The sequence below is a fragment of the Phycodurus eques genome, chromosome 13 (assembly GCF_024500275.1).
Source record: "Phycodurus eques isolate BA_2022a chromosome 13, UOR_Pequ_1.1, whole genome shotgun sequence".
NCBI lineage: Eukaryota > Metazoa > Chordata > Actinopteri > Syngnathiformes > Syngnathidae > Phycodurus > Phycodurus eques.
The window spans coordinates 5330692-5609132 of record NC_084537.1 but is presented as its reverse complement, the minus strand read 5'-3'; the positions used below and the strand labels follow the sequence as shown (position 1 = coordinate 5609132).

The 278441-nt window shown below is 42.1% G+C and overlaps 27 protein-coding genes across 51 annotated transcripts in view; 14 read left to right on the top strand and 13 right to left on the bottom strand.

Moving 5' to 3' along the window:
* Positions 1-4071: 4071 nt before the first annotated feature.
* Positions 4072-10536, bottom strand: psmb5 (proteasome 20S subunit beta 5). Its single transcript, XM_061694824.1, has 3 exons — positions 10273-10536; positions 8969-9275; positions 4072-4487 (listed from the first exon to the last, which is right to left on the bottom strand). The coding sequence occupies exons 1-3, from the start codon at positions 10495-10497 to the stop codon at positions 4204-4206; spliced, it is 816 nt and encodes a 271-aa protein (XP_061550808.1). The 5' UTR covers positions 10498-10536; the 3' UTR covers positions 4072-4203.
* Positions 10537-12036: 1500 nt separating this feature from the next.
* Positions 12037-19776, top strand: prmt5 (protein arginine methyltransferase 5). Its single transcript, XM_061694968.1, has 16 exons — positions 12037-12212; positions 12421-12539; positions 14031-14116; positions 14258-14392; positions 14493-14608; positions 14719-14768; positions 14871-15034; positions 15212-15373; positions 15944-16021; positions 16142-16200; positions 17672-17794; positions 17907-18082; positions 18617-18820; positions 18908-19018; positions 19099-19163; positions 19246-19776. The coding sequence occupies exons 1-16, from the start codon at positions 12115-12117 to the stop codon at positions 19396-19398; spliced, it is 1899 nt and encodes a 632-aa protein (XP_061550952.1). The 5' UTR covers positions 12037-12114; the 3' UTR covers positions 19399-19776.
* Positions 19777-20394: 618 nt separating this feature from the next.
* LOC133411324 (coxsackievirus and adenovirus receptor homolog) lies at positions 20395-22128 on the bottom strand. Its single transcript, XM_061693558.1, has 2 exons — positions 21625-22128; positions 20395-21374 (listed from the first exon to the last, which is right to left on the bottom strand). Exon 2 carries the CDS (start codon positions 21351-21353, stop codon positions 20802-20804), a length of 552 nt encoding a protein of 183 aa, XP_061549542.1. The 5' UTR covers positions 21354-21374; positions 21625-22128; the 3' UTR covers positions 20395-20801.
* Positions 21958-39821, top strand: ap1g2 (adaptor related protein complex 1 subunit gamma 2). 3 transcript variants are annotated; one of them, XM_061693556.1, is made up of 24 exons: positions 21958-22074; positions 24466-24614; positions 24684-26318; positions 26450-27030; positions 29245-29369; positions 30523-30664; positions 31228-31324; positions 31408-31484; positions 31806-31901; positions 33190-33270; positions 33390-33488; positions 33590-33645; positions 34395-34508; positions 34588-34728; positions 34998-35052; positions 36021-36143; positions 36400-36489; positions 36587-36714; positions 36988-37092; positions 37202-37349; positions 37783-37930; positions 38213-38364; positions 38734-38832; positions 38946-39821. In XM_061693556.1, the coding sequence occupies exons 4-24, from the start codon at positions 26830-26832 to the stop codon at positions 39039-39041; spliced, it is 2373 nt and encodes a 790-aa protein (XP_061549540.1). In that variant the 5' UTR covers positions 21958-22074; positions 24466-24614; positions 24684-26318; positions 26450-26829; the 3' UTR covers positions 39042-39821. The 3 variants fall into 3 exon arrangements, with proteins under 3 accessions (XP_061549540.1, XP_061549539.1, XP_061549541.1); XM_061693555.1 differs by having other exon boundaries at positions 36349-36489; XM_061693557.1 differs by lacking the exons at positions 21958-22074; positions 24466-24614; positions 24684-26318; positions 26450-27030; positions 29245-29369 and having other exon boundaries at positions 30585-30664; positions 31257-31324; positions 36349-36489.
* A 175-nt stretch (positions 39822-39996) lies between these two features.
* On the bottom strand, positions 39997-41740 carry nedd8l (NEDD8 ubiquitin like modifier, like). The gene is made up of 4 exons (XM_061693559.1): positions 41620-41740; positions 41153-41200; positions 41003-41085; positions 39997-40260 (listed from the first exon to the last, which is right to left on the bottom strand). Exons 1-4 carry the CDS (start codon positions 41635-41637, stop codon positions 40140-40142), a joined length of 270 nt encoding a protein of 89 aa, XP_061549543.1. The 5' UTR covers positions 41638-41740; the 3' UTR covers positions 39997-40139.
* Positions 41741-42529: 789 nt separating this feature from the next.
* Positions 42530-44140, top strand: zp3f.2 (zona pellucida glycoprotein 3f, tandem duplicate 2). The gene is made up of 9 exons (XM_061694359.1): positions 42530-42611; positions 42683-42867; positions 42950-43053; positions 43115-43206; positions 43274-43454; positions 43538-43640; positions 43699-43784; positions 43890-43981; positions 44058-44140. Exons 1-9 carry the CDS (start codon positions 42530-42532, stop codon positions 44138-44140), a joined length of 1008 nt encoding a protein of 335 aa, XP_061550343.1.
* Positions 44141-47324: 3184 nt separating this feature from the next.
* LOC133411702 (zona pellucida sperm-binding protein 3-like) lies at positions 47325-49192 on the top strand. Its single transcript, XM_061694353.1, has 9 exons — positions 47325-47388; positions 47501-47667; positions 47748-47848; positions 48118-48206; positions 48282-48459; positions 48536-48641; positions 48730-48815; positions 48963-49054; positions 49119-49192. The coding sequence occupies exons 1-9, from the start codon at positions 47325-47327 to the stop codon at positions 49190-49192; spliced, it is 957 nt and encodes a 318-aa protein (XP_061550337.1).
* A 1834-nt stretch (positions 49193-51026) lies between these two features.
* On the top strand, positions 51027-55172 carry LOC133411701 (RING finger protein 212B-like). Its single transcript, XM_061694352.1, has 8 exons — positions 51027-51126; positions 51229-51281; positions 53779-53853; positions 54001-54107; positions 54199-54301; positions 54380-54408; positions 54481-54521; positions 55138-55172. Exons 1-8 carry the CDS (start codon positions 51027-51029, stop codon positions 55170-55172), a joined length of 543 nt encoding a protein of 180 aa, XP_061550336.1.
* Positions 55173-56529: 1357 nt separating this feature from the next.
* homeza (homeobox and leucine zipper encoding a) lies at positions 56530-60767 on the bottom strand. The gene is made up of 3 exons (XM_061695115.1): positions 60367-60767; positions 59509-59591; positions 56530-59140 (listed from the first exon to the last, which is right to left on the bottom strand). Exon 3 carries the CDS (start codon positions 59111-59113, stop codon positions 57143-57145), a length of 1971 nt encoding a protein of 656 aa, XP_061551099.1. The 5' UTR covers positions 59114-59140; positions 59509-59591; positions 60367-60767; the 3' UTR covers positions 56530-57142.
* A 1488-nt stretch (positions 60768-62255) lies between these two features.
* Positions 62256-72777, bottom strand: dhrs1 (dehydrogenase/reductase (SDR family) member 1). Its single transcript, XM_061695168.1, has 9 exons — positions 72666-72777; positions 69003-69149; positions 67169-67312; positions 65576-65655; positions 64292-64424; positions 64074-64208; positions 63920-63989; positions 63756-63836; positions 62256-63679 (listed from the first exon to the last, which is right to left on the bottom strand). Exons 2-9 carry the CDS (start codon positions 69144-69146, stop codon positions 63543-63545), a joined length of 924 nt encoding a protein of 307 aa, XP_061551152.1. The 5' UTR covers positions 69147-69149; positions 72666-72777; the 3' UTR covers positions 62256-63542.
* Positions 72778-75681: 2904 nt separating this feature from the next.
* Positions 75682-77262, bottom strand: c13h14orf119 (chromosome 13 C14orf119 homolog). The gene is made up of 2 exons (XM_061694570.1): positions 76606-77262; positions 75682-76069 (listed from the first exon to the last, which is right to left on the bottom strand). The coding sequence occupies exons 1-2, from the start codon at positions 77005-77007 to the stop codon at positions 75896-75898; spliced, it is 576 nt and encodes a 191-aa protein (XP_061550554.1). The 5' UTR covers positions 77008-77262; the 3' UTR covers positions 75682-75895.
* A 1053-nt stretch (positions 77263-78315) lies between these two features.
* acin1a (apoptotic chromatin condensation inducer 1a) lies at positions 78316-109811 on the top strand. Its single transcript, XM_061693801.1, has 18 exons — positions 78316-78464; positions 87420-87485; positions 87619-87730; positions 87815-87870; positions 88009-91299; positions 91852-91995; positions 92122-92198; positions 98320-98377; positions 98783-98822; positions 101110-101246; positions 101318-101461; positions 101543-101729; positions 105526-105671; positions 105881-105988; positions 106078-106185; positions 107391-107697; positions 107776-107876; positions 108824-109811. Exons 1-18 carry the CDS (start codon positions 78327-78329, stop codon positions 109160-109162), a joined length of 5559 nt encoding a protein of 1852 aa, XP_061549785.1. The 5' UTR covers positions 78316-78326; the 3' UTR covers positions 109163-109811.
* An 11248-nt stretch (positions 109812-121059) lies between these two features.
* mmp14b (matrix metallopeptidase 14b (membrane-inserted)) lies at positions 121060-136510 on the bottom strand. Its single transcript, XM_061693802.1, has 10 exons — positions 136016-136510; positions 126651-126799; positions 126426-126548; positions 125734-126041; positions 124561-124722; positions 124136-124293; positions 123921-124059; positions 123669-123819; positions 123305-123420; positions 121060-122427 (listed from the first exon to the last, which is right to left on the bottom strand). Exons 1-10 carry the CDS (start codon positions 136124-136126, stop codon positions 121958-121960), a joined length of 1887 nt encoding a protein of 628 aa, XP_061549786.1. The 5' UTR covers positions 136127-136510; the 3' UTR covers positions 121060-121957.
* A 2069-nt stretch (positions 136511-138579) lies between these two features.
* Positions 138580-148726, bottom strand: sall2 (spalt-like transcription factor 2). 3 transcript variants are annotated; one of them, XM_061695327.1, is made up of 4 exons: positions 148665-148707; positions 145425-145524; positions 140309-144090; positions 138580-139511 (listed from the first exon to the last, which is right to left on the bottom strand). In XM_061695327.1, exons 3-4 carry the CDS (start codon positions 143759-143761, stop codon positions 139209-139211), a joined length of 3756 nt encoding a protein of 1251 aa, XP_061551311.1. In that variant the 5' UTR covers positions 143762-144090; positions 145425-145524; positions 148665-148707; the 3' UTR covers positions 138580-139208. The 3 variants fall into 3 exon arrangements, with proteins under 3 accessions (XP_061551311.1, XP_061551309.1, XP_061551312.1); XM_061695325.1 differs by lacking the exon at positions 145425-145524 and having other exon boundaries at positions 148665-148726; XM_061695328.1 differs by lacking the exons at positions 145425-145524; positions 148665-148707 and adding an exon at positions 147838-148353.
* A 1994-nt stretch (positions 148727-150720) lies between these two features.
* Positions 150721-156551, top strand: trim110 (tripartite motif containing 110). Of its 2 annotated transcripts, none has more exons than XM_061695329.1 (8): positions 150721-150971; positions 151951-152398; positions 152465-152560; positions 153110-153343; positions 153635-153657; positions 154058-154203; positions 154588-154859; positions 155658-156551. In XM_061695329.1, the coding sequence occupies exons 1-8, from the start codon at positions 150913-150915 to the stop codon at positions 155925-155927; spliced, it is 1548 nt and encodes a 515-aa protein (XP_061551313.1). In that variant the 5' UTR covers positions 150721-150912; the 3' UTR covers positions 155928-156551. The 2 variants fall into 2 exon arrangements, with proteins under 2 accessions (XP_061551313.1, XP_061551314.1); XM_061695330.1 differs by having other exon boundaries at positions 151877-152398; positions 155658-156549.
* Positions 156552-157558: 1007 nt separating this feature from the next.
* On the top strand, positions 157559-160487 carry cbln12 (cerebellin 12). 2 transcript variants are annotated; one of them, XM_061695332.1, is made up of 4 exons: positions 157559-157677; positions 157761-158010; positions 159867-159986; positions 160049-160487. In XM_061695332.1, the coding sequence occupies exons 2-4, from the start codon at positions 157762-157764 to the stop codon at positions 160244-160246; spliced, it is 567 nt and encodes a 188-aa protein (XP_061551316.1). In that variant the 5' UTR covers positions 157559-157677; position 157761; the 3' UTR covers positions 160247-160487. The 2 variants fall into 2 exon arrangements, with proteins under 2 accessions (XP_061551316.1, XP_061551315.1); XM_061695331.1 differs by having other exon boundaries at positions 157559-158010.
* Positions 160488-162692: 2205 nt separating this feature from the next.
* Positions 162693-184445, top strand: chd8 (chromodomain helicase DNA binding protein 8). 4 transcript variants are annotated; one of them, XM_061695324.1, is made up of 39 exons: positions 162693-162759; positions 164191-165246; positions 165375-165689; positions 165769-165882; positions 165959-166461; positions 166556-166667; positions 167673-167882; positions 167972-168040; positions 168126-168181; positions 168281-168398; positions 168503-168583; positions 168680-168817; positions 169021-169142; positions 170924-171167; positions 171237-171413; positions 171521-171664; positions 171753-171851; positions 171994-172153; positions 172245-172455; positions 172537-172732; positions 172880-173050; positions 173170-173460; positions 173555-173775; positions 173952-174154; positions 174289-174445; positions 174522-174611; positions 174710-174813; positions 174945-175068; positions 175224-175299; positions 175386-175657; positions 175786-176018; positions 177001-177636; positions 177712-177815; positions 178024-178236; positions 178460-178552; positions 178646-178759; positions 178843-178944; positions 179056-179160; positions 183342-184445. In XM_061695324.1, exons 2-39 carry the CDS (start codon positions 164293-164295, stop codon positions 183720-183722), a joined length of 7713 nt encoding a protein of 2570 aa, XP_061551308.1. In that variant the 5' UTR covers positions 162693-162759; positions 164191-164292; the 3' UTR covers positions 183723-184445. The 4 variants fall into 4 exon arrangements, with proteins under 4 accessions (XP_061551308.1, XP_061551306.1, XP_061551307.1 ...); XM_061695322.1 differs by having other exon boundaries at positions 177709-177815; XM_061695323.1 differs by having other exon boundaries at positions 173167-173460.
* A 1482-nt stretch (positions 184446-185927) lies between these two features.
* tox4a (TOX high mobility group box family member 4 a) lies at positions 185928-199574 on the top strand. Of its 3 annotated transcripts, none has more exons than XM_061694925.1 (10): positions 185928-186386; positions 186486-186551; positions 187728-188015; positions 189860-190105; positions 193200-193301; positions 193403-193699; positions 195579-195659; positions 196036-196728; positions 197693-197835; positions 197935-199574. In XM_061694925.1, the coding sequence occupies exons 1-10, from the start codon at positions 186282-186284 to the stop codon at positions 197990-197992; spliced, it is 2079 nt and encodes a 692-aa protein (XP_061550909.1). In that variant the 5' UTR covers positions 185928-186281; the 3' UTR covers positions 197993-199574. The 3 variants fall into 3 exon arrangements, with proteins under 3 accessions (XP_061550909.1, XP_061550908.1, XP_061550910.1); XM_061694924.1 differs by having other exon boundaries at positions 187725-188015; XM_061694926.1 differs by lacking the exon at positions 193200-193301 and having other exon boundaries at positions 187725-188015.
* Positions 199575-200714: 1140 nt separating this feature from the next.
* si:rp71-1g18.1 (uncharacterized protein LOC559922 homolog) lies at positions 200715-205100 on the bottom strand. 3 transcript variants are annotated; one of them, XM_061694930.1, is made up of 4 exons: positions 204715-205100; positions 204403-204491; positions 204207-204273; positions 200715-203107 (listed from the first exon to the last, which is right to left on the bottom strand). In XM_061694930.1, the coding sequence occupies exons 1-4, from the start codon at positions 204956-204958 to the stop codon at positions 202230-202232; spliced, it is 1278 nt and encodes a 425-aa protein (XP_061550914.1). In that variant the 5' UTR covers positions 204959-205100; the 3' UTR covers positions 200715-202229. The 3 variants fall into 3 exon arrangements, with proteins under 3 accessions (XP_061550914.1, XP_061550915.1, XP_061550912.1); XM_061694931.1 differs by having other exon boundaries at positions 204207-204270; XM_061694928.1 differs by having other exon boundaries at positions 204207-204491.
* Positions 205101-206850: 1750 nt separating this feature from the next.
* On the bottom strand, positions 206851-212819 carry casq1a (calsequestrin 1a). The gene is made up of 11 exons (XM_061694932.1): positions 212505-212819; positions 210969-211062; positions 210737-210837; positions 210525-210636; positions 210211-210284; positions 208222-208352; positions 208090-208135; positions 207906-207960; positions 207689-207789; positions 207310-207384; positions 206851-207197 (listed from the first exon to the last, which is right to left on the bottom strand). The coding sequence occupies exons 1-11, from the start codon at positions 212739-212741 to the stop codon at positions 206943-206945; spliced, it is 1281 nt and encodes a 426-aa protein (XP_061550916.1). The 5' UTR covers positions 212742-212819; the 3' UTR covers positions 206851-206942.
* Positions 212820-214232: 1413 nt separating this feature from the next.
* Positions 214233-218962, top strand: LOC133411590 (crystallin J1A-like). 2 transcript variants are annotated; one of them, XM_061694138.1, is made up of 10 exons: positions 214233-214300; positions 214431-214494; positions 215547-215723; positions 216027-216125; positions 216220-216312; positions 216398-216554; positions 217794-217909; positions 218036-218113; positions 218238-218377; positions 218528-218962. In XM_061694138.1, the coding sequence occupies exons 2-10, from the start codon at positions 214431-214433 to the stop codon at positions 218624-218626; spliced, it is 1023 nt and encodes a 340-aa protein (XP_061550122.1). In that variant the 5' UTR covers positions 214233-214300; the 3' UTR covers positions 218627-218962. The 2 variants fall into 2 exon arrangements, with proteins under 2 accessions (XP_061550122.1, XP_061550123.1); XM_061694139.1 differs by having other exon boundaries at positions 214258-214300; positions 214420-214494.
* Positions 218963-219507: 545 nt separating this feature from the next.
* Positions 219508-233696, top strand: eif2b5 (eukaryotic translation initiation factor 2B, subunit 5 epsilon). Its single transcript, XM_061694961.1, has 16 exons — positions 219508-219697; positions 219919-220043; positions 220170-220355; positions 222555-222732; positions 223014-223094; positions 223184-223261; positions 225474-225786; positions 225880-226025; positions 226160-226301; positions 226369-226470; positions 226573-226674; positions 231526-231616; positions 231710-231833; positions 232014-232139; positions 232222-232332; positions 233252-233696. The coding sequence occupies exons 1-16, from the start codon at positions 219554-219556 to the stop codon at positions 233312-233314; spliced, it is 2112 nt and encodes a 703-aa protein (XP_061550945.1). The 5' UTR covers positions 219508-219553; the 3' UTR covers positions 233315-233696.
* On the bottom strand, positions 233463-236286 carry LOC133412012 (mitochondrial ubiquitin ligase activator of nfkb 1-A). Of its 2 annotated transcripts, none has more exons than XM_061694963.1 (4): positions 236001-236286; positions 235813-235900; positions 234849-234969; positions 233463-234764 (listed from the first exon to the last, which is right to left on the bottom strand). In XM_061694963.1, exons 1-4 carry the CDS (start codon positions 236115-236117, stop codon positions 234275-234277), a joined length of 816 nt encoding a protein of 271 aa, XP_061550947.1. In that variant the 5' UTR covers positions 236118-236286; the 3' UTR covers positions 233463-234274. The 2 variants fall into 2 exon arrangements, with proteins under 2 accessions (XP_061550947.1, XP_061550948.1); XM_061694964.1 differs by having other exon boundaries at positions 234852-234969.
* A 3672-nt stretch (positions 236287-239958) lies between these two features.
* Positions 239959-255311, top strand: LOC133411389 (vasoactive intestinal polypeptide receptor-like). Its single transcript, XM_061693723.1, has 13 exons — positions 239959-240143; positions 241929-242022; positions 243698-243811; positions 247972-248081; positions 248151-248248; positions 249521-249650; positions 251208-251361; positions 252095-252155; positions 252591-252657; positions 252749-252840; positions 253436-253565; positions 254028-254069; positions 254183-255311. The coding sequence occupies exons 1-13, from the start codon at positions 240084-240086 to the stop codon at positions 254372-254374; spliced, it is 1344 nt and encodes a 447-aa protein (XP_061549707.1). The 5' UTR covers positions 239959-240083; the 3' UTR covers positions 254375-255311.
* Positions 255312-257157: 1846 nt separating this feature from the next.
* Positions 257158-260588, bottom strand: LOC133411581 (kelch-like protein 40a). The gene is given in 7 exon segments (XM_061694119.1): positions 257158-257290; positions 257842-257991; positions 258187-258278; positions 258280-258373; positions 258500-258607; positions 259145-259305; positions 259428-260588. Coding segments are annotated over 7 exon segments (1818 nt in total). The 5' UTR covers positions 260529-260588; the 3' UTR covers positions 257158-257178.
* A 1949-nt stretch (positions 260589-262537) lies between these two features.
* hhatla (hedgehog acyltransferase like, a) lies at positions 262538-274240 on the bottom strand. 3 transcript variants are annotated; one of them, XM_061694303.1, is made up of 13 exons: positions 274112-274240; positions 273233-273345; positions 272123-272190; positions 271928-272041; positions 269279-269299; positions 268858-269052; positions 267140-267349; positions 265525-265696; positions 264711-264855; positions 264610-264645; positions 264321-264522; positions 263981-264122; positions 262538-263486 (listed from the first exon to the last, which is right to left on the bottom strand). In XM_061694303.1, exons 2-13 carry the CDS (start codon positions 273336-273338, stop codon positions 263344-263346), a joined length of 1554 nt encoding a protein of 517 aa, XP_061550287.1. In that variant the 5' UTR covers positions 273339-273345; positions 274112-274240; the 3' UTR covers positions 262538-263343. The 3 variants fall into 3 exon arrangements, with proteins under 3 accessions (XP_061550287.1, XP_061550288.1, XP_061550289.1); XM_061694304.1 differs by lacking the exons at positions 272123-272190; positions 273233-273345; positions 274112-274240 and having other exon boundaries at positions 271850-271960; XM_061694305.1 differs by lacking the exons at positions 271928-272041; positions 272123-272190; positions 273233-273345; positions 274112-274240 and adding an exon at positions 271850-271893 and having other exon boundaries at positions 269284-269299.
* Positions 274241-275173: 933 nt separating this feature from the next.
* LOC133411215 (CTD small phosphatase-like protein) overlaps positions 275174-278441 on the top strand; it is a 16504-nt gene continuing 13236 nt past the window's right edge. For 4 of the 8 annotated variants that reach the window (XM_061693274.1, XM_061693270.1, XM_061693271.1 and 1 more), the window contains exons 1-2: positions 275764-275827; positions 277171-277450. In XM_061693274.1, the coding sequence (XP_061549258.1) occupies positions 277345-277450 (106 nt within the window). In that variant the 5' untranslated portion in view covers positions 275764-275827; positions 277171-277344. Of the gene's footprint in view, positions 275828-277170; positions 277451-278441 lie in introns of all 8 variants that reach the window. The other 4 variants (XM_061693276.1, XM_061693272.1, XM_061693273.1 and 1 more) reach the window with 1 other exon arrangement.

Genomic DNA, 278441 nt, shown 5'->3' with positions numbered 1-278441 from the left:
AAAATATATTGGGGTCTCGTTCACGAGTGAGGGAAGAATGGAACGGGAGATCGACAGGCGATCGGTGCAGCGTCTGCAGTGATGCGGACCGTTGTGGTGAAGAAGGAGCTAAGCCGAAAGCTAAGCACATTTGCCACATACTTGACTCAAAGTTTTCCCACTTACAGATCATCAGATGGTCGTATACCGGCCATAAGTCACATAGTGACCCACACTGAGCAAAAGCACCTGTAAGTAAAGTTATGGTTGCTATATATTTGCATACTGTACTTGTCACCTTCGAATGTTCATTTTCAACGCAAACAAGTCCAAAGAAGAACACGGAAGTGCATTTGTGCACTGTGCCTAGTGTCAAGGCCTTTTTACACTTCACTGACAACGTTCAGAAAATGCACTCGTATCTCAATCAAATGCAAAATGCTCAAAACCACTCGACAAAAGCCTGGATGGAGCTGTCAAAGGTGTGTCTCAGCCAGATGACTCTCTTTAACCACTGCAGACTGGGCAAAGTTGATTTTTTGCATTTATAGCAAAAGACAACTGATCCACACAAGAATGTGAACTGAGCACTCTCCGAATTGGAGAAGAAACTGGACAGACACTTCTGAAAGATTATCATCATCGGGAAGCGTGACTCTGTCCCCATTCTCCTGACACCAAAAATGCTGTGTGCATTATAACTCCTTGTTGAGCAGAGACAGCCATGCGCAGTTCTTGAAGATTTGCCAGACCAGGTGCTATGACACATGCCGAAGCAGCAAAGTTTTGATGGCGCTCGAACAAGGAATTTTCAAGGCAAGAACTTGAATCACATTGGAATGCATCCAGACGGTGGGTCATTTTACTTGAATTTGTAAATATTTTCAGTATGTATTTTTTGTTTCATCACATTATAAGCTGTGCTTTGAATTGCTTCCAGAGAAAAAGTTATTGACAGCAGTGATGATGAAAATGGGACGATAGCAGGTGGAGCAATTACTGATGGGACCAGCACAGCGGATTGAGCCTCTTTGACTACCGTTGATGGGAAAAGCTACAGCCAGACTCTGTTACAGAAGAGGAAAAAGAGGAAAAAAAGAACCACCAGCAGTGAAAACGCATAAGTCGTTCCATCCCTTCTTGCATTGTACCAGAGCAAAGCATGACTGTGAGAAACGTTTAAAGGCTGAACAAGAACCTCTTAAGGCCCAGGACTGTAAAAATATTGAATTCTACATTTGCAACCGCACTGAGGCCAGGAATATAAAAATGCAATGTGAGTAGTGTGAAACTGAAGTAAAAAAAAAAAAAGAAGTTATATTCAATGACTTGTGCACTTTTTTTAGTGACCGAAGCTGATCCGCGAGAAGGGCACCACAGGCAGGGAGATCCAGCGCACCGCAGTGACCCGGCCACTTCCGTCCGACCTGACTTCCCGTGCGCAGATGCCCGGCAAGGACCAAGCGGCAGGCCGAAACTTGCCAGGCGACAATCCACAACGGGACGAGCCCCCTGCGTCACGTGCACCTCACCGGGAACCTTCGCCCACCGCAGCTACGACGGCAAGAGAAGCGGGCGGTGGGGCAGTCGCTTCCCTCGATCGCGGCACACACCCAGCCCCTTGCCACTCCAAACTAGTGACGAAACAAAACATGGTACTCATCCCACATGGAAAAGAGTGCGTGCGTGTGCATGTGCGTCTGTGTGTATATGTGTCATGGCACCTTTTGAATTCTGTTTGGATATTATGTGGTGTCCAGGAGTGAAATTTCATATAACCGCCAGACAGATGGCATAATATAGGCTTTCGGAGAGTGTAAAAATAATCCTGGCGCTATCAAAGGATCGCCGGCTGGTACAACCATTTAAAAGCATTCGATGTAATTCCGAGCAAATAATGAGGCAATTGTATTTTATCGTAATCAAGCCCAGAGCCGGCTGGCCCCATTACAGGCAATATAGACAAATGCTAAGGGCGCCGTAGCCTTCGGGAGGCGCCACAAAATCGGGAAAGATTCACCTTCAATATAATTATATTCAAACTATCGGTTATATGAACTAACCATTAAAAGCTAACATAGAATCAAATGTAAAGCAATGCCAAAATAATATGACTACAATTTACAAATGATAATACCAAGTAAGTCCCCCTCCACCCTCCTCCTTTGGTGCCCGCTCTCTTACGCTTTTATTAGTCGTTGTACGTATTTACATCTGGCTAGCGGTAGCGTTCAAGTTTGAAGTTTAGCAAAAAGGCTGATGGTATTGATACTATCACCATCAAATACTGTACCTGTTGGCAACCTGAAATCTTGTGTGTATGATGACTGGTCGCTCAAGCAAGCATATTGCCTGCAGTTCACTGATTCACAGCTCCAGCTTTTCGTAACCTTGAACACGATGAGCAGTAGAGAAAATGGATGGATGGATAGTAGTGCCGATATTTTGAAGGTGCAACAAGACCAGTATTGCTCCTTTACTCTCCACTCTCCCCTACCAGTTTACCTTATCTGTTATGCTACGAGGGTTCCATGGTCCAGATCAGGGTCATTTTTTCCTTCTTAGACTGAGGTTTGCAATGTTTCATTTAAATTGACTGGTAGGATCGTTTTTACCTGACAAACATGCTTTTAAACACACCAACTTGGACTTATTTTGCTCATTTCCTTATTGCAAAATACCAGCGAGAGGAGCGTATCAGTCCACGTCCACACATTCCTGACCTGAGCCACCTCCTCCAGTTCCACCAGGGGTACATCAGCAGGATTCCTAGACCAGCTGTGAGATATGACGCCATGGGTAGTCTGGCTTGGATCAGCATGGACAGAAGGGCCAGGTCATTCACACATGAAAAATAAAAATAAATTTGTAAAATGGTGTGTTTTAGTCATAAATAATTCCCTCATTTTTTTTACTGCATTATTTAAAATAAATGTTAATTTCATATTAATTTTAAAAAAATAGTGTACATGTAAAATAGACTGGATAAGATACTCAGTGGCCCGGATAAAAGAACTGCATGTGGGCCATAATTGGACCACTCTGTCCATATAATTGTTTTTCTTTATAATATAATTTATGAGGAGTGTGGTTCTTGACCTGCTCAGTTAAGTGCCCTGAGAGGAATTCTGTCGTGAATTGCCGCTATATAATAAAAATCGACTTGACTTTTCTTACGACAAAAACATAAATACTTTCTGTTAGGTCACTATAATGAGGACGGCCTTGTCAATTTGTTCCTTCGGGAAACAGACATTACAGAAAAGTTTTCTGCCTTCATATCTGAGCTGTAGCTACATTGGTCCATATTTTACCTCATCTCCACCCACATGCAGCTACTGTAGTACTGGTTACTGCTTCACCACTCTCCCACTGATGAGCCACTCTCATTTTATCGAAAGCCTGTTCTCATCCCATCTGCTAACTGGTCACCTGTGAAACTAGTTTTTAATCATGGTTTGGTTTTATCTCACACTTTTAATTTCTAAGCATAAAAACCACTCAAGAGGCACACACTTTCATCGCAGGTCATTATTTTGTAAAACATATTGGCAGGGTGGCACAGTTGTGTCTTCTGCGTGTGGAATTTAAGTATACGTTCCAATTAAAATGTGTATTTGGGCAACAAGAGTGGAGGAGATGAATATTATCATTAAGGGGGGGGGGGGGGGGTACTGTAACAACTGAGGGGGCACAATTAAGCAGGCTGGTGGTACGCAATTTAGACTTCTGCTAATAAATGCAGACCATAAAGCAGGGACAGAGAATGCTTTGGTGTAGCTCCTTTGCCTTACGGCCACAGATGACTGCAGACACAAACAGAAAACACGTTACATTAATGTGAATTTAAGTTTACTTTCTCAGAGTGAGACTCGAATATCAAGTGGCCAAAAGTTAAGCAGTTGTTGAGCAAAATTGTTTAGTTTCCAAGTGGATGTTCCACATTAAATGTATATTGCAACTCTTCACCAAAATGTGTCGGTCAACTGCCCTTTTCAAACCCTCAGCTTTGATGGAACTCGAGTTGTGAGGAAAAGAACAGGCTTTGAGCTAATAAGTCAATTTATGGTTTTAATATGAAAAAAGACAGCAAGCAGTAAATGTTTTTTTTATTAGTAGTAATATCAACCTAACAGACATTTCAGAAGTACTTCAATTTTGGATTCAGAAATAAATGCATCTCACAACACCACAGTCCCCATCCTGAAAATTTAACTTTAAAAATTATGCCTGCTCCTTGTATCTTTGGTGCAGCTCAAGCACATCTTCCTTGGAGACCATGGTCCAGCCTTCGCTGTGGACATGGTACAGGTTGACCTGCCCTCCGCTGTAGGCATCGCGGTATGTTGCCTGGTAGATAGCGCGGCGACCTAAATCACAGGCCTCCTCCACGGTCAGATCCTGCCGAAGACCGCTGTCCATCACACCGTAGGCGTACATGGATCCAGAGCCCACTGCAAAGAGGTCGCCACAAACTCTGTTCCCATTTGAGTCAACGTAGTAGAGCCCTGAGGAGAAAGCAGGCTGTTCAAAAAGGTGGAAGTGCTAAAAAGAAACACTGTAAGGGAAGCTCCGCAAAGCATCTACAGTACTAGCTCAAGTGTTAAATTGTTGCGCTTTCACACAGATTTATAAGAGCGCACACTGCATCCTACAGCGCTAATATGAGCAGCTGCAACCTTTACAAGTGAAGACGGGCTGGCAGATAGAACAGCTGCATCTACTTCAAAAACGAAGCCAACCACAAAACCTGCTGGCGATGCACAGGCCACATCATTTCCCTGCTCAGGGCTTTATTGATCCCCACAAACCTGCAACTCAATCTGCATTGTTAGCTGCACCTTACACCTCTGTGGAGGACAAACCGTGTGGAATTTAAGCATATCCAGTGGACATGTGACTTTTGTAGCGTATATTTTCAGTATTGGCCCAGAGAGGAACTGTGGTACTGCATGCGGAAGTCTGGAGTGGCAGAGAAGTATGTTAGAATAACACAGGACATGTACGAGGGCAGCAGAACAGCAGTGAGGTGTGCTGTAGGTGTGACAGAGGAATTTAATGTGGAGGTGCGACTGCATCAGGGATGAGCCCTAAGCCCCTTCCTGTTTGCAGTGGTGATGGATAGGCTGACAGATGAGATTAGACTGGAATCCCCGTGGACCATGATGTTTGCAGATGACTGTGATCTGCAGTGAAAGCAGGGAGCAGGTGGAGGAACAGTTAGAAAGATGGAGGCATGCACTGGAAAGCAGAGGACTGAAGATTAGCCGAAGAAAGACAGAATATATATGCATGAATGAGAGGGGTGGTGGGGGAAGAGTGAGGCTACAGGGAGAAGAGATAGCAAGGGTGGAGGACTTTAGATACTTGGGGTCAACCGTCCACAGTAACGTTTATTGAGACCCCAGTTTATTGTAAAACTAAACGCAAAGCAAAAAACAATTAAACACATTGTATATTTAAATACAACACATACACTTCATTTTAAAAACATCGCCAGCTTAATGCTACCACTCAATGGAAAACACTATTGACATGCTAGCAAAAATTTACTTCAGAAGTTACGGGAGGGATTTACCTTTAAATAAATATTCACACACAAACACCGTAGTAACACATACAGACGAGTAAAACAACAATACACACAGGCATATATTCCTCCTAATCTGTGAAAAACGAGTTGAAAAATTGCCTGCCTCCGGATGCCTGGATGTGCGTGTTGCGCTTCTCTATGTGGTGTGAAAAAAGCAGAGTGAACTGAATTTTCCCATAAGGGATTAAGTAGTGCAATCAAAAAAATGTCTATATATAGTGGCTTGCAAGTATTCATACACCTTGATCTTTTCACATTTTGTCACTATACAACCGCAAATCTTATTGTATTTTTTTTTGGGGGGGGGGGGGTATCATCTGGAATTATATCATCTGGAATTATGGTTTTCAAAAGTATTCCGCTCCCTCTACTCAGACTAAAATTTAAAAAAATGTATTCAGTGCAATCCTTCTGAAGTTACCTAATTAATAAATAGAGTCCACTTTTTTGGGTAATCTGATGATCGTTAGTATAACTACAGCTGTTCTGTGAAGCCCTCGGGTTTATTAGAACATTCGCGAAATAACAGAACACTAAAAATCTAACTCATGGAAGAATGGCAAGTATGTTATTGTGAAAAAACATTGCAGGTGTCCGGTTTTCAGTTTCCCAAAAGCAATGTCGGGGGACAAAGCACTGCGCTGATAAATAAGACCAACATTGAGGTTGTTGGCCTGAATGCTAAGGACACTACGTGTGGTGGAAAACAAATACTGTGCATGACCCTGAACACAACATCCCCCACTGTAAAATAGTTGTGGCCATGCTATTCTTCAGCCATGACAGGGAAGCTGATCTGAGAAGATGGATCGAGCCAAATATCGGGTAATCTTGGAGTCTGCAAAATAATTGACACTGGGTCTGACACTCACCTTCAGGACAACGACTCTGAACATACGGCCACAGCTAAAATGGAAGGGTTAATAACAATACAAAAGCATAATCGTGTGTTAGAACAGCCAGGTAAATTCCAGACTTAAATCCTAATGAGAATCTGTGGCAAATTGAACATTGCCCTTCACAGGCGCTCTCCATCCAATTAGATTGAGTTTCAGCTATTTTCTCTCTCACTCATTCTCTCAGTGAGCAGAAAAACACAGCCAAGAGGAGTTGCGTTCTCTACGTCCCAGTGCTGTACATGTTCGTCGTCTTAAGAACGCAGACTAAAACAATGCCTCTGCTGTTTCCAACCAAGTAGTGCAGTCAAATTCTTAACCATCATTTAATGGATTATTGTTCTCACTGGTATATGCTAGGCCTAATAACAGAGTAATGTTAAGTTACTCTCACCAAATGCCAGCTCACCCACAACACTGCAGATGGTAAAAAGAGCTTATAAAAGAGCCATGTATTTCATGACACTTTCCTAAGCAAAAACGTGTGAGATTTTTACTCAGCCAAATATTCACTGGTGTTGCTAAAGAAACTTGAAACAAAACACCCCCAGATTGCACATTCACTGCTAAACTAGTGACAGATCATTAGAGATATGGAGGGGCACTTGCTTTTCTAGGGGGTTAAAAAAAAAAAAAAAAAACACCATTCATTTCAGCTGACAAATTGCAGCTTCTTCAGCCTGTCGCTAGCTTGCCTTGATAATCATCCACTGCCTATGCATAGGGTAAAAATGCCACTCTGACACCTGCCTGTCCCAATTGAAAACTGTTAGGGACTGGTTACAAACAATGGTGCAGGCGGACCGTTAGAATGGGAGCTTCTTGTGTTGAGCACCACACAGCAGAGGATGAGGCGGCCCAAGAATAGAATCAGAGTACCAAAAAATTAATAAATAAATCAATAAAAATAGCACTTCCCACATTCATTCCCTTCCAAACACGCCTGTGGTCGTCATCATGGTAATCATAAGGACGGTAACGATACTGATACCAGAAATACACATGGAAGCATTTATGTTCGCATGTGCACAATCAAAAGCAAAGTCACTCCCCTTCCCTCCAGCAGTGTGGTTTGGATTATAGTCGGCGCACAAGCTTCCCACTTGATCATGGGTGAGTTAATTTACCTGACCCTTCAATCATCGACATTGACAAGCTCCCACGGCAATTGGACATATACAAGGATCATTTCTCTCTCAGTTGATTGCCTGGGATTTAACACATGCCATTTACATTGATTGACAAACAAGCAAACAGTAACGGCACACAGTCACCTTTCCACACAGAACTGCCATCAATCTCCCTAAATAGCCAAGCGATATGCACAACAGTTGTATAAGGAGGTCGGAGACCCAAAATCCATCCTGGCTCTCTTCCTGGCCAGCATGACCAGCCATATCGATTTGCCATCATGGTGTCACTGTAGCTGACAATTTAGGTACACCATCAGTGATGTACAGCCTCACCCAGGCATTAAGAAGTGGCAGCATTTACCACTTAAAAGGAGAAAAAGGAAAGAAGAGGTTGCAGTGCCATCTAACGGACATTTTTGGCAACTACAAGTGCATTTTCTATGGGATACGGGAGGAAACCTGAGTGTGAAACCAGACCAGTAAGGCAGACGCTCTAACCAGTCGTCCACCGTGCCACCCTTTGTAGAAGAACAACATATAATTTTAAATCATTAGAGTTGCCTGTTATAAAGCTCAATTGATGTTGCATTTAACTGCAGTACTGTGGAATTTCCCTATATGACTGCCCCTGACGACATTCAATTCGTAATTCAGTTTTGATGGAAAATATGCCTCTAGACTCTACCGACGAACAAAACTTCTTATATCAAACCTCCTCTTCAAACACTATGTGAGGTCTTATAAGGGCTCAGTTTAAAGAGCCTAGAGGACTAACTTTCCATGTTTTTTCTTTTTTTCTTATTCGCCACACATCGACATCAAAAGAACAACCCGAAAAGACAGGGTGAAGAATCTAAGAAAAGAATATACAATGGGAGTCACAATTTCAAATAGCAGATTAACCATAGTTGTTCAAATAAAAGTTGTCGAGTGTGTTTTGTGTTCCGTATAAGTAAAAAGGTTTATCGGTGGCAAGAGTTTCACCAAGGAATACATTATTACCATTTCCCGTGGGGAATATTTGTTTTAAATTTGAATAAAAGCAGAGGACGATGTTCAACCTCAGAGGTTCCATTGTACAAAATTATCAATATTACTGCTTGTTAGACTAATAGTCCTCTAAAACACATCATGACACCAGTAACATGTAAATATGGTCAATTAGAGACATAACTTCAGCCACCTCATCTCATAAGCAATAACAAATGAAATTATATAAGTCTAAAAATCATGCTGCTGTATAAACAATTTGTAGTAGATCCCACCAGTGTAGAGAGTTTGAATTTGAAAAGCCTCTACTATGGCACAATAAGAAAAGTCAGTACCAACTGCAGGTCGAGAGCTGATGTACTGCAAGATGGATTTACCTGGACCCCTCTTGTCCCAGCCGCAGACCATGGTTCCCATACTGAGGCCCATTCCCTTGTACTGGTACACCATGTTGGCAAGTAACTTGGAGGCCGCGGCCACAGAGATGCGCTCTTTGTTGCGGAGCTCATAGATGCGGCACTGGCGGGCCAGCATACGCTCCCAGAAGGTACAGTCTGCCGCTCCACCAGCCATGGTGCCCAGCAAGTAGGGATTAATCTCAATCACCTTCTTGACCGTCTGTGAGGCGATGTAGGATCCTGCTGTGGCCCGAGAGTCCACCGCAACAATGACACCATGCTGGAACTGAGATGACAACGGCAGACGAAGACCATTTTACTTGCACAGATTTGAGGAGGCCGAGAGAGCATTAACAAGACGACAAAAATGTCATAAAAACAGAGCTTCTTACTATGACCATGTAAATTTTAACTACTTTATTTATTTTATGTTTTCCAAACTCCCCTGTTGCACACCAAAACTGTTCCAGCACAAAAGGCATATCTAGATCCACCTTTCTGCATGGCCATGCAGCTGAACAGGGCAGGTTAGAAAAATAAAGAAATAAAAGATAAATAAATACATTTGAAGTACTTCATGTCACAGTGTTCCATGAACCAAGCCAAAATATTATGACTGCTCTGAAGTTGTCAGAAAAGTGCACAAGTGGTGGATCACTGCAGTGTGTTTTGACAGGACAACAGGTTGGGTCAATGAAGGGGAAACTTCAGGGAAGTTGAACTTAAGTGCAGAATACATTTGTAATGCCAGATAAATTGCACCCTCTTCTGCTTAAGACCCCTACAGTGCGTCCACAAATTTACATGCACATCTCAATAAATTTGAAATAGATCTCTGTAGTTCAATGTAAAAACTCACTATATAGACTCACTACAGAGTAAACTATTTTAGTATTTAGCTTACAACTAACAAAACCCCACATTTTACCATCTCCAAGAAATGTTAATGTTACATATGAAACAATCTAAAAGATTCTAATATTTAAATAACGTTATAATTGGCCTTCTGTAGAGTATTTTCTCGTGTTGAATGAATAGCAATCTGCATAATTTTTCATCTCCACTTTTAGTTGCTGAAATTCAATGAACTTTCCGACAGTAATCTAAGCGTTAGCAGTCATGCTAGCATGCTACCGAGAGGTAGAGTCTGTTCGGCAATGTTCAGTCTGATTTACCAAATGTATCAATGGCGTGGTACCAAAAGAGACAAGTCTTGTTCTAGCTATTGTTAATTTTAGATAATTCGAAGGATTTCGAGTCACCTAGTGGGGTCGATAACTTACTTTGAATGCTAAGGTAGTGGTACCATGCAGAAACTCTATCTTCCTCTCGACGTCCTCCTCGCCTCCAGCACACAGTGGATTTTTGATGGAAAACCGAATGTTGTCTCCCGATGTGGCTTCGAGCCCCAGACCACTCAGTCCGCGTCCACAATCGAAAGCAGACGCCCGACGACTGCCAAAAGAAAAACCAGCACAATCAGCACTCAACACACTAGCAAGAGCCATCTTTGAAACTGCGCGATGAGCAAGCAACTTCCGCACTTTCTTATTTGCACAATTTGGTGACATAATGAACTCCCACAGCGCCCCCTTTAGTTGTGCATGTGTAAAAAAAAAAAAAAAGATCAATAAATATTTAAAAAATCCCCAACACCAAGCAAAACCAGAAAGGTCATGGGTCATATTTGATTTTTAAAACGGAATGATGGTCTAGGGCATTCTTAGAAGATGTTTAAAAAGAATAGTAAAAATGTATGCAAAATAGTTAGTAGTAACAATGAAATACTACACTATATTTACTATTAAATTGTGTAATCTAATAAATTAACTAACAATTTGATAAAGTAACAATAATAATAATAAAAAACTTTTGAAAATGTTTAATGTAGATGTAAATGTGTTTGTTTTTAAAATATCTCCATCCATCCATCCATTTTCTACCGCTTATCCGAGGTCAGGTCATGGGGTCAGTAGCTTTCCAGTCTCCATTCCAAGGTCGTAACAGTTGATCCATTCACAGGATGTAGTTTTAGCCTTTAAAGTTACAGAAAACCCACTTGTGATGCACAGTGGTGTCCCTTGAAGCTACAAATGCATCTTCCAAAGCCGTACGCCAAGTAGAAATAGATGTATTCCTTCAAAAATGTCTTTCTAGAAAGGCAGAAAAAAAATTGTCCTCGGACAAAGATTTAATTGAATCCAATAAAATTGGAAACATTCATAAATTTGCAAATCCCAGACTGCTTTTTTTTTCAGGGAGATGCTGTCATCTGTTATCTCGGTCAACTAATCTCACGCTGTCTTTTTGCAACTCAACTAGCAAACTTAGTCTCAGCTCTTTTATAGCGCTTCCAAATATGACAGCTTGCAGAAAATACTCATACAAGATGGCCATTTCTTTGTTGACAAGAGTAATTCGATCTGGCTTGAAGTGAAAGTGATATGGAGCGAAGCCTGTTTCTGCAAACATTTTCACATTTGTTTTCATCACTTTCTGTTTGTGAATGCTTAGACTAAGATGGGTACTTGTAAAATATAGTCTGGGTGTTGGGGAAATAAAATAAAAAAAGATGGTGATAACGCAGTCTGCAAAAAAATATATAATTTTAAAAACTAATAATGTAAATGAGGTAAATAGAGAGCGAGGTAAAGCCAGCCGAGGTTGAGATCTTGAGTGAACAAATTATTAAAATCTTGGAGATTTATTAAGCCCCAAAAATCAACCAACATCAATGGCGTAACAGATTCAGAGAAGCAAGATATTCCTCGATATGCAAAGTTATCAAAAAAGTCAAAATTAAAGTCAAATTTATTTTTTACTGTTTACTTTTGTGCTTCAATGCGTTTTGGTCTTACTTACTTTTACTAAAGTCTTTTTTTACACGCATAGCTGAGTTCTTTTGTCCCCTCTGACCAAGTACGAATTTGAGAAGAAACCAATATTATACGCTGCCGTAATGCACGATATGTGAAACTGCCATACATTCGACGCCATTTTGACTCCTCCTTTCCTCGACTGACTAGCGTATCACGTCGCTCGTCGATCCAAAATGGCGTCGATTTTCTCCACACCGGGTCCAACGAGGCTGTCCAAGACATAGTTCGTACTCTGCATGCCAAGTCATGGCGTCCGTCAGCACAGGGAGCAGGGTGTCCTGCGGGAGAGATTTGAATTGTGTGCCAGAAGTAGCCGAGACATTAACAGCGGTCGCCAAACTTGGGTAAGAAGAGTGCTGCGTACTGTTGAACCTGGAGGGGGGACGCGGAAATGTAACGAATACTTGTCAACGATGGATGCCTGCTAAGCTAGCCGGCGAGTTACCATCGCGTGCCCCCATCCCGGTGTTGCTTGACGTTGATGAAAACGTCTAGTTGGTAGCCGAAGCTGATATATTTGTTGAAAATGATGTGTTTGTCTCTGCTGCACAGGTTTGACTTCGTGTGCATGCCCCTCTTCCACCCAAGGTTCAGGAGGGAATTTGAGTTGGGACCCGCTAAATCTCGACCCGGTGCCCAGACGAGGTCTGACCTGCTGCTGTGTGGAAGAGGTTGGAACGCATTGTCGTGCAAGTCGACCGCGGTTTAGTCAATAAATGTGCACTGCTGTGGAAAAGAAGAAAGCCGTACATGATGAGCGTTTTTTAATTCTTTCTTTTCTTTAATTCACAGGTGTCAAATTCAAAGCATGTGGGCTAGATTAGGCCCTCCATGTCATTTTACGCGGTCTGCAAAAGCTTGCCATATTTTCTTTCTTTTTTTAAGCTAGTCATTGAAATGATGATAACCAAAAACATGGCCAACTATGTAATATGACTGTGCAATTATTAGGATTCCCACACAGAACATATTTGGTAAGGGCGAAGAAGCGTAACTGCCTACAGTGCCCAGTACTCAAGCCTAACGCCGAGTCTGTAAACAAACACGGTGCAGCTCAGCTTCTGGCTAGCAGATGTCATGGCTAGCCATACATTAAAAAAAAAAAAAAAAAACTTACATGGGGAAAAAAAGACAGCTTCCAGCGGCCTTAAAGGGGAACTAAACCTAAGATGTCAGAACCATCTGTTGTATTTAAAGTGCAGTGATGTTCCATGCTTAAATCTATGTAATAGGCACAAGCTAGGCTTGGCAGATGTCACTCTGGCCCCTGAGCTGGCAGCTCAGCGTTCTCGTCTCCCAATACAAGACACAGTGGCGGTGCGAGATCGATTCCCGGTGGCGCGCAGAAAAGTGTCACTGGTCACATTTATTCACAAAAATCTAAACCATTGCATCTAGTCGCCACCATGTATACATCTTTTCACTCTCGGGAGTGTGCAAATTCGCAAGAATGTGACGTGTATCAGCCTTTCCTGGTAAATATTGCGTAATGACGAGCTAAACATCGGTCAGATCCACTTTTCTAGCCAGCAAGTGCCGGGCGTGTGACTGGGCTGCCTCGCAACGGCTCTTCATGAGCGATTCAAGTTGGTATCCTACCTTTTTATATTGCGTTTCGTACCCCATTATATAGCTGCTCTCCTTCAGATGGAGCAATCGCACTAACAAATGCTATTATTAGCATTTATATAGCATAATTCCTACTGTACAAAGTGTTGACGTCATGCATCGTTCATTTCCTATAAAGACAGCAACAGACAACTATTGATGTCGCACGTTCCTGCAAAAGAAAATATTTACGCTGTTGGTATTTCAGTTGAAATGTCATTGAATCCATTCCTGCTTTCACAAAACATAAGCAGTTTGTTTTGCATTTTGTGCGCTCACCGCACCCAATGTGAACTAAACCACGAAGTGACTTTAAAACAAACCAAGGTACATATCGTAACCATTTTTGCCGTACCATTACGCCCCAAGCGATTATACTGTATATTTATGTGGTTTCACAGGTATAACCAGCTCCCTGAGGACAACCATAACTACGATATGTGCCGCAATGAAAACGTTTCACACCCCGACCATAAATTAAAGCAAGCTCTTCAAACTGGAAACCACTTGTTGATGTTTGATAATTGTGTATCTGTTGTTTTTTTTTTTTTTAGATTGGAACACACTTATTGTTGGGAAGCATTCGCCATGGATTGATACAGATTCAGAAATTGAGGCAGTACGCAGAAGCTCCGAAGCTGTAAGTTAGGATAAACTGGCACACGATGTTGATGCTGGAAACAGTCCTTTCATTTTTACCTTCCCATGTTTCCCCTTCTCTGTCTTTACCATTTCCTTCTAACTCCTTCTATCGCCATCATTATTTTGTGGTTCTCTCCAGGCTCTAGCACAGGAGTTGCATTTCTCAGCGTACTTGGGTCTGCCTGTCTTCATGATCACTTTGAATGGACCTCATAAAGCCAATCTTGCACGTGTGCTGCTTAACCATATCCAGTCTGGGCACCACACAACAAATGTAAGACAGAAGACTTCTTGGATAGTGAGAGAAATGAAAGAAGCAAGATTTACTACATAGATGAATCACTTAACGCCGGCTGTCCACTTTCTGTGATTAGTTCTGGCTTCGAGTCCCACTGATTGCTCCAGAAGACATGCGGGAAGACCTGATTGAGAATGAGCCAGTCACATATGTTAACGATGATACCACTGTAGATGAAAAGACCTGGATCTGGTCCGTTTGAAGCCGCTACACTTCATCAATCGGCTGTTTTCTATTTGAATTTATTATTCACTTTACTATTGGCTCCTCGTAAAATCTTCTCCCCTTGCCTTTACATTTAGGTGGCACTCATTGAGGACACTTTGTGATTACAACAAGAGGGTCTGTCTTGGTAAGAACACCGTGCGATAATTCTACTACTTTGAGCTATTTTAGTTTGTTCAGATGGGAAAATAAACTTGTAATCAACACTTCCTGTTTTGTATCTACGAAGCCATTGAAATTGGAGCAGACATGCCTTCAGAAACTGTGATCGATAAGTGGCTTGGGGAACCAATCAAAGCAGCCATACTTCCCACCAGCATCTTCCTAACCAATAAGAAGGGCTTTCCTGTTTTGTCTAAACCGCACCAGCGAATAATTGTCCGACTTTTCAAGGTAGGAAAAAGTTAGTTGATGAATACATGAAATGGAATTTTTCAACAGAGCGACTATATAAACACCAGCTTATGGTTCAGTTTTGAAGCGTGGCATCCCAGAACAAAACAAAGTTCTGTTATTATATTTATTAGGCTTCTCAAGTGTAGTGTTAATAAAAAGTGTGTTTCTTCACAGTTGGAGGCACAATTCATCTTTACAGGTACAAGTCGCCACACCGAGAAGGACTTTCGTTCATACCTGCAGTACCTGGAATACCTCAGTCAGAACCGGCCAGCACCCAATTCCTATGAGCTCTTTGCTAAGGGTTATGAAGACTATCTACAGTCTCCACTTCAGGCACAGAAATGTTTCCTACACATTCTTAAATACTTTTTTACATATATAATGTACTAAAAATGTATTTACTTTTCTCTGCATTTTTTTTTTAAAGTTCTGTATACAGATGACATTGTTTTTAAAACATTTCTTATCTCATGTGGTGTCAGTACGACGTTCGCGTACCAAATGCTGGTCCCCCCAGTTTTATCCAAAAGCGTATATTTGGCTTAAGAATGTGAATTACTAGAGTAGTTCTTCTGCTGCCATCCGCTGGCTACAGCTACTGAACTCTTCACTGGAAAAGTGTGATTAAGATGATTATTTTGAACTGCACACCTGTCCACAGTCCTGCGTTCCAGCATTCATAACTGAATGTGACAGGCATACTTGGAATTGAGCACGTCCTCCTTTATAAAAGATACCCCTGTCTCTGTTCAGTCTGGAATGTAAATGCAGGCATTTCCAAAATGTCCACTTGGAGACCTATTTTTATCCAAAATGCTAATGTCATGTAAACAAGTGACCAAAACAACCCAGTATTCTCATGCAAAATTGTCCTGAGGTCATGTATTTTTCTCTTTCATTTAGCCTCTGATGGATAACCTGGAGTCGCAGACATATGAAGTGTTTGAGAAGGATCCTATTAAATATTCACAGTACCAACAGGTAAGACCCACATTGCTAAGTGATGCCACTAGAACCACGCCCATGGCATTTTTGTTCATTTGTGCAGTATAACCTCAAAGTGGAAGTTTCTTATCTGACTCTTTATTGTCTTGTCTACAGGCTGTGTATAAATGCCTTCTCGACCGAGTCCCAGAGGAACAGAAAGACACCAATGTACAGTGAGTACCATCACTAATGTCAAGTACTTGATTCAAGTCAAGTGCTTTGTTCTCCAAATTCAAACACTCTTTACTTGAGAGCTGTCAAACTCAATTCCTTTTCCGAGTCTAATTATAGCCGTCAAAAAACCTTTAAGTGTCCCGCCAAAAAAAAAAAAAACCTCCAACTAGTCGTTCACTTAACCAAACATCTGTTCAACCAAACTCCCAATGGTAGGCAGAAGGTTGTGTGTCTAGTACCATCTACACATACTTGCTCATCCAATCACAAATCTTAACTGCATCTGTGCTAGATTTGTGATTGACAGTCAACAGGAGAGGATAAATAGGTGATAGTTTTGCCAAACTAGTGAAATGTTACCTTGAAATGTTATTAATGTTTTGGGATCATAGTTTGTGGTGTATTTAGTTTGAACTATTAATACGGGCAATTATTGTCACTTAGGTAAGCGTCAATTATCAATAAGCGTCAATTATTGGTGAAAATCTATTCTATACCTTGCATATAGCAGGGGTCCTCTTAATAATTTGTTTTGTTTTTAATTTAGCTGTCCCGCCAATGTGAAAAGTTCAGCCAATATAAAAATGAAATCAATACAAAAAGATGCCTAGCGAGTCTACATTATTGCAGTTCTAGTCTGCCTGGACTTAATGTTGTCTGTTAAGCCTCACTCTTCTGTTGCTACTCTTGCTCAGTCCACTGCTGCATTGTCTCAGAAGTTTGTTTACTCCCAGTCAATAGGTGGGGCAAATGTTGCTGGATTTTCTGTGAGTCTGCAGCTTCCTGTATCAATTTTTGTCTTGTTCTTCTTCTCTTTAAGACCCCATTTTCATTTGATAGGCAAAACAGGCATTTATTGCTTTGCTTGAAAAATTGTTATAATGAGGTCTCAAGTAATATGCTATGTTAGTTGATTTCAGGCGGCACGGTGGACGACTGGTTAGCACATCTGCCTCACAGTTCTGAGGACCGGGTTTCAAATCCCGGCCCCGCCTGCATAGAGTTTGCATGTTCTCCCCGTGCCTGCGTGGGTTTTCTCCGTACACTCCGATTTCCTCCCACATCCCAAAATCATGCAAGGTGGGTTGATTGAAGACTCTAAATTGCCCTTAGGTGTGACTGTGTGTGCGAATGGTTGTTAGTTTATATGTGCCCTGCGATTGGCTGGCGACCAGTTCAGGGTGTGCCCCCCCCCTCTCGACCGAAGGTGGCTGGGATGGGCTCCAGCTTCCCCGCGACCCTTGTGAGGTTAAAGCGGTACAGAAAATGGGTGGATGGATAGTTGATTTCATACAAGATCTCAATCTCCAAGGCTTGTGTGAGTCCCAAATGCATTTTCCCCTTAACCTTTGATTAAATTTCAAATTGTATGTAGAATTTTGAGGTACCAATGCATATTCTCCTAAAAAGTTTAACGTGTCATGGCAATTTCACAGGATTGGGTAAATTTGTTGTAACTCCTTCTCCTAGAGTGTTGATGGTGTTGGGGGCAGGCAGGGGTCCCCTGGTCAACGCATCTCTGCGTGCTGCCAAACAAGCAGACCGGAAGCTGAAGGTGTACGCTGTGGAAAAAAATCCCAACGCTGTCATCACGTGAGTGGGCTCTCCAAAGACATGCTCATGAACTTTCAATCATACCGAACGAATATATTTGTTATGCAGACCCATCAACCTGTTTATATTATTATCCTCTTACTTTCCACAGGCTAGAAAACTGGCGCTTTGAGGAGTGGGGCGATCAGGTGACAGTGGTGTCATCTGACATGCGAGATTGGACCTCGCCTGAGAAGGCTGACATGATTGTCAGCGAACTGCTTGGATCATTTGGTGATAATGAGCTTTCACCAGAATGCTTAGATGGAGCGCAGCACTTTCTCAAAGGTGTTCCATCTGTTTCCTCTGGTCTTGGCCAGTTAAATGCAGTATACACTCACGTGCCACAACCTTAAATACACATGCACTTTGAGATTCAACTCAAATGGTGTATCAGAATCATCTTTATATCAATCCTCAGATTTGAGTGACTCTGCCAAGAGGTATTCATTTACCAATGCGGTTATAATGATATTTTGCAGTCATGTAGACCTGCACTACATTACAGTTGGGTGGTGTTAGAGGGGAATTGTTTTTGTCTCCTGTAGCTGAAAAAGGATAACCATAATATTATATGTAACAACTCTTGGAATGATGCATTGCAGTTCTGGACCGCAACAGTAAACATTTTTTAATATTACCATCTCACAGTATGAAAACTGAGTGCACATCTCCTTTGTAGGCAGGTTGCTGTTTTTTGGAGTATTTTGGGTTGCTATGAGAAAAGAAAAGAAAAAATAGCTGTTGTGTGTTTTCTTCCCAATCTCGTTGCATCTGATATCATCTTCTTTTGCTTCCTCTTCTTGCATCTCATTATGCCAGATGATGGTGTGAGCATTCCCTGTTCCTACACCTCCTTCCTGGCACCGCTCTCCTCCTCCAAGCTGTATAACGAAGTCCGAGGCTGCCGGGAACGCGACAAGGATCCTGAGTGCCATTTTGAAATGCCCTATGTAGTACGCCTCCACAACTTCCACCAGCTGGCTGAACCCAAACCATGCTTCACCTTCACACATCCCACAAAAGGTAGACAAACACGACCAACACGTTTTGCACCAATTCAAGTAAGATAATTTATTTTTGGGCAGTGACCTTCTTTACTCTCCCGTCTAGATATGAACAATAATCGTTACCAGTGCCTCAAATTCTCAGTGGGTTGTAACTCTGTACTCCATGGCTTTGCTGGGTACTTTGAGACCACACTCTACAAAGATGTAACACTCAGTAAGTATGTTTTCAAAAGTGACATTTCTGTGTTATGGTGAAATCATACTACAAATCGTTATTCGCTGTGTGCTTAATAGGTATAAAACCCGATACCCATTCGCCTGGAATGTTTTCTTGGTTCCCCATTCTCTTCCCCCTCAAAGTAAGTTATGTTTTGTTACAGTTGGAATAATAAATGCATAGACATTGTTAACAAAAATTAATCTTTGCTATCCCTCGAACAGCAACCCATCTCCATTATGCGCGATGATGATGTCACGGTCCGATTCTGGCGCTGCAACAATGGGAAGAAAGTGTGGTATGAATGGGCTGTGACCGAGCCAGCATGCTCTGCCATTCACAACCCTGCGGGACGCTCCTACACGATCGGCCTGTAAACGTGACGCATAATATTGTCCGCACGTTCCTACGTGTCTTTGAAGTAATAGTTGTTGCAATGGTGTGTGCTTCCTTGTCTATTCAGTTACACTCGTCAGATTATCCTAACACAATGTAAAAAACCATGTTAAGTAACCTTGTTTTTGTTCATTTTTGTACAGCTACCAAGCACCACATACAAACATTAAATCCAGCACAAAGTATGCCTTATTGAAGACGTTCCATAAAAATATGGATGAAACACCTGTCTACGCAACTGAATATAGGACAGCAATGGCACTGAGATTACATGCTATGTTCGCCCCCATTGTTTTGTATGTTTAAACAATGTCAATAAAGACACTGTAATGTTCTTTTCTTTTTTCCCCAATGTCAAATGCTTGTGAATTTTTTTCCACTCGTTTGACTCTTGGGACAGTAAGGAGTAACTAGTAAAGTACTTGTCTAAAAGCTGCCAGAAAATGTGCCCCCCTCATATGGCTGTAAAATTGTTTGTGGTGACCAGCAAAGGCACATTTTGCTGGTTTGGTCTTGCATCAGTGTTTGTATGAACAAACCACTCTTAATTTTATAATTCTTTCAGTGTAATTCGTATTGTATTTACATTGAAATATCCTGAAATTGACTGGCTACTGGCTAGTAATTACCTATTAATGCCACAAGATGGCGGCAAATCAAAACAAGGACAACTTTTCTATTATACAGGTAGTTCTGGAAATTCCATGTCAATTCCATCCCGGGTCTCTGATGCAAGGCAGGGTTAGAGGGGTTCCAAATTCTCCATTTTCTTCCTTCTTCCTGGAGATTCTTACCTGGAGCAGATTAAGTATCAAGTTGTGCAGCCAGCATCTTTTTCGTATTGGGAAATTGAATTTTAATTGCGATTCTGCTTTTTGGATAAATGTGATTACCCCATTGGTCTAAACCACACCTTGTTCCTTGAATTGAACTAGTTTAGTGTTACTCTTACCGAGGAACAAATTCTAAACAATTCATTCTTTATAAAGCAGCCTTTGAATTTTCAGGCCTTTATGTCAACATTTACAAGTGTATCAAGACTTCACAGTACAAAAGACAACTGACATTTATAATTGAAAATGAAGTTGAACATATTTAAAACGCTAATCAAAATGCTGTTGTGGTCAAAAATGAAATATAACATTAAACAATGTGAACATTTGAGAGAAGAGAAATGCAAATCAAAACACTGTTGGTGGGCAAATGCCAAACGCGGACGTCATCACATCTTTGTGCTGTCACACCAAAGAAGAGATCATCCATCCATTTTATGAGCCGCTTCTCCTCACTAGGGTCGCGGGCGTGCTAGAGCCTATCCCAGCAGTCATCGGGCAGGAGGCGGGGTACACCCTGAACTGGTTATTTTGCTGGTTTCCAGGGATTTCTATTTTCGGTAACAAGAGAAGGCGACAGCAATGGCGACAGCGCCGAGCACTGTGATAGTGACAAAGACTGCGATTGCAGCGACAGCGGTAGTCGTCAGCGAGACCGGATTGTCGGTTTGTCGGGACAGCGGATCCACGACCGTCAGGTCCATTTTCTGATGGTCCAATTCAGGTAAGTTCTTCACAAAGCACCGGTAGGTCTCGGAGTCTGAGAGTCGAACATCTGAGATGATGATGGAAGCGTCTCCGTTTTGGGGATCGGATGACGTGAAGTGGACCCTCCCCTCCAGAGGTTTGTACAGATCAGCATTCAAGCGGCCGTCAGTAAACCAAAGGATGGTTTTCTCATCTTCCTTCGCAGACACAACACTCCATATGATCTCCATGTACTGCGTGACGTCCAGGGCGAGTGTGTACTGGCAGGCCAGCCTGACATTTGACCCCCTGGCGGCATAGTAGCGGCTCTGGCTCATGCTGATAATCAGAGCGCTCGCTGGACCAATGCAGCAAAGCGCTCCCAGGAGGACAAAAAAACTAAGGAGGCACCGCATCCTCGCCTTGGGTTGTGCACACTGGCAAATGCAAACACAATGTCATCAATAACTTTTTTTTTTTTTTTTTTGCATTATTACAAGTATAAAAGTTATCAGCAATGTTTTCACTGTCAAATAAAAACATGTCATCAGCCACTTAATGGTCTTTTCCATTACAAGTGTAAAAATAATGGGAGTACTTTACACTATTTCAGCTCATGTGGAAACATGATACACAAACACAACACTATCAATTCTATTTGACTAAATCAAGTCAAGATTCCTTTACCTGCTGAACTTTTCCAAAGAAGGGAGGAAGACGCACTCCGACTAGATCAACACTGTTCTTCACCGGCGCTTACGTGAAATCACAGTGAAATCCCATCAGTACTTTTATAGGAGGGAGGAGAACAAGGTATCAAAGAGATCAAAAGGATGATGACGTATATTCTGCGCTCTCAACCCCTTCTTTCGTGCAACCTATTTATTGTTTTATACATTTAATTTTCTAAAACAAATCTTATACATGTACTTTTTATTTTTTGCTAAGATGAAGTAATAGTTTCACTTTGTCATTCACGAAGTCAAAACAAATGTTTGATTCGAAATTTGAATTGGGACCGCCCATTGCAACGCAAGGACAAGTGTTCCTTGCGTTCTCGGCTTGCTTTCTTTCTCGACATTCGACAATTTGTGGCGGCGCTGCTGCGGAGAAAGATAGCTTTAATTTCCTTCCCTGGTGAGTACTTATTTTTGTGTGCGTGTGTTTAAAAAAAAAATTATTTTCCCTAAAAGACCGCGAAGACCGTCATCGTAGTTGGGCAGGCATTATGGGTTAGCTAGCTATGCTAGGCTTAACTGCTAAGATGGCGCACACTAGAATGGAGCTTCAAAATAAAAGCCGGACGTCAATGCTCTTCGGTTAAGGAATGCAACCAGCAAGGTTAATTTGAATCTTGAGATGCATTAAAAAGTTTACTTTATTTGATATCTTGGTAAAAATAAATGCTAAATGGACTGCACTTATATAGCGCTTTATCTAGACCATCACAGGGGGCCCAAATCGCTTTACAAAGCCTCAGATTCACACACACATTCTAAAACCAATGGGCGACTGATGCCATGCGAGACACTGCCAGGCCCACTGGGAGCAAATTAGGGTTCAGTGTCTTGGCCAAGGAACACTTCGACAGTCGTAGCCGGGATTCGAACCTGTTGTACCTACTGAGCCAAAGCTACCCTAAAATAATCCCATTGGTATCGCAAGACAAGTCCGGATTTGTGTGACAGACCACCAAGGACTCCACTAAAAGAGGTTTGATGAAGATCTGATATTGTATTTCAAAATAAAAGTCTATGAAAACTGCATATTTTGCTGTCATTACCCCTGACTGGAAAAAAAATCCCCCCAAAAATCTATGAGATATCGGAACACCGGTCCAGTTCTGGGGGACACTGCACAACCCCAGGTCTCCAACAAAAGTGGTCCCACCCAAATCTGATGTGGCATTTCAAAGTAAGTCCCCTGAAATTGGTCTATTTCACTGTCATTACCACGGATTTCAAAAATTCATTAAAAAAATCTTGAGTTATCGCAACAACGGTCCAGTTCTGGGGGACACTACACGACCCCGGGTCTCCAACAAAAGTGGTCCCACCCAAATCTGATGTGGCATTTCAAAATAAATCCCGAAATTGGTCTATTTCACTGTCATTACCACGGATTTCAAAAAAAAAATCTATGAGATACTATAGATTTCAAAAAAAAAATCTATGAGATACCGCAACACCGGTCCCGGGTCTCCAACAAAAGTGGTCCCACCCAAATCTGATGTGGCATTTCATGGATATTCATGAATAAAATTCATGTGAAGGAGAGAGACATTTGTATGATTTATTAATTCTGCAATAGATATCTGAATAGCCATTCATCCATCCATTGTCTTCCGCTTATCCGAGGTCGGGTCGCGGGGGCAGCAGCCTCAGCAGGGAAGCCTTTTTTCGGTACCAAGAGAAGGCGACAGCAATGGTGACAGCTCTTGTGGAAACATGATACACAAACAACACTATCAATTCTATTGACTAAAAGTCAAGATTGGCGGCATGGTGGCCCGACTGGTTAGCACATTGGTTACTGTTGTTCACAGTTATTCTTGTTTTCTGTGAAGTATTAAGTAAATCTGATGATGTGCTTGCTATCAGTTTGATGTGCTAATTGAGACGGCTCGAGCGGACGCCGCCACTGAAATGTCAGAACATGGCCTGATTAAACATTGTTTTCGCTTCAACTAGTAAGAAACATCCGGGCATTTTTCTACAGATTCTTACAAACTAGGGCTCATTTTATTCATGTATCACTCCTCTGCCCAGTGATATTGTCTATTTTGATATACAGGTATATTTAAATTTTCATTTTAAGAACATATACCTACTGTTGTGAAGTTTGCAGCCGCCATTTAAGAGTGGGGTTCTGAAGTGCATTTGTATCGCCAGCCTTTGCTTTTTGAGGGGGACGGGAGGGGACTTGTATTTGAACACCGTCAAGCATGACATCTCTCTGTTTTACCAGACTTTAGAAATTCTCATGAGATTGGTATCACTGCCAATATGGAGTCTTGAGTGACATGTAAAACATTTTTTTAGAGTGATGAAGCGAGATGGGCATACAGTCAATGCAGCGGTACTGTCAGAGCACATGACAACACAGTTATTTAGTTATTTTGTGACTAAGTTTGACAACGGTATTTATCCAAGGCCTTGGCTATTTCCTCTGGTTGAAACACACTAAAAGTCGTCCTTTTATCTGCAAGGATTTATTGTGGATTGTGCGTGCCCACCTTTGACCCAGAGGTGATGGTACAAGAAAATTGACTGTATATTAATTCTTCAAACATTTTATTTCAAAATTCTAAAAATAGATTTCAATGGACAATATTTAGTTAAAAATGTGTAACCTATTACTATCGGGCTGTATTACTTTTGCCCTTGCATTCCCAAGGGGGTTTTACTGACAGGTGTGTAATGGTCTTGGCCGGGTTGTTGGGAATCTCTATTTAATATATACCACAGTTTGCTGCTTAAACAATAGACTATGCAAACATAATGCTTCCAATCTGTTTCCACTTCACAGGTCACCATTACTGTTCAAAGCCAGAACATGCCTTTGAGAGCCTCCAGGACTACGGTGTGGGTCTCATTGCCATCTACTTCCTTCAGGGCTCTTTTGCTGATGCAGGCTAGAATTTTATCAACTACAGAGGAACTAGTGGACCCGAACAGGTGAACAAGATCCTAACGTCATAATTAAGACAGCATTTTATTGTGAATTTTATCAATCTGACTTTCTAGGAGGCAGCACGGTGGACCACTAGTTAGTACATCTGCCTCACAGTTCTGAGGACCTGGGTTCAAATCTGTTAAATGGATGGATGGAGGGATGGATTTTCCAGGAATCTGCTCTGGTCAATCTTCCATCTTCATCTCCTTGCACACCTTGTTTTTGTTTTTGCTAATATGGCCTACATCACAGCCACGCATGAGTCCACAGGAGCTGTTGGGTTCCAATGCTGCGGCTGTGGTGAAAAAGCCTCGATAAATGACCATCCATAAAATTCTGATGATTTTCAAACTTTTGTGGTTTGTTTTTTTCTGTAATAGCAAGAGGCATAATGCTATCAAATAATGCAATACAAAGGCTAAATCAGTATCCGGCTTTATACTATGTACCTGTTTTTTCTTGTCTGTTCATAGAGTCCCAGACATTTGGAGAGCAATTGCTAGGTGTAATGTCATGGAGCATACCCGTCTTTGTTGCACTCTCCATTTTCAGCGGGCTTAACGGCGCACTCAGCACATCATCACGGTCCGTCTTCACCTTCCTTGAAAAGTGCTGTATAAGTGTAATCGCAGGGCACATATAAACAAGCAACCATTCGCACTCACATTCACACCTACGGACAATTGAAAAGGCTTAAAGTAACCTACCATGCATGGCACGGGGAGAACATGCAAACTCAGCACAGCCAAGGCCGGATTTGAACCTGAGTCCTCAGAACTGTGAGGCAGATGTGCTAACTAGTTGTCCACCTTGCCGCCAATGAGAATATTTGTAGGAAAAAATAAATAAAAAATTACGCTCAATAGTTTGAATAGTCTTTTTTGCGTATTCAATTGAATATCGGTTCAAATTGGGGTTTGTAGAACCCTCCTCCTTTTTTCTTAAGTGATGCATTTACTTAGTATTTTAATGTTCAGGTTGTATTTATAATTCCAGCACTATGTTGTTAATGTTATCACGCTCCAGGCGTTAAAACTTGAATGACCAAATGCACATAGCCTATGTTTTGAATATTTGTTATCATCGGATTTAAATCCTATTAAGAAATAGTCGTAAGCTATTGGTGATAACAATTCCTTAATTGGTCCTTCTCATAAATTCATATGGTGTGTAATATGCTGCAATCATTTAAGAAAATAAAACTGATAATGCAACAAATATTTTTTCCTTAGTCTAATGCCTTTCTTCAGATTGTGTTTGTCTTGATGGAGTGATATAGTGCTGTGAAAGAAGGTAGCACTCGTATCATGTTTCATCAGGTTTCGTCCACCTGCTTCAACACCACACACAGCAAGGAATTGCGGAAGTCATGGGAAAAGCTTTTGGACAGTAGTTGGCGTTAATCCGGAAACGGAATATATTGTATTCAAAATAAAAGTATTGATAACGCTTTGACACCGTTGCATTGAATAATTCTCCTTGTCTTAGTTATTATTCATCCAACAATGCAAAAACACCTTGTACCGCGATTTTTAAAAACATACTACATTTATTTTGAAAGATTATACAAGGAAATGACTCGCAACATAATTTATTTTTGAAAGATTGTACAAGGAAATGACTCACCACTGGCATCAGTTTATGTTTGTTCACGAGTACAACGCCAAGATTGGTGTCCACCAGGACGATTGCGGATGTGTGTGAAGGTAGTTTGTTTATTTTTTTGAATGGCGTACTCTACGCATTGTTGAGTATGCTTTTTTATATTTATATATATATACATGACAGCAATCTTCCACATCAGTAGACTGTCATGCTAATCTATCTATCTCTCTAGCGTGACACCCTCTCCACTGTTAGCTCGGCGCTACGAAAGGTTTAGCCACCGGCTACGCTGCCTGAGAGACCTGTGTCGTTGGTGGAGGTAGTATCAAAATAACTTGTTAACACCACAACCCAATGTCTATTTTTACACATTCAAAAGCGCCGTAATGCGCCGTTAAGTTTCACTAACTTGAAAACATCTACAAATGTATTGCGTACAGTCAGCATTAAACTACGGGAATAAGTGGTATTTATAATGGGCCGATATATATTTGTATGAATGTCAGATGCAGAAGTAAACGGACTATTTGAATCTATTCTAACCTTTTTATTGCTCGCTCACTCACTCACACTCAGACACACATACACACACACACACACACACACACAGCCATGTCTCCATCGATACCACTGCAGGAGATGATCCGGGCCATCAGGTCAGCCAGGACTCAGTGTGAGGAGCGGGGTGTCATACAGAGGGAATGCGCTGCCATCCGGGCACAATTCAGACAATCTGACAACGACGGCCGGTCTCACAACCTGGCCAAGCTTCTCTATGTGCACATGCTTGGCTACCCCGCACACTTTGGTCAGGTGAGAGGATTTGAGTTACTAGAGATGAGTGCGATGAGGTCGGCACGGTGGGACGACCGGTTAGCGTATCTGCCTCAAAGTTCTGGGGACCTGGGTTCAAATCCCGGCCCCGCCTATGTGGAGTTTGCATGTTCTCCCTGTGCCTGAGTGGGTTTTCTCCAGGCACTCCGGTTTCCTCCCACACTCCCACATCCCCAAAACAGCCACGGTAGATTGATTGGAGACTTTAAATTGCCCGTAGGTGTATGAATGTGAGTGTGAATGGTTGTTTGTTTCTATGTGCCCTGTGATTGGCTGGCGACCAGTTCAGGGTGTACCATGCCTCCCGCTGGAAGATGGCTGGGATAGGCTCCAGCATCCTGCGACCCTAGTGAGGATAAGCGGTTAAGAAAATGGATGGATGGAGTGTGATGAGAAACCATCATGGCAGATGGTGCATCTGAGTCACTTCACAATGGAAATGTTTTCCCTGAAAGTGTAAAAGTTCCAAATACTTGATGAACAAATTAGAATGGGTCGACTCGCAAGTCTGCAAGCATGACCCCCCCAATATTGTCAATATTTTAGAGCACGACTGCATTGTCTGTTATATATAAAATGGTTCACAATTGGTAGTAAATAGTAATCAGACAAAGTCTGTAGTTCATCTTTGAAGGACCCCTGGAAATGCCCAAAATGAGCCTAAAATGTCTGCTTCTAACCAAAATGGCAGACTTCCTGTTAGTTTTACAGCGTTGGTTCTTGAGACTTTGTCAGTCATGGGTCTACCAAAAAATCATGTTGCTAAGTGATACTGGCTTTGGGGGCTGAGGTTTCTTTATTTATTATTATTATTTTTTTTAATAATAATAATTGTCTATTTTATATATATATATATATATATATACACACACATATACACACACACACACACACACACACACACACACTAGAGGTTTGGCAGCTGTGGCCAGATGATTAAGCCTGCCACTGTAGGTTAAGATCTTTTTGGTGTTTTTGGAGACTCTCCCATGTGATTTTCCTTGTGATTTTCACTCGTGCAGGTAGCACTTCACCACCAAGCTTTTGAATTACACTTGTCAATTTAGTGTGCAAATTGGTGTTTGTGGCATAAGTCTGCAAAAACAAATGACCTTTCCCTCCAAAAGGTCTAAAATCAAGTAGGATATCAGTGTTGTATACAATGAGTTCAACAGACGGCAAAAAGTCTTATTCCGTGCAAGTCTTTTATTGATGACGTCACCAACCCAACTCTGTGCTTCCCGTACCTTCGGCAACACTCTGGAATCTTCGGTACACATTTCTGGTAGGCTGGACAATCAGGCCTTCAAAATAAAAGCATACTAGCATGCACTAGTTTTGTTGGAGAAAATGGGGGAAATGAAAGGCAAACCATTTCCAGAATTAAAAATATCACAAAGCATTGCTCACTAGTGAATAAGATGCACTCCGATTTATGTTCTGTAGTACTAGTCTGTGAAAATCACCGCCGATTATAGCTGGTTGAGTTACCTTTTAATATGTGTGCATGGCTGCAGCCAGGAATATGGGCTCCTGGCACACTCGGTTTGTTCATAACTTGTTTAAATGTGACAACTGTGTCATTTTCTGCCAAGTTAATTGAAATGATAACTTAACTATCCCATATTTTGGCTATTAAGACCTCCATAGAGTGACTGTCTAACATGGACTTAGTATAAAAGTGTAAATTTCATTTTAAAACAAAATCACCTTGGTTTTCTCATACGAGTGTCCAAAAAAGGCCCCTCTTACAGCTACTTCTGTTTGACCCAGTTTTGTATCCGCTTTGTCCATATTTGGCTAAGACTGCCCCCTTTGCTCTGATTGGTTGCCTCCATGTAGAAGACCCAACCCTCACTACTTGTGAGAGCATGTGTGTTATTATTTTGACAGCGCTGGCTCGTTGGGAGAGAGGTAGGCGGAGATCTTCACTAGTGACATAGATAAGCTCGGAAAATACGAATGACCTGATTTCAGGTCTCTCGGCAGAAAAGCTTCTGGAACTCAGGAATGTGCGGAGGATTTAAATTCATATTTCACATGTTTACCACCGAGTCCGCCCTGGTTCCAGCTCAGCTGTTTTGGAGCTATGTCTGATTTCCACTGGAACGTGCAAAGAGATCCGAATTTCTTTTGAGGCATGTCTTCTTTCGTATACTTTTCATATAACGCCGTTTTCATTCTCGCTGTTAGATGGAGTGTGTTCGCATGATCGCCAGCCCCCGTTACAGTGAAAAGCGTGTAGGATACCTGGGAGCCATGATGCTGCTGGATGAGAAGCAGGATGCCAGTTTGCTCATCACCAATTCTATAAAGAAGTAAGTAGCCCATTCCAATCAGGAACTTAAAAATAACTTATCAAGATTAATTTAGCTGTTTGCACTTACAGTACATATCTTGGGTTTAGCTGTGCGATCAAATTAGATTAAAATCAAGAGCAACAATTGTGATGTGCCAAAACCAGAGGTGGGTAGTAACGCTACACTTACCCATTTACATTTACACTTACATTTACTCAAGTAACATTTTCCTTAAACTGTACTTGTCAGAGTACTTTAAATGCACGGTACTTTTTACTTGAGTAGTTATGTGCAGAAAGATCAATACTTTTACTCCGTTACAATGATCGACATGCCGTTCGCTACTTTTATTTATTCATTCTTGCGTGTGCGCATCTATTATTAGACTCCATCTTCAACTTCCGCATAGGGTGTCCGTTGCGCCAATCAAACAGGATCACTGATGTTAATTGAATCCAATTCAGCAATCAGACGACACAAGGCAGTCACATCACTACGCACATAGCCTTCGCAAGCCAATCAAAATGACTCATTTTTCTTTGGGGGGGAACTGTGTTAATTTTACAGATTAAAAAACAACAGCGTTGTCATGCAGCTCTTTAATTGTGACTGCCCAAACTTGGATATTTCAGGCCACTTCTAACATTGAGAAAACACCTTGTGGTAAGTTGCAGATGTTGTTTTGGCAGTGGATATGGCAAAATTAGCCCTATCCATATGAAGGTGCACACGCACACACAATCACGAAGTCTGGACAGCTGGTCTGATTAAAAGAAATAATATTAATAATAATCAGAGGTTACTGACAAATTACTCTTGTAGTTTTTTTTTCATTGAGTACTTTCTTACTCAAGTAAATATTTGGATGGCTACTTTTGACTTTTACTTGAGTCATATTCTAAAGTAACAGTGCTCTTACTTGAGTACAATATTTGGCTACTCTACCCACCTCTGGTCAAAACTAAGCATTATTATCTTGGTAAAGTGTTTGCCTTAGATCGTGCATATGTCTGATTGGTCAGTTAGATTATTGATGTTTTGTAACAAATTTACTCCAGAGACCAAATGTGTCACAACATATAAGGAGAAAGTAGAAATCAGAAATTACAAAGCTTTTTCGAATTTCATTCATCATATAATACAGCAGGCGTGTGCTTTTCTTGCCTTTCAGTGACCTGTCACACAGTAGCCAGTATGTGCAGTCTCTGGCTCTGTGCACACTCGCTTGCATAGGCTCAGCAGAGATGTGCAAAGATCTCGCCCCAGAGATCGAGAGGCTGCTTCGAGCCTCTAATTCTTATATTAAGAAGAAGGTAAAAAGCTTCTCATTATTTACATTAAAAAAAAAAAAATCCTGTCCATTATATAATGGAACCTGGAAGTCAAACACATTTGAAAACGGCAACAACCAAATATTTGTTGTTGCACCGTGAACCGGGTGTAAAAAGATGGAAAAACAACTACTACTCTCGGCAATGCTTAGTCCAGTAATAACAGTAGTTAGCAGTTTATAGGTAAACCATAATACCATAAACAATTTCATTCTTAATCGCTAACTAAATGCAAAAAAAAAAAAATATAAATAAGGGAAAGCAGTAAGAGTGATCAGGTAATACTGAGATTGTTTGTACTGTCTCATCTTTGTTTGGGATCTGCATTTTTCTTGATTGCAAAACCATTCCTGGAGTCTACTTTGTTTAAAATGTGATAGCCATGTCTTAAGTTGGGAAAGTTGAAGTGTGCTCTTTATTATGAGGAACTCAATGACATTCACTACCCAATGTTCCTTAGGTAATCAATACAGTTAATATAGTTAGGTTCTGGATTAAACAAGCAATGGATCATTGTTGCTGATGTCATTCTCTTGTTTACCAAGGCTGCACTGTGTGCCATATACATTGTTAGAAAGGTTCCAGATCTCTGGGAACTCTTTGCCCCGACAGCTCGCTCTCTCCTGTCTGAGAAGCACCACGGTCAGTATACCTTCTGCACCTGTCTGAGACAAACATTTCGTGGGTGGGGTTGTATTCAAAGTTTTGGCTCTGGTTCTCTCAAGGTGTGCTCCACGGTGCTGTAGTGCTCATCACTGTGCTGTGTGAGTGTAATCCAGAGACACTGAAGCGCTTCAGAAAGGTGCAAAGGACCCCCCCCCCCCCTCTCCCCACACACACACACACACACACACCACAAGTGCACACACACTTTGGGACTGATAACACAAAGTAAATTCACTTAAGATGCTAACATAAACTGTTAAACATCCATATGAACCTCGCACTGTTTGCCAACTGGCCTGCAGAACTCTACATTCCCTTGTTTATACAGTGAAATGCTCTAAAAACAGCTTCAGGGACAAACTTGAATGCACCTCCCCTATATTCTTGTTCAGAAGTGAAGGCCCTTGACTACCTGAGTTGAGCATGTCTACTTAGACAGTGTCTGTGTATATTGCAGGCGGTCCCAGATCTGGTTCACATTATGAAAGGCTTGGTCACTTCCAGTTACTCTCCAGAGCATGATGTGGCAGGGATCAGTGATCCTTTCCTACAGGTTTGTCTACACTGTAATACAGCTAATTGCGCACCCCCAGCGAGACGAGTGAACTGGACAAATGTGAACAAATCACAGTCAACGATTTACCCTGGCACACATACCAACTCGCTAGAAGAGCAAAAGAGCTATCCGATCCCCCCGTGTTATTATCGAGAAACAATGTTTTGAAGCACCACATAGACTATACTATACTATTATTACCCATCCATCCATTTTCTACATCGCTTATCCTCACTAGGGTTGCGGTCGTGCTGGAGCCTATCCCAGCTATCTTCGGGCGAGAGGCCCTGAACTGGTTGCCAGCCAATCGCAGGGCACATATAAACAAGCAACCTTTCGCACTCACATTCACACCTACGGGGAATTTATAGAGCCTTCAATTAACCTACCATGCATGTTTTTGGAATGCGGGAGGAAACCGGAGTACCCGGAGAAAATCCGCACAGGCACGGGGAGAACATGCAAACTCCAGACAGACGAGGCAAGATTTGAACCAGCTCTTGTTTTTATTGATCTAAGCTCATGTGATATGACATGGCATTTTTGATTGGCTGTTATATCTGCAACGTTGCATTATTTTTCACTTGAAATTCAAATTCTGAATCGCAGCAAACTAATTGTGGACGGTCGGCCATGCATGCAAACGAGTTGCAGAACCCTGCACACTGTGCAGCAATTCACTCTCATTAGGCCGCGTCACTCGGTGTACGGCAGGCCTTAAACACTTAACCTGAATCTAGTGGGAAAGGTCACAGGCTAACATGCTCCTCTCCATCAGCAGTGAGATGCTTGTGTCTCAAGCTAATAAAGTGGAAGATGAGCCAGTGCAACATGGAGCTCTCAAAGAGGGCAGACCTCAGTCCATCTATATTAGCTAAAAGGAGCTAACATTTCGTCCATATCCAGAATTGCTCCTAATATGGTTTCATTTGATCTTGATTTATGAAACTGCTTCCTTTTAACTATTAAGAGCACACAACCTGATATGAAGTAAATTTAGAGCTCCTATTATTTTTCAATGGCATTTTCCTTGTCACATCTGATGTGTGGAAAATCTGAATATAATCCAGATGAAACTTTGTTAGAGATTTAAGTTTCTGACCACGCATACGCACAAAATATCAGTCATGTTTGGGAAGTTATTTGTATTCAGTCACCGCTGCCTACCTAGCGATCATACATTTAAAAATAATAATAATAGAATCACAAACTGTAGACAGGATGTTACACACAAACAAATCCTTGCCGGTTAAAAAAAAAAAAAAGAAGTCTCCTCCATTCGTAGGTCCGCATCTTGAGACTGCTGCGAATCCTTGGTCACAACAACGAGGCAGCTAGCGACACCATGAATGATCTACTAGCTCAGGTTTGATTATTGCTTACAGCGCATGCCTCATTGTCTCACACTAGAGGCTAGCTGTTTAATGTTATTGTTTGCAACAGGGAATCTAATGGATGATTTTGTGTGCATATGCTTTTGTATAGGTAGCTACCAACACAGATAGCACTAAGACTGTGGGCAATGCTGTGCTGTATGAGACTGTTCTTACGGTGCTGGACATCAAGTCTGAAAGTGGCCTCAGGGTGAGAGACACTTTTGAATGGGGTGCGGTGCATTCACAATACTTACTAGTAACTATTATATTCAATCACAGCAATTCATAAATATACACTTATTTCCTCAGATCCTGGCTGTGAACATCCTGGGTCGCTTCCTTCTTAACAACGACAGGAACATTCGGTCAGTGCAACTTAACAGCTTTCGACCCCAAATTCCTTTTCCTCATTTTCATCTCTTCCCCCATCCTCTGCTTCCTTTTCTGTACATTTTCGTTCCTTGAGGCCACTGGCAACTTCCTGACAGGTTGTCATCAGTCTGAGCTATCTCATCACTTTGGCCTGGTACATTATCTCTGGAGCCACACTAGAAGGTCACTTTCTGTCTGCAAGGCAGGGTGAATGCTCATCAATTGTACCTCTACGGTTTGTTATAGTAATATTTTTCCTAGCTCTTATCTTTAAGGGACATGAGGTCACTACACAGAGTTGCCCGGTTTTTCCCTGCAGGGGCCTTTATTACTTTGTGGTGATAATGGGATATCTTTTTTTGTTTTTTATCATGCATGTGACAGCTCAGGTGATAAGGTGTTACTGTTAAAGTTTAAGGGTTAATATTGTTTTAGCAGAATGAAAAAAAGATAGGATACAAGGGAAATGAACACAATTTACTATTATTATTTTAATTATTACTAGGTGACATAATGGCCAACTGTTTAGCCCATCTGCCTCACAGTTCTGAGGACCCGGGTCAAATCCGGCTTCGCCTGTGTGGAGTTTGCATGTTCTCCCCGTGCCTGCGTGGGGTTTTCTCCGGGTACTCCGGTTTTCTCCTACATTTGTGATTTATTCATTTTTTGATTTTATTTATTTATTTGTATAGAGCTCCCGCTTACTATTTTGCTGGATTTCTGTTGCTGTGTTCCTGTCCAGATACATTGCCATGACATCCCTACAAAAGATTGTTGGGACAGACAACATTGCAGTGCAGCGGCACAGAGGAACCATCGTGGACTGTTTGAAGGACCCGGATGCTTCTGTCAAACGGTAACTTTCCACCTACTTCATAGTACATGAACCAGTTTAAAACGAGAGCTAATTTCCAGGACCATTTTCATTCGTTTAGCCGTGCGTTAGACCTCTCCTTAGCATTGGTGTCTGCCAGCAACATCCGCTCCATGATGAAGGAGCTGCTCGCATTCCTCTCCTCCTGTCCCCCTGAACTCAGAGCCGAAGCAGCCAGCGGTATTTTCCATGCTGCGGAGAGGTGAGTGAATCATGCATGCATTCATGTAATGTAAGCCGGCATGCAAACATTCACAATTGCATGTGATCCCAGGGATTGCTTTCTGCCATTGTGTGGCACACATCTCAGTGTGCCTGTGTCTACTCTCAAAGACATTATTGTATGGCTCAGTGGCAGTGTGGCGATGTCACCACAGTTTCACTCTGCCACTTCTGTGCGCGTGTTCACGGCAGTGAAGACACAGATGGATTTCTGACCTGCTCTAAAGCACCATTGTGTGTGTTTGTCAGGTACGCACCCTCCCAGCGCTGGCACATTGACACCATCCTGCATGTCCTCACCATGGTAAATGCTGACTCAACGTTACACACATCGTTGCCTTCAACGTGTTTTTGCAGCAGAGGTTATGTGTGCGAGTCCTGCCTTCAGGATGACCAGTTACTATGACAATGAATAAATCTGACCAATAAATGCACTATTGCATTAATTTATTATTGCTGTTTCTGCCTGAATGAGCTTACATTTGCTCACCAAAGAGACTGTGCTCCACACGGTTGTCGATGAAATCAACATTTTTGGACAATTTACTTCCAAGTAGTAGTAGTCTCTTATTAGTTACTGTCATTTAGCTATATTACTGTCTCTGAATTGTAATGGGCATCTACGTCCGTGTTGGTTTCACCAAAACAACTGCAGAACTCCTCAGACACTAAGCATGAAATGTAACTTTCAATCATACGCTGACGACGTACGGCTTCTCCTCACGAGGGTTGCGGGCGTGGTGGTGCCTATCTCCGCTAACTGGGCGAGAGACGGGGTACACCCTAAACTGGTCGCCAGCCAATCGCAGGGCACATATAGACAAACAATCTTTCACATTCACACCTATAGGCAATTTAGAGACCTCAATTAACTTACCATGTACGTTTTTGAAATGTGGGAGGAAACTGGAGTACCCGGAGAAAACGCACGCAGGCACGGGGAGAACATGCAAACTCCACACATGCGAGGCCGGATTTGAACCCGGTCCTCAGAACTGTGAGGCAGATGTGCTAACTATTTGACCACCCTTCCACCCATCACATAATTCTGTTTCAGCAAAATTAATTCTGTTTTCAGCAAAATTCGATCATTACTCAACTCATCATTATTTATAGATGCATTTTGACAACCTGGTTAACTGTTTCCGTTTTGTCCAGCTGTAGGGCTTGTCAGTAGGGCAAGTTAAATTCTTGCATCAGTTGTCAGTTGTGTGAAAGTGTCTGAAAATGTATTTATGCGCTCCTGTTTGTTCCCAATTCCCGCACTGATAGGCCGGAGGTGATGTAAGAGATGAGACTGTCCCCAACCTGATCCTGCTCATCACCAATGCTTCTGAGCTTCACCGTTACACCGTCCACAAGCTTTACCGAGCACTCCTCGCTGACATCTCTCAGGTGTGTGTGTGTGTGTTTCTGCAATTCTTGGCTCCGGCAAAGTACCATTTTTGTAGCAACATTGAAACGTGCTCAATTCTGTCACTAACCTTTGCTAACGCAGAAGTAATTACAGTAAATATTTGTATGAAAAACACTTCTATGCCATAAAATGCTGATGCTGTTACAAAAATTTCTTAGTGCAACATTTCTTTGTTCCATGCAGACGCATTACACGTTTTGTACACAGTTGTATACATTTTATGGGTGTCTACAGCAACCGCTAGTTCAAGTGGCATGCTGGTGCATTGGAGAGTATGGAGACCTGCTACTTGGAGGAGAGTGTCAAGAGATGGAGCCCATTGAGGTAAGCGGAGCAGACTGTTTTTTTTGTTTTGTTTGTTTTTTCATAAAGGAAAAGATATTTTGTTTTATTGTTCACTATTGTTAATCATTCCAATTAGGTGACTGCCGACAGCGTGCTGGATGCGTTGGAAACGGTTCTACAGTCTCACATGTCAACCCCGGCGACAAGAGGCTTTGCTCTCACCGCCACCATGAAACTGAGCACCCGAATCAATGACAATGTCGAGTAAGACACACTTGGGTCTCTAACTGCTCGTAGTGGTTCCACGCTGTCCCAACATGAACACAGCTCACCCTTCTATATTGTTTACTGCTTAGGGTTCTTGATAGCATTATAGTCCCTTTCCAAATAAAGCTAAATTGAAAATGTTTAATGGGATTGAATTAATCACGTCTATTCATTTTTTTAGACCAAAATGTTAATATATGAGAAAACACTGAAAAATTCAAAAAACCTTGTAACTCCATGTCCATATTTTCACATCTGTCTGTTTTTTAGTCGAATAAGAAGCATTGTAAGCATTTACGGCAGCTGTACAGATGTGGAGCTCCAGCAGAGGGCAGTGGAATACAACGCGCTCTTCAGAAAATATGACCACATGAGGTTTGTGACGATTTGAATGTTGGAGGGGAAACACTGTAGTATAATGCCAAGAGGACAAACATAGCTATTCTTCTGGAAGTACTGAGACAGACGTTCACTGTCTCCACAGGGCAGCAGTGCTGGAGAGAATGCCTGTGATTGAGAGGAACTCTCCGGGTCATACCAACGGGGACTCGATGGGGGGTGTCATCAGAGAGATGGAGGTGGGCAAGGTGAAGCCGAAAGAGGCCCTGCTGCCACAGCAGCCCGCTAACCAGGTACAGTTCTGATGCCCTCGGAGCACATGTCACCACTGTCGATGCACTTTTATGCCAAATGATTTAAGTGCACCTAAGTGTTGATTTCTATGTACTAGCTTTGAGTTTGTGCTTATTTATTCAGGTAAATAAGATGGATGGGTTTTATTTGTTATCTAAAGCAGCTTTCCTGCCTGAGCATCATTTCATCTTTGTGTGTTCTGCTAAATCAATGGTAATGAAGCTCAGCTAACCAGTTTGTATTGTTCTGCCTGGCGTAAGATCACTCGGTGAGTCAGAAGTCGAGAATTTAGTCTGCCAACATGGCTGCCCTTGTTTTGTATCAGTCTGTGTTTTCATTTGCATTTCTGGCATCCCACTTTAATTAGTGTTCTTATTTTATCATTGTGGGTTTGGAATGAATAATGATGCATAGCTGTTTGGTTTTCTTAAGATATGTGATCTTTTGGACCTGCTTGGGCACTCCGAGGGGTCCGTTCAAGCTGACACAGTACTCGTCCAGCCCATAAACACAGCCAAGCCTGCCGGAGGGGACCTTCTGGATCTGTTGGGAGGCTTTGAGCCCACCCCCCTGGCGCCAGGTCCGAGTTCTACACACACTTGGACTATCCAACAAGAAGAAAAGGGGAAACAAAACATCCTTGTTGCTAGGCTAACGCTGAAAAGCTGCTTCCAATCTTTAAATGTGACCTGATTACCACAATTATACATCATTAAAAAGCATCTTTAATGCCTTTTCAGAAAATTGATATAGATCAAAAACATGACTCATCGGTTTTCGTGTGAGAGGGTCACATATTTGAAAAGAACGAGTCGTGTTTTGTCTAGGCTTGTACCACATTATCATGTTACTTGTTTCATAGCCCCAGCAGTGACGGTGTACGAGAAGAACGGTGTAACTTTGACACTCAGCTGTGAGAAACACTCCGACTCGAGCCTGACAGTGACCCTCAAAGGAAGCAACTCCTCTGACTCAGACATCGCAAGCTTCGCTCTCCAGGCTGCTGTGCCCAAGGTTTTTCGCCTTTTCGTCAGAATTGCGAGGAACAGAGCACTTTGGGACACAATTGTGATGTAAATGTGTCCCAATTGAAAAGAATTTGGGGTTATTTTCATTCTGATTTCAGCCAGAGTTGAGAAATGTTTAAATGATTGCTTCAAGCTGCGGTACACGAGCCTCACGGAGGTGTTAAAATTCTTGTTGCTGATGGAAAACCGTTCGAGCATTTATTCAATATCCATTCGATTCGCTCTGTCCTAACTTGTAAGACAATACAGCATAGTACCAGAAAAACTGGCATACTATTAGGACAACTACACGTTAACTAACGACATGAGCAAACTGTGTGTTTGGTGTCCTCACCTGTGTATTGGATGATTTCAGAGTGTCCACTTACACATGAAAGCCCCCAGCGGGAATGCGCTTCCTGCACGAGGCTTCGCTCAGGTGACCCAGTTGGTGCTTCTCAACAACCCAAACAAGGTGATGCACACGGATACCTGTTATCGTCCCAATTCTAATGGTATTTTCTTGAGCCTGACCCTCGCAGAAACACGTCATTCAAGTTTCATCTCAATCTCACCCACGCCCTCCAGGTCAACCTTAAAATGAGGATACGCATATCTTACTCAAGCCAAGGATCTTCCATTCAGGACACAGTCCAGATTGATTCCTTTCCCGGACTTTCCTGATTGGCACCTGTCAGTCTACTATCAGACCTCCACAATACCATTCCTCAAATTCCTGGAATGGTTGTTTTACGCTAATGTCGAACTTTGACAGAAAACACAATCTTATGGTCTATTTTGATATTGCATTCTCTACTTTGGAATACATAAAAACAAGTATTGGTGTTTTCCAATGTCGACCGGATATAAAATGTCACCTGTGTAATCAGGGTTTTGAATACTGTAGTTGATTTTACCTGGAATGATTCTTTCACTTTTGAGATATTGAATGTCTCATAGCACTCCCTGCCTCCAAATGTTTTGAAATTATTTCATTAAATTCAGTTCAGTACTAACAAATGAACCCTTAATATACCATGATGTCATACACTCAAGAGCTCCCATGTTCTCCTGTGCCTTTCATCCTTTTTTGCTCAGAGAGTTTTCCTCATTTAATTACAAAGTGGGAATCAGCATTTCAATTACTGTACTTTATAATGAACCGCTTGAAAAATAGCCATTTGTTGATTATTTAGTCAACTCAAGTCCAAAAAATTAGGGACTATATTGTGATGTAAATAAGTTGTGGTTCTCTATTTTATTGTAAAGCCCAATACACATGATTCTTTAAAAGAAAAAAAAAGGCTAGACCACATTTTAAAGTCCTCAAATAACTGGAAATCCTGGGTTTCTGCTGTGGTACTTTAAATGGATGTTCAAACTATTTCAGATCTACAAAAAGTGTTTGGATCCATGCTCATTTTGTAATAAAGAAGGGTGTGTTACAGCACCTTTAAGCAGCAATGCGTGTTGGTATTATACTGTTTGACCAGTGTGTGCAATGTAGGAAAGCATCAAATTGAATTTTAGCATATATTCGCAAGCATGAATTACCACAGCATTGTTAAAACTCTATAAGTGCCTGTCTGAACAGAACAAACTGAGAAAGCCAATGTGGGTTTCAAAACCATTCACAAAGGGAACACACCATCCTTTCTTTTTTTTTTTTTTTTAAATCTGGGAGGGGTAATTTTGTTTTCTTGCTTAGTTTTTATTGTAACATGGTCAAATGAAGTCAGGACAACTAAAGCGTTGGCACACAGCTGGCATGGCAAGCGCCATTCATGACACTAAGAGTTGTACATCGGGTGTGTGGTGTGCTTTCCCTCCCCTTAACGCCAACACCAGATGGAGCACTGAGCCTCCTTGGATTTTGTAGTCTGCCGCCGTCTTCTCATCGTTCCTGAACGACAAGAAACACGAGAATTTGCTTTTCATAAATACGGCTGAAGAAAAGGTTTCTCAGGCCATGACATAGTTACCTCCAGAGATATAAATTGACCCCCATTAATCGTGGGTGGACACGTTTCAGTGTGGAAATCCACAATGGGTGTCAAATTTTTGTAGTTATGGTTTCTTTCAGAGGGCCATATGTTTTTATTGCCTCTGCATATTAGTAGTATTGATGGATATCTTGTTTTAAAATCAGAATTCAATGATAATAGAATTCAATGACAACTATTGTTCATCCATCAATCCATTTTCCGTACCGCTTCTCAGTAGGGTCACGGGTGTGCTAGCACCAATCTCAGCTGACTGCGGGCGAGAGCCAGGACGGACAATTTAGTCATCAATTAACCCACCACGCGTGGTTATTTTTGCAATGTGAGAGGAAACCGGAGTACCCGGAGAAATCCCACGCAGGCACGGGCAGAACATGCAAATTCTACACAGGCGAGGCCGGATTTGAACCCGAACTGTGAGGCAAATGTGCTGATCAGTCATCCACAGTGTCTCCAACTATTGTTCAAGTTACTGTAGAAAGGGGTTTTAACAAAATGTTGGAATCATGGAAGTTCACGCACATGATTTGCGTTCGCGGGCCCCATAAAATGATGTTGCAGGGTGAGTTTGGCCGCCGGGCCTTGAGTTTGACACCTGTGATATAGAGACTCCATATAATCATGGACTGTGAAGGAGCTCACATCTGTTTTCCGCTGTAGATAAGTCTTTGTTGTTGAGGGGGTATCCCTTCCTTCTCTTCCACTCTTTCTTTGATACGCTCCACCTAGAACGCAATGAAAGATTTTAGGACATTAATCTGTAATAGTTTTCTTCATGAGGACCGGCATTACCTTGTCTGTGGGCTCAATGTCAATTTCTATTTCTTTTCCAGTCAGAGTCTGAAACAGAAGGAACACATAAGGCCTGCTATGTTCCTCATCATGTAGCACAAACTAATCCAGAATATTTGTGTTTAGGTGTGCTGAAAAATATTTGCTACTACTGTTGTTCCTAGCTTCTACAGTGTCGCTTTTTTGAACCCCAAGGCAGCAGAACAGCAGAGTTGCGGGGCCACAGAATTGGAAGTTTCTCACTTTTCACGTTTAATTCTACAAAGTAGGGCACGAACAATACTACATGACAAGAGAAATTTAAGATATTTATGGGAAGTGACTTCACCCGTTGTAATACGAAACAACACGACAAACGCATTGTTTATAATGCAGCCGCCACAGTGGAAGCTACAAAATGAAAATTTTGAAGGGATACCTCCAACGAGCAAACTTTCGTGTTTGACTTAAAATGACAACCTCCTTACCTTCACTTTGATCAGCATTTTGAACGAGGACTCGGACAAAACTTTAAATTATGTGAACATGTAATGAATAAAGCGATAGAGTCGTGTGGGTGGTACTTCTAAACCGCTCGCCGGGATGATTCAGGACTACTTCCTGTGTAACACGCTAAGCGTTCCGGAAGTGATGTTCACATCACATTCTCGTCCGATGATCCAACGTGACTTTATAAAATGTCACATTTTCCTCACCATTTAAACGCGTTTAAATTACTTAAGTAGGTAATAGTGAATGTTAAATGCACTATTAACTATCTAAACATAACCAATCATGTCAAATTTTGGAAGTTCGAAGATGCTCTTAAGTACTTAATAGGGTTCACCGTTAACAAAAATAAAGGAAAAAAAAGTTAAAATACTAGAACATTGCTACATACCACCCAATCAGTTCTTAAATCAATAAAAGCATTTAGTTATCAAGAGTCTTGTAATATTTGTTGAATTCATTTTGTCGTTTTTTTCCCCCTAAAATGTGTACAAATTTATTTGTGTATTTCTTACTTATTTTATCTTATATGAGCAAATTAAGCAATATGAATTAAATATTTGTTTGATTAATAGATTAGATTTTTAAAAATCCAACATTTTTGTAGTAAAATAAGCTATTTTACATATTTTAGATAGACATTTATTATTTAAAATAATTTTCCCTCATCCTCTCACTATCCATGACCTGGGCCCCCTTGTGTGGTTTAAAAATCAAATGTGGCCCTTGAGTACAAAACGTTCACCACTCCTGTACTTGGAAGTCATGCGCGTACACAGTAGGCGGTCTAAAAGCCTTTTCCTGCTCCCGCAGATGTTTGTCATTGGTGTGATTAGGCAGGAGGTTTGTATATAATACCGCTCGCAAGGTGTATTGGCTCGTTTAATCATGCTTCTCCGTCTCTGCTTCGGTGTGATACTCCTGGCTGTTTTTGCAACAGCTGATGAAAATGATGACGCTGAAGATGACGGTATTGCTCACAAACGCTTTGTTTGTCATTGCGGTGTACAGCTTTTCCCCATACGACACCTTTCTTTACAGCTATCAAAATAGACTGTTTGAAACAATCTGTGAACATCACATGGAGGATCACTCCTGAGCTGGCACCATATTCAAACCGTCTCTTCCTTGGAAACTGCATCCGCTCGAGTATGATTGGTTTACCGACTGGAGATTGGGAACTACGTTTTGACTACAAATTCAGAGACTGTAAATTTAAAAAGAAGGTCAGAGGGGCGGCAAGGGGGTGGGGGGTGGAAACTATCTGCATTATCAGAAGCTTCTTGATGACCTGTCCGTCTTTTCCAGTTAACGGCAAAACATCTTATCCATCAAAATGTATTGACCTACAAGCCAGGGGTGAAGTCAAGCCCGCCGGCTTATGAGTATTTCTTTGAATGTGTCCAGAAAAGGTACAGTATGTTTTTGTCCATTGTGTTCCTGATATCAGTTAAAACTCTCACTGTGTTTTAGGCCAGATGGGTGGATTCCTTCATTCTTGACCCCAGGTGCCAGTGTGTCTACAGGCCGGGGTGGCCTTGTCTTCCACATGGCACTCCTCAATGGTATATATCAAACTTCTTCGTGCTAACGACCCATGCATTTTCTGAATATCAATGTCCTCCTACACAGCACAAATGTCCGGCATAGCAAGATCCAACGTAATCCCGCTGGGCTCGTTCATGCCGATCTGGGCGGCTGTGGAGCAGAAAGCCCATCAACCGTTGCGTCTCTTCATGGAGGAATGTGTAGCAGCCCCCACTGCACAGCTGCGACCACAACAGCAGGTTTATCCCATCATTCTCAACAAAGGGTAGGTTTTGCATTTTAAATTTATTTTATTTTTTTTTTAACTGAAAAAAAAGATGGCTTTGTAATGCATTTCACTTTGTACAGGTGTCTTTCAGATAGTGTCAAAGGAAATTCAGTGTTCCTTCCTCGATACCATTCATCTGCACTTGTCCTCTCCCTTCAGTCGTTCATGTTTGGTGTCGGAAAGGTGAGCTGGTGAAAATGACTGCTGAGCTATTTTTTTATATTGACTGGTTTGACTTCAGGTGTACATTCACTGTAAACTTGTTGCGTGGGATCCTGAAGTCCTTGATGAAAGCAAGAAAGCCTGTCAATATTCAAAGCATGGCGAGTAAGTGTTGCACACGGCATCACTTAAAAAAAAAAAAAAAAAAAAAAAAAAAAAAAAAAATTATAATAAATGCGCCTATGAAAGTACTTCTGAATGTCTTCACAGATGGGAGTTACTAGATGACCCATCCCAGAACAACCTGTGTAGCTGCTGTGATCACACCTGCAGATCTCGGCACAAAAGAGGAGCTAAACGGGGTACGTTTGTAATACTCGTGACTAATTTGAGTTGAGCCTCCATATGACTGTATTTTTCTTTTACTCTCCTTTTTAGAATCCCAGGGGTTGAGTCAACTTTCAGTGCTGGGACCTTTGGTCATTGTGGATATGTCAGACAGAAGAAGTCTGATAGCCTAAAAAAAAAAAGACCTTTTTACTACTGATGCCAACCCTGTCATATGCATGACTGTAGATAATTGTGCAGAAAATAAAATGCTGTTGTGACCCAATGTGACTTTAATTTGATCCTGAAGCCTTGTTCATGGCAAACATTTTTTTAACAGAACTCAAAATCTGTAGCACCAAGACTGTCCTGCAAAAGGTAGCATAGTGCCACAGGGTATGCAGAATTATTCTTTTTGAACCTTTTTAAAATGGTGGTATTTCCCTGCCTCTCGCCCAGAGTCTGCTGGGTTTAGGCTCTGGCGTGCCTGCAACCCAAGTGAGGCTAAGCGGTTCTGAAAATGGAAAGATGACTTCAACTGTTTGGACATGCTTTAATCTTAGACCGTGAAACTATTTTGATCTCTAATTCATGGTGTCTACATGATTTTTCACTCTGGGGAAAAATTACAAAACAAAACTCATTGAGCAACACTACAAATTGTTCAGGAATCAACCATGGCATGGGGTGTAAGGTGGTTTGTTTTGTTTTTTTTATTCCCCAGGTTTCAAGATTCTTTCAAATAGTTTGCTTGTTAATATGCACAAAAGTGTACGCTAATTTTGAATGCATACTTTTGTTCAATTGACTTTAATGCGAAAGTAATAGCAACTGAGTGGCAGAACTGTGAAGTATGGCAGTGTATTGCATTCACTTGGATTAAAAAAAAAAAAAAAGTTTGAGTAATTTTTTTTGAGGGCTTTGTTTGTCTGACGTTTTTGTTTTTTTCCCCCCCCCCCCCCCTCAGTTTTTCGGACTGATTTTTCTCCACTTGTTTTTAAGAAACATTTCTGAGTTATCGGGACACGTCAAACTCATGCGAGAACCTGCGAGCTGCAAGTGACCCTTTGCGGACTCACTAACGGCGGATTACTGCTCGCACACTTTCAACCTGCCCATACACTTTTACCTTACCGGTTCAATTAAGGTGCCTGCGTAATGTCGACAAACTAATAATACCATCTATGTGACTCAAAGACAGGAGTATTTACCAGTGTCTTAAACCCATATCAAAATAAAACTTGATCAAACTGAATCAGCCGGTCATGGTGCTTACTACGGGTTCCGCAAAGAGTCACTTGCAGTTCGCAGGTTCTCGCGTGAGTTCGATGTGTCCCAATAACTCGGGGGGGGGGGGGGGAAAATTAGTCAGAAAAACAGGTGGAAAAAAATTAGTCTGAAAAATAGAAAAACAAAGCCCTCAAAAAAATTACTCAGAAAAACGATTCTTCTTTTTATCCAAGTGAATGCAATACGCTTCCGTAGTGAAGGACGTCTGTCTTGTGTGAACGTTTTCATTTAGTTCATTTGAATTAATATTTGATGTAATATCCGCTTTAAGTCTATGCATATAATGTATGACCATGTATTAACAAGAAACTGAGCATGGCGTGAGTGTGAAAAGTCGTGTGGCTCGGTATGTGCCCATAATTGACAGACGATTAGTCCAGGGTGTAGTCCACCTTTTGCCCAAAGTCAACTGAGAGAGACACTAAAACAGGATAAACGTAGCAGAAAATGTTGGAATCTCTAAAAAAAAATTGGAAAAATCTTGTCATCTGGGTTTTCATCCCACATTGCAAAAAGTAGGTAGGTTACGTGAAGGATAAATTGTCCGTAGGTGTCATTGTTAGTGAGTGTTTTTTTTTTTTTTTTTTTTTGTCTATATGGGCACTCTGATTGGCTGGCGACCAGTTCAGGGTGTGCCCCGTCGGACCCAATTGGACTGGACCATCGTATGAAGATAAAATGGAGTCAATACCAGCTGACTTTGAGGAAAAAGGTGGACTACACCATGGACTGGTCTCCAGTTAGTCGCAGGGCACTTACAGGTGCCTGTATAGAGACAGACAACCGTTTGCTCTATTCCCACGGTGGGAACTGAACCAATGCTGGTTATCGGTGATGTTTTATTATTATTATTAATTAAGTAATTTGATCAAATCTGAATTCCTTCATTTTCTATAACGCTTACCCTCACTAGGGTCGCGGGCATGTTGGAGCCTATCGCAGCTGACTCTGGGCGAGAGACGGGTTACACTTTGGACTGGTCACCATCCAATCGCAGGGCACATAGCAAAAAAAAAAAAAACAAAAAAAAAAAACAACAACCGTTAACACCTACGGGCAATTTAGAGTCTTCAGTTAACATGAAAAAAAAATTTCATTAGATACATTAATTAAAAAGAAAAGGAATTCAGAAATTATGGTGGAAAACAGCTAAAACAGCCTAAATTATAATATTTCTTCTATGAAATTGTGGAAATGTATTCCACACAGTCGATTGTCTTCATGTAGATTTTAGAGTTTTGCTTTTTGGGGTCACCAACCTTTTTGAAACTGAAAGCTACCTCTTGGATGCTGATGAATTCAAAGGTCTACCAGTTTCATAAACACATCAGAAATACCAAATTTGTTCAAATGACCTTTAATTATGTTATAATTAATAATCAAACAAACTATGTGAAGACCCTGATCATGTTAATCATAATTATCAATGATCATTTAACAAGGTAGGAAACAGATAAATAAAAATGTGCACCCGTTTAATTCTTAAAATCTGAAGGGTTTACATTTTCAAAGGATCACTTATACCACATGTTTAGGAAATCACAATATCCCATTACTGGTGAGCTATTTTTAGAACAGGCCTGCTGGCACAATGTTGGTGACCCCCCCCGGCATACGGCCTGCAGAATCGGTCGTGGTAGCTGATAAACCATATTTGCAGTGAGACTGTTTCTTTACCCAACAGATTTCAAATGCGCTAGCTGGCCCGCAATGATGTCAGACTCTTTCCGTGCCCTGATTGGTTGGTAAAAGCAAGCAAGTTCGACTAGTAAAACACACCTGCAGCTATCTGCACACATAATGCATCATAATAATAATAATCTGAATCTCAGGTGAGAATTACGTACTGTATTTCATTTCAATTGTTTACATTATTTTCATGTTATTCGATAAATGTATGACTTCATTTAACATGACAACATGGGAAATCCTGCAGTGCACTAACGCGGACCGTGGAAAGCGCTCACGATAATCAGGTGCACCTGTCCTGCTTGGCACACACCAGGTGAAACAGTTTGACTTCATTTTCACCTTCCAATCAGAGTGAATAAAAACAGCCTCGGTGTACCAACCACATGTTCAGTCGTGATGGCTTTCATTTGGCATAGTGCATTGCTCTTGAGCTTCGTTGCTTCCATTTCAGTGTATGCAGGTAATGTTGGGTTGGCAAAAAGGATCTCTATATTTGTAATTTGTGTCTATTTGTAACGTCGTGTTGTGGTGGTTTTAGTTTTCTCAATTATTGTATCTTTCTTGCTCACAAGATGTCAAGCTGGACTGTAGGTCTGAGTTTGTGTCGCTGGTGTGGACGGAAAGCCGACACCATGCTGATCCATCGCTTTTCCGTTTGGGGACCTGTGTTCCCACCAGCGTCTCTGCCCGGGAGGCAACTTTCAGTGTCGAGTATACGGACTGTAACTTCAGGACACTGGTGAGTACTGGGTACCTGTTCATGCCACTGCCTTGTCATTTTTGATGCCTTAACACTCCCAGTCTTAATCTATCTAACAGGTCACCGGCAACCAGGTAGTGCACACCAATGACCTGACTTATTTGTCTCCTGGTTCTCAAGTGCAAACCTTTGTTCATCCTGTTGCTTGCATATTTGACAGGTTGGTATATGTGTGTGTGTGTGCGTATGTGTGTGCGTATGTGTGTGTGTGCGTGTGTGTGCGCGTGTATGTGTGTGTGCGCGTGTATGTGTGTGTGCGCGTGTATGTGTGTGTGTATGTGTGTGTGTGCGTGTATATATATATATATATATATGTGTGTGTATATATATATGTGTGGTTCTGCTCTCAATTGTAACCCTAAAGTGCTCACTTTCACTATTTTACTGTTTTTGTTTTTTTAATTCATTATTGCACTAAACATTTTACAGGCCAAAAGGCTGGTCCCCACTCCGCTATGACCCAGTGTTCTCAACCTACGGCCAATCAGATCTAGTGTTCCATATGGCACTTATGAATGGTGGGTTAATGGCTAAATGACACAATTTTGTGCTTAAACCTCATTGCCTTAATTTTTATTTTTTATTTTCTGAAGAGGACTTCTCTGGCCCAGCTGAAGCCACCCGTTTTGCTCTCGGTTCATTCATCCCAATCATGGCTCGTGTGGCTGAAAATACCCATCAGCCATTGCTCCTGCTGATGGAAGAGTGCATCGCCACCACGACACCAGATCGACAGCCTGACCATTTTTACAACATTATTGGCAATAAAGGGTACTGTCATAAAGCTGGTCTAATAGGTCAAACTAGCACAATACGATATTGAACTTGATTATTTCTTATTTAATAGATGTCTTTTGGACAGTAAGGTGTCTCGTTCCAAATTTGAACCAAGGCAGGTGCCGTCAGAAATCAGACTATCACTTCAGGCATTTAGATTCGCTGTGGAAGAAGAGGTAACTTTTTTTTTTTTTTTTTTTTTTTTAAATTTCTCCCCCCCCCCCAATTTGTTGACTTTGGTCCTGTGCATGCTCTTCTCAACAGGTGTTTATCCACTGTAGACTTGTAGCTTGGGATCCATCTGGTATTGACAACACTAAGAAGGCGTGCAACTTTGTCAAAGGCCATGGGTAATGTGCCAACTTTTCAGCGCAGACTGATTTTTGCTTTTAGAGAAACTTTTTGACGTGTTCCTTTTCCAAGGGAATATAAATGTTTGAAAGCAGTGATTGCTACACATTGCTCAATTTTAACAAATCTTAAATGCCTCTTTTTAGTTGGGAGCTGCTGGACAACCCCACTCATAGCAAGTTGTGTGACTGTTGTGAAACTAGTTGCAAATCCAGGTGGTCAAGGAGTGTAACTTCAGGTATTTATTTAGTTTTTGGGTGCTGGATACATTTTACTGGTCTGAAAGTACTTTGTGCTTGCAGGGAAACATGGAATCATCCAGAATGCAGTCCTTGGACCCCTGACTATCACTGAAGTAAGCAGCATCTTCCTATGATGTGTAGACTTTCCCTGCATAACTTTATTCTTTCCAACAGGAATTGACCAGATGATTCAATGGGAGGGCTTTTCCACAAGTTGCTTCGTTGTCAACCCATTTTTCTTGCCTGCGCTATGTATATCCAATTAAAACTTTAAAAAAAAAAAAAAACTGGAATGTCTGTGTGTTATGATTCATGCATCACAGTATGGTTGTTGGGTGTGACTAAAAGTGCAGTTCAACTTGGCTCTTGTCAGGTTTCGCATGCTACGTCGTTCAAGGATTGCAAATAAGACTCGTCGGCGTGCAAAAGGGTACGCTCGCAAGTTACAATTTTGGGGAAGGCCAAGCTTTTCAAACATTCACCAAGTAAAAAGTTTAGGTTGCATACCCTGATTTTCTAAAATTTATAAATGTACCCTATAGTGATTTTTATATTTCTCTACTGTGTGTGGGTGGGGCGTTATCTACACCATGACCCCAACACACTAAACCCACATAGTCTATTCTCCTCCAAACCAGATGTCTCATAATGCAGAGACCAACTGCATTGCAGTTGCCAACTCGGGGACGTCATACAAAGACTCAACATAAACGTTTGTCGAGTCTGTCAACAGCGCAAACTTAATGTTGCTTCCCGAACTGGCAATCGTTCAGTTTTGTCACAATCACTGAGTCATTGGCTCAGCCTAACGTGGTGTTGGCTACACACAAGGGATCATAAATACTGGACGGGGTTTACGTGATTGTCTGCCCTTGCTGCTTCCTGAGCAGATTGAGGCGGGGGGGGACTCATCCCACATGACGGCATAATCGGTCAAGATAATCTTTCGGTGACGTCCAACAATCGGGCCTTTATTTTGATCAGAAAACTGGAACATTTTCAGCACATTGATTAGTGGGTGGCATGTCTGCCTCGCAGTCCTGAGTGTTTGGGTTTGAAATCCATAGGCATAACTTTTAGTGGCGTACGCAGTCTCTTGCCCAAGTGAGCTCGGATAGGCTTCAATTCACCCGTGAAGTTATATCCTCAATATGAGGATGGAAAGGGGGAAAAAAGGCTTAAATTAGGCCAGGTTATCAAGAAGCACAGGACAAAATGGCCGAGAAGGCAACTATTGCATATTTATAATGGAAGTTTTATTTCTCTTTCATACTTTCCAGGGTCAGAATTCATGAATATTGGCTCCCCGTATGGATGCACAGTATGTCTGACTTCACAAAATTATGATAATATACTGGGTTTTTTGTTTTGTTTTTTTGTGCAGCACATTGTTTTATTTTTTGTTAAGCAGTGTGTTGGAAAGACGCGCAAACTCGTTGACAGGTAAATATGATTTTTATTTTTTTTTTTTCCACTGCTATGTGGCGTATTTGTATTCATCCCGGAGTTCAGTCATAACTTCGTCAACAGCCTCACGAGCTACTGCTAGCCGGCTAACAGCTGCTAGCTCAACTCTTGTCAATGTTTGTCTGCCATTTCTCACATTTGCAGCAGGTAAGATGACTAAAATGTTATTATTATTATTATTTTTATGTAACCGCATGTTAAGCAGTTTCTGTCTGTAGCTACACGTGAATAAGTGTAAGATTTGAAAACTTAAAGTAGCAACAATTCTTTAAGCTAACACGTGAAGGCTTTGAGATATTAGCAATTAGGAATACGTTGTGTTATAGGAAGATCATTTTGTATATACTCAAAGATAATTAGTCATGACATACTTAAATAGAAGTACATAAATGTATTGGAAATGTAAGGTTCAAGTTATTAGGACTTCGCTGAGTCTGACTCGTTTTACTTGTAGCCTTTTTTTTTTTTGCAGGTAAACTAGATAACATTAGAGGTGCACAAATGGATTGGTTCCACTGTAACCAGTGCTTCTCAAGCTCAGGATCAAAGTTTGCAGTGTCCAGCTGTGGACACATCTGCTGCGAGGCCTGCATTAAAGCTGGCAAGTCTTATCTGTTTTGATAACATTCTGATGCCTCGTAATAATGATTGATTGACAACATCATTTGAGTCCCATCTCTTGTGATTGTGCATGTTCCCTTAGAGCGATGTGTCATATGCGGAACCAGCTGTAATTATCGGCCCATCACAGATCAGGTTGGTGATCGTTACCTTCGGTTGTGTTGTGGCGAGTCGATCACATCCAGACAGTTAAGCTCTTAGAAAAGAATGTAATGCTCCATTTAAGGCATTATGCACAATTTAGTTTACGTATTTACAATAAGAAAAATTGGTCCATATATTTACTTATGAAGAGAGAAGGGTGGTACCATTAATAGGAGTACGCAGCAGATACAAAATAGAACTTTGTTATTGGTGAATTTATTTTCACGAGTCACTATGGCATCATTGGAAGCACTGACCCCCACAAACCTGAATGGCACCACCTTTTCTGTTTTGAACCAGGAATTAGCCTGCTAACTAGCAAACAGACTGACAAACACACACAAATACTTTTGTTAATAGTTCAACCTTGATGAAACTACAAATTTAATGTCGCTTAAAACTTGCAGTTAATGAAAATTCTTGACCGAAACCAAACACCGAAAATGAGGAGCCCGAGGCTGAAGGCCGAAACACAGAACAAAATAACTATGCCAATTATTAGTAAAACTGCATTTATATAACTGCAGAGCTGGCAACCTATAGAAATTGAGAACAATTTCGGAATTTCCATATTTTTAAAATGATGTCAAGAACATTACCGTGGGACAGGATGGCTGGACTCGATGACTGGTGAGCACGTCTGCCTCACAGTTCTGAGGACCTGGGTTCAAATCCGGCCTCGCCTGTGTGGTGTTTGCATGTTGTGACTATGTGGGTTTTCTCCGGATACTCCGGTTTCCTCCCACGTCCAGTTTTAATTTTCAGGTTCCGGTCCCTGTAACCACTCTTCCAAGTGGTTACTCTCTGCTACAATGCTGGTTTGAAAGCCCACAATCGTTTACATTTTTGCAGCTATTAACGTTGAGTTCACTGATGATGTTTTTATCTCCGAGTTTGAAATGTCCTATTGTATGACCTGTTTTTAAAAGCACCTAATGTGTTTCACTTTGCTTCTCCCGACGCAGCCGTAAATCGTTTGTGCAGCAAACTGCACAGTTACAGATTACCTGTGTTCTTTCAGGTTTATTTTTTATTTTTTTACAATTAGTGTTAACTGGCCACAGTATTTGCTTTCGTCATAGCAACATCCTGTTTCGGCCGTTTCGTGTCTGTCACAAAGGTCTTTCGGTCTATAAAAGTGATTCATTTGTTATTATTTTAAATTTTCAGACGTTGAATGTAAATATTGTGGGGCCAACTACCACAACTAGTATTATACTGTAATATGTTATGTCAAAATTTACAAGTAACTTTCTCAACATATTACAGCAGTTTTTAATCTTTTTTTTGGGCAGAACAGTGTGAATGGGTATTGGTTTGACAACAATGTCATCTGTAGATGTCACTTTTCAAATACGGAGACAAAACTACGTTGTAGTGTAACGTACACTTAGGGATCATGCGTTAGTTAACCTCAAGTCGAGATTCAGCCCGTCATATTACTTTTTGTTGCATATGAAAGCAAAGTGTGTCTACTTTGTAATTCTTGCTAAATGGATTTTTGTGTTTCATTTTGGCATGAAATCTGTACCAAAATTGCAATTTTTCATCACTTTTAAGAACAATAGTATGCATATTTGGTTGCCACTATTTCCCATGAACTTTCACGCCAATTGTTTTGGTTAAATAAGTAAATTAATGACTTTCACGGTCTGACAGGCCCGCTGAAGGAAACTAATTATACTGAACCAAAATATAAATGCAACACTCCTACTTTTGCTACTATTTTTTATGAGCTGAACTCAAAGATCTTTCTCTACGTACACAAAAGGCCTTTGTTCATGAGTACTTTTTATTTGCTGAGATAATCCATCCACCTCACAGGTGTGGCAGATCAAGATGCGGATGATTATTGCACAGGTGTGCCTTACGATGCCCGCAAAAAAAAATAAAAAATCACTCTAAAATGTGCATTTGTATTGTATTGCGGTAGCCTAGGGGTCCGAAAACCAGTCAGTATGTGGTGTGACCACTATTTTCCTCACACAGTGCAACACATCAATTATGCATAGTTCATCAGTTGTGCCATTCATCCACGATCATCCCGTCATGTTGGAGCATGATTGCGCGCTGCCTGATGTTGCAAGGATCTGCACACAATAACCTGGAAGCTGAAAACATCACAGTTCTCGCATGGCCAGCATACACACCGGACATGCCACCCATTGAGCATGTTTGGGATGCTCTGGATCGGCGTATACGGCAGTGTGTTGTAGTTCCTGGCAATATCCAGTAGAGCAACATTCCACAAGCCACAAGGACGTGTTGCACTGCGTTAGGTAAATGGTGATCAGACCAGATAGTCACTGGTTTTCGGACCCCACCCTCTCCCCTAATAGTGTACAACTGCACATTTTAAAGTGGCCTTTTTTTGTGGGTTGCCTAAGACACACCTGTGCAGTGAATATGTTGCAAATAGTGGTCAAACCACATACAGACTGTTTTTTGTTTTATACTCGCAAAAAAAAAAAAAGGCTTTCTGTTTTAGATGAAACCACAGGAAAAGGTGTTTTTCATGGATCCTGTGAAGCTCATCCAGTCACGGCTCGAACACATTTCACAGGTATGTTCCCGCCAAGCCCTTTCGTTTATGTTCTTTTTAAAAGCTCTGTCATTCTCTGTGGCATTTAACCTGGTTGATGACCCAATAAAGCCCCGAATTTATATCTGAAAGTGAACATCGTCTAAAGGTGGGTGGGTACTCCCTCAGATTGCCGATTTTCAACGGACACAAATGGAGAGAGCAACAGCGTACTTCAAGCACAAGTCAGTTGAACTGGAAAAACATCTGAAAGAAGTCACTCAACAGAGTTACAGGTGACTTAAGGATGTATTCAATGTTCCCATAAATGTGGCAAAATATTTCCTGGGATGGTCACCTTTTTTTTTTTTTTTTTTTGTCATTAAGGCAAATAGCTGAATTGAACAGAGAGAATGCTGATCTAAAAAGTCAAAATATGGAGCTAAAAAGAGAGATGGCAGAGCTAAAAAAGCCTCTTTCGCAGAGGAGGGTATGTATTCTTGTAGTTTAAAAAAAAAAAAAAAAAACTCTTTGGAATAGTTGTTTGATAGAAGTCTGCTCCCCATAGGGTTCTCCAGGACAATTTAAGACAAATGGGTATAAACCAATTTACTTCACACAATTCATGACTTCTGTTGCGGCTGTAACACATTTTTGTCTCATATACAGTGTTCAAAGGATCTCTCTCCCTGTGGCTGTCACTTCTCCAGGTAATCCCAGTCATCCAATTATTTCTTCCTATAAAGTTATTTTGTTTCTATCATTTGTTTGTAACTTGGCAGGATTAAGGAAAAACTTCCATACCAATTTCCCATGAAACTCTGTAGAGGGGTGTTTTTAAGATAAACAGTATTACATTATAGTGTTGATCCAAATACAGTTGTAGAGTGATCCTCCAAATTTTCCTTCTGTTATAATTGCAAGAGATGGGTATTTTTGGCCTTAGTGGAAGTTTGTTCTGTAACTGGAATGCCAATCTTTTTAAGATACAGTGGACCTCCGCTATTTGCGGGGTACAGGGACCGGTCTGGATCGCAAATACCGAAAGTCAGCAAATAATTGAAGCCCGTTGTAATTGCATTGGAGGAGAAAAAAAAAATGTAAACACCTAAAATTCTTGAATACGTGGGGTTAAACCACAAAAACATAAATCCCCCCCCCCCACCCCCTCAAAATAAATAAATTAAATAAATAAAAATTTTCAATTGGGGGAAAAAAAGAGCAGTTTGTTGACAATCCAGTTGCCGAACCGCAAGTATTCGGGGGTCCATTGTATTGTTGATCAATTTAATCTATATTCAAGTTCAACTTGTTTTCTATCTCCAGTTACCCCTCATTTAAGAACTATGAGGTATGTTTGACACATTAGCCTTAATTATAGTTTGGTATAAAGCCCCAAACATAACAAAAAGCTTTACATCATCTTGGGATCCATAGTGTTTTTGTGGTTTTCAGTCACCCAGATTCGGCAGATTCCCCAATGTGGACCAGAAACAGAGGTCTTGCATCCCGTACAGTTAAGTACCAGGATTATTCTATTGCATATAATCAATTTATATGAACAAAATGCTCTACTGTACACTAATCTGTCCTCATGGAGTTGGGGCCTATGCAAAATTCTGAATTTAATCAACTTTATTCTAACTATGTGGCTAGATTTGAGGAAAATGTATATGGTATGTTTTGCTCAGACTCCTGGATCGACCACTTCTTTTTCTAGCCACAGCCCTCTACTCGGACATGGACACAGTAAGTGTTGTAGTGTTTTCTGTCCCGAGTTTGTACATACTAGGTTTGATGTTCTCAGAATATTAAATGACTTGACTGTCCTGCTTTCAAAGGGACTCCAACCTCCATCAGCCCATCTATGAGGTAAGGAATGCTCACCTTAATAGTCATTGTTTTATCCCATTTGCACATTCTGCTTTTCAATTTGTCATCCACAGAACCCCAAACATTTACCAGTTTCAGCTGATGACTGGCTTATCAATACATTCGCCGAGGCGTTAATCAAACCCGCTCTATTTGTAAAGACATCAAAATGTTTTTATGGGGAAAAAAAGCTGTAATTATTTTTTGTACGCATTTCAGTTGTTGCATTGTGTTGTTTTCCGTTAAGTAATTTAACAGTCATAAGATCTCACTGATCTGGTTTCTTCATGGTGGTGCTTGTTATTCCTGGGTTAGACACAATATAGCCACACAACAAAGTGTGAGGGGCATTACCGGGAATTTCACAATGGCTTACAGAATTCACTATCAAAATCATATGAATTTAGATGAAGCAGTGTTCTTACACGTACTAAACACATCTTTGCATTTGTTCCTGTGACAATTTTGCAAATGAGTTTTTTTTTTGGGGGGGGGGGCATTAAACAAATGAAAACAAGTGTTTCAGACATTTCTACAAAACTTAACGAAGTGAGATGACTTGAAAATTAAAAGCACTATTGTGCCGTTCACAAAATTAAGATATTTTCTGAACATATGTTGTGATAACCAGCTAAATGTAATTGATCTTTGTATTGTTAAGATACATATACACTGCTTAGACACACTCTTCAGTTAACTGTTTGGATGATGAAAATGGAGGAATCAGTGAATGCAATTTTATGGTGTTTTCTTAGTACAGTGAAAATGATACTGTTATTTCAACAGATGAGCCAAATGATGCAAGGATTGTGTTTTGGGTACATACTGCAGAAGTGAATGGCAATGTTTGTAACTTTTTTTTTTTTAATCTAAACCTGTATAAGTTAAACAACAGCAGGTTAAAGGAGGACAGTGTTTAGTACATGAAATAATTGGACTTATTAAACATAACGGCAGCAGGCTCCAAATCCAAAGTGCAAGATGTCAAATTAAAGGGGAAAATGTCCAGTGTGCATTCCTTATAAGGAATAATGGGTTATTAAGGAATGATTACACAAAATGATGTCAGTGGCAAAGTCAACAGTAATCTTGTCTCGTCCACCGTACTCGGGTACCAAAAAAACCACCATTTTAAATTACTGCTACAATTAGCTATTCTGCATTTTATATCTAAACAAATAAAGACAAAAATATAGCAAACCAGTGTACATGTTTCTTTCCTATTTACAGTAACACAGGCAGCAAAATTCTTCAGTTTCAAATATATTAGGATAAGCAGAAAATGAAGTAAATATACATGCCTCAAACCTCGATTTGGGCTTGTACTTGGAAGACTAAATGTGACAATCATGCTTCAGATAAAGCAAAATGTATATACCAAATGACAACTAAGATTGCTGGTAGAAACGTTATTAGGAGTACTCAGTCAACATGAACCTTTCAGTATGGTTCTATTGCTTTAATCTGTAACAACAGGTTCTCGGTCAGTCTCCCCAATGATCTGAGCTGAAAACCAATCTCGCACTTGTTGGTAACTCATTTTTGATTTCTTGCATAATATGTCAAGGTCTTTTTCGTTGAGCGAGCCCGTTGAGAGGAAGTAGTTTACTAATGGCTGGACATTTGGGGAACCCATACAGGTTCCATTCACTTGAGATTTACGTTTGCGGCTACCTCCAACCCGCGGAGACGTTCCTGAGCCGATAGGTAAACCGGCATTACTCTGCTGGGCGGCAAGCTCTGCCAAGAATTTGTCACGGACCCCCTTAACCCATCGCAGTTGGCCGTTTTTAACAGCATAACGTGTGTCCCCAAACCACTGGATAACATCAGCTCTAGGTAAACCTGTAATCTTAACAAGTTCTGTATAATCTTCGCTCTTGGGCCACTGGCAGCGTAAGAAGTGCTGCTTTAATAAAGCCAACTGCTCCTTGGTCTTCCTTGGTCTGCCAGCAGATGTTCGGGATGTGGATGCTGTGGAGAGGTGTAGATTATTGCCCCTGGCTGAGTGGACTGACTTCTTTGATGTGCTGATGCTGTTTGGGGGCTGTTTGTATGGTGATGCTGTAAGTGGTGGAGTTCCAGAGGGGGAGGAGCAGGGAGAGGATTTGAACGTGTCGGGTGGTTCCTGTGGAGGAGCGTGTTGGTCAAGCTTGCAGGGCTTAACCAGCTGTAAAGGTTCTTCTTCACTCTGTTCCCCGTCTTTCAGACTGTCTCCATCACCAGACAGATCTTCCATTATTGCTTCATATCCCTCTCCCTCCAGGTCCCGTTCCCCGAATGCCTCAAGGCTGTGAGACAAGAAGGTCTGAAAAAAATGTGAATTTCGTATCGCATTGCTTCGGGCTCCCTCCTGGCCCTTCCCCACGGGATTAAAAAGATGACTCTTTTGAGTCGTAAGTGAAAGAGGTTCACTTTGTTGTTCGGGTTTGCCTCCTACGGCTGGGAGGTTAGAAAAGCCCTGGGCTGCTGCCAGGCTTCCTCGTCCGACTCTAAGCTGGTAACGGCTGTCGCTGAACCATTTGCGGATGTCATTGCGGCTCAAACCAGTCTCTTCCTGCAAGCGCCTTAGCTCCACCTCTGCAGGCCAGTTTTCTCTCAAGAAGCTCTTGCGAAGTGCAGCAAGCTGAGCTTTAGACTTTTTATAGCGTCCATGACGGTTTTGTTGTGGAGAGGACCCCGAAAGGTCTAAGGACACCTCAGCAGCGGCGTCGGCGGCAGCAGCAGCCGCAGTAGCGCTTATCGCTATGTCACTCGGTGGCCGGTAAAAGTAAGAATCCTGAGGCGGCGGTAATGTGGAACTGAAACACGGGGAGGTGGATTTGGTTGGTTTATAAGAATCTGGTGATTCACATTTTGGTTTCTTTTTCTGCTGAGTCTCACTGGGGACAATGGGCTCTGTTTCAGAATCTTTATCCTCAATTACTTTGGCTTCCTCACTTGTTTCAGTGGAGTCATCAAAAGAATATGGCACTGACAGTTTCCGTCGTGTCTCCTCTATCTCCTCTGATGACCAACTGATACCATATTTAATTCTCTGTACCATAAACCAAACCTTAACTTTGTCCAAGGGCAAAGAACACACCCGTGCTAGGGTGTTGACCTCAAGTGACGACGGGTATGGAAACAAGTTAAAGGCTTGGACCAGCTCTGGAATGGAGTCAAGTTCGCGGGTTTGATCAGAATGTGTCCACACCAATTTGAGTTCTTCTGACACAAGGGGCAAGCACACAACAGAGTTGTGGTTGGTGGTGAAGCTGGACGCAGAGCCCGGACTGTTTTCCGATGACCTGGCAGAAAGATGCAAATCTTTAGCAGCGCGTTTATCTTCTTGCTTTACTTTACAAACAGTCTTTGTCGTTTTGCCATCCAAGAACTTCTTGGCCGCATGTAGTCCCACTGTGCCATTTTGTTCATCGTAGGTCGCCATCTGGGCTCTGTACGTAGGGTCTTTTACCTGGAAGGAAACAGGGGTTGTTTTAGATATTCACTGTCTTGACAAAATAAATGTCAGACCACTACATTTTATATGCTTTAATGTTAATCTTTAAATTACGTTTTAAGAACTTTTTTTTTGTCCTCATTGTCGAAGTCGGTTATCGGACAGCTGTTTCCCCTCCCCCTCTACTTTGAACTCCTTATTCTGAACTCCTACTGAAACGAGTCGTATACCCGGTCCAGACTGGGTTCCCCTCCCCCAAAGTGTGGTGGGTGACTTTTGTTTTGTGTGAACAGGGGGGTCGGGTAGGGGGGCACTAGTCGCAAAGGGTGGGAGCGTGGAGAACGGACATCCATGAGAAAACCCTTCACGGTTTACGTTCTCACCCTTTTCTTGTTGAGCTTTGTTCCACTTCCAAGACAAGTAGAGCCACTTCACAAAGGCAAACTGAGCAGCAGAAGCCTGTGAACTTGTAAATGGGAGAAGAAAAAAATGTCACTATTGAGTCACGATTATTATTTTTTTTTTACAAGTCAAAAAGTAGTAAACAAACAAAACAAAAACAACAACTGAGTTTGAGAAACTGTTAAATGTTAAGCAACAGGTATGTATAAAACTAGCCAACTTTACAATGTAACCTTTATGTAAAACTACTTGGAACTAATCAGCGGATTAATTACAATTACCAAATTCATTTATTTATTTTTTTCTCCATTTGATCATATGAATGAGTGAGTAAGCACAGCCCGGGCGCTGAGCTCCATAATTAAAAAAGAAAAAAAAAAACGAAAACGACTGAATTTTCCTTAAGAGGGAACATTTTAAATAGGAAACAGAGGAAATCGTGCGCATCTTGTTTTGAGACTGCGCCACGGCCGAAGATTTAGGTCGCTTGAGCTACGCAAGAAATGTGTAACCAAACCACGAGCCGACTCTTAACACCGCGACGTTCGTCATTCGTGACCTCTTGGAACAAATAGGGGTGGTAATTTAGTAGCCGCCCCGCGTTGTTGTTGTCTTTTTGTTGTTGTTGTTGTTGTTTGACTCCAACACAAACATGGCAATTGAAACAATATTTATTGAAATAGGAGGGGCTATACGCCGAAAAAGTTGCTCGTTGTGCCACTAACAATGGTAGTCGTGTTGTGTGTGCCCCTTTATGGCGTACGAAGTGAAACGCTTGACTGAACTGGCGCACTTCGCCGCCCAGACACACTTCGGTTTCACGTCCAAAATAAACTTACCGGCCAAAAGGATCCGTCGTCCCGGGGCTCCGTGTGAGCGAAAAGACAAAGACGAAGCAAAAGCCCAGTTTCCGTTTGGTGAGAGGCGGCTCTAAATGGCCGAAGTTTGGAAGAAGACTGGACACAATGCCCGTCCGTCTGGCGGCTTGACCCTGGTCTTATTTAACCGAGCACCGCGTCGGATTACCGGCCGAGGAACGCAAGTTTGTCGGACTTGCTCTCGCCCGCCGTTTCGCCGTCTTTTAGTTCCAAGTGAGCGGTGTTCCGTCGCGATCGCCGCTTTTGTTCTGTTGAGAAGTGTTCCCAGTGTCCGGCAGGATCGAGACGAGGCGAGGCGGAGCTGCGGACCAGGAAGCCCAACAAGGCCCAACTGACTGTCACGGCCTCGGCGCGGTGGGTGTGCCAGTCTGCCGGGGAAGGCTTCACATTGGTGGGAGGAAGCGTCTGTACAACAAATCCCGACCAGTGGCCTCGACACTTTTTTTTTTTTTTTTTTTTTTTAACGTCAACCACGTTGCGCGCCCCCATCAGATCTGGGCCACATACTATTTACGATTCAGAGATTTTATTTGCGTAGACAATCATTTATACCCCCACCGACCACTAGTGCCTGAAACGCTGCACTGCACCGTGTTTCCCCCTTTTTACTGACAATGGTGTGTTTGGAAGTATTCATCAGTATATAATGATGGTGCAATGCAATACATTCAAGTGAAATTGGACTGTTGGAGAGAAATACAGTGTGCTGCAAATAATGTGAAGGGGAGTAGTTCCCTGAAAAATAAAAACAGATGCACGCGGGTTTTCTCCAGGTACTCCGGCTTCCCCTCCTAATCCAGAAACATGCATGTGAAAACCAAATTGTCCTTAGGTGTGCATGTAAGTGCAAATGGTTGTTTGTCTCCACGTGCCCCGCGATGTGCACTGCACTGGCTTCTCACTCCAAGTCAGCTAGCTGTATGAGCTCCAGCACACCCAGACACCCAGCAAGCATAAGTGCTATAGAATAATCTATGCAATATACAGGCCCAGCCCAGTCGATTACATCAAGTGAAACTGGAGTCATAAATTAAATGACTATTATAGAGAAAAAGTCATCTGCACGGAGGCCATCAGATCATGAAATGGTAAATGGACTTATATAGCACTTCATCTCCACCATCGCAGTGCCCAAAGCGCTTTACAAAGCCTTACAGTCGCCCACACATTCACACACCAATGGGCGACTGCTGCCATGCGAGGCGCTGCCGGGCCTACTGGGAGCAAATTAAGAGTTCAGTGTCTTGCCCAAGGACACGTCGACATGCGGACAGTCATAGCCGGGAGCCACTGGACAACCCGCTCTACTAACTGAGCCACAGCCGCCCACGAGTTACCAAAATACCCTTTCCGAAAAGGACAAGATCTGTGGTCTTTAATTATCACTCATTTACAACATCCAAGTGGAAGTTGATCAGGTTCCACACTTTAATCAGAGTGTTTTTTGGTAGGTCCTCCTGGTTTGGTTAACAATCGCAGCAGTTGACTGATCCATCCATCCGTTTTCTATACCGCTTGTCCTCATTAGGTTTGCAGGTGAACTGGAGCCTATCCCATTGACTGACATTGGGCAACAGGGCATGATAAACCTTGGTGTGATTGCTAATCGAAGAGCGCACATGGATGGAAAAAAAACATTCACACTCATATTACGCCCTTGGACAATTTAAAGTCTTCAATTAACCCAACATGTATGTTTTCAGAAGGTGGAAAGAAGCTGGAGTACCCGGAGAAAACCGACACGAACATTGGGTGAACATGAAAAGCTAAGATTTGAGTCTTCATATTTTAGGGATGTGGTAATATTAAATGTTACCTTTCTTGTTTTGAATGAGACGCACAAACAGCAGTACCTTCCCCCATTCTTTATTTATCAAGATACATTGGTAGCATACTGGACTGTATAGAAGCAACACTTATTACACAATAATACAAATATGCTTTAACATTTTATCAAAAATACACCTCAGCTGCATCCACATCAAATCAGACAATGCAGGTTCATATATATATATATATATCTCAAATACAATTTTACATTCTTACAACTAAAATAGTATAATTATAATAAATAGTGGAACCTCTAAATTCGATTCACCAGAGTCCAACCAAAAAGCTGCCTCTAAAGTTGCACAAAAATCCAAAACTTTATTTTATTTATTTTTTAAACTTGTTTTAAGGTTAAACTATTCAACCAGTGGTGTGCCTTCGGGCCAGCAAAGCCTTCTCTGTGGGCCTAAACACTATCAAAAGCACTGACCTACATTTACAAACTAAATTCTAAGATTTGTTCCATTGTTTTTTTTCCCCCTCATACTCCAATCATTCCATTCTCATTATTTCATTGCATCTTGACTGTACTGCTTCCAGGATGCATGTTTGACTGTACGATGGTTAGTTTTTGTGATCCAAATCTGATTTCAGCCTATTTATGCAACAACGTCGATCGAATCTGCCTAGGGCCTTTAGGATCAGTATTGCTGGCCAAGTTAATAGAAACTCTATTTAGCAATGAGACTGTTTCTCTAACCAATCAGATTTCAAATTCACCTTACAGGGTCACCTAGCTGACTCACAACAACATCAGCATTTTTCCCATCCTCTGATTGGATGGTCAGAGTAAAACTTGTTCAACTATCAAACCATCTGCAGCAAACTGGACACTCTGCTGAGTATGATGATGGTGGTGGTTGTTTTATTAATTTTTTTTGTCATGTTATCAGATAAATATTGATTCTAGAGGATGTGCTGTGTGTGGCACAGTTGCGTTTCTGTATCGTAGTGGTGGTTTCTATCATATTGATGAGTGGTGGTATTAAGAGTTGGATTAAGTCAGTCAAGTCCACGCTGAAGGTCCAGGTACCAAGTGCACAGCCCACAACTCTACTGTATTTAACAAATGTTTGACCCTTGAACAGATGGAATCCCATTCCATAATTTCCTCGAGGAAGAATTGTTTAAACATATGAAAAAATTAGAGATTGACCAGCGTTCCCGACAAGGACTGAATTCAAATTTAAAGGTTTCACTATAGTAGCCATTCAAACTTCGCGGAGTCTTTCATTTAAACAGACACTTGTGGTGATTGGATTAAAAAGTAGTCACAAAGAGGTTTTCAATGCCACATCTTCTTGTGGTTAGAAATGGTTGCTTGCTAAGGGAAGCAGAAAGCGTGGCATTCTTATGAAAGAAGGGACAAAAGATGAGAGCCAGGAGATATATGGGACTTGGGTCAGCAGGAACTTCAGGGAGGTGAAGTCTTCTATGGCCCGCCCTGAAAAAGCAAACAAACATACATGACATACCAACACCATAAACTCACTTTTTCAGTTTTTCAAAAAGTAATTCACCGTCAACATCTTGGATCCCATAACGCCTCGCCAGGTCACAGGTCAAGAGAATTTTTCCGCTCAATGACATCAGGTTTTTATCTTTCAAACCAAGAGATAATTCATTACGTAAAGCTAAAGAAGCCTTTCTTATTAAAGCTTAAAGAGTTAAAACATTTGCCTACCTTTAGCGAGGTTGACAATGCACAGGCCGCTAAATTCAGTAGTTTCTCCATTGGTAAATAAATCCTTATACTGAAGACAAAACAATCAAAATATTTAGAAAAAAACGACTACATTTACACATGTGAATCTTCTACCAGAGAGGAGTCCATCTACCTTGGAATCTACTTCCTGCGGTGCAAGCACGAACTGAGATATTAGCTCCGTCTTCACCGGTCCCGGCCACAGAGAGACAGATGCTACGCCCCTGCTTCGAAGCTCCATAGCCATGTCTACTGCCATTCGGTCACACTGTAAACAAACTAAATCTTTAATTGCTTTATATATATATATTTTATATAAATCTGGGAACCGATGAAACAACAACAACTTACTGCCGCTTTCCCAACCCCATATGGCACATTGAAGAGATATCGCAAGCCTCCCATGGATGAAATGTTGATGATCAAACCCTGACCTCGAGCCACCATCATTCGGGACGCATACACTGAGCAGATATAATGGCTTCTGCCAGATTGAGAAAATAAAACGGGTAAATGAATGACTTTTGTCCATTTAAAGACCCATCATTATAGACTAGTATTATTTACAGTCCAACAAATAAGATGACAGGTGAAACAGTTACACATCTGTACTTAACGTCAACTATTTCCAAAATTTACCATACGCAAGAGATATTTTCCATAGAAACCTCACAATGTATATGTATTTCTCCTGTTAATAGGAGAATATCATCATGGTCAGTAAACTCTAAAAGACAATACACGACTAACCATTTTACCAAAAATTGGCAAAAATCCACTTAAAATGGCCCAAAACTGTCCAAGGCTAATTAATGCAAGCAAAGTGCAGCAAATTCAGAGATTGTCCAGACTTTGCTTTCTAAGACTTTGTCAGGGACAATGACACTCTGGTGCAAGCTTGGGGATATTTGAAAGTGGTTGCTTAGCGGCCTGCCAGGAAGGACGCTTTTCCCATTGGTTGGTCTATTGAATCTTTTATTTTAGTATCATTTTAATGTATTATTTGCAATAAATCAACTAACCAATTATTTAATGAGATAAATGATTCATATAAATTGGACAGATGGACGATTCGTAAAAGTTGAACATTTAAGAAATACGTATTTAAATTATCCAAGATAGTAGATAATAATTGTTCATGCTCATTTTCAAAACTGTATATTTCATTTTATTCTAATTATACATTTTACTATTTACAAAATGTCAATTAAAATAAAATTAAATAAATACATACACTAACTGACCAAGTTGAGGGGGAGGATGGCTAAGTTAATGCAACAAATAATACAAAACTCTTCATAATGTATATGATTGGTGGGCCGGAATAGAAAATGCAGCGGGCCGTATGTGGCCCTCACGCCACACTTTGCCCACCCCTGTACAAGCGTTACAACAGCTACTTTCAACAAATTACCATTATGAAGATAAATTATATTAATAATGATTGATTTTTAACTGTTGGTCATTCTCCATGATCCAGGAAGTAGCCTGCTCACTAACACAAATGCAGCACTATTTTCCTAAACACTTTGGCCTTGAAGGCATTTTAGTTTTCAATTTCATCATGAGAGCATTTAAAAAAAAAAAAACTATTCTAATGGTGGCCGAAGACTTTGTTAAGTAATGACTAAGTACCTCAGGCCTGTGTTGTTGATGGTATCCCAAAAAGATGGATCGGTCTCCCAGAACTTTTTCCCATGGTTCTCAAAGATAGCCTGCAACAACAACATATTTGTCAGAGAGTAAATCATATGATGGGTATTAATCATTGTCATAGTTGTGGATGATCATATGATTCCTTCAATCAGGTTTATTCCACATTCGCCTTCCTCAGGGTTTCAGTTAGGTGGATCCAATTGGGCAAAGCTTCTGTTATAGCAATTAAACGATCGGGGGGTGGGGGGGGGGGGCTGTAATACATTAACCAACAGCTATTGTTTTACAAATATTGCATTTTCCATGTAAAAGGGAAAATAAAAATAAGAATGTGGACATCGGGCTTCCACAAGTAATTGCACATTGTAGTTTGGAGCTCAACCAAATAGCTGGGTCATCAAAAATAAATAAATAAAACCTCAAGAAAACTAGGGTTCACACACAGACCCGTCGCCGTGGCCGTCAAGGGCCATCGTCATGTTGACTTGCAACAGTCCCGCACAATTTTCAAAGCAAATTTACGGGTAGTTTTGATAATTATTCATCATTTAGATCAGCAAGCGGTTGAAGGTTAGGTTGTATGAGCCGAGACTCGTGGTTGAATCGAAATATACTGCGGCTCGTTCGTTTGTTCCTGGTAGACGGCTGCACCTGCTTCCCCTCGAAGATGGACAATAGCTAACATAATTAGCACATTCAAATGTGCACTGACTCCAAGCTATATGCCGACTGCGTTTGTCACACCCTGCACACTTGCCCTAACTTAAGGGCTTCCACGGCAATGTGTGAAAACTCTTTCTTCTGAGGATCGGCGCAGTATGCTGCCTAGACGCAGGCCCATGTGATTCGGTAATTGTGCCCTCCCATGAATTTTGTGCACCCCCCTTAGGACTAAGGTCTGGCGTCAGGTCTGGAGAGACATTTAAAAATCATGTGAAACTTCAGCTTAGTAAGCATCTAAATGTGCGTTTTGCTTTTTTTTTTTTTTTTTTTTTATAAATACAATGACACTACTAAAGAAGGGTAACCATACTGAAGATACCCAAGAGGGAAAGTGCAATGATAAGCATAGAACTGGAACATCACATTGGAAAGGATTTGGCTGGTAATTCGGAACAATCCACAACGCAAATAGTAAAATTTCAAGTGAAAAATGATACGTTAATTTTGCCAAGCAGATGCTAATGTTAACATACTTATTATACATTACATATCACATTCCAGTCATACCTTAAAAAAAAAAGGCCATATACCTTTACGTTCCCTCTCCATTACGCCTATTATGAAAAAACTTACTGGTTTTACTGTTGTATTATACAGTGGTTTACATCTTTTTACACTGGTATGACAGCAATGTTAAAATGTTTCTTAAAACATTGCTTGTGTGGTTAAAGTTAAGAATGCAACAGTTGGAGGCTGGGACAAATGATTACACTTTGACATTATTATGAGAAATTATCCATTGTGTTGCAGAGTTAAAAACAACTACGAAATCGGCCAGCATTATAAAACAGATAGCATTCTACTTTGGAGGTAGTACAGTACGTGAATTAGTGCTTTAATGCCACCAACCTGTACTCCAGCGTATGCATTGTTGACCAGCAGATCCAGTTTACCACTCTGTTCTAGTTTTATGCGTTCAAACAGTTTCTCGATGTCGCCATCGTTGGTCGAATCACAGATGACTGGCACACATTTTCCACCTCTCTCGCTTATCTGAGTAGAGAACAAATACAGTAACTATTCATGGAAAACTGTTTGCGCATTTATTCAATATCCAGCTTAAAAGGACCTATAGTGTCCAGATGGCCTATATTTCACAAACAAGTTCTGTTTATGCGCGGTATTTCTTTTCTTCAACAAAATGAAACTGACAACAATTACGGTGCACAGCCGCCGCAGAATGAGGAAATAATTTGTGAAACAACCAAGAACACATACAGTGGAACCTTGATAAAATGGACTAATACGGGCGGTCATCCGATATAGCCGATTGTCCGTTACACTGAGGCACTTTTTTTTTGGAGGCCATATGCACCCATATTACTGTACAATACAAAATTGTAGTTTTGTAGATTTTTTGGTTGCCTAAAACGCCCACAACAAAGTTATTGTAAATAAATATTTTTTAAAAAAGTGTGAACATGTTTAAATGTTTCACAGTTAACTTAACATGCCGGTGTCCTTGGTCATGGTTAAATTGATGACGTACAGTACTCATCATAGGCAAGTTGCTTTCATGAGCCGTGAGGAATTAGTGTACTTCCGAGTTCCAAATGTGTTGCCAAAGGTGAACTGCTTGACCAAAAAACTGTTACTGTACCAAAAATAGCATGTTCCACACTCCAAAGACTTCTACAATAGACATCACCATAATGACTTGGACGCTACATTCCATACCGCTTTATCCTCACTAGGGTTACGGGCGTGCTGGCGCCTATCTCAGCTGACTCTGGGTGAGAGGTGGGATACACCCTGAACTGCTCGCCACCCAATAACAGGGCACATATAAACAAACAAAGCATTCTTCTCACATTCACACCTACTGGCAATTTAGAGTGTTTAATTAACCTACCGTGCATGTTTTTGCAATGTGGGAGGAAACCGGAGTACCCGGTGAAAACCCAAGCAGGCACGGGGAGAACATGCACACTCCATACAGACGAGGCCGGATTTGAACCTAGGACCTCAGAACTGTGAGGCAGATGTGCTAACCAGTCGGTCAGAGTGCCGCCCCTAAATGTTATTACGTGAGGAAAAACTGTTCACTAGTTGACTACGTGTTGCTAGTACGACTAGTGACATTTAAAAATTCTACATTTAACGCTTCACTAGTTTTATTAGTAGTCATTCTACTAGTGTGCTTAATTGTCATACGAGTGAGGACAAAGTGTGCATGGACAAACTATGCTGCATGATCAAACGCCGTTCCATAACTATTGGCACTGTTGCTTTAAAAAAAAAAAAAAAAAAGTCAAGTGATTTATAATGTATTTAATCATAACTAAGTTAAAAAAGATTTTATAAAATGAATAGATGTTTTTTTTTTTTATTTGCAATAAATCCAACAATTATTTCATGAGCTAAATGAATTTTTAAGATACAATATCTGTGGCGAGTAGGGGAAAGATCCAGCAGATGGTGCTGTGGTGAATTCAACAGTACTCAATGACCTGCGAAATAAAGGCGATTATAGACTGTAAACATTTCTCATATCGTCTCGAAGTGTCTCCTCACCATTCGCTACTTGCGGGGTAAACAAGAGACTGAAGTACAGTAGCTGCAATGAACCACAAAGACCTTTTTTTGTATAGTGTGTGGTTTAATAAAAGAAAGACGAAGAGATTCATCTTCTGGTATGTATCCTGCCTAAGTGGTTATTGCCCCACCCAGCTCCTGAGTTCACCTGCGTCGCGGTTTCTTTAAGAGTCTTCTCCTGACGTCCGGTGATGTAGACGGTGGCGCCTGCCTCAGAAAGCTGCAGCGCGATTCCTTTACCAATGCCTCTGGATGCACCTGTGACCACACATATCCAGCCGGACAGGGACATGTTCTATGTGGACGTGAGGGGGGACAAAAAATAAATTGGTCAATCAACAACTGTCATAAATAATATATGGTATATAGGAATAATTATGAGCTCGTCTCAGTTTACTCACAAATGTACTTGGTGTGAAATTTGGGCCTATTTAGTTGAATACAAAGCTGATACAATTGCAGGAATTGAAGACAGACACACATGGTGATTGTAATCTTATTTGGGCTATTTAGACCTCAATAGAGTGACTCTCTAACATAGATTTAATATAAAAGTGTCAATTTCATTTAAAAAAAAAAAAACACCTTGGTTTTGTCATACAAATGTCCAGAAAAGGCCCCACTGACAGCTACCTCTGTTTGACCCAGTTTTGTATCCGCTTTGTCCATATTTAGCTAAGACCGCCCCCTCCCTTCCTCTGTGGAAAAGACCAATTTGTGAGAGCACGCGTTTGTTATGCTGACAGCGCTGGCTGCTCGGGAGCAGAAAGGGAAGGCAGAGATCTTCGCTAGTACGTAGATAAGCTCGAGAAACTCGAATGACCTGATTTCAGTAGGCATGGACGATTTTAATTCATGTTTCACAAGATTACTGAGGGATCATAGAGACAATATCACATCGCAAATACTAGAATAAGTTGGTTTGGCAAAATATGTCCCCTTTAAATACAATGCCTTCCAAATTATTATGCAAAGGATATTTTTCACCCTTTCCTAAATATTTGATACAAATGACATTCGGCAGACTTTTCAAGTCATCAACCATCAGAATGTAATTCAAATGTTTTTGAAGATTTTCAGTTCGGTGTCAAGAAATTTGACAGGTTTTAAAGAACTGAAAATAGTAATTTATTGAATTTGCAGCATTAGTTGGTCACACTGTATTTACTGAAATCAAATGAAGCTATTTCAATTTAAAAAAAAAAAAAAAAAAAAAAACTAAGTCAAGTTACATTTTGACATAGAACCCCTTATTTGCTAGCAGCTTCACAATTCTTACATCCATTAAACATGGGACTTTTTGGAGAGTTTCTGCTTGAATTTCTTTTGAGATGGTGCATTGTCATGCTTGAAGATGATAACACGGTTCTTCTTTTGGTACCGTGGAAGAAATTGGTCAGTCAGAAAACCAATGAAAAAGTATCGGCACCCTTCTCAAATTTTTATATATATATATATATATATATATATATTTTTTTTTTTTCCCCCATAGTTTCCCCACTATGAACACCTGCAGTTCATTTAAGACCAAACATATGTAAATGTCAGACAACTATAACCAAAGTAAACATAAAATGCTGTTTTGAAATGGTGATTTCAACTTCAACTTTGAATAGTTCTTTTCTTATCTTTGTCTGATGTTTATATCTGTTTGACAATCTTAAACATTAGTGGGGATCTGAGGAGGGGCCAATACTTTTTCACAGCACTTTCAGGTCGTTTTCACACGTTCCGGGACCGACAAGCTTTCTCCCCAGCATGTTTCAGGCCAAATGCATAAAAGGAGAGAAACTCATGTTGTGGCCCCAATCCTCCCCTGACCTCTACCCTGTTGAGAACCTTTGGCGCATTCTCAAGCAAAGGATCGTTAAGGGTGGGAGGCAGTCGACATCCAAACGGTAGCTTTGGGAGGCTATTCTGACATCATAGAAAGACATGCAAGCAGACATTCTCCAAAAACACACATTGCACATGTTGTATTTGGCCAGAAACATGCCGGCAAGAGAGCTTATTGGCCCTTTTAGGGTCCCTGAAGGTGTGAAAATGACTGCTGGAAAGTACACTGTAACCTTATGCGCAGTTTTGACTTCAAAACTGTGCTTAAAAATGTACAGGAAAGGAAAAAAACAAAAGTGGACTAAAACAATGATTCAGTAAGATGCATTGCACACGAGTGCAATAAAAATGATATTGAAATAAGTGTTTGAGAACAAAGACTTCTTAAAGATTAAATGCAAAATACTGTGCTGTTCTTAATTCACTGCCATTGACAGCTTTAGAAGTCAAATATCCATGTTAACTGGGAAGGCTAGCAGTCAATGAGTTAAAAGTTAAACACAGCTAACCTCAGTTTTACCTCTCCACTTTAAACATACAATACTGTATGTTTTGTTGTGTCCGTGTGTAAGCTATGTGCCTTTAAGAGATTGAGCCTGGTTGGGTGGCATAGCGTTTGGGCATAAGCTGTGCCGCCTTACAGTAAGTACAGTGTACTGTAAAAATTCCCTAAAAAAAAAAAAAATAGCACACCTGATGGTCTCTCAAGACACACTAATGGGCCATGTTTGGGAATCACGGCGCTCAGGTGTTGCGTAAGAGCTCCGCTCAGCGAGCTTCACGGTATTAAAAGCAGTAGCAGACTCCGTCCGGCATCGGGAGAGAAGTTGTTCGCAAAACCAACCATGAGTGACAGAAGCTTACAGGTAGCTCGTGGCCATTTCTACTTGCACTCAAAATCCGGTGTTAACACTTTACAGCGGTTAAGTTTTAGGTGCCGCGGTAGCCGTCAGCACGCCTGCCTCACGGTTCTGTGGTTCTGGGTTCCCGGATTTGCATGTTCTCCCCGTGATTGTGTAGGTTCTTTCCCCCCCAGGTGCACCGTCTTTCTTCCACATTCCTAAAACATGCATGGCAAGTTCATTGAAGCCTCTGGGTGTGACTGAGTGTCAATGGTTCTTTAGAAGTCATACAGTGTCATATAGTGGAAGCTGGCATTACTAGTAAGACATGGACTTCCACTATTGCCCTGAATTGCCTTTAGTGAGGACAAAGAGCATAGGGACCTCAAGTATATCAAATAAATGTTGTCCAGTCACTCACAGCCATTCAATTTAAAACCACTAAAAACAGACTCAAAGACAGAGACTCAACACGCCCACTTCTGCATATAAGTGATCAGTTTTTTTTATTTTGTATTATAATTTTTTTCCTCAACAGTAGGCAGTATGTAGCAAATAAATAAAACAAAACAAAAAAATAACAACAACAACAACAAATTAGGCTTTCCTCATACCGTTTCCAGCTGAGGTTTCCGTGTCGGTTCTCGGGCAGCAGGTGTTGAACGGAGAAGGCAAAGACTTAAAGCGACAACTTAAAAGGGAATAAAGTGCACCGTCATCGCTCACTCTACTGTCCATAGTCCAAAAGAAGTTTGGGGGGGGGGGGGGGTTTGCGGTTTTATGATCGACCGTCATTTAGCATTTAACGCCCATTGACTCATGACTGCTACAATGTTTAGTTGGACGGCAAAGGGGGGTTTACAAAGTAGCAGTAGGGTTATAAATGAAGACTTTAAAACACTTTTTTTTTTTTAAAATAAAAAATTGTTAGGCCTATGACAAATTACAGCACAGTAAGAAAAACAACACTTTGCATTCAATGTTTGAGTGGCGATATGTAAATAGGGAATCTGGTATGCAAATGCAGTACAAATACATGAGGAGCAGATTTCATTGCCAATTAATGTGGTCAGAAATGTGTTATTTAAAAAATAATAACTTCCATACTAATTCAAAGGAAAAGAGCAACTTACAGCGAGTGGCGTCGGATATTTTTTTTTGTCCCCAGCAAAGTCTTCGTGATTATCTGCCAAACGCTATGCTGCTCATATGAATGCAACGCCTCCTTTCTTCTTCTTTTCGTGACCTTTCACCGTAGTTGGAATCCACAATGTTGCTTTACTGCCCTCCTGTGGTGACAATTATATTTTACAATTGACTACATGTATTTGCTTTACTCGGACCTCGGAAGCTTGCATCTTTTTTTTTTTTTTTTTGCATTTTTCAAATTTTTGATGAACATACATAACTCTATAAATATACAGCGTGGCTAATGATTTATCCCCTGCTGAATGTGTAAGTTTGCTCAGTACAAAGAAATTAATCTCCAATTCTTGTGATTGTTTATTGGTTAGGGTAATAGAATTTAGAGGTAGCAAAAGTACTCATACTCTATAGGAGTACATATACTTGTGTACTTGTGTTCTTTAGTAAAAGTAAAACAATTGCAAACCTTGAAATGCACTTATACAGTAAGTACAAATACAATTTTAATGTCAATTATATATAATACCCATTTTGATAAATGAGCCAAATGGAAAAAAAAAATCAATTCCACATTTTCCCTCTTTTGTTGAGTTGCGTTGTGCTCGCACTGAGGAGAGAAAAAAAAAAAAGACCAAGATAAATTCTGACAGGATACTCAGGACTGAACTGACAACATGCCCCATGAACAGATAAAAATAATAAAAAACTGAAGAAAAAAATACACTGTACCTGTGTCCCGTCCATTCGCCCCCACATCTCCCAGATTAAAGGAAGAATTGTATTTTTATTGTTTTGTTGGGGGGGGGGGGGGGGGGGCAGTAAACATCTGAATGACTCAGAACGGTTGGGAGTAAGTGCTGTCGTCAGACAAAATCAAAAGTACAAGTGTTTCTCCACTACAAACTTGGTATTTTTACTGTTTTGCATTAGGATGAACTACTTATTTCACTCAATAAAATACATGTTATATAACTTTAGATTTTTTGTTGTTGTGCATTTGTGATTGATTCTGCCTAACATTATAACAAAACGACCATAAAACTTGGACACTCTTTCTTTGTGAGCCAACTTATCAATTCTGCAAGGGTAAACAATTATGATTGCCCCCCACTGTATGCAGCATTTTGATTTGTTTCCTGATAGTACAAAACAAAAACAAAACATATTTCAAAGGTTACAAACACTTTGCATATCATGCATGCATCTCATTCCGTACCTATGGCCTCAATGCATAGAGTAGAAATACAGTCCCCTCCAAAAGTATTAAAACGGCAAGGTCAATTCTTTTGTTTTTGTTGTATACTGAAGACATTTGGGTTTCAGATCAAAAGATGAATATGAAACAAAAGTTCCAGCTTTTATTTCATGGTGTTTACATATAGATGTGTTAAACAACTCAGGACAGAGCATCTTTTGTTGGAAGCGAGCAAAAGTATTGGAACAGACATTATTAAATTAACTTAAAGTGAATAATAACATTTAATATTTGGTGGCATAGCCCTTACCTGCAAAAACCGCATCAAGCCTGCGACCTATTGACTTCACCAGACTGTTGCATTCTTCATTTGAAATGCTTTTCCAGGCCTTCCCTGCAGCCTCTTTCAGTTTGTTTGTTTGTGGAGGTTTTTCCCTTCAGTCTCCTCTTCAGGAGGTAAAATGCATGCTCTATTGGGTTAAGGTCCAGTAATTGACTTGGCCAGTCTAAGACCTTCAACTTTCCCCCCGCTGATGTAGTCCTTTGTTGTGTTGGCAGTATGTTTTGTGCCATTGTCATGTTGCAGGATGAAGCTTTTCCCACTTAGTTTGGATGCATTTTTCTGTAAACTGCCAGACAAAATGTTTGTAGGCTCCAGCATACCCGCGACCCTAGTGAGGATCAGCGGTGTAGAAAATGGATGGATGGTGGTTTGCATCTTGCAAAGTCTTCTTCGAACAGTGGATTGTGATACCTTCACCCCTGCCCTGTTGAGGTTGGCAGTGATGTCACTGACTGCCGTATCTGTGGGTGTTTCTTCACAGCTCTCACAATGTTTCTGTCATCAACTTCTGTATATACCCTTGGTCGACCTGTTCGATGTATGTCGCTCAGGAAAACCCAATAGTTTCTCTTTTTCAGGACATTCCAAATTGTTGTATTGGCTATACCTAATGTTTGTGTAATAGCTCTGATACATCTTCCCTCTTTTCCAAGCTTCAAAATGGTTTGCTTTTCTCCCATAGACAGCTCTCTGGTCTTCATGTTTGCTGAACAGCAAATGCAGTTTTCACAGGTGAAACCCAACGCCAAAAACAAGCACCATCTAATGTTTAAGCAATCAATCTAAAAGGCAACACCTGAGCAACTAAAAACCGTCACATGTTCCAATACGTTTGCTCACTTGAAAAGTGGGCGGGTTCAAACAACAGGGGCTCTGTCCTGAATTGTTTAACACATCTAGATGGAAATACCATGAAATAAAAGCTGGAATTCGGAACTTTTGTCTCATATTCATCTTATGATCTGAAACCCAAATGACCGCAGTATACAACAATAACAAAGGAATTGACCTTGGCGTTGCAATACCTTTGGAGGGGACTGTATTTCCTTCAGGTTGCAGTAGCACGACCCATAAACCCAACCCCCCACAAATAAATACGACGGCGACATTAGATGTCTTTGAAAGGTTACTTTAAAAATCACACACTACATCTAAAACAATAAAACAAGACTATGAAGGCATTTTCAACCTACGCACCACCTCACATAGTCATAGTATGTGGAAACAGAAATAAAACAGAACTCAAGTGTACATTAAAAGGTATAGTGTTTATTTGTGCAAGTTTACAAAAGCTGTACACACCATATCAGGCATATAACTCAGGGGTAGTCAAAGCATAACATTTATCACACAGCTGTTAAGAGCTAGCTAGAGCTTCAAATATCAAGATGTGTCCATGAATTACAGTATCAAACAAAATGGCTAGTTTGTGTAAATAAAAAAAAAAAAGAGAGGGGGGGGGGGGGTTATAAAGACATTTCTTTGTGATGTTTCCCTGAAGAATTGTTGAAGAAACAAGACTTTGAAAAAGTTGGTCACAATACTCAGGATTCTATTTAACATAAAGGTTACACCCCACACCTACATTTATTTCTCTTTTGGAAGAAGTGAGTATCTTACACCAATGCACATTCACTTTGCCGATTGTCCCAGTCTGAGTTTCAAGATGCAATCATGACTCAGTCTCTCCCCGCTGTACCTGCTACGCAGTTGTAAAAGTGGGCGACAAATGTAGGATCCCTCTCTTCCAGTATGTGCACGAAATGATTGCGCTCTTCTTCTCCCCAAGACTCAAACCATTGTGTCCACAGGCGTAGCTGGCATTCGAAAATGTTTGGTAGTCTGTCCTTAACCTTGACAAAAAAAAAAAAGACAACAGGACAAGAATATTTGTGGGTCATTCCAGAACTGTTTCTGTCTCCACTGTGAAATTTCTAATGATCAACACACCAAATACAAAAACATGCACATTGAGCAATAATAGGCCTGAGACAAGATTAATCTGTAGCTGCAGTAAAAGTGATTATAAATATTTAATCGGGAAAGAAATCGCTCGAGCACACCCAAAATTTAATTTTTTCCCCTCATAGCAAATGTAACATAAAATAAGTTTTAAAGAAGGTTTATTTCTATTTCATTGATGCCTTCCGAAGTAATTGTTTAACATTTTATTTCATCCCAACATATTGTAAATGATAGTCACTTATTCTCTAAAGTTGTCTTTCAACATACATGCAGTGGTGTTAAGAAGAAAGAAAAAAAAAAAACACAAAAAAAAAATCTAAATAGTGCAGCCAACTGTTGATGGTTGAGCTGGATGAATCAGATAACATGGTTACATACGAATATAAATAAATGATAAGTTAAAAAAAAAAAAAAAAATTGTTACCTGAAGAGTACTGAGAGAGTCGAGAAGGGTGCACACCTTCCCAGGCACAGCTTTGCCCACCAGGTCCTGCAGAAATCTCTCCCGCTGAGAGGAAGTCCAGCCCTGGAACCAGCTCAGGACGCACCTCTGCTCCTGGAGGCTCACGTAAGAGATGAGCTCCGGTTCTCCCAGCTGGCCTCCGCTCGGAGACCCGCATGTCAGATTCTCCAGGGTGGGAGGACAGGAGGGGAAGCCAGCCCGGTTTTGCGTTGCCATGCTCGGTGACGCCTCAGTCGCCGGTGCCCCCCTGAGCCTGGAGCCGTAAGGCGCACGCGAGTCGTCTGTGGCCGACATTCTGCGGCTGTCGGTGGAAAACTGCTGCTGGCGGTCCGGCTTTTGACTGACGTAATTGAACCATGACATCTTTTAGAAGGGCCAGCAGCGACCAAGTACTTTAAAAATTAATCGGCAGTACAAACCGACTGAGGAAATCCTTTAGTCTGTAGAACATAAACTGTACGTTCAACTATAGCGAGCACGAATCTCGAATATGCAGTACCTTTTTTTTTTTTTTTTTTGCACGAACGTATATATACGACCCACTTTTGATAGCTTCACTGTCATATTTAAAGAGAAGTCATCGTGACTACTTTGGTGCTCTTTTTCATGCTTCCGTCTTTTTTCTTCTTCGTTGTGTTTTCCGGTGGTGTGCAGACTGTAATAGTACATTACTGCCACCCGTTGCTCTGCGATGATTACTGCTTTGGCTGGCAACCTAAACTGACGACGCCGACGTGATGAAGAATGACAATGCAGAAATATACTTTGGCCACTTGTCGAGCAAGCACGTGACGCGGGGAAAAAGACCAAATGGGTTGGTCCTGTGGCCATTATAGATAGTGTAAAACATTCTGCAGGTAACTAAGGATCGATAATGTGATCTAAATATCCTGAATTTACAATGAAAACGACCAAATATTATGCACAATCCTTTTCTGATGTTTAGTTAGTTTAAAGGGTGTTCCCACTGGTTTAACAGACCACTTCAAAAGGTGAACAAATGATCATAGTAGTCCGAAATACTTTTTGAAATATATTTTTTTGGTGCTCAATATTCAGAGTTCTTTTGAGAGTATCTCCTCGCCAAGTGTTTAGATTGAACACTTTACAGTTCAATTCAACTCCATTATTCAAATAATTTTTGATTTAAATCAATAATTATTTAAAATATCTCAAATTGATAAATAATCAGAAATGTAAGTTGATAATTGCTATCCATTTAGAACTCTTGGACTCGCAAGGATTTATTTTATTCATCTACACATTATTATTTTTATTTGCCTTAATGTATTTATGTTTATTTTGTCTGTTGTATTTGAACTGGATTGTTTGACTGGTTGTATATATCATTCAATATTATATTGACAAAAGTATTGTTAAAAAAAAAGTATTGTTAAAAAAAAAAAAAAAAAGTGAAGTTCGAAATCCGGCGCCAGTTGTCCTTTAGAAGTATCAGAACTGCGCAGAAATTACGCAAAGGGGGTCGTTCGCTTAATATAAAATTACATTACTAAGCAAGTGCAAAAAATACTAATTGTAGATAAAAAAAATTACGTAGTGAAGGAAATCAAAATGGACAAACGTATTTGTTCTACTCGATGGAGGAAGTTGTCGGCAATGACGTCGTCCGGAGGAGGGCGTTGCTCGACGCTCTCGCTGGAAAAGGTCCAGAGGAACGGAAAATGGCGGACCTCGAAGACGTAACCCTGGACGGGAGACAGCTCCAGTCTCTTCGCGTCGCAGATTTAAAAGCTGCTCTTGAGGAGAGGGGACTGTCGAAAAGCGGACAAAAGAATGCTCTCGTCAAAAGACTTAAAGGGGTGAGTTCCGCTACGAGTTGCGCGGCCATCATTGCAGCGAGTTGAGGATAACGATGAGACGGCCTGATGCTTTTTCGAGGGCCGACATCCGAGTATCGTTACAGTTGAGCAGCGTAGTAGCTGGAGTTTGGCGTTTAATCATTTCCAATCGATTTCATTTTACATGTAACTTGTCTGTGCTTTTTTGTCAAAAGTGCGTTCCGTGTTGGTGGACGTAGCCTTCACAGCAAGAAAGACTTTAAGTGAACTTGAGTGTTCATCTCGAAATGTATGTTGAGGGTTATGTTTCCCTGTTAGCTTATTAGCTATTTTGGCTAACTCCGTGAGTTTAGCTGTAGCCTCTGTGAATTTCTGCTGTTTACAATGTCTGACTAAAACACCCAAGAGTTCAATTAAGTTTACAACTATGTTGTTATAGTGTCTTAGCACAATTTAACCCGTAAATTCAGACTATTATTACGAGTCATCTTTTTGAATTGTTACTTGTCGCTATGTGCTGACTACTTGAGGTCTGTGAATGCCCTAAAATGTGTTTAAGGCCTTTGAGCTGCCGTAGGTCATTGACGAGCCGGTTTGTTTACTTTTCTACTGGTCATCACTCAAAGCATATCTTTTTGAGACGGTCGTTTTCTTTTTCATAAGGCGGGTTGGCAATAAAACTGACATCAGAATTGCGGAGAAAAAGCAACAACTGGTGGTACTGTTTGCTTTTACATTTCTTGTAGTTGTTGCAGTATTGGACACACTTTACATTTCTTCTTTTTGAAATTCATTTGAGAATATGTTAGTGGCATCAGACGTTAATTTGCTGTTCATTTGAAACTAAAATCATTACTTTTATGTAAATATTAACAAACTGTCTTTCACTTCCCCAAAGTGTTTACAACATGAAATAACTCATGTGCCCTGTGCTGTGTATCAAACTAACCATACTACTAATTTTAAACTATAATTACACTTGTCAATTAATTAAGCATTGTTAAAACATTAGCCAGAAAATGGGAAATATTAATTCCCTTGTTGAATTTGTAATTAGACAAATTTATATTATTACAGAATACTAAGGCTCGAAGAAACACAACAGACTCTTGATTGTTTGTGCACCTCTCAGTATTAGTCTTTCACCAAACATACCTCCATCCATCCATTTTCCGTACCGCTTATCCTCACTAGGGTCGCGGGCGTGCTGGAGTCTATCCCAGCTGACTGAGCGAGAGGTGGGCTACACCCTGAACTGGTCGCGAGCCAATCACAGGGCACATATAGACAAACAACCATTCGCTCTCACATTCACACCTACGGGCAAGTTATAGTCTTAAATTAACCTACCATGCATGTTTTGGGGATGTGGGAGGAAACCGAAGTACCTGGAGAAAACCCACCCAGGCACGGGGAGAACATGCAAACTCCAAACAGGCGAGGCCAGATTTGAACCCGGGCCCTCAGAACTTTGAGGCAGATGTGCTAACCAGTTGTCCACCGTGCCGCCCCAAAAATATATGTGAATTTACTTTAAAATCCAACAACATACGGTTCAGCTGTCAAGCTGCTTCTAAAATCACGAGATGCACTCTTACTGTATATGCTGTTGGAAAAACACAGTAGTACTGACTTTATTCACCATTGTTATTTTGTTGTAGCAATGGATGGATGGACTTTCATCCATCCATCCATTGTCAAGATAAAATGGGGTTCGAAGGTGGTTTAGAATGTTTCGCTCTTGGTTTTGTAGTAATAAAAAAATAAGATCAAGAAATGGTAAATGTATGGAATAATTATGTGACCTTAAGGCAATTAATAATTGTTAATGCTCAGTTTGGGGATTTGATTATTTAATTTCATGCTAGTTGGTAACATTAATAATGCTTTAAGTGTATTTTTTTTAATGTGACCAGACCTGAATGCAATTGGCTCTTTAACAGGGTCTGCCGCTCACAAAGCGACGCAGCCGATCTTGGACAATTGCAAACTAATTGCAGTCGGCTACTCACACCCGCACACTTGCAATCGATCCTGCACACAGCAATTTGCTGCAACGGAAAAACTGCTTTTCCGATCCCTGTGTTAGTTTCGGGAAACAACATTTTCAGGCACCACATAATTTCTTATTGAACCACAAACAACATGGCAAGATTGTCAAGAAAGAAACAGATTGCCTGGCCCCTGTAGCTATATTATAGCAATACAAAGAGAGGCAACAGGCGACAAATAAAGGCGAGTGTGTTGAGAGGTTGTTGGCAATGATCATCTCATTCATTGACTACACTCGTACATATTCTCTGTCGCGACTGTCCATGCTTCACTTTTTAGCGATATACACAGGAAGGTCCATAAATATTGGGACATTGACACAATTCTCATCTTTTTGCGTCTAACCATCACCACAATGAATTTGAAATGAAATTATGTGCTTCAACTGCAGATTTATCAGCTTTATTTGAGAGTATTTGCGTCGAAATCAGGTGAACGGTTGAGGAATTACAGCAGTTTGTATTTTTGTCTCTCACTTTTTCAGGCACCAAAAGTAATGAGACATATACACAATCATAAATTAAACTTTTTAATACTTGCCTTTTAATACAGCCACTGGTGATGTTCTGCCGGGCCTCTACTGCAACTGCCTTCAGTTCCTGCTTGGTTTTGGGGCATCCCCTTCGCAGTTTTGTCTTCAGAAAGTGAATTGCATGCTCAATCAGATTTAGGTCAGGTGATTGACTTTGCCATTGCATAACATTCCACTTCTCTACCTAAAAATGCTTCAATTAAATTCTAGTGTGGTTTCTTGCATTGATTTAGCCTGGAGGGTTTTACTTGGAGTTGGTTGCTGCAGCAGCCTCAACAGTGAAATATAATATCCATAATAAATGCCTATTCTGTCCGGTGATCGTTAACATGGCATTTGCAAAAATGTGCACAATGTGGCAAAATGGCTTGTTTAATTTAAGTGGAGGAAACTAAATATTTGGGGTAAAAAGCAAGAATGTAGGGCATGTAGGGAATCTGACCATGCAAAAGTTATCAAGTGGTCCAATTCCATTTTACGCCCAGGGAGCTGGTCATGAGCGTCTGTTAATTTAATCATCCAGTAGAACCCCTTATTTCCAACCATACGTATGCCTAGATCAGAGTACACAATTTTATCCCTCTTATTATCCTGATTTGCTATCGTGGCCGATTTCCCGGATATTTCCAACCATATTTTGTTGGAAACGACAAAACGTCTTGTAGTGTGACATAATTCACGATCAACTATTTGGCCCTACGATAGTCCTATGATGTCAAAATGAAAACTCTCGAAACTCATTTCGGCCGCTTGTATCCGGGATCTTGTTCTTTCGGTCACGACCCACAGCTCGTGACCATAGGTGAGTGTAGGAACATAGATAAACCGGTAAATCGAGAGCTTTGCCTTTTGGCTTAGCTCCTTCTTTACCACAACGGACCGATACAAAGTCCGGATCACTGCAGACGCTGCACCGATCCACCTGTTGATCTCCCGTTCCATTCTTCCCTCACTCGTGAACAAGACCCCAAGATACTTGAACTCCTCCACTTGGGGCAGGAGCTCATCCCCGACCTGTAGAGGGCACGCAACCCTTTTCTGACTGAGGACCATGGTCTCAGATTTGGAGGTGCTGGTTCTCATCCCAGTGAGAGTTGGAGATCACGGCTTGATGAACAGAACCATATCATCTGCAAAAAGCAGAGATGCAATACTGATGCCACCAAACCGGACCCCCTCTACGCCTCGGCTGCGCCTTGAAATTCTGTCCATAAAAGTGATCAACAGAATCGGTGACAAACGGCAGCCTTGGCGGAGTCCAACCTTCACCGAGAACGAGTCCACTTACTGCCGGATGTGAGGACCAAACTGTGACTGCGGTCATACAGGGACCGAACAGGCCATATCAGGGTGTTCGTTACCCCATACTCCCGAAGCACCCCCCACAGGACTCCCTGAGAGACACGGTCGAACGCCTTCTCCAAGTCCACAAAACACATGTAGACTGGTTGAGCGAACTCCCATGCACCCTCAAGGACCCTGCAAAGGGTGTAGAGCTGGTCCACTGTTCCACGACCAGGACGAAAACCACACCGCTCCTCCTGCATCTGATATTCGACTTCCCGACGGGCCCTCCTCTCCAGCACCCCTGAATAGACCTTACCAGGGAGGCTGAGGAGTGTGATCCCCCTGTAGTTGGAACACACCCTCCGATCCCCCTTCTTAAATAGGGAGACCACCACCCCAGTCTGCAAATCCAGAGACACTGTCCCTGATGTCCACGCGATGTTGCAGAGGCGTGTCAACCAGGACAGCCCCTCAACATGCGGCCGCAAGTCCGATGACACGACCAAAAAGCCCTGGTGCCAAGTGCAAGTGTGGACACTCTTATGCTTGAACATGGTGTTCGTTATGGACAATCCGTGATGAGCACAAAAGTCCAATAACAGAACAACGCTCGGGTTCTGATCGGGGGGGGGGGGTGGGTGGCGGCCGTTCCTCCCAATCACACCCTTCTAGGCCTCACTGTCATTGCCCACGTGAGCATTGAGGTCCCCAGCAGAATGATGGCGTCCCCACCGGGAGGGCTCTCCAGCACCCCTTCCAAGGACTCCAAAAAGGGTGGGTACTCTGAACTGCTGTTTGGTGCATAGGCACAAACAACAGTCAGGACCCGTCACCCCCACCCGAAGGCGGAGGGAGGCTAATCTCTCGTCCACCGGGGTGAACCCCAATGTACAGGCGCCGAGCCGGGGGGCAATAATTATTCCCACACCTGCTCGGCGCCTCTCACCGTGGGCAACTCCAGAGTGGAAGAGAGTCCAACTCCTCTCAAGAGGACTGGTACCAGAGCCCAAGCTGTGTGTGGAGGCGAGTCCGACTATATGTAGTTGGAACTTCTCGACCTCACACACCAGCTCGGGGTCCTTCCCGTCAGAGTGGTGACATTCTACGTCCCTAGAACCACCTTCTGTAGCCGGGGATCGGATCGCCAAGGTCCCTGCCTTCGGCCACCGCCCAGCTCGCACTGCACCCGACGCCAATGGCCCCTCCCACAGGTGGTGAGCCCATGGGAAGGGGGACCCACGTTACCCAATCGGGGTGTGCCCCATGTGTGCAGACCAGGTGCTCGCCTTCGAGCCCCACCTCCAGGCCTGGCTCCAGAGGGGGGCCCCGGTGACCCGCGTCCTGGCAAGGGAAACCTAAATCCATTAATTTTATTCGTCATAGGGGTTTTTGGAGCCGTGCTTTTTCTGGTCCCTCACCTAGGACCTGTTTGCCATATGTGACCCTACCAGGGGCGTGAAGCCCCAGACAACTTAGCTCCTAGCATCATTGGGACACACAAACCCCTCCACCACGTTAATGTGATGGCTCAAGGAGGGGATATTGTTTTACATCAATACTTAATCATATTCATAATCTATAATGTGCCTGTGGATGAAAAAGCAAAGCTTGTGTACCCAGTGCACGCTCAAATGAATGGTGTCAGCGACACTACTAGACTTCTCGCCCAAGTCCTCGCTTTAGAAACTTGCTTCTTCCTTAACTATTAATCTATAATTTTATGATTTAATAAGTGCGGTAAAGTAGTAAGTGTACAGTGTTCACCACAGTATACACTCAGAGCTGTGCATGTCCAATTTGCGATCTAGCTGTACAATGAATGAATGGGAAGCTGATTGATGTGCACTCGTCAATCACGGACCACAGCTCCTCGGTCAAACGTGACATAGTCTTTGATGGTGATAGTGACGCTAACTCAGAGGACGTGTTTATTTTTCCTGATGACTCAAGTGAACACAGCCAGCGGCGAAAATGAAAGCAGCACTTTATACTACAGCGTGCTCTCTTTCTCAGTCAGCTTTGCCAAGCAACAGCCAAGACGACACCCAAAAATGACCAACTCGCGCTTCTTCACCCCTGTCATCCTCATTCTCATCTCCATTTTCATTGCTGGTTAATTCCTTTCGCTCCTCATGTCTCTAATCATACTCTGGTGGCTGCTACTGCAGCTAATGCTAAAAACACAGACAAAGCTTCTCACCTTTTGAAGCCACTAGCCAGTGGCGCAAACAACAAACGATGACCGATGTTGAAATAAAGTTTTGTAAAAATAAATAATCCTGGAAATAATTTTTGAAAGTTGTGCCTTATTATGTTACCATTCAAGAGAATACATTTGGCTTTAATCCTTCGACATAATTTATTAAGTACGAAAATTATAGAGTAATGATTATGTTGTGAAACTGAACAGTATGCAGAATTGTTTTTAATCCTTTTAATCCTACTACATGACACACTGCAATAACTGTCCCGTGGTAATATTCTTGACATAATTTTCAAACTACGGAAATTCAAACAAATTGTTCTGCAAGTAGTCACTGATTGTTTAGTGATGCACTCGCCTGACTTTGGTGCGGGCAGCGTGGTTTCAGTTCCCACTCAGTGACGGTGTGAATGTGAGTGCGAATGGTTGTCTCTATATGTGCCCTGCGACTGACTGGCGACCAGTTCAGGGTGTTGTCTGCCTTTCGCCCGAAGTTAGCTAGCATAGGCTCCAGCGCCCAGCAACTCTAACCAGGATAAGCGGTGTTGAAAAATGGATGGGTGTTCCGGTATTGAATTTCTGTAGTTTGCCAGCTCTGCAGTCATAGCCATAAACGCAATTTTACTAATGATTGGAATCGTTTTATGCATGTTTTATTTATTCATTATTGATTGAATTATTAATTATTAATTTAAAGCACTTTGTGTTGCATTTTTGTAATATGAAAAGCAGTTTACAAATTCAGTGTGATTGATAAATTCTTTGTTTTCGGCCTTAGGCTCCCCAGTTTCGGTTTTCAGTTTCAGTTTATCACTATTTTAAGTGATGTCCCATTCTAAATCCATATGGTTTAATATGATGTTGGACGAGAAGGCCTTGCTCACTGTCCACTCGAAATCAACCCAAAGGTGTGCTGTCCGGTTGAGGGCAGGACTCTGTGCAGGCCAGTCAAGTTCATCCATACCAAATTCTCTCATCCAAGTCTTTATGAACCTTGCTTTGTGCACAGACATGTTGGAACAGGAAGGGGTAATCCACAAACTGTTTGACTGTCCAAAATCTCTTGGTATGCTGAAGCAGTCATGGTTCCTTTCCCTGGAGCTTAGGTGCTAATATTTTGGACATTTCTAACTTTGTGGGAAGTTTGGAAATGTCCCCTTCCTGTTCCAACATGATTGCATCAGTGCACTACTCAAGGTTCATAAAGACAGGGAAAAGAGAGTTTAATGTTGATAAACTGGACTGGCCTGCACAAGCCTGACCTCAACCGTATAGAGAACACTTTTGGATGAAATAAAGTGGAGACTGAGAGCCAAGCCTTTTCGTCCAACATCAGTGTGTAATGATGACGCTTCTGGGAAAATGGTCATAAATTCCCATAAACTCACTCCTAAACCTTATGGAAGCCTTTCCAGAAGACTTTAAGATGTTATAATTGTAGAGGCATGCCCAATGTCATATTAAAGCCTATGGATTAAGAATGGAATGTCACTTAAATAATATATCTGAGTCAAGGCAGGTGAGCGAATACTTTTGACAATATAGTGTAAAGTATCGGATCGGGACTGTATCGGCAGATACTTCAAATCAAAGACTCGGACTCTGGTGCAAAAAGTGATAAGGACATCCCTTGTCTGAGTTGATAGACAGTGAGATTTAAAAAAAAAAAAGTGTTTTTATTTAGTGTCTGTAAATGTATTGTTTCAACTGTATGTATAATAAAAGTGAAAGATAGGGTATTGCATTACAAATATACATATAAAATATATTTTCACGACCATAAGGCGCACCGTATCAAAAGGCGCAGTCTCGGTTACGGGGTCTATTTCTGTATTTAACACATACATAAGTCGCACCGTATTATTGGGCGCAGGCATGGTAAAACATACGCTATCTTTAAACATGCTACCGTATGTTATTAAAAAGGCAGCCGGAGCAAAATTGATTTCGGTTGTACTTTATTGAAGTATTTAACAATGTACTCACGTTATTGTTTTATCAATCCTCCTCCACAAATCCATCAAAGTCCTCATCTTCTGTATCCGAAATGAACAGCTGGGCAATTTCGCCATCAAACATGCCGGCCGGTTTCCCTCTCGTCATTACCGGAGTCAGTCTCGTTGCCGGTGGGACGTTCAGCAATGATGCCGGCTTTCGCGAAAGCTCGGACAACAGTCAAAGCAGATACCTTAGCCCAGGCATCCACTTGCGAACCATGGATTTGTTGATGTTGAATTCTCTCGCGGCTGCTCGAGTCCCATGTTCCTCCGCGTAACTGGTAGCTTGCAGTTTAAACTGTGCTTCGTAAGCGTGTCTCTTCGTAGGTGCCATTTTCGGGGGTCCTTAGCCAATATATACCTACTAGGGGCGTGCCTTTAGTGTCCTCTGTCACGCGCACCCTTTCCCCTTTAACGTCTGCATGCTGTCCTCAGTCACGTCCGCCCTTCCTCTATATAAGCAGCGTGTCGACAGGAAATGCTCCCAGTCAGTCAAGCGGAGCGCTCATCAAAGTTACACAACAACATTTACAGATTTTGGAACTCTGTGCACACATAAGACACGCCACGGCGCATTATAAGGCGCCCCGTCCATTTTGGAGAAAATTTAAGACTTTTAGGTGCGCCTTATGGTCGTGAAAATACGGTAGTTAAAACGCGTGCAAATGTAAAAGTTGGACGTAGCTTTTTGACTAATTTCTTTTAAGACGTTGTACACATATAAGTTGCAGTCTTCTGGTACATCATCCAATGCTCTTAATAAAAACAAACTAGCATAATATATATATGAGTCTGTTTCCTTTTTGGAAGTCTTTCTTTCTCCTTAGATACTTCAATTTGTCTTTGTTGCTCTTTACTCTGCAATGCGTTTAAGAATACACAACAATATCTCTTCTCAATAACAGGCTCTTATGCTGGAGAATCTGCAGAAGACCTCCACTCCTCATGTTGGACTGCAACCAAACTCTCAGGTAAGTGTTTCAGAGCTATGTAAATTCATCCACAAGTAACTACTAACTAGTGTAATTGTCATTGTCTTAAAAACTGTATGTGATGATTGCCCAAGGACTTGCAGCCTGTTTTCATTAGCTTTTCTGGATTTAGATTGGTGAGGAAATGAGCCAGAATAGCTTAATTAAGCAGTATATGGCTAAACAGCAGGAGCTCCTGCGGCAACGTCTGGAGAGAGAGGCACGGGAAGCACATGACACTAATGGTAAGTGGAGTTAGTTTTCCCGTGCAAATATGGTCATGATGATGCCGGTTTTTATTTTTTTTTTTACTCTGCTTTTGTAAACAGAGAAAGAGGACCACACAGATGTTAATAACAGCACTGCATGTCCTCCACAAGCTCAGGTCAGACATTTTCCCACCATATTGTTGTTCAGTTGAATGCCTTTTAAAACCTTTCTGTGGAAATTATTCTCTAAAATATGGTTAAAAAAACGTTACTGCCAGTCAAATACAGATTCAATTATTATTATTTTTTGTCAGGATGTGACACCTTCCTCGGCTGACCAGCACAAGCCACCTGGCCCCTCTGATGGAGAGGTCCTGTTTGCTGCAGTGAATGAGGGAGAAGTTAATAGCAACCAGGAAGCTCACATGTCTGCTCCTCCTACTTCTGTATCGGTTACCATGCATGTTCCTGGCAGTGAGCACCAACCGGAGAAGAGTGCTGCGGCCAGTCATTGCCCAGTTGACAGTGACGATGATGATAGTGAGGATGGTGAAGAGGATGATGACTGGGGCAGTAACATTCGTAGGAGAACTCCAAGACAGACAGCCAGAGGACCCTCAACTCGGGAGAGGTGTGGAGCATCTTGTCAACCGCAGCAGCAGCACCACATCCCTTCCCTTTTGTCTCCTCAACTCCGCCAACCAACCCCTCCTCCCTCCCCACCTCCAGAGTTATCATTCCCTTTGCCTGACACCCCAAAACAGAGCCCCCCGAGTCCAGATGTAGCTCCAGCAGGCCACTCACCCAGTACCTCGACCTCTGGTTCCTCCAGCAGTGATAGCCGCAGTAGCAGCCCAGAGCCACAGAGAGGTGGACTCGTGGAGCGTAAACCTGGCCCATTAACGCTTCTGGCCCGTAAAATGGAATCAGAGGGTGCTTTCTCCAGAGCCGGTTGGCATGGTGACAATGGGGAAGGTGGTAGAAAAGACAGCCGTTCACCAATAGCCTCATCATTTTGTGACACAGAACATGTTGAGGGTCTCTCATCAGCTACTGCTGCGGGCCATGTGCCAGTTTCCATGATGCCAGGCATCAACCAGGATGTCAGTGGAACACATTCAGCTCATAGTCATGTTCCTGTGAGTGTGAGTGTGCTTAAGACTTTGGCATTGGAAGAGAGGGAATCCGAACTAGACTCAGAAAAGGCCATTGAGCTGCAAAGAAAAGAAAGGCTAAGAAGCCTTGATCAAGAACGAGCATTGGAGGAAGAGCGGAAAAGAACTCTTGAGCGGGAACGAGAGGAAATTGAGAGATTTGTGCGTCAGCAGGCCTTCGAAAGAGAGGAACAAGAAGCTTTGGAGTTTGAAAATAAACTTGCTTTAGAAAGAGAGAGGTTGGAGAGGGAACAAGCTTTGGCCAAGGAGCAGGAAGAGCGTGAGCAAACCTTGGCAAAGAGAGCTCTTGAGCTGGAGAGGCAAAAGGAACTTGAAAGGCAAAGGGTCTTGGAGCAAGAACGTCTCCAGCGGGAAAGAGAAGAGAGGGAAAGGAAAGAGAGAGAAATGGAGTTAGAAAGAGTCCAGGCTTTGGAACGGGAAAGAGAGGAAAGGGAAAAGGCTCTTGAAAAAGAGAGATTAGAAAGAGAAAAAGCTTTGGAGGAAGAGAGAAAAGAAAAAGAACAGATTGAAAGAGAAAATCTACTGGAACAAGAACGGTTGGAAAGGGAAAAATTAGAGCAAGAGAGGCTAGAGAGGGGAAAAATAGAGCAAGAGAGAATAGAAAGGGAAAAAGCTTTAGAGGCAGAGAGGAAAGAAGAGAGAAAACAAGAGCGACTAGCAAGGGAGGAAGCCTTGAAGAAAGAGCGGCAAGAGCGGGAAAAAGTGTTGGAAAAAGAACGGCAAGAGCGGGAAGAAGCCTTGGAGAAAGAGCGATGGGAGAGGGAGGAAGCCTTGAAGAAAGAACAGCAAGAACGAGAGAAAGCTTTAGAACTAGAGCGACTAGAGAGAGAGAAAGCCTTAGAGCTTGAGCGACTAGAGAGGGAGAAAGCCTTAGAGCTTGAGCGACTAGAGAGGGAGAAAGCCTTAGAGCTTGAGCGACTAGAGAGGGAGAAAGCCTTAGAGCTTGAGCGACTAGAGGGGAAGAAAGCCTTAGAGCTTGAGCGACTCGAGAGGGAGAAAGCCTTAGAACTTGAGCGACTGGAAAAAGAAAAAGCCTTAGAGCTTGAGCGACTACAAAAAGAAAAAGCCTTAGAGCAAGAGCGACTAGAAAAAGAAAAAGTCTTAGCGCACGAGAAGGCCTTAGAGCTTGTGCATATAGAAAAACAGATAGCCTTAGAGGAAGAACGTCTGGAACAAGAGCGTCGAGAGAGAGAGCGTGTAGAGCAAAAACGCCTGGAGAAAGAGCGTCTTGAGAGAGCACGTGTAGAGCGAGAACGCTTGGAGAAAGAGCGTCTTGAGAGAGCACGTGTAGAGCGAGAACGCCTGGAGGAAGAGCTTCTTGAGAGAGCACGTGTAGAGCGAGAGTGCTTGGAGAAAGAGCGTCTTGAGAGAGCGCGTTTAGAACAAGAATGCATGGAGAGAGAGCAAAAACGCCTGGTGAAAGAGCATCTCGAGAGAGCACTTATAGTGGAAGACCGACTGGAGAAAGAGTCCCTTGAAAGCGCGCGTGTAGAGCAAGAGCAGCTGGTGCAAAGGTTGGAGAGCGAAAGACGAGAGGAGCAAGAAAGATTAAAACTTGGTAGGAAGGAACAAAAGAGGGAGGAGGTGTCAGCTGTAGCTCTTGAAATCAAGAGGATCGAGGAGAAAATAGCAATGGAAAAGGCAAGTGAACAGGAAATTTTAGAGAAGAAAACAGCCAAGGGGTTAGACACTGAACTCCCGCCATCTAAATGTGGTAGTGAGCTTGGTCTTACCCCTTCGGCTCCTACCCTTTCCACAGGACCAGATAGAAAAACAGAGGTAGGAGTCCTTGAATATGCCAAGGCTCCAGTGCCACACAATGAATCCCAAGCAGCAGAATCAATGTCATCACGGTCATTGAAGAAATTCCGGTTCTTGAGTGACCGCCCTATTCAGGCTCAGTCTACCACATCCATGGACATCAAATGGCCTCATACCTTCTCCGATACACCCCCGCCCCAGGTATCACTTTTCTCCTCCTCAACCAGTTTTGGAGAACAGCATGAAGGTAAAACCTCTGCTAAACAGGAATGCCATATAAAACAGGAAGTTGGTGCTAAAACACTGGATCAGGTGGGCAGCCATTCTGAGAAAGAGTCTGCTTTTAATACAAAAACAAGTTCCAAAGAAGTTTTCACAAATCAAGTATTAAAAGACAATGTGAAAGGGGATTCGGTGATGCACGATGAGCCTGCCAAGGAAACCACCAAGAAATTGAAAGATGTAGATAAAGACAAACTTCCTTCAAGCACAGTAAATGCTGTACAGTGGCAGGGAAGAGATGGAAAGAGGGAAGACAAAAAAACAAGAAAACGTTCATCCTCTAATGACTCTTCTTCCTCTGACTCTGATTCTGGGTCCTCATCATCCCGGTCTTCTTCCTCATCTTCCTCTTCTCTTGAGAAAATCTCAACTTCAAGAAATAAAAGGGTAGGTGATCCAAATGGAACCATTTTTCTTGTCATTAAAACAGTCAGTTTGCATTATGGTCCCTTGGCTTCCGCATTATTTTACCGATTTTTTATCAATTTCAGTTTTTGTTCCATATAAACTAGTGATATTGCATGAAAACCCAATATTTCTGGTCCTAGTTAATTAAAGTAGCGTGATTTTGCAGATTTAAACTAATGGATGACATGGACTGTTGAAATGTTCTCATGGTCCAGTCATTTTTTTCTGTGGTCGACTGGGAGCAGAGCTTGTTGCTAAAGCTTAATGAATACACTGCTGGCTTCTTTGAGTCATGTTGAGTGCTTCAGAAACTAATAAGAACCAATTTAGATTTTTAAAAGGCCATACCTTCTCCCAACCAAACAACAGTGGTATCATTACACTGGATTTAGCCTTGGAAAATGTGACTTACCTTTGTGATTTAGATTTTGGGTCCAGCATAGATGATTAAACTAGTCTGAACTGCATTTACGGGACTGTACAGGTAGGAAAGGTTGCCCCTAAGTCAATTTACCTGTTTATTTCTTTTAGGAAGGAAAACCTGAGATAAATGCTTCACCACAGTGTAGAGTGACTGCTGTGACTCAAGATGTCGGGATAAAGGCCTCCCCTTACAAACGAGAGAGATTTGCGGAGAAGACATACACAGTAGATGCTGAAGCGAGTCAGGCCAAGGTTAGTGCTTCTAATTCTTGAAATTCATTGCTATTACTTTTTAATGATATTTTCCTCCAATGAAGGGTTCTACATATCAAATGGCTGGCTTTACATTAAACATTTTGGTGCCTCTTAATATCCCAGAAACCATTTCTTGAAACACCACCTGGAGAGACGAAAAGGAAAGACAGCAAAGGATTGGAGGAAAAGGATGAAAAAAGGTCTGCTTTTTTTAATCTATCCATCAATTTTTGTCTGTCTGTCTGTCCAACCAACCAATTAATCAATCAATTAGTTTCTTCATTAGGGGTGGAAAGGTTTTTGAAAACCGTCCAAACGGTTCGGTCTGTGTGTCCTTGTTGGTTCATAGTCACGTACATTTTTTTCACATATACTAATGTGGCGAAGCAGCGAACAGTAGCGCCAATGCAAGCTAAGATGGCGGCGTGCAAGGGTTGTGGCGGTACGTATAGCGATTGGCCCAGCGCCTTATCAGTCAGTCCCTGTTCCACACGCTGATTGGCTCGCCCCTCCTTGTATGGCTTAACAAACAACAGCCATTCTGCATGATTTTGTCGTTCTGATCGAGGCTGCCGTTTACACCGTTTCCATTGTTAAGTTGGTGGCGACGTTGAGCTGCTGTCATGTGTATGTCCACCGATTTCAAACTGAAAATATATAAAGTCTCGTGGTGGAACTTTAACATGTTCATCCATCCATCCTCAACACCACTTATCCCGGTTAGGGTCGCGGGGTGCTCCCAGCTGACTTCGGGCAAAAGGCGGACTACACCCTGAACTGGTCGCCAGTCAGTCACAGGGCACATATTGAAACGGGCAACCATTCGCACTCACATTCACACTGTCACTGAGTGGAAACTGAACCCACGCCGCATGCACCAAAGTCAGGCGAGTGTACCACTACACCATCCTGTGACTCACGTGTTAATCACAATTAATTAACCATAAAAAAATTAGTGCGCGAAAAATATTTACGCGTTTTAATTGCAGTTTGCTTTTCAAACAAATGTCGAACGTTTGTCTCTTAGTGCACGATTTCCCGGTACACCGATTACACCAACGCTCAGGACAGACGTCTTGGCTAACCATATCTCCATAGATATGAATGAGTAGATACGCCAGCGCAATGAAGCAGTCACAATCTAAATGCAAAGCATGTCGAAGCAAGCACAGAGAAAGCCGGAGCTGTTAGCGCTAGCAGTTACGGTACAAGTTGTAAGAGTTGTCAGCAAACCAAACTCGTGGAAGTGACCGGTTTCTGGACCAAATCTAATAAGTCAACTCACAATCACAAATTCACGCGCAGAGTGGATTGCTCTGGATTGTAGACCACAAGTAGTAGTAGAAGACAAATGATTAGAAAATGTGATACAGATTGCGACATGCGCTACAAGTTTTCAGCTGCCATGCAGAAAGTCCTTGTTGACATGGCATCTACAATCTTTTGCCCTGGCTGTGCAGAAGGCAATTACCAGACGCTACAGTGCCGTGAAAAAGTATTGCGCCCCCTCCTCAAATTCTCAAATCTACACATTAATATCATCAAACAAATGTAAATATCAGACAATATATTTAACCCGTGAGCTTAAAATGCTGTTTTTAAATGGTGATTTTATTTATTGAGGAAAAAAAAAATCCAAATTACCTGGCCCTGTGTGGAAAAAGGAATGGCACCCTAAACCTAATAACTGATAAGGCCATCCTCAGCAGCAACAACTGAAATAAAGTGTCTTCTATAAATAGCAATGAGTCTTTCAAATCTCTTTGGAGATATTTCGGCCCACTCTTCCTTTCCTTTCATACTTGTTTGAATTCAGCAAAAAATGGAGCGTTTTCGAGCATGAATGGCATTTTTAAGATCATGCCACTGCATTTCAATCGGGTTCAAGTCTGGACTTTGACTAGGCCACTCCAAAACCACCCTGTTTTTTTAAGCCATTCAGAAGTGGTCTTTCTGGTGTTTTGGATCGTTATCCTGCTGCAGAATCCAAGTTTTCTTCGGTTTAAGATCACAAACTGGCGGCTGAACATTCTCTTTCAGGATTTTCTGTTAAAGAGCAGAATTCATTGTTCCATCAATCACAGCAAGCTGTTCAGGTCCTGAAGGAGCAGGCCAAGACCTTCACACTGCCACCACTATGTTTGACTGTTGGTATGATCTTTTTCTGAAATGCTGTGCTAAATTTACGCCAGATGTAACGAGACACACACCTTCCAAAAATCTCAACTTGAATCTCGTCAGTCCATATAATATTCTCATTGAAAGTTACAAAAATCATTTGATTGCAGGGACTGCCACATAAAGTTGTGCAACAAAATATTAAGTTAACGTTACCATAATTTTTGTCCAGGCCTGTTTCACGAGTTTTTATTTATTTATTTTTTTAATTATAAATAATTCTGTTGAACCACCATTCAAAAGCAATGTCTGATTTTCATCCGTTAGCTTTCGTTTTAATTTATTATTACTTACGTCAGATTAAAGTTATTTCTGTGACCATTGTTTTTCTTTCACTAACAGACGGCTACCAGCAGTTTTGTCCACATATCGATGCTGCCAGTGACCTAAAGAGGAATTTTATAGTGAACTTTATGCATAAACCGAGCTCATTCACGTATGATTATCATCAGTAGACCTTTGTTGAGCCAAGGCACCTATTTTACATTAGAAAAATGTCACGGGAAACTACCAAACAAAAATATAATAAAAAGTATGAATAGTAAAATAAAGATCTTGTCTGAATTTAGTCACAAATGTACTTACTCAGTGTATAATCTGGGTTTCTTTTGTTGAACACAAAACTGATGTATTTGTAGGGAGCCATGACTTGTTCTATTGTATGAATTGCATTAGGTGGATACACCGATTTATTATACCTTTTGCCATCTAATTAGAAGAGCATTTAATTGTTCTGCCTGTCACTATACGCCGCTGGCATAGATAGAACAGCAGATATATATTTCTGATTAATGAAAATTAATTTATATAATTATAATACAATAAGAACAATATGAATAATAATGCTGTAAACATACTTTCACTTTTAACTTCACTATACAAGACATAATTGATTTCCAGAATAGTCGTGAACTGAACCATACCAAAAACCGTGACCGCAAAAGATATGAACCAAACCATGGATTTTGTGAACTGTTGACCCGTAGTGTGAATTTGTATTCAGCCTCCCTGCGTCAGTACTTTTAACTTACCTTTTGCTGCAATTACAGTAAGTCTTGTGGTATGTCTCTACAAGCTTTGCAGATCTCGACTAGGGATCAGGGTTGTCAGTTATGTTGAAAAAGTCACTTAGTTACTTTACTGATTACTTGAGTTTAAAAGTAATTTAGTTACTTTACTGATGACTTGATTTCAAAAGTAACTAAGTTAGAAAAAAGTAACTTTTTAGTTACTTTCAGCAGCTGCCAAATGGTAGGAATATCACTTACCCACAGTCCAAAAAAAAGCTTTAACTTAAAAGGGAAAAAAATATATTCAAAGTTACCTGGTCCTGTGTGAAAAAACAATGCACCCCTCAGCCTAATAACTGGTTGGGCCATCCTCAGCAGCATCAACTGAAATCAAGCGTTTTCTATAACTGGTAATGAGTCTTTCAAAGCTCTGTGAAGGTATTTTGGCCAACTCTACTTTGCAGAATCGTTTTTTTTTTAATCGTTTTTTTTTAATTCAGCAAAAATTAAGGGTTTTCAAGCAGGAACGGCCTTTATAATAAGGTCATGCAACTGGATTATCATCGGATTCAAATCTGGACTTCGATCAGGTCACTCGAAAACAAACAAAATATATATGTATATATATATATTTTTTTTTAAAGCCATTCAGAAGTTGACTTGCTGGTGTGTTTTGGATCGTTACCCTGCTGCAGAACCCAAGTGCGCTTCAGCTTGCGGGTACAAACTGATCGTTGAACATTCTCCTTCAGGATTTTCTGTTAAAGAGCAGAATTCATGGTTCCATCAATCACAGCAAGTTATCCAGGTCCTGAATGAGCAAATCAGCCCAACACCCATCACACTACCACCACCATGTTTGACTGTTGGGTTGATGTTCTTTTTCTGAAGTGCTGTGCTACATTTACGCCAGATGTAACGAGGCACACAACTTTCAAATTTTTTTTATTGTAAGCCAATTGGAGGTAGAGTTGGGCGGGTGCTGTTGACACACAAATGAAAGCAAGCATCGTCGCACACTCAATGACATGAGTAAAGGATCTACAACAGGAATGACAAACCTAATGCAGCCGTCTGGAACTGGAAGTATAGCCATCACTTTTCTGTTTATGAAATTAAATGAAATTATTTATAGCATTAAATGCACATTACGCACTGGACGAAAGTGCTTCTCCAACTTGATGTCAACGAATTAACGACCCGCTCCGCGAAATGAACACTGAAGATCAAAACGACTGAAACTTAATTTTTCGGCCCCACACGTTTTGTCTCAGGCCGAGCTTAACAGGCTAGTAGCCAGGTATGTTGTAGAGGACATGCTGCGGTCTGACTCATTCAAAGTAGTTATTGCCAAAATACCAGTCAGAGTAGGGGTAGACATGCTATGTAAACAAAAGGTCTCGTCATACATGGACGCTCATTAAGGTGCAATAAATTTCAAAAGTTCCAAAACATCTATTATTTTTATTGATCCACTTTATAAACATCCATCCAGCCAGCCATTCTTTGTACCGCTTAACCTCACCAGAGTCACAGGTGTGGTGACGCCTATCCCAGCTGACTTTGGGCGAGAGGCAAGGTACACCCTGAACTGGTCGCCAGCCAATCGCAGGGCACATGTAGACAACCAACCATTCACACTCCTATTCACACCTACGGACAATTTGGAGTCTTCAATTAACCTACCGTGCATGTTTTTGGGATGTGGGAGGAAACCCACGCAGGCACGGGAAGAACATGCAAACTCCACCCGAATTTAGGCGGATATCGTCCACCTCTATATAAAGAAACAACAACAAAAAATAATGTAATTATTATAATATCAACAATAATACATAACATTTGATTAGTGGCTAGACTCACCGCTACATTCAAATATATTTATGTATTGTGCATGGTTTCAGTTGAAATTTTTTTGTGTTAACTTAAGTGTCCATTTCATTAAAGACATTTTTAGATTTATCCTACATAATTGAACATGCACATACATTTTAAGTCTTTTAAAGAAGAGTGCAGGTGTGGTCCAAATTCTTGCGCATTTAAAATGTACATTACTTGAAAGTAATGCAATAGTTGCGTTCCCTGGCAACTAGTTACTTTTGGATAGAAGTAACAGTGACTAATTACTTTTTTGAAGTCACATTTCCAACACTGGTTATGTGGGAAGGCAGTATAGCTAATACAAAACCGTGCCAGGTCCATGGTGAAGGATTTCCTATCAGGCGATAGTCGTGGCTGCCTTGAAGCCAACATGTGGGTCCTGATTCATAATATTCTTTTTCTTCCCTTGCGACAGACTATGGCACCTTCGATGCTATTTCACACCCGCTCTAATATTTGATGTTTCGAAGCTAAATTAGAGAAGCCAAATGGCAGGCGAAGACGTCGTCCCCGATACGTTACCGCTGGCCGCCGAAGCAGCCATAAATGGTTTGGGAGAAGAGTAACCTGTGGTTGGAGGAAGGTATGACGGAGGGAGAGCGGGAGCTTAGCTCGCTGCGGCACTCCGCCTGCTCGCAGCGGTTGACGCCGCACTTTGTCTTGCGTTCGCTGCAAAGTTGGATTAGCCCTTACTACTGTGTTGCCTTGAGGTGACAACAGCATGGGGTGGGGAGTCGGGGGGGGGGGGGGGGAGCGGTCTGCTCGTTGTGCGTCACCGCGATGGAACGTTTCGTCTCGGCCGGGGCGGACACACAGCCGGGCCAGAGGCGGACTGCGGATGCATTACTATGCTTGTCATTCCACTGTTGCGCGTAGTATTTTTGGTTAATGTGTCTCATTTCTAGCCCCCGTTGAGTCGTATGGAGGGCGTCGGTAATGTTATTATTATTTACTTTAGTGTTACATAATGGTAATACAGGTAATTTACTAGGTTTAAATGAACATACTTCCCGTGTCTGCAAGGTCAACCTGTTTATTATATTAAAAAAAAAAGTTCAGTCATAAAATTCAGTATATATACTGTAATCCCCTATATATATATATATATATATATATATATATATATATATACATACACACACATATATATATATATATACACATATATATATATACAATTGTACCTGCTAACCAACCATGCAATCGTGTGTTTTTCCTCTTTTCCTGCTGATGTGAACGCAACATAATGAAGGCAGGGGATTGAGTCTGCTATGGAAGATTCAGAGAAGATTCTGGAGGCCAGCGAAGAGGTAAGGCACCTGTGTCCACCCTTGTATTTTCCAAACATTGTCTAAAATAAGATGTGATTCTAATGTTAAACACAATGCACTTTCCCTTCAGAGGTTTTACTTTCGGCAACAAAGGCTGCCCAATTTTCATTTAAAGTGTGTGTGATGCAGCGCTTGTATTGGATCTACCAAAATGACCTGTTTATGTACAACATGTATAGTCAGCACAAATTATTGTATTATTTTTATAATGACTGGCAAGAAACAACACACAGCTCCATGACATCTGTGGCTTGAAATTTGCTCATCAGTTATCATTCACTGGGGTTCTGCTGTCTATCATCTGCTTGCACTTTTAAACCCGTTGTCAAGCATTTGTGTTCACTGTGCCTCCTTTTAAATGTTGGGTTACTTCCTGTGTTGCAGGCACACAAGGCCTGCGCAGCTCGTAAGATCTCTCTCAGCAGTGAGTAAACCGTCTATTTATATCTTTCTCGTGTATTCGTTTGTTTTTATTACACTGATTCGATTACAAGCATTCAATTTACACTGCTGCAGACCTGGTGGGACTTGAGTCCCCAATTTTAGGACTTGTAACTTGGCTCAAACCTGACAGACTTGACTTTAACTTGAACTACATGACTTGACTATTCACTGTTTGTAGTTGAAAATCTGAATTTTCAAGATAGTGTGCCATTTTCTTTTTTTTTTTTTTTTTCTTTCTTCCTCAAGTATTTTTTTATGCAACCAACTGCATGTCATGATGCAAAGTGCAGAGGACACCAAGACACCTACAGTACCGTGTTGTGCCCAGAGCACCAAAGATCATAAAATTTGGATTCAAGGATTATGGTTTTGATAAAATGGAAAATGAGAATGGCAACATGCAAGGTTGCTGACTCAAAGATAAGAGACATAACTGACATCTAACTTCACTATGAAGCCCACAGAGACAAGGAAGTTTATGTTAGCGTCTCAATTGAGCTCAACGATAGCTGGTCAAACATTAACTCTTAAGAGTCATGACAGTTATGCATTGAACTGAAAAGACAATTAGGTGATCGATAATACTGAGACTGGTTTGAGACATGAAAAAAATAATAATAATCTTAATCTTTAATTTACCTGGCACTCCCACCTATAGTTTGATTTCTCTGTCCTAAATCTGTAGATGTTTCAGGTTCTGAAATACTCCAAATATTCTTGCATACCATTTATTGCTATGCAAAATTATTTCTGATTTTTTTTTTTAATTTATTTTTTTTTTTAATTTTTTTTTGTATAGCAATTGCTGAGATTTGTGAAGCAATTTTTCAGAACACTGTTTTTAGGCACTAATTTGAATAGAAGTCTAGTTTTATGCATTTCTACCCTAAATTTTAAAGCACTTTACTCCATATATAGAGGTGTATTTTGACCTATTGAACAAGTAATGTTATTTATTGGAAGAATAAGTTAATGTTCTTGTTTTGGCGTTATTACGGCCCACGGTAATCGTTTTGAGTTTATTAAAGAGTTTGTTGATTACTCACTGCTTGTTCTGATTTCTCCCTGTGACGCAACACTAACTAGCTTCAAAGGTGAAGTCAACTGATTGAATTGAAACGTGCTAAATGTATGAAAAGGGTTTCTAGTTTGAGGAATGTACTTTTTTTTTTTTTTTTTTTTTTTTTTTTACAGATTTCTTTTCTTGCATGCTATTTATGATATTTTTAGATTTCCTGTATCCACTATTGCTACTGAAACATTGCAATGATGTTCCCTAACATTTGACAGCTCCGCTTTTGACCAATCAGTGTTTGCTTTTCGATTTACCTCTGCTGTCCACAGCAGCTGCCACGCAGTTTTCATTTCTGTTATCAATCCACAGTCTTTTTGTCAAGTTATGAGAAATAAATAGTTCAAACCTTTTGTTACTTATCGCTAAGAAAAAGGTTTTATTTGTCTGTCAGGCGAGTGTACCACTACACCACCAGTGACCCCAAAAACATAATAAATGAATAAAAACAATAAAAGGACATGTTTAAAATCATGCAACGCAAATTTAGCGATGGAAATTGAGGAATGTATCGCTAAAGACCTCATTTTAGGTCACATTTTGCGATGCAATCCCGGGTACTTCGGACCCTGTGTTTGTAAACAATATTTATATGGACAATCTGTCAGGCTACATTACACAAGCAAATAGCCGAGTCCACTTGAAAACTCCAGAAAATGATCTTCATCCTTGCAGTGGAAAGTTGTGCCGCTATCAGACGTCTAAACAAAAGGCAGCAAATATTAAGTTATGTGTGTGAATATGTGATAACTGCGAACATGCTAAAATAAAGATATTCCCATTAGGTAAACTGTCTAATCTTTTTATATGCTACCTGTAGTTAAGTTTAAGGTAAAATTTGATACACGTGTAGGTTGTAGCAGACAATGGTCTGATTGCTTTTACATCAAAAGCAAACCGCGCTAGTGTGCGTTTTGACATGTAACCACCTAGAACAGGTCTGAGACTGGTTCGTTCTGTCCACACTAGATTGCGCTGTGCTGTGTTCGTTCCTGTCCACTTGTACTGCACTAAGGTGGGAAACAGGCAAGAGTTACATTAAAACTGATTTAAAGGAACTAGTATGGAAGCACCCTTTGTCTTGGTCTGTGAACCCTCATTTAAAAATGTCTGGCAATCACGTTTCTTGAATCAAAAATACAGTACAATAAATTTTGTAATAATTTCTGTGCTTCATTTGTTGTTGCAATGGCAGGCAGTAAGTCCTCTCCAGGCAGTACAGATGGTGATCAGGAATCTGGGTCTGCAGGAGGTCGCAAGAGGAGGTGGGGTTCCAGCACTGCGGTCACTGCCAAGAAACCTTCCATCAGCATCACCACCGATTCACTCAAGGTATTACCAGCGTACTGTGACTGACATTCTTGTCTTGGCTGAAAAACGCTAACAAAATGTTTTGTCACCAGTCGCTGATCCCAGACATCCGGCCGTGTGCAGCCCAAGATGCGGTTCTGGACCTGCACCCCGAGGAAGTTGTTCTGTCCGCTGCAGAGGATGAAGATCAGGAGCACTCCGAGCAGGACCTTCAGATCCGACGCACTGTCACCCAAGTAGGGTATACAGCTACTTGAAAGTGTGGCTTTTGCTGCTTGCCTAAATGACGGCAAGCTGACGTAATCTCTCAATTGTAGGTGGTTTCCTCAGACAGCCAAGAGATTGAACAGAAGCAGACAAAGAGGAGGAAATGTGAGGACGACGTGGAGGATAACGACATTCAGGCAGACCAAAATAGGACGGAACCTCTGCAAGAGAAACCTGTGGAAGAAATGGAAACCCAATCACCATCCCATCCCAGCCAAGATGTAGAAATCAGCACTGGTAATCTATATTTCACAAAATATCATATGTATTTTTCTTTTCATTTTTGTTCTTATGTTAAATAACACAGAGCTGTCAAATGCCAGTCCAATAAACTATACTTCTTACTTAGGCGAGAGGCGGGGTAGACCCTAAAGTGGTCGACAGCCAATCGCAGGGTACCTAGAAACAAACAACCATTCCATTCGCACTGACAATCACACCTAACGGGCAATTTAGAGGCTTCAATTAACCTACCATGCATGTTTTTGGGATGTGGGAGGAAACCGAAGTACCCAGAGAAAACCTACGCAGGCACGGGGAGAAGATGCAAACTCCACACAGGTGAAGCCAGATTTGGAACCGGGACCTTAGAATTGTAAGGCAGATGTTGTAAACAAATATATTTATATTATTATTAATAAATGGTTGTAAAATAAGATAAATATAAATAGCATGCAAGACATGTACAAGAAGTACATTGCACAAAATAGAAACCAAAGCTATTGTTCATACATAAACTCAATTCAATCTGTCAGCAATTGTATTTATTTGTTTGCAAAATAGAGCGCAGAGTTTAATTTTGACGTTTCAGGTCTGCTTAATCTGATTTAATAAACTTAACAGGGTTGAAAACAGAATTGGCAAAGGGGAATTCATCCGTAAAGAGAGATTTTTCATGACGGCACATCGAAATCTCATATGCTGGTACTTTGATTCAGGCTGCAACTCCGTCCGCCATTACAAGGTTGAACAAAAACGTAATCCATCCATCAATTTTCAACACAATTTATCCTGGTTAGGGTCACGGGGCGCTGAAGCCTATCCCAGATGACTTCGGGCGAAAGGCGGACTACACCCTGAACTGGTCGCCAGTCAGTCACAGGGCACATATAGACACGGACAACCATTCACACTCACATTCACACCGTCACTGAGTGGGAACTGAACCCGCGCTGCCTGCACCAAAGTATGGCGAATGTACCACTGCACCATCAGTGACCCCAAAAACATAATAAATGAATAAAAACAATCAAATGACAAATGTTGAAGCCATAGTTTAAAGAGGCATGACATCAAGGAGTGATCGCATCAGCTTTTTGCGCACGCACGAGACACTGTGTTTGGATATTAGTTCCATTTGTTGATTGTCTAACCGGTGACCGCTGGAGAGGAAGCTAGAAAGGAGCGGTGCTCAGTATGGGTTACCCTTTAGCTTAGTTCTTAGTCCGCCCCCAACAACCGCTTTCACGCTTCTGATGAAGCCGCCTCTGCTGACTTGAACTGCTAAGCGAGTGCGCTGCTTTTGTAGGCCGCTGGGTCTTGCAGAACGCGCTGCGCTCCGAGGGCAGGCCTCGAAGTTAACTTGCAAGTGTCCTAAAATCTTCTTGCCCGTGGCAAACTTGAGCTTGCCCTGTTCGGTTAAGTGCACTCAAATGGTTGCCAAATCTCACGGTTAGGTTTTTGTCACAGTATTAATCTCCCGGTACGCTAATTATTGTGGGAAAGCTCACGGTATTGCAGGAAGGTTGACGGTACAGGCAGGGCAAAGAGGTGAAAGCAGGAATACCGAAAAACCTTTTTCTTGCTCGCTGAGTCCTTCCTAATAGGCTTTAATAGTTTCTGCGCATTTCCCCACAGGGTTTAGTGAAAAACACATCTTCACATCATATCTTACCGTTCACTTCTATCCCCGTCCATCCAATGTTTACATTCATATACAATACCTCCAAAACACTATTATTGCTGCAGCAATAATTATGCTCTGATCACAATAACAAAACTGACCATTCAGAAATTGTCTGTTCACTAATTTAACAGAATTTATTGTCATGTTTTATAAAGTTATAAGATTATAAATTGTTGTTATTCTAATTTATATTAAATATTCCTGCCTACCAAACGTGATTTATTTGCTTGAGCCGAAAAAATTCAAGTCAAGTCAGAAAGACAGGAACACTCTTAAAGGCAACAAAGGTTTAGAAACAGCCAAGTAACAATGAATAAAATAATCATGGAACTCCTACATACTTTCTTTTCCTCCGCTTTAGTGATATTGTAAAATTATTTATTTTTCTGAGCAGCCTCTGTGTTATGTTTTTATTTGAAACGTAGACATTACATTTGAAGAGAGGGACGTATGCAAGATGATTTAATTTTGCAACGCTATGGAGTGGGCCTATTTAATGACTTCATTTCTGGGAGTAATGGAATGTAATTGCGGCGGTATATATTTTAACAGGAACTAGAATTGTTGTTCCCTCCCCGTGTAATGACTTTTGACTCACTAGTATACCACTAAAGACTGATACTGTTACAATATGGGCAGCACGGTGGATGACTGGTTAGCGCATCTGCCTCACAGTTCTGAGCACCCGGGTTCAAATCCGGCCTGTTCTGCCCGTGCCTTTGTGGGTTTTCTCCGGGTACTCATGCATGGTGGGTTCATTGAAGACTTAGAATTGCCCGTAGGTGTGAATGTGAGTGCGAATGGTTGTTTATATCTCCCCTGTGATTGGCTGACAACCAGCTCAGAATGTACTCTCGCCTAGAGTCGGCTGGGCCCGAGTGAGGATAAAGTAGTATGGAAAATTAATGTGTGAATGTTACAATATGTTGGAACAATTTGGCGAAGGAGAGGTAGCGGCGGCGACCTGCGGAGATCCGACTCCCGCGAGCCAAGACGCCGGTTTCGAAAAGCGGAGGTCCACGGCGACCGATCCCGGCCTGTGGGTCTACGTTTGCTGGACAGAGGCTGGTGTGAACAACATGGCGCCTCTGTCTCGCCCAGTCGATTGTGAATCGATGCTCTGACATAATAGTTCGCTGTCGCAAGTTGCTATGCTAACGCAGGCCTCACAACACTGCGGTCACACAGGCCAGTCAGCCAATCAGTGTATTTCTTTAGACGTACACACGTGGTCACATGGGTTACGCGTCCAATCGGGTGCATTTACACTCATATGAGGAAGTGAAGCGCTGTAGCATCCTGGCTAAGCGGGTTGGCTTCGTGTAAATGTCACATAACTACATTTGAAGCAAAACGGTTCATTATTTTATGCAGAGACAAGGCTATGACAATATCGAGGCACTTTTTTCGCAATATTTTTAATATTGTGACATCCCTACAGACGACGACAATTTTTTTCATACAGTCGCCAGATCGGGAATGTTGTATGTTTTGGTAGCTTGCCCCTGAAGATTTTTTTTTTCCGGTGAACTTGGATCCCTGGAGTGTATTAAACGCTCGCAAGTGTCGTAGTTACAAACTCCAAATCAATGGATGATCGCGATTTCAACAAGTGCTGGCGATCATAGGCTAATTTACTCTATTGACTGTTTTTACTGTGGTAGGCAAATAATTTTGGTCAAAATATCCATGACTGTCACAAGCCAATGCAACAGCAGCCACTGGCGGCGACCACGCATCCCTAGCAAATACTGATTCACTCTTATCTTAATTACAAAGTCCATGATGATGTTTTTGCCAATAATTTGAATATACACAATTGAAATACTCATTTCCTTTTTTATGATGGATGATTACTGCATTTTAATTTATACATCTATTCCATTTTAATTTGATATAAGCTCATTGACGTAAATGTATAAATTTTTTGAAACTTTCGTGGAAATGTGGATTTGTACAAATATTTTAAAAATAGCCAACGGTAAAGACACAGTAACAAAACAGTTTATGTGGGGGGAAAGTATTGCGACGATCGAATCAAATCGCAGCCCTCTGAGTAGTCATGGAATCGTGAAGTGTTGATAGATTTAAACTGCCACTCTTATTCTTCTCCCCTCCCTCTCTTAGTGGCCCCAGCCAACATCCTCATTCATCGCTCCATCAGTCAGCAAAAAACGGCCGTTTCCATCACCATTGACGACCCCGTGCGCCCCGCCCGACAACCGTCTCCTGCACGGGGCAAAGTTTCTAGCATTGTTCACATCAGCAACCTGGTGAGAAAACAAATGTTTAATCAGGCAACAGGATTTCAAATGTGTCCAGCTTTTATATAGTTTTGAAATGTTTAGTCTTGCATCTTTTCTTATGTAAAACTTACTATTTATGGTACAAGATCATCACGGTGAACTGACTGTTTTTTTAAGTTACCAAATGGTTGGAATGCAAAGTATTATTTACTCTGTTATGCATGTATGTTGTTAAGGTGAGGCCGTTTACTCTCGGGCAACTGAAAGAATTGTTGGGCAGAACTGGCACCCTGGTGGAGGACGGCTTCTGGATTGACAAAATCAAATCTCACTGCTACGTCACTGTGAGTAATTTTGAATCATTTGTGATCTTCACTGAAGAATTGCTGGAGGTCTTGCAATGAGAGTAAACTCGGCAACTCACTCTGTCTAGTACTCAAGGTCAGAGGAGGCGGTTGCTACACGGGATGCTCTGCATGGAGTCAAGTGGCCTCAGAGTAACCCAAAAGTTCTTAACGTAGACTTTTGCCAGCAGGATGAGGTAATCCTTAAAGAGCCCCATTTGTCTTCTTGTGGGTTAAACATATCCAGTGGGTACGGAAAGTATTCAGACCCCCTTAAATTGTTCACTCTGTTATATTGCAGCCATTTTCTAAAATCATTTAAGTTAATTTTTTCCCTCATTAATAAACACACAGCACACCACATTGAAAGAAAAAACAGAATTGTTGAAGTGTTTTCAGATTTATTAAAAAAGAAAAACTGAAATATCTCACAGCCATAAGTATTCAGACCCTTTGGCTCAGTATTTAGTAGAAGCACCTTTTTGAGCTAATACTTATATTTTAGCTGTGTGCTTAGGGTCATTGTCTTGTTGGAAAGTGAACCTTCGGCCCGGTCTGAGATCCTGAGAACTCTGGAGAAGGTTTTCGTCCAGGATATCCCTGTACTTGGCCGCATTCATCTTTTCTCCGATTGCAACCAGTCTCCCTGTCCCTGCAGCTGAAAAACACCCCCACAGCATGATTGTGCCACCACCATGCTTCACTGTTGGGACTGTATTTGACAGGTGATCAGAATCAGAATCATCTTTATTTGCCAAGTATGTCCAAAAAACACACAAGGAATTTGTCTCCGGTAGTTGGAGCTGCTCTAGTACGACAACAGACAGTCAATTGACAGAGAACACTGGCAGAGCCACTGAGCAATAAAGGGTTGCTAGTTATCTGGTAATGCCGGTACATTATTTTTATTTTTTATTTTTTGACAATTGTGCAAAAGATGCAGAGTCCTCTAGCACTTAGAGCAGTTCGAAAGACTAATATTGCAATAGTCCGATGGAGTGACCATCGATCGTCCCAAACGGCTTCCATTTCAGGATTATGGAGGCCACTGTGCTCTTAGGAACCTTAAGTGCAGCAGAAATGTTTTTGTAACCTTGGCCAGATCTGTGCTTTGCCACAATTCTGTTTCTGAGCTCTTCGGGCAGTTCCTTTGACCTCATGGTTCCCATTTGCTCTGACATGCACTGTGAGCTATAAGGTCTTCTATAGAAAAGTGTGTGGGTATCCTAATCAAGTCCAATCAGTATAATCAACCACTGCTGGACTCCAATGAAGGCGTAGAACCATCTCAAGGATGATCATCTTAAATGATTTTAACAAGTGGCTAAAAATTTAAGGGGGTCTGAATACTTTCCGTACCACTGTAAAACCTTGTTAGCCTGACAATGCCTGTGCTTTGAAGCTGGACTTCCACAAAGGATTGGGCACAGCAGGAAAACCTGGAGCAGAGGAGCAGTGGCATGCTTCCAACCGTTTTCAAGCACCAGGCCTGCCTTCCCTCCTTCCCAAGGGAGACCAGTGGGCCGAACGCGAACGGGAAATGGAGCGCAGGGAGAAGGCGCGCTCCGAGCGGGAGTGGGACCGCGACAAGGTCCGGGACTTTGGCAAAGTCGGAAATGATGGGGAGGGAGGTCCCCGGAGGTCACGCTCGAGGGAGAGACGACGCAAGGAGAGGGGAAAGAGCAAAGAGAAAAAGACTGAAAAGAAAGGTAAACAACCGCGAGACATGATTACACAGTATTCACGTTAGAGGCAAGGGAGACAGTTTGTACTGTCTGCTTCTGCAGAGAAACCAGCTGAAGAACCCCCTGCAAAGCTTCTTGATGACCTGTTTCGGAAAACTAAAGCCGCTCCTTGCATCTACTGGCTTCCACTTACAGATGAACAGGTACAACTAATCAGGTTCTACTCATGTCTACTTTCGGGTTATTATCATATAATTTGATCAATAACGATCACGAAAATCAATCAAATTTAGCAATTTATTTATGCCGCTTTGGTCTTACATGGCTAAATGTCTCCCGTGCTGAAACAGTCACGCTTAAAGTCCTATTTTCAAGAAGTTATTAACGATTAAAAATGGCATTGTTAGTAAAGGCGATCTTAATTGACAGAGAAAATGGCGGTGGCCCACTGAAATACACTTCTGGCATAACGGTATAGACATAAACAGCTTGCCCAATTTATGTGTTGCCCTTCAAATCCTGTGGATACAAGTGCAAAAATGATTTTAAAAAAACTATTCATTCAACCATTATACTCCTTATCCAATCATCTTAACAGTGAAGACATGCAATAGTTGCAACACTTTGACAAATTCGTAGGTATTCATTCATACCAGAAAGAACCATTTATTTTGCTGTCTGCTATTGTGTGAATCCAAAATGACTGCCTCATCCTCACAGTACAGCTCACATGTGTATGGCAAACACATAATGAGGCGTTAATGGGAAAAGCAGCTTGAGTGACAAAGAAGGACTGTTTGTTTAAAAAAAAAAATTAAAAAAAAGGCAACTTTGAAGACACTCAGATGCATTTGTGTTGGTTTTCATGGGAAAACCGTAGTAAGCAATTGGAGAAAAAGCTTATGTATCCAAAAATTTAATTGACATCTTCAGGTATCATTTCGGACACCTCACGGTACAGACATTTTGCCATTAAAAGTTTGAAAAATATTACTTTACAATATTTTGGTCGAAGAAACAATTGTGACCTTTTGATGGGTAACAAAGGCCAACACTTCAAATATGCATATCAGTCAATTGATTTGGAAAAGGAAATTTAGTAGGGCATGTCTTTACTTCATTTACGTTACTATCATTCATTTATCTTCAGTTTGTCGAGAGGGAAGCCGCCAGAGCAGAGCGGATGAAGGAACGGGAGAAACGTCTGAAACAGCAGCAGCAGGAGGAGGAGGAGAAAAAGAGGGAAGAAGAGCGGAAGGAGAGAATCAAAGGTGGAGGTGTGCCAACAGGAGACCGGAGTGAGGGGGCGAAGGAGAAGGAGCGCGAGAGAGAGCGAGACAGGGACAGAGGTAAAGACAGGGACAGGGAGAGGGAGCGGGAGAGGGACGACGACAAACGCAGGGATGGCTACCGAAGGCCGGGGGCTAGCGGGGAAGGGGGCGGCAGACGCTCCCGAAGCCGCAGCGACCCGCGAGACAGGCGGCGCTAATCAGCTGATGGAACTGTCTCAAGAGAGCGAGCGGCCTCTTCCATTTGCCTTCCACCACATGTACTTTGCTCCAACTGAGACCCAGCAAATGTCGTCACCCTCTCGGTTGCCACCTCAAAGCACATGTACACATTCACGCAGACGTGTTTCAAGGGGACCAGACCAGAAAAGTTGCAGTGTTGTATGTGTCACTCCTTGTCAAGGTTTGATGTATATTGTCTTCATGAAATTGCCTTCACGGTTTCTTTGACACTCATCCATGCAGCGTAGCAGTACGGCATGCTGGGTAATTCCTTATCCTCATCTTCCCCTTCTGACCGAAAGTATTGGTGCCATCATTTGCTCTTTGCCTCCACATTTAACAGTCCTGCACTTTGGATGAGGGGGACTTGTTGCTGCATGGAAACCAACAATCTTCTCAGCCGTCCTGCCTAGCGAGAGAGAGAGAGAGAGAATGCTCATCTCTTTGCAGAGGTGTGCTGAAATCTGGCCGACGTGTGGCATTCTGTACAGACATCTTTAATCATGCGTTTTTAACCGAGGCAGCTTTGGAAGTATTTTGATCTTTAGGCAATGCAGTGTTCCTCTCTCCAGCTGTTCGGCGAAGAGGGGGAAAAAAAAAAAAAAAAAAAAAATCCTAGGTGGAGACTGGAGGCGGCGCTTTTTCTGGCGCATCAGATTCCTTTATTATTATCTCATCTATGATTGCGCCCTTCCCTTGTCGTCCTCTGACGCTCTCACCATGCAGGGCTCATATAGGGGAGGTTGTACTATTTTTCAGTTTTCTCACCATTGGTTTTAATATTGTTTGTATCTTACCATTTTTAGTACAAATGCTTTGTTTTTGTTTTTTTTAATTTCTTCTTTGATTACACCTATCAGTGGTGAATGTACAAATAATAAAAAAAAAAAATTGGTAAAAAGTTTGAAAACATTGGCCTGCCTGTTTTCTTTTTGCCTTTCGCAGTCGAGGTTGTGGAGCTGTTATCCAGAAGTGACGCATTTATTTTTAGCCAGAAAGAAAAATACCTTAGACGCAAATACTGTTCACTATTCAAATGCGGCGGTTCCTTGGTTTACGCCGCGATCAACTAGTTTGCGCGGCGGAAGGCACGCCTTACTGTTTTCAAACAAATATAAGTATACTACAGATTCGTGATGGAATACAGAACGTTGACAAACCAAATTCGAATTAGGATCCCATCGTAGGAGAGAAAGTGGGTAATTGCAGCACGATGCCGGTGCAATAATGGTCCACAAGATGGCGGGCGTTCACCGCATTTCTGTGTCTTTTTGTCTTGCCAGTATCAAATAGAAGCAGCAGCTGTATTGTGAGTGATGGTGAGCAAGTTCAAATACCAGCACGTTCTGCAGGCTACTGCCACATCAAAGATGGCTGATGGTAGAGTTTCAAATCCTCATTTAATCGCCACCGTTTCCTTTCTGTGTAAATCACAAATGCGCCCTTTCCCCCCTCCTTTGTCTCCTTTCCTCCATTTTTCTGCTCTTGACGTTCATCCTGCAGACCACAGCCGCGCTCCTGTGTAATTACAGCCCAATGGTCGCTGAGCAGGACATTTTTGTCCCCTGATGCAAGTCCACGCGTCTGGACTGGTGAATCTGCCATCTTATCTGGCACACAAACAACAGGGGCCGTAATGGAGACCTGTGCTGTGGTCCATTGCATAAGAAGGGAGGGAGAGGGGGGTCGGGGGGCCCAGTCGAAGCATCGTGATTCGTAATCATTTTGAAGTGTTTTTAAATGTGAATTAAGACTTGCACAACAATAATTGCTTGAAATCAAGAACATTGCAATCAGTTTTTTTCTGAGGTGGGCCAAATGGAAATCTTTGGGCCGCCTTTGGACATTTAAAAAAACTGCATACATACAGTGAACCAGCACACCATTAAAACAAACGTAATAAACAAATTAATCCATCCTACCTTAGCTTTGAGCCAATTAAGACCTTAATATGATTATCATGTATTATCACATAAGTCTGACATCCCTGCATTACGAAAAATTTATTTTCTTTTTTTAATTTATTTTTTTATAAAGAAAATGCTTATTTTCCTCAAAGTTAATCTTGTTTTTGAGAGAATAAAATTCAGCTTTAATATCATAATAATATGACTTTATCTTGGCAAAATATAACATTATTCTCACAAGCTTTTGACTTTTTATCCTGACAAAATACATTGTTCTTGCAAAACTCACTTTTTTCCCCCCACTTAACTCTCAAAACATATATATACTTTTTCTCTAAAAATATGTAGTTGTCATTGTAACGTGAAAACATATTTTCTTTTTCAATATATGCAACTTTTCAGTACCTAATTTGTCCCCTGTAAGGGGTCCATGGACCCCAAAACCTTTTGAGAACCTGTGGTATAGAGTACCACGCAGTTGCAATTTCCACCATATAATAGCATCATTGCATATATAATTAGTTGATTCTCTGCTGAGTTTGTAAATGAGCTCATTTTCAAAGAAATGGAACAGAGATTTCCAAGGTTGTTGATTTGTTACGGTAATAGAAGATCAGTCACGAATGCATTTAAAAACGCAGAAACCCTCGTCGGCAAGCACAACAATGAGCCGTTTCTTGTACGCTGAGGACACACTATACCCTTGAATTACCACAATCAATAAACAATCATAAAAAATGCAAAAAAACAACAACTGTTATAACACGTTTAAGTGTCCACCAACACTAGAAGAAAAAGGTTTTGGTTATAGCAAAAAATTGCTATATCCTCCGCAATTCATCAGTCAGTGCACAATGTTCAAAGAATTGAATTTTGTTTTTGGATAGTATTGCACAATAAAAATGACAAGGGGAAGAGTTTGCATGGAACATCAGTATGTGTGTTCTTCACTTGAGGCATCCAAAAGGCTCAAACTTTCACAAGTTACAGCGTAGTGGTCAAATTCAAGGCCTGGGGGCCAGTTCCGGCCCGCCACATCATTTTATGTGGCCTGCGAAATCAAATCATGTGCATCAACTCCCCCGATTCTTGCCAAAATTTCAAATGGTCATATTTAATAAACAATAATGTAAAATATTGCAATTTTTTTTCATGGAACCCCTTTTAACAGTAACTTTAACAATAGTTGAACAATCTATTATCCTTGTCTTCTGATTTCAAAACTAGTTATCCCTTTATTTGATGTGTGTATCTCTTAAAATGAAGACATGATGAAATATTTACATACTAGTTCCTCCGTCGTAACGGCTGTCTGAAGGAAATCGTAAGTACAGTTATTAAATTAGTTCGACATCCCCGATGAGAGGTAGCCAGCAACTCATGCTGCACTGCACCTCTTGCTGATTGAATGAATGATTCCTCCCCCACCACCCTTTTCTTTTCAGAACCCGCAATAGCAGCTGGAGGACCACAGCGGACCACCCCGTGTCTGGTCCAGAGTTGAGGTCAACGGTAAAAAGCAGTCAGCTGAGCAAGACCACTCCTGGTAAGAAGTATGCCGTACAAGCAATATTCTTTTGCCCTGTAAGCAATCGCCTCCCCTCAACGTTAAAACCGCATACGTCTTTGTGTCCGGCGCTCGTCACACCGAACCACTGTGCTCCTCTTTCAAACGCAACCTCCCACGTGCCTCTGATCTCGGCACGTCTCGTTTTGACTTTCCCCTCGGTTCGATGTGCTTCTCTGTGTGCTCGCGGCCGCCTTTTCCAACGGGTATTTTATAAATTTCCTCTCATCGCGAGGCAAAGCTGCAAGGAAACACGAGAGGAGACTCGATCAAAGCCATCCAGCCAGTCGCTATGACTTTGGCCTCTTGCAAACCCCTCCGGTGCCCCACCACCTCCCTTCTTTGTAATGACATCTTTGTGTTTATGGAAACCAGATGCAGCAGTAAAAGAAGAGTTGCAGAGAGAAATGAGGGGGGTGACATGCATCAGGTTGTAGGATACCTCATGATCAGAGTGTAGGGGAAAGGGCTCAAACATGAAATGAAGAGATGAACTGAGCCCTATCCTGACTCGTTCCCATTGGCAGGGGGTTTCCTTGTGGGTATGACTAGGTCAGGATGAGGGTAATTGGCCTTGGAGCAGACCAAGGAAGGAGAGCCTGAATCAGCATCTCATGTCAGAGGTGATTTCCTGCCAGGCTTGAGGGGAAAAAAAACAGGCCGCGTGAGACGAGATGTTTTTGAGGAAAGAAAAAGTCCAATGTTGATCGTTCGACTTCCTTGCACCTGCGTTTATATTTCGTCCGCGCGAGACCGCCCCTCCGGGAGACTGCACCCACTGCACCGCGCCCAGCACAAAACCTTGTTCTGGCTTTTGAATGATATCATTCATCTCAGAGGCGGCAATGATGTCTTAAAGTGCACCGTTGAGAAAGTCTATTCTAAGAGCGATGGTAAAGCATGAAATAGATCATCCATATGACTCACACAGAAAACACTTCTCCCCCCAAAAAACATTGTTTTTCTGACCTTTACTTGTTGTAGCATGACTTTTTTTTGTGATATTGTACATTATCCAGTAAGCAATAGGAGGCTGCTCGGTGGGATACATTGCATCATCTACAACCCTGCATGTCTATTTTCTATGTGCTGTACTGTATAAGGCGGCTGTTGCTGATGGTGTAGTGATTCCCTCGCCTAACTTTTATGTAGGTAGCGCGGGTTCCGTTCAGATGCAGCGGCAGTGTGAATTGTTGTCTTTCTCTATGCATCTGCCCTGTAATTAACTGGTGACCAATCCAGAGTGTAGTTTGCCTGTTGCTCGAAGTCAGCTGGGATAGCGTTACAGCGGGGTGGACGGCTGTACAGTGCAGTATATGCCTTTTACTAAGTTTTGGTCCGACTGAATCTGTACGGAAGAAAGAAAAGCAACCAAAACTTTAAAGACCAATGATAGCATACCCTCTGTTCCTGTTTGTGGTCACGGTGCACGTAGCAGGATGTGGCAGACTGATGCAAATGAAATCCACGTGGAACCGATGAGGCCGCTCGCCAGCATCCTTCTGAACGACCTCGCCCTGCATCCTTGTTGCCAGGCAGAGTTCAACAGTCATTCTCCTTTTAATAGGGAAGTTACCCAGGCTTCTCCCTATGAGCTTTGTCGTGCCATTCCACTTTGATATATTGCCTGGCTCTTATATGAGCCACAATGGACCACAGCAGAACCTCCTCTAATGGGAAAATTCCACTCATCAGCCTGCAGGCCAAATACATTAAACTGCAACAGGAAGTGTCCCGCAATGAGAAAAACTCTTAAATATACTTTTTAATGAGCTTTGTACATTTTGATGAGACACGAGGCCACCTTGTAACGTTCCACAGTAGAATGCAGCAATATTCTTTGTTTTAATCTTGGTTGGAAGTACTTTTGGAAAAGTGGCTCTTTTTTTTTTTTTTTTTTTTTTTTAAAAGAAAGAGAGCAACTTCTCCAGTTACACAGAGAGGAAAAAAGAAACTATGCAAAGAGTTGTGCTGATTCTTGTCTTCACTTTGCAGAATCAGCAGGGAAAGACTGCGCTGCTACATTTCTTGTGTGTCATGACACAAACTATGCAATACAGTAATCGCTCGCTGTATCACGGTTCACTTATTGCCGATTTAGTGCATCTCAGATCTTTATTGATTGATTGATTTATTTTAATAAGTCAGTGTAGTGCAGTTACTCACCTGCACAGCTCTGATACAGTTGGCTTTATAGGTTATGTGATTTTAATGTAGCATCAATGACTCACATAAGGTCACGTTTTTTTTTTCTTTTTTTTTTTTCTTTTCCTTAACAGTAAAAGACACCTGACGGAAGTAATCTCAATTTATGCATCTGGTTAATCCCCAAATTTGTGGAGGATTCAAAGAAGATGACCGGAAATGGACAGTTTTAAGCACAAGGCACAGTCAGAGTTTTACTAAATAAATTCACAAATACCATCCTTATCCCAACATGAACAAATGCAAGTCAAGAGCAATGCTTAGCTTGTTTTTCTACAACTACAGTACTGTGGTTAAAACATCACTGAAATGATTTCTGGGTTCCCATAATGCATTCAGCTGACTAAATTGCCAGGACCGTCAGTGCCAGTGTGAGCAACTAACTGCCAATGCTTCAGGCAGGCAATTGCCTGTTCACACCGTGTCCAAATGAACTGTTGAACCGGCTTGCATGTTTGAAAGTCGCAAATGTATATAATAATGTAATAATAATTGCGGGAGTTTTCTGGAACGCAACCCCCTGCGGTGAATGAGGGTTTATTGTATGCAATATATTGTTGGCCACTTTTGACCTAATAATGACAGCTGCACCCATGCAAACGCGCCACCACATTGCCAGGTCCTGCTGTGCATGTGATCCTTGTGATGCAGTTGGAATTCCAGATGTAGCTCATGGAATTCTGCACCATTTCTGGTCTCCAGACATTGGACGTAACCCCCCCCCCACACACACACACACTCCTACGCCATCCTACGAATAGCCTCGTGACTCCCCCCCTCCCCCCTCCATGACTCTTCAAAACACTGCAGCAAAGTGGAGACAACTGGGCGCCTTCTTTTTTTTAAGGGGGAAACATTACGAAAATAACTGATCACTTTTACTGCATTAATGTTGTAATGCTGTCATAACACATCGCAGGTTTGCTTACCCACCGCAGTCATTCAAATCTATAGCGACGCCTATGTGGCAGTTGTTCACTTGTGGGCCCGTTTCGAAATAGGGTGACGCCCTAAACTTGCTGTTTGAACTTTTATTGGATCATGATGGAAGACAGTACCCTGTACAAACACATTAATGCACATACAAATGCTGACCGAATATTAGACATACACATGTGCATGACCATCCATCCATCCATTTTCTACCGCTTATCCGGGTCGGGTCGCGGGGGCAGTAGCTTTAGCAGGGACGCCCAGACTTCCCTCTCCCCAGCCACTTCATCCAGCTCTTCCAGGGGGATCCCGAGGCGTTCCCGGGCCAGCCGAAGGACGTAGTCTCTCCGGCGTGTCCTGGGTCGTCCCCGGGGTCTTCTCCCGGTGGTACGTGCCCGGAACACCTCACCAGGGAGGCGTCCGGGAGGCATCCAAATCAGATGCCCCAGCCACCTCATCTGGCTCCTCTCAATGCGGAGGAGCAGCGGCTCTACTCTGAGATCCTCCCGGATGACCGAGCTTCTCACCCTATCTCTAAGGGAGAGCCCGGACGCCCTGCGGAGGAAACTCATTTCGGCCGCTTGTATCCGGGATCTCGTTCTTTCGGTCACGACCCACAGCTCATGACCATAGGTGAGGGTAGGAACGAAGATCGACCGGTAAATTGAGAGCTTCGCCTTTCTGCTTAGCTCCTTCTTTACCACAACGGACCGATACAAAGTCCGCATCACTGCAGACGCTGCACCGATTCGCCTGTCGATCTCCCGGTCCATTCTTCCCTCACTCGTGAACAAGACCCCAAGATACTTGAACTCCTCCACTTGGGGCAGGATCTCATCCCCGACCTGGAGAGGGCACGCCACCCTTTTCCGACTGAGGACCATGGTCTCAGATTTGGAGGTGCTGATTCTCATCCCAGCCGCTTCACACTCGGCTGCGAACTGCTCCAGTGAGAGTTGGAGCTCACGGCTTGATGAAGCCAACAGAACCACATCATCAGCAAAAAGCAGAGATGCAATACTGAGGCCACCAAACCGGACCCCCTCTACGCCTCGGCTGCGCCTAGAAATTCTGTCCATAAAAGTTATGAACAGAATCGGCGACAAAGGGCAGCCTTGGTGGAGTCCAACCCTCACCGGGAACGAGTCCGACTTACTGCCGGATATGCGGACCAAACTCTGACTCCGGTCGTACAGGGACCGAACAGCCCGTATCAGGGGGTTCCGCACCCCATAATCCCGAAGCACACTCCACAGGACTCCCCGAGGGACACGGTCAAACGCCTTCTCCAAGTCCACAAAACACATGTAGACTGGTTGGGCAAACTCCCATGCACCCTCGAGGACCCTGCCGAGGGTGTAGAGCTGGTCCACTGTTCCACGGCCAGGACGAAAACCACACTGGTCCTCCTGAATCTTAGATTCGACTTCCCGACGGACCCTCCTCTCCAGCACCCCTGAATAGACCTCACCAGGGAGGCTGAGGAGTGTAATCCCCCTGTAGTTGGAACACACCCTCCGGTCCCCCTTCTTAAAAAGGGGGACCACCACCCCAGTCTGCCAATCCAGAGGCACTGTCCCCGATGTCCACGCGATGTTGCAGAGGCGTGTCAACCAGGACAGCCCCTCAACATCCAGAGCCTTTAGGAACTCCGGGCGAATCTCATCCACCCCCGGGGCCTTGCCAGCGAGGAGCTTTTTAACTACCTCGGTGACCTCAGACCCAGAGATAGGAGAGCCCGCCTCAGAGAACCCACACTCTGCTTCCTCATGGGAAGGCGTGTCGGTGGAATTGAGGAGGTCTTCAAAGTATTCTCCCCACCGACTCGCAACGTCCCGAGTCGAGGTCAGCAGCGCCCCATCCCCACTATACACAGTGTTGCTGGTGCACTGCTTTCCTCTCCTGAGACGTCGGATGGTGGACCAGAATTTCCTCGAAGCCGTCCAAAAGTCTTTCTCCATGGCCTCACCGAACTCCTCCCATACCTGAGTTTTTGCTTCAGCGACCACCAGAGCTGCATTCCGCTTGGCCAGCCGGTACCCATCAGCTGCCTTCAGGAGTCCCACAGGCCAAAAAGGCCCAATAGGACTCCTTCTTCAGCTTGACGGCATCCCTCACCGTTGGTGACCACCAACGGGTTCGGGGATTGCCGCCACGACAGGCACCGACCACCTTACGGCCACAGCTCCGGTCGGCCGCCTCAGCAATGGAGGCGCGGAACATGGTCCATTCGGACTCGATGTCCCCCGCCTCCCCCGGAACTCCTTCTGACAGGGGATTCTGCCAGACGTTCCCAGCAGACCCTCACAATACGTTTGTGCCTGCCACATCGGACCGGCATCTTCCCCCACCATCGGAGCCAACTCACCAACAGGTGGTGATCAGTTGACAGCTCCGCCCCTCTCTTCACCCGAGTGTCCAAGACATGCGGCCCCAAGTCCGATGACACGACCACAAAGTCGATCATCGAACTGCGACCTAGGGTGTCCTGGTGCCAAGTGCACGTGTGGACACCCTTATGCTTGAACATGGTGTTTGTTATGGACAATCCGTGACGAGCACAGAAGTCCAATAACAGAACACCGCTCGGGTTCTGATCGGGGGGGGGGGGGGCGTTCCTCCCAATCACGCCCTTCCAGGTCTCACTGTCATTGCCCATGTGAGCATTGAAGTCTCCCAACAGAACAATGGAGTCCACAGCGGGAGCGCTCTCCAGCACCCCCTCCAAGGACTCCAAAAAGGGTGGGTACTCTGAACTGGTGTTTGGTGCATAGGCACAAACAACAGTCAGGACCCGTCCCCCTACCCGAAGACGGAGGGAGGCTACCCTCTCGTCCACCGGGGTGAACCCCAACGTACAGGCGCCGAGCTGGGGGGCAATAAGTATACCCACACCTGCTCGGCGCCTCTCACCATGGGCAACTCCAGAGTGGAAGAGTGTCCAACCCCTCTCGAGAGGACTGGTACGAGAGGCCAAGCTGTGTGTGGAGGCGAGTCCGACTATATCTAGTCGGAACTTCTCGACCTCACACACCAGCTCGGGCTCCTTCCCTGCCAGAGAGGTGACATTCCACATCCCTAGAGCCAGCTTCTGTAGCCGGGGATCGGCTACAGATCGCCAAGGTCACCGCCCAGCTCACACTGCACCCGACCCCTATGGCCCCTCCCACAGGTGGTGAGCCCATGGGAAGGGGGACCCACGTTACCCTTTCGGGCTGTGCCCGGCCGGGCCCCATGGGTGCAGGCCCGGCCATCAGGCGCTCGCCTTCGAGCCCCACCACCAGGCCTGGCTCCAGTGGGGGGGCCCCGGTGACCCACGTCCAGGCAAGGGAAAACGAAGTCCATTGTTTGTCGTCATCATTAGGGGTCTTTGAGCCGTGCTTTGTCTGGTCCCTCACCTAGGACCTGTTTGTCATGGGTGACCCTGCCAGGGGCATAAAGCCCCAGACAACTTAGCTCCTAGGATCACTGGGACACACAACCCCCTCCACCACGACAAGGTGACGGCTCAAGGAGGGGTGTGCATGACCACATTAACTTAATCAGTATTAGTGTTGTATTAATTGCTTGATTAAAAAAAAAAAGACTCCACACTTTACTCATCTTCCAGCTCTTTGATCCTATAGAAACAGGAAAATACACCCACACGCGCGCACGCACAACCATGCAGCTGAGATGTTTTTTCCTGCTGTGCAACGGGTTGATCGTCTCTATCCCTGTTTCTACTTAGGATTTGGACGCGTTCCCCATTTTCCAACCCAGTTCCTGGGCCTGACATTTTCCAAGCCCCGCTAATCGAGAGCCGAGTGGTTGGGGAGCAAGAAAGCTGGAGGTCCCCGGAGGACAGGGGCCCACCAGAAGGAGGGCAAAAAAGTAAAGAGATTGAGTTTTAAAGCGTAGGTAAGAACTGTATTATAGTTTACAACTCTGGCCTAACGAAAATCTTCAAAGAAGAAGAGAGAAGACTTCAATCTCCCATTCCAGATCTTAAATTGATGACTTAATAAGAATGGAAAAAAAATAAATTGGAAATGATCATTAAACTGTTGAGGACTGGATTCAAAATCATCCACAAATCGAAGTGGAAAATTTACATCTGCTTCTGTGAATTCCTCAAAGCGACCAATCACGCGTCTCAGCATTATAGCCTCCAAGTGACTGAAACCAATCAGAAGCACTGACCTACATTTACAAACTAAATTCTAATATTTCTTCCAGGACACTATATTAATTTATCCTCAGCAGTTCATTCTCTTCAGTTAGTAGTGTTTCTCTTGGCTGCACTGCTTTTAGTATGTGGTTGTCCTATTTTGAAACAGTAATGGGCCTGATGTAACTTAAACTATATGAGCAATGTGACGGTTTCTTTAACCAATCGGATTTCAAATTCTCCTAACAGGGCCCAGCTAGCTGGCCCACAATAACGTCAGTTTTAAGCCTGTCCTGTTTCTGTCCGCCATTTTAGAAATGAGGTCATTGTTTGATGCCTGTCAGAAGCAGAGAGCTGTGACTGAATTTCTTGTTTTGGAAGGGGAATCGCCACTTAACATTTTCAAAAGGTTACAAAATGTGTATGGGAAAGCTGCAATAAGATGCAGCACAGTCCAAAAATGGGTGTCCAGGATCAAAAGCCAAGAACAAGAGCCTGCTTTGAGTGACTTCCTTGACAAGCAAAGGGAGCGGCGAACCATCTTCAGCGGTTAATCCCGGTCAAGGCACTGATCGGAGAAGATCGGAGACATCACCATCATGTGTCATCATTGACCTAACTCGAACGCCATACGTATTTTGCAACCTTTTGCAAATGTTTCGTGGTGGTTTCCCTTTCAAAGCAAGAAATTCACAGCGCTCTGCTTCTGCTGGGCAACCAAGAATGACATCATTTCCAAAATGGCTGACAGGACGAGGACAGGCTTAAAAATGTTTTTAAGATACACTTTTAAACAAGTATTTAAATGACACACTGTTAAAAAAAAAAAAAAAAAAAAAAAGCAATTATTAGTATTTTATATTAAATTGGGCTCATTACATTTTGACTGCCCCTCGGATGATGTACGTTACAGTTGCATGCTTTTATATTGTGTTTTTGTATAGTAATAGTTTCTATAATTGTTACAGGATGGTGATGGATTAAGTCGGGTGAGGCCTCAGTGAAGGTCTGCTATATGCATTCCTTACTCTTACATTATGTATGCATTAACATGTATAGGTAGAAGCAGTAGAATGTTCAGAACCTAGAGACACACACACACACCGCATTAGATACTTTTGAAATGTCTTTATTTGTGTAGGAAATGTCCAAAAAGTTAAGAACACAGACACAATTTAATTGAGAAAACCAGATCATCATCATCATTGCTGTGAGATTTCGCTTCAACCCTGACTCGAAAAGTTAGCACCATACTGTAAAATGGTAAACAAGTACAATGACAAATGGAAGCCATTTTTTTTTTTTTTTTTTTCCAGATTTATTTTCATTTGAAGATAAAATAAAAACAATCAAGTTTCAATAACAAATAATAACCCGCATCCCAAGTTCACTATTCCCACATATAAAATTAAGGCCACTTTCAAAATGTATGTCACTGTCCAGCAGGACTTTTTAATGACAATGTACAAAAACACATTCATTACACAGACAACAACAAGAATAGTAATAGTCATAATAATAATGGCAACATCATCATTTATATAAAAAGGGGGAAACACACAGTTTATTGCTCATGCTGACGGTTTCTTTCCCTTTTATGGTTCACACTGGCTCGGTTATGTTTTACTGGAAGGTTAAAAAACAATGACTTTGTGGTTTAAAGAAAATGTGCTTTTGCATGTGTCTGTGTAGTATATTGGTGGTGCGGAGGGTTTCAAACACACAATTTGCTTACACGAACAACACGTTCCGATGGGATGCCGCGAAGGCTGACCGATGACGTCGACTTGACAAGAAGACATTGAAAAAGGCTAAAACAAACAAACAGCTGTGAGCTGGCGTCAGTCACCGCAAAGACAGAGAACCAAATGGAAGGTCGGAGTGGTTGAGGGACAGAGCAAAAAAAGAACCTCGCAGTGGTCTCAAGAGTCAAGCATGCTGCTCTTCCTCACATTTGATCTTATTTTGTGGAACATCGCCTTCCATTTGTTTCCCTTTCTTCCTGTTCCAACTACACCTTGTCCAGTAAGGAACGTTGGCAGTAGAGGAGGCGGCGAGGGGTACCATAGCGACGGAGAAACACCAAAGCTGCCAGCGTTGCAATCACGCACACCAGCAGGAACAATGGGATAACCACAGCTGCTGCCCCGCCGCCACTTCCCGCCCTTCCCTCCTCGTCCACCTCGATAATGATCACCTCCGTATCCTCCACTTCCTCCTCTCGCTCCACCTTTGTCTCCGTTTCTCTCTCCCTCTCCCTTTCTTTGTCCGTCTCCCTGTCTCTGGTTCTGTCCTTGTCCTCATCATTGTGGTCCCGCTCCTTGTCTTTGTCGTGGCCGCCTCTTCCGCCGTCCGTCTTGGGGTCTTCGTTGGGACAACCCATCCAATCGCGCAGGGCCGATTTCGGGTATCCGGGCTCCACGCGCATCATCTGATTGTTGAACTTCCAGTACTTATTGGCTTTATAAAAGTAGGTGTACGCTGAGGAGGATAAGAAAGGTATATGGGTCATCAACAACGGTAAAGACACGCCCCGCTGAATTCCCTTTTTAAAATCAATTCATTTGACTTATTGGCAGTTGTAATCATCCCAATGGTAATGATTGTTTCTAAGAAAAAGAATACTCTAAAGTAATATTTTTCGAACTTTTAATGCCAAAATGTCTTTCCCGTTAGGTTTGAAGCACTTTGTGAGTCCTCGCTGTGAAAAGTGCTCTCTAAATACAATGTACGTACTTGTACAAATGTCTCTGTTCACTAAAAGGATAGACATTAGGGGGGGCACGGCGCTCAAGCCGCCCAAAAAAACTGTTTTCACGATTAAGAAAACTGATCGATGTATTTAACTTGCGTATTAATTTCTGTGAACACAATCAATACGGTCAAGAAACCTACTGCCAAAGGAGGTGAAGAGAAGTTAAAGTGGATATAAAAAGTCTCCACACCCGTGATAAAATAGCGGTGGCGTGTGTGCACGGCGGATCACCAAGAGGCAAAGGGCGCTTTTCTCGCCCAGGCCAAAAGAGGCTGTTGCTCGAGCACCATTAGGGAGTTTATCTGTGCATATGCCTGATGTGTGGCACTGTTAATGGTAAATGTTATGCCTTTCGTCATGCAGTTAAGTGAGACATTACTTCAAAGATTGATCGCACAATAAATTAATACTTGAAAATGGCAACAGTTACCCATCCACTATGAATTCTTGTCTTGGCTCCTTTCGCTTTGTTTGCTGATATGGCATGAAAGTAATTTACACTACAAAACTGTAGAAGTAGTCTGAGACCCCCCCCCCCCCAAAAAAAAGTTCCTCAAGTCGACTTTTAAAGATTGTTGGCTGACCTGCAAAAACTACACTTACCTTGATCTTTGCTCATGAAAGCTGCCTTGATATTGTCAGGCACTCCTTGCCAGACATTAACAGGCCTCGGATAACCATCGTCAACACTTCGGGACGCTTCGTTAAAACGGTAATACCTGCACAAATGAAAGGGAATGTTATGCTATAATAGTCATAGTCAATAGCGTGCCATTTTCTGTGTCGTGAATCTGAGCTGGTACTTGAAATGCTGCATTTATACTGTAGGTCTAAATCCCAATTCCGATTCTGTTTATTTAGCTTCAAGTGAGCAATAAGCTAGCTGGTATCACCATGCCTACCGGTCCACGTGGGAATTTGTAGTTTACGTTCTGCCTACGTAGACTGACAAAAAGTTAAGACTAACTTGTCTCCTCTGAAGAAGTACGTCTGTCCGGTCGGCGTGTAATAAAGTGCGGCGTCTATCCGATCTTTCGGGACGCCGGTCCCCATTTCCTTCAGCTTCTTTGGGTAACCAGCATCAAGAATAGATTCACTAAACACCCAGTATCTGTCACCTAGTGGGACAGAGGAGATACAAATAATGACAATGAAAAGTATTTCCTTTAAATAATAATAATTACAAAAAAACGAATATTTTTTGTAAAGCAAAATTAACCTTTAAAGAAAACAAATGTCCCATCCTCCCTTTCAAAAGCAGCATTGATGAGAGTAGGCAGTCCCCTCCAGAAGTGACCAATGGGCATGGGGTAACCATCCATCACGTGGTTGTTACGCACTCGCCAGAACCACTTATCCTGAATAGGGAAAAGCGGAAACCAATTTCCTCACAGCCCCTAACAAACTCATCAAAACAAGATCCGTCTGCTTTACCTTAAACACGAACATTTCTCCTCTGAGGATGGCGATGGTGTCAAAGTGCCCCTCGCAGATGTTTGGGCCAAAACGAGGCTTGTCTGGCGTATAGCTCGGAGTTGTGTCTGTCGGCATACGAGGTGTCACAAATGGAGGCTGAGGTGCTGATCCGGAGCCTAAAATGAGAAGTCGGGGGGGAAAAAAATTGCAGTAAGTAATGATTCTGTAATAGCTCAACGACACAGACGACGTTCAAGAACTCTCTACGTCACAATACAGTCGACCGTACAAAACACTATTAAAATGAGGTGAAAACAGCAGTTGTCCGCTTCAAAGGAGGGGATTTTGTTTTTACGTCTGTTTCAGAAAACCCCATGGAATGTTCTCCACTGTGAGAGAGAGAGAGAAAAAATGACCCGATCGATAGAGCGTCCATGACCCACCATAAAGTTGTTGTATGCCTCTGAGGTCATCTTCAGGAAGTTGGAAGTTCTCAGTGTCCATCCACTGGTAAAAGGGAGCCATGATGGCTGACGGGTCGTTGGAATGCTCCAAACCGAGAGCGTGGCCCAACTCGTGCACAGCAACCAGGAATATATCATTGCCTGTAAGCACAAAAACATTACGGAACGTGGCTAAACAGGAATTGGAGGGGGGGGCCTTGAAGATGGGGCACCTAATGGGATGGCGTTAAGTTGAGTGTCTAGCAACAGCCTCCGTACGTCTTTGTTTTACTGTTCATTGAATAAACGACTGAAAAGTGCACGGCGACCGTGGCTCTCCTTTCCCACATGCGAGGGCATTAGAGTAAGTCAGTACTGTAAAATGTTTTTACAATGGGCTACAAAAAAAACGCCGTGTAGCAGCGGCACGGACGATGAACTGCAATATAGCTACAAAGATGAGACTGGGGAATATAATAATATAATAAATAATGCAGCGAATTTTGAATGAGTGCATCTTGGGGGGAAAAAAGTGGATTAAAACCGTGGATCATTATTTTGGAATGAACTACATATTTGTTCTTTACACAAATAATAAACTGATAACAAAACAGGATGAAATGTAAATGCATAATAAACAAAATATTTGTTGCATTGTGTGTACAAACCACCATAACATACCATGTTGACCTAATGACAAATACGTGCAGTTTAGACAATTTCGCTTCATATGACAACCCAGGTAAGTGAATGTTTTATAACTCAAACTAGGAATTTGCTCATGGGTCAACTGTCCAAAATAACTATATGCTTGTACAGTATGCCTTGTTTGTAGCTTATTTTGACGTGACTAACATGCACACAAAATACTTGACCTGTCTGTAAATCAAAAAGAGTCAAACGTGCAAACATTTGCAGGTCATGTGAAGACTGAGCGACGGAGTTGTTTGGCAATCCAGAAATAAACACTTCCCCATTTCTATAGCATGACTGGGAATTAACTCCCTCATACCAACACGGGATAGGACATGCCAGCACTTGTACAATGCAAAACAGTCAGCACATTTCGCAGGACTTCAGCTGTTCACGTGTGAGCTCGCGAATGAGAGGAATGCCCGAGACGACACCCTCCGTTTATCAAAATGTCTCATCCCTCCCCTTGTGGGGCCTTACCCATCAGATCCCGGTTTCCAATAGTCCAAGGCTCGGCTGCATCAAAGTGGGTGTCACCCCCGATGCCATTGCCAGGGAAGTAAGCATGTGCCAGGAAGCCTCCCTCTCCATCGAAAGGGCTGCTGTCACCGTGGAAACCCTCAGCAAAGAATAACATAATATCTGCAAACTCCTCCACCTTGTCCCGTATATAATGGTAGGGGATCTCTTGGAAGCGCAGTGGGGTGACACGCTCCCACACCTTGAAGGCCCTCCGGATGGCTTCATGAGTCTCGTACTCGCCCACCTTTGGCGTGTAGTTCTGTATCCTGAGGAGGGTCAAATATGGCGTTTTAAAAGTTGGAAATTTTCTTAGGGGAAAGTTGGGGAGTGCCGTGGAAAGTGCGTTATTGTTGTAATAGCTCTTTTATAAAGACAGTAATGTGTATACGTGTCTCAGATCTCTGCGACATCAAAGTGGGCATGACTGGACTAAATGATTGTAGCCCTGCAAATTCTGCCTAGAAACAAGTGGCAACACACCTGGGACACAGAAAATTAATTGACTTTATGGCCCAGAGGCCTGCACCTCTTTATTTTGTTGTCCTTCAACTTTTGTTTATCATTACAATGTGTGAGATTGGACAGACGTGTCATTCAACAAATCCAACAAACAAATCAACGACATGAATGGATGTTCAATAATCACTTACGAAAATGTGATTTGGTTCTTGGTCCACTTCAGGCCCTGGATGGCGTAACGCTTCCTCCTCAGGTTGGTCTTCAACTCCGCTCCAAACTTGTCTGGCACACCGCAGCGAGGTCGCTGCATTGCCCTATCAGACACCACGTATTTTATCACAAGTGTACACGTCGTACATTGAACATATAACGGAAGTGGACTTTGACAAGAGTAAAAATGATCTAAGGCTTCTCACTCGATGGTGTTGGTGTCAAATGAGCCGGTGACCGTGAGGCCGTAGAACCGCTGCATGGCGGCGATGGCTGAGGAGACGGAGTGAGGGGATCGCTGCGTGTGGGTCCGCATGTCCCCTGGGGGAAGGTAACCGTATTGCTGCAGCCAAGACTGCGAAAAATAAAAAATAAATTAAAAAAAGACATGTTATGTTACTCATAAAAACGATGACAAAACCAAAGAAGAAAATTGCTCAACTCCAAACAGACTGAAAACTCCTTAACAACACTGACACAACATGTCGTGAACTTTTTGAATCTCAACCAAGATAATAGAACAGAATGTGTTTGGATGTTCCGAATCACGCAAACCTCCTGTTGAAATATTAAGTGCAGCTGTTGTTAAAACTAAATTTTACAAAAAAACATTCCACATTGATGCACGAGCTGTTTTGGTGTCTTGGTGCCAACAGGAGCAACGTCATCTGAAGCGCCTCTGGCATCTTCCCATTCAGCGACGAACTCCAAAAGCCATTTGATCATCAACTGTCAGTCAGTGTGGGACTATAACTGACTGAAAGTAAAAACAGGTCCAAAGCACTGCTCCAATAACAGACCCAGCTCAAGTTTCGACAAAACCCCCGCTAGCCAGGAACCGACTTGAGGAAATTCCCTCTTGAGAGTAAAACATTAACGCGACTTTGTCCACTCAAGTTACACGCTGGTTACTTGGTTGATTTGGTGCCAGTGCTGCAATGGTCGTCGGGTTCTTCGGCTCTCTCGGGCTGAACTTGACCTTACTTTCCCCTGGGAAAAAAAAACATTTCACCGCGGCGCTGGCTCGACACCTGGAAAGATGCCAGCGGCTTTGCTCGGCACTTCTCCCACACAGTTTCTTTCCCTCCGTGGCCGAAAGTTGAATAAATAACACTGAGGCTATTGCGAACGCAAAACTAAACCCACTTTGATGTTCTGTTGTAAAAAGTCAGTCAGTGTGAGTAAAGTGGCGTTTTTTAATCATTGGGTATTAGATGGTTTGAATTTGACATGGCATTATTTTTGTAAGGTTATAACAAAATACAGGTAAGTCGGGCGCAACATGAAGTGCCAGTGCAAAATGTAATCAGTTCCAATACAGAAACGGCCAGTTTTTATGATAACTGACTGATATCTGACAATATCAGAACAGCGTTACTTTAACAGGTTGTCTACATAGTATTATTGAACTCCAATGCAGCACACTGAGATGATTCTAATATTCTATTTTAGGGCCTGACCGATATGGATCTCTTTTTTTTTTTTTTTTAGGCCGATGCCGATTCCGATATCTGGCAGAATAAAATTCCGATAACCAATTAATTGTGAGATTAATTAAAAAAAATACATATCATGAATAGAATAACTTTTTTGCAGTCCCTTAATTGTCCGATTGTTTGCCTATTTTTATTTTTTTTATGTATATTTGAATGCCATTTATATTTGCCTTATGTTGTAATGTGTTTAAAAAAAAAAAAGTACTAATCTTGGCCCTTTTCTATTTACCTAAATTAGTTAAAACACAGGGTCAAAATATTAGAAACAGCTCTCGTACAAATGATGCGCAATGATTTATTTATTTTTTAATATATGACCCTCTTCTCAGTCTTATTAGATTGTGCAAGTGCACCTGATGTAGTGTCCAGTGAGTGTTTAAGCAGTATAGTATCATGTGTTGTTTAGAACCCCAAAATATAAAAACAGTACTTAAGGTGAATTAGGCTTTTTTTGTATTTCTTTATTCATACAAATGTTGCAACTGAGGATAACCTTATGACAGCATTCTGTGATTTAAGTACTGTATGATTCGCTAGTCACAATTTTTAACATGTTAAAACATGGAAATAAGGTGGACAAAAAATAAATGTATTAAAAGTGTATGGAGTAATAGTAAGACTTTGTGATATACAAGAAGTGGTGGGGTACACTGTGGACTGGTCGACTGCCAATCACAGGGCACATATTAAACAGCCATTCACACTCACATTCATGCCTATGGAGAATTAAGTCTTCAATTAACCTAAAATGTGTGCATTAAGAACTGGACAAAACTGATGCAGACAAAGGGAGAACACGCAAGCACAGGAGCAAGGCCAGCGCATCGATTTGAACCCCAAACCTCAGAACTGTGAGGCACACGTGCTAACGACGAGGCCACCGCAGCAAAGAGAGAAAGGGAGTATCCCAGGGTGAGACTCAGGCCTCAGGCAAACCTCAGCAGATGGCTCCAGTGGCGCTCCAACGTCAGCCAGTAATTAAACAGGGAATTCTGAATGTCGCATCCAAACCTCAAAGTCTCTGTCTTTGCCTCATCACTCCACCCCTTCTCCTCTGTGCCCTCTCGCATGGAAAACCCAGGGACTTGGGACCACACCCAGAGCCTATCAAACATTGCCCTAAAGTCCATCTGCTCAATACAGTGAAGGGACGACATGCTCGCTGAAGAGCTTCTCTTCTGAAACCATCCAGTATGCTCGATTTGTGCACATGCTGTGCTGACATCCTTAAATATATGCTGACCCCTTGTAGCTTTACAGTACAGTACAGTTTCTAGCATGGCAAGAACTGATTTTGATCCAACTTGACTGAGTTTGGCTTGAAGGAGGTTTCATTTCTCACTCTTGGTCTGTGTCAGGGACACATGGAGGTTTCAGTGTTTACACTACTTTACCTTTGAATGAGCCCTTTCTGGTTGTGACTCAGACATTGGGCAGCAGTGGACACACAAAGACTTACTGTCTCATAGTTACGCATTGCACACAAGTGGGGGTGGGGGGGGGGGGGGGGGAACAAATTGTCATCGCAATTGCAAGATGTAATGGCATTATCAAGACACGGTAGTGTATCAGCGAGTACGCAAATGTAAGTACTTGTACCGTACTCGGTCTCAAAAAGGTGATATCGGTGCACCTCTAATACGAATCGATTGTTAATACATTATGTTCCATTGCTAATTGAGGAGATTTAGTCAAATGGCCATATAGTTGTAATTCAAACTCATAAAGAGATCAGGTTAACTTGGATTATCTTAGCTTTTTGTGTCGGTTTGTTGTTTGCAACACTTATTCCAAAAGATGAACCTTTTTAAACACATTCTAAACATATTTGAACACAAAAGGCGGCGGCAGGCATAAAATGTATGAAGAAAAAAAAACATCGTTTCTTAGCTATGTGCCTTTAAGAGGCGGAGCAAGTGGGTGTGAGCTGAGGCAGACAACAACTCCTGCATCAGACTGCAAATAACTTACGTGTTGTTTGTCTGAGAAAATAGTCGCACACCGACGACGTGTTTTTTCACCGACAAGATTGAAAAAACTTTATTGGCCGTCAGATAGTGACAGTACTGCGCAACAAGACAAGTGACAGGGCTAAAAATAAACTAGCTTTTGGATTCATACGCGACGAAGAGTTAAAGGTCTTGTGCGGAGCCGATCGAGAACGTCATTAATCGGATCGGCGAATTATGACATGAAAGCCGATCAGCACAAGACGCTAATTATCGGCCACTACCGATAACACCAATCAGATCGGCGTAAAGTCTAGGAAAAACCCATAAAAAAATTACTGTTATAAAATGCAGATTCTCGCAATCTCGTAAGGATTTCCACAATAGACAAGAAGACACGTCTGACAAAAGAAGTCAGCTATGTAATGGGTCTTTGGTAGGTGAACCACATTTCGTTGGGGGAACATCAAAATTCAGAATTTTGCTATGGGAAAAATGTATTCTTAATACAGATCAAAAGCAGTTTTGTTTGACTTCACAGGTTCCACTGCGCAAGGAAAAGGTTGTTTTAGGACCACTTTGACTGATATTTGAGACTTTGTCACACACTCGCTTTTCTGCAACTCACTCGAAACGCTGCTGTCGCATGACGCTGAGTGCTTCTTTTAGCTTTAGGGCTCCTAACATTCTTCCATCCATCCATATAAGGGCCTCTACAGGTGACATGAAAAGTCTTATTCGCTTTAGAACGATGCTATTTTTACACTACTAATAAACTGAGTAACTTAAGAGGTGGCAGGAAGTGGAAATGGTCAGTATTTACGCAGACGATGACTAAAAGCTCCTAAGGCTTTTGAAGTAGAATATTTGAAAATGCTTCCTGGAAACAGTTTTCACGCAAATGTCGACTGATTTATTTTATTTTATATTCACAGATCAAACACGAGTTAGTCAGCGGTTTTACATTTACAGTCACAACCGCCCACATGGAAGACTTAATAGTAATGGTCAAGAATTAAAAAAAAAATAAAAAAGAAGAGCGTGTCCATTTTGCATAGGAATGGAGTTAGCATGAGGGATAGTCAGTTGTTCCATCCGGGCCGAGCCAATGGAAAAAAAGGGTGATCAACAGTGACGGTGGTCGTCCAGATGTACTGTATGCACAGAGCTCATCACACTGCTAACCCTCAAATGTCATAAATGGATTACAGTACATTATTACTCCCGTTAGTTGTCACATTTTGTTACAGGCTGCTTGCAAGTGACCGGGATATGCACACATGCGTTTTAGTGTAGAATCCGTCAGCTGACGCGAACACAACCTCTCCCTGGCCAAGGTCGATAAGGTCTCACAAAAACAGTGGACATCGCTGCAAATATAATTTCCATGGCAACAACGCCTTTTGTCGAGGTTCGATATTACCTCATTTCCTGTAACATCAATCACTCTTCAGGGATGCTGCCCTGAGGCCACCCACCATTTATGGCTGGGGTGTGTCTTTGTCTATAACAAAACAAACAAAATAAACTTCCTTCCTCTCTTTCTTCCCAGTGCAAAAAATACTAACTTTATGTCCCACCAAGCCGTCTCACCTGGACCACATACATTTCACACATATACATATACTGTATATATAAATAGCCATTTGAGCGTGTATGTAAACTGTATATTGTTTAAATGTTAAGTTTGTTCAAAGTAATATGCAGTACAGTGAAAACTCTGAAGTCAACCTGAAAGTTTTATAGTGGTTAACCTTGTTTGACACAAATGTGAAAAAGTGAGACTCACTTTTGTATCAGGCCTTTGTCATTATAAGCTTAAGACTTAAGTGAAACTTGAATTGCGACAATTTAAAATTAACAGTGGTCTTATTCAATCTGGCTGGGGAGTTAATAAAGGGTTTTTTTTGAGGACCACCGTTTGACCCTAGATCAGATTAGTTCTAACTTGCATTATTTGCTGGTTGGCATGTCTGCCTTACAGTTGTGAGGTTCTGGGTTTGACTCTCGGCACGTCCTTCGCCATTTTTTCTGCGTGCTTTCCAGGGTACTCCAGATTCCTCCCACATTCCAAAAACATGCATGTTAGATTAGTTCAAGACTTTAAATGGTCAGTTGGTGTGAATGTGATGATTGTTTGTCAGTGTGCCTTGTGATTGGCTGGCGACCAGGGTGGCCTGCGCCTGTCACCCAAAGTCAGCTGGGATAAGCCCCAGCTCACCTTGACCCTAAGGAGGAGAAGTGATCTAGAAAATGGACGGATGATTTTTTTCCCTGCGGGATAATTGGTCTTAAAACATTATCATATCAGGTGTCGACACGCGAACTGTAGTAGACCTCTAAGATTCCACTATATATATATATATATATATATATATATATATATATATATATATATATATATAATGTAATAACTAAATATCCAGCTTTCACATATAATACGAAGTGAGTTACCTCAGTGATAACATGTATTTAATTTAGGCATCCTAATACCAGCCAAAAATATTCTTTAAAACCAAAAGAAAAGTAGGCTGCAATTTCATACAGGATGTACACACGGATACTCTGACTTACATCCATTTCAATTCAGCTTGATAATGACTCCTCGTCGATATTGCATCATTCTCATGGCCACAATGCCTTCTTTTGTGGTCAGCAACAGCCCCCTTCGTATTCCCCCCATTTCACGTCCATCCATCTTCCATGAAATGATCTCATATGGCTGCCAATCCTCCAAATGTTTTATGAGTAAAGGAACAGATCTCTGCTTGTATCAGTGCATACTGTATGCCCCACAAGCTTGTTCAGACATCAAGATGTTTTATTGGCCAAGTAAAAACCAAATGCCCACTTCCTGTCTGAGACTCAAACCAAAGGAAATGACTCCGGCATCCGTGTCCGCTGTTAATCACAATGACGCAAACCTGCTGACCCCTCGCAAATTTAACACATACAGTAAACATCCTCATTACATCATGCAACTAAGCAGTGTAACACAGGGTACTGTAATTAGTTAAATATATCCCTTGTTGCATTCAGGTAACAACATTCCAAGGAAGAAAGAAGGGTGTATTAAATTTAAGAGGCCATATAAATGAGGCAATGAACCACTACGTGGTACTTAACCTTTTATTGTAAAATGACCAGCCTTGACCAAAAACATGCATGACTAGGTCTAACCTTAAAATGTGCTTGACGTGAGCAATTGTAGCAAAGTTTAATTTCACAATTTACACAATCTTTGCCGTTGCTCTCGTTGACAGCGTCAAGCCGATTATTGTACTGGGTTATTAGAATGCATGCAGCATACATCTTGTGCCGTGAGTTGTTCAATTGTTACTTTTTACAATTGAATGGCGCGTCTCAAGATTAATACCGCAACTCAGCAGCCAGTTGCAACGCAACTTAACCAGCAAAGGAAGTACACGTTCAAGTAAGCTCATCTAGAGAAGAGCTCTTGCTAAAAGTTGAATGTTGGTCCAACGCTCAGGTCAGTTTGTGCCCGAGTTTCAGAGGGACACACAAATGTGTTCAATCTGTTAGAACAGCAACCATTATAGGGTTGCTTTTTGGCAGAATTATGTAAAAACAGATTTCCATCAAACGTGGTGAAGGAACAAGAGCGAAATAATGTGTGTGTAAAAGACCACTGTCACTTAACACGACGGAAAGACCAACCCCAACGAGGGGTGAAATAGAAAAGCTATCACACTCAGATTTAAAGCAATTTGACGACACGTTGGATGACTGGTGAGCATATCTGCGTCACAGTTCTGAGGTTGCGGGTTCAAATCCGGCCCCACCGGCTGTGGATTTCGCATGTTCTCCCCGTGCCTGCGTGGGTTTTCTCCGGGCACTCCGGTTTCCTCCCAGATCCCAAAAACACGCATTAACTGAAGACTCAAAATTGTCCGTAGGTGTGAACGTAAAGTGCGAATGGTTGTTTGTCTATATGTGCCCTGCAATTGGCTGGCGACCACTTCCTGAACTGTTTGGCTTTATTATATCGTTCATCTTGGTTACCAATTGAAGCATGCTGGAGGTCTGCACTCTCATTCATAAGTAATTGAGAGTACAGGCTACTTACTATCTGACGATAAGGAGTTTTGCGAGCGTCTTGGTGCCCTTGATTGCACATCTTGCAAACATATGCACACTTTAAACTTTTAAATCGCCTCTCGTTTCAAACCTGGATTTTGAATTCGGTGGCGAGCCAGCGCCTGTGTTTACATTTGCATCATAAATTGTCCCTTTCGTTTGGCACGCGAATGTAGGTCACCAGAGTAATGTAACGTTCTTTCACTCGGACAGCTGGAATAATGATGAGGAAGACATTTGGCACCAGTGGTTGATCAAACCAGCCACACGGGCCGCTTTGATTTCATACTGTAATTATTCTAAAAAGACACTGAAAAAGCTGAAAAGCTGCTGCTTCTTATCAGTGGGCAGTGTTTTTCCACAGCTGACTCTCTCTCTGAGAGGCTGAAGAATGTCTCCCTCTGCTCTGCTGAGCCCTAACTTAAGACAGATGTCAACAATTACATTTCCCCATCCCCTAAATATTAACGGACCCGCAGCGCTTAAACCCCCTCTTGTGCCCGCAGAAATTGCGTCTGACTGCGCCGACCACAATACAAACTCAGATTTCTCCCCATTTGCCTTCTCATGCTCCCTCGCTTTTGCATTCTCAGCACTCCTCAGCATTTTCCTGAGCGCTATCATCATTATGGGCTGCTTCCGCTAACCCAGGTCAAAGCCCTTCCCCGTGTTGCACTTGGCCAACAACAAGTGACTTTTTGATGATATTATCGTCCTTTACCACAAAAACTATACTACACCCTAAAACAACTTTCTGTCTCTAACCCACTCGCATTCTCATAATTTTCTCTCATTTTATCATCTTTTCATTCTCATACGGTTAGGGGTGACTTTGGGTCAAGAGTCAAGCAGTAACACTTACTATGCCCAACAAAATCCCAAACAATTTAACAGCATGCTTAAATTGCCAATTCTCTGTGTAATCAAACAAACAAAACAAAAAGATTATTTTATGGATTAGACGAGCTTTTATAATTCTCACTCCAATCCTTAAAGAGATTTTTTTTTTTTTTTTGCGATGTGAAATCATGCACCGAGAAAGAAGCAACAATGCAACACCAGTACCATGCCATCACTTCTGAATACTTATGTCATATTAAAAGTCAGTCAAAGGATCACCTGGTAACACTTGTACGGGTTGGTAAAAATAATGTTGTCAGATTCTAAATATCTGTCCATGTATGAGACATCTGTGATGTCTGTGCTGCTCACAGCCTCGTAGCGATTGTGGAACCTCAAGAGACGTCGTTCTCAAAGTGCGGTACGCAGGATCTCTCCAGTGGCACGTGAAAGAGTCAATGCCTGAGTGCAGTTCAGTTGTATTTAACTTTTTAGTACAAATCATTTGCATTTAATCTGTTTTTTTTTTTTTTAAATACAAATCAAATCGCTGACTTGTTTTTATTTATTTATTTATGTACTCTTAGGCTTACTACGCTACTGTATGTTAATATTGGTCATGATGGTGGTACTCGGAGGGCTAAGAATATTTTTAGGAGGTACTTTGTGTCAAAGCTTTGCCAACCACTGCTTCGAGAGTTGAATGCGCTTCATGTCGCACTATTCAGGAGCACCATCGTGCATGACGTCGCACAAGACTTCAGCATACATTCAGGGAGAATAATAACTCGTTTTTCTTTTTCTTGGGCGTTTACGCTACACTTCCCAAAAGAAGAATAGGCCTCAAAAAGGGGTGTTAAATTAAAAACAAAAGTAGTCAGACATCAGCCTTGCCACACATATCACCGTTTTTTAGTTGTATTTGTTATTATTTTTTTTTAACACTTTTTTTTACACTTGTATGACAGCTAAACGTTTACCCTCGCACAGTTTGTCTCCCCCGGAAGTCCTCATTTCTATTTCCATTCTTTAATATCGGATTTTTTTTGGGGGGGGGGGGAATCAACAATTGAGTTTCCACTCAATACTTGAACTTATTTCGTGTCTTAAACGTTTGTCTTTGGCGCTCGGCGCCAACTGTCGGAGGTACGTTGCATTGTTCACCTTTGAACCCGAGTGTCGACTCACCTCGGGATTTACTTTTCTGTCCGTCGATGGCGCCTGTGCGCTGGCGTCCAACAGCACCGCCAGCAGCAGCAGTCGGACCAGCGGTTGCAGTTGCGGCCTCCTCGGTGCCATCTCTTTACGCTCTTATTCGATCAACTATGAGAAAGAGGCCGTGTCGTCGGGAAAACGCAGTCTTCACGCCGTCAAAACATTCTTCGAACAGAAAATCATGAGAAAAGAAGGAAGCTCGGAGATTCCTTACGGCTTCCTGGCGCCGGCTACTTCTCCAATGACTTCGACCACTAAAGTTAGCTAGCGACGACACGCATTCTTTAACGTATTCGAGTTGAAACTTCAAGCGACGACGTGAGAGAACGGTCCGTTATTTGGGTGGAAATGCTTCACTTGTGTCCTCATCCCCCTTTTTTTTTTTTTTTTTTTTTTTGCTGCCTCGTCCATGTAGACGTGGTGGAGGGAGTTTTGCAACGCCCGCCGCCGTCCGCTGACAAAATGTCCGCCCTCTCGCTTCAACGTCATGACGTGTTTGCGGACACACTAACGGACGCGGCTGTACTCAAGCGCGCCAAGTGACCGGATTGCAATGTGTTACGGAGCACGTTTTGACTCGTTGTCAGTTATTTCTAACATTCAAATAGAAGTCCGTTTGATGACTTTTGTTTTTGTTTTTCGTACACGTGACTTCAATTCAGGATTCGACATCGTTCATACCTGATTATTAGATTGACCATAAATACTGTACCAACAAACGGGACTATTGAGGTGCACTTCACATTTGAATCATAGAGAACATTTCGCCATCTACCGATCACACGGTGCTAAAATCCGCCCTCGGCATACAGTGTACTGTAAAATTACAATTGCAGACATTTTTATGGCAAATTTCCACCTTGTTTTCTTTAAAAAAAAAATTAAATTAAAAAATGCAAAGACGCAGAGGTTGCAAAAGTAGTCACACTGTACTTAATTATAATTACAGAATCATTTGTGTTAAAAAAAAATAGAACTGGTAAAAGTAGAAGTACTGATTCCCCTCATTGTCCTAAGTAAGAGTAAACCAGTACTGACTGAAATGTACAAAAGTAAAAATACATTTTTGCTGTCAGTTATATACAATACCCGTTTTGATTACTTGGCACGACAAAAACAAAACTGCAGACAAAATACTTTCTTTTATTAGCGACTGACTTGCATCGTGCTCATACTGAGAAGGACCCAAAAAAAAAATCAATCACTGGACACAGCTTTGCTGCAAGCTACACACTGAAAGATAATCAAGACTGAACTGACAACGGATCCTGCATGAGCACATGGACACATCTAGCTCTGTATCTGTTAAATTATCTAATCATAACAACAGAAAAAAAATCAGATTATTAGACGGACAATTTTTCAAATACCAGAAGCTTAGAAATGGTATCACATGATTGTGATTTTTAGGAAGGCACAAGACACAACGGATTCACACCTAGCTACTAACAATTTGTACTGTACTTAACAGTGGAACAGTCTTTCTGAAGTATTTGGCAAGCAAGTCGCAAGTCATAAAACTGGCAACTTGACTCAAGTCATTTTTGACTCGAGTGGACTCGAGTCAGTCCCCCCATCTCTGAGCACAGGTATCGTGAAATAAGAAAATTATCAAGAGATTTTAGAGCAAAATGTCTTACCCAGTGGAAGGCAACTTGGTTTGTGGCGAAGATCATGGGTCCTCCAGCAAGACACAAAACACACATCCAAAAGCACACAGGAATGGTTGAAAAGGGAAAAAAATAGACTGTTTTAAAATGGCCACCAATGAGTCCTGATCACAATCCAATTGAAAGCATTTGGGGGGAGCTGAAATCTGTTATTGGGGAAAAGAACCCAGCAAATGTTCAAGAGCTTGAAGAAATTGCAAAGGAAGAGTGGGAGAAAATTCCAACTGAGAAAAAAAAACCTATAGATGGGTACAAAAAATGTTTGGAGGCTGTCATCGCTGCCAAAGGGTGTGCAGCCAAATATTAAGGTGGGGTCCCAATATTGCTGCACATTTGTTTCTTGAAATTACAGTGTCTAAGTTGAAAAAAAATATATATTTATATATTTTTTTTGTTTTGTTTTGTTTGTTAAATTACTTTGGACCTCCCATTAAAATATCCTGATGGTTTGGTACATTTCTATTTATTTATGAAGCTATTATACAGGTTATACAAAAAAATTAAGGCAGTGCCAATTACGGTGAGCGCGACTGTAATTACTTTCAATAGTAGTTTACGAATACATAGATTATGCAGTTAGTTTACCATTTAAAATATATTTTTTTTTTGTAAAATACCCCAAAATACAAGTGAAAAGCATTTGTGGCATCTGTGGCCGAGTGGTTAAGAGCAGTGCCCGCCACCATGGGGACGGTGATGAGCAAGGCCGAAAACCCTAATCCTCTCACCCTGCTCCAGTGTGTGATTATGATAACTGTGTTCTATACTGTGATGGGTGAAATGTGGACAAATGTAATCAAGATGTATGCATGTTAAAATGTGAAATCGTTCAAATAAAGATGATTCGTCTTCGTCTTTTTCTTCCCATCTAATTTTTTTAATACAGAGATAATGAATGTCCAGATCACATCAAACATGAACTTTATATAGTTTTAGTGGCTTATGCCACAGGTTACTTTTGCACCAAACAACATTCATATTGTTCTTGTCCTCAGTAGATTCACAAACACTGCAGCTGTGCTTCTGGTTACTTCACAATGCATTATTGTACTGGATATGAATCAGAACATAGGGACCAAATGACACAATACTCCAGACAGAAATGCATACTGTTGGTCTGGTTTGTTATTGCGAAGTGAAATTATTTCTGAAGGAAGTCTCTTTTGTTTGAGCCTCTTGGTAATAGGTCAGGTTTGAATACCATACCTGAGGTAGACATTACCTTTCAGTGTCCAGTGGAAAACAAAACCAGATCTGACGTACAACATTTATATGCTTAGTTAGTCAACAACAGTCCCGTCACAGCAATTACTAACAACAGATTTACTTGAATATTTTAATTTGTGTGATATACAGTATGTCTGTTTTTGCAATAAGACCAAAACTCATTGACTCACAAGTTCACGTACAAACATATCATTACTGTAACTATCAAACTGACAGGCTACATGAAATGCAGTAAGGATGCGCTATTCAGCCATTCAAACAGAGTCAAGTTATGACCCTGAACTGAATTCATCTGCCACTTCATTGGGAACAGTCTTATCCAGCTCAGATTGCAAAGGAGATTTTGCATACTCATTTATTTCTTGGCTGGCAGGAGCAGAATCATCAGTTGACCCAGGACTGGTGTTGAGGAAGGCTTGGTATTGGTTCCAAAAACCTGCTGCACTTGTGGGCGCCGGAATAGTCAAGGAACCTTTTGATGTAGTTGACTGAGGTTGGTCAGCACATGAACGACTACTGCGGGCTAAAGGACGGGTCGCTTTGGTTACTACACCATGGTGCTTCATATGCCCCTGTGCATGACAAAATAAAACAACGGCATCAGCCTCACTCAAAGAGCAAAAGTAAACAAGAATATATATATATATGTATATTGTATACACATATAGACATCAGAAATATGACAAAATAATATAATGATTACTTTAATCTTGCACTTATTAGGATTTCATACTCACTAAAATAGATCAGTGGCTGTTTATTTGTGGTCATAAAGGGGCAATTCTAGGATCAGAGGTTGAGGGGTGCTGGGATTCATTTTTGGGGTGCTGCAGCACCCCAAAAAACGGGGCTAGAAACACCCCTAATCAATCTGAATTACAATCATCAATAAGGATATCAGATGAGATTCTTAACCATTGATCCAGCATGGAATCATTTTTGCTATCTTAAGGGGGTTATCAAATGCACTCTGCATGCCTTCCTATGAGATATTACAACTGTTAGAATAATATAGCATTTTCTAGCTATCCATGTTCTTTACAGCTTGTAATCATAAGGGTGAGACTGTGGGCAAGAGGTGGGGTACATCCTGCATTGCCTGCCAGCCAATATATGCCATCATAATAGATTATTATGATATTACTGTTATAACAAAGTTGTAAAATATATATCTGCCAAAAAAAAAAAAAAAAAAACAGTACAATATATTTTTGATGAGTGTGTGCTCTATATCTATTTGCATATAAATGTAATTTACATGCAATCCTTACATTTAGTACATATTTCACACTTTTGGGGGGGTGATCAGCACCCCTACAGGTTTATTGGGTCACTTCGTAGTTATTGATGTTCAAAAGCATTTTCTTACCTTTAGTCCGCTGCGACTAGCATACGCTTTTCCACATTCAGCACAGCAATAGGTCTTCTTCTCGGGTCGAGCTATTGGAGATGGGAGAGTTGGGGCTAGGCTGAGAGGAACAGAAATCTCTGGTGGTTCACTTGGAGTAGATCCAATAATCTTATTCATATTCTCTATGTGGTCATCTTTCTCATATGAGTCAAAATTAAAGTTCTGGCCTGCCTGCCTTGTGAAAGTGGAAGCCCTATGCACATCACTTCCTTGACTACTGTCTGCACTTTCTGAGGCTGACATCATTTTGGGGTATTCCTCAGGAACTTTTGCTTGTGTTGGGATTGTTGGAGTACAAAACTGATCTCTGTCCTCTTGTGTGGGTTCAGGTGTTTGGACCCTGGAGGAGACTGAGCCTGATTCCAGGGCTGGAGTGTCTGCAGCCGTAGTAACATTTTGATTCTGTGTTGAAGAAGAAATTGTACTTGAACAGCTATAATCAAAGGGGGCACAATTTGCAGGTGTGCTTTGTAGATCCTGGTGGTTTGATCTGGGGACAATGGATGGATCGACTAAAGAAGAAGTTTCCTCACAGTCCATGGCCATAACATTATGCAATGCACTGGTTTGACTAACAGGTGAGGTTGGTTTGGAGAACTGATTCCTGGCAGGTTGCTCAATTTGGTCATCACTGTCAACAATGGAAAACTCTTCAAATTCAGTTTGCTGGGTGAATGGCAGGGGCGCACTTGCACAAAGAAAAGGCGAGTCATCAGTGGTTGACGGTGGAGCTTGCGTTATGTTATTCATGAAGGGATCGGGACTAAGATCATTGGGGGGGTTGATGTCTGGGCTAGAGGAGCCAGATTTGTTAGTAGTTGCAGTGTATTCAACAGGTTTACTGTCAGAAATAGGACATGAGTCAGTTTCTACATTTTGATGTTGTGAATTCGGGGACAGGCTCTTTATGTTGCTGGGTTGAGGTGTTTTACCAGGGGCAGTGTTTTGTTCACTAGAGCTGGATTCAGATTGTGACAAAGATTTAGCATTAGATTCCGATACCATCTCACAGGTAGAATTGTCAATGCCTACTGGGGGCAGTTGACCACCAAGGTGCATACGAATATGGTGTTGAAGTACAAGAGCATTGGTGAATTTACGTTGGCACAGCGGGCAAGAGTTGTGGACACGAGCGTTGGGCGGTCGAGCATGATGTGTTGCCAGATGTGATCGAAGGCTGCCTTTGGTTGAGAAGGATCTTCCACACAACTTGCACGGGAAAGGGCGTTCTCCAAGATGCGTGGCTTGGTGTAAGCGCAGTGCTCTGGGGCAACTCAGAACCCGAAGACACACACCACATTGATTGGTTGCCAAGTTATTGGCTGTACCTGTAATGCTCAGTGCTGGTAGCAACCCCCCTGCAATGGCACTTGCATTATTGACACCCATACCAAGGGCAGCAACCATCTGACAGGTGAACTTTGAAACAGATGTGGAGACAGGAGTAGAGGAGGGTGGAGCTGCCATCATATATGTAGTAGAAGTGCTGGTGTTTATGAAATTACCATTAACTGAACTTGCAGGAGAGGCTGTGGTATTGCTTGATTGCACCTCCATTGTGGAGGTGGAAGTCCATGAAGAGGTTGACTGAGAAGGTCTCTTTTCCAGCTTCTCCACGAGCCTTTGCAGCTTGGAGGTTTCAGATGTAGGTGTAGAGATAGCTATTGAGGACGGTATGGTTGTAGCAGGTTTATGAAAGGGAGAGAAAGGGAAAGTGATCTGTGAAAAGCTGGAAGAAGCTGGTCGGTGGGAACCTGTATTTGAGGGTAACGGCTTGCAGAGCATCCCCAAAGCTGGATGCAGTGTTGAGTGTGTGACACTTGAGGGAGAGCTGGAGGAGCCAGATGGGAAAAGAAGCTTAGGCAGGTCGGCTAACTGGGAGTAAGCTGCTGCAGGAGAAAGTATGGGAGCTTGAGGGGGGCTGTTTTCATCAGCGTGATTTGAGTTTTTTGTACCCTTGAGCAATCCTGTGATTGCAGACGATGACGATAACGTTGGATTTGAAAGTAAGGAGGTGGCTAGTGAAGAAGAGGGGGCTGAGGAGGTGGAGGGGGATGAGTAAGACGAGCCAGAGGCAATGGAGACTGCAGCAGCTACAGCTGCTGCCCTATTAAGTTGAAGCAAGGAATGTGAAATCAAGGCCAGATCTACACTTGGAGGCAGTGGTAGTGTACAAGGGGTGGAACCCCCTGATGCCCCAAGAGGGAACCCACTATTGGTACCGTTGAGCTCCAAATCATTTCCATAGACTTCATTCTCAGTTCTGCCTTTTGGCTTCTTTTCTGACATCTTCAAAGCACTAGTGTTACAACCACTGCCACTAGTTTGACCCATATCTGTGGACCCAGGTGCCCGCAAAGCCACTCCAAACAAAGATGGTGGAAGGAGTGAAAGCGAAAGCTCTGGGTTTTGCTCACGGTGGCGTAAGAAATGCACTTTGAGGTTGCCTCTGGTGGTGAAGCGACTGAGACACACAGGACACTGATAGGGCCGCTCCCCGGTATGTGAACGCAGATGTATCTGCAGGGCTGAGTCCCCATTGAAGATCTTTCCACAAAAACGGCAGGCATGCTGGAGCCGGCTAGTACTGCTGGAGGAAGAGGTAGATGAAGGGTTTACCCCTCCAGAGAGAGATTGCAAAGCATATTGTGCATTTGGGGATACTGACGACAGGGCCGCATTTAAATAGGACTTGCCACAGTGCTCACTCATTGAGATATCATTTGGAGATTTCTCATTAAAATAGTGGTTAGGTAGAGCCAAGGATAAAGCAAGTGGATAAGTGGAGGAAGTCATGGCAGCAGTTGAAGATGAGGAATGGCCTGAAGAGTGTGTGCTCACTCTCACGTAACTATTTGGCCCTGCATTCCCGCCTGCGCCTTCCATCTGGGGCTTGCATGTTTGCAGGATTTGAGACAAGGCATTGCTTGATTTTGAAGGTTTGTTGGCCACCTGAGAGGGAAGTAAGGTTGAAAAGCATGCCAGAAGAGGAGCGACGGATGTGGAAGGCTGGGTTGCGGTCGTTTGGGTAGTTGGGCTGCTCGCCCTTTTGTCTTCCAGACAGAGTTGAGGTAGGGGTGGGAGAAGATGCTGGGAAGGCATATCTATAGAGTAAGATGCCCCACCCAGACGTAGTACCTGTCTGCAGATCTCCTCTGTTATTTGCATCTGGTTAATCTGCCTTTGCTGAAGCACCCGCAGCTCCTCTAATATCACAGTCAGACTCAATTGGGCCCGAGTGGGAGCAGCTGAGGTGGATGCCACTCCTGGACTAGGTGTCGGAGTAACAGGACTTGGAGGACCCTCGGGCACCCGGCTGGGGCTTCCAGGATGTGGAGGACACATGGATGAAGAAGATGATGAAGACGAGGAGGTGGTAGTGGCTGACAGGCCCAATTTGGGAGAGGCCATGGGTGCGCCCCTACAAGGGTGTAGGAGGACACCTGCAGAAGACTTGGGATTGCAAACCAAGAATCCAAGGGCAGGTGAGATGTAGATTTGGAGAAGACGGTACGGGTAGTCAAGAGTTTGGGAGGAGTGCTGATATTTCAGCGGCTGGTGGAGGGACTGGTTTGAGGAGAGTGAAGATTCTGGATCCTGTGAACATAGAAACTCCGTCTGGAAGGCCTTGGGAGGTTAGTGGACAATGTGATCCAGCTGGGTGCTTTGAGTAAAGAGAGATGACGAGCACAAGGGAGAATCTGGGTTGAATAGAAATGACTTGCCTACCAAATGGTCACCTGGGAAAATAAAAGAGTTGAATGTAATTAATGGATACCAATCTGCGTTTGCATAGCTATTAGCAAACGCAAGCACACACGACTAACATGATGTCTAATGTTCTATTACACTACCCTAAACAGTAGTTACAGTAATGTTATAGTTCAGGGACGAGCAGACAGGCAAAGAAAATGAGGTGGCTGGCGAAGAAAACAACAACATCCCGGCAGAAAAATTACTCACAGCCAAATATGAAGCTAACTATGCCCAAAAACGATCAAGAGACAGATGTGAAGACACATGCCTACATAAACACTCTAAATCTACTGTATATGCAAAAAGCACTTTGCATGCAAGAAGAAATGAGTAACAGAATTGAATATAACATGCTTATGTTACTGCTGAAGCTACAATATCAGGACACATAATTAAAAATACCCCCAGGACCGTTGTGGGCAGAAACACACACACACATTATGCATGCATTTCTTCATGGCCCTGTGCAGGCTTGTGGTTCAGTACCCAGCAACAAAGCTCAAAGGAGGCCATAAACCTTTACAGGATTGCAGTTACAACACCGCCATAACCTGACATTACCATTTGAAGCTTACATAAACCCCTACTTTAAAAGGTTTTCAAATTGAGTATATTTGACTGTACTTGTTACATTTTCCTCCATGTGTTTGAGGCTCTTCTGGGTGGTCTGTGTCTTTTGAGTATAGCACTGAGCAAAGAGTGAAGATGCTTTAGTTTTACAGGCTGTCAACGTAACTAATCACTGCGGCAAGACTACAACTTAAACTGAAGCATGCCTTTTTTCTCCTTCCAGGAAGAAAACAGTATGAAATGCAAATTTAACTCAAGACAATCTGTTTGTAGCTTTAGTTCAAAACGGCACAATCTACTGTAAATGAAGGACAGGCACAATACTCAAATAGTCGATACATTTATCGGTAACACTCCTGTCTATTGTGTGGGATTGTTTGTATTGATTGTGCTTTCACGCAACTGATCCAGTCTTGAGGAAAAATAGAGTGCATTAGTATGCTGAAACAAGAAAAGGTGCGGGTGAGTAGGTCTGAATTATCTTTGGGAAATTGAGATACTACGTCTCTCGATCTCTGCTTTGGCCTGCTTGGCAGAATTTTTCTGCTCAACACAAGCCTGCTATTGAGACAGGAGTTCAGAATGTTCAGAAAGAGATTCTCGCATTCCTTTAAAAATCAATGTTCTATATCACTTATCCTCACAAGTTACGTATCATAATGAGGGGTACTGGCCGATGTATGGTAAGGTAGACTATATTACCAATGAGACTGTTTCTTTCACTAATCAGATGTAAAAAGCTACTCACAACGATAGCTAGCTGGCCCACGATAACTTCAGCATCTTTCCGTCCGATTGGTTGGTCAGAGTAAGTCCAAGTACGCCTAGCAAAACACGTCTATAGTGATCTGCAAACATTAATAGATTTAATAATGAGTATCTCTGATGAGTATGATGCATTTTATCCTATTGTTTTGTGACTTTGTCCTGTTATAATACAAATATTGATTCTAAACTGCTCCAGATGATGTACAGTATGTGGCACAGTTAGTTACTCTACATGCTGTTACTGTATATGGCGTTGTTGTATAGTACTGATGGGCTATAATTGTGAGGTAGTGGTGGTATTAAGAGGTGGATTAAGTCAAAAATGCCCTACTGAAGGCCCAGGTACCAATATATGGCCTACGACTGTTATACTGTATATACAGTGTTTATACAATTTAATGGACTGTGACAACTGGAAATGAATAATATTTTTTTGAAGTGCTTCTCAAACTCATTCTAAAATGTGACTAGAGTATGGATCGACTCAATGTACACGTTTTTTTTTTTACAACCTTTTTGGCATCCTGTAGTGCAGTGGTTCTCAAAGTGTGGTACAAGTACCACTAGTGGTACACGGGCTCCCTGTAGTGGTACACGAAAGAATCACTGAATTAAATGTTCAAAGAGTGCATAATTTTACACTTGCTTAAACTTTTTTTTAAACCCAGTGCAGCACTTTGTTAAATACAGTTCCGTTGTATTAAACTTTTACGTTCAACACATTTGCATTTATTTTTTCGAACGGTTTGTTTTCCAACATTTTAATTTAATCTTTATATTTGTACAGTTTTATTTTCCTATATTTAAAAGTACTGAATTAATGTTCAAACTGAACGGTGTAAAATGTTAGATTCCGACAATTTCATTGATCCCGGTGTGGGCAATTTGTTTACAGCTTCCAGGCTTACAATATAATTAAATATACTTTTTAGGAATAAAAGTAAAACGTCTGCTTCTTTCTTGATGAACATGTGGGTCTTCTCCCTGACTGTATTTTAATATTGATCATTGGTGGTACTTGGGGAGCCAAGTATTTTTCGATGTGGTACTCGATGTAGGAAGTTTGAGAACCACTGCTGTAGTGAACAGTAAATTTGACCTTTTTGCTATGCTCAAAACAATCTGTGCGGCCGGTGAACAAAAATGATGGATACATGGCTGACGAAGAGGTCAGTTCAAACCATATGGCGACAAAACACAGCAGTGTAAATGGGGCAGTGTAGACAGCAACACAAGACTGAAACTATCCAATATGGAGCGAGATATTGTTAAGTTGATGATTAGCGAATATTTAAATGCTTTTTAGATGTATGCTGTTGGAGTGGTAAACAGGCCCCTCAAAATATGTCCAGTACAAACATTTGAGGTGACTTTACAGGAAAATTTAGACATCTCGTGTCACCAGCATCTCAGCCTGTTTCCTTCAATCTAGTTTTTACTGTGCATAATTATCTAACAGGCACAAACTCATAAGCTGCTGAGGTTTGTTTCCGTTTCTGATGGAAATGTTTCCATCAGTCCCCCCGTGGACTCTGAAGAAAGTAGCCTAATGTAATTCCCAAACAGGGTGGCGAGGAAAACTAGTGTGTCGTGAGAGATCAGGGGTGCTGTGGGAAATTATCCAATTTAATTGAATTTGTCTGAAAAGTATTATTTGTTGAGTACAATGATATCTTTGCTCATCTGTGTCAGTGATGTATCGTGAGAAGCAGAAGAATTAAATGCTCTTCCATTACATGGCAGAAGGTACAATAAAATGTTGTGATCGTGAGCTAATTTAGCATTTTTTTGGGGGGTTAGTCATTTCACAACATTAGCAAAGCTAGCATCTCTCCAACAACGAGTTGCCCTTTTCTTGTCCATAGTGGGACTTGAACCGTGTCCTCTGACTCCCAAGTGAAGTCCTTACAGACTGAGGTACTGCCACTCTGTTTATATCTATCTATACCTACCTACCTATGGTATATATATTGTCTGATAGCATAAAAGTAGCCAACGCTAGGTGGCGCTGGCTAACGCTAGCTAGCGCTGCCTAACGCTGGCTAGCACTGGCTAGCGATAGCTTGCTCTTGCAACATGGAGTGATTTTTCCGCCCCCTCCCTTCTCAGTATGAACACGTTGTTACTTAACAGAAGAGGGAAACTATTTTGTGCACAGAGAAGGTTTGGCACCTCTTCAAAATAGAAGAAATAAGTAAATAAATAGGGGGGGGCAACAAATAAAGCATGGCTTCCTTCTTCCCCCTATCTGGACCAGTAGTCACAAGGAAGGTCATCCATCCAGCTCGGTGCGATTGTATTGTTTCAGTCAGCCGGGAATCACTTCCTACTCTCGCAGGCACACAGAAGAACACATACCCACACACACACACACACACACACACACAGCTTACTTGTTCATTTACTACTTGGCATTCAGATGGCGAGCTAAGACTCCGCACCCTCTCTTTAGTCGGTTCTCATCCCGGATGATCCAGACGGCCAACAAACAAAAGCAACGTGTGTGTATAAAATGGATGCACACAAACAAGCCTTGGAATTCCACTGCTAGTTTTCGCACAGGTTAACCACTTGCTCAGGCGCAATCTGGTAAACAAGGAATTTGCAACAATGGCGTTGAGGGAGCATCGCCTCCGCCGACACATGATGCCAGTGAGGCCGCGCACAATGCTCCCTTTTCAACCTCACGCCGACATTTTTAACACGTGGAGAGGTGAAATTGTTCACAAATAGCGTCATTGATGTGACTTTGACGAATGGCAAACTGTGCATTTATTTTAATTTTATTTGTTTTGGTCCAAAACGACTCAAGTCCTCGGAGGCAGATTATATGATCGCACTAGGCGACATCAAACGGTTGTGCAAGTCAAACAGAAACGCGTTTCTTGCGCAATCCGTATTCGGTAAAAAAAAAAAAAAAAAGACAATGTGATCCGTCCATTATGTCAGCATTTTGTTCGTGCCGTCTCGCCAAGCCCACGACGACTACACGACAGCTGCCATGTAAACACGCACACAAATATGTATGGCAGCGAGATGCGCGCTCCCGCTACTGTACGAGCACCTGTTGCACGCCGCGCGCGCCCCCACATCATAAGTTATGATTCATAAAATATTATGAGTGGGTGGGGGGGGGGGGTGTCCCGGATGTTGATCCCAACCCCCCTATAGGCCACAATAGGCGACACAGCATCTTTGTAACGATCCAAAAAGAACTTACCGTGTTCGAAACGATGATTTTTGATCGCGGACTAACACGAAGGAAAAAAAAAAAAAAAAAAAAAAAAAAAAAAGAAGAATAAGGAGGAGAGGCTCCGGAGCTTCGATGATCGACGCGACGCCTTCTCTCGGCCGGGACACTGGCGCGCTATTTCCCTATTCACCACCAGGGATGCGCAGTAGGATAGACGCGTTCAACACCCCCCCCCCCCCTCCCCCACCCCCCACCTTAATTATTTATCTCCCTTGCTAATCGCTTTTTCTTCATTTACTGACAAATACAGAATTATTTCCCAGTGTGCTGCGGTGCTGATCGACTCGATAAAGGCTTTTTTTTTTTTTTTTTGTCTTTTAACGTCTCAGGGCCCGACTCGACTGCCTTTCTCTGCGGCGCCGTCTGTCCGGTCTGTCCGTTATAATTAATGACGGTCCTCTGGGAGACAGTGACCACGGTTACCCCCTTATCGGCTCTCAGAGTGCGTCCCACGCGGGACACGCGCACTCACCCTGCACGCGCACACCCCCAATGGACCCCTCAGTCCGGGTCAGTCCTAAAAAAAAAAAAGAGTTGGACTGCGATTAAATCCCAAATCATCACATAAAGGTCTATGTGAACGCGCAGTACGAATAGGAAGGCTATAACAGTGTATTTCTTCGTTTTCCTAACTGTCTCGCTCATAATAGTAAGATTTACATTGTTTAGATTTGCCTATTATGTGTTTGTAAACACGTCCCAACTATTTATAAGTCATAAACAAGTGTGCTATGTCAAATGATAAAGTAAAAGAAAAATGTGAGAGTGTGTAATAATATTATAGATTATATAAATCTAACACTATAATCCCAACACCGAATTGTTTTTAGTTGCTGAGCTTGTATCAAGAAGTTGGTCTTTATGGTGCTAGTTTTTCTTCTTTCTTTTTTTTAATTGCATTTATATTGTCTGTTAAAAAAAATCTATTTACTTGTTTTTTTCCTCTCTTGTGTTGTACTGTTTGTATAAATTGCTCAGTCGTCTAGTTTTGTTTTAACATGTTGTGTGGCTACAGTAAATGTTTTTTTTTGTGCCGTGACAGACGCGCCGCAGTGGTGTCTTACACCTAAAAATTCACTAGATGTCACTCAAAAACAAATATTAGAAGCATGTGACATGAGATCAACAATACTAGAACTGTAGTCAATATTTTGGAGGACTGTGTGTCAGGTGAGCCTGACTACACCACACCATCAGTGACTTATGATAAACTATGACCACAATTGCAATTCATACCTCTCAATTGTTATCTTTGATACAGCTCTTATACTGTATCTCATTGTATTGTGTGTGGGGGGGAATAAACAAATAAAGTATCAAATGAGTGTATTTAACTGATGTGCAGTACATTTGATGAGAGCCTGCAAAAATCTCCAACTACACTACTCACTCACAAAAAAATATGATCTTTGGCTGAAATTTCAGGATGAACCTTAAAGGCCTTATCCAACCCCAATTCCAATGAAGTTGGGACGTGTTAAACATAAATAAAAACAGAATACTATGATTTGCAAATCATGTTCGACCTATATTTAATTGAATACACAACAAAGACAAGATATTTAATGTTCAAACTGATAACATTTATTGTTTTTAGCAAATAATCATTACCTTAGAATTTTATGGCTGCTACATGTTCCCAAAAAGCTGGGACAGGTGGCAAAAAAGACGGAGAAAGTTGAGGAATGCTCATCAAACACAGTTTGGAACATCCCACAGGTAAACAGGCTGTGAATGTGAGTGTGAATGATTGTTTGTCTATATGGGCCCTGCGATTGGCTGGTGACCAGTTCAATAAATGGCGGGTGTACGCCGTCTCTCGCCCAGAGACAGCTGAGATAAGCGCCACGACCTTAGTGAGAATATGCGGTACGGAAAATGGACAGCTGTATGGATGCTGTTCTCCAACAAGAGCTGAATGGAAAAATTCACTTGTTTTTTTTTTGTTTTTTTTTTGTCATTGTATGCCTTTCTGTGACTCATCCAGTCTCTCTGTATCACTGCTGCAACCTGGTGATGACAGCCAAGTCGCCCTAAGATTTTGTGAGTTTATATTTTGCATGACGGTACAACAGGACAACATTATGCTTGCTTGACTGTTTGTGAGCCTCTTCCCATCTCACGATCACGTGACTGCACTGAACCCAGTGCAGTGGTTAAATCAGACACTAAAGGAGCTCGGAGGTGAATCTGTTGGGATTAACCACCAGTCAGTATGGTTAGCCTCTCCCACAGGTCGATGGCCACTGACTGCAAACACATACGCACTTACAGGTGAGCCCTTTTATGTTTACTTTGTGATATTTTCCCACATACTGTATATCCACATTTAATAACCTACTGTGATATCATGTAGAAATGCATGAGTTTGCGGTTGCACATGCACCAGCTGACAGTCAATCAGGTTAACAAGCTGTCAAGGATGATCTCCTGATCCCTCCATTGCAGTCAACCATTTAAGACTCTGCCAGTCAGTGTGTTAACCCTTGCTTTCTGGAATGCATGCCAATGATGCCATTTCTTCCTATACTGCACCGATTTTTGTTTTCAAGAGCAGAGGTTTCGCAAAGTAATTTCATCATTGTACTTGGAGGATTAGGATTAGTTCACGGTTTCATTGAAAAGGCAACTCAGTTTGGGTTTATTAATGTGCGCATGAGTTCTCAGCAGTGGTGGGAAGTAATTAAGTACAAATATTGTATTACGTGTAATACTGTACTTAAGTAGATTTTAGATTTAGTAGCTGTATTTTACTTGAGTATTTCTTTTTTTTCTGACGACTTTGTAAAGCCAACCATGGCTGAGATTTTGATTGAAATCTTGAGTACTTATAAGGCGGAAAATAACAGGGACAACCCAGTGGCGGCCCCCTGTAATCCCCCAGGTTAGGTTCAAGCCAGCCCAAAACAATGAAAAATATACCACCCAAGTTCCAAATGTTCGCAAGCCAGTTCTTAAACAAAAACATTTAACGTATACATTTTTTTTCTCATCTGTACAGGTACAAGCAAATTCATAAACGAGGGAAACTATTTGGTGTGCAGCGATGTTTGTTGTCTTTGTGCCAAGTTATTGTATATAACTCACAGTAAAAAATACATTTTACTCTTCTACTTAAGTACATTTAAGAGTCTATAATACTACTATTATTGACATACTGTGTCTCTCTGTGTTGTTAGTACACCTTAGGCACTTTACAACATCGGCTCGTAATGGCGTCAGTGACGGAAGAGCTGACATGCTCTGTCTGCAGAGATAACTTCAGCCAATCCCACCCCCTTCCCTGCGGTCACAACTTCTGTCCTACCTGCATCCGCGAGGCCTGGGGCGCCCGTGGTGAGGGCAAAGGTCATTTTACATGCCCCCAGTGTGCGGAGGAGCACGGCGAAGTGCTGTGTGACTGCTGCTCCCCAGAGGCGGACGAAGGGCTGGTGCACTTGGCTGTCAAAACGTGCCTAAGGTGCGAAGTGTCACTGTGTGCAGAACACCTCCGGCACCACATGGAAAGACCTGCATTTAGCAACCATTTGTTGGTGAATCCGCTGGGTGACTTGTCTCGGCGAAGGTGCCCCACACACACAGAGCTACTGCGCTACTACTGCGCCGATGAGAGGTTATACGTGTGCTGTGACTGTCTGATGGAGGGAAGCCACGTGCAACATAAAGTCAAGGGGCTGAGACAGGTGGAAGAGGATCTAAAGGTTGGTGTTTCGATATTTATTGTTTGCTCTGGAAGTAATGTTGCTCAAAAACGTGTGTTTTCTTAGGTGATTCTCCAGACGCTGCTCGGGAAGTCAGAGGAGAAAGTAAACAATGGAGAGCAAATCCTCAAAGAGTATGCCGACATCGATTCCACCATCGGAGTGAGTAATGACGACACAGCAGAAATGTATCTTTTCTGCCCGAGTTGCAGCGTGCCATTGACAAAAAAGGATAGATTAAAAGCAAACAATTTGTGGTGGGATTTGCAACAGTAACTCACAAAATCATATGACCACAGAAGTTTGAGAACAATGAGAACAAGCGTGTGACAAAAAACTGTGATAATTGATACACTGGAAGGAAACCATCGATGATCAGCATATAAAGGTAATTGGAGATTACACATTAGGAGTACAAAAAGTTAAACGAAATACTGAAATTTTGAGAAAAAAACCCCAAAACATATCGAACCAGATTACTTGGAATTTATCCTCATACTGCTCAGTCACAGCTGATGGAGCATTCTTGTTTGCTATCTTGGGATTTCTATCATGCATTCATTAATCCGCATTATAGTCTCCATGGAATAGCCTTCCATGGCATTTAAGCTTGGCAGCAGCATCTCTTAGGGTTGGCATGCAATTTCTAGTTATGTTTGAATTGTTCATCTCGAATCATTATGTCAAGGTAATAAACAAGGTCTTAACTAGGACTGCCTGATGGAAGAAAATACCCAAGTGGCGCGCCTGGGCTCGGACCTGCAGGTCCAAGTGGAGAAACTGGTTGTGGGGCTAATGGAGATCACGAAGAAGGACAGAGAGCAAATCATTGAGCGCGTGCATGAAGACTGTTCCAATGTGAGGGAGGACATAAACCAGATGATGAACATCCAGCACTACTTGACCTCGCTGCTCGCAGAGACTGACCCCTTCCTGCTCATCTGGGTAAACTAAACCACTCGGGATTGGAATTACTCTGTAATACAAGTGACAATGATTTATTTGTCACATTGGTGGAACTTTGCCAATGAGTCAGGTTTTCTGTGCAAAAAATCCATGGTGCTAAAACGATCAATTCGACTGGTTGATCGTACTGTATTGCTAGTTCCGCCAAGTCAAATATTTACAGTGGTATGACACAAAATATCTCTTTAATGTTGTTGTTCCAGCAAATGTAGCGCTTGACCACAGTGATACTCACTGCATTGACTTGATTGTGTATTCCACTTTCTGCAGGCCTTTCAGTCTGATGACACAAAGTAAGTCAACAGCGTCAAGGTTGTGATTCTTCTTTTCTTCGTATACTGTACTAGCACCAGCCGCTGCATTAGGTACTCCTGCACTCTTTTGCAAATGAGATCCAACATAAAACCAGCCAAAATATGCCTTTACAAAGATACCAATGCTGTGTTTTGATAGCAATCTAACATTCAGCCTTTCTTACTATCAGAAGCACTGACCTACATTTACAAGCTAAATTCTAATATTTGTTGTATGTGATTGTATTAATTTATGTTTCTCTTGTCTGCATTGCTTCTGAAATTATTTGAAGGTAAAACTGTCCAGAGTGTTAACATTCAGAGCAGCACTGTAGATAAGGTAAATAATATAGTGAAGGTGCCTTATGTCCAGTGAGATGTGTATGTTCTTGCTTTGTAGGTTACTAGATGACCTGAGCAGTCCCCTTTTCACACCCGAACCTGTCAGTTTGGACAGGAAGCACATTTTGGAGGAAATAGAGGGCAAGTATCGAGAGTTTATCACCGCCACCCTCTGCTGCCTCGGTGAACTCAAGAGAGAGCTCTGTGAGTCAAGACACGGCAACATTGCTGTTAACATTTTGTGACAAGAGAGAAAAGCATCACCTCATTTACATGCATACAGGTTTCCATCCATCCATTCGTTTTCAGTGCCGCTAGTCACGGGGGAGCTGAAAGCCTTTCCCACGCAGCTAACTTTGTGCGAGGCGCATGACGCACGTACGACTGGACAGGGCACATATAGACAAGCACATGCACATCTATGCACAATTTAGAGTGTTCGTTTAGCCTAGCATGTAGCATGATATTGATGTGATATGAAACGATAACAAACAATAAATCGGTTGGTGATTGGTTTGATTTTGGTTGAAGATATACAGTAACGGTGTTAGCCACCAAAATGTGTTTTTCTTCCTCTTATGACCACAGTGACCAGTCCTCTGACTCTGGACACCAACACATCTCATCCTCTTCTGAGGATCTCCGATGACCTGCGATTGGTCGCAAGGGTTAAAACACGTCTTACCTGCGCAGCTCACCCAGAACGCTTCGACCACTGGCCACAGGTCCTTACAGTTCAGAGTTTCTCGGCTGGGACTCATTATTGGGAGTTTGAAGCTGAAGGATTCTGGGATATCGCCGTCTGCTATAGGAGTATTGGACGGAAGGGGAAGGAGGGCAATTCCTTTGGCAACAACATGGTGAGTTGGTCTGACCAATAAAGCAACAATATGTACAGTGGAAACAGAGGTCCCAGCACAGCCAAGATCAATGTCACTGTTTTGTACATTTGAATCATTTCCACATTTTTGGGAACCATCAAATCATATAATGGTTATTTAAATGGTGTGCCACAGCATAAAGTGGACTCAATTAGAATAACAAATCACAGTAACCATGTTGTAACCCTAATTCTGGAGGACGACAACTCGTTTTGATACAGTGGCACCCCTTACATACACGTCAACAGTATGCATTTTTTTTTCTGGAGTAAAACAGTTGCCAATAGTGAGTACCAAAAATGGGTCATGGAATTCTTTTTGGGGACTTTGGTTTGAAATTCAATGGACTACTTTTGTGGATACCTTGAATATACTAATATATGAACTCCTCGATGCTCCTATCTTTCTGTTCTAAAAGTAGTAATAATGTGAAAGGGCTTCCAATAAGTAAGCATTTTAGAGGTGCTGGGATTCATTTTTCCATTTTCCTCTCCGTCACACCATTGACGTGTCTTACCCACTGTCACTATCTTACACTTTCAAGGTTTAGTTCTTGAGCAAAGAATAATATAGTCCTCAATTCTAGTTTAAGGTGGTTTATGAAAAAAAAATATAATAAACGGATTTGATCATTCATCCAATTCATCACATCTGAGATTTTGTTTTTTTTAATAAGTAGATTATTTAAAAAATGAGGGTATATAATTTTTATGCCACTGTGGTTTTCAACCAAATGTTTTTATTTTATGTATTTTTTATTTTTATTTTTTAAAACAGTTTTCATGGAGTTTGACGCAGCAACATGACCGGAAACTGGCCGCTTGGCACGACCGCAAGAAAACACGTCTTACATACAAAATGACTGGCAAACGAGTTGCAGTTGCTGTGGACTACAGTGCGGGCACCATCACCTTCTCTGAAGTGGGACCGTCGAGCCATCTAACTCATGTCCACACTTTCTGGACCACCTTCTCAGAACCCGTGTCCTTGGGCTTTGGACTTTATAAATCGGAGCTCAACAGCCATATTTCTATTGTAAAAGTTTGAGATGCCCGAGGGAAGGGACAGAGCTAGGTTACGATGCTGATGGGTAAGCTATAGTCAAACTGTGGTGACAAGATCATAACCCATAACCCATATTTATAACCTCATCTCTTCAAGTCATATTTGTAAGAATTGGGTTGCAGAAACTGGAAAACGTTGCATTCAATGTAATTATTATATAGGCAGATAACGATAAAGAAAGTGAGGCAAATACTCGAAACTGTTAAATATAATTAAAATACAATGGGACAGCCAAATACTACCGTTAAAAAAAAAATAAAAAATAAACCTGACAGACTTTTGTTGTAATGTCATTAAAAATGTACTGTTAAGTGAATTAAGTCATTCCATGCTCAATCTGTTGTCGTCATAAAACCTTGAATTACACAAGGATTAAAAAAAAAAACATGTTATTGACTGTCACTGTATAATTGAAAAAAACTAAAATGAAGTAAAACAAACAAAAAAAAACGATAGAAGAAAACTAAACACACTTGTTAAGTCTATTGGTGCTCACTGAGCTGAAGTCTCATAAGATTTGGCAATGTCGTGTGTATTATCGTGTATGATGACGTTTTGACCTCCAAGTGTTTTGCATTTTGAGGCCTTGCAGAAGAAAGCTTGATAACGTTCGGGGTGTTTAACTTCGGAGAGTTCACCGTCTTGTGACATCGCAGTATTAGTAATATTAGTTTGACTAAAAGTTCTCTTCGTACCACCTGATTTGTGAGCAAGGTTTACATTCAATTCACTGGGCCACTCAAGTTCTCCACTTGAAACAGCTCAGACGCTCAATTACTTTGATATTTTTGAAATTTCACTGCGGTGGTGGGTGGATGTAGCATCGAGAATGAGAGAGGCGGAGGTAAAGTGTGTGTGTGTAGGGGGGTGGGGGGGTGGGGGTGAGGCAGAGCGAGATATGAGAGGGAGAACAAAAAGAGAGAGATGATCACATATCTGTCTTGGCTCAGATCTGACTGACTGTTGTGTGGAATTATGTGAGGAACAAGGAGAAGGAACAAACATTTGCCCAGAGCTTGGAGTGCGCCATACAAGATTTTGCAAAGGGCTACAGGTGATACCCATTTTATTTTAATTTTTTTACTCTTCATAATCTTAAAACACTCATGTTAAATAACACTTAAGACCAACATTTCTTGTTTTTCATCATTTTCAGCTATGAAAAGCAGAGCATTGATCTGTTTTGCGCTTGAGAGCACTTTCTGATCTTTCGAAAGCCTTCTCACGATCAACTAGTTGAACTATAGCGCTTGCGCGGTCCACGTTTAGCTTTGCGGTGTGAAATGAGTGCACAAGTGAGAATGCGTGTGTGCGCCATGTGAGGAAATGCTGCATGTTGAGCGCCGTTAGGTGGGAAGGAGCTATGTGTAGAAGACAGATGGTCACTCAGTGGAGTTGTTCCTCTAACCCCCACCTCCCCACCACCACCACCATCTCGGTATTGCATCCTTCTGCTAGTGTTATCAAATCTATGCATCTTTCACTTCCGTCCTGTGCTCTATCAAGACTTTCTTCATCTTGTCCAACTTTTTCCCATCCCCAGATACATTTCAACTGCGTTGTCATTTTTTATTTTTTTTTTGCTGAGGAAGTCAACTTGAGGGGACCAGAGGTCGATTTGTCATTGTTCTGCTGGGGCCTTCTGACACCACAACAGAGCGATTTGGGACTTGGACTGGCAGACAAGAAGCTTTAAATAACACGAGGAATGAACAACTCATACCACTGACGGGTACACCAATTTTGTAACTATAGGAGAATCAACTATAATTGACTAAACATACAAGAATCAGTCATGCGTACCTGCGATCTTAGCATGCTGTTGGCTGTGCTGCTATTGTGGGGACCACCGTGGTCCAACGGGCAGAATGACACAGAGCCCATCATTCTTGAGGGCAAATGTTTGGTAGTATGTGACTCCACACCCTCATCTGAACCTGCTGGGAACGCCCTGGGCATGTCTGTTCGCTCGGGGAGTGGCCGAGTCGCTTTTTCCGCCAGCCGCCAGACCAACCACGAACCTACGGACATGAGCAATCGCACAATGATCATCTACTTTGATAATGTAAGTGTGCACACAAAATGTGTGTTCCTCAGTACTGTGAACACAGCACGCTACGTAATGTAAGACTAGAGGTGGTGTGCTTTTTTTTTTCTCTCTCTTTAATTTATGTATAATGTAAGGCTGCATGGCAGGGGAGTGGTAAGCACAGCCGGTCGGGGGTTTGAATTTGAGCTCTCGCCTTCTTGTGTGGAGTTTGCGTGCTCTCCTCGTGCGTGTTAGGTTAACTGAAGACTCTAAATTGTCCTTAGATGAGCGGGAATGGTTGTTGGTCTATATGTGCCCTGTGATTAGCTGGCGATCAGTTCAGCGTGCAGCCCCACCTCTCGCCCAAAGTCAGTTGGGATGGGCTCCAGCTCATCTAGGACCCCCAATGGTTAAGATGCATAGATTAGAAAATGGATATATTTGTATCCTGTATTAGTTTGCATGCAAGTGTATTTAACAAGATAAAGGGCTCTATTTCCATAGACAACGCATCTGGGGCGGGCAACAATTGCCGGCAGATTCTGATTTTCGTGCAAGTGCAAGCCTCGCTGCGCATGTTTGCCAGTTTGGCAGACCGGCCTGCACCAAACTGGGAGGCGCGGCAAGGGCGTGTCCTTGCGGAGATGCGCCCGGCGCATTTGGTGGCAGAAAGTCGGTCTAAAGTTACGCCTGCTCAGACCACGTCTAAATCCTGGTGCAAGGTCGAGCTGGTCTAAAGCGATTTTGGTGAATTTGATCTGGGCACAAGCAGACAAATAGATGTCTGTCGACATATTTACGTCACCAGCAGTGATAACTGGCTCATTAATTGTCTGTTGCCGTATCGGCCAAGCGTAACGACAATATTCCAGTCAGAGGGGTCTCTGTCAAGACAGCCAATGCGTCACATTGAAAGGGAATAAGAGGAGCTGTTTTGATTGGCGGCGAATGGAGTCAGTTGTAAACACACACAATTCCCCAAGAGGTTTTTTTTTTTACTCTTGAATATTATGATTGTGAACATTTAATATTTTTTTCCACCATGGAAAGTTTCTGTAAATTCCCCAAAGTCGTTAAATTCCAATTTTGCAGACAAAAATTAGTTTTTGGTACATTTACAATTATAAAATTGTCAAAAAAAGTCAAAAATGATTCATACCCATGACAACATTTTGTGCCAAAGTTTTTGTTTTAATTGTGATTTTGGTATCTTCTGCAGCTGGAAATAACACACAACAGTGACAAAAGGCTGAAATACTCATTCAAAATATTTGTGATTGTCATTTTTAAAAATGATTCATATCCTGGATCCTATTGGATGAGTTCACCATTTTTAGTTCCATCCATCCATTTTCTGAGCCGCTTCTCCTCACTAGGGTCGCGGGCGTGCTGGAGCCTATCCCAGCTGTCATCGGGCAGGAGGTGGGGTACACCCTGAACTGGTTGCCAGCCAATCGCAGCCATTTTTAGTTGTCCTGGTAATTTTAATCAAAAAGGAATCTGAATAATTGAAAACAAACTGTGTTTAATTAATAACTGCGTTCAATATCACAGTTTTACCGCTTTCTTTTGTCATTAGTGTCACAGCCAAAAGATCCCCACCCAACCATTATCGCTTTGACCACAGCGTGAATAATTTTCTTTTACGCGATGTGTTACTATATACAATCAATACAATGATGAAGGGATTAATCGATTCTAGTATTACATAAGATTTTTTTTTCAGGGTGAGATGGTTATTGACAATGATATTTTGGGAAATAATTGAGGGAGAAAAAGGTGAGTCACTGAATTCATATAATTGTTTTGTAACCTGTTTACACGAGGCTGTTTTTATTTGGCATTTGACCCTTCCTGCCTCCATCCTCCATCCTTTCATGCTGTCAATTCAGATCTTGGTGAACGTGGGCAGTCATTTTGATCAAGAGAGCAGCGTCTTCCTTGCACCAAGGCGAGGCGTTTACAGCTTCAACTTCCATGTTGTGAAAGCCTACAACCGACAGACCATTCAGGTACATTTACTGTATGTCATTGTTGAGGTTCAGGATGCAAAAGCGTATCAGAATTTTTCCAGGTCAGCTTGATGGTGAACGGCTGGCCGATGATTTCGGCTTTCGCCGGGGACCAGGACGTTACCAGAGAAGCGGCCACAAATGCTGGTTTGGTGATCATGGAAAAGGGGGACAAGGCCTACCTGCGACTGGAGAGGGGCAACCTGATGGGAGGCTGGAAATACTCCACCTTCTCCGGCTTCCTGGTCTTCCCCTTGTGAACAAACTGCAAGTCAAATGTTTGTGATGGTCATAGAAGGAATTTTGTTGGAGTTGAGAGAGAAAATTGACTTTTTCGTGCAAAGTTCGAGAAAGCAAAACTATTCCTTAACGGAGAGAAAAGGGAACGGGTGAAGAAGAAGCAGTAGACTAAATTTGCTTTGCTTGTGCGTACAGTATATCCATTTATTGAGTTTGTATGACTGATATTGGAGTCGTGAACAGTACAATTATTGAGTAACCCTGTGCATTGTGGGCTTCTTTGCAATTGATTGTGAACGTTTTTTTTTTTTCTCTCTCGTTAATTATTAATGTTTGAAGAGGTGCTGTTATGTCTATCTTGCATCGCCAAGCCTATTTATGCCTGCATCAGATGTTTATTTACACAGAAATTTCTATGAAGAACCATATTAAAATGTATTACCTAACGCTGGTTCAGTGGGTCCTTTAATTGTGCATATTGTCAAGCAGTTATTACTGGAAATGCTATTTGCATCTCAGTATCTCTCTTAGAAACAAATCACAGATCAGGCTAAATATTATTATGTCTCCCTCTCACGATACTGTAGCCATTGCCACAGCAGCTGTTTGTAAATATAGCTCACACCAGCGGAACTGGCGTTGGCGTGGACCGAGCAGTGCAGCATGGGGCAGAGAGTGAGCACGGTGAAACACAAATACAGTATACTCCTCGCAGGGCCGCAGACAGATGGAGCACATTGGCCAGCAGGAAGGTTCATCTCTGCAGGGCTGCCACGGATAAAGAGTGGTGTACTGCCACATGTAGTCACTCACGCTTGCCTGGTTTATCGTCACAATGGCTGCCTCCCTCACTCATTCAATCGCATGTGAGCTCACATTAATGTGATTTCAGGACCAGCCTCTTTTTTTTTTTTTTTTTTTTTTTAGTATTGCCACATGTATTTTAAAGTAAGATAGTCATTTGTAGTGTCACATTAATGGATCTGAGGTAGTATTAATGGTAATAGAAGAATGCTTGTGTGGACTTTCTGTCAGTTGCATTGCATCTCCCAGGTCAAATATATTACACTCAATGACAATGACAATGACTCCATGCATGTTAGGTTAATCGAAGACTGGAAATTGACCATAGGAGGGAACAGTTTTTGTCTATGTGCCCTATGATTGGTTGGTGACCAATCCAGGGTGTACCCCGCCCCAAGTCGGTTGGGATAGCCTCCATGTCACACGTGACCCAAATGAGGACAAGGGCTATAGAAAATATAACAGCATAACTATTTCGGTCTTAAACAGTGATTTTCCAAGTGTGGTCCGAGTACCACTTGTGGTACGCAGGCTCCCTCAAGTGGCCAGCAAAAGAATCACTGCCTGAGTACAATTCAGTCGGATTTAAATTTTGGATCAATACATTTGCAGTTTATATTTTAAAACTCCTTATTGGACATTTCATTGACTCATTGGTGGCATGGTGGGCGACTGGTTGGCACATCTGCCTCCCAGTTCTGAGGACCCAGGTTCTTTTACCCGAGTCACTTCATCAGCCAAAGGTCAATAACAAATGTCTTTTAATCGAAATGAATACTGTTTGATAATACCTACACCCACCTTGCAAAAAATGCAACTTGTTTATTCCACCCAGCTCATTTGTTGCAAGGTCCACAGTGCTCTGGATACACACACAGAAGAGCTAGCAGTAAAGAAAGGTCAAAGTAGGGATTCAAATACTTCGTTTTTTTTTTTTTTTTGCTAAGATACTTACCCCATTAACTCAATTTTTGCTGCTCATTTTTGAACCTGCCAATAATGGTTGTTTGTCTGCATTACGTCACTAGGGGACGCTAACCCCCCCGCCCCCATCACCCCCACCCCACCCCAATTACCCACGCAGCGATGAAACTGTAGCATCACTTCACTGCCTGGTACCCCGATAAACACAAGGTCAAATGTCATCGTTTGGTATAAGAGTCCGTCAAAGTCAGAGTCTATATATGTGTTATATTTCAACAAAATAACTGCAATATGACACGGGGTCTTCTTTGACCGATCAAAGTAAGTAGCTTGTATTAAAAAAAAAAAAAAAAAAAAACGCTGATAAAGAGACGTATCATTAAAATGGGCATTCCCGCTATAATTCCCTGTTGTAGTGTGGATGTGTGTAAAACACGAGATGTTTCGATGGATATCGCCTCATTGGCAGCGCACTCTCGCATCAGCATCGAGGGCAGTAAAACGGCAGTTCCGAAGACCACTCAGTCAAATGAGCTGAGCTAGGCCGCATTTATTGTTCCTCAACCCAACACGCTGACATCCCGCCTAACGGCGGCCACGAATTGAGTGACGAGTGTCCAAACCAATGAGATCGTCGCACGCTTCCGGCTCGGAAGACAATTGACCAATCGTAGCCTGGGAGCATCGGCGAGGCAGGCTTTGTACGGGTTCTCTGGCAAGAATGTTAGTTCCTGCTCTCCCCTAGCCGTTTCCTGTAATCGGACTGTGTTGTGAGACGGAGAAAGCCATGTGTGTCGATGCAAAGGTACATTTAGCGCCCCGAATTATTACCGCGAGCCTCGGGGCGGCGGACTCGATGAATATTTTCCGCTATTTGACTGCAAAATGGACGCAGACTAAGTGAAAGAGTATTGCGGCCTAACCCGTTCTCAGAACGTTGACGGGTAATGGTTATTGTGGCACGTTGCTTTGGTTTGGTCGGGTTTGTTGTTGACGATATTGAAGGGAGTCCGGTTGACCGGACGCCCGCTTGTAATTGACCCAGCAGTCAGCGAATTGCGCCCCAAAAAAAACATTCAACGCGGCGTGATTAGGAGGGACTATAAAGGAGTGCTTGCTCACAACGCTTTGGTAATAGGCACATCTTGACGGTGGGAGCTAATGCTAACCGACGGTTTTGTGAGGCAGAGGAAAGCATCCTACCGCTCCATCACTGCCTCCTCGCCTTACTTAAATGCACACTATTCCCAATGACTCAATGCTTGCCAGCGCAGTCTTTATTTTGATATCAAATTATGTCAACTGCTCGTGACTTAATACAGTTCAAAAGTTAAACATCCTGGCAGAATTAATTCAACATTGGCTATTTTTATTTTTTATTTTTTCTCGGGGGAAAGAGAACTGAACGTTTTGCTATTGTTATTTGCTATTCTGAAACGCCTTACACTTTTAATTTTAATCCCATTCAAATTAATGCAACGTTGTGCCTCATCACTCTTGTTTTTCTTTGTAAGAATTGCAGTCATCTCCCATGCTATTGAAACTTATGAGCATGACTGCGTGTACGATTTTAAACCACACTCTGGTTGTAAATTCAACAAATGAGAACTAAATTTGTAAAGGGCCGTTCGTCATCGATGGTAAATTGTAATTGTTGCTCCGTTATTACAGACTCGAGGTCCAGGCATAGACAAACAAGAAGATGCAAATATATAACCGCACCAAGATAGTCGTCAGAAAATAAATATACAAAACTGTGCGCGAAAAGAGTTTTTAATGTTGTTGTCCATTTTAGGCAAATTAGGCAACGTTTGTACTGTGAGATCATTTATTGTTTTCATGGGACCCCGGAATACTGTACTTTACTATACTACTATATACTATTTATATATTCCTTCTGTTTTATTTTTTGTGTGGGGGAACCAACCGAAAACACTTATTGACAGTTTATCCTTGCTTGTTGAAGAATTGTCTGAGTTTTAAAAATAGAAATATGTATATTTTTTTTCAATGTAATTATTTTCACTATTTCGCTGCTGTCCACTGTATGCATCCGAATGAAATGTGGATATTTGTTGTGTCGTCAAATCTCGAAGTCTAATATACCGAAAAGAAGAGAAACCAAGGGGTGGCTTTATTTGTGTTTTACAAGTTCATTTATTAACCTGGAATCACATAGCAAATGTTAAAATCCTGATGAATTGGTGTAATTGTCCCTTTTCTCTCTCATCTACAGCTATTTTCTTTGACATTTTGAAAAACTGGAAGATTACAATTTAGCTTTCATCTCGGAGCGTCTCTAACATTGTGCCCATCTCCCCCGTGTGGAGGGGGCAAGATGGCAGACCCTATAATGGACCTCTTTGAGGACACACCCCTGTTTAACCTGGATGCCCTCCCGGATGACTCCTTTTCTCAGGGTTCATCAGACCCAGTGGAAGAGGCTCTTAAGCTGGCGTTGGGTCAGGTGGACGCGCCAGTGGAGCCAGAGCCCGCACCAGAGCTTCCAGTGGACGCTGGCATTTGTGTTCCTGCAGCAGCCGCCACCATACCTGAACAGGTCTCCATTCCAACTCCTACACAGCAGACAGCGGCGGCCGCTCAGACTGTTTCTTTAGCTGCCGTTCCCACGCTAGCCCAGGCTCCTGCTGCTGTTGGTACTGTACCTCAAGTTCAAGCCCATGCCACAGTACCCATTGCAAGCAATACCAATGTGGTCACCAGTAGCACTGTCCTGCTTAACTCACCGCTAACTGTTTCTAGCCTTCCAGCCACCACCACCACTGCCGCCCAGCAGCTCGCACAGATCGCTCAGCAGCTTACTCCCCAGCAACTATCTGCCATCACGCAGCAGGCGGGAGGGAAAATTGTCATTCTTAAAGGTCCCCAGGGACAAGCCCAGGTCCTGCAGACTGTATCAGGCGCCGCAGGCCAGGCGGGTGGCAAGGTCATCCGTTTGGTGTCCGGCTCACCGCTTAAACCAGGCATGCCCATATTACAAGGAGGAGCGATCTTGAACCAAGCGACCACAGCACAAACTCAAGTAAAGGTCAGCGCTGCGGGAGTGCAGAGGCTGCTGCAGTCGCCAAACGGGCCAGTGAAACAGCTGCTGCTCACCTCCATGCCCCAGCAAGGCCAGCAGGTTCAAGTGCAGATACCAGCTCAAACACAGATGGCCCAAGTCCAAGCTCAAGTGCAAGTTCAGCCTCAGCCCCAGAGCCAGCCTGCTCAGATCCAAATCCAAGCTCAAAACCAGGTGCAACTCCAACCAGCCATGCAGGCCCAAACCCCAGTAAGTGCTCCTTACAGTCACACTGTCAAATAATGCTTAAACTGGTTTGCTTTTGTGGGTGGAGCCATATACGTGGCCTGTTTGCTCATGATCAGAACGAGACTAATGAGTTCTGTTTGTGGCTCTAGGGTAGTGAAGCAAAACGAATCACTCTGGTTCTCCAGCAGCCCTCGCAGGCTGCTACTGCTACGTCAATGGGTCAAACTGTCGTAGCCCAACCACAGGTCACGCAGGTTCAAACAGGCCAAGGAGGTCAACAGCAGGTCCAAGCTCCGACAAGACTGGTCCTGGGACAGCTCCCTGGGGGTAAGCTGGTCCTCCAGGGAAGCCAGCTCGCAGCCTTGACCCAGGGCCGGGCTACGGGGCAGGCAGGTGGGCAGCCCAAAGTTCTTACCATCCAGCTGCAGGTGCAACAGCAGCCAAACCAGCAAGGAGGAGTTAAGGTGAGACACAGATATTGTAATAATGATGTCAGCGTGACAGTCGACAAGCAGTTCGTGACTTACGTGTGTAACCTTTCAGTACCAGTTGGTGTCGGGAGCTGGCAGTACTGGCAGCCCGCAGGTACTGCAGATTTCCCAAAGCCAAGGGGGACAGAGAGTTGCAGTGCCTCTCAAAATGCTTCTGCAGCCACAGGTAGTCGTTTTCTGCACCTTGCGGTTAAGTATTTTTGATGTGACGGAATAATAATTTCATGTCTTCTCCGACACAGACGAGCTCAGCATCTACAGCCGGCGGGGCTGTCTCAGTGTTGAAGGTTGTCAACGCTTCAACAGCAGGCCCTTCCAGTACAACCACCACGGCGTCACAGGCTATCCGCATCACCAAGGTCCCTGGCGATTGTTCCTCCGTGCGACGGGTGGAGATCCTGTGCAAGCAAGAGAAGGCGAATCGAATTGTGGCTGAAGCTATAGCCAGGGCGAAAGCACGCGGGGAGAAGAACTTACCCCGTGTCCTCAACCAGGACGAGCTTCCGTCCACACAGACCTCGCCAGAAATTGGAGGCACTGTGACCGTAGTCTCATCGGCAAAGAAAAAGACCAGCGGGGGAGGGAGCAAGAAGAAAAGTCCTTTAGTTGCAGGAACGCCATCTAAAAGTGCAGGTGGAGTTGACAAAAAAGGCAAAGCCAAACTAGCAGGAGGGACAGTTGGTGATGCTGGAGGCACCACCATACCTGCTGCTGGCATTAAGAGCAAAAGTAAAACCAAGACAAAGTAAGAGATGCATGCTGGAAAACGTTGTTTTCTGCACAAAAACTTGATCTTTGGATAAGACTTGATATGTTTTGATTTCCTGTTCCTCTCTTAGTACTATTACTCTTGTGGGGGCGAAGAAAAGAAAAAGGAATCCGTCCTCTGATCATTCAGATGGGGAGTTGAGTCCTGCCTCACCTGCTGCGCTGGAAGAAGACTTGATCATGGTGAGAAGACGTGTTCACTGGGGGACGAAACGGGTTTTTGAAAACCATCCAAACGGTTCGCTTCAACTGTTTCAGTTCAGTCCATGTGTTCCGTTCCGTTCATAACGCTTTTTTTTTTTTTTCTTTCCTTTCTCATTTACCAATGACGTGAAGCAGTGTGTTCACTCCAGACCGAAGTAGCAAGTTAGCCAAGATGGAGGCGCGCACCCGTTATCTGTGTCACACCCTTCCGGTGACGGAGCGGCCAATCATATTGCTGCGGGGCGCGTCACTAGACGTCTTGCGTTGGAGAGAAGAGATACAGACTCGGTAGAAGTAGTAGGTTCACGATGGTCTTACCGCATCTTTTTCTCGCCGGCACAAGATGTCTGTTTGATATAACAGATGCCTGTGTAGTCAACAACTCGCTGGAAATCTAGGTTCCCGATGGAGGTGTTTGGATTACCACGGAAACTTTGCTTCACCCGATGATATGCAATGCTATCACGCAGCGAGTTAGCGTTTAACAAGTGGGAGGCATGAACACGAACTGGTGTTATGCCTATACCGTTTACCTGATTTGGATGTAAATACCCTCAAATTGAAGCTGAAAGTCTGCAGTTAAAGTACATCTTGTTGGTTTAATTTCAAATCCATTGCGGTGGTGTTTAGAGCCAAAACGGCGACTCGGAGCATATATCAATGATTCTAGTAACATAAAGTTGAAGTTTATAGAGTGAATTTTACGGATGATCTGACATCATTTGTGCATGATTAGCATCGGTATTTCACTTCAGAAAAACCTCACGGTAAACCAGGAAACTAAAATATAAAAAGTATGAATAGTGATCTTGTCTCAGCTTAGTCGCAAATGTACTTACTCGGTGTGACATCTTTTCGAAGCGGGCCTTAAAGTTTGTTTTTCCACGTAATTCCATTATAGTGTAGAATTTGTTGACATATTTGTTTTCATCCGCTGTTTATGTACAACTACTCATAATGAACACGACTAATTCCTCTGTCCAGAAGAGGCGCTCTAATCGCGTGGTGAACAGGAAGAAGTACACAGAAGACCTGGACATTAAGATAACAGACGACGAGGACGAGCAGGAGGATGTTGATGTTACGACGACCACGGCGGCTGTGGCCTCCATCAGCGCAGCACCTGCAGCGGCACACATCCACCAGGAAATTGAGTTACATGGTGACGGACTGCCTGGCATGCAGTTCTTTGTGGTGTGTTGAACATTCACATTTGAGATGAGAGGAAAAAAATATATATATTTTTCGTCATTGGATGGTTTCATTATTGATTTGTCATCCAGGAAAACCCAAGTGAGGAAGATGCTGCCATTGTAGATAAAGTCCTTTCCATGCGTGTAACAAAGAAAGAAGTAGGCTTTTATGCAATTACTTCTTATTCATTGCCCCATTTATAATTTACTGCTTTTAAAATTTGTAAAACATACTGTCTTCTAGGTATCCCCAGGCCAGTACTCCAATGTGGAGGAATTCTTTGTAAAATACAAGAACTAGTAAGTCTTACAAGCTTGACCATTTAAAAGGCAACCTTGAGTTTGAGTGTATGAATAGAATACAACGCAATGCGTACAATCTCACTTTCTTGTTCCCAGTTCATACTTACACTGTGAATGGGCCAGCATGGGGCAGCTAGAGAAAGACAAGAGGATTCATCAAAAGATCAAAAGATTCAAGACCAAACATGCGCAGATGAGGCATTTTTTCCATGAGGTTAGAGGAGAAATGTAATCTTTAGTTGCAGCTTGTCTGACGCTTATAGCGCTGTCGCTGCATTGAAATGACTGTGCTGTATTTGATTCTGTTGTATTCATCAGGAGGAGCTCTTTAATCCAGACTACGTGGAAGTGGACAGGATTCTGGATGTGTCGCACAGTATAGACAAAGACAATGGCGAGGTAGAAAGAAATAGAATAAATGTGAATATTTTGTCCGAGAGAAAGTACATTGTTTGCATTGTTACTAACATTTGATACTCTCCTCCACCCCCCTAGGCTGTGATATATTACTTGATTAAGTGGTGCTCTCTGCCTTATGAAGATGCAACCTGGGAGTTGAATGAGGACGTAGACGAGGGCAAGGTCGAAGAGTTCAACAAAATCCAAAACCGGCAACCTCGCCTCAAGAGAACTGTAAGGACTAAAGTGAAAGATATCAAGAGTCTCGATTGACCTTTGTTTCGCTTGTCAACTTAATGTCAGGAATGTCAAAGTACGAATGCTATGCATCTCGTTTCCTTCTCGATTGCAGTCATTCGTGAACATCAAAAAGACTTAACAGGAGGCTGGGTGTAAATTGACATACTGTGATTTGCTCACGCTGTCCTCTTCTGTAGATGCGGCCACAGGCTGGCTCATGGAAGAAGTTGGAGGAGACGAGAGAGTACAAGAACGGCAACGCTCTTAGAGAGTATCAACTAGAGGGTGTCAACTGGCTGCTCTTTAACTGGTACAACAGGTATGTAATCACACCCATTCCCATGACATGTCCTGCAAAATGCAACAAAAAGTCAAGTCAGACGTTTAGTGACCATGTTAAGCTTGTTGAAATTCAGTAATTCACAACAACAATCTCAGTGTATGATAGAAGTAATCGCTTATATGGTCGGGCCAGTGGTTCTCAACTCTTCTCGCTCTGGGACCCACATCTTATTGTCATTACGTCCTGACATCAAACGATGCACATTATGTTTTTTAGCATTGGAAAAACATGAACGTCATTCATTTAAACATGAACACATGTGAAGTGCCTTTCAGAGCACATTATTTAGGGAAGTGTATTGCCAGATTTCTTTAAAAATATACAAAATAAACAAGCCTACAGTGTCTGCATTGACTATAAAGGGAGTAAAACATGACGAGTGCATGTGCGTCAACAAAATAAGTTAAAAAGCAAGTCTGCATAAAATAAATAATGCCACACAAACCGAGGAGAAACTATCTCTTATGGAGTGTAGCAAATATAAAAACGGCAATTTTAAAAAAACAAAAAAAACATGCACACCAAACTTCAATGCATATGGCGTAATTTATACTTTATTGTGATGCACTGAAATTTCAGCGGCCGAAATGTTTTGGCCGAAAATAGCTCGATGGGGAATTTTTGGGTTTTGGACCAAAACACTAGTCACCAAAACAAAACGGCCAAAATAACATATTTGTTATTGCTAACTCGCACGCTAAATAGTTAAGCAATATTTGCTATTAAGAAGCAATGCCCGTTCGGCTTTGCTGACTAAGTGGTTGAATTGACTGGGACGTCAGTATTCTACACACAGCCTAGTCACGGTTGGGTAATGACATAGTCTTGCACCATGAACCATAAATGTGACGGTTAAATAAGATACACATTCAACCAGTGGGAACATAAACACACATTAACACCAAAATTGAAAGTCTTTATTCCGGCAATAATTCCAATTTGTATGTTGCAATGAATTGTGGGAACCGCGTGGCTTTACTGTCATTATGCTAGCGGCTAGTCCAAACTGCACCGTCCCCATTGTCGCCCAACATCGCCGCTTTACGCTGTTCGGCTTCCAAGGTGGAATGCTTGGTGCGTGGGATGCATTTCCGCAAATAAAATACACTCATCACGGAGGGAGGATACGATGGGAGACAGCACACCAAAGAAACCTGAAGCTCGTCGAAACCTTTGAATCGTAGAAATTAAACTTAACAAGTGATTTCATGATTTTGATTTGCAATATATTATGATATTAGATATCATGTTGCTGGAAATGAACTTGCATACTGTGTATAAGTCGCCATGAAAACTAGGTGGTGATGTGTTTTTCTTTCTTACATGAATTACTTCCTGTCCCCCTTCAGTGATGATAATACCTTCATAAACGTTGCTTGTTACCCACCAAATGTGCCTCGTTCTCCGGTGCGAACCAGCTGATCTATGGACGGCTTTTTTTTCCTCAGAACAGAACAGCCATTTTAATACTGAGACGGCTACGGCGACGTCATCAATGAGCTTTATCGCGATTGGTCGGATGCCTTTGTCCAAATGTATACCTTCTACTGATTAGACCGTTTATACGGCACACCCTTATGTCATTTCCCCCCCAATATCGTGCAGCCCTAGTGAGAAGATTTGCTTGGACTCCCCTTTCAACTGACTTGAATAAGTCCCCTTAAGGGAACTTATACTTTGATTTCCCCACTGTGAAGGAAATTAGGAACTATCCTATAACTTATTTTCTTTTCCTCTGATCACGCCTTGTGTCTCAGGCAAAACTGTATCCTGGCAGATGAAATGGGTCTCGGGAAGACAATCCAGTCAATCACTCTGCTGTCTGAGATTTATGCTACTGGGATACAGGGCCCTTTCCTGGTGATTGCTCCCCTCTCCACCATCACCAACTGGGAGAGGGAGTTCTCCACATGGACCAATATGAATGCCATCGTCTACCACGGCAGCCTGGCAAGCAGGCAGATGATCCAACAGTATGAGATGTACTGCAAAGATGACAAGGTGGGCTTGACGGTAGTTAATATGACTGAAATTGAACATATCTGATTCATGTCACAATTGTGTGCGCAGGAACATTTAATTCCAGGTGCGTACAAATTTGATGCCCTGATCACAACTTTTGAGATGGTGTTGTCTGACTGCCCTGAGCTGAGAGAGATATCCTGGCGTTGTGTGATTATTGATGAGGCGCATCGCCTAAAGAATCGTAACTGCAAGCTGTTGGACAGTTTGAAAATGTTGGACCTGGTTAGTTGACCCAAGTAGAATATTTCAAAATAAAACTCTCTTATGCAGAGCGCAGAGAGTTCGTGTCTTTGACTTGGGACTCACCTTATTGCTTTCCCCCCCCCAAGGAACACAAGGTGTTGTTGACTGGCACGCCTCTGCAGAATACTGTGGAGGAACTCTTCAGTTTGCTTCATTTCCTGGAGCCTGCCCAGTTCCCCTCTGAAATTGAATTCCTGAGGGAATTTGGAGACCTCAAAACTGAGGAACAGGTGCAAAATATGACACGGTCATTGACTATTTTAAATTTGGCTGCGACTGAGCAAGTTCTATTTTCCTTTTCATTTTTTCACCCCCCAGGTTCAGAAGCTGCAAGCTATATTGAAGCCGATGATGTTGCGAAGGCTCAAAGAAGATGTTGAGAAGAATTTGGCACCCAAACAGGAGACAATCATTGAGGTTAGTAAATGTTCTTTAATGCATGATGAACATTTAACATGATTAAAAAAAAAAAAAAAAAAAAAAAATTTGCAATAGCGTCACTCTACCTTTTATTGTCAAGAGTTAAAATGTTAAACGTCTCCTGTATTCTTACTTTAAGGTTGAGTTGACGGATGTTCAGAAGAAGTACTACCGGGCTATCCTGGAGAGGAACTTCAGTTTTCTCAGTTTAGGAGCAAACAGTAACAGCAATGTCCCCAACCTGCTCAACACGATGATGGAGCTGCGCAAGTGCTGCAACCACCCTTACCTCATCAATGGTATTGCATGTTTGAAACAAATTCACCTGAATTTATTTTTTAAAATATTTGTTAATACTTACAACCAACGTGTCTTGTCTGTCTTAACAAGGTGCGGAGGAGAAGATTGTCGCAGAGTTACGGCAGGTGTATGACCCTCTGGCCCCAGACTTCCATTTGCAGGCGCTAATTCGGTCAGCTGGAAAGCTCGTCTTGCTAGACAAGCTGCTGCCACGTCTCAAGGCTGGTGGTCACAAAGTCCTCATATTCTCCCAAATGGTGCGCTGCTTAGACATTCTGGAGGACTACCTCATCAACAAGAGGTAGGACACCTTGCCTTATTTTCTTTAGCCCGTTTGTTCCACATATATATCTCTTTTCAAGTTATTGACACATTTTTATAGATACCTTTATGAGCGGATTGATGGCCGAGTGCGTGGCAATTTACGACAGGCTGCCATCGATCGCTTTAGCAAGCCTGACTCGGACCGCTTCGTCTTTCTGCTGTGCACTCGAGCTGGCGGCTTGGGTATTAACCTCACTGCTGCAGACACCTGCGTCATATTCGACTCAGACTGGAACCCTCAGAATGACCTGCAGGTACATATGCAACTCTGATCTGCTGTCCATTCAAACGTTACCAGTCTTCGGAGTTCTTTCCTTTTGCGTATCGGTGCTTTGACCTCCCACCGCAATGCCACCATTTTCCTTATTTGATTGATTGATTTTATTTGTAAACTTCCTCAGGCACAAGCTCGATGTCATCGTATTGGGCAGTCAAAGGCAGTCAAGGTCTACCGTCTGATCACAAGGAATTCGTATGAGAGGGAGATGCTGGATAAAGCAAGTTTGAAGCTGGGTCTCGACCGTGCCGTCCTGCAAAGCATGAGTGGCAGCAAAGAGAGTAATGTTAACGGGGTAAGAAAACAATCTGCTCGCTGATCAGTCACCTACAATTTATATTATGGATGAGTTTGTTACACATTTTCCATAGTATTTTTAAATCAGTCAAAATGTTTTTGTGTTACTTCTAGCAGATCCAGCAGTTTTCTAAGAAGGAGATTGAGGACTTGCTGAGGAAAGGAGCTTACGCCGCCATCATGGACGAGAACGACGAGGGTAGTCGCTTCTGTGAGGAAGACATTGACCAGATCCTCCAGCGAAGAGCCACCACCATCACCATAGAAAGCGAGGGCAAGGGCTCCACCTTCTCAAAGGCCAGCTTTGTGGCCTCTGAGAACCGTAATGACATCGCCCTCGATGACCCGGAATTCTGGGAAAAGTGGGCCAAGAAAGCTGACATAGACATGGACACGATCAACAGAAAGGTAAAATGATTTTTCACTTTTAAAGGTTGTTTTGCACTTATTATATCCCTGCAGTTTTCTAGGAATAATACTGAATTGATTCTCTCCCCCTCAGAACACACTCGTTATTGACACTCCCAGAGTGCGCAAGCAGACCCGCCAGTATTCCACTTTGCGAGGAGAAGGTGCAGAACTATCTGATGTGGACAGTGACGAAGAGTACCCACCTGCGAATTCCAGGCACTCTCGTTCTTCCCGACGTGCCGACCGTCACAGTGGAGTGGGTTACGGTCGCACTGACTGTTTCCGTGTGGAAAAACATCTGCTTGTCTATGGGTAGATAGAATTGTATGCTAAACTAGTTTTCTCAAGCTTAATGTTATCTTTTACAGGAAGATTTAGCAGTTGCGATCTGATCCTTCACTGTTATTTGTGACTAAATTGGATTATATTGGCTTTTAAAACCCCAAAAAATACAAAATCACACCCACTTTTATTCCAATGTTTTCCAGTTGGGGCCGCTGGAGGGACATCCTCTCTCATGCCAGATGTAAGCGGCGCCTGAGTGAGCGCGATGTGGAGACAATCTGCCGTGTCATCCTGGTATTTTGTCTCCTCCACTATCGCGGTGATGAGAACATTAAGAGTTTTATCTGGGAACTCATCACGCCACCGGAGAATGGACGTGAACCCCAAACACTGCTCAACCACTCTGGTAGGAACATGTTCGTGGCTTCACCTTTCAACTGGCATGCTATGTAACATATGTGGGCAAGCTCAAGGGGCGTCTTCTTTTGTTTGAGGCACAGAAATTCTCACCTTGGTTGAGTTTACTTCTTTTCTCCTCAGGCCTTTCCATCCCTGTCCCCAGAGGCAGAAAAGGTAAGAGGGTAAAAACTCAGAGCACATTTGATGTGCAGAAGGTGGAGTGGATCCGCAAGTACAATCCAGACACACTGCTGCTTGATGACAGTTACCGCAAACACCTTAAACATCAGTGCAACAAGTTAGTGAAGCATAAGTTGTTTTGCTGCATATGTGTATTCCTGCGCTGTGTCTATATGATGTCTCTTCTCACTTAGGGTGTTGCTGAGGGTGCGTATGCTCTACTATCTGAAGCAGGAAGTGATTGGCGAACATGCTGAGTCTGTCCTGAAAGGGGCTGACATCAGGTATTCAATTCAGCGGTTTGCATATGCTCCAATGCAAGAAGTTATCTGAAATACACTGGGGACTAAAATGTATTATTAATTTTATCTCCCGCCCCCAGAGATGTTGATATCTGGATGCCAGAGATGGAGCAGCAAGAGGTGCCTGCAGGATGGTGGGATGGTGAGGCAGACCGCTCTCTGCTGGCTGGTGTGTTTAAACATGGTAAGAAAATTATGGAGAACAGTAAGTCTTTCCTGCGCTGATTCATCCCTTTGTGGCCATGCTCACTACTGCCGCTCGCATGAGATGGAGCAGGTTTGTACTTACTAACCTAAGCATCACTCTGTTACCAGGTTATGAGATGTACACAACCATGCGTGCCGATCCTCGTCTCTGTTTCCTGGAGCGGGTGGGCCGCCCAGATGACAAGGCTATCGATGCCGAGCAACACACTGCTGATGGCGAGCTGGGAGATGAGTGAGTCATACTGACACGCTTCACACAAACACAGTACTTTCCATTATTCACGTCTATCTGTTTTGATATCTGGCTGGCCATAGCGGCATATGAGCAGGTGATAAAATATTGATGACTCAAGTAATGTCTCACGTGCTTTTTACCGTTTTACACAGAGGTGATTATGATAAATACTCAGAGGACCCAGAGTTCAAGCCCGCATCAAGACTCCCCAAAGATTCTTACGATGAGGTATACTTCTGAGCATTACATCATCATAGTGTGAAACAGTGTATCAAAACTCTCACACATTGTCCTTTAACGCTCCAATCAACTAGCCTGACGGTATGAAGCTGGAGGATATGTCTGTCGAAGACAAGGTCGTTCCGGGGATAACAGATAGCGTTTCTAACCAGAACCAGAGCGGATGCGATTGGCCCTCCAGTTCATCACTTACAGCGCGCTTGCGGCGGTTGGTCACGGCTTACCAGCGCAGCTACAGGCAGGAACAGCTGAAAATTGAAGCAGAGGCAAAGGGCGACCGTAGACGCAGAAGGTGTGAGCAAGCTAGCAAGCTGAAGGAGATAGCACGGCAAGAGCGACAACAAAGGTAAAGTATTATCGTGTGTTTTTCGAAGTGAACATCTTTTTCAAGAGGCCTTTTGATCTTCACTTCTACTACACAAGTCAGTTTCACTTCAATAAAAATCACCCAATTTTATTTGTATCTTTCTGCAGGTGGACACGACGGGAGGAATGTGACTTCTACCGTGTTGTCTCAACTTTTGGTGTGGAAAGAATGAAAAAGGAGGCGGGCCTTGTTGAGGGCGAAGAACCAGATTATGAGTGGAGGCGATTCCGCACATTTGCACGCCTGGATAAAAAAACTGATGAAAGCCTTAGTCGATACTTCCGCTCTTTTGTAGCCATGTGCCGGAGAGTATGCCACCTGCGTCCGGGCCGGGATGAGGGTAACTACTGCCACTCCACAATACTCAAATACACAAATTTTATTGCACAAGCACCCCCAAAAACGTAGCATTTTCAACATTGTCAAGTAACTACTCAAACATTGCCGGTATTGGTCAAGCTACTCGGAAATTGTGGTGAGCTAAGCTACAAGTTATTCTACTAACTATTCAATGACTGGAGCTAACCCATCAGAGAAATGTATCCAGCTAAGCTACAATAAAATGACAAATGCAGTTAAACTACATTAATTCCAAGTCATTGCGATCTAGTGATCAGTTAAAATGTGAGACGATCTATTAGGTTTTATAAACAATTGTGTCTTTAAACTTGTTAGAGGTCCTGGATATTGGGGTTGCACAATAAACAACGGAACTTAGAACTGTTCTGTGAGGACTCTGAGTAACATGAATTCTTTAATTATGGCCACGGGGCTTCACGAGATGTACACAGCTTAGCTCCATCTTCTGCAATTTTATCCAGCTGTGCCCTTTCCACTGCGCTGCGTTATCAGACAATTCGCGGGCATCTTTTTATAAACGGTCTGAGGCCGGCATCAGCAGGATGAGCGGTACGTGAAACGTCAAACGGAATAGAAGCATTAAGCATTTATACCTACGCTGGAATTGTTGAGGTTGAAAACAACCACATGACTGAGAAGTGTAGTCCGTGCATTCATTTTCTGAGCCGCTTATCCCCACAAGGGTCGCGGGAGTGCTGGAGCCTATCCCAGCTATCATCGGGCAGGAGGCGGGGTACAGCCTGAACTGGTTGCCAGCCAATCGCAGGGAAATGTAGTTAAACTAGTAAAGGTGCTACTTGTTATGGAGCGACTGCCATACACTGCAAGTTGTAAATCAGATTCATATTACTTATACAAAAAAATCCATTGCACAAATAATTTTAGATTCATATACCCAGTGGGGTTTGTTCTGGCTGATTGTGGTTGATCACAAACCTTTTACTGTTCTGAACTTTCCCTAGATCTGCCACCACTTCCCCAGACTGTGGCCCCCATCACAGAGGAGCGAGCTTCCCGCACTCTTTATCGCATTAGCCTCCTCCGTCGTCTCCGTGAGCGAGTTCTTCCGCATCCTTCCCTAGAAGAGCGTCTGCTGCTGGCCCCGCGCACCTCTGAGCTGCCCACCTGGTGGAGCATCCCAGACCACGACCGCCAGTTGATGCTCGGCGCCGCCGTGCACGGTGTCAGCCGCACTGAGCTCTCCGTCTTCTCAGACCCGCAGTTTACCTTCACTGCGGCTCGAGATGAATTCATTCAGAACCAGCAAGCCCTGCCTACACCCCAGTCACAACCCATCATGCACCTCAACCAGCCAAAGTCCATCGCAGAGGTCTCTGGTGTGAAGGAGGATGGACAAGAAGTGGACATTAGTTTGCTGGGTGGTGAAATTAGTGCCCACCTGCAAAGTACACCTTTGAGTCAACATGATGGCAAGGCACAAGGGCAGAGCTGGAGCTTCAAGATGAACAAAAACAAGGGAGGACACAAAGGCGGTCAAGAGGGTGGTTCTGATTCAGATTCAGATTCAGGTTCGTCGTCATCCGATCAATCAGGTAGCAGCGATGAGAGCGGTGATAGTGAAGAAGAAGTGGATGGAGGTCAGTTGGTATTTGACAACAACAATGCACAGTTGTCAACACATTATTAGACTTTCCTATTTGTTTTCTTAGCAGGTGTGAAGGCGTGTGATGTCGATGAAGAGAATGGTTTACTCTCGATAGGCTTGTCTCAGGATGGCATTCCTCCCACGAATCCTGTCAGAGTAGAATGGCCAAAGGTAAACGGGTCTTCTTTTTAAAAATAATAGAATGATCGTACAATGGACCCGTGGGGCATAAACCATTTAAAAAGAGAGTTTTATCAAAGAAATTTTAAAACCAATTAAATCAAAGCAAATCAACTTCTGGAGGTCAACTATATGTAAATATATCCTTGTTGATTCGCTCATTGGAAACGTTTAATTAATGCCTCTCATTTAAACTCAGGACCGCGTGTTGATCAACCGCTTGGACAGTTTGTGTACACTGGTGCTTACTGGTCATTGGCCATCGGGGCGGCGCTACGTATCTGAGGCTCATGTCAACCAAAGCGCAGAGCTGCAGAGAGACGAGATGACCTATGTTCGGGCGGGCCGCAAACCCCTCACTATACCCGGAGGAGAAGGAGAGGATGGAGAATTCACTGTCAAACTCCTCAAGGTAATTGTACACCAAACCTTTAGGTTCTCGTATTGTTTATCATCTTTGGAAAAGGTCACATTTGATCAACACTGTTTGACGTGTTGAAAAAGTGTTTACAAACTGGGTGTGTTTTAACGGAACATTTAAATTTATATATTGAGATTATCCAACTGGCCCAAAAATAGACACAGCAATGGTGGTGTTTATTATGGCTCAATATATGTCTCTCTCACTTTCCCAGGAGGAGGGGCTGAAGCTGACCTTCTCCAAGCAGGCACTGATGCCCAACGGGTCAGGTGGCGAGAGCAGCCGTAAGCGGCGGAAAGAACTCGAGGTACAATGTTCAGGTTCTTTTATGCAGGAAAAATCTGTTGGGTGCAACGACCACACCATGTCTGCTAACTTCTTTCCACCTTCTCTGTTGTAGTTATCAGACCCAGATGGCATCCTTGATCCACTGGAGCGTATTCCTCGCCGCCGGGACCCTCCCACCTGGCTGAAAGAGAATCCAGATTATGAAGTGGAGGGAGACATGCTAGCGGTACAACTATTTATTTCTGCCTTTTGACTTTCTTTGTTGTTCTTTGTTGCAAATGGATTTTTGATCACATACTTTTCCTTCAGCTTCTTGTGAACAGGAGTAAGAGGAAGAGGAGAAGGAGGGCAGATAAAGCCCTGACAGGCAATGAGAAGGTCAAGCTTATTAACATGAGGACAGGAAAGAAGGTCAGACATACAATACACTTTGGTTTAACACACTTATTTCAGACCTTTTGACTTTTCCTGTCAACAATTTTTGACATTTCCTGTAAACAATTTTTTTTTCTCCAATTTAAGATTGGAGCTGCATTCTGTCCGATGCTGCAAGACCTAAGAGAATATCTGGAGGAAAATGCAGATTTCGTTGTGGCGCCTGATTGGTCGGAAACAGTTCGGAACTCTGTACGTACACCAAATACTAAAATTTGTAGTTGGAGCGTTATTCCTGAATAATAGATGTAGGCAACCCCTTTGTGTTCCAGGACCACATTTGTTTGTTTTTTAAAAACAAAGAGATGGGACAGGTCAGTCATAGGTGAGGTGAAAAAATTCAAGAAATGAAATTTGGATGTAAAATGGTTCATTTTCATAATCCAATAATACATTCTCATTTTAAGTTATTTATACTTACTTAATTAGAATTAACCAACTAAATAATAAAATGGATAAGCATTTTAATTTAAAGACATAATTATTTGATTATGACCGCAATTCCAATAAAGTTGGGACGTTGTGTTAAACATAAATAAAACCAGAATACAATGATTTGCAAATCATCAACCTATATTTAATTAATTACACTACAAAGACAAGATCTTTAATGTTCAAACTGATAAACTTGATTGTTTTTAGCAAATAATCATTAACTTGGAATTTTATGGCTGCAACAGGTTCCAAAAAAAGCTGGGACAGGGTCATGCTTACCACTGTGTTACATCAGCTTTTCTTTTAACAACATTCAACACGTTTGGGAACTGAGGACACTAATTGCTGAAGCTTTGTAGGTGGAATTCTTTCCCATTCTTGCTTGATGTACAGTTTCAGCTGTTCAACAGTCAGGGGTCTCCGTTGTCGTATTTTACGCTTCATAATGCACCACACATATACAATGGGAGACAGGTCTGGACTGCAGGCAGGCCAGTCTTGTACCCGCACTCTTCTACTACGAAGCCACCCTGTTGTAACACGTGCAGAAAATGGTTTGGCATTGTCTTGCTAAAATAAGCAGGGGGTGTCCGTGAAAAATACGTTGCTTGGATGGCAGCATATGTTTAACCAAAACCTGTATGTACCTTTTAATGGTGCCTTCACAGATGTGTAAATTACCCATGCCATTGGCACTAACACAGCCCCACACCATCACAGATGCTAGCTTTTGAACTCCATAACAGTCTGGATGGTTCTTTTCCTCTTTGGCCCGGGCGACACGGCGTCCATAATTTCCAAAAACAATTTGAAATGTGGACTCGTCGGACCACAGAACACTTTTCCACTGTGCATCAGTCCATCTTAGATGAGCTCGGCCCCAGAGAAGCCGGCGGCGTTTCTGGGTGTTGTTGATGAATGGTTTTTGATTTGCATAGTCGAGTTTCAAGTTGTACTTCCGGATGTGCTGCTTACATGCAGAGATTTCTCCAGATTCTCTGAACCTTTTGATGATGATATGGACTGTAGATGATGAAATCCCTAAATTCCTTGCAATTGTACGTTGAGGAACATTGTCCTTATATTGTTCGACTATTTTCTCACGCACTCGTTACAAAGAGGTGAACCTCGCCCCATCTTTGCTTGTGAATGACTGAGCAATTCAGGGAAGCTCCTTTTATACCCGATCATGGCACCCACCTGTTCCCAATTAGCCTGTTCACCTGTGGGATGTTCCAAACGGGTGTTTGATGAGCATTCCTTAACTTTCACAATCTTTTTTGCCACCTGTCCCAACTTTTTTGGAACGTGTTGCGGCCATTAAATTCTAAGTTAATGATTATTTGCTAAAAACAATAACGTTTATCAGTTTGAACATTAAATAGCTTGTCTTTATAGTGTAGTCAATTAAACATAGGTTGAACATGATTTGCAAATCATTGTATTCTGTTTTTATTTAGGTTTAACAACATCCCAACTTCATTGGAATTGGGGTTGTAGATTAATTAATACAAAATGTATACATTTTATGAACCAATTTAGATTCACAGATTCATAGATTTACATTCACAGTAGTGGTCATCCGGGTTTGCCGTGTGACATGCAAGGAGAAACTCAGGCTATCCGGCATTAGCAATAGAGCTCGAAATTTGAGCATTTCACCCAAAATACTGAAGAGGAATGCGATGTAAAACCTCCAAGACAGAATGCAACTTGCACGATGTGGCTGATTCAATTTCTGAAAAGAGGGACAGTCATGTCGATAAGCTTTTTTGGCTAATTAGCAGCTATTATTAGCGTCAGTGTCTGTGAGCTAATTGCTTAATGCTGTAAACATTCAAATTAGCTTAAGGTTACCGATGACGATTTCATGAGCCAACACACAGTTTATGTGTTTGATATGTCATAACCACATATTTGAATAGAAGATCGATGCTACGTACCTACGTGGCTACGTTCTCATCACACGGAAAATAACTCACAACTGGCTCATTTCTCAACTGACTTACATGAGGTGAAACTTTTTTTTTTTTATCAATGTCTAAGCATGTGCTATTAAAATAGAATATTTTGGGAAAAAAGAGCTCAAAAATATTATTTCCTATGAAAGATTATTCCCAGCTCCCTTGTCGTGACTGTGCATAGTTTTTGGTTCCATTTTACTGCTAAAAAATGGTCAAGACTAGAGTATCGCCTTTATTTTAATTTACACTGTCATACAGAATAGCGATGCACCGAAATTTCGGCCACTGAAATGTCTTGGCTAAAAATAGCCCAAAAGGGCATTTTCGGTTTCGGATCAAAGTACTTTTTCACCAAAATAACATGTCACATGCTGATCACTGACAGCCAGCGCACGCGCGTGTGCGCACTTCAGAGTAAATGATCATTTACTATTAACAAGCAATGCCTTATAGAGCTTAGATGAATACCCAGTCAAATTGACTGGGAGGTCACTTTATTACATACACCCAACATTCATGGGTTGATAATGACATAGTGACATAAATATACCACAAATGTGAAATAAGCATAAATGCTAAATAACACATATAATGCAGGCCTATGGGTGGCACAAGCCAGTGCAAACTGTAGGCCGGTGCCAAGCACGGATAAATGCAGATGCTGAGCAGCGGAGGCGAACGTCACCGCTGCTATGTCACATGAGAAAATGAGCCTATAATTTTCGATTACATTCATAATTCTTTATAATATGACCTTTTAGTCCCACAATGAGGAAATTTGCATCGTTTCAGCTGTAATAGTGCATACAGGAAATACAGAAATAGCATGCAAGAGAAGACATTTAGCTGCAAATACGTCCACAATTCCAAGGTTAATGCAATAAATACATTAAAATAACAAATAATGAAGACGTATTTTAGTAGAGATTTTTGAGTAATGATTATGTTGTGAATTTGAACATTATACAGAATTATTACATCCCATTCCATACTATACTGCAATAACCGTCCCTCGGTAATGTTCTTGACATTTTAAAAATATGAAAATTCAGGCAAATTGTTCTGGAAGTGAATTTCTGTAAGTTGGCAGCACTGCAGTCTTAGCCATGAATGCAATTTTACTAATAATTGGTATAGTTTTATAATTATAATTGTTGGTTTGGTTTATTTTGGCTTACAAATCAAGTTTGATTGATTGATAATTTCCCGCTTTGTTTCGGCGTTTGGTTTTCGGCCTTCGCTTCCTCCGTTTTGTTTTCAGTCAATAATTTCATTTCAGTGCATCACGAATATATAACCAATGCTGGTCCAAGTTGCAAAGTTTATTTGAGAATGTACTACTACCAGATCAACATTGTACATAAGAAACTGTTCTTTAATGTTCTCTCTGGATAAAGGTTCCGAATAATCTTATCTTTAGCACATGCCTTACGCACGTCAAGCTTGAAGCTCATGAAATAAGAGCAGCTGCTTTCTGGTGAGATAAGCTGCAGAGTAAGCCATTTTCCAAATTTGAAAAAATATGGAATTGACACACACAGGAGCTTTCGGTCTGACACCAGCGATATGATCCGATTAGTTGACTACTCGCGAAAATAATCAGTGGGTAGTCGACTGTTAAAATAGTTGTTTGACAGCCCTAGTCTTAATACGCTGGTATTTTTTAAATGGTTCATTTATCCTTATTGGGGTGATTGAACACTTGACAATATAACGATGCTTTCTTTCACCTAAAGTTGATGTCTTTGCGAAAATGTGCGGAGGAGTAACGTATCCACGTGTCTCTGAGTGTTCTGGAATTGGAAGTTGTCAGGAAAGCCCGACATTGGTTGACTACAGCAGTCAAATTTGAACATGTAATTGGAAAATTCCTTTGATTGTTAAGAATGTGAAAAACATTTACAGACCAGTTGAGTGCCGCAAAGTTCAAGTACCAACAATATTTGAACTGTATTCTACATTTCTTTCCACCAGGGCTTTTTGCCTGAGACACTCTTCCATCGACTGCTGACTGAATACTCGGAGATCCCCAAGAAAAGTCGACACCGCCACCACCACCATCACCACCACCACCACCATCACCAACACCACCACATGCCAGAGCCAATGCCAGAAAATCCCTACTTGGAAGGCGTGGAAGAAGAGACTCTGGTCTCGGACGGAGCTTACATGATGGACGAGGAGGACCTGGAGACCTCCCAACACTTCCTCACCAGTCCGGACTTTGATGTTAAAATTGAGGCGGGCGACAGCCTTTCCCAAGGAGACTATGACAGCTCAGATCAAGAGGCCCTATTAGATGACGTCATCCTCACACAGAAGGACTCTGATTCGTCATCTAGCTCAGAGGACTAACTCACTCCCCGCAATTTATTTGACTCAGTCCCTGTCTGAAAGTGCATCATTATCCCTCATTTATTTTTACCTTATGTATGAAGTTATTGTTGGAAATTTGTTGCTTATTTTATGAATTACAAATTTCTATCCCCCGCCCCTCCCCTCTCCCATGAAAGACGAGCAGGTTTGCAACCCATGCTTTCATTTTCATCAGGGACAAATTTCAATCTGTCTCTCCTCAGTCTTCTACTGTAGCCACTGCAAATGGCAAACAATCATTCTTACTTTGCGGCCCGCCGTTCTCCTCCGCTCACTCCCAAATCAAGAAGTTCCCATCACATTCCCAGCTGTGACCAAAAGGGGGCCTCCTGCTGTAGATACCCTTTTCTTATCGAGGACCCTCCATTGGGGTTTTCAACAACAACAACAACAACAACAATGCGTATACTGAGTAAAGTGGTGTCCCACTTTCCCAGCCTTGTGGCGTCACGGAACCTTAGTCCATCGAGCTCTGTAAATGACGTACAAGGGATTCCAATGTGTGGGTGTACTGTTTATGTTTTAACTGTGTGAAGGAGAAGGGACTGTGGCGCATCAGTTACTGAGGCAGTGAATAAAGGAGGCTCGTATTGTATCATGTAGATCAGGTAAGTTGTGTCCTATGGTGCAAAGGTGACAATGAGTTGCTATTCTTGTTTTATGATCTCTCTGTGACATGAATAACAGCAAACTACAGTGAAAGCAAGTCTGTGTGTATTATTGTCACTTTCACCACGCATCCGTTGGTGTGGTTTACTTGAAAACAATATGGACAGTATTGTTGACAGGTAGTACTTTTCACCACAAAAGGTAACCGGAGTGTTTTCTTATTTCTTATGTTATGACATTTCATGTGTAAAAGCTTTGTTCCTGTGTCCTTGATGCAAATTTAGAATAGCATCCAATATGAAATCCTTTTTCTTGGACACTAGTAGAGTTCCACTGGGTACACTACTCAAAAACATTTTGAGATACTGGGCTTTTGGAATGTCATTTCCACATGAACCTAAAATGTACTGGAGCTGAATGTCAAAATTCACAACGGGTTCGATCCGGATTAAGGAAATTAAGGATTTCCACTTAATTGCCTTTTTGATTTAACGCTCAACTGTGATCACTTGTCTCTCGAAACATCCTGTTTGAAACCTTGCTATCGGTGTGGTACTGTTGGTTTTATTTAATCTTTTATTTATTTATTTGTTTTTTAATATATAGATGTCTCGGCCTTATGTTAAAATGTCATTTGAATGATGAAGATGACTGTTTAAATAACTACAATGAAATTTGGGGATTAAATCAGTGCATTAATGGATGAAACACCTGTTGTAAATGTTGCCTTTCAGCTCCATGTTAAAAAAACAGCGAGATGTGCAAAATGTACTAACGGTGAAGAGTTCAACGTGCATTCAAAAGTTTAGAGAAGGTGCATTAAAGTTCCCCTGTAAAGGTTAAAGTGCATTTTGGGTTCATCTGGAAATTTCCAATAACTTTTTGTGAGTAGTGTAGTTTATCAGTTTATAATAAGGATGTTGGATAACATCAGATTGCTAAAAAAAAAAATATTATTATTTTCTTCTTAAATACCCCCTCCCCCCATTTGTTCACACTTTTATGCCTGGAAACTTACATTTTCTTTTGAAAAAAAAAAAACAACAAAAAAAAAAACCCTAATGTTCTGCATGACATTAGCAATACAGTTGGGTTTTCTTGGCCCACTCCAGCCCAAAAACGTAATAGCACACTTGGTGAAATAAAACCTCAGTTGTTATGTTTTTAAGAAGAAAATACAGTGGCAGTGTCATGGTATAAAGTACTCACTGTCTTCATCATGCTAACCCAATTTTTATACAATGAAAATGAACGTAGTGGTTGTAATTAGAGGCAAAACACACACACCCCTTTTTGTTATGAAATGTAATTATAATTAACGTGTCAATGGATTGGTACACATTTCGTTGTTTTGACGTGAAGTAAGAAAAAAATAGTAAGATTCCTGTGCCTTTGAACGTTCAAGAAACAAATCGGCCCTACTGACTATACAATACTGTATAGTCTAAAACGAAACAAAACATCATTACTTGTTTCATATTAGACTCTTAATGGGGCGTATGTGAGACTTCGAAATATATAATTACAATTCGTAACTGGCGCACGTGCTCTATAAATTCCAAGCGAGGATTTCCTTGTGTTACTGTTTTCCAACGGTCCCTGAACTAGCAATCCGTTAACGTTGTCCGGCTCCTGATTCAATGGTTTTCCTGTCTCACCGCAGCTTTTACGCTCACGAGACGTTATTTTGAGTTCAACAAAATATCTGTTTAACATCGAGTGATCGTTATGGCTGGCTGATGTCAACCTAACATCACCATCGTTACCAAGTCTTCATATAATAGCGCAAGGTTAAGTTAGCTAGCTAGCTAACTAGCTAGCTATCTATATCTATTTACTAGCATTTTCGTTATTGTTTGGGTCATCCATGAATGAATTTGATCCGGTATTTTTTTACGTAAAGATTATTAAGAGTATTTTTGCTTCAAAATGGACCTTAATTTTTATTCTGGACTTTCTGACGGCTGTGGTCAAAATGTTGATCCTGAGTTTTTGGACAGCCAAGCATATGCTGGATACCCTGAGGGACATAAGGTAATCCAAACGCATTTGTTTGCTAATACAAGTCTGATGAAGCCTTGACTAAATGTCATTATGTCCATTTTGTCATTTAATGCCAACCTTGTGTTTCAGTTTTCAGAGGGTAGCGATAGTTATCTAACTATAGGTGGCGGTGCTCATCACTTTTTGTCCACCGAGGTAAGCGAATAAAGTTACCTTCATTCACTCCGCATTTGAACGATATAATATATTTTATGTGTGCATGTAAAGTCCTATGAGCATTTATTCGATATCTTTATTACCCAGTTTACGGTCCATGTACTGGTACACCCTTTATTTGTCCTCACCATTACGACAACTACGTGCTACTAGTGAACTAGTAACCCTGCTCATTGGTTGGCAACCTACTTGCCACTTGTACAACTAGTGACATTATCGCTAACATCTAGCGCTTCAATAGTAGTGCTAGTAACATTTACTTGTGGTTATGCCGAAGTGGTCCTAGTAGGGCTCTGAGATCGACAGACACAGGTCAAATAGTAGACCAGAGTCCAAAGCAAACATGGTGAAGCAGCATTTAGCTATTATGCTACACACAAAAGGAATAAGTTGCCAACAGAAGCGACGTCAGTGTGTGCATGTTTTTAAGTCCGGGTCAAAAAAAAAAACTCTTTTTTTTTTTTTTTTTTTTTTTTTTTTTTTTCCCCCCCATGCTTTTTAGAGCATTTCCACTTTTAAATGATATTTCTTGCACTCTATGCTGTTTTAATTGTATTTTTATTTTATTTCTTTCCTCTTTGTTTTAAATCTTTATAAACTTTTTTTTCCCTTTGTTTTTAAATGCTTTTAATCATGTAAAGCACATTGAGTTACTTTGGGTATGAAATGCGCTATATAAATGTGCTTTGCTTTGCTTTCTGGAAAGTAAGACAATTCAGCGCCCAGTAGAACGACTGTGTTTTACAAGTAATCAGAAAAAATAAATACATAATTACGCACTAGTAGGACAACTTTGGGATACCAGTAGGACAACTATGTTACTAGAGAGCCTAAACTACTAGTGGGCGCTTTGGTTCTACAAGTAGGGCCCAGGAGGGAACTTGTGTGTGTGAAACATGCCTGGGTCTTGTAGTGTTACTAGTACAGCACAGCACTTAACGAGTAAGGTTTCATTGAGTACTTGTAGACTAAAAGTGGCGGTACAATTGGGAAGAAACGTTACAAGAAAGACAGTCATTCTACTAGTGTGCTGAATTGTCTTAATAGTCAAGGCCTGGACCTTAAACTTGGTATCAATGAAATACCCAAATGGCTTTCCATAATGTGAGCAATTTCTGACTGCTGAACAACTTTTTTGTTCCTACATAACAGCAGACTTTCCACACCCCCAGCCTTGGAGATGAAGTTTTTGAGATTCCGCCAATCTCACTTGACCCAGACACATCCCTCAGTATTTCTGAAGCAGTGTCCCACTTCGAGTTGTCAGACGGCACTGTGGGACCTTCGGATTCTCGTAACCTGGTTAGCAACCTGGTGGTGGGAGCTAATGATCCATCTTTTGCATCTCCGTTTGTAAACACCGGCTCCCAAGGCTTGGAACATCTCAACATGGGGACCATGGCTCAGGCGAACGGAGGAGCCCTGCTCAGCTCCTCATCATTGGTACGCACTTCACCTCATTAAAATGCTTCAGTCCCTATTTTCTCACATCAAGGCCTGGCTATTCACTTGAGCCGCAGAGAATACCGGATGTCTATGAGGCAGCAGCTGGCTGTACAATTGTTACCTGTTTAATACCACCACATTCACGCCGCAAGTATAGTGGTGTGAAAAAGTGATTGCCCACTTCCTGATTTCAGTTTTTTTTTTGTTTTTTGTTTTTTGCATGTTTGTCACACTTAAATGTTTCCCTTCACCAAAAATTGTTTATTAGTCAAAGACAACACAAGTAAACACAAAATGCAGTTTTTAAATTTGTTTTATTATTAAGGGTGAAAGAAAATCTAAACCTATATGGCCCTGTGTGGAAAAAGTGATTGCCCCACCCAGGCCTGATACTGCAACACCTGTTCTCAATCAAGAAATCACTGAAATAGGACCTGCCTGACAAAGTAGACCAAAAGGTCCTGAAAAGCTAGACATCATGCTGAGAACTAAAGAAATTTAGGAACAAATGAGAAAGTAAGTAACTGAGATCTATCAGGTGTGGAAAAGGTTATCGTCATTTCTTAAGCTTTGGAACTCCAGCAAACCACAGTGAGAGCCTTTATCCACATGGTGAAAATATAGAACAGTGGTCCAAAATTACCCCAAGGGCGCAGAGATGACTCATCCAGGAGGTCACAAAAGACCCCACAACAACATCCAAAGAACAACAAGCCTTACAGCCCTTAGTTAAGGTCAGTGTTCATGGCTCTACCATAAGAAAGAGAGACGGGGGGGGGAGATGGGCTGCATGGCAGGGTTCCAAGACAAAAACCACCGCTGAGCAAAATGAACATTAAGCCTCGTCTCAATTTTGCCAGAAGACATCTTGAGGATCCGTAAGACCTTTGGGAAAATAGTCTGTGGTCTGACAAGACAAAAGTTACATCTGGTGTAATAGTAACACTGCATTTCAGGAAAAAAAGAACATCATACCAACGGTAAAATATGGTGGTGGTAGTGTGATGGTCTGCGGCTGCTTCAAGACCTGGAAGACTTGCTGTGAGAAATGGAACTATGAATTCTGCTGTCTACCAAGAAGAAGAATGTCCGGCCATCTGTTCGTGACATCAACCTGAAGCGAACTTGGGTCCTTCAGCAGGACAATGATCCAAAACACATCAGTCCACCTTTTGAATGGCTGAAGAAAAGCAAAATGAAGACTTTGGAGTGGCCTAGTCAAAGTCCTGCCCCGAATCCTACTTGGATCCTGTGGCATGACCTTGAAAAGGCGGTTTATGGTCTAAAACCCTCAAATGTGGCAGAATTACAGCAATTCTCCAATTCTCTTGAGTGGTCCAAAATTCCTCCACAGCGCTGTAAGAGACTCATTGCAAGTTATCGCAAACGCTTGATTGCAAGCTAAGGGTGACCCAACCAGTTATTAGGTTTAGGGGGCAATCACTTTTTCCGTCAGGACCATGTAGATTTGGATTATGTTTCTCCCTTAATGAAATAATTCATTTTAAAACTGCATTTTGTGTTGACTTGTGTTGTCTTGGACTCATATTTAAATTTGTTTGATGATAGGAGACATTTAAGTGTGACAAATGTGCAAAAAAAAAAAGAGCGAAATCAGGAAGGGGTCAAACACTCTTTCACACCACTGTATAGACACCATCAATGCTGTACAAAAAGGCAATCAATAGAAAAGCATGCCGCTCTGTCAGAATCATAATTTCTCTAATAAGATTACAAACATAATGTAAGTTACATGACTGCTTTAAAACTGCTTTGGCCTTTTTAGCCGTTGCTTTACCTGACTGTGCTTTTTTCCTACTTATCGTATAATCTTGCCGCAGGAGTTGGGCAACAGCAGCGGCTCCCATTTCAGCAGCACGTCCCCAATGACCATTGATGTTCAACTCGCCGACATCACTCATGGTCTTTTAGGAAGCGGTCAGCTCTCTACCATTAACCAGACAGAGTTGGCGCTGGGTCTAGGAGAAGAATGTGTAGGACCTCCCACCGGCACCTCAGAACCGCCACTGTCCGCGACACCGTCTCCAGCTGGCTCCTTACAAGATGAGGACATGGATGACTTCAAGGTGAGAAGCCTTTTATGCCTAAATATTACCACCATTTCAAAGCTTTATTTAAACCTCGAAAGCTCATTGAACGCAGGGCTTCATTTTCAATGACATTGAGAGGACAAAGGAGAAGAAACACAACTGATTAAAAAGTTGCGTTCAACAACAAAATGGCTCTTGATCAGAAGTCAGACATTAGAATCAGAAGTCAGAATCATCTTTATTTGCCAAGTATGTGAAAAACACACAAGGAATTTGTCTCCGGTAGTTGGAGCCACTTTAGTACGACAACAGACAGCCATTTGACAGAAAATGCTTTTGAGACATAAAAACACAGTACGGACAGTCAGTGACCAATGAAAGGTTACCAGTAATGTGGTAATGCTGATTTTTTATTTATTTATTATTATTTCTTTTTTTTGTCAGTTGTGCAAATGATGCCGTCCTCTTGCAATTTAGAGCAGTTTGAAATGACTACTAGAGCGATAATCTGGTACATTGACCATTGTGCAAATGGCGCAGAGACTTCAAGAAATTTAAGCAGTTTAAAGTGACGAGTAGTGCGGTATTCTGGAACAGGTGTCAAATGTGCAATGGAGCAGAAACTTCTCAAGCACATGAGTGGCCAGTATTTGTCACCAACACAAATAGAGATTGCAGAGTGGCAAGACTAGTACAGTAAGTGCGGGAATAATGTATAATTGGCCCGACAGAGATGTGACAACAATCTCAAGGCAAAATTGGCAGCATGTTGCAATGGAATTGTAAGTTAACTGTTAAAGAAGTTCATGGCAAGAGGGAAGAAGCTGTTGGAATGTCTGCTAGTATTAGGTTGTATTGTTCGATAGCACCTACCTGAGGGAAGGAGCTGGAAGAGGTGGTGACCAGGATGTGGAGGATCCAAGAGGATTTTGCATGTTCTTCTTTTAGTTCAGGCAGCGTGCAAGTCCTCAAGAGTGGGTAGGGGGCTACCGACAATTTTTTACTTTATTTTTTTAGCAGTTTTGATTGTCCGTTGCAGTTGGAGTTTGTCCTTTTTTGTGGCAGCGCTAAACGAGACTGTGATGGATGAACACAGAACCGATTTGATGACTGCTGTGTAGAACTGCCTCAACAGCTCCTGTGTCAGGCTGTGCTTCCTCAGAAGCCGCAGGAAGTACATCCTCTGCTGGGCCTTTTTGAGGATGGAGTTGATATTGGTTTCCCACTTCAGGTCCTGAGAGACTGTAATTCCCAGGAACTCTCAGGTCTCAACGGTTGACACAGGGCAGTTGGACAGTGTGAGGGGCAGCTGTGGCGAAGGATGACTCCTGAAGTCCACGATCATCCCTAGAGTCTTGAACGTGTTCAGCTCCAGGTTGTGTTGGCCGGACCACAGCTCCAGCCGCCCCACTTCTTGTCTGTGTGCAGACTCGTCACCATCTTTGATGAGGCCGATTACTGTGGTGTCTGCAAACTTCAGGAGTTTGACAGCCGGGTGCATTGAGGTGCAGTCGTTTGGGTAGAGAGAGAAGAGCATCGGAGACAGGACACATCCTTGGGGCGCCCCAGTGCTGGTGTTGCTGTGTCCTGCCCGTCAGGAAGCTGTAAATCCACTGGGAGATGGCAGGCGGGACGATGAGCTGGAGAAGCTTGGAGGAGAGGAGTTCAGGGATGATGGTGTTGAACGCAGAGCTGAAGTCCACGAACAGGATCCTCTCGTAGGTCCCCATGCCGTCGAGGTGTTCTAGGATGAAGTGCAGTCCCATCCGTCATCCACAGACCTGTTTGCTCGTTATGCAAACTGCACGGGGTCCAACAGTGGACCTGTGAGGCTGTTGAGGTGGTCCAGCATGAGGTGTTCAAAGGACTTCATAACCACAGATGTCAGGGCGACAGGCCTATAGTCATTCAGACCCGAGATTGCAGGTTTCTTGGGGACTGGGAGGATTGTGGAGGGTTTGAAACAGGATGGTACTTCACACAGTTCCAGAGATCTATTGAAGATCTGTGTGAAGACTGGAGCTAGCTGGTCCTTGCAGACTTTGAGGCAGGATGGGGACAGAAGGTCTGGGTTCGCCACTTTGTTGATCTTGATGTTGTTTGAAGATGCCTCTCACATCCTGTTCGTGGATGGTCAACGCAGGTGGGGGAGTCAGAGGTGTGATGGTGGTAGGTGGTGCGACTGGGTTGGTGTGGGGTGTGAAAGTGTCCTTTTCAAGTCTTAGAGTCCTTTATTGTTCTCTGCTTGGTTAGCGATTGTAATCCACGCCAGACTGACTTAGTTGTTAGCGGTAAACAGTTTTTCCAGCTTTTCTGCATAATTTCTCTTTGTGATGTAACTTTCTTTAGTCAGCTGGTTTCTAGCGCAATTATACATGGCTCTATCCACAATTCGATAGGCGTCCTCTTTAGCCTGGCAAAGTTGCTGAAGTTTGGCAGTGAACCACGGCTTGTTATTGAACGTGCGAAATGTCTTTGTTGATGCACACACATCTTCACAGAAACTGATATAGGATGTGACACAGTCCGTATATTCATCCAGGCTGCCGTTGAAGTTTCAGAGACACTCCAATCTGTGCAGTCTATACAGTCTTGAAATTTTAACTTTGCTTCATAGGTCTACTTCTTTACTGTTTTCATCACAGGCTTCACACATTTAAGTTTGTGCCTGTATGTTGGTATTAAGTGAATTTAGCACTAATCAGTCGAGCCCAGGGCTGCACAGGGGATAGCACGGTATGTGTCATTTAGCGTAGTATAGCAGTGGTCTAGAATGTTGTTTTCCCTGTCAATGTGCTGCTTGTATTTAGGGAGTTTGTGGTTGAGTTTAGCTTTGTTAAAGTCTCCAAGAATAATCAGGGGTGAATCTGGGTGTTTTTTTTTTTTTTTTTTTTTAGTTCGTTTAGTTGTTCAGCGAGCGTTAGCAGTGCGACATTTATGTTAGCTTTAGGAGGAATGTAGACACCTGTGAGTGCGAATGACTTGCATTTCAAAAACAGCGACTCCAAGTCCGGCTGCAGTGTGTGTTGAGCTCAGTGATGTCGGTACACCATTTTTCGTTGATATAGAAGCATATCCCGCCGCCTTTTGTTTTCCCCGATAACTTCATGACTCTGTCTGCCCGGTGTAGTTGGAAGCCCGGAAGCATTGCAGCGCCATCGGGGATGCGTTCACAAAGCCATTTCTCCATGAAGCACAGGGCGGCGGAACAGAACGGAACATCATCAATTGTGTTGAGTTTGAGTGAAAGAGTATTCACTACCACCATGATGTAACATGTTTTCCCACTGGTACTGCAGCTAAATCACGCTCTCTGATCTGTCTTTCTCACAGAGGAGTGTGCTGGTAGACTCCCCCATGTCTCTATCCTCATCCTTGGTCCTCTCCCATCCAGCTGTCCAGTCCTCCATCTCCCTGGCGACAGCCAAAAGGACCACATCAGCTACAGTCTCCAAAACAGGCCGGCCCAAGAAAGACCCCAATGAGCCGCAAAAGCCAGTTTCTGCATATGCTCTTTTCTTTAAAGACACCCAGGCTGCCATCAAGGGCCAAAATCCAAACGCTTCTTTTGGAGAGGTGTCAAAAATTGTGGCTTCCATGTGGGACAGTCTGGCCGAAGAACAGAAACAGGTGTGCACAGCCTTGCATATTTTATTCGTCTGTTTTTGAGGATAGTTAATTTAAATTGCTCATTTTAATTTCTTCCTTACTTACATTGGAAACACTAAAGTTGAGCACGATTCTTTCCAGGATGCGAGTGGGCCTGCGATTTGTTTTATACAGGAGGGTGCTGATGTAACCCGAATTTGTACGGAAGTCCGAATGCGGCATAGTACATTACTAACCTATGCTAACGTAGTGGTAAAGGCATAATTACAGTAAATATTTGTTTGAAAAAGACTTTTAGGACATTAATATAAAACATTAAAAAACGGTGCCAGAGACAGCTGATTTTTCACAAATGATTATGTACTACTATCAAGTCATAATGGCTGTTGTAACAAATATGACAAAAAGTTTTTTTTTTTTTTTTTAAATTTGCAAGCTTCCCCTTTAACTCTTTAAAACCATAGGGATCACCGGTGACACTGCGGCGCAAGTGTATTTCAAATTACCTTAACTCCTTGCTAAGAAATAATAATAGATATATTTATTAAAACGCCTGGTAATGTTTATCTATTGAATGATTAAAATTGTACGAAGTAGCGAGGAGTTACAGTAATTTGAAATACACATGCCGCGGTGTCACCGGTGATCCCCATGATTTTAAAAGGGTTAATTATCCAGCCAAATTTTAAGTATTGAAATTTCTCGTGTATAATGCGCACCCATGTATAATATACCCCCCCAAAGTTGAACTAAAAATTCTGGAAAACCCTTCTACCTATGTGTAATGCATTTTTACAATGCATGATTTTGTTCCTACCCAGATGATCACAACATGAAGTATGATCTGTATTTTGTTCGTTTTTTTTCAAATAATGATTCTGAAGTTAAGCACTTTATTGGAACACGTAATACTTTCTTTTTATTTACTTGCTCTTATTTTGAAATTCACAGCCGTACTTTTATTTAATAAATGAGAAAACACAGTTTTCATTGTTTGATTTCCCAGGCAGAATTTATAATATGGGTAAAATTCTATAAAAACATGAAGGTCCAACACATATAATTTTATTTTTAATGGGATTCAAAATTAAACTGTCAAGCATTTCAGAAAAGCATTATCATTAAACAAAACATAACTATAAAGAAATTAATGATGGTTGTTGTTCAGTCACCAGTCGTATTAAAAAAGCAAACAAACAAAAAAAACGAATTCTGCCAGTGTATGTAAACTGATGAGCACAATTGTACATATATGCAGTCATACGTACCCCCCTGTCCTATTGGAATGAAAGTGTAGGCTACATCTTTTTCATAACCTCTAGGTGGCGGTGGCATATTGGAATGAAAATGTACAGCTTTTTCATAACCTCTAAATGGCGGCATAAATTTATAAAATGTGAAAAGTTTTTTTCCATTTTCCCCTATACCTATGTATAATGCGCACTATTGACTTTTGACAATTTTTTTGGGGAAAAGATGTGCCTTATACACGATAAATGACGGTACCATTTTCACATTATTGACAATTATACAGCTGTTGATAGTATAACTTAAAAACAATAAATTGTACTCTGAAATTTAACTTGAATAAAGAGTGTAGGAAATGAACATGAAGAAGGAGCTAACTGCTTGTGCTTGCTTTTCTGTTTTTATTATTGTAGACTCAGCCTTATTGCGCTTAATGGCCCCCCTCCTACCTTGCAATAAGCTCCTTATCTGGTTCATCATCACAATTCATTATCACAATTCACCTATTTGTAATCATCAGTCCTATTATGTGGTGATATAACAATAAACGAACATTTTTAAAAAACTTAACTAATGTCATGCATGACGAACATTACACTTGTAGGGGTCAACTGTATGGATGTACTTAACTCACTTGCTGTGTTTCTTTTAGGTGTATAAAAAAAAGACTGATACTGCCAATCGGGAGTATTTAAAAGCTCTGGCAGCTTATCGAGCGAATCAACTGTCACAGGTAAGATTGTTGATTCAGCAGGTGTTCAACCCCTTGATTTTCTTAATTAAATTAATCTATGGGTGGCGTGGCGCAGAGGCTAATAGCGTACCCTGCAACCGGTGGCTAGCGGGTTCGTATCCCTGGGCAAGACACTTAAACCACATAGTCTACAAATTAATGTAGTTGGATGTTTGGTGGTGGTCGGACGGGCCGTAGGCGCAGAATGGCAGCCACGCATCTGTCAGACTGTAGCTACACAAGTAGCTTGCAATAACCAGATGCGACTGTGGAGTGAATGATTGTGTGCAATTGTAAAGAGTCTTTGAGTGTCTAGAAAAGTGTTATCTGTGCAGTCCATTATTATAATGTTTTTCCATCTCCTCTCACACCTCAGCCCACCTGTAATGAGGTGGAGACCGCACCGTCGCCATCTCAACCTGATGTCAGTGAACCTGCTAGTCATCAGGTCGTCCGTCCAGCAAATAACCTCGAAGAAAACACCATCACAAACATTTGTGCCTCAAACATCATTCTGGATATACCGGAGAGGGCAACGCGTTCCCGCACGGGCGCAAACAAACCAGCACCGGCCCCAGCAGCCGCGGTCCCATCCACCCAGACCGTCACCAAGATCCTAATCCCAAAACACATGCTTCAGGCAGGGGGCCAGTTTGTCACTCTGCTGCCTGGCGGCATCCATACTTTGCAACCCACCCTCGTGGTGTCCGGCGGCCCGCGCCTGCCGCCTCCCCTGCAACAGATGCAGAATGCACCCCCGCCGCCACCGCTCCAACAGATGGCGCCAGCGCCGCCGCGGTTGCTACAGGCCAAGCCTCGTGAGGGAGGAAGTGCGGCGGGACTCCCCGTGTCCGTCACTGCTGCCCCTCCGCCTCCGCTTCAGATAAAAATAGTTCCCTCCTCTTTGCAGAGAAAAGACACTCGGCCCATCATCATCCCCGCCGCGGCTACAGTGGCGTCAACAGCGTTTGCGTCCACACTTCCGCCAGCAGTGCAGGTGGTGAATTCTGCCGAGTCAGCAGGTCAGCATGATGAGGAGGTCATCTCAGAGGGGCTGCCTTCTGAAGAGGTACATATTTATTTTGGTTTTGTGCCTGTTGGTTTGCTTGACATATGTAAAGTACAAAGTCAAATGTCACACAATTTGGACTTCAACCCAAGTTTCTTGGTAAATGATATGCCTCAACAGTCAAAAAAGCCTGAGCTCCACAAGTGTGATTTCCTTTTTTCCCTTGGCTTGCTTGGAAGGTTACCAAGAATGAAAAGTATACCAATAACCATTGAACCAGAAATGGACCAAATAGGAAAAGTAAATTCTATGTCAAAAAGAGCATTACACATAATGGCTATCATGAAAATAATCACAGAGGCTCCTTAACAATGTTTTTATTGTCGAAAATGTATTTTTTATGTATATTTCACAGCCAACAATGAGAATAATCAATCATTTACACATTGACAAAGCAACCACATCCTCCTGGTGTGTTGTTATCCTATCTGCCAAGGAATATATTGTGCTTCTGTAGTTTGTCTACCTTTGGAGCCATTTGTTTCGAGCATTTTCTGTGTTTTTGCCTCATTGTTTTACCACCACTTTAATATTTAGCTATCTTTTACTGATGTTTACATTTCTTTGATGTTCTTAAAGTATAGAAACTATGCAAAAAGGAGCCAATACTTTTCACTGCACTGTAGGTGGTGATAATGTACATTATGAATAAGTTGCCAACTGCCCCCCGCCCCCCAAAAAATGAGAAGACATACCTCTACTCAACAAAAGTTAGGGATAAGGATAATAGGCTTTTGAATGAAATTTCAGACAATTGAATCAGCACAAAAATGTCATGGTTTGTTGTTTGGCAAATGCGAATTACTGATAACTAATCAAAGATGATCTGTTTTAGCTACACAAAATCCCAGCAAAACCGTTTGAGAACAGCACCTCTGACGGATGGCGTTTTCTAGCTGACAAACATTATACACATTAGCCATTATAGCCACTACATTAACAACTTTGCCACCTTATTTTTCAGGGTGAGATGGAGGTGAACGAGTCGTGCGAGGACACCACTGTGCCGTGCATGTGCGTGAGGTCCGGCTGCACAAACCCAGCGGTGGAGAGCGAAGACTGGGACAAAGAATACTGCAGCAACGAGTGTGTGGCCTCTCACTGCAGGTGAGTTTGTGATTCACCTGCAAAATAGAAACCAAACCTTAGCATAGATGTGAGCCTATTATACAGCACAACTTTTTTTTCCTCTCTTCTCCCAACCAGTGATATTTTCAAGGCGTGGTGCTCCATCAGGAGTCAGACCATGGGAACGGTAAAATAAACGGCATTATCGACTGTTGTCGCACTGCAACATGGACATTGTTACTGTTTAGGATAATTCAAGAAGGCTGACATTTTTTGGGTGCGCTATAAACTCCTGAATAGGAATATATATATCCTGTAGTGAGGCACCTGGAGTTCTTTGATGCATCCAGTGTTGTTCAACGCAAATTTGTGTGTGGACTTTAATGATGTCCTTGAAAAAAAACCCAAAAAAAAACATTTATTTCTTGTGCTCTGAAAATTTGCATTTGTTTTTCTGTAATCAGAGTTTATTAGTTTAGTTGACTTGCCTGACTTCAGTCTAGGCAGTGTGGGTTCGGTTGCGTCACGGTCACAGTGTGAATGTGAATGGTTGTCTGTCTTTGTATATGTTCCCTGTGACTTTGACTGGCGACCAGCCCGGGGTGTAGTCCGCCTCTTGCCTAAAGTCAGCTGGGATATGTGTTGAGTATGGCGTAAGATGGAAAATGGATGGAGTTTAGCAAACAGATGACTGTGATGTGTTATTTATAGATGGTCTGTGTTTTGTACATAAAACAAGAGACTTTATAGATTTCTGTTGTTCACTAGTTGGCTGAAAAATCCCTTCCTTGGTTTGAATGACGTTTCAGTGTGCTGTTAGTACAGTTAGACATTCCTTGCTGATCTTTGCGAACTAAACATTTTTATAATATAAAGGACTACTTGCACTAAGGGAATGCATATAGAAACTATCTTTTGAAAGAGAATATTCCATTCAAATGGAACTTAGTGCAGTTGTTTGATAGATGTGACAACTGCCGCCACTAGTCTGTGTCATTCTTTTGACATTATACACCAACATGGGAATGGGATGGAACAAAATGTCAGCAGTGTCGCCAACCACATTGAAAAGCTGCTTGTGGAAAAGGAGCTTTAAAAGCATTTATTTTCATGCTGCATTCAAAAGTAAAAGTAGTCAGAAAGTGTTCATCTGTTGTCAAAGATACCTGAAAATAAAGAATGCCGGACTCCTGTATTGTTGTTGGCGTATACATATTTTTTTATGTACCTCGGGAATAAACGTTACAATGCAGCTCTCGGCAATTCTTACTAAGTAGAAAACAAACAACTGTACTGTGTGAAAGAGCTTCAAATGGGAGGTTCGATTGTTCAAGGTTGCACATGCCTACAGTATTGGGTGCAGCTGTACAGACAAGCAACGACTATAGTGTAGTTTATTTCCAGAGAAAAACATGGCGAGTGAGATAAGCGGGAGGATCTAACCTTGATGAGGCAACTACTGCCGCTTGAAAGAATAGCAGGAAGTTGAGTGGTTTATAAAATAGTTACGCAGCAGACAATGGTGACTGATTTTCTACTCTTTTACGAGCATCTGCAGAGAAACGGGTGGTATTCTACCTGAAGGGGACGAGCCCTTTGTTCTCTCAGCTTTTTAAAATCGTCTAACATTGTGAATGAAGTCCGGGTTCAGAAACTCCTGCTTTACTAGACTGGAAGCAGAGCAACAATGTATTTTGCATCTTTAGTTAGAAGTGTATTGTTTTTGTCATACTTCTGTACATACTGGTAGAATGAATAAAAGATGCAAGTGAAAGTCATTTACGACCGTGTCCTTTGTTCATATCATCCGCACACTGACGAGTTGCTTTGCAGCTACGGCCTGGCTTCCCCTTGTCTAATTCGGAACGTACCCAATATTCCCCCTCCCTGTGCGTGGAGAGTTTGCATGTTCTCTGTGCGCTTGTGTGGGGTTTTCCCCGATGCATGTAAAGGTACTTCGGTTAATTGACGACTAAAAATTGTCCTTAGGTGTGAATGCTTGTTGGATGTAACCAACAGGAATTCCATCGTAGCGACGAAACCCAAATCTTTGAGGCAGATAATCACTTCCAGGAATGGCGCGCCTGGCCGACCTTGAAAGTAAGATAAGACGGCCACTTCTCAAGGATAGCTAATTGGGATGCTATACACAACGAATTGGAGCAATGCTTTGGGCAGTATAAAATCCATCCTTTGAACCTTCTGTAGGCTACCCTGTTTAAAAAAAATATAAAAAATAATAAATTTGCTGGCAGCAGAGAAGCAGACGCCAGTAATTTAGTTATTTTACAGTAATTTGAGTTTAACGTTATAGTACTGTTTTTTTGGGCACTGTCACTGTAATTTAACAGTGCATCTACCATCATTTATTTTAATAGTATACTAGTGTATTATGGATTGTAGTATCTCATTGAACTTTAACAGTACATCTACTGTAATTTATTTTAACTTTATATTACTCAATGGGCGACTGTGAAACCATATGTTTAATCTCCTCATATTGTTACGTCACAACAAATTGATGGATAGCTAATTTTGGAATCGGAAGTCAAGGGTAACAGTTTAACTATGATCATGTTACTGTAAAAAGGGGTTTGGTGACAAAAATATCTCAACGTTATTTACTACATATGAGAATTTGCAATTTTGGTACAGATTTCAGCTAGAATCATGGCGGTTGATGCACATAATTTGCTTTCACGGGCCACATAAAATGATGTGGTCCAGATTGAGGTCGTTTAGAGTGGCACAAAAGATTGTTTCTTTCCTCAATATTGTCCAATAAGATAGCGATATGACTTAATCACAAACTGTAACAAAATAAAATGCAAAAAGGCTGGATACTTTTCAGTAATGTTCTTTTTTTTTTGCTTGTATGGCTTCCAGAAATCACTGCTATACAAATGATTAGACATGTAAAAAGTCAGTAGTTCTTTTATTCTTAAACTCAAGGATAGAAAGACTATCACACATAATCGGTAATCATAACTATGGAAAAAAAAAGGGCTTTAAAATAGCAAAAAAATAAGACAAATAGCCTTTTAAGTATATAGACACGACTCTTGGTCAAACAGGCTGTAGCGTATCATAAAGGCATGGCACACACTAACGTTATCACAAAACTAAACAAGAGGGCCAAAAAAGACAAAATTTAAACATCAAATGCAAGGAACATGTGCTCTGCTTCCCAATACAAGAGCTGAAAATGTGGCAATATCTGAACATGCCCGTCGTGTCTGTCACTGCATCACACTAGGACATGTTAACAACTACAATATTAGACATCCCTCAGCATGACGTAGTGCAACAGCAATAGCATTGCTCACTGTGTTTCTATTGGATCAACAGATGGTTAAGGTGCACCTTATGTTTGGTGTTTTCTGACAAGTCGCTGCCGAGGATGAAGGTCCACCATTTTTTTTTCTTATTCAGCCAATACAAAAACAAGGGATCAACAGGGATGTATACATCTACGACCTCGAAATCCTCTCCTACTAGCAAGTGTAGTAGAACCTGAGAGGGCTCCATCTAGTCGCAAAAAGCAGATCATCTCTGTATGAAATAACAGAACTTCAGTGTTTGTTTTATTTTAAAATCAAATAATTAAAATACACCCCCCCCCCCCCCAAAAAAAAACCTTGCAACATTTTAATGGAACCTTCATACTGTTTGCAGTCTGAGGTAGCGAACGGTACAAGCAACCATGAAAAGCCCTTTTAACACAGTTTCTGTAAAATGGTCACATCAGAGATGCAACAGAACTCACCTTTGCTGGACATTGCTGTGTTAAACTTTACATAGCCCTGGCTTTTTATTATTCCCTTCCACGTAGTTGCCGTCGGGAATGCAACATTTCAATTACAAAGTTGGAAACTTCCAAAGGGAATTATCAGGAATTTGTTGGAATAAATGCGACGAGACCCGAAATCTTACAGAAGTGACGATTGCCTCTTCATTCATTGACTGCCAGGCCTCCATGTTAACATGGATATTTGACTTCAACAGCTGTCAATGGCAGTGAATTTATAGGGAATTTCTATTGTATTTGAGCATCATCAAGGTCTAAAATAACCACATTTCATGCAAGTGCAGTGGTATACCACCACGAGTACGAAGTGGGGAATAAAAAAGCAGCACTTAAGGTACTGTAATGCTACCCCCCGTATGTGGGCATTTACTTTGCATGAATGTCTGTTTGTGGCAGAACAAAGTGTTTATATTCATGCTTGACGGTCATACATCTCCATTCAATGACCCTCAAATCCCAGTTAGTTCCCATGAAAAGTTTCCATTGGGAATATTTTCCCAAAATCCTCATCTTAACTTCCGCACCCCTTTGCAAACCGAGTCGCCTTCCTGAACCAACGTCACGGGAAAACGCCAGTTTTGACGAGTAAGTTTAGTGGCGTGCGAAGGGGCTGTAGGAGCGCCGGCTACACGCCAGCGATGGTCCGGAATGACGGCACAAAGATTCCACACGGGGTGAGTTTGTGTCTGTCCAGGTTCCCCTGGATCCTGAACATCTTCCCACACAAGGTGCATTGGTAAGGCTTTTCCCCAGTGTGAAATCTCAGGTGCGCTTTTAGATTTTCTCGCAGGCGGAAGCTTTTGCCACAGTGTGCGCATTGGTGCGGCCTCTCCCCCGTGTGGAATCTCATGTGTCGGCGGAGGCTCTTCCTGAGCGCAAATGTCTTGGAACACTTGGAACACGAGTATGGCTTTTCACCGGTGTGGAAGCGCTCGTGCCGGCGGAGAATCTTGCGCCGTTTGAATGTTTCGCCACAGGCGCCGCAGGTGTAGCCGTCGCGGGAGTGGCCAATGACGTTTTGTAGTCGCCAAATGCCGTTTTCGCACGGTGTGAAGCAGCAAAGACGGTGGCCCGTGTGTATGCCTTGGTGGCGACGCAAATCTTTCGGCACGGGCCACCTCTTTTGACCGCTCTCCTGAATCTTCCCCTCCATCTCTGCTGCAGTGAGCACGTTGACTAGTTGCACCGCACATGCACTCCTCCTCAGCTTTTGGTCCAACGAGGAGAGTTTCAGCTTCATCTGGAGGGGGTTTTTCGTCTCCTTTGGCGCGGGCACGTGTTCCCAAAGGCCAACCGGTGCCGGAGTCACAGCTCCGTCGCAAACGGACGGGCTGTAGGCGCTACCCTTGGCCGTGCTCGCGCAGGCTTGATGAGGCTCTTGTTTAACAGGCTTCTTGGAGCTGTCCGGCTGACAAATCAACGAGACTTCATCGTGCGGATCGGGCTGAACTGCAGGAGGTTTCTGCTTAGCTGGTGGACTTGGTCGAAGCCCACATCTTTGATCTGCAAATGGAAAAAAGTGGTTTTAATGATACGTTATATTCTTCAGTCATTTACTTAAAGGGCCCATGCGATGAATTCTTTTCCTCTTTTTCTACGGTTGAGGTCCCTTCATCAGGTTTGCAAGATAATTTGGGTTGAAAAAGCTCAGGATGCCCTTTTTCAAGGTATTCTAGTTCTTCTTTTAGACCTGGCAGTTGAGGTGACGGGATTTCTCATTAATATTTGATATGTAAATAAGCTCCGCTCTGATATGATCGCTGTTATTCTTAATTCAAGTATGTAAAACAGCTTTGCTCTGATTGGTCCTTGGCCATATCACGGAATCTTATGGCAGCCAAGTGTTCATCACAACGTCGCGTTTGATTCCTTCAATGTGGCGGTCACATTATCATTGTGAAGCAGAATTCAGCAAGCGTATTAGCGTATTCCACTAATGGGGAATAGGGAACGCCTGTATGCACGCTCACCGCGCACCATTGCTGAAAGAAAAACACGTCAAAGCTCGTGTCAAGTTTGCTCAATAACATTTGGACAAGCCAGTTAAATACTGGGAGGATATAATCTGGTCGGATGAAAGCAAAATTTATGTGTTTGGATGCCATAATGCACACCACGTTTGGAGGAGAAAGGGCACTGCACATCACCCTAAAAACACCATACCAACAGGGAAGTTCGGAGGTGGGAACATGATGGTGTGGGGCTGCTTTTCAGAAAATGGTACTGGTAAACTTCACATTATCGAGGGAAGGATGAATGGGTCAATGTACCGAGGCATTCTTGATAAAAATCTGCTGCCATCTACGAAGATGATGAAAATGAAACGAGGGTGGACGTTTCAGCAGGATAATGATCCAAAACGTACTGCCAAAGAAACGCTCAATTGGTTTCAAAGAAGAACAAAATAAAGCTGCTAGAATGGCCCAGCCAATCACGTGACTTGAATCAAATCAAATGGAAAATCTATGGAACCAACCGAAACTCAAGGTCCATAAAAGAAACCCACGGAACCTTCAAGATTTGAAGACTGCTTGTGTGGAGGAAGCTTGTACTTGTACTCAGTCTGGAAAAAGTGAGGTATCAGGCCATGTGTTTTCCTTACCATCCAATGTAGCATCAGTCTGTGGCCCACAATCTGTTTCGAGGGTGCTCAGCTCGGCCACCGCCTGCTTCAGGAAACAAAGCAAAAAACATGATGGCCTCCTGATAGTAGTAGTAGTCGACATGGAAAACGCCAAGTGTGTGTGCTCAGATTCCGATTTCCAAGAGCTCCAGCTTTTCACAAGCCACGACATCACCTTGACTTGTGGATGATCTCCGGCAAGAGGAACACTGCGACAGCCCTGCGCCTCCTGCTGCTTTTCGCATCTCCTCGAACAGTCGCCATCTGGAAGCAACAAGGAGAGGAGGAGGGGGGAGGGGGAGGACGGTGTTGGTCACATTCCTTTTGCATGAGTGCGCAAAACAAAACAAAAAAACAATATTCATTGCAGTTGTGCATGCATGCGACTCTAGCAGTCAATGGGTCCCACGGTAGGCTGCAGGCTAAACATTGATCCCAAAAAAAAAATTAAAAAATGCAAGTTGCATGACTTCAGGAAGCAACCTACTATGCAGCTTGAGCGCCGGCTGGATATCTTCGTCCACTTGCACGCCGATGCTGCGGGTTCTCTCGCCACACGGCAATCTAGCCGGAGACTCGTTCCCGTCGCCGTCCTGGCCCGCTTGCACGCTGGCGGCCGAGGCCCAGTATCTGCTCTCGAACAATTTGGCCAACTCCGCCGTGGCCACTTTGACCAGCGCACTTAGCACAGACTCCACCTGTGTTTGGATGTTCACGGCGTCCGCCGACATTTTGCCAAGCTTTGCACGCGAATCGAAGCGGAGGAACGTTTTTTTTTTTTTTTTAAATACAAATAAATAAAATAAAAATCACGCGAATCTAAACGTCTGCCAACAAAATATCAACGATCACATTGTTTAAACCAGGAAAGGGTGGAAAGTGTGGGCGCATGCGCACAAGGTGGACCCAAATTTTTGAAGGGCGGAACAAACACAGATAATGGTTTGGAAGATACGACGCGCCCATTTCGGCTCCGCGCCGACGGCAAAGCGAAGTTAAGCGAAGGGAGGTCAAAGTCGTCATCGTATTCGGTGTGCGTGGACGTCAAGAAAACCAAAGGACCCACGAAGCCGGCACATTGTGCTACATACGCTTGCGGAAAACGCCGCACAATTACGACAAGGGAACTGGGAGTCACTCTCATATGGAAAGTAAATATGTTGCTTTAAAAAAAAAACATTTTGTGTATTGATATAATATGCTTTGGCGTTCACACAACAGCAACCGTGTTGAGCATGTTACGACTTAATTTCAGTGTCTGCATTGCCTTGCATGGGAACGTCGACCTCCCCAACATGGCCGCCACGAACGCACGTTGTTTAGCCACGCTATCTATCTCATTGTCAAATCTATGGGCATAATGACGTCAAATTTAAAACGGTTACGTCTGGCAAAATTCTTCTTCTTGTTATTATTATTGTTTGCCTCTCCAGATTAATATATTCAGCTCTTTATTTCTCTAAAGAACTAGGAAGGGCTCCCCCGCGCCCCCCGTGAGGATAAGTACTGAAAATGCATTCATGAAAACAAAATAAGCTACATAAAGAAGAATGTTTTGATAAATACTGTACCTCTATCCTCTGGTGGCCTTAATGCATTAAATCTTTCCTCTCCAAACGCGTCATTTCAAATGAAATGGATAAAGTTCTATCGAAAACTCGGTATGGAACTTCATTGTTTTCAAATCAGTAGGCGGTCTAGGACCTCTGCCGAGAACTAATTATAATATTCCAACATTACCAGTAAAATTAGGTAATTGTCTTTTGTCGTGGTCGATGATTTACAAAGACAATTTCTCCCCACGCAGATATTATATTTTCAACAATCGAGATATTTAGATAGAAGACGAGATCTTTATATATTGGCAGATGGTTTGACATCATTTCAGTCAGTCAGTTATTAAATGAAGATGGTCAATTATTTACAAATGAAGAATATTGCTCAGTTTATGCCTGCCCTCACTAGGGTCGCGGGCGTGCTGGAGCCTATCCCAGCTATCTTCGGCCGGCAGGCTTGTCTATTATTAATATTATTATTATTATTATTACAGCAGCACGTCTGGCTCACAGTTGAATGTTTGTTTGTTCTCTCAACCCAGTAATAGGCAATTTCCTTCGTGGGTCATGTGTCAATCAATTGTTAAACAAAGTGTACAAACACGCAGTCGTTGGTGTTTCTGTCCAAATCTGTCATTTATTTAAGACTTCACAGTAATTTCTCTCATTACAAAAATAAAATATGGCTGTTGTTATACTTCGTTGTCGTAGAAAACATCATTTGATGTACAGTGTTACAAGGATTTGGCAGAGTATGCTGGTGATACATAAACGCCCATCTGTAAAAAGCTGCTAGCACCTTTGGATTTGACTTGACGTTTTGTTTTGTTTTTTTGCACCGAGGAAGACAAGAAAAAGTGTGAGCATATATTAAATATGATCCAGTACAATACTGCAGCCCTCCAGTATTTAGTAGAACACCAACCTTAATCATATAAAAGCACTAGCAGTACATGCCAAAGATTGGATTATTTTTTTTATTTTTTATTTTTTTTTAATAGAGTTACATGAATGAAATAATTGATTGGGGAGTAATAACGGAATTTAGTTAAGATGATGAAGGGATGAGATGAAAATGAATGATTCAGATGTATTTGCTGTTCCTATTAGCATTTTAAAACTGCATTGGTCAGATTTAGATACATTATGTCCTAATTTATTAATTATCGTCGTCATCGTCGTCGTCATCATCATCATCATCGTCGTCGTCGTCATCATCATCGTCATCATCATCATCATCATCATCATCATCATCATCATCATCATCGTCGTCGTCATCATCATTGTCGTCATCGTCGTCGTCATCATTATCAGGATCAATTTCTCCTGACAGAACATCCTCAATCCAGTCCTCCAGTTCGTCCACAGACGGCATGTTGTCCTCATCGTCCATGTCCATCCACACGCTGTCAGCCTGGTGCGGAGCAACATATCAATAGGAATCACCCACCCGGCCCCACCCCACCCGTCGTAGCTTCTAAATGTCGGCAGACGCAAAACACACACTTAATCAAAGATCAACTTACATCATCGGCTTCCACAACACCGATCTGTGGGGAGGACAGGTCGATTCCGAAAATCTTCTCCCAGTGAGGCACAAGCTGCGGGGAACGGAAGAAGGGAATGTTCATCCGTTCATTTTTGCAACCACTTTTGTTATTCAGGATCACAGCAGGGGCTGGAGTCTATCCCAGTTGACTCCGATTGAAAGGAGAACGAGTCAGTCACAGGTTGATAGTGAACAGCTCATTGAGTGGCAATTGATCGTCTACCGCCTGCACAAAATTTAGCTACGGGAACCAGTTCAGTACCAATGGTTGAATGGATTTTTTTTTTTTGCATTAATGAATTATGTCAAGAACTTGTCAATTAATATTCAGTTTAATCGAACAGAACTAATCCTACCAGGGGGAAGTCATCAGGGTCAATCCAGACAATACTGAGGTGAGGGTGTTCCGTGTTGTCCTCGGCAACTTGCTTCAGGATCTCCAAGAACTCAAAACCGTCTGAAGAGTAAAGAACCACAAAAATGAAGAGAATGCAGCATTGTCCTACCTGTCTTTTGACTTGATTTGTTCAGTTTTGTTTCAATAAATTCAATGAAAGTTTGATGTTCACTCACCTGGATCAGACTCCTCGGCAAAAGCGATGATGTGTTCGCCGTCAATATGGTCATCCTTTGGACAGAAAACAAATACAGTATATTCCACATGAAACAAACTTTCGAGTCCATTACTAAACATTGATTGAAGAGCGAACATTTTCAACAATTTGTATTGTGTTGGAAGACATACAAGAGTTCTTACCCAGATTTCATACATGTTGTGGGGCTGCAGCTTCCTCAGAGTTGGCCTTCAAAAGCACAAAGAAATCATATGTTGTGCTTTTTTTTTTTTTTTGTACTGGAAGAATCCATTTCTCGTAGAAACTGGACTCACCTGTCATTTTCTTCAATGAATTTCACCAGCTCATCCTCAGTATAAGGTTTTCCTGGGATCACAACCGGATCATCCATGAAGGGTTCATAGAAGTCCACCTCATTAAGCTTGAGGTCCAAAGCCTTGGCGATCTGTTGCCAATAGTTCAAATAATTAGATACACGCACACAATTACATGCTATAATACAAAAAGTAGAGCATATCCAATCGGAACGGCTCTACAACGATCCGATTGAATGGACGCATTGCTAAGGAGTGAAGTCATTCAAGTCAGTTGTATTTATTGCATTGTGTGTTCTATTTAGAGCGCACCAATTCGCAACAAACGTCCCTGTCTCAATCTCAAGGCACTTTCAGTATGAAGCCCACAATAGAACCATGCTCCTGAGATTTTGGCGACTTTGATCGGGGCACAAGCAGACAGACACTCAAATTCCTCAGACGTGTGGTGGATGTCTGACTTGTTTTATCAGCGGGCATCCAACCCTTTTGGTTATCGTAGAACTTGATTCGTCGAATGCATTATTATGATTGTAGTTTTTTAAAATCATCTCACATACTGGCCGACATGCAACTATGGGGGTCGGGTGTGTGTGAAAACCAACCATCGTTGGAGGGGTTATGAGGTCCGCAGACATATTTAAGTGTCCAGCGGATTTCACTAGCTCATTCTGTGTTTATTAAGGCTGCCCGCTAAATTTCAATGCTCCATTCACGCACGGATCGCTGCATCCTCTTCCGCATATAGAGCCTTACAGCAGTGTCTACAGTTCAATTTGAGGTGTTGTGTTACTGTCTAAAACAGATAAATAACTGAAAGAGCCAACATTTTCTTCAATTAAACCACAATGAAACTGAGATGATTGTTTTTGGCAATAAAGAAAAGAGGATTGCTGTTAGTAAATACCTGGAGTCACGCTCTTTAAAAACCAAAGACCAAGTCCGAAACCTTCGTGTTATGATGGATTCCGACCTCACTTTCAACAGTCAAATCAATTACTAAAACTGCCTTCTCCCCTCTGAAGAACATACGCAGAGTGAAGGCTTGCATGTGTCAAGCAGACCAGGAGAAGCTCATCCATGCTTTTATCTCAAGTAGACTTGACTATTGCAATGGTCTTCTGACTGGACTCCCCAAAAAGAGCATAAAACAACTGCTGCTCATTCAGAATGCTGCAGCTCGGGTTCTGACCAAAACAAAGACGTCTGAGCATATTACTCTGATTCTACAGTCTTTACACTGGATCGCAGTCAGCTTTAGAATAGATTTTAAAGTTCTGCTACTGGTCTATAAATCACTAAACAGTTTAGGTCCTGAATACATGAATGAAATGCTAATGGGATATAAACCCAGTAGGGCTCTGAGATCGACAGACTCTGGCCAAATAGTGGAGCACAAAGTCCAAAGCAAACATGGTGAAGCAGCATTTAGCTATTATGCTGCACACAAATGGAAGAAGTTGCCAACAGAAGTGATGTCAACCCCATGTGTGAATGTTTTTAAGTCCGGGTTAAAAACTCTTCTTTTTTCACATGCTTTTTAGAGCGTTTCCACTTTTAAATGATATTTCTTGCACTGTATGCTGTTCTAATTGTATTTTAATGTTTTTCCTCTTTGTTTTAAATGTTTATAAGATGTTTTTTCCCCTTGGTTTTTGAATGCTTTTAATCATGTAAAGCACATTGAGTTACGTTGTGTATGAAATGCGCTACATAAATACATTTTCTTCGCTTTACATCTCCATGCAAGACTATTGCACCGCTTTTAAAGGGAATGAGAGGAGCAGCTTTGATTGGACAGAATAGAAGTCGGCTGTGATGACGCCCACACCAGCGCGCATTCAAAGGAGCTGATGTAATGAAATTACCAAGACCCGGTCTAACCCGCCTCCTCACAGAGTTACACCAAAGATTTGCACTAGTCCCAAAAATAGAGCCCGAAGTGTTATTGATGTGATATAGGTAATTGTTTGGCTTGTAAAGACCCACCTTGGCATTGAATGTTGCATAGAACTTGATGTGTGGATGGAACTCTTCAGCAGCATCGACAAAAGCCTCAAAATCTGAAATTTGACATGCAACCATCACAAGTATTGAAGGGCATCGGCAAATGTATGAAATACAAATGAGCATTTATTGCTTTTCAACATAATTTTCCATCCTCATTGCAAAGCAGTCACTCAAAGGAAACTAGCTGTCACAAGTTGCGTCTGATCTCATCTTGGCTTTATTAGTTGAGCGAGAGAGAAAAAAAAGCAAAAGCACAGTATATATTCTCATGCCATCACAGTACAGAGTCTTACGTTCTGACTTGTGACTCTTAAAGTAGCCCACCAATTTGATGTCCTCTTCGATGTTCTGAAAGCCTTTCAGTTCCCTACTGTTGTCAATAATTTCCACGGGATCTTCAAGGAGCTGTGAAGGAAATGGGAGGTCATGGAGGAGAGAGAAAAGAGGCAACCAGTGTGAGAGACGGCCTATTAACTAGTAACCGGGTGATTATATCCTCACGAACATCAAAGATGAACTCCACAAGAGTGTCTGCCGCGAGCTCTCCATCGTACTCGATGACCTCGTCATCTGTGAAGATGAAGATGCTGTCGGACTCCTCGAGGCCTGGGACGTCAGAACCAAAACAGAAGGTTAAGAACGTGGCCTCACCCGGCCGCTGTACTTTATTTTGTCAAGTTGTAAGCAAGAAGTTTCCATGCAGCAATGATATATCGAACAGATACGATCACGTTTACCCAGTTTTTTTGCTAAAGCCTTGTCAATCTTTGCATCGATGAGTCCCACTCCAATGTCCTCATCATCAAACTCTTCTAGGACCTGGGCTGCAAGCTGTAAAGCAAGCAAACTCAAAATGTCACCCTCATTTTGTTAGTGCAGTTTAAGTGCTGAATGTAGCCACATAACTAATGTGCCAATCGGTTTCTACACTGTTTGGCTGCGTCTCGTTGAGAGTCGTCGCCACGAGTTGTTTCATGACCATAAAAGCCTTCTTTATCTGTGCACTGCTTATGCGCTTTCTAAATCTGTACGAAACTTGAACCTCATGACTGACCGTTACTTTCGCCAATGGAAGCGTTGCATTCACGGGCGTGCCGAGGAAATGGATCGAGGGGCTGTCCCAGTTTGCTTGAGCGTTTGAACAACTCCTTTTGCTGGCTTGACTTTGAAAAAGTCTCCATTTATTTATACTATTTGTTCCTTTTAAGAACAAATATACAAAGTGGTAACACTGTCGTGTCAGATTTCCATCACAAGCCTCATTCAAAAGACAAACTCAATGAATGACGACTTTTGTGAGACTAATTGTGAAACGTTGACATTTTAAACCCCTTGTATCTGTTACTAATAATAACATTCAATCCATTGAATGTGAATATAAATACATTAATGCTGAGAAACACAACCCTTCGGAGTACTCGACCTAGCACAAAAGCAACTCGGGATAAATATAGCCATAAAGGCACACTAGCTTCAGGGACTATTTTGGCAAGTTGGCAGTGATGTTCAGGTCTCCGAGATCCGCTGACAAGTGCAGCGCATCAAGTGTCAATCACAGCACAGAGCTGAGGCGGCACAACTGGAGCCAGAACCTCCGGCGCTGGCTTGTAGCCCCGAGCTCTGACGCCCCATACAGAGACTTTTTTTTTTTTTTTTAAGTCAAAATGAAAAGTGAATATGGTTGCAAACGCAGTTACTGATGGATGATGACTATGCGTAAGCTATGCGTAAAGTGCATAATGCCCTTGAAGCGTTCCCACTACATAGGTGCAGTATTTGTAACTGTTATATCACGACTGTCCCCGCAATGTTGTCAAGGATCAAAAGTACTGTGACATTTGAGTTCAGTGAAATACAAATCGTCTTTGGTACTATTTGATATGTGTGCACACTGTATGCGGAGACTCGAAGCGGAGTGATGATTTCATGCTTATCTATTGGGGATGTGGTGGAACATTTGAGTGCACCGCTGACAGACGGCCTAAGGTGTGGCACAAAAGGGGGGATGGAGCCGTATCAGTGGACGCACACTTGAAACTGGACATGCGCAAGTCCTCACAGCTCAGCTCTCTGCTTCAGGTGGGCGACATTGATCACACGCCGCCGGCTTGTGACACAAGTTCAAGATCTCATCTGTCAGCATTTCAGAGAAGCTATTCCCCCACCTTGTAATATCACTGTTCCGACGTAACGTCGCCCAGGTTCCTCTCTTAAGTTCCACATCCCTTTAGTGCATTATATTTATTTCAGTAATACTCACATATAAAGCTTACCTCGAGGGACAACTCCTCGATCTCAAACTGTTTCTGGGCGACGCGGCTGGATCCGGGATGGTCATGGTAGTACACCACCATGACTTCATACTTCTTCATCACAGACTTATAGTTCTTGACGTGGAGGTCGTGGACTCTGTCTTTGCCGTCGTACTCGGGGAAATCCAAGCTGTCTTTACCGAGCGAGAACCCCCCAAAGGACAGCAAAACTCCCACAAACACCCAGGTCCACTTCATGGCTCCTCTCTGGTGTGGATTTGCAGTTTCAGAATGGACACAAACAACTTCGGTGTAAGTGTGAGGAACCCTTTCCAATCCGCGTCACCCAGAAGAGAGCAAGCAGCAACTCTTACATCCACCTTAATAAAAAACCCACATGGGCCACTGGTATTGGGGCACTGGGGGTAAGAGGGGCTGAGCTAAATTGGTGTTAGTGTGTGTCTATGTGGGGGAAAAGCAGACGGGGGCCTGCGTGGTTGCCAGGGAGACGGCTTTGTGTATAAGTGTACGTTTCATACATGTCAAATTCGGTTGAGAGGTGAAATGAAGGCCGGGACGAAGGTGGAGGCAAATCATGCAAATCTTGCTTGATTGTAAAAACCGCTGCTCCGAATCAATAAAGAGACGTTCATTTAGAGATGCGGCACAGTTTTCCCATATTAAGTGAAGATGTCGGATTGGATCTCAGCTAAAAATAATGGATGAGGTACAGAGAAGTACATATCAGGAGGGGGTGCTGGTGTCTTATTTACTGCAGTTGGCACCTGCACAGCATAATCCTAAAACGAGATTTTCACTGGGGACTGAGGCCTTTTTTTTTTTTTTCTCTCCCTGTGTGCCCTTTGCAGTGTATGCTTAAGATACTTTACAAATTGAAACTAAAAATAAATGTAGGCAAGCGACCCACCCTTCTTATCTGTGGCAAGATATGCCAGCATGCAGTATTACAGGTCTTCGTTTGAAGGGAACAGTTGGAGGATGTCCGCTATGTGTGAGTGTATGTAACCTGAAACCAGCGATGTGTGTTGTCACTAATAATGGCGAATCGAACTAATTCACTGTAACTGTGAACATTTTGCAGTGATACCACAAGGAGGTACAGTTGAATATAATACTATTACATGCTCCAGACACCGCTGCGTAGCTACTTTACATCGTGTAATTTACACAGCAGCTGCTGTTCCACATCCACAAGCTGAACATTATGGAGATATGACACGTCGTATGCGGATAAGCTGCGCGTCCTCGGCTTTCATTAGCGTTGATTAGGACCGCCTTGACCTTACGAACGAAAAATCTGACCTTTTGAAAGAAGAGGAGTGAGAGTAAACTTCAACAAGCCTGTAATTAATGAACGTGTCACAATATAAAGTGCAGTTGCAATCAGCAGCTCACATTCACAACGTACGTATAAAGCTGATATTGTCAGCAGTAACATCTTGCAACTCATGATAGAAAATGGTGAGAAAATAGAATCTTTTAAAAGCCTTGATATTATTTTACTAGTTCAGTGCACTCACTTAACATGAGATATATAAAACTAATAAAACATTTCATAAGAAGTGTCCCGTTGATGGTTGAGTTCAACAAATGAAATTATGTGATGGTTTAGGCTACCTGTTTTTTTCTTTGAAAACATGACAACAATGATCAAACATACTTTTTGTGACATTGTTGTTGAGCGGTTACAACTCCTATCCTCTGAGGGGCGCTGCAGCAACAAACTTCATTTATTCTCGTCTTATGCTTTGCTTCCTGTCATGGCGGAAGCAGGCCGAACACAACAGTAGTTTAAGGTAAGAATTGCCAATACAAACTGAATTGTATTGACCTGCAAAAAAATAAAATAATAATAATAATAATGCTTGCGTTTAGTATTGGAAACATTTCGCGACTTTGTTAAAAAGCAATGTAGTTGTTCCACAGATGGCGGCAGTGGCTAACAGGGCAATAGGAGCTATTGTGGGATCAGCAGTTGCAGATGCAGCAGGTAATTTCGCACGACAGAATACACACAGATGCTTATATTTGTCCTTTTCTTTATAATAAATAGATCAAGTAAAAATGGCTCATGTTGTTATTATAATGGTCACAAAACATATCTAAATGTCTGTCATCTGTTTTTCCTGCGCTAGTGTGTCACTATTTCCAAAAATATTAGTCACCGTACTGTGTGTGTTATTACACCAATTCAAATAAATGACAAAGAAAACCATTTGTTAAGTCGCCCATTATGGCGCGGTGCACTTCTATACCTTTGTAAACTACAACTGCAGCTCTTGTACTTGATCTCATTAGAATAGATTTTCAAACTGGTGTCCGCAAAATATTCCCAAATAAATCAATATGTAGTATCATTTAGTAACAACAAAGTGCATACCGACATATAGGAACCGACGTGCCAATAAAACAATGCCAAATATTCCTGCCAATTAAATGTTGTGACATGACTGTGAAATATGGCTTAAATCTGTCATCCCTCCACTGGGGTTATCAGAATTTCTTGTTACAGACGATGGATAAAGGTTTTCATTTGTCGAGTGGTACTGAACCCAAACCAGATAAACTGAGTCATCCCTTTGACATTCAACGGTACCCTTGGTTGTTACGGCATGTTTAATTGGCGTTATGGTTGTGTGGGGTGTTCTGGAACTGGTCGCCAGCCAGTCGCAGGGCACATAGGAACAAACAGCCATTTGCACTCACATTCTCACCTACGGACAATTTAGAGTCTTCAATTAACCTGTGATGCATGTTTTTGGGATGTGGGAGGAAAGTGGAATACCCGGAGAAAACCCACACAGGCACGGGGAGAACATGCAAACTCCACACAGGCGAGGCCGGGGATTTGAACCCGGGTCCTCAGAACTGTGAGGCAAATGTGCTAACCAGCCGAACACAGTTCCGCCTAGTGTGTTTTATATGTAAATAAAACCAATACTAAAATCAATCAATTATATGTGAACAATAAGAAAGGCCGTTGATATGCCTGATTTGGGTAAAACCTTGTTTTTACGCTGCTTGATGACTTGTAACTCACAGCGCAGCCTCTCCACTGGGTCTATGACCTCCAGAAGCTGCAAGAGATCCTAGGTCAGGAGCCGAATCCGGAATTCCACTCGGAATCAGCCAACCCCTTCTACAAGAGACAGACGGGCCAGCAGAGCTGCTATGGGGACCAAGCATATGTCCTGCTTGAGTCGTTGTCTGAACGTGAAGGTAGACTTTTGTGTCACATCTTACTCACGCAATTATCAACAGCCACATCCTGCCCAAACATAATGCTATTAATATTTGTCACCATTTTTTTTGTATAATGTTTTTATTTGTAAATTTAATTGTATATACTGCATCGTGAAAAATATTTCAAGGTTCAAGTTGCCTGCAAAAGTAGATGGAGTAGAAAATAGATTACTGAATGGAAATATTTATTTTGTCATGAAACACCTGCTTGTTGTCTTTTAGATGTTCCTGTTATTCGAATTTTTACTTAAATCTGATTTCTCAAATGCCTCTGATCAGGTTTAAATATTGATGATCTGAAACAGCGCACACTAAAATTCTTTGGGCCGGGGTCAGAGTATGACACGCCTGTCAATGATCCTTACAGGCAGAGAGGCGGTAAGAAGATAAACACGTATTTGGAGTCAGGACCCTGGATGTTTGTGATGAAGATACACACATTTTCTGCTTGTAATCCTTGGTTTGTTTCCAGGTCCAAAACCTCAGCTCCCAATTGAGGGACCGTGGAGACATGCTAGTTTAAAAAGCTTCCTGAAGAATGTGGATTCTCACAAAGAGGAGACAGGTGAAAGAAACTTTGGCTCTGAGATTGAAGTAAGTGATGACACTATGAAGACAAACAACTAACCATAATACTATACTATCTACAGGTTGTGAGACTGACTGTCAGATTGATGGAATAGCTAAACTTGCTCCCATAGTGGCCTTTTACGCAGGGAAGCCAGACATGTTGGAAAAGGTTGAGCAGGCCGTCCGGGTCACACAAAACAATGATGTGTGTGTGGCAGAGACTTTGGCAGCTGCCAGGTCAGTATCTATTTTATAGCACTTTGCTGCAACTTCACGATGAGAATAAGATTTTAGTACGTCATGCCGATGCCAGCGATATATAATAAAGGTCTCCCTGTGTTTGCATGTTTTTTTGTTTTTTTTTTAACCAGGTACTCTGGCTTTCTCAAATACTCCAAAGACACATTAGTTTGATTGGCTGGCGACCAGTCCACGGTGTGCCCTGATTCTGGCCCAAAGTCTGCAGCGAAGGATTCCAGCTCACCCGTGACCCTAATAGGGTTAAACCATATAGAAAATGGAGGGATGAATCTTACCATAATTTGCAGCTGCAGCCAGAAAGCCTTCAATGTAGTATCACTATATGTTCGCAAGATGGCAGCAAACGAGCATGCACTGGCATGAAGACGCCGTCGCTTCATGCTGACTCGTGCAGTGGAAAACCTCACTTCAGTGGGTCAATTCAAAAAGTGCAACTCCATCCAGCCATCCATCCACCTTCCGTATCGCTTGCCCCCACTAGGGTCGCGGGGGTGCTGACTCTGGGTGAGCGGTGGGGTACGCCCTGAACTGGTCGCCAGCCAATGACAGGGCACATATAGACAAACAACCATTCACACTCAGATTTGCACCTACAGACAATTAAGTCTTCAATTAACCTACCACACGTTTTTGGAATGTCGGAGTACCTGGAGAGAATTATTTTTTTTTAAATAATTTGATGATTAAAGTTTTTAAAACCCCAAATCCACAATCTCAAGAAATTATAATATTACAAATTATAAAACAATCCAAATGATTTTTAATATAGAAAATATGTTCTTGTAATTAATGAATGTGCAATGTGTTCGACTGTTTGAATTGAACAATTGAAAGAAACCTTTTTATATTTTTGTACTAGTTTAATGAGCTTTATATACACTATTTGTAAAAGTTATTCAATGTTGTGCATGAGTACACACCAATGAACGTCTACAAGTCAAAAACGTGTATTTAAAAAAAAAAAAAAAAAAAGAATTCAACCGGAGGTGATTCTAATCGTCATCAACATTGTGAACATTGTTTTCGTGTTCTCTGAGAAATTGATAAAAAGCCTACTTCCGAAGTGGGCACCCTCATTCATGTTGTGCACTGTAAGGGCTTGGCAGCAAAGCTTTACCGGTGTCAGCAATCAAGAGAAAACAAAATATCGCATATCCAAAATTGAATATGTTATTGCACTGTACCTCTACTTCCACATTGGTGTATTTTCCTCAGGTTCTTGGAGTATTTCATCCTAAATGGTCCGGATCCGAAAGCTCTGGAGGCCGTTCTCGGTCAGCTCAATGATCCAAACGGAAAACAAGCACAGGATTTGGACCGAGCTGTCATTGGTATGTGTGCTACAATATGTTGTTGTGGTACTGAATCAAAGTTACTGACTCATTTGAGCAAACCTCACTGTGACGAATAACGTGTAAAGTTTGAAGTGTGGCTATTTTTTGTGGGTCCAATTTCAGGGCATATTCTTCAGGTAAAGGAGAATTTATCCAAAACCCCCCAGGAGCTTATTCCAGCCATCTTCCCCAACACCTGAGGTATCAATTCTCTTTTGCTTGTCTTAACTTTAAATTGGTAAATATCAATTTAAAAAAAAAAAAAAAGACCGAAATCTAGCTGTTATCTCATCAACAAATGCTCATCTGATTTGGCTTCCTTTAGGTTTGCCAGGTGCGTTCCAAGCAGCGTTGCATGGAGTCCTTACAGCCAAGAACTATGAACAGGCAGTCAGAGAAACCATGCGCTGTGGGGGATGCACCTGTAGCAGAGGCTCCTTTATTGGGGCTTGTCTTGGTGCTCAGGTAGGACAAGTTCTTCATTTAGTATTTCAAATCTACCACTATAAATGCACACTACAAATGTACACACCCTACACTACTAATACTACTGTTATTTGCCTAATTATTTATTAAATGTGTGTGTGTGTTTTTTTTTTTTTTTAATTCTTCCAGCTTGGGTTTGAGGGAATTCCAGCTGCCTGGGCCTCCAAAACTCAGCGATATGAATCTGTGTTGGAGCACAGCAGGAAGATAACAAAACACCACCAGTAGTTTATTTATTTTCTTTCTTTCTTTCTTTCTTTTTCTTTCTCTCTCTCTCTCTCTCTCTCTCTCTCTCGCTCTCTCTCTCTCTCTCTCTCGCTCGCTCTCTCTCTCTCTCTCTCTCTCTCTCTCTCTCTCTCTCTCTCTCTCTCTCTCTCAGACACCCTTGATAGAGAACATTTCTGTAAACAGTTGAACTTTCACAGAGCAGTCAATGAAGGTTCTTGTCTAAATTGTTGACAAGAGTTGGATGTTTTTGTTTTGATGAATGTTTAGCTTGCTTCAGTTGCTCATTTCATGGATTTGTCTGCTACTCTTGAACTAAAAATAAAAAATGAAAGATTAGCTGTGCTGAGTGTTTTCGTTGGATTTTGATTCTGCTGTTTTCACGGATGTTGACTCGTAACAACAACAACAACAAACAAAAAAACACATTGTACATTGATCTATATTGTGCAACGGAATTCTTCTGGCCAGTAACAAATTATTTACAAAAGCAGTTGAGAAGGTCACAAAATTCTTGTCAACTCTTGTTCAGGTTTTGAAGTGCAAACGAATCCCATGGTCTTATTGAATTATATTTGAAGACATATTGTTTGAGAAAAACATTAAGGTTGTCATTGTAATTGTTTTTATAGTTGGGTACAGGCTGTATGACGTACGTACTGTAAATAGGCAACTGAAGCTTGACTAATGGAGTAAAAATACTGTTGGCATTATCGGCAAGTGCAACACCAGCTTTTGACATTGAATGGTTTTATCGTAAAAACCTGATTAGCTATATAATATATGAAGCAAAAAAACAGTACCAACTGAACTGTATGACGTTTGTTTCCTAATTATTCGGCTTCACGTGTCGGTAGAGTCCCACCTCGGCCGCCGTAGCCGTTTCTGACGCCATCGGTGGAACGCGAACCATTACTGAAACATTGGAGCATGGCCGGTAAAGGAGGAAAACAGAACATTTCAGGGAGAAAAGGTGGCTGTGAGCAAGGCGACGAAGAGCCCCAGCTGCAGGCGGTTCTAGTCGCTGACAGCTTCAACCGGAAGTTTTTCCCTGTGACCAAAGAGCAGCCGCGGGTAAGGAAGGCACCGTGCTGAGCTAGCACCTTTGCTAGCAGCAGCTAACCACGCTGTCAAACCTTACATTTCTTCTTTCTTCTCAGACTAATACAAATAACTGTGTACTTATTATTACCTAATATCGAATTTCTCTTGGTAGTTCTGCTTAGTAAGACTTCATGGTTTTGGCACACGACTGCGAATTGAATGTGATGTAAAGTGTCAAACTTGGGCGACAGGCTTTGTTGCCCCTGGGCAACGTTGCAATGATCGACTACACACTGGAGTTCCTCACTTCCACGGGAGTCCAGGAAACATACGTGTTTTGCTGTTGGATGGCAGGACACATTAAGGAACACTTGCTGTACGTGTCATTAATAAACACTAGACTCAAAACTCATGAGCAGAGAAACGTCAGGTCTATTATGTGCTTTTTTTCTTTTCTTTTTTTTTTTTTTTTTTTTTTTTTATCTTTCATCGTTTCTGATAGGAAGTCCAAATGGTGTCGATCGACCTCTCCGAACACAGTCCACATCATCACATCAGATCTGTACAGATCCCTGGGGGATGTGCTCAGGGATGTCGATGCAAAGTCTCTTGTACGCTCAGATTTCTTGTTGGTCTATGGAGATGTGGTATCCAATATTGACATCAGTCAGGCTCTGCAGGAGCACAGGTAAGACTAGAATCTACTTGCAAAATGCTAATAAGATGTCGGTGCAGTGCTGTGGAAAACTATTGGTCCCCTTCTCAAATTCTTATAGTTTTGCGTAGGTATCCTCACTTTAATGCATCAAACAAATGTAAATATCAGACAAATATAAGCCAAGGGAACTTAAAATGCTTTATTTTATTTTATTATTATTTTTAAAAAGTTACCCGTCCTTGTGTGAAAAAGTAATTACTGCCCCCCCCCTCCCCTGTTATATTATGAATTAATAGTGGCTAATCACAATTTGGGGTTAATTTTCACTGATCACACCCAAGCCTGATGACCTCCACACCTGTTCACTCACGAAATCACTTAAACAGAATCTGTCCCGACCAAATCAATTCGTACAAAAGATAGGAAAAAAAAAAAAGCTGCAATGACACGATCCAAAGAAATTCCAAAACGGTCGAGAAATAAAGTAATTGACATCTATCAGTCTGCAAATGTCTAAAGCTTTGGGATTCCAAGGGAGAGCCATTTTCCTCTCATGGAGAAAACATGGAACAGTGGTGAATCTTCTCAGGAGTGGCCGGCTTACAAAGATGACCCCAAGAGAACAGCAACGACTCATCCAGGAGGCCACAAAGGAACTCAGGACAACTTCGAAAGAACTGCAGGCCTCCCCTGTCTCAGTTAAGGTCAGTGTTCATGACATAACGATAACGAAGAGACTGGACAAAAATGGCATCCATGGCAGAGTTCCCAGGCAAAAACCACTGCTGACCCAAAAGAACATAAAGGCTTGTCTTTACATTTGCACAAAAAAAACTGATCCTCAAGACTTTTGAGAGAATATTATATGGACTGATGAGTGGAAAGATGTGATTTTTGGAATGTATCTGTCTTGTTACATCTGGCGTAAATGTAGCACTAGCATTTCAGAAAAAAGAACATCATACCAACAGTCAAACATGAAGTGGTAGTAGTGTGATGGTCTTGGGCTGCTTAGCTCCTTCAGGACCTGGACAACTTGCTGTGATTGATGGAACCATAAATTCTGCTCTTTATCAGAAAATCCTGCAGGAGAATATTCAGCCATCAATTTGTGACCTCAAGCTGGAGCGCAGTATAACAATCCAAAACACACCAGCAAGTCAACTTCTGAATGGCTTAAAAAAAACCCAAATGAAGGTTCAAAATCCAGACTTGAATCTGATTGAAATGCAGTGGCATGACCTTAAAAAGGCAGTTCATGCTCGAAAAAATTTAGTTTTTGCTGAATTCAAACAATTTCGTAAGGAAGAGTGAGCCAAAATATGTCAGCAGAAATGTGAAAGATTCATTGCGTGTTATAGAAAACGCTTGATTTCAGTTGTTGCTGCTGAGGACGGCCCAACCAGTTAATAGGTTTAGGTGGCCATTACTTTATCACACAGGGCCAGATAACTGTAAATAATTTTTTTTCCTGACTAAATGAAATAACCATTTAAAAACAGCATTTTAAGTTCACTTGGGTTATACGTGTCTGATGTTTACTTTTTGTTTGATGATAAACAAAGTGTGGAAACTGCAAAAATTTAAGAATTTGAGAAAGGGGGCCAATACTTTTACACGGTGTTACTCATGTGTCAAGTGTGTCATAATATAGACATCATTCAGTTAGTGGGCTCTTCTCTACCCGAGCCTTGCTATGGGTCATTCAGCCCGTGTACTGGTCTAATTCAGTGCTGCTGAAACTTTCTACACCAAGTACTACCAAGAAAAAACCCTTTGCTCTCCAAATACAACCATATTAACTAATATACAGAAGCGTAGTAGGCCCAAGTGTTTGTGAAAAATGAGATGAGTGAGTTTATTCCTTAAAAATGGTTGTCATTGTAATGTATTATTGATATTGTAAACTCATATGCACAGAACATTAACATTGCACTTAAATATAGGAAAATAAAAAACTGTGCTAAAATCATGCTTCAATTATAACACATTGCACATGAAATTAAATAAAAATTGTACCTAAAAGTATAAAAGCACATTTATTTTTCATAGATTATATGCAAATGTGTACTAAGAAAATTTAATACAGCTGAACTGTACTTATGCGTTGATGCTTTCGTATACCACTAGAGGGACTTTGTGGTACACATACCGCACTTTGAGAATCACTGATTTGCTCATTATTGTGGTGGTTTACCTGATGTGACCAGTGACTTTTATATGCTTAAGGCAGCGTCGAAAGATTGACAAGAACATCTCCGTGATGACGATGCTCTTTAAGGAATCGTCGCCGGGTCACAGGTCTCGGTGTGAGGAAGATGACGTGATCGTTGCTACGGACAGCAAGAGTCACCGGGTTTTACACTACCACAAGACACAAAGCTTAAAGAAGCTTCATTTTCCCATGGTAAGGCATTCCTTGACAAAGGGTTGCACGGTATTCCGTGCAGACTACAACAACAATCATAAATCACAATGTCAACCAAAACGACCTTATTCTTTTTGAAAAGGCAAAACCTTAAATACTTGCAAGTGAAAGCCTGTTTACCATTTTACTATATCATATTGGATTGATCTTAATATTGTTGCTGGTATATTTCAATGGGCATAGGACCAATTTCACTGATGTGTCATAACGTATTTTTTTCAAAAATATGTGTAGTAACTAAATAACTGCGGCATCCCCAGAACATTTTCCACAGCGGAAGTGATGAGTTTGAAATCAGACATGACCTCCTTGACTGTCACATCAGTATCTGCTCACCACAGGTAAGGACCATTCCTAAGACCCGTCCTATTGAAAGCATTGTTTTTCCCAAACAAAACAACAGATAGCATTTGTTTGTCTCATATTCTAGGTTGCCGAGCTCTTCACCGACAATTTTGACTACCAAACGAGGAATGACTTTGTCAGGGGGATTTTGGTCAATGAAGAGGTAATAAACAGCTATTGGTATTTTATTTAAAGGACCAGTGCAGAGGATTTGATGTGCCAGGTCATGGTCCAAATCTCGGCTCTAGCCTCCGTGTAGTGTTAGCATATTATTTTCGTGCTTGTGTGTGCTTTCTCTGGCTACTCCCATTTCCTCCCACATTCCAAAAACATGCACGTAAGATTCATTAAAGACTAAATTGTCCATAGGTGTGAATGTGATTGAGAAGGGTGGATGGACTATATGTGGCCTTTCCTGTTTAAGGTCAATTAGATTACCCAAAATTATTCCTATTAGCTAAATGCCAGAATTAATGAGGGAGGGATTTTTGTAGACAATTTTTCATTACTTTTCGTAAAGTCCAAAGTTGACATACATTTAGTATTTGGTATCATTGCCTTTTAAACTGTGTGACTTCAGCTGAACCTGATGGATATCCTTCCACAAGCGTCTCAAAATAGTTCGCAGGAATTTTTGGCCCATTCCGCTTGACAGAACTGGTGTAACTGTGCCAAGTTTGTAGGGCATGTTGCTTCCACATGCCTTTTAAATTGGAAGGAAATCAGGAGTTTTGCAATGGCAACTCTTAAAACATTGACTTTATCCTTAAGCCACTTTGTAACCAGTCTGGCAAACACTTCAGGTCATTCTCCATCTGGAAGAGCGATTTGCGCCCAAGCTTTTAACCTCCCCGATGATGTCTTGAGATGTCGCGTCAGTATTTCCACATCATGTTCTTTCCTCATGATGCCATCTATTTTGTGAAGTGAAACAGTCACTCCTGCAGCAAAACAACATGATACTGCCACCCCACTATTTTAAACGTTGAGATGGTGTTCTCATACTTGAAAGCATCCCCCTTTTCCCTCCAAATGTAACGATGCTCATTTGAACCAAACAGTTACATTTTAGTTTCGTCAGACCACAGGACATTTGGGCTTTGTCCCCGTGTGCATTTCCAAACTATAATCTGGCTTTCTTAGGTTTCCTTTGGAGCAATGGATTCTTCCTGGTAGAGTAGCCTTTTCAGCCCATATCGGTCCAATACTTATTTCACTGTGAATAATGACACACTATTACCAGCTTTAGCAAACATCTTCACGAAGTCTTTTGGTTTTGTTCTTTTGTTTGTTTATTTGCACATTTCGGACCAAAGCACATTCATCTCTGGGACACAGAACCCGTCTCATTCCAGAGCAGTATGATGGATGGACATTCCCAGGGTGTTTATACTTGAGTATAATTGTTTGAACAGATGAATGTGGCACCTTCAGGCATCTGGAAATTGCACCCAAGGATGAACCAGCTTGTGCAAGTCCATAATTCTCTTCCTGATATTTTGGTGGCTTTCTTTTGACTTTCCCATGATGTTACACAAAGAAGCAGTGGGTTTGATGTGTGCCTAGTTCAAATATGTCCACAGGTGTGTCTCTAATTAACTCTTTTGTTGTCAATAAGATGATCAAAAGCTTCCAAAGACATGACATCATCATCTGGGTTTTTTTCCAAATTGTTTAAAGACATAGTAATCTTACTGTATGTGAACTTCTGACTTTGAAGAGAGTAATGAAAAATTGACAAGAAAATCCTCTCATTCTGGCATTCAGCAAATATAAATTTTGGTAATCCTAATTGACCTAAAACAGGAAAGGTTTAGTCTGATTTTATGTAAGAGAGTGAGGAAATAAAAGAAAATGTCTTTTTATATAGTAAATGTAGACTTCTGGTTCAAACTATAACTAGCAATTCATCAAATAACCAGCAAATAGCCGCGTGCACTTTAAAACACAACCTCCACTGTTTTGCGAGAGGTCAAAAGATGGCAGTATGTTAAACTGAAGACACACCCTCACATGCGACCTGCAGTTGTGTCACCACTCACCAAATGATTTTCCAGCATTGAGAAGGTTATCATGGTGTATCCATAAAATGGTTCATCCCTAGTTAAATGTTTTTACCCTACTCCCCCACCCTTCCAAGTTGTGTAAGAGAACCTTAATGTGGCCTTCAGTTGCCAGTAGCTATATCATATGTGAACGTTCCTATACGATTGGAAGTGAGGACCTTTTCCCTGTCCAGATGATTTCAAGCGAGCAAAATACAGCAGGTGACGATGTCATTCACAAATGGATTTCCTAAGTCATCTGCACTGCTCCTTAAAACCCAGATTCTGTGATGTGACACAGCTCAAAACATTGTTTTTCAACCCCCCCAGATCCTGGGGAATCAGATACATCTGCATGTCACCAGAGATGGTTACGGTGCCCGAGTGTCCAACTTGCTCATGTATGATTCAGTGTCGTCTGATCTGGTGAGACGGTGGGTCTACCCTCTCACCCCCGAGGCTAATTTTACAGACCAGGAAGGATGGAGCTGCACTTACTCGCGCCACAATGTCTACCGTGGGTCCGGGGTGACCCTTGGCCACGGCAGCCAGATGGAGGAGAACGTACTCATTGGCTGTGACACCAGTATTGGCGCCAACTGTTATATCTCCAACAGCGTCATCGGTCACAACTGCACCATAGGTGAGTTAACTGGAAAGGTTTGCAAATGGTCACACTGAAAACAAATAGGTTGTCCAATACAGTATATAACTTTAAAATGTTTTTGTGCATCAGGTGACAATGTAATTCTGGACCACGCCTACATCTGGAACAATGTTCAAATTGGCTGTAACGTGGAGATTAGGCATTCTGTGGTCTGCGACAAGGTTGAAGTCAAAGAAGGTGTCACGCTTAATAAACAGTGCGTCCTGGCGTACAATGTAAGCATCATGTACTCTCCTGATTATAAATATTGTCACCACAAAAACAGCTTTTTTTACACAGAGCTTGTCATATGTAATACATTGTTTAAAATGCACGTGGGTCGTGTGTGACTCTTTGACTTGTTTTCAAGGTGGTGATTGGACCACACATCTCTGTGCCAGAGGGCACTGTGGTGTCCATGCATTATCCAGCAGAAGAGGAGGACGATGATGATGAATTCCTCAGCGATGGCGCCACCGTTGGGCAGAGCAAGGACAAAATCAAACAGAAAGGTGTGTTTTGAAAACTCAGTCGAATCCAGCTGTGGTAGCAGTGAGATGTAATTGGTTTCCTTTGCAGCTTTTAACCCCACTGAGGTTGGAGCAGAAGGACAAGGCTACATCTGGAAAGCCAGCTGTCTGGATGACACAGATGATGAAGAGCTGTCACAATGTCTCTGGGGTAGGACAAACAACAAAGATCTTATTGCTTACTCATGTCTCTGGTCCATGAAATGACACCTCCTACAGTGCCGCTGTCTCATTTACTTTGTTGTTGTCCAAGGCTTGACGTTAAACTCCAATGTTGAGAGCGAGAGTGAGGACAGCGAGTCTGATGGTCCTGATGATCCAGTGATTCCTTCCCCTGAAATGGATGATGCAAAAGGTGAGTCAAGTTGCCAAAGCTGATCAAAGCCTTGTTACTGGTGTCTATGGGCCAACGAAGGAAAACACAATGATTTTACAGTGGACCTATTTTGGAAAGTTTACTCGTTAATTGCTTATATACAAATATTTGGGTCTCTGGATTGCCTTCCCACACGTCACGTGTGTTTGGCAATGTGTCTACATGGAGAGATCTGCACCCTAATTGACAAATGTACAACCCCGATTCCAATGAAGTTGGGACGTTGTGTTGAACATAAATAAAAACAGAGTACAATGATTTGCAAATCATGTTCGACCTATATTTAATTGAATACACTGCAAAGACAGGATATATAATCTTCAAACTGATAAACTTTATTGTTTTTAGCAAATAATCATTAACTTGAGTTTTATGGCTGCAACACGTTCCAAAAAAAGCTGGGACAGGTGGCAACAAAGGCTGAGAAACTTGAGGAATGCTCATCAAACACCTGTTTGGAACATCCCACAGGTGAACAGGCTAATTGGGAACAGGTGGGTGCCATGATTGGGTATAAAAGGAGCGTCCCTGAATTGCTCAGTCATTCACAAGCAAAGATGGGGCGAGGTTCACCTCTTTGTGAACGAGTGCTTGAGAAAATAGTCGAACAGTTTGGCGCTAAATCCGTAAGTGCAAATTTAAACTCTACTATGCAAAGCAAAAGCCATTTATCAACAACACCCAGAAACGCCGCCGGGTTCTCTGGGCCCGAGCTCATCTAAGATGGACTGATGCAAAGTGGGAAAGTGTTCTGTGGGCCGACGAGTCCACATTTCAAATTGTTTTTGGATATTGTGGACTTCGTGTCCTCCGGGCCAAAGAGGAAAAGAACTATCCGGACTGTTATTGATGCAAAGTTCAAAAGCCAGCATCTGTGATGGTATGGGGCTGTATTAGTGCCAATGGCATGGGTAACTTACACATCTGTGAAGGCACCAGTAATGCTGAAAGGTACATACAGGTTTTGGAGAAACATATGCTGCCATCCAAGCAACGTCTTTTTCATGGACGCCCCTGCTTATTTCAGCAAGATAATGCCAAATCACATTCTGCACGTGTTACAACAGCGTTGCTTCGTAATAAAAGAGTGCGGGTACTAGACTAGCCTGCCTGTAGTCCAGACCTGTCTCCCATTGAAAATGTGTGGCGCATTATGAAGCGTAAAATACGGCAACGGACACATCGGACTGTTGAACAGCTAAAGCTGTACATCAAGCAAGAATGGGAAATAATTCCACCTGCAAAGCTTCAACAATTAGTTTGAACATTATCTTTGTAGTGTATTCAATTAAATATCGGTCGAACATGATTTGCAAATCATTGTATTCTGTTTTTATTTATGTTTAACACAACGTCCCAACTTTATTGGAATGGGGTTGTAATTCAGTGGCTTGGTGATGTAGTGCTCACTCCACGAACAAAAATGCCTTTATTGTCTTTAAGAGTTTACGGGCACTGGCTTTTTTCCCCCACACTCTGGGTTGTACTTCAAGTAGAAGCTTGCTCGCCTCGTTCCATCACCGAGTTCCAACCCGCCCAAGTCCTCAAGGTAATAAAATTCGTGCTCGCCATTGGCCCAGCTCTACATGGGGCAGGGTGGCGTAGACTGGCGCTCATTTGCACGAGACGGGACCGCACCCACAAGATGGGCTGAATTCCGCAAGGTTAAAAAAAAAAACTTCCCACGGTTGTGTATTTTGTTGTGTAATTATCAACTTGAGGTCTTTAAGTATATCAATAATGTACTGTATACTATGCATTAACACTTTTTTTTCTTGGCTCTATTGTGGCGACTTTTGGCCAACTGAAATTCCTTGTTTTGCATTGAATTTGGATTTCATTCTCGACTCAACGCTGGAAAGTTTTAGTTTGTCTACCACATTACAGAAGAACCCCGTATTTGCGGGGGACAAGGACCGAGCCCGATGGTGAATAGCGAAAATTATAAACAGTTGTGTGAATCTACGCGCTGCACATAAGCAAGGTTGTGAATGTTGGACTGAGGCAACACTGGCGTTCTATGAGCCCACTAGCAGCTAATGACACAGCCATCCAACTATGTCGGCTCACCACAATGACCATTTATCGAGTGCGGAAAAACGATCATGTCCATTTTATTTATCGAACAATGAGTCGATACAGTAATTATTGTGACAGGCCTGCTCCCTTATAATTGCCATGAAAAAATGCAGTGGTGAATGGGTTGGGATGGACATACACAGACATATTTTAATCACCCGCGTGAGTAGGTATATCACCAGCTCATCCTGCATATGTCACAACGTTGTCTTTTGCCACACGGCCAAGTGACAATGGAGACTAAGTGAACTGAATGTACTGCTGAACTGAAGAGTGATTCGTTCATTGAACTTCGTTTGCGATCCGCTAAGGAGCGATGTACTAGTACGATGAGTGATTCGTTTGGGTTATGAGAGCGACGTACTACGTAGTGAACGTACTCATGAGTGATTTTAACTGCAAGTCCTGACGGGGATAGCTTTCACTATTAACCGTTTCTTCAAGCTAACAGCTAATGTTGAGTCTGTCAAGCACATGAAAACAAGCACGCATATTTAAAATAAATGTAAATTAATAATAAATGTGGCGCATTACAGTGGGTACGGAAAGTATTAAGACCCACTTAAATTGTTCACTATTTGTTATATTGCATCCATTTGCTAAAATCATGTAAGTAAATTTGTTTTCCTCATTAATGTACACACAGCACCCCATATTGACAGAAAAAAATCGCAATTGTTGAAATTTTTGCAGATTTATGAAAAAAGAAAAACTGAACTATCACACAGCCATAAGTATCCAGACCCTTGGTCAGTATTTAGTAGAAGCACCCTTTTGAGCTAATACAGCCATGAGTCTTTGGGAATGATGCAACAAGTTTTTCACACCTGAATTCATCTGCCATTCCTTGCAGAACCTCTCCAGTTCTGTCAGGTTGGATGGTGAACGTTGGTGGGCAGCCACTTTCAGGTCTTTCCAGAGATGCTCAATTGGGTTTAGGTCAGGGCTCTGGCTGGGCCATTCAAGAACAGTCACAGAGTTGTTCTTAAGCCACTCCTTCATTATTTTAGCTGTGTCCTTATGGTCATTGTCTTATTAGAAGGTCAACCTTCAGCCCAGTCTGAGGTCCTGAGGCACTCTGGAGAAGGTTTTCGTCCAGGATATCCCTGTACTTGGCCGAATTCATCTTTCCTTCGATTGCAGCCAGTCTCCCTGTCCCTGCAGCTGAAAAACACCCCCGCAGCATGATGCTGTCACCACCATGCTTCACTGTTGGGACCGTATTGGACAGGTGATGAGCAGTGCCTTGTTTTCTCCACACATACTGCTTAGAATTAAGCCAAAAAAGTTCTATCTTGGTCTCATCAGACCAGAGAATCTTATTTCTCACCATCTTGGAGTCCTTTGGGTGTTTCTTTTTTTTTTTTTTTTTTGCAAACTCCATGCGGACTTTCATGTGTGTGTGTTTCACTGAGGAGAGGCTTCCGTCGGGCCACTCTGCCATAAAGCCCCGACTGGTGGAGGGCTGGAGAGCTCAGCCATAGTGATCTTTGGGTTCTTCTTTACCCATCTTACCAAGGCTCTTCCACCCCGATTGCTCAGTTTGGCTAGATGGCCAGCTCTAGGAAGGGTTCTGGCCAAACACAGCTGGACTCCAATGAAGGTGTAGAACCATTTTAAGGATGATCAGAAGAAATGGACAGCACCCGAGTTCAATATATGAGTGTCACAGCAAAGAGTCTGAATACTTACGGCTGTGTGATATTTCAGTTTTTTTTTTTTTTTTTTTTAAATACATCTGCAAAAATTTCAACAATGCTGTTTTTTTTCTGTCAATATGGGGTGCTCTGTGTACATTGAGGAAAAAAATGAACTAAAAATCATTTCAGCAAATGGCTGCAATATAACAAACTAACAGTAAGGAGAGTGAGCAGGAAGCACGGGTGGCGGGTGCTGGTGTGAGCGATGCTGTCCACCGCGGTGGAATGCAGAAAAGCCACGCCGGCCCGCGGGAGCCTTGCTGGACGTCGGGGGACGCGGAAGGCTGTTCGGTAGCTGAGCTGGCTGCACGCATGTTCACGAGTCACAACTGAAGCTGGCTGTTTGAGAGCTTGCTCAGAGAGAGAGAGATATGCAGGTGTTAGGTGTAAGTTAGCTTAAGTTAAAGAACAGATTCGAATGATCCACTACACTCAAAAGAACTGCCATGCCCATCAATGCAATGACACTGATTGCTCTCTCCATGGATGCTACGAGAATACCACAGTCTGGTTGAAACCGCCCCTTCGCAGAGATACGCCACGTGGCGTGCCGGATTTACGCTGAGTCAGGAAAATAGAGCCCCTGATGTTGGTTAAAAGCCTTGTACCGTAAAAGTAGCAAAAAGGTTTAAAAAAAAAAAATCTAAACATTTACAGACTCAAATGCCACAAACTAGGCGAAAGACTAGTAAAATTGAACAAGGCCTGAGTCAAGATACTTGGGAACAGTTTTAAGTTGTTCAAAAAATGCACTATTTCCTTTCCCAAAAATGATCCTCAAATGAATATTTATGCCTACACAGTGCGTGGCCGATTGCTTTTTGTATTTTCTGATTGGGTCCTCAAGGTTCTTTGTTATTTCAGCCTTATAAACTCAATACATAATGAATCAAAATAAGCGTTGTGCAGGTGCCATATGAGATGTATTATTAACAAAACAAAGAGGACATGGTTGAAATCAATAAACTACTAAATTAAAACTGAGGCTAAATGATAACATGGTCACGATCACGTTGCCTAAGCAACAAATCTAATGGGCTTAAACCTGCAGTGTTCCAGAAGGAGGTGCAGGGCACCCTGCAAAGAGGGTTGGACGAGAATATCAGCTGCGACCACCTCGTGCTTGAGATCAACTCTCTCAAGTAAGTGTTAACGTTGTGTGGAAGAGGTTATATAAAAAAAAAAAAAATTAAAAAAAAAAGTGTGACGTGACAAGTGTGTGACTCTTGTTCCAGGTACGCATACAACATCACTCTACAGGAAGTGATGCAGATTCTGACCGGAGTGCTGTTGGAGCTCCCGTTCCAACATCAGAGCTCACAGCTCACGGCATCCCAATACGTTGCTGTCCTTCTGCCGGTAATGCTTCTCTTCAGGGGCAATTTATTTTCTATGGAGAAAGGTACTGAGACACACCTCTCTCAACGAATGAACGTGTTGCAAGACCCCTGAATTCAACAGTACTATAGACCATACCGTTTCATCGCCATACCGCTTGAGGGATGACAAACGTCTAACACTTTGGGTGGTTCTTCTCAGTTATTGGAGAAATGGGCGCCAGTGTTTAAGAATTATGTGAAGCGATCACAGGACCAACTGGACTGTCTGTCTGCATTCGAGGAGCACTTCCTGGAGCAGGACAGTCACTGGGCTGCTATGTGCAAGGTCAGGCTCATCTGAATGACAACGTCAATGCTCACAATGGCCAAGAGTACTTGGAGATGAAAAGTTTCTGTTTACCATCTAGATTCTTATGACCATGTACCAACTGGAGATCCTGGAGGAGGAGATGATTCTGCGCTGGTTTTCTAATGGCGTCATCTCTGACAAGAGCAGGCAGCTCCGTAAGAACCAAGGGGTGAGTGCCAACATAACACCAGTAGTGTTACAAAGGGGTCAAATATTTGAGAGAAGTTTCCGGTAAATTTCCATGGGAAGGTAAACTGGGGAATTTTGGAAATAAGCGTGAATATAAACACTTTGTTTTGTCATAGGAAAACATCTATGCAAAATAATAGAAATGTAAAAAGCATTTCATTGCTACAGATTTATTTGCACTTTAAATATTGAATTGAGTAATATTTTTTTTCCATTTGAAGAACAAAAACATGAATGTTAAGTTACATTTTAGTCATCCCGGCGAGACAACTCATTTAAAAATGAACAAAAATGCTTATTCAACAACGTATAAATGAAAAAGCATATTCCCTCAAGCCTCTGCACTTTTGCTAAACCCTTTCAGGCAATGGGCTCTTCATATTGACTGTATTTACATGAAATATGGTTGTTTTTAGTCAGGATTATGCAAAAATATATTTTCCCCAGCTATAATTCATTTCCCTATTAATAGCCAACGTTCAATTTCATAAATTCCTGTTTTATTCCCATTGGAAAGTTTACAACCTTTGAAAATTCACAGCATTTTGCAACAAAAATATTACAGTAATAAACTCAAGTCTAATTTATATTCTCTCAAGGGAATTTAACAAAAAAAAAAATCACCTTGACAAAGAACAAAAGAGAGAAAATGGATGCACGGGATTCATTATATTGTGGGGACTATGTACTTGGGCGTGCCACTTTTCAGATTTTATTATTTCTTTCCACTTCACAATTATTTACCAGTTAGTGTTGGTCTATGACATCCCAATAAAATACATTTAGGTTTGGGGTTGAAATGTGGGAAAGGTTAGTTTGTCTGCATGTGAGACTATATTAGTGCTAAGAGAGTGTCACTTTTACAAATGTAGGCCTGCTTTTCTCTACTGTCCCCAAAGCTTCAGAAGTTCGTCCAGTGGCTGAAGGAGGCTGAGGAATCGTCAGAGGAAGACGGAGAATAAACAGCCGTTTAGAACGGTCAAAGCAGAAAAAGAATTCGACAATGGACCAGAACCTAAGGTTCCATTGTTATTAACTCTGTAAAACTTGTCATGTGTGTATGCTGTGAATGGGATTAGCCAAAGGAAAGAAGAGACTCTGGGACTCCTTGAGAAGAAGTGGAAACTTTAATTTGTTTCAGTTGCAGAATTCAGCTTTTGAGAGGTGTTTCGACACATGTATTCCAACCGCAACGCCACTGTTTGAAACCATTTTCACCGAAAACCAACGATACTACATCAAATTATTCATTTAAAATATTATCTAAGAGATAGTGAATCATATGCATTACATTGTCCGGTGTAAAACAAGACAAGCAAAAATAAAATTAGTCAGACATTGCAAGTTAGTGTTGATCCCTTATCAATTGCCTCTGAAACTTTCATCCGCAGTCCATTCATAACTTGGAAACCGTTCACATTTCTTCGACTGTTCAATTGTTGAATGTTGGCTCAGATACGATCTCAGACGACTGAAACGCGGCCACATGGTTATCAAAAGCCTTTTGCTTTTGGTTATCAAAAGCCTTTTGCTTTTGCTTTTTAAATCAAGTCCATTACGTTAATCCGCAGGGATGGCTGTGAATGAAAACCCTGAAATCCCACAGTTATTTATCAAAAGTATTGGGACACCTGGCTGCTATACCTGCAAGGGGAAAATGGACAGAAATATGGAGTTGGTCCACAGCTACAACGGCTTCCACCTTTGTGGGAAGACTTTGTGGTGTCAGTGGGAATGTTTGGATTCAGGGGTCTTTCCCAGTCCATGATTACTTCATTGATGATTACATTTGTATCTGTCCAGGGGAAATAGAACCAACCGGAATAGGGGGCATTTCTGTTAATTTCCCCATTTAGTAGAGTGCAAAAATTTCAAATGTGAGACAAACCTGAGACAGGACCGCAATAACTATCACGGTACATCTATTTGGATCGATCATCTTGTTTTCCCGTCATGTTGTAAATCACACCGGCTAGTACGGTGGCCCCAATGACGCCTGTAACGGCCGTCAGCATCTTCCACATGCTTGCCGATCGCTCGTGCTGCTCCATGAAGCGCTTGTAGTCTGTGGGAACCAGGAGGTACTCTCGGCCATCTCTCGGAGCCCGCAGGCTCCCGTGGCCCCCCTCCAGGACCACCTCCCCAAACACAGTCAGGCTGCTCCCCACCCGCAGCATCTCTTCGCTCTCCTCCATCGCCACCGCACGCTCCCCGCTGATGCCCTCCAAGACCACGTTCACCAAGCCCTCCTCGGCTCGTCTTACTCTGTGGTAAATCCTCTCCAGGAAATACCCCGAGCCCTCTGAGGGATCTTGTACCTGCACATGGAAGTCAGCGATGTAGGAGCCAGGGCAGATGAGAGAGAAGGGCACAGAGTTGTTGGTTTCTTTCCTGTTTGTCGGCCGAGGGCTCCTGGAGGTAATCCCAATGTCATCAAGACAATGTGTTTGTAAAGTGACACGTGGAAAAAATGAGTTTGATTGAATCAAATCGTACCACGTTTTAGAGATGGAGTTCCAGTATTCACCGTGTTCCACGACTTTTATCTTCTGCAGCACACCATAGCATCTTGGGACAAATTGGCTGGTAAGAGGCTTCTCGTCTGCCTGGACCAGGCCTGGAAAACATAAAACAGTCAATCAGTTACAGATTTATTTATTTAGGAACTACTGAACATTTCCTTATCATTTCCTGCCAAATGTTTACCACACAGTATTCATACCATTATATATAGTAAATTAATCAATGATATGCCCCCATTTTTATAGGCTTTGGAACAAAATATTCAAGATGTTTTAATGATAAATATGGTGAAAAGTGATATGGGCTGGAAAACATCAATTTAGTTTGAAACCACACTTTATCAATTACCACTGAATTGTATTTAAGTGACCCCAAGAAGCAGGGTTATGTTACTAGACCACTTGATCCCGGTCCTCAGAACTGTGAGGCAGATGTGCTAACCAGTCGCCCACCGTGCCGCACAAGCGATCTCATACTAAAAAGCAACGAAGTCAGTCTGATCCTCAGGCAGAGGATAGTAGAGAAGGTCATCATTTTAGGGGTGAGAACTGCCGAACGTTGCATCATTGCGAAATACAAAGAAAGTGTCAAAAATACACCTGGCTGTGGCCAATGCAAAAGTTCCCAAACTTTTGGGCAGAGAAAAATGGTAATAAACGTCAATAAGAATAGCCTGATCACTGAAACAATGATTGTTGCTGGACTGGATTGGGATGTTTTTACGTAAAACAACACTTGGGCAAAACAAATTATATTTGGCCTCATGCAGATGATGTATTTGTTCTTGTGAGCAAATAAACTAAATATATTGGGTGATGGTCATGAAAATAGAGAGTTATTGAATTTCATAAAAGGACTAATAAGACTGACCTTAAACTAAAACGGAAGCAAATTTATTGAAGTTGCCTTTCACATGTGATCACTTATGTACTTGTACCTTCAACTGCGGCATACTGTAGCCTCCTGTGGGGCGATGATTTCAACAATGTCGCCAAATGATGATCTGGTCGGAATACTGGTATTTCCTAAAACCAATCATTATTGACGTGACCTTCAATCCAAAAACTAGGTGAAATGAAAAAAAAAAGGACAGTTTTAAGTGCTTTAAGAGTGAGTTTCACTTACCTTCAGCGTCATCAACTCCCTTTTCTTCTCTTGGTATAAATGATAAAACAGCCCTGAACAGGCAAAACTGGATCCTATTCCGATTAAAACGAGAGGGTTTATAGGGAAGTCGCTCATTTCTGCACTCTGAAAACGCGCAGCCAACACAAACCAATTGTATAAACAGACAGATACTTAAATTTAGCTTTTTACAAAAAGACGGAAAATTCGTGGGAACTAAACTAAACCCAACCAAAGTCAAAATAGAAACTCTGCGTCGCCGTCGAGGAGGGTTGTTTTGATCCATTTCCGGGGTGGCCTGTGTGACGTCACGCTCGGAGCAGCCAATAAGGAAATCGCCCAGTGTATCGTAAATGTGAATGTCCAGAAGATAACAGCACTTCCCGGAAGAATTTAATCCACAATTCAAATTTCAGGAGGTCCTTGGTTTACGACGAAGTTACTCACCTACGATGTAGACGTAATCCGATTGTTTCCGTAAATCGGAACGGGCCGGACTCTTTATCACTAATTGCAGTAAATATTTGCAAGAAAAACACTTTAAAGCCATAAGTATAGCACAATCAAATGGAAAATAGTACGTCTGTATACGTTAAGATTCAAATGAGCTTGACTTTGCTAATACGCGCGTTTGTGTATTTGAGGTGCAGGTATCATTGTTGTCCACTGGATGTCGCTGTTACCCGCGCACACGCTCGTCGAAGGCGTTCTTATTAAAAATAATCCACTTCTGTGCTCCACCGGTGCCTGGTTGATGTCAATATTAGATACCACATCTCCTTGGACCAGGGGTGTCAAACACATTTTTGTCACTGGCCGCATTTCGGTTCGTAGTTTACGTCAAATGGCCGCTATGACACTGAAACAATGGTGTCCAACTCAAGGCCCGGGGACGACATCCGGCCCGCCACATCGTTGTATATGGCCCGCGAATGCAAGTCATTTGTGTCAAAGTCCACGATTCTTGCTCAAATCTGTACGAAAATGTCAAATGTAATAAATAATAACGGTGCGATATTGCAAAAAAAAATGTTTGTCTACTCACTCCCCCCACATTTCTTCACTGAGTCAAACCATTCCAACATCAACATATTGATATCTTCAGGACAGCAGTGCAACTATTTTTTCACAATCCCTGAATGTCCACATTTTCCAGAATTTCCCATTTTCCACACGCTCAAATCAAGTGAATGAAGCAATGAACCAAAAACGTTCCTCATCTTTCCCGTTCTAACTTCAAATTGGTCAGCTGATTCAGAACTTTCTCGCGAACTATTTTACACATTCCAATAATTCTCACATTCCCAACATTCCATAGTCTTTGGAGTAAAATTCACAAACGGTCAAAATGAAATTATTGATTGAATAGCTGTACAAAGGAGTGCGAGTTGAATTTCCTCTCGAGGGATACCTTTCAGTTAAAAAAAAAAAAAGTTTAGATTAAAAATTCAGTGACAGAGTGGAAAGCAATTTCAGGCACACATGCAAAATGTTCAATTGATCACGAAAATATCATATGTACAGGTATATGTATAATAATAATGACTTCATCAAATAATTTGCTGTGGACCATAAAACCATATAAAAAATATTGGTTTGATTGTTTTACTACAACCCCAATTCCAATGAAGTTGGGACATTGTGGTAAACATAAATAAAAACAGAATACAATGATTTGCAAATCATGTTCAACCTATATTTAATTGAATACACTACAAAGACAAGATATTTAATGTTCAAACTGATAAACTTTATTGTTTTTTAGCAAATAATCATTAGCTTAGAATTTGATGGCTGCAACACATTCCAAAAAAAACTGGGACAGGTGGCAAAATAAAAACTGAGAAAGTTGAGGAATGCTCATCAAGCACAGTTTGGAACATCCCACAGGTGAACAGGTTAATTGGGAACAGGTGGGTGCCATGATTGGCTATAAAAGGAGCTTCCCTGAATTGCTCCGTCATTCACAAGCAAAGATGGGGCGAGGTTCACCTCTTTGTGAACAAGTGCGTGAGAAAATAGTCGAACAGTGTAAGGACAATGTTCCTCAACGTACAATTGCAAGGAATTTAGGGATTTCATCATCTACGGTCCATATCATCATCAAAAGGTTCAGAGAATCTGGAGAAATCTCTGCATGTAAGCGGCAAGGCCGAAAACCAACATTGAATTCCCGTGAACTTCGATCCCTCAGGCGGCACTGCATGAAAAACCGACATCAATGTGTAAAGGATATCACCACATGGGCTCAGGAACACTTCAGAAAACCAATGTCAGTAAAAACTGTTCGGCGCTACATCCGTAAGTGCAACTTGAAACTCTAGTATGCAAAGCAAAAGCCATTTATCAACAACACCCAGAAACGCCGCCGGCTTCTCTGGGCCAGAGCTCATCTAAGATGGACTGATGCAAAGTGGAAAAGTGTTCTGTGGTCCGACGAGTCCACATTTCAAATTGTGTTTTGGAAATTGTGGACGTCGTGTCCGCCGGGCCAAAGAGGAAAAGAACTATCCGGACTGTTATGGACGCAAAGTTCAAAAGCCAGCATCTGTGATGGTATGGGGCTGTGTTTGTGCCAATGGCATGGGTAACTTACACATCTGTGAAGGCACCAGTAATGCTGAAAGGTACGTACAGGTTTTGGAGAAACATATGCTGCCATCCAAGCAACGTCTTTTTCATGGAAGCCCCTGCAAGACATTGCCAAACCACATTCTGCACGTGTTACAACAGCGTGGCTTCGTATTAAAAGAGTGCGGGTACTAGACTGGCTTGCCTGCCTGCACTGCAGTCCAGACCTGTCTCCCATTGAAAATGTGTGGCGCGTTATGAAGCGTCAAATACGACAACGGAGACCCCGGACTGTTGAACAGCTGAAGCTGTACATCGAGCAAGAATGGGAAAGAATCCCACCTCCAAAGCTTCAACATTTAGTGTCCTCAGTTCCCCAAACGTTGATTGAATGTTGTTAAAAGAAAAGGTGACACAGTGGTAAACATGACCCTGTCCCAGCTTTTGTGGAACATGTTGCAGCCATAAAAGTCTAAGTTAATGATTATCTGCTAAAAACAATAAAGTTTATCAGTTTGAACATTACATATCTTGTCCGTGTAGTGTATTCAATTACAGATAGGTTTAACATGATTTGCTAATCACTGTATTCTGTTTTTATTTAGGTTTGTCCCAACGTCATTGGAATTGGGGTTGTACCTATCACACACATACGCCGTCATCTGCGGCAAATCAACACAGAGTTGCATGAACATATTTTTTTTATCGACCGCGTGACAACTCTCTGTGTGAGTGGTTTGCTTCCCCACTGTGAGTTTGCGAACCAATTAAGTTGCAGTCGCTGACTCACATGCGGAGCTGCATCACCAAAGTGATCAATAAATGAAAGATGGCAGGAAGGATCAATCAGAAAAGAAATGTCTTATATTTTGACGTTTCTCATAAATTAGAAATATTTTTCCTGTAATATAACAACGTTATTGTTGTTTAATTCACTTTTTGTTTTCTCTTGTATTTTATTGATTTTAAAAAAATATTTCTTGTTGTATTCAGTCTTCAGTCTCAGATCATTTGTGATCTTCTTTCTGACCATATTTCAACTGAACCCTGGGTTGTTGTTTTTCCTCACGCTCTCACCACTTTGTCAGATAATGTTTATTTTCCCGTAACATGATGACTTTATGTATAGTTTGCAGTTACAATTCGGACTCTGTCATTGGGAAATTCCATCTTTTTTTTTTTTTTTTCTTGCAATATTACGACCTTAGCACTACAACCCGGGTTTTTTTTTTTTTTTTGGGAGAAATATTTCGGCTCACTATGCGAGGTGCGTCGAAGGTGCGTCCCCGTTGCTTGCATTGGTTCACTCGTGCAGACTCCCAAAGTGGGAGGAGACGCGCTTTCTCCACCGGAGCGAGTCGCGCTCCTCTCCCCTTGCGCAAGAACGCGCAGGTCAGCCAAGAGGAACCATCCAAACCCATTTCCGAAACCAACCATATATATATATATATATATATATATATATATATATAGATAGATACTGTTAGGAGAAGGAGACATATTTTGAAGGATATGTTCGCGTGCGTTTCGAGGGGCTTTTCCATTCTTCTGCCCTGCATGCTGCTGGAACCCGTGAGTACACCGACAACACGTGTCCCTTGCAGGAATGCTCACTGGCTCTGCAAAAAATAAAAAAAATAAAAATAAACCTGAGACCTAAATGGGACTTTGTAGCAATACTACGCACGCGAGATAGAGCCGATGAGTGAACGGTGTTTTGTTCTCGGACTATTGTGACCTCAGCAGCGGCGCAGTCATGCTCCTTATTAATGAATGTTTTGTTTTCATATCTTCTTGATGTTTTTTTTTTTTTTTTTTTTTAATCCGAACAATTCCTGTTTCCCCTGTTCCTGTTATTCTAAACTTTTTTTGACCTGAAGGACTTTGTTGTTTCGCTCCATCATTGTAACAGGCACATTCGGTCATTCGAGCTGTTGAGTTCGGCATCACAAACGCTCCCAGTATAATAGTCTGTCACTGACACTTGTGTTTTTATGCCCGGCACGGATCAGGGATGCGATGGTCCTCTCGACACGACACCATGGCAACAGCCTCTTTTGTCTGTCTCCTCTCTTTCTGCTTTGCAGCATCCTTAGCCACATCAGTCTCAGCGTGTATGATTTATGTCTGAATTTGACTGTCTGGCCGAAGCCCTGAAATAGCAAATTTGTCATTCCATGTGTCTATCATTAGCATAATGATCATACAGTATATACGATTCTTTTTCATAAAAATACCTATTTCGGCCTAATTTAATTCCCAGTCGTGTTGTCGAATAAATGTTCTGCCTCAAAACAAAATACATGTCACTTTAATATAATTATAAAACAAATGAAGACTGCGAATAAATGCAATACCCCTAATAGATGCCGGGCACGCTCTGCTGACGCCGTATAGTCGTTATATTTGTATACATTACAGTGCGTGGCGTAAGAACAACTCTGATTGGTGCATGGAAACGTGGAAGTGTTTGTAAAGGGCACCAAAAAATGTCTTTTCAATCGGACTCAAGACAGAGAAGAGTATTGTTAATAGGCTTTACACAATCAGGATTTTAGATTTTATTTCCCCCCCCCCCACCGATCAGCGAGTTAAAGAAAAAAAAAAAAAAAAAAAACGATAACCGATCGCCGATCCGATCACAAGATGGTGCGATGTGTCTATTTAGGTGACTTGTTCGTTTGCCGTATTTACTTTGTGTACTGTATACCGACTGGCTTCGGAAATATTCTCTCGTCAGGTCGAACCAACATTACAACATGACAGAAATAAGGGGTGCGCCGGCATGTTTACGTCCAACCGTTAGTGCTAGCGCCGGCTTGCTAGGCTACATAACGTTTTGTTGCCTGCTTGCGAGCCGTATCGTAATAAAAGTGCGTGAACATACGTCGAGCAATCCTCGAGCGGACGTCACGCCGAAAAGTGTACGCCCCAGCCTGTGTGCGTCAGTGGGCTATTTTATAAAAAAAAGTGAAAAAAGAGCTTAAGGCCTTTGTCTGTGCCACTTTTCAATGACCAAAACCTTGTGCAGCGCTTAATAAATACACACACAGTCAAATGAATGTACAGCAGCCGATACACATTGCATGATTGTCTTGAAAACACGCAAATATAATGAATGTTACGGTTGAACGAGTGTCCGGAAATGGATGTTTGTGTCTCGTATATGCCAGATGAGGAAGTTCAAAGCTGCTCTGCTCTGCTTCATATCAGGAGACAATATCTGAGGTTTCACCTTGATATGTAAAGCGCTCCAAAAAAGAACCTCCATCTCCTCCCCTGCACTTGAGGACACGTCGATCCGAGAATGATTATTATTATGATTATTTTGTTGTTGTTGTTGTTGTTGCTTTACAGGTGTTTTCCATGCAGAATCAGATGTGCGACATGATGAAGGAGCTAGACAAGGAGAGGCATCTGTGCGAGGCTCAAATTGAGAACAAAACGTCAGGTACGTCGGGTTTCGGGCTAGCTCGTCCTTTAGTACACTCTCGCCCCATCTTGATTTGCTAATTCCACCGGAGGGTCAGGTTGGATGTGACTAAACAGGCTCAAAAGACAACAAACGCCGTTCAACCCCCCCCCCCCCCCGTGGCATTATACCTTGCATGGTTGCACATACTTTTACTCCTCCTGCCAGACCCTCCTCGCGTGTGCTTAGCTCAAATTCCTAAATAAACAACCCGAGTTGATCAGAGTTTCCATGTTCTTTAAGTGCCCTTTATCGTAACGATATGCTGCAATTGTACCTTCAAATCAAAAGATTCGAAAGAATTTTCTTGGTTTTGAACAAAAACAATAAGCAGCTGGCGTTAGAGAGAAAGACGCACAAGGTGAAGGGTTAAAAGGTTAACGCGCTGCGGGACAAGTGGAAAGAAAAATAAGAAATCCGGACACCTTTCATGGGCGCCGCTCGCAAAAAAAGTGAAAACCTAAAATGCACTCTAATTTATACTGGCGAACTTAATGTGACCTCTTCTTAACTTGAAAGCACATGTTCAGCTGTTCAATGTTTGACTACTTTCTGCACAACTCGCTGTTCTCTAACAAGGAGCTCAACGGCAAAATGCACAACAGGTGTTTTGATCCGCGAATCGAGCGATGCATTTCCGCGGACGTGTTTTGCCGTGCTTTTCTGCGACTCTTCCAGTCGCTCTGCATCTTTGTCGCAACCCGCCGTTGACACTGTGACACTTTAAGCTCAGTGGTAAACTATTTCCTGGTTCATGGACAATGACTTAAGACGTTATCGACCATTTGTGTTTGCGGATATCAGTTGTCAGCTTGCAACCAGTCAAGGGTGTGCTCAAAAAGCACTCAACAGAGCCATAGATCAATTAAAAAAAAAAAAAAAAATGAAATCAAATATTTTGTCCATTGTCCTGGAGGTGCAGTCCCATGTTGGACAGGGTGTGTCACTGCTTCACTTCACAGAGGTCAACTGCAGGCATCACATCTCTTCCACGTGCTGTAAAATCTGTTCAAATACATCTGTTTCATATGCAGTTCGTCTGTCCTCCTGCCGATTGCCTCAATGCCGTGAATGTCCAGCAACCGCGCGTGGAACATTTCGCCAATAAAATAATGAGCAGATGTAAATTGAGTTGCCGTGACCCACTTCTGCATCCTGATATCAAATGCGCCGTGGAAAGTCCCGGCCAACTGATGAATTCAAATCAGAGTGGGTAACAAAGGACGGGGAGCTTTTTCATTAGTCATGGTGGCAGCTTCGTGTTAACTAAGGTGATCTACTGTTATGGATCTGACATTCTGGCTGCCATGGAAACGCTGATGCTCCACCTTCACCTTTTTTTTTTTTTTGCCACTTTCGTAATGATATTACATCCCCCGAGCAAGCGCAAAGGAGAGAGGCCAATACGCTTCTGGCATGAACCGGATGTGGCACCAGTTTGACACCGGCCCCAAGACTTGACCTAAAAAGAATTTAAACAAACATGCAATATTTACTTTCCCTCACAGGATGACAAAAGTATCGAGCAATAAATGAGCCACTGCTCATCTTGCCACCTTAACTGCGGAGCAAATTACACTACAGCTTTGACATTCAGAGACCATGGGAGTGGCTACTTGATTTTTACTTCATTCATCGTATGTGTGCCACGCAGGTTGCGGTGGTACATGGGACAAAATCACCTGCTGGCCAAATGCTGATGTTGGAGAGATGGTCACCATCCAGTGCCCCAAATATCTCTTCTACTTCTCCAGGGAGATTCCAACACGTAAGAATCATGCACAGGGTGGGCCTCGTCTCCCGTCCAAAGACAGCCGGGAGGGGCTCAAGCTCACACGTGACCTTAATAAGGACGGGCGCTACAGAAAACGGATCGATGGCTTTGAATTATGATTACGATAAGAATATGACAAGTTTTAAGATACTGTATCTTTATGGTTGTTCGCAACCTGCCCTGCATATCATATCGGTAGCATTAAATCACCTGACGGGATGGCTCAAAGTCGTAATGAGAGAAAAAGATTTCTCATATCAATTCTCTGCATCATCCCGTGGTTAGAGACGCACCGTGTGTTTATTTATCCATTTTATCCTGCTGTAATCCAGTTTCAGCCTCTCGGAGACATAACTAATTATGTACAAGCTACACCATGGCGATTTCAATGCTATGTAGAGCAGTGTGTTTGAAACGAGTCCCGCTGAGGTTTGCATCGACTGCAATTTGTCATTTAGTATCGCGCCTGCGTTCTTCCGTGCAATTATGCTCAAATCATGCTTTTCATCTGCGAGAGAGACAGAGAGGCCTCCATTTGCTTTATTACCCTTGAGAAATTAGCCTGTCGTGAACATGAAGGCATGACGCTTTCATTTGGCTTTTTAAAAGTCCTGGGGTGTCGTTTTTTTAGAATCCATTTCAGTAATGGTAGCGCAAATAAGAGAGATTATTGCAGCGTTGTCTAGTTATTTAACAGCCTTTGAAATCAATTCAAATGACTAATTCATACCCATATATGCATTTGGTTTAAAGCTTTATCAGATAGGGAACAATATTTGGTGACTTGGGTTTAGACGTCGCTCAACATGTTAAGGCTGGTTCTCTTGGACAATCGGCAGGGAAAAAAAAGACCCAGAAAAACGGGGGAAAAAAAAAAAAATCATATAATATTGGCGGCTGTATAAATATGAAGAAGTGTTAGAGCCACATAAAAAAACAAATTCCTTGTGGTTTTTTTGGAGATACTTGGCAAATAAAGATGATTCTGATTCTGATAAAAAAACAAAAACAAACAAACAAAAAAAAAAAACCTCAAGAATAAGTTATGCATGACCAAATATTTAATGATATTACCTGATGGACAAAAAAAATGCAGGTCTCAAATGCAGATATTAATTAATATAGGATGTTATGATATATAAAAAATGTTATAGAGAAGAAAACAAGTCTTGTCATGTAATTTTGTTTGGATCCCATTTTGTCTACTAAGTATTCGTATCTAGTAGTATAAGGGTTGTGGAAAAGGGTCATACTTTTTGCTACACTGCATTTAAATTGTCTGCCAATGACACTACGATTTAGACATGATAAGCAAAAGCGCTTTCGGAAAAACAAGAGTTTGAACTCCAGCCTCGTCAAGTCGAAGGTTGCAACTGTAAACGATGCCCCCAGCAGAGGCGGTCAGGTTAAGGGTCCTTGGCCTCGCAGTGAATCATGCCCTGCTCCTGATGGGGAACACGCAGGAAAGCCGCGCCAACCGAGGATTCATCACCAGCGTGTGAAAGGTTCACTGCCGCGAAGACGAGTTTCCCGGGAAGCGCTGATGCGACCCAGATGGGAGATAGGGGGGCCCGAGAATGGAGAGAACTCCGGGGAAAATAGGAAAAGAAGAAGAATCCCCAGATTGCATTGGAGGGGAATATTTTACACATATGTCGAAAGAGCAGGGACCGGGCTTAAGCAAAGGGAGTTTTGAGAGCGAGTAGGGCGGTGGAAGGGAAGTCAACTCAATTATGCTGTAAATCAACAAATCATTGCAGGTCTCTGCTGGAGGAACTTGCTGTGCTCAGGTTATTTCTGGGACTTTGATTCAATCCATTCTGGGGAAACTGGATGACAACCTCGTGCATTTTATTGAACAAACTCCTTCGCAGCCAGTTGAGTTTTTCAAACGGACTTAGTCAGTTGCAGTTGTCGGAAGCTCGCCGTTGTGGACACGTTCCGCCAGTCAACCGTTTTAAAAGCCTCTCACAAGAGCAAGCATTCCGAAACGTGGCGCCACAGTCGTGAATTTCGCTGCGATAGAGAGGTTGCCGTTCGCACGAACTCTTTGGCTAATTGGTCTAACGCAAACCCGCAGTATTTCCTCTCTTTTTAAAACACGGCGCCTCACCCTGTCGCCAACCCAAGATTATTTGGTGTTCCGCCATGAATGAGCTAAGAGCTAATCATTCGCATGCTTATAGAATCTTCCTGCGTGAGAGGTGAGGCTATAAAAAGCCTGATAAAATGCAAACGAGACTGGGTGATGAACTCGTTTGAGCTCGCCTTGTTGTCGTACGTGGCACTGACTTGGGGGATGATGAAAGCATTCTTCTGGCAGCCCCTCAAACATGCCAAATCCAGCGGCTGCACGGGCTACAACAGCAGGGGCTTATCATCCCCTTTGTGTCTTGTCATGTTGTTTGAGCGAGCTAAACCTCCCTCTTCTCAGGTATTTGTGAGTCCAACATATTTTAATGCCAACAGTGTTCTAAGAACTGGATTGTTGGCCATTTCCCATCTTGGGCTTCTTTTGATAATGTCTGTGGAGTGTTATAGTTGGGAACGAACTGGAATGTCCTACATCTAGATTAGTAAAGCTGTATTCAGTACATGGGTTCTTTTTTGCAGCCTTCTTTCTTTGTTGACAGGGAAAAACATCTTTGTTGACATGCTACATACATTTATTAGACAGTCAACAACACCAATGCCAGTCTTTGCTTCTATCCAGGTACCAGGACAGAAGTTATTAGCCATTCGTCATTAGTTGTGGAAGAAGGGATTGCGGTCTAATTAAAGATTAGTGTCTCATTTGAACACTGATGCATTTTTAAGTTCAGATAATCAGAACCGGCGTTCGTGTACATGTGAAAGTCAAACTGTACAACATGTCTTCAAGAAATTACACTTCATTTGCATTTATGGCATAATCATGAAAGCAATTAAGTAATTAACAGGCCAGTTGAGCTCAGAAATATACCCAAACCGCAGCCCTCCACTTTCGCGCTTGATGGAGGTAATCAAAAATACAAATAATCATTCAACAAATGAAAAATTGCAAACCAGTTTAAAGTCATGTAGAAACTATTCTGAATGAAGTTTGGGCATTGGCCCATAACGCATGTTTTTTCAGACAAAACGTGTATGCGTGTGACGCTCAGAAGAAACGAATATATCTTCATATATTTTCTATACGACTGATATACTACTGGTGTGTCAGTAGGTTGACCCGAGTATGGAGATTGTGACTGGAGAGATGCCAGTCCAGTCGGTCCTTGAGCAAGCTCCAAGTGAGCCCAAAATGTTTGCGGCGCTTGTTTGTGCTCAGCTATCTCCCGCCATTGGTTCATTTCCAAGTCCATGTCCAACAACTACATAATTCTCCTCATGGGACTAATAAAATATTTATTCTTCTATTCTGAACTCTTGGCTACTGTATTTTCTGATCTTTGGTTTCCTGTCTCAAGAGCCCCGGTGTATTCTGAGCGCTGCAATCTTCTGCGTTGTACCTCATGGAGCTTTTCCTTATAATGCTGGGCCAACTCTTCCCTGTCAAATATACATGAACCTTTGACCTGTGCCCCAGCGGGCGGGGCAGAGTGAAAATACCTCAGTGCCCATCTAACTTCCTGGGATGTTTTTCAAGTTGGAGTAATTAAGAGCTAGATGAAGGCAAATGCACGCGGGAATCGTCCTGGTATGTTTGAGCCGGCGGGACTTTTGATCCCTAGTCAGTCATACGTCCAATTTCCTTTTAGTATTTGGAAGCATTCCAGTGAGAATGCATCTCTGTGCGACATAGTGTGAGTGTGGGCAGCCATCTTCCAATGGTTAAGATCATCGCCCGCCACCGCGGGGGGACCTCAGTTCAAGACCCCGACTGGACCGTCTGCCAAAATCCCCCCCCCCGACTCGCGGCTGTGGTGTCCTTGAGCGAGACACTGATACCCCGAAATGCTCCCAGGGGGCTTCAACACTAACATGTGTATGTGTTCACTGTGATGGGTAAAATGCAGAGAACACGTTTTGTGTGCACGCATGCATGTTCATGACAATAAAAGGTGATTCTTCTTCTTCTTCAAATGCAATGGCAGGTTAACCTTGCGACTCACAAAGCTGCAGTCAACACACAATACTGAGATGTACTCCTGTCTGTCATTCTGCTCAATTAGGTAACCTGTCCAAGACTTGCACTGAAGATGGCTGGACTCCGATTAGCATTGACTCCTACATAATGGACTGCGGCTATAATCCCAATAACACCGTGGATGATGATGATACGGTTGGTACGGCAACCCGAGTTGCTGTCACTCCACGTTTTTAGCGACTAACTAAATGTGTCTACTTGCAGGGAGACTTCTTTGGTGCTGTCAAAGTGGGTTACACCATCGGTCACAGCGTGTCGCTTATTTCTCTCGCCGTCGCCATCATCATACTGTGCCTCTTCCCGTAAGGAGATTCTTTGAGATGTTTCTTAATGGCAATCCAACAACCATTTTTTTCCACTTCCCACCACTGAAAGTAATATAACCTACCTCATTTCACATCTTACTTCCTGAGGTTCCCCCCCCCCCCCCCCCCCCCGCACGTTCTGTGCCCAATGTACATCGTAATGTTGTTGCAGCATTGGTCAAACAAAGACATACGAAAGCTGAAAGTAACTATAAAGTCCAACCACTTAGACAAGGGTGCTGGCGGTGTTCACAGCATGTTTCCTTTTGACCTTCTGTTTGCACACAGAGAGCATGTGTATGCATGGATAAATGACACAAGCAAGAATCATTCGAGTAAGTGGCCGGGGGGGGTGGCCACCGATAAACACGTCTCTGTTCTCAGCCGTCCGTGTGTGTGTGCGTGTGCAGCGTTAAACAACAAGGGTTGTGTTTACATCTCGCTGTTCTAAAATGCCAATGGTTCGGGTTTTGGAGGACACACGCACAGGATGCGAGCCGTGTTTTCTGTTAATATTGGGTAAGCTGGATAATGTTGTGCGGGATTGCACCCATCCTGCTGGGAGGACTCGCCCAATAGTTTACACAGTAAACGCACCCCCATCATCACTTTGAACCCCCAAGAACGTTTCTCTGAAGAACATTTTCCACTACTGTACGTCTATAGTACAGTAGGTACCACTGTTTTGGCATAATACGTTGTCTTTTATCATTCCTGGGGATATACTTTATCTTTGGCTGTATCTATGCAGGACAATAAAGAATGCTGTTTATTGTAGTTTTTATTGGTAGTTTGCTGCTCTAGCAGAGAATATTTATACTACATGCTTTCTGTTTCCATACGAAGAATTCTTTATTACTCTACATATGCCCGGTGTACATTCAGAATGAGCACATCAATGCTTTTATTATATATATATATATATATATATATATATATATATATATATATATATATAGTGGGCCAGTCTATCAATAATAATGCAGAGCTACAAGCAAGTGACTTATTGATCTATCTATGTCGCTGACGTATATTGACACGCAGACACAGAACAATTAAATGCTCTTCCACTACCACCACTCATCATCACCGTTTCAGTATACAGTAGCTAAACACTTTTTGTGACATTTATTATTTTTTTTTAAATGTCAAATATGTTTCTTCGCCCCAATGTGGGGAAAGACTGGCTTTTTGCAACTAATTTGGAATTCATTTCAACGCGGAATTGATTTACGGTCGCACTCGCATTCAAGGTGTGCTGTGTTACAGGAAACTGCACTGCACAAGAAACTACATCCACATGCATCTCTTTGTGTCGTTCATCCTCAAAGCCATCGCTGTCTTTATCAAGGACGTCGTTCTGTATGACGTCGATGAGACGGACACTTGCCATTCATCTGTGAGTACAGTATCGAAACACTCTTTAGGCTTACTCACAAACACATTGCATTCCCTTAGTTTTGTGGATTTTGTAATGAAACGTCCCGCATCGAGGAGCAAGTAAACTCATCCAGCTCTTCAAGCAGTTCCTCTCTGACCTCGACTGCATTTCTTTAGATTGCTAAATCCCCGACATGAAAGCATTGTCCAAGTTTGCTTAACCTGACACTGGGTGTAACAGTGTTTGCCAAGTCCTTTCCACTCCTAAGAGTGTTCCCCATTCATTTGTTTAGCAGGATGTTGTGAGAGTTCCTGTTCGCTGAACATTAAGCCTGAACCTCTGTCGATAAATCACATTCAGTTCTGCTGTGGACTTTTTCGTAACTTCATCGCAGCGCTACGGTCATTAAGACGAACCATATTGCCGGTGCACGATCTGGCTAAGGAGTTGAAGTCAGAAGTTGTGTGTCTCACATCTTGCCCCAGTCGAATCCATTGCTTTATTACTCGGGTTGATTCGATCTGCAGGATATAAATCACCTTTGCGAGCCCTAACGTCAGCGCTTGGATACTTCCTCCTGCGGGTACACAGATTTCCCCACTTCAAACACAGCTGCTCCGCGTCTCGACCATTTGTTAACATTCCAAGTAGGAAAAAAACAACAACAACTAGCGAACAACACTTTTAAACAGATCGCTGTAGAGTTTACGATTCAGCCTGTCAAAACATTCTGTGGAAACCAGCAGAATAAATGTTATGACAGCAACCAAACTCTGAGTTCAAAGCAAGAAGTTCCTTTCGCAACAAAGAAGAAATTCGATTTTTGACTTCGTTGCTCAACTCATCACAGGCCGAAAATAAGAATTCGAATAATGTACCAGTGTCGACACTTATCGGGCTACAATATTCAGCACACTTGCGCACTCAAAGGAGCTTCATCAAAAACGATCAAAGAACAATTAGCACTTTTAATTGACACTGTTGCGGACTTGTATTATTGTGCACTGCAACTTATTCAGAGGTTTCTTTTGTAAGTTAATGCATTTAGCTACATGAGGGAGTCAAAAATATTAGAAGTAGGAATGGGTAGGATATCAAATTAGCGGAATAATTGATCGTTAGGGATTGTGGAAATTATGTGGAATGGATTGTTGCCTGATTGAAATTAAAGCAAAATGGTGGGCAGGTTAGGGTTAGAGTCTCAACTAGTTTGCAGTCGAAAGAAGGGTTGAGTCGGATCATTTCTTCTTAAAGTAAAGATGTCCAAGTGGGAAAACGATTGTTTTACCGTCGAAAAACAATATCAATCGCGGCGCAAGCATGTCCAACGTTCCATCTCTGAGCAGGATGCTTCGTAGTCTTCCGCCGCAACAAAATGCAAACATATCAATTGAAAGCTTTGAAATTGTAGGTATACGTGTACCGAATGGTAAGGCCGTTGAGTGGGTATCATCTTGCGAAAGTTGAATTTTGCTTTCACGACAGAATCTTGTGTCGTTGTCATTTCCAAAAATAAAGCACAGATGTCGCCAAAATGAGTTCCTGTTCACTGACTGCACTCTGGATGAATTTCAGGTGGGTTGTAAGGCCGTGGTGGTATTCTTCCAATATGGCATCATGGCCAGTTACTTCTGGCTGCTGGTAGAAGGCCTGTATCTCCATGCGCTCCTCGCTGTCTCCTTCTTCTCAGAGAGGAAGTACTTCTGGTGGTACATCCTGATTGGCTGGGGTATGTGAACATAGACGCGTCTCCCATTTTTTATTTTTTGTTTTCAAAGGGACTCCATCAATGCCTGCAGCAACTGCATTCAGGACGTGCGGATTGAACGCTCGATTTGGTAAAACAGCCATCATCACGTGTCATTGAATTATTTGGTGTAGATGGTGGGCGACCGGTTAACGGGTCTGCCTCACGGTTCTGAGGACTCGGGGTTCGTAATCCCGGCCCCCGGCTGTGTGGCGTTCGCATGTTCTCCCCGTGCCTGCGTGGGTTTTCTCCGGGCACTCCGGTTTCCTCCCACATCCCCAAAACATGCACGGTAGATCCATTGAAGACTTTAAATCGCCCGTAGGGGCGAATGGTTGTTTGTTTCTATGTGCCCTGCGATTGGCCGGCGACCGGTTCAGGGTGAACCCCGCCTCTCACCCAGAGTCAGCTGGGATAGGCACCAGCATGCCCGCGACCGTGGTGAGGGTAAGCGGTACGGAAAGTGGATGGATGGATGTTGTCTTTGCTGGACATTTTCACTTCTCCATTGAAATAAGTCATAAATATTCTCATAAATATGCCTGAATTGTAGTGTCTGCCAAAACAAATCGTGCTAAGCATACCAGAAAACACATTCAGGTCTCATTCGCAAGCTATAAAATCATCCAAAAGATCATTGCCGTATTTGGTTCTCTTGAGATATTTTTATCCATTGGACAAATGTAATGATTATATTCATATTTGTCATTCGCAGTGGCTCCAACCATCTTTATCTCAGCATGGGTGATAACAAAGGCTTATTTAAATGATCTTGGGTGAGGATAATCGTGTTTTTTCTTTGCTTTCACCGTTTGTTGGGGAATTATTTCAGATCTTTCATTATCACCATCGAAGTAAATCTTGCATCGATAGAAAAATGCATTCCTTTTTTTTTTTTTTTTTCTTTTTTCTTTCTATCATATGTTTTACAGAGCAATTGGCTCTGTTTCTGTTTCTTTTTCTTTTTTTGTTACCATGATAAAGTAGCACATCGTGTTCCTAAAACTCCTAGCCATGAACATTTTGTACATGGTCTCGAAATGACAATTCCTATTGATTTACTGATATTCTGCCTTTTACGTGAGTGCCCTTAGCACTTGTGGACTTCTATTAGTGTCTTTAAGTTGGGTTTTGCTTATAGCAATGATCAGCATGCATGTAAACACACTCACACTGCATTTAGTTCTTGACTATGCTGTCTTTTGTGGCAGATGCTGGGAGATGATTAATGACAAACCTTGGTGGATCATCAAAACGCCCATTCTCGTAACCATTCTTGTGAGTGACATTGCTTTCTTTGCGGGTGATATTTACCACACAGCTCGAAACAAATGCACTTACATTCAGCTGTCTGCGACTTTTTCGGCAGGTCAACTTTTTTCTCTTCATCTGTATAATCCGGATTTTACGCCAGAAGATGAATTGTCCCGACATTGGAAGAAAGGAATCAAATCAGTACTCGTAGGTTTTTAGTGCAAGCGAAATATCAGTCTTGAAGCACAGTGGTATTTTAAAAAAAAATTTGCATTAGAATTGAGTTAAAACCTCTTCCAAAAATGGAAACACAATATTAAGTCAAATTTATATTTCATACAGTATTTCCAGCAACTACAGTACTGGATACACTTTATTTAAGAAACAAAAAAAAAATCAATTCGCAATGTTTCATTTACAGCTGTACCTCTAAAACACACTGTTATTAGTAAAATATAAAAACAATACAAAAAGGTTCCAATGGATTCCTGCTTGGAAGAGAAGCCTTCCAAGCAAACTTCGTGCATCTCACGTTGACAGACACACAAGTGTTAAAAGACGCGACACAATGTTAATAGTAAAAAGTAAAAACAAAATGTGGAAAGCATTTTAAATGCCTGGACCCCCCCCCCCCCACACACACACTTAAAATCCAAATGGAAAGAAATAGTATAAAAGTCTGCTCATGACAAATTAGTGTTCATTCTTCTGTTTCTTTATCATGTTCTTATCATCATCAAGTGTCCAACTGGTCCAGCTTAATGTTATGGACATTCCTCAAAACATTTCCCCCCCCCCCCAGGAGACTGGCTAAATCCACGCTGCTCTTGATACCTCTCTTTGGGATCAACTACATCATCTTTGCCTTCATCCCGGACCACATCCACCGACAGCTGAGGATGGTTTTTGACCTTATCCTCGGGTCATTTCAGGTAAAACGTCATATGATGTATGTAACATGCAAGGCGAGAGCCGAGAGTTGACAGGTGTCTATGCTGAGGAAATGTCATGTTTACAGAACAACTGTAAAAAGAATAAATCAGGTTCATTACTCGAGCATGCAGGAGGCAACAGAAAATGGTCTAATTTGTTTATTTTTTTTAAATCTAAAAATAATAAAATATATATATATATATATATATATTTATATATTGATTTATGCCCCAGTAAATTGATGGTAAGAGCAAGGGACATGACGTAGCACTAAGGATGGAAACCATCACTGATTAATAGCTGCTTTGGCAAACAACGTTATCTCCTGGGAAATTTTCCCTGAGATCCAACTTTCGGTTATGTGAGTCTCAAATTGGTCCTAAAGACATTATTCATACTAAAATAAATAAATGTCTCTCCAGTTGGAATATTGGCAACATATTCTCTCTCATATTCTTCAGGGTTTTGCCGTTGCTGTCTTGTACTGTTTCCTTAATGGAGAGGTAAGCAAAGACAGAAATAGCTGCTTCAAATGTTTACGGGCCTATTATATCACTAACTGTTTTCCGCGCCGTCTCTCCACCATGTTTTCTCTACCTCCTCGTCTCCCCTGCAGGTACAGGCGGAGATTAAGCGTAAATGGCGCAGATGGATGTTACAGCGCTTCCTGGGCACAGACGCAAAGTACCAGCAGCCCTCCATTGGCAGTAATGGGAACAACTTTAGCACCCAGATCACCATGTTAACCAAATGCAGCCCCACGGCCCGGCGAGCGTCTGCTTGTCAGGAGCACTTCTCAGCCATCTGACAACTCGGCTCTGCACATACTGAGTGGGTGACATATTTAAGCGATGCAGTTAGATGCGGGTGTCCCCGAAGGTCTGTACGACCTTTTAGTTTGACGTAGTTCCTTCGACTGTGCAGTGCTGAACTTAGTTTTTTTTTCTGTCCAAGTGACGCGCAGCCACAATGGAAGTCAGGAGGAACCTTCATTGATGCGAGGCTGACAGCTCTGACAGGAACATGTTTAATATCGCACTGAAATACAACCCAAGAGATATTTCAAAAGCATTGTAAATTGCAATTAAATAATGGGTGGATGGAGAGCGGGATGCGTAGAGTCCTATAAAAAAAAAAGGAGCATGTTTACTTCTCGACCACCTGGGCTATGTGGCGCATGCACTTAACCTAATAGCCCATGTTGTTTTGTTTATTAAAAAACCTATAGCATTCCCAACGTACTGGACCTGCTTATCCAGCTCGAGGCATTTTTTTTCTTAATGAGACCTTATTGCTGTTTGACATTCCACAGTGGAGACCGATGAAGCTTGTTCATCTCGGATTACTGAGACTTTTATTTTCCTGCGTAGTCGTCCTTGACGTCGCATGAAGGACTTTCCATTATTGGACAACCACACATAGCGTACGTTATTAAGTGGTAACAGTGATTGATGTTTGTTATTTTCACCACAGGGTTAAGTTCGGAAGTATTTGGACAGCCTTTATATATCCCCTGGCGGCACAACAGCAATGACGATTGATCACGTTGATTGTTTTTATTGCGAACCCTCGTGGTGATGTTTGAAGGCAAAATTCCTAAAACCTTTCTGTCACTGTCCAAATACTTTTGTACTACTTACGGGGTTTTTGCCTGTTCATTCAGTCAGTTCTTTGGTGCAGACATCATGAGAAGTTGTTATTGTGAGTAAAATATTTTTAACTATTGGATTGATGTTGTTAAATGTTTGGAGGGGGGGGGGGGGGGGGACACAAGGTCTGAATCAAACTCATATCTGCTTAGCGCACATGGGTTAAATAAAAATGTAATTAATTTCGGAGACCAGAATGAGCTGGAAGCGAGGCCTGCGTTACTTCCGGTTGAGCGTAATTTTAAATTACAGCGTTTACAAATCAAGGTATTTTGTCAAGTAAAAAGGGGGGGGGGGGGGGGGGGGGGGGCACCACATCAGTTTATCAATAAAACATCGGCATATTAGCAGTTTGGTTGTGGCCCTCGGGGTTAACAGTTGATTGAGTTAAGCATTAAGAGGACGCCTCTGCAGCTGCTACTGCTCTCTTGGCTTGTCTGATAAGATCCAAGATGATTTGATTCTTCTAAAGAGCATCGTTCGATGCCACATCCTGCTCAGTTTACATAAACTCGCTGAAGGTACCTCAGACTAAATGTCTCACACACACACACACACACACACACACACACACACACACACACGCGCGCATGAACACGCGTATTGTACACAATGTATACCTGTAAATGCGGGAAAGGCGTCCGTTTACGGCATGTTTTATGACGATGACTTCTAGTACTCAGGTGTCAACTCGAAATCGATGTTTACATTTAAGGCTACATAATGTTCACTCCCGGTGTTGCCATTATATCAACAATGAGTGTGTCTCCTATGCGGTGCCCTCTAAATGTTGTGTAAATACTGTGTACTGTACAGTTTATGGAATCAGGTATGACAAGTTAGTCGACAAAATACCTGTGGAAGATGAATAAAATCATTTGCACTTTGGACTTATGTTTCAAACTCCTCACTAAATTGGATGCAAACACTCATTTGCTTTGTAGAAAAGATTCACTTTATTGCCAAAAGTATTTGCTCACCTGCCTTGCCTCAATTATTATTTTAAGTGATATCCCATTCTAAATCCATGTGGTTTAATATGATGTTGGTCTACCCTCTGCAACTGTTTCAGCTTCAACTCTTGGGGGAAGGCTTTCTACAAGATTTAGGAGTGAGTTTATGGGATGGACGCATATTTGTGAGATCACACACTGATGTTGGACAAGAAGGCCTGGCTCACTGTCGATTCGAAATGAACCCAAAGGTGTTCTGTTATCAGGTTGAAGGCAGTTCATCCATACCAAATTGGTTCCTCCATGTCTTTATGGACCTTGCTTTGTGCACTTGTGCACAGACATGTTGGAACAGCAAGCGGTAATCCCCAAACTGTTTGACTGTCAAAAATCTCTTGACAGGCTGAAGCCTTCAGAGATCCTTTCACTGGAGCTCAGGGGCTAATATTTTGGACATTTATAACTTTCTGGGAACAGTTTGGAGATGGTCTCTTCCTGTTCCAACATGACTGTGCATCAGTGCATAAATCAAGGTTTATAAAGACATTAGAGTGTGATGCGGATGAATTTGACTATCTTGCAGAATCCTGACCTCATCCCAATTGAACACTTTTGTATGAATTAGAGTGGAGACTGAGAGCCAGGCCTTCTCGTCCGACATCAGTGTATAACCTCACAAATGGAAAAATTCCCATAAACACACTCCTAAACCTTGTGGAAAGCCTTTCCAGAAGAGATTAAGATGTTAGAATTGCAGAGGGTGGACTGATGTCATACTAAACCCTATGGATTAAGAATGGGATGACATTTAAATTAATATTCAAGTCAAGGCAGGTGAACGTATACTTTTGGCAATATGGTGTAACAAGAACAGACAGATGTGTAAACCAGCTTTTATAAAATATATCCTGTACTTTATGATCAATTCCCATTCTCTGGCTCATCCTCAGTGACAAACTTCACGAAAATCTGTACACTGACTCCATGAACAAAGCATTGTTACAGATGTGTTATAATTTGTTGAGGCGCAGAGTGTTGAGACGGACTGGAACAATGGTGGCTCCCTCTGCATAGATAATCTCACGTAGAATCCCACTCCAGCACTTCTCCGTCTCATCGTATCTGTGGGAACGATTCATTAATTTCTTAATTTCCCTACGCTCTCCGTGTGGATGATCAATCCTTCAATCCTAAATGCGAAAATGGAGAGAACTCAATAAATTAACCACAGTGAGGCCATGGCACGGCAAATACTACCGATTATTTTGTCCAAGTCACAACGCATTGTGACATTAAAATTGTAAAATACAGGCAGAACTGCAAGAACTTCAGGTGTTCTGTAATATTAGTTTTCATAATAGTCAATGTGAGAACACTGTATACTTTGTATATAAGTGAAGGGAGACGAGCAAAGTCAGAATTTCGTAGCTCAGCGCTACCGTTGTGTTTACTGAGCATATGACAATAAACATCTGGAATCTTTCAGGCGGGGAAGAGTTAAGTCGACCACAGGTGTCCTTTCCCCACCTCCGCTTACCTTACCGCAAAGTTTTGTAGTTGTTACATGTATCACCTTTTATATGAAATCTCGGTCTTACTTTAGTTTTGGTCATTTTAATCAAATTGCCATCACTCATGAGGGAGTGCAACCATGTGGAGCGAGGCCTTCTTACCTCCAGATGTCAGTCATTTCTGTTGGGACAGGCTCCTCACTGGTTTCACTGGGCATCATGGCAAAGCCCCCCACGGCATACAGGAAGCCCCCCATGGACATTAGACTGAGGGAACTGCGCGCCTGTGGGAACTCGGTAAACTCAGACCAGCTAGACAACACACACACACACACACACAGAAAATGGTGTTATTGCTATATTACTGTATGACAGACAGCAGTAAACTTCTATTTTACGAGATGATCACTTGCTACTACTATTTCACGAGTCATTACATATATGCGGACAGACGCCCTATCTCATACTTACGAGGGACGGGTATTAATTTAAAAGCTGTTGTCTTACTTGTTGCTGGCTATGTCATAGACCTCCACAGAGCTGGTGAGACCTGTGTCTGTAACTCCTGTCACAACAAAGATCTGGTCCCGGTGGACTGCCAACACCAAACAGACAGCGGGCTGTCTTTAAGGGGGCCAAGTCCTTCCACTCAAACTTAGTGGGGTTGTAGACACAGACTCTCTTCAGGCACTTCCTGCATCAAAACATTAAAGACATGACTGGCCTTCCTCCACTTTTGACCCGACAGGACAAACAATCCAAATGTGAAATTAAACGTTACAATTCCATATTATAGCTCAAAATTACAAATAGGACTTACTTGCTTTCTGATTTCCCTCCGATAACATAGACCAGCCCTTTGCGCGACACAGTTCCATGGCCATACGCGACATATGGAAGAGGGTCCGATTCCCCCCATTTAAACGACCTGAAAAAGTAACAACACCACATAAGGTCCGTTAGATTCGACTTTCACAAAATTAGAGTTGTAACCCAAATGCTGTGAGCTATTTTATTCAGGGTTGTTTATTCATTGTTGCAGGGACACATGGCACTTTTGATTAGGAGAGAAAAGAGATGAAAAGAATAACAAATAAGCCTTTGTTTGTCCCACAAAGGGGAAACGTGGGTTTTTAACGCAGTGAGTGGATAGCAGTAGTAGTAGCACACAAGAAGAACAGGATCAAGAGTTTACTGTATATTACAAAATAACAACCCCCCCCCCCAATCAATGAATCTTCCACAATGCTTATCCACGTTTGGGTCAAGAGCTTATCCCAGCTGACTTTGAGTGAGGGGCAGGCTACACCCTGGGCTGGACGCCAGCCAATCGCAGAGCCAAAATAAGGTTATAGGCGTCATAGTCACAATGAAGTAGCTGCTGAACATGAGCAAGTAAAACCTACAAAAAAACACCTCCACAGAAACATACAATAGCATTTTTAACATCACTGTCTGTACTTACTGTCTGTCATAGATCATGACTGAGTCCAGAACGTGCTCCCCTTCCTTCAGTTCCTTACCTCCAACAACATAGATAGAATTCTCTAGTTCTGCCATTCCAAACAAGCAGCGAGGGTTGGGTTGTGAGGGCATTCCTAACCATTCTGAACTTACTGGGTCAAACTGGGAATGACATTAATGATGTGTAAGTGGGGAAATGAGATTCACTGGAAATATGCAGACATCTTTAAGATTTCATGTGATCAAGAAATGTTGCTGACTTCGCAGTTAACAACAAACGCTACCTGCAAGAAGTACGAGCTGAAGGGTTCGTCTTGGTTCTCCTCGTTGTAGAGAAGCCCGCCCACAACAAACACCTGGTTCTCTTTAGTTACCAGACTGCAGTGGTTCTTTGGAATTTCTCTCGAGTCTGACACCACAAAGCACTCATTTTCAACTGGTTCATAGGCCACAGTTCCCGTTTCACTGATCATGAGTAGCAAGTCCATCTCAAACATCCCAAAACGAGGGTTGTTGTTGAGTATTCCCGGCAGATAACCCTCCTCATCCTCCTCACGTCCTTCTCCCTCAGTTCTTTCCGACTTCGGCTTTGGGAGACGACCTTTGTGAGCGTCCTTAACCAGATCCAGCTCTTTCTTGATCTCCTGGTTAAACCGGATATATTGATGGCGTTCCACTTTTTCTTTAAAGTAATCCAAAGGGATTAATCTGAAGCGGATGCACTGCAACAATTCTGGCAGTTCCTGTACCCTTTTCTTCTCATTGTGTCTGACCCAGTCCATCAGCGATTCAAACACCAGTTCTTCCCGCTCCACATTAAGTGCATCTGAGTTGATGATGAGGACCAGCTCAGTCGTGGCGAGCTGCAGGAAGTCCTGGTCTCTGATTACAACCTGGTAGCGTTCGCAGATGAACTCCTGAGCAGTCAAGGCAAGCCTCGGACAATCCAGGAGCAGCCCCAGCCTGAAGATAGCCAAGCAGTTGCCTAGCACCAGCTTCTCTTGAAGGTAGGATACACAAACAGAGAAGATGGACGGAATCTGGTACATGTTAGCGACCATGAAGATGTCCTGGACGTTCTGTTCTGTCAAATTGATGTCAGAGGTGTAAAGGTAGCGCAAGATCATCCCCATTGTGCCAGGCTCAACATCTTTGAGGACCATGTCGCGTGTCTTGCTCTCCTCCAGGTCAGACAGGAACATGGCTTTGAAGAAGGGGCTACTGGCTGCTAAAACCAAGCGGTGGCAGGGGAACTCTTTGTCCTGGACTTTGAGGACACAGTCCACAAACTTGTCATTCTCCAAGAGGTCACACAGTCCATCTTGAAGCAGGCTTTGCTGGTACATCCGAGGCTGCTCTATCGGGTCTATAGTCAGAGCAGCCATTTTGTTCTGCTTCCTTATCCTGGTTTTGCAGGAAGGAGAAGAGAGGGTCTGCTCATTCCCTACAACGGAACCGGACTCTCAGCCCTCACCTCCCGGATCATTCTGATAAGCCTCCCACTGGTTGGCTGCAGCTGTCATTGGCTGTCACTCATCATGGGTATTTATAGATAGGACACTCTCAGAGCTGAGGAATCCATTTTGGTGGATCGAAAAGCGGTGGAGAGGGGTGGGGGACCCTACCCACCCATTCACCACGTGGATCCCCACAAACAGCTGAACGCTGAAGAGTGGTGAGAGCATGTTATATAGAGCTTAATAGCTCATCAGGCTGTTTTTTTTTTTATGCAATTCACACAGCCTACATGACCTTAAGGAAAAACAGTCATGTAGGGTGAGTACAGGAAGAATACTATCGCTACACTGAACCAGGTCTTGGAAGACAATTGGGACAAAATAACTGTTGGTTTCATTACCGCTATCATTTCTATGAGAAGTGGGACTAGTTATTGGAGATACTGTATGTGTGTCTCTTTACGGGATAATAATGAGGTGGCCTTGAGCAAGGTGCCAAAACCCCAAATTCTTTAGGATCGTAAACACATGAGCTATGTAATTGCATTGTAACCTTGACAGTTGAAATAAACAGATCTTTAATATATATATATATATATTTTTTTTTTTTTTATGTGAGAAAGGTCATGGTTATGTACACATTTCTGAACACCCCTTTGGAAATATTTCAACAACAGATCTTCTCATCAGATGCTCTGCATGTATTGAACTTGCGTGTATGAACTATTAAAATCTGTCCCAAGAAAAAGAAAAGATTTTTGTTACAGAACCCCTTTTTTTTTTTTTTTTTTTTTTAAAGTAACCTGAACAATAGTTGAACTACTATCCTCGACTTCTGATTTCAAAACTAGTTATCCATCAATTGATTGTTTATGTGTGATAATATGATGAGATGATGAAACATTTCTATGGTTGTACAGTCATACTGGCCTTTTGAGGGAAACCATAACTCCACAATGTTTTCTGTGACAAAAAAATGAGTTTGACACCTGTGCTCGAACCTAATTTCTATGTGGTGTTTCTTTGTGATGTTGATATATGATTGCTTATATGTCCCTTGTTGCATGGCAAATTTCTCCTAAGGGAGACAAACAAAGAGAAACATTGAACCTTGAAACACGCCGAGCTGCCCCATTACCCTAATATGGCTCCCTTGCTTGCAAGTGTGTGAAATTATTGCCTGTGTGATGCAAGCAACATGAAGATTAAACGGCAGAGTGTAAAATGAGTTCCCCTTCAGGGATCAAAAAGGAACAATGATGACGATTCTAAATCGTATTTTCAATTTGCAGCATTGACGTGGAAGCCCAAAATTGACATTTTTTGTCGGGGGGAGGAAAGACCTTTCAGGATGATGCAATGTGACTGCAGACTATACTGTCAATAATTTTAGAACATATGTTTTTTTTGTACAATCAATCAGATGTTGTATTATAAATAAAAGGGTGAATGACACAAAGTTTAGTTCTAATAGAAGTAGGTAATTTTATAGAACCCACATAAAGGGACTTAAATGTGACTGATCTATGTGCTGTTCAAATGTAAGTTTTGTTAAAAATGCATTCAAAATGCACCAAATACTAATTGTTGACAGATGTGTTATCTGTCACAGCAACAGCAATAACTGGAGAAGGAGGCAGAGGGCAACCAAGTTCAGAGTCACCAGAGGAGAAGAACAGATTTAATAAGCATTGGTTTGTCTGGCCTTTAAAGGTTCCGTTTAATGTTATTGTGTGAGTGTAACAATACTAAGCTAATTTGTCTAAACCAGGCCATCTTGTGGTGATAGAAGGCAACGGCTCACTCAGTGACATAACAACGTCAACAATTTAACAGATCGAATTCTAGCACTTTGAAGACGGTGCTCTCTGAGCAACACCTGCTTCCCGATTTAACTCGTTGTGCTCCAATAAACAGATCATTTCTGGATGGAACAAGACTTTATTTTCCTTTCGATTAAAGGTCCTGTAGAGAAAAGGCAATGTAAACGTGAGGGTAGCACAGCAGGCTTTGGGCACAGGTAGAAAAGGCAACAATGCCCTTCATTGAAAGGGAAGAGGTTTGCAGAAAAGTCACTCCTGCAATCACTTCCCGTTGTTATAACAGTGGCTGTCTTTTTCCAGTGGGGACAGGACACTTTCAACAAGATCCAACATTTTCTTGGTCGATATTACTAAGCATTATGGCCTGTATCGTGCCTTGAGTCTTTGGAACAAATATAAATAAATACAATTAGCTGCATGCATTGTGGAGGACTCCACAGCACCGTTTATGTTTATTCTTGCTTCATTGCACTCCATTAGTGGCAACACGGTTTCACGTTTAGCCCTTAAAACATTGTGTCGGTTAAAGTGTAAGACATTTTCCGATGAAATACAAATCCTCAGATATTATCGTCACAGTTATAACTAAACAGATTCTTGAATTTGAGGGAAATAAAGAATAACTGGAAACAAGTACAAAGACTCAGTGGTTGTTCCATTAAATACTGTGCGCTCATTCATTATTACCTCATTCAAACTATAATTAACATACTTACACTTTGCAATGTTTGGGTCTTTGTGCCAAAGATGGCGATAATTATCACCTGGAAGTGCACTTGAGGAAACATCTGACAAACGATAGCAAAAACACTGAATTGTGACCAATGTACTCTAAGTCACAACCTGGCTGTTACAGTCTGGTTCTGTTTTGAAGGCTGCAGACGTATCAAATATTAGGGAGCATTGACTTGGACGTCTGTTTATTCTGCCTTTTCTTTGCCACCATCTAGTGGTTTAACTGGCTGCACATCCTCCTGCAGTGCTTGCTGTCTTTCATGCTCTTTGACAAGCTGTACTCCACAGTAGGTCACCAATAACACAGAGAGTGTGGAGAGGGGAAAACCTGAAAAGAAAAAAGCCAATGTTACAGAATAGTGTGTCAATCATTTACACACACGCGCCACATACATGCAGCCTCGTGGGGAGACACTGCAGCTCCTCGCCAAGGAGACTGCAGTATTAAAGTTTCTTGGCCGGATTATTATTATTTAATCGGTTAGCGACACAAGTCAAAAAGAAAGACTTGGACAGCTCTCAAGACAAATCTAGGGTAAACACATACTGTATACCGGCGGTGTCCTACACGCGGACGGCTGCATGGCTGGGCTTCGAAAACACACCACCAATGTTACCGTTCTCACCGGGTCGTCACATAAATTGATCTTTTGTATTTTTAATTGATTGGACATTCCCAAAAAACACAACATCAAACCGGTAATATTTTGTGTTTGGCAATACTCCATCATGAATCGACCATGCTAGCAATGTAGCTGAGTCTGAGTGCCTTTGCCAGCTCTGGAAATAGGACAGTAAAGGGATTGGGCAGGGTTTCCCTACCTTTGAAAATCAGCCTTCTTCCAACCAGTTTGGCAAATTCCAAACTGTTCAGGGAAAGAACATTGTAGAGGATGATGGCCCAGAAATTGGCAGCGTTGAACAAACCTCGGATCCTGCGTGACATGGCTTCACCCATAAAACCCTACATGAACGAGTATAGTAAGTGGCATTTAGTTCACACTTCATGAGTACACCCAGCGACGTTGTAAGTGGGGTAAGGGTTGACCATTGTAAGGGCCCATGACTGACAGGAGGGACCCAAATCCCGGGAAGCGACCCAAATGTCATGCAGTATATATTGGTTGTGGGTTTGAATGGTTTGTGGGATTATGTTTCTCACCTCTATGGTAGAAAATGGCGGAAAAGAGAAGAACTTGCCCACCCAAAGCTCAAAGTTGAGGCCAAAGCAGTTAAAAAAGGACCAGATATAAACCAGTTCACGTGGGCCAAGCCATAGGGTGGTGATAGCAAAGGTGCTCGTGGTGGCCAGGAGCTCCTTGAAGACTTTATCGTGATCTCCACCAATGTAGTCATAAACATACCTGAGAAATATCCGATTATGAAGTAATTCGATGATGGGATTAAACATGAATCTGTGTTAGTCAGAGGGCTTTTAGTGAAATACTTACTTGCATAGCCAGTCATTGATGCCTCTGTCAAAGTGCCTAAAAAGTAAAATACATTTAACAACAGTCCTCTTCCAATTCTGGATCCAACATGAAATACCCACGTCTCAGCGAAGACATATAGCATTGTGATACACTTTGGAGGCTGAGGAGGGTCTAGGTGGTCCAGTCTTGCCACTGTGTTAATCACTCCAAACATCACGGCTGATTTTAACCAGTCATACACCAGGTTGGAGTAAGACAGTCCAGCTGCAAAGGTAAACAAGTGAATTTCCTCGACAATCCTATTTCCATTTCATGTAAAATAAAGAAAGGAAAGAATAACAATGAACAGTAAAGCAAATTGATGGACTCGGTAGTTCCAGTAAATATCAACAGTAGAAGTGGGTAGTTGCTATTCTTATTCTAATAATTGATCAATTAAAGAGCAGAAACACAATAACCTCTGCCAAAGAAGTACTAAAACCCTTGTGGTCACCAGTCAATCTGAGCACACACACACAACCATTCCCACTCACAGTACACCTACAATCACTGAATGCTCCCATGCTGGTTGTGCATCAGCAATGCATCCCATCCATCCATCGGTAGTCTCTACCACTAATCCTGCACACTTACGGGCATCAGGCGAAAGGCAGACTACACCCTGCGTTGGTCGGCACAGCACACATATTGAGACACACAAGCGTTCAGAGTCACATTCGCAACGTCACTGAGCCCTGAACCCATACAGCCTGCGCAGAAGTCAGGTGAATGTCTCAATACACGTTTTATTTTATTTGATTTGTTCCTAAAATCTGTCAGATGAAAAATATACCATTATTATTTGCTAAGGACTTCAATGCAAGGTGATGGCTCAACCGCTGTATACCAACAAACAAGAAAGTATGTTTAAAATCACATAAAGAGCCCACTCACCGAGACACCAGTCAGAAAGTTTGGTTACCAGCTTCATGTCACTGGGGATTGTCAAGATGTAGAGATAGTGGAAGAAGACATCCACCATCAGAATTATTGCCAGGTGCAACACAGCCTTGGTAGTGATGTTCCACATCTCCCTCTCCTTGCGGGTTAGCTTGGTGCTGTTTGCCTGTGGTATCAGACAAATGCTGTTATGAACCACCAATCAATGTTCAGTGGAAGAAAGGCCAGATGAGGTCCCATTCACTTAGATGTAGACATATTGAATATGAAATACTAGAAGGCAGACCACGAAGAGCAATTTCAGTATACAGTACCGGTACAAAAACACTTTGACATCCACAGAAAGTGTAAGATTTTGTCAAATGTCAGGGGTTTTGGGGACACTTTACTGCAAAATGGTACTCTCATGCAGCAGACGTATTTGGACAATGGCAGATTTTATATTATTTTGTCTTTATACAGTTGTGGTCAGATATTTACATACACACATCATGAACAAGTGTCATAATTATTTTGGGCTTTTAATGATTTATTTGACCTCACAGTTCTGAGGACAAATCAGGCTTCACCTGTGCGGAGTTTGGATGTTCTCCCCGTGCCTGCGTGGGTTTTCTCCGGTTACTCCGGTTTCCTCCCACATCCCAAAAACATGCGGGGTAAGTTAATTGAAGACTCTATTGAAGGCAGATGTGCTAACCAGTCGGCCAACGTGCCGCCTAACAATCGGTACAATGGTTGAAAAATTAACTTTGACTCCTCAAAACATACTTCTGGCCAAATAGCTCAAACTTTGTCTTGTCGGACGATAAAACTTTTGTTCGGAAGCATTTTGCTTGGACAGCTGCAAATTTCAGTCAAGCGTGAAGGTATCGATTTTGAAGCACCCAATCAGTCCGATTTTTTGTTTTTAACTGCTCTTGTTTAAAAGTAGCTCAGAAAGAAAAAAAACACTTTCCCAAATCTTGTATGTAATCCTCCTTCATTGTTGACGTAGTTTCTTGGTCTTTTCCATTGTTCTGAGAATTCTTTAATCCGATGATTGCTGCCAAAAGTGCTGCCCAACAAATCCTTTTGATGTTAGCAAAGAAAAAACTACCAGCTGTAGTATTACCATCTTTTTTAATTCTTGGATGAAAATAATTTCATGTCCATGATTCCCAGATGTCTGAAGCTGATTTCAACCGCCATTTTTTTCTTCCTTGTTGCTGCTTGTTTGTGAGCAGTGGCGTGCAAAGGGTGGTGGGCATGCTAACGGGTTTGGGGGGCATCAGCAGCTGTCCCCCAATACAATTTCCCCGGCACGCACCACCCTCAACCCCACGTTGTCTGCAAACCGTTTATACACTTCATGTATGGTGAAGGAAGTGCTGCACATGGACAAATCCTTCAAAAACAGAGTTTTGTTGCTGCTATTTGATAATGACCCTCATCATACTACCAAAGCTACTCAAGATTTTTGAAGGCAAAGCAATGGAATATTCTTCAAAATCATTGTCACTGTCATTGTTCAACTACTTCTCGACACAACTGTAACTCCTACCCTAAAACATAAAAACCTGAACGTTAACCTGTTTTGTGAACATATTCACTCAACTCGACAAAACATTACCTGGGTGTGATACTTGTCAAAAGTCATGACAGGTCCGAAGAAGAAGAAGGGGAGGTAGAAGTTGTATTTCAGCAGGTCACAGAAAGTGTAGTTGCCATCTTTCTTCTCACAGTTCTCCAAAGCGAAGCTCATACAGCGCATGATGGTGAAGCCGCAACCTCCGTAAAAGAGGATGTCTTGCAGGTCAAATGAGCCAGTCACCAATGTTTCCTGCAGGTGTCAGGAGTAATTATATGATGGATTTGTGTACTGTAAGGTCATTAAAAACATTGTTCAATAGGTTAAGTACTGAAGGAAGGGATAATACTCACCAGTGACGCCAGTAACGAATTACTTGCGTAATGCCAAAATGGCCGCCATTTTGAGTAAAGAGCAATGTAACGCGTTACTGCCTTCAGAAAAGTAGTCAGACTACAGTTCTGCCAAATCAAAGCTATATACTACAGTCAACAACGACTCATATTCAGCAACCACAGGTTGCTGATGGCTTAAAGAAGCAGTCATCATGACTTCTAGTAACCTGCTTGATTAAAATACCTATTTGTTCCGTAAACATAGAGGGAAAATGAGTGGGATGTCATCGTTTACTATACAGTCCACAGTAAAGTTGCAAAAAATTCAAAGTGCAAGAAAAATGCACAGCGTTAGTGTTGCTACAATATTTGTGTTATTTTCCTTAAAGAAAAGTGTGATTAATTGTTGTTGCTTGTTTAATTACACATTTAAGAACATAGTCATGCTGGCATGTGTGTTTGTGTGTGTGCCTGCGCGTGCGTGTGTGTGGAAGGAATCAGGTAAAGCAATGAGCTATGAACAAACTGACGAACAACAAAATGAGTACAGTTGGCCGTAATCCCGCTTTTAAAACAACAAAATGAACTTGTGCGGTAGCCACTATTCTGTCTTTTGCCTCTCAGGTGACCCAACGACCACTTTACAAGTGAATGGAATATCAATGAGGGGATTTTGAGCCAAAGACACCAGTGGACTGACAATGACCCCTCGGCCAGGCGGCTCGACGGCTCTCCCCCTTTTTTGCATTCCAAAAGAATGATTCCATACGTGGCATGCCTCTAAATTGGAACATAAATAGTTGAGTCTTCCACACAAACACTGGCTTGTGCGTCCTTACTAAATGCCTTGTTGCATGAACTGATGAAGCCTGCTCGGATGAAACGCGAAACCTCTTCTAAGACAAACAGAACAGTCCAGTTGTGATGGATTGAATGCCCTGAGAATGAAATAACCTGGATGAATGACAATATTCGCAGGCCTGATAGAACACCCTTGGGATGAATAAGAGCGGATACTGAGAGCCAGGACTTCTTGTCCAACATTAGTGTGTGACCTCACAAATGTGCTTCGACATGAATGGTCAACAATTCCCATAAACACACTCCTAAACCTTGGGGACAACATTCCCAGAAGAGTTGAAGCTGTTATAGCTGCAAGGGGTGGACCGATGTCATATTGAACCCTCTGGATGAGGAATGGGATGTCACTTAATTTCTTAATGCTCTTTTTGTACTGTGGCTAAGTAATATTACTGCCACTCGGCAGCTACTGAAAGTCACTAAATGTTACTTGAAATCTAAATTAGCTCCTTCAAGTCATCAGTAAAGTAACAAAGACAATGATACTTAAAATTTCAAATAATCAATAAAGTAACAAAGTTACCAGTACTTTGTCAAGTTAACTGTGGCAACATTGATACTCACCTGCCAGGAGTTATAGGGCTCCAGCTTGATTGAGGCTAGTGTGGCCAGGCCTGCAGCAAAGCACATCCATTTCATCTTGATCATGGCGACGCTGTACAGTATGACGCAATGAGAGAGAACTAAAGCCATGAAGGTCCAGCCCATCGTGACCAGGACCGCCAAACCACCGTACACACAGAAGATGCATGATCTGTGCTGTGGGGAAAGAGGAGTCACTATTACATTGATGCAATGACTTGATCTTTGTATTTTTATGACTTATCGTAGTTTAACAAATGAAGAGTGCTGTTAGTGCCAGAAGAAAAATGTCGTCTACCACAATGGACAAGTGTTTAGATAGTGAGTAAAGCACGGCTAAGTGAGTCAAATGAAACAACACAAGTGCAAAGATGACAAACATTCACAAGTTTATAAAGGTTACCTTACATCCATCAACACCAATCTTCATTGTCAGCATGAAACAAGACAGAAAACATGTTTAAAACACTATGTTTTAAATATGACGGATTTCAATGAATTGCAATGATTTTATACTGTACAACTAAAATGAAACTCAACTCAGTGACATTCAGCCCATTCTCATGCCTCTAGTCAATACATATTTGAGTATGCATATACAAACCCCAATTCCAATGAAGTTGGGATGTTGTGCAAAACGTAAATAAAAACAGAATACAATGATTTGCAAATCATTTTCAACCTATATTCAATTGAATGCATACAAAGATAAGATATTTAATGTTCCAACTAATAAACGTTATTGTTTGTTGCAAATATTCTCTCATTTTGAATTTGATGCCTGCAACACATTCCAAAAAAGCTGGTGCAGGGGTAACAAAAGAAAAAAAACACCTGTTTGGAACATTCCACAGGTGAATAGGTTCATTGAAAACAGGTGAGTGTCATGATTGAGTATAAAAGGAGCATTCCCGAAAGGCTCAGTTGTTCACAAGCAAGGATAGGGCGAGGTTCACCACTTTGTGAACATCTCCGTGAGCAAATAGTCCAGCAGTTTAAGAACAACGTTTCTCAACGTGCAATTGCAAGGAATTCAGGGATTTCATCATCAACGGTCCAAAATATCACCAACAGATTTAGGAAATCTAAATAAACCTCTGCATGTAAGCAGCTAGGCCGAAAACCAACATTCAAAGCCTTTGACTTTCGATCCCTCACGCGGCACTGCAATAAAAAACAGCATCATTACGTGCAGAATATTGCTACCATGTCATGTGACATGCTACATGTCAAAGACAAAACCATTGTCAGTTAACACAGTTCGTCGCTACAGCTACAAATGCAAGTTAAAACTCTACAATGGAAAGTGAAAGTCATATATCAACAACACCCAGAAACGCCACCAGCCGGCTTCTCTGGGTCCAAGCTCCTCTGATATGGACTGATGCAAAGTGGTCTGTGGTCTGATGAGTCCACATTTCAAGTTGCTCTTCCTCTGGGCCAAAGAAGAAAAGGACCATCTGGATTGTTATAAGCACAAAGTTCAAAAGCTAGCATCTGTGATGGTATGGGGGTGTGTTAGTGCCCATGGCATGGGTAACTTGCACATACTGTATGTGAAGGCACCATTAATGCTGAAAGGTACATACAGGTTTTATAGCAACATATGCTGCCATCCAAGCAACGTCTTTTTCAGAATGTTTCCAACATTCTGCATGTTTTCCAACAGTGTGCCTTCGTAGTAAAAGAGGGCCAGTACTAGACTGGCCTGCCAGGAGTCCAGACTCCAGACCTGTCTCCCATTGATAAATGTGTGGCACACTATGAAGCGCAAAATACGACAATGGAGACCTCGGATTGCTGAGCAACTGAAGTTGTACATCAAGCAGGAATGGGAAAGAATTCCACCTACAAAGCTTCAACAATTAGTGTTTCTTGCAATATACGTTTTTGGTAATTTTATTTAGCTGTCCTTCAATTTTCTGTACTTTATTTTTAAATGTCTTTTTGCTCTTTGTTTTGAAATGCTTTTAATCATGTGAATTACATTGAGTTACCTTGTGTATGAAATACAATCTATAAATCAATTTGCCTTTCCTTACCTTGCCCAGTTTCCTCAATTCCCAAATGCTTGAGTGGTGTTAAAAGGAAAAGTGATGACTACACAATGAATACAATGGTAAACATGCCCCTTTGTCCCACCTTTTTTGAATGTGTTGCAGGCATCAAATTCAAAATGAATGAATATTTATAAAAACAAAAACAATAAAGTTTAAACAAAAACAATAAAGTTGATCAGTTTGGACATTAAATATCTTTTGTTTTTAGTGTATTCAATTTAATTGGTTGAAAAGGATTTGCAAAACATTGTATTCTGTTTTTATTTATTTTTTACACAACATCCCATCTTCATTGGATCTGAGGTTTGTATTTCAACTGGAATCAAGTAAATGAAACAAAATCTAATTATTTGCAATGCCCAATGCCTCCTGTCAGTCATCAATTATCAGTAAATTGAATGGTAATTATCCATCCATCCATTTTTTGTACCGCTTATCATCACTCGGGTCGCGGGCGTGCTGGAGCCCATCCCAGCTGTCTTTGGGCGAGAGGCGGGGTACACCCTGAACTGGTCGCCAGCCAATCGCAGGGCACATATAAACAAAAAAATCATTTGCACTCACATTCACACCTACGGGCAATTTAGAGTCTTCAATCAACCTACCACGCATGTTTTTGGGATGTGGGAGGAAACCAGAGTACCCGGAGAAAACCCACACAGGCACAGGGAGAACATGCAAACTCCACACAGGGGGGGCCGGGATTTGAACCCCGGTCCTCAGAACTGTGAGGCAGATGCGCTAACAAGTCAAAGTCATCCACCGTGCCGCTGAATGCCAATTATTCTGTTTGAAATACATTACAATACAACAGAATGGTGGGCTTGAATCTATCTAGAAACATATACAGTACAACATGCACAAATATTCAATACATATATAAATATATAGTGTTCACAAAGAGGCAACTATACCTGCATGCAGTGCCATGCCATGGCAATCCTCATTGTCTCTCGCTATGAAACACACATACAGTACACACGTGCATGCACCTTTTGGGCCAGCAAGGTGAAGATCTTGGCAAAAATCACATGACCGGTGAGAGCAAAAAGAATATGATTGCGGAATGTTGAGAACCACATCACCCATTCAAAGTCTGCAACATCCTGTGGAATAGATCATGATTGATTTAAAAAAACACACACACACACACACACACACAATCCAAGGAGCTCTATATAACTTACCATTTTCCTGCCAAAGTAATACCATCCCGGTTTTACACTTTCTTTGAATGCCTTTCTGCTGACATTCTCTGAATACAGAACACAATTTTGCAGAATAACTACAGAGCAATATGCTGGATGGAAATGCTCAAACCATTTGGCGTGAATAGTTTTTTTTTTTTGTCTTTTGAAATTGTAATACGATCACATACCAAACCAATGTGTGATGTTGTTTTGAATTGAATTGGTTAGATATAAAGTAGCTATACAGAGCATTGGCTAACAAGCAATAGACAGATCTGAAAGATCAGCAAAGAGAATTATTTCATTTATTATGCAATTGGGGGATTATTCAGTGACTTTGCTCTCGCACTTCAATCAATGTCACAAAATTAGATATTACATAATAGACTCATGGTGATGTTCCAGGTTCTTTACGCAAATGTTATACTGTATGGTGGAACCTTCCGTAAGTACTGTATCCTTATTAAAAACTGCAATGAATACAATCTGAATCTTGGTGTTGATTTTGGTTTATCATAAAAATACACAATTGGATAACCATGCAGCTTCCCGGCAGGTCCAACAGCTTTGCCCGATTAAACTAATGGCTGTGAAAAGAGGTATCAACGAGGGAAAGCCTCTAACTTGTGGGCACAAAGCCACACTTTTACTTCCAGGATACAGAGTTAGTGTCGCATGAAACCCTCAGCTGTTTAACCAGCCTTATATGAGCATTTCAAGACACAAAATAGAAAAGCTGAAAGGATAGGATAATAATAATGTCTAACACTGCAGCAGAAAAGGTCACTGCACTGACCGTACCATTCACCGCATCACACTCAGGCCATTCAAGTCTGAGTAATGACTTTAACTATTATGCAGAAACAGCTGGCATTGTTTCAGGCTTAACTGTGTGAAAATTGTCAGCTGAGTGTAACCGTGAAATTTAATCTGACAGAATTTCATCAAGAGAGTAATTGGGTTATCCTTTAATTGTCCTCATATTAATAGAAAGGTGTACGATCTTAGGAGGGGTGGTGCTTAAGTCTTCCAACAGTTACTGGATGTGTAGAACAGTGGACAATAAATGGTGTATTTTGCAATGATACAGTACGCCCGGCCACTCACCGCTTGAAGCCTCAACTATCCAACTGGCAGCCCATGCCAAGGCCCCAGAGAGTACAGCAGTGTAGAGATACAGCTCATATCTGGGGAGGCCAGCCTTGATCCCCATGTTGGATCTGCACAAAGGAGGCCTCAGTTAAGCAAAACATCTACCACACAGCATTATGAAGGGTGAATTATGAATGGGAAAACACAGCTGGGGAAATAAAAGGGGATGTTTTGTGATGTTGATTCATGTATCGCTGTAGCCACTGACAAATGACATCACTAACTGAAGTGGCGAGTTGTATGCTATATAAATCAATAGTTTCCAGTAACATTTGATCAATACAAGGTAGTAAAAAGAACATTTCAGGCTACTAGGGCATCAATGTCATTCACAAACACATGATGATGTTTAAAGGGGTCCAGTTGTTGTTGTCACATCCAGACTTTTCGCAAGTTGACATTGTACTGCTAAGCCTTTAGGAGATGACAGGACAGTGACTTAAATAGGATTGCAGGGCTCTGGCTCCTTGGAATCAGCATGGTCAGCTTTGCAACCTTACCTCTCGCTCCTATTATAGCCCGAGCAGTTGGTGCGCAGCTGCAGTGCTATGTGATCTGAGCTGGCGCTTCTCTTCAATCCACTTAGTAATGACAGGAATGACCAAGAGTGGTGCATCCGTTTGCTGGTTTTATTTGTGCATTATTCTCGATCTATTATTATACTTTGTTAAATAAGAGTTGGAAAGAAAAGGATCCTGTGCTGCACAATGCCAAGTAAACATGGTTAAGCAGCAGGAGTGGTGCAAAGTGTCCTGCATACAAACTGAGAGTAAAATGTTTTACTGCACATACATAGGGTTGGACTTCATTATTACTGTACAAAACTTCACTAACCTTGCGTCCGCTCCACACAGCCGATAGAGACCGTCTCCTCGGAATTGAGAAGAAATCAAAGAAAAGGTGGTGGTGGCAGTAGGAGGCTAGATCATCCGCCTTGTGGGGGCTTGCTGCTTGCTGCCTGCATTTGCCAGCCTTGGCCACTCAGGATGTTGCAGAACTCAACGAATGGAGGAGGTAGAGGAGGGAGGAGGTGGGGTGGGATGGGGTGGGGGGGTTATATTTATCCTCCACTGCTGCACCACAGTAAGGGGTGGTCCACAGTGTTGGCTCACCGGAGAGCAACCAAACACTCAGGGACATTCACTGGGGTTAAAACGAGGGGGATAGCAGGTGCATCAGTCAGTAGCATCCACTCAAAGATGCATCACTTAGCTGATTATTTATATTGGCTTGGCGAGTGGAAATACACATACTGTATAACATACACTCACTGTAACAGTTCTTTTAATGCTATATTATACCAAATGGGATTTTGTTTAAATTCACCGACGCGCGCATTAACAATGAATGTAACTTCAAAGATACACACATTTTCAAATATAGAAACAAAAATATATAAGAATACTTATAATGGAATCATTGTTAATTTATACGTTCCCTTAAATACAATTAACATGGACTGTATACATATATATTGTCACATTGTTTTATGTATTTTATGTTTTATTCTATGCACGCCTTATTATTGTTGTTGTTGAACAACCTTCTGTGTGCTGTACTGATGAAACACCTGAATTCCCCCTCTGAGTATCATTAAAGGATGAGCTGATCTGATTTTGCACACAAAATAAAATGCGGTATGATACAATTTTCAATTCCATCTCTAATGCAGTGCAAAGCTGTCGTATACAATTAGAGTGTTATGCAGAATGAGCAACGACTTACAATAAGTCAATGACTGTGGTTATCATGTCACAAATAAATTTTTACAAGTTTAGGAACTGCAGCTCGAGAAGGCGGCGTGAGTTTCCAGCGACGTGGTTCAGCCCTCGCAGAATCCACGACAGAAGCAAAGCGTCCCGTCCCCCCCGCCCCGCCCACTCGGAGTCCGTGCGGCCCGGCTTTAGATGCAACTCCAAATACATAACAAAAAAAAAAGAAAAGAAAAAGAAGCCTCCATGTTGCACGGGGAATGTAGTGCTAGCACGGACTGCTCCAACTCGCTAATTTTACAGCGTCTTGCTTTCTTTTTGGGACAAAAATAACTCCTCAACAGCCTGTTTTCGACGCCGCAGCAGCCACGGACGCTTGCACATCATTATTTTTTTTGGGGGGGGGGGGGCGGGGGCGATGATCGGAGCTTCACGGCTAACCCGCTAACCACAAGGCTAGTTGTTAACTTCTGCTCGGGGTATCCAACGTCGTTTTGTTTGACTTTTAAGCGGCTCGCTGTCGAGGTTATCCGCGAAAAGAATGTTATTTTGCACAGAGTTATAGATGACAGTCCTTAAGCGGCTTTTATTGACTACCGAGCTAGCTGGCTGGCTACCCCCGCTGCCACAACGCTTCGCCCGGGACGCTTGTGTGTCTTTTGTGGGCTACCTGATCTCCCTCGGCTTAAACAGCTAGCTAACGTTAGCTAGCTCCCCCGAGCAAGCGGGCTAATATTGCGGGAGTCTCGAAGCGGAATAACAATGGACCACATGTCCATAATAACCCAAGTTGCCAACCCCAAGGAGGAGGAAATAATATCTTTCAACCAGGAAAAAGGTAAGAAAAAATGGGTGAACGAATGGACGTAACAGTAGCTAGCTTCGTAGCTAGCTTCGCTAACTACTTCTAAGCTGGTGGTGTTGGCGCAGCTACTTGCGCCCAACTGTACGTGAACGTCATATCGTTAAGTTGAAAGTACAAGTAGTATTTGGACACAAACTCTTTCAGCAACAGGTTTCTAAAGTGTTTCGGAACCAGTCACCGCATAGTCGCCATGAAGGATACGCGAGTGTTGGGGCTCATCGTTGGTCAAATTTGACCCCTTTAACTCGAGTTAAAAGGTCCACTCTGCTGTTCAGAAGAAACAAACAAACAAACAAACAAACACTTCCCATTATGACATGCAAGAATATATGAGAATCAATGGGAAAGGTTTGGGGAGGTTATTTTGTTGTCTGGTTGAAGGATATTATTTCCTCCTCCTAAATCTAAAGTTATGCTAGTATGCTCTCAAATTATTTAGAAATGAAGTTGTTGGCTTTGATTGTTAATTGTCTTTGGCTTTAGCAGTATGCTGTTTTCTAAATTGTAGCAGTGATTGTTTTTTTTTTTCTGAATAGAGACGCACATTTGACTTTATGGGGGAAATTAACAATCAATTGAAAAAATATTTTGAATGAAATGAGAATGAGAATCTCTGAATGTTCAGATTTTCTGTGTGGATGCCACTGTTGTATTAAATGCTATAATGCTGCCTGGAGAAGTTGTCTAGGTGGACTTTGTTGTGGTTTATTTAGGGCTGCAGCTATCAAATATTTTAGTACTCGAGTATCCTACTAAAAATGTTATCGAATAATCGAGTCTTCGGATTAATTAGATTTTTGCTTGTTTAAAGACCAACTATGAATACACAAGAAAAAATAAGCCATTTCACTTAAACGCGAATAACCATTTTTTTAATTTTTTTTTTAGATAATTGACTGTTTTACTTCCTAAATTCATATTGAGCAACAAACTGTGTTTTTATGTCAGGAAATATTTTCAGTGAGCCAAGAACACAAATACATTACAGTTTAAACTTAAAATTTGCTATTCTTAGCATTTCTTGTAAGTATAAAAAAAACACAAGGCGTTCATTAAGAAAAAGGCATAAGGAACCTGTTGTACAACTTCCCTTGAGCAGCTAGCATTTTAGGATGTGATTATAATACAGAAGGTTTGTGGCTGTGTGTTTATTATCTAAGATCAGACTAAACTAAAATAGTGAAAATAAAGACACCACAATAGGAAACACAAATATTACCTTCATTATATTTTTCACAAACTTTGCCGCTTGCAAATCAATCAATAGCACCTCTGCTAGTTGCAGCCAAGTAATGCACTCCATTTTGCCTCCATAGATTCAAGATGTGGTGAAGCGACAATCAATTCCACACAATCAACTGAATTGTTAATGATGGATTAATCAATCTTTTTGAAGGGAAGGAAAGTGAAAAATCCCCCCCCAACCCCCCCAAAAAAAAGTCAAACCGTGCACGTTCTGTCAAAGATTGTACATAAGATTGCTGAGGTTTATGATATGTTTACTGTGCACTCAGTCACTGATTTGTCTTTGCTCATCTACTCCAAATCACCTGACTTGTAGCCCATCCCAGCAGCTGTTCCAGAGGAATTTACCAGGTAGACCTCCTTCAATTGAACAGGCTCCAAGTTGTCTGGACAAAAACTGAGCACCTCTCCTGGGGGGGAGGGAAAAAAAAACGGAGCTCCTCTACTGAATGTTATATGACATGTGGCTACATTAGTTGCCCAACAGCAGCCTAACTATAGATCCCTGCCTTGTTGGCTCGTGCAACACTGACCTCAGGGCCAAGCTTAGCTACTTAAAAAGATGACCATTATCTTTGAAATGTTTCATTTGGGCTTACAATTAGGGAAAATGGTCTTGATTGAAGTATGGGCTCACTGGGGTATTGTGGATTTTCTTTTGTCTTTGTTAAAATCTTGAATGTGAGAATGAAATAGCAGGAGGGTCAGCTATTTAAAGTTGTGACTCAACTCTTCTAGTGGTTCAAGCCTTCACGTGTGTATGACATGGAGTAGTGGCACTTACATCATGCCTCCAATCTCATGATATTATACACACACCTCCTACGGAGTTAACAGGATTGTATAAGGATTGTGAAAATAGTTTAGGGTTTATTGGTGTTTTATTTTAGTTATTTATTTTTTTGTCATCATAGATGTTTGTAAAATATGTTGGAATCTCTGAGGTTTAACTCATTCTGTTGGAGTCCATTAGTTCCAATTTTGTTGGGATTTAAAAACCATTCAGTCTCATAACGAAATAATGGAAATGGAAGTAATCTGTTCCAAGGTCGAATTGTCACCATTAAAACTTAACTTGCATTTTAATATCCTTAACTGTCATACAAGTGTAAAGGTTAGTTTAAGTCGAAATAGAAGTTCATATCTATAATAGGACGTAAACAGTAAAAGTAAAGCACTTAATTTTAACTTTTATGCCAAAGGTCTAATGTTGCAGATGCACTTCTTCCATCTCAATTTTTGGCATTTGTAATTATCTCGCTGGTGTAACAAGAAGTTGACCATTGCAAAAATGACGCAGACGTAGGTCTGACTTACAGTCCCCTCCAAAAGTATTGGAACA

What these genes read in the sequence shown, in the direction of transcription:
- psmb5 (XM_061694824.1), bottom strand. Translation starts at nt 10,497, where the DNA reads ATGGCTCTTGCTAGTGTGTTGAGTGCTGATTGTGCTGGTTTTTCTTTT. An exon ending in CCACTACCTTAGCATTCAAA is followed by an intron (nt 9,276 to 10,272) that starts GTAAGTTATCGA and finishes TTGTCATCTCAG; the next exon opens with TTCCAGCATGGTGTCATTGT. An exon ending in CTGGGACAAGAGGGGTCCAG is followed by an intron (nt 4,488 to 8,968) that starts GTAAATCCATCT and finishes CTTTCTCCTCAG; the next exon opens with GGCTCTACTACGTTGACTCA.
- prmt5 (XM_061694968.1), top strand. Translation starts at nt 12,115, where the DNA reads ATGGCGTCCGTCAGCACAGGGAGCAGGGTGTCCTGCGGGAGAGATTTG. An exon ending in AATATTCACAGTACCAACAG is followed by an intron (nt 16,022 to 16,141) that starts GTAAGACCCACA and finishes TCTTGTCTACAG; the next exon opens with GCTGTGTATAAATGCCTTCT. An exon ending in CCATTCTCTTCCCCCTCAAA is followed by an intron (nt 19,164 to 19,245) that starts GTAAGTTATGTT and finishes TCCCTCGAACAG; the next exon opens with CAACCCATCTCCATTATGCG.
- LOC133411324 (XM_061693558.1), bottom strand. Translation starts at nt 21,353, where the DNA reads ATGCGGTGCCTCCTTAGTTTTTTTGTCCTCCTGGGAGCGCTTTGCTGC.
- ap1g2 (XM_061693555.1), top strand. Translation starts at nt 26,830, where the DNA reads ATGTCTCCATCGATACCACTGCAGGAGATGATCCGGGCCATCAGGTCA. An exon ending in CACTGAAGCGCTTCAGAAAG is followed by an intron (nt 31,485 to 31,805) that starts GTGCAAAGGACC and finishes TGTATATTGCAG; the next exon opens with GCGGTCCCAGATCTGGTTCA. An exon ending in ATTTTCCATGCTGCGGAGAG is followed by an intron (nt 34,729 to 34,997) that starts GTGAGTGAATCA and finishes TGTGTTTGTCAG; the next exon opens with GTACGCACCCTCCCAGCGCT.
- nedd8l (XM_061693559.1), bottom strand. An exon ending in ACATTGAGCCCACAGACAAG is followed by an intron (nt 41,086 to 41,152) that starts GTAATGCCGGTC and finishes ATTGCGTTCTAG; the next exon opens with GTGGAGCGTATCAAAGAAAG. An exon ending in ATCTACAGCGGAAAACAGAT is followed by an intron (nt 40,261 to 41,002) that starts GTGAGCTCCTTC and finishes CTTGTCGTTCAG; the next exon opens with GAACGATGAGAAGACGGCGG.
- zp3f.2 (XM_061694359.1), top strand. Translation starts at nt 42,530, where the DNA reads ATGCTTCTCCGTCTCTGCTTCGGTGTGATACTCCTGGCTGTTTTTGCA. An exon ending in ACTGTAAATTTAAAAAGAAG is followed by an intron (nt 42,868 to 42,949) that starts GTCAGAGGGGCG and finishes CGTCTTTTCCAG; the next exon opens with TTAACGGCAAAACATCTTAT. An exon ending in CAATATTCAAAGCATGGCGA is followed by an intron (nt 43,785 to 43,889) that starts GTAAGTGTTGCA and finishes ATGTCTTCACAG; the next exon opens with ATGGGAGTTACTAGATGACC.
- LOC133411702 (XM_061694353.1), top strand. Translation starts at nt 47,325, where the DNA reads ATGGCTTTCATTTGGCATAGTGCATTGCTCTTGAGCTTCGTTGCTTCC. An exon ending in TTCCATTTCAGTGTATGCAG is followed by an intron (nt 47,389 to 47,500) that starts GTAATGTTGGGT and finishes CTTGCTCACAAG; the next exon opens with ATGTCAAGCTGGACTGTAGG. An exon ending in GTTGCTTGCATATTTGACAG is followed by an intron (nt 47,849 to 48,117) that starts GTTGGTATATGT and finishes AACATTTTACAG; the next exon opens with GCCAAAAGGCTGGTCCCCAC.
- LOC133411701 (XM_061694352.1), top strand. Translation starts at nt 51,027, where the DNA reads ATGGATTGGTTCCACTGTAACCAGTGCTTCTCAAGCTCAGGATCAAAG. An exon ending in GGCTCGAACACATTTCACAG is followed by an intron (nt 53,854 to 54,000) that starts GTATGTTCCCGC and finishes GTACTCCCTCAG; the next exon opens with ATTGCCGATTTTCAACGGAC. An exon ending in AGCCTCTTTCGCAGAGGAGG is followed by an intron (nt 54,302 to 54,379) that starts GTATGTATTCTT and finishes TGCTCCCCATAG; the next exon opens with GGTTCTCCAGGACAATTTAA.
- homeza (XM_061695115.1), bottom strand. Translation starts at nt 59,113, where the DNA reads ATGGCGACCTACGATGAACAAAATGGCACAGTGGGACTACATGCGGCC.
- dhrs1 (XM_061695168.1), bottom strand. Translation starts at nt 69,146, where the DNA reads ATGTCCCTGTCCGGCTGGATATGTGTGGTCACAGGTGCATCCAGAGGC. An exon ending in CATTGTCAACCTCGCTAAAG is followed by an intron (nt 63,837 to 63,919) that starts GTAGGCAAATGT and finishes TTGGTTTGAAAG; the next exon opens with ATAAAAACCTGATGTCATTG. An exon ending in TGGGATCCAAGATGTTGACG is followed by an intron (nt 63,680 to 63,755) that starts GTGAATTACTTT and finishes TTGCTTTTTCAG; the next exon opens with GGCGGGCCATAGAAGACTTC.
- c13h14orf119 (XM_061694570.1), bottom strand. Translation starts at nt 77,007, where the DNA reads ATGTCATGGTTCAATTACGTCAGTCAAAAGCCGGACCGCCAGCAGCAG. An exon ending in ACTCTCTCAGTACTCTTCAG is followed by an intron (nt 76,070 to 76,605) that starts GTAACAATTTTT and finishes TTTTTTGTCAAG; the next exon opens with GTTAAGGACAGACTACCAAA.
- acin1a (XM_061693801.1), top strand. Translation starts at nt 78,327, where the DNA reads ATGGCGGACCTCGAAGACGTAACCCTGGACGGGAGACAGCTCCAGTCT. An exon ending in GAGGAAAAGGATGAAAAAAG is followed by an intron (nt 92,199 to 98,319) that starts GTCTGCTTTTTT and finishes AACATAATGAAG; the next exon opens with GCAGGGGATTGAGTCTGCTA. An exon ending in ACTTTTGCCAGCAGGATGAG is followed by an intron (nt 106,186 to 107,390) that starts GTAATCCTTAAA and finishes TGTGCTTTGAAG; the next exon opens with CTGGACTTCCACAAAGGATT.
- mmp14b (XM_061693802.1), bottom strand. Translation starts at nt 136,126, where the DNA reads ATGGCACCGAGGAGGCCGCAACTGCAACCGCTGGTCCGACTGCTGCTG. An exon ending in ACAGAAAAGTAAATCCCGAG is followed by an intron (nt 126,800 to 136,015) that starts GTGAGTCGACAC and finishes TATTTTTCGCAG; the next exon opens with TCTTGGCTGCAGCAATACGG. An exon ending in GACATTTGTTTTCTTTAAAG is followed by an intron (nt 123,820 to 123,920) that starts GTTAATTTTGCT and finishes CTGTCCCACTAG; the next exon opens with GTGACAGATACTGGGTGTTT.
- sall2 (XM_061695325.1), bottom strand. Translation starts at nt 143,761, where the DNA reads ATGGCCTCTCCCAAATTGGGCCTGTCAGCCACTACCACCTCCTCGTCT. An exon ending in CTAGTCGCAGCGGACTAAAG is followed by an intron (nt 139,512 to 140,308) that starts GTAAGAAAATGC and finishes TGTCATGCACAG; the next exon opens with GGGCATATGAAGCACCATGG.
- trim110 (XM_061695329.1), top strand. Translation starts at nt 150,913, where the DNA reads ATGGTTAGCCTCTCCCACAGGTCGATGGCCACTGACTGCAAACACATA. An exon ending in TTTCAGTCTGATGACACAAA is followed by an intron (nt 153,658 to 154,057) that starts GTAAGTCAACAG and finishes CTTGCTTTGTAG; the next exon opens with GTTACTAGATGACCTGAGCA. An exon ending in TGAACTCAAGAGAGAGCTCT is followed by an intron (nt 154,204 to 154,587) that starts GTGAGTCAAGAC and finishes TTATGACCACAG; the next exon opens with TGACCAGTCCTCTGACTCTG.
- cbln12 (XM_061695331.1), top strand. Translation starts at nt 157,741, where the DNA reads ATGCGTACCTGCGATCTTAGCATGCTGTTGGCTGTGCTGCTATTGTGG. An exon ending in TGATCATCTACTTTGATAAT is followed by an intron (nt 158,011 to 159,866) that starts GTAAGTGTGCAC and finishes CTGTCAATTCAG; the next exon opens with ATCTTGGTGAACGTGGGCAG. An exon ending in ACAACCGACAGACCATTCAG is followed by an intron (nt 159,987 to 160,048) that starts GTACATTTACTG and finishes GAATTTTTCCAG; the next exon opens with GTCAGCTTGATGGTGAACGG.
- chd8 (XM_061695320.1), top strand. Translation starts at nt 164,293, where the DNA reads ATGGCAGACCCTATAATGGACCTCTTTGAGGACACACCCCTGTTTAAC. An exon ending in AACCTCGCCTCAAGAGAACT is followed by an intron (nt 168,818 to 169,020) that starts GTAAGGACTAAA and finishes CCTCTTCTGTAG; the next exon opens with ATGCGGCCACAGGCTGGCTC. An exon ending in TCAGAGTAGAATGGCCAAAG is followed by an intron (nt 177,816 to 178,023) that starts GTAAACGGGTCT and finishes ATTTAAACTCAG; the next exon opens with GACCGCGTGTTGATCAACCG.
- tox4a (XM_061694924.1), top strand. Translation starts at nt 186,282, where the DNA reads ATGGACCTTAATTTTTATTCTGGACTTTCTGACGGCTGTGGTCAAAAT. An exon ending in AACGGAACATCATCAATTGT is followed by an intron (nt 193,302 to 193,402) that starts GTTGAGTTTGAG and finishes TCTTTCTCACAG; the next exon opens with AGGAGTGTGCTGGTAGACTC. An exon ending in AGGGGCTGCCTTCTGAAGAG is followed by an intron (nt 196,729 to 197,692) that starts GTACATATTTAT and finishes CTTATTTTTCAG; the next exon opens with GGTGAGATGGAGGTGAACGA.
- si:rp71-1g18.1 (XM_061694928.1), bottom strand. Translation starts at nt 204,958, where the DNA reads ATGTCGGCGGACGCCGTGAACATCCAAACACAGGTGGAGTCTGTGCTA. An exon ending in GCCGGCGCTCAAGCTGCATA is followed by an intron (nt 204,492 to 204,714) that starts GTAGGTTGCTTC and finishes TGTTGCTTCCAG; the next exon opens with ATGGCGACTGTTCGAGGAGA. An exon ending in GACTGATGCTACATTGGATG is followed by an intron (nt 203,108 to 204,206) that starts GTAAGGAAAACA and finishes TTCCATTTGCAG; the next exon opens with ATCAAAGATGTGGGCTTCGA.
- casq1a (XM_061694932.1), bottom strand. Translation starts at nt 212,741, where the DNA reads ATGAAGTGGACCTGGGTGTTTGTGGGAGTTTTGCTGTCCTTTGGGGGG. An exon ending in TGCCGAGGAGTCTGATCCAG is followed by an intron (nt 207,790 to 207,905) that starts GTGAGTGAACAT and finishes TTTACTCTTCAG; the next exon opens with ACGGTTTTGAGTTCTTGGAG. An exon ending in ACCCTGATGACTTCCCCCTG is followed by an intron (nt 207,385 to 207,688) that starts GTAGGATTAGTT and finishes CGTTCCCCGCAG; the next exon opens with CTTGTGCCTCACTGGGAGAA.
- eif2b5 (XM_061694961.1), top strand. Translation starts at nt 219,554, where the DNA reads ATGGCCGGTAAAGGAGGAAAACAGAACATTTCAGGGAGAAAAGGTGGC. An exon ending in AGAAGCTTCATTTTCCCATG is followed by an intron (nt 222,733 to 223,013) that starts GTAAGGCATTCC and finishes CGGCATCCCCAG; the next exon opens with AACATTTTCCACAGCGGAAG. An exon ending in ACGTTGCTGTCCTTCTGCCG is followed by an intron (nt 231,834 to 232,013) that starts GTAATGCTTCTC and finishes GGTTCTTCTCAG; the next exon opens with TTATTGGAGAAATGGGCGCC.
- LOC133412012 (XM_061694963.1), bottom strand. Translation starts at nt 236,117, where the DNA reads ATGAGCGACTTCCCTATAAACCCTCTCGTTTTAATCGGAATAGGATCC. An exon ending in GGGAGTTGATGACGCTGAAG is followed by an intron (nt 235,901 to 236,000) that starts GTAAGTGAAACT and finishes GATTGGTTTTAG; the next exon opens with GAAATACCAGTATTCCGACC. An exon ending in ACAGTATGCCGCAGTTGAAG is followed by an intron (nt 234,970 to 235,812) that starts GTACAAGTACAT and finishes TATGTTTTCCAG; the next exon opens with GCCTGGTCCAGGCAGACGAG.
- LOC133411389 (XM_061693723.1), top strand. Translation starts at nt 240,084, where the DNA reads ATGTTCGCGTGCGTTTCGAGGGGCTTTTCCATTCTTCTGCCCTGCATG. An exon ending in CCGTGGATGATGATGATACG is followed by an intron (nt 248,082 to 248,150) that starts GTTGGTACGGCA and finishes GTCTACTTGCAG; the next exon opens with GGAGACTTCTTTGGTGCTGT. An exon ending in TTATCCTCGGGTCATTTCAG is followed by an intron (nt 253,566 to 254,027) that starts GTAAAACGTCAT and finishes CATATTCTTCAG; the next exon opens with GGTTTTGCCGTTGCTGTCTT.
- hhatla (XM_061694303.1), bottom strand. Translation starts at nt 273,338, where the DNA reads ATGGGGATCAAGGCTGGCCTCCCCAGATATGAGCTGTATCTCTACACT. An exon ending in TTGGTGTTGATGGATGTAAG is followed by an intron (nt 269,053 to 269,278) that starts GTAACCTTTATA and finishes CTTTCCCCACAG; the next exon opens with CACAGATCATGCATCTTCTG. An exon ending in ACTTTCTGACTGGTGTCTCG is followed by an intron (nt 264,856 to 265,524) that starts GTGAGTGGGCTC and finishes TTACCTTTGCAG; the next exon opens with CTGGACTGTCTTACTCCAAC.